Source organism: Saccopteryx leptura, chromosome 8, assembly GCF_036850995.1.
Source record: "Saccopteryx leptura isolate mSacLep1 chromosome 8, mSacLep1_pri_phased_curated, whole genome shotgun sequence".
In the NCBI taxonomy this organism is placed as follows: Eukaryota; Metazoa; Chordata; class Mammalia; order Chiroptera; family Emballonuridae; genus Saccopteryx; species Saccopteryx leptura.
Window position 1 is genome coordinate 74,930,068 of NC_089510.1, and position 288,358 is coordinate 75,218,425.

A 288,358-nucleotide genomic window follows, 5' to 3' on the forward strand; every position below is an offset into this window, starting at 1 on the left:
CTCTGAGAAAAAGGACAGACAACATTTAGTCTGAGCAGAGCAAGCTTTCAGTATCTGTGAGATGTTGTCAGGAGAAAAAGCCAGGTCAGAGTCAGATGGTCAGATCATCGGCTCTGCAGATTAGTGATTTGGAAGTCATCAGCCAGAGACCATGGTTAAACAAAGATGTGTGCAGTGGTGAGGTTGCACAGTGACGAGGAAGAGCAGCTTTCAGAGAAAGAAGACAGGAGGGTCAAATGGAGTCCTAGGAAATGCGATGCCTAAGGGGTAAGTGAGAAGGTGATGCTGGTGAAAGACAGTGAGAAAGGGCAGTCTGAAATGCAGGAGGAAAGCCAGGAAAGAATGTGGTACCCAAGAAAGCAAAGGAGGGGCAGTTCCAAAAGGAAAACAAGTTCAAATACTCAAAAGATCAAGTAAAATCAGGGTAAAAATGTATCCACGAAGTGTGACCACATAGAGGCAACGTCATAGTTGTTACAGATTAACGGGAGATCCATCAGACAGCAATGTTGAACTTAAAGGATGTGTGGCACAGACAAGAATAGAAAAGGTTTTCAAGAAGCTTTAATTAAGGATGGGATGACTAAAGGAAGACATATTAGATGAACTATTTTGTGGTGCATTTTTTTTTAAGGTGGAAGAAACAAAGCCAGAAGAGGGAGAGAGGTTGGGGAGCTCATGAGGGAGGTTTTCCGAGATCAGAGGAAACAGGACAGGAGAACAGAGCGAACACAGCCTTCTGCTGGGATGCAGGAACTGATACAGGTAAGCTCCCAGGAAGCAAGAAAGGAGTTGGGGCAGCTCCTGGGCAGGGGTCCAAGTAGAAGCCATATCACTTTCTGATCAGGAGGGAGGAAAGCATCACAAGTACAGAGTGGGATGGGGTACAGACTAGGTTTGCTGGGCAGCGACGGGGCCTGGCAGAGGGGACGGCCAGGAACACGCTGTGGTCCCAGACCCCACAGCTAGGCAGGACTCCTAGCGGTGTGCCCGTGAAAGAAGAGGACAATTCCATGGAACGACTGGCTGGAGTTCTGGAGAAAGTTAAGGAGGCAAGACAAGGGGATAAGGCAGCGGTGGGACTCAGCCGGTTCACACTGGTTTGGCAGAACCGATACCTAATTTTTTGCTGAGTTTGGTGAACCAGTTGTTAAAATGGCACTTGTAATCAAGGTTCTCTCTAAGGTAGGCACCTGGGCAGCTGCCCAACGTAGAAATCACAAATTTACATTCCTTACTCTTTTTTTTTTTTTTTTTTTTTTTTTTTTGTATTTTTCTGAAGCTGGAAACGGGGAGAGACAGTCAGACAGACTCCCGCATGCGCCCGACCAGGATCCACCCGGCACGCCCACCAGGGGGCGACGCTCTGCCCATCTTGGGGCGTCGCTCTGCCGCAACCAGAGCCATTCTAGCACCTGAGGCAGAGGCCACAGAGCCATCCCCAGCGCCCGGGTAAACTTTGCTCCAGTGGAGCCTTGGCTGTGGGAGGGGAAGAGAGAGACAGAGATGAAGGAGAGGGGGAGGGGTGAAGAAGCAGATGGGCGCTTCTGTGTGCCCGGGAATCGAACCCAGGACTCCTGCACGCCAGGCCGATGCTCTACCAGAGGGATAAGGGGGCGTAGACGGTATTGGGGATAAGAGAATCTTCAAAGTCATGGGTCCTGATAAGCAGGCTAACCGAACAGGGGAAGTGGCTGCCTGGAGGTGTCAAAGAGGGAGCACCCTCAATCAGAGTCGGAATAGATGAGTGAAAGAGCTAAACCGGGAGAGGGTTGTGGGCAGAAAGTAAAATATTTAACATTACATTTCAGAGGCAGAGCTAACTATACAAGATTTCCAGCATTCTACTATTCTGCCACTAATTCTGTGACTGTGAGCAAGTTATTTTAAGTCTCTGGGCCTGTTTCATTTTTTTCCTCCCAATTTTGTAAAATTTCCGCCACTTTATAAGAAACATGTAGAACAAAGCAGACTTCACAAGAATTGCTATGTCCCAATTAACAAGAATAGTAAATACAGTGTATCCGTAAAGTCATGGTGCACTTTTGACCAGTCACAGGAAAGCAACAAAAGACTATAGAAATGTGAAATCTGCACCAAATAAAAGGAAAACCCTCCCAGTTTCTGTAGGATGATGTGGCAGCATGTGCGCATGTGCAGATGATGACGTAACACCGTGTATACAGTGGAGCAGCCCATGGCCATGCCAGTCAAGATATGGACAGTACAGAGGAAAGTTCAGTGTGTTCTGTGGCTCGCTAAATTCGAATCTGTGACCAAAGTGCAACGTGAATGTCGGCGCGTTTATAACGAAGCGCCACCACATAGGAATAACATTACTCGGTGGGCTAAGCAGTTGAAGGAAACCGGCAGTTTGGTGGAGAAACCCCGTTCTGGTAGGCCATCAGTCAGTGACGAGTCTGTAGAGGCTATACGGGATAGCTACCTAAGGAGCCCTAAAAATTCTGTGCGTGAGCCCACATTGAACTGCACTGAATAGGTATGAAACTGGGAGAGTTTTCCTTTTATTTGGTGCAGATTTCACATTTCTATCGTCTTTTGTTGCTTTCCTATGACTGGTCAAAAGTGCACCATGACTTTATGGACACACTGTATATAACATATAATATTAGCCCAATGTTAGTAAAGCCAGTCATTGAGTTTGTGGCTTACCTGACTTCCTGGCCTTTCCTTTCCCTCTTCCCCCTACTCTCCCTACTGTCTAATTTGGGGATCTTTGCTCACTGTCCAAAATTTAAACAGTAGGATAAGGTGAGAGATTAGATGAATTTCAAATCGGCACTGATGATTTAGAACAGTGATTTTCACCCAGTATGCTGCAAGGATTTTTAAAACATGCAATACCTGACTATGTAGTCAGGAGCACTGACCTCTTTTCTCTCACATTGTCTAATTAAAAAATAACAACATCCAGATTCCAAGATGGCAGGCAGACATATAAACTGCCACCTCACAGGACCAAACTGGATTACAAGTTAATTTAAGAACAATCATCATGAAAAACCAACTTTGGATTAAAAGAACAGGACTCAAAAACCAAGAAGCACAGAAGAAACCACACCAACCCTGGTAGGAAGTGCAGGGACACAATGGGGGCTCCCCTGCTCCCAAGAGCAAGGGGCGACTGAGGGTCCAGAAGGATTCTCATTGCAGGAAGAGAGACCCTGAGAGGAAGGGGTCCTCAGTCCCAGGACTGGAGACCCAGCCTAGAAACCCAGAGACTGGAGGAGACATCCTGATAGCATTGAGTGGGGAGAAGAGCAGGACTTCTATCTGTGGGAAACGGCTGGTGAAGAAGTTGCAGCCTTAAAGGGCCAGCACAGAAAATATCACTCACAACCACTTGCTTGGGGTTCCGGGGGCAATGAGGGCTGAGAGAACTGGTCTTGCATGAGGAGAGTGGGGAGACGGAGGCAAGGGGACACAAACGATGATGGGGAGAAGAATTCCTGAGCTGAGTCATTCTCCAGTGCTGAGGCAGCCATAGCTAGGGGAGGGTCGCTCCCTCCATCCAGCACAAGCCTAGCGTGGAGCCAGTTGACCCATGTCCAAAAATCTCTCCAGCTCCAAACAGCAAGGAAGGCTGTTAGGAAAGGAGGAAATAAATAGGAAGGGCAGTGATTCAGTTTTCCAGGGAGACCTGAGCTACGCCTCCCCTTTCTGATAAGGAGAACGCACCCTGCCCCCAGAGAATAACTGGGCAGATCATACCTTCTGGTTCTCAGAGGTCACACCACTGCATTCTGGATAGAGTTTCAACTGGGGCCAAAGAGCAAGATACACCCTCTACCCCCAGCCTAAACACAGAAGTTCCCTGCTGGGCTCAGCAAACAAACAGCAGGGAAATTAAGACTTTTAAACAACGCAACTTGTTAGGGAGAAGTAAAATCCGAGCAACCAGCAGAGGCTGAGAGATAAAGACCTGGAGGAAGACCTGCATTCCATATACCAACCTCAGACCCACAACACCAACAGGCTTGCAAACTGCACACAGAAAAAATGGGAAGACAGAGAAATGCAATCCAAATAAATCAACAAGAGAAATCCCCAGAAAAAGAACTGAATGAAATGGAAGTAACCAAATTCCCAGATGCAGACTTTAAAATAATGATTGTTAGGATGCTTAAGGATCTCAGAGCTACAATGGATGGACATAATGAGCACCTAAATAAAGAAATTGAAAGCATCATAAAGGACACAGAAATCATAAAAAAGAACCAGATAAAAATGACAAATACAATATCAGAAATGAAGACTACACTAGAAGGAATTAAAAGCAGGATGGATGAAGCAGAGGATCAAATCAGCGAATTAGAGGACAAGATAAATAAAAACACAGAAACAGAACAGCAAAAAGAAAAGAAGCTCAAAAAGTCTGAGGAAACTATAAAAAGAACTCTGTGACAACATGACGAGAAATAACATCCGCATCACAGAGGTTCCTGAAGGAGAAGAGAAAGAACAAGGGATAGAAAACCTGTTTGAAGAGATCATAGCTGAAAACTTTCCAAATTGATGAAGGAAAAAGTCACACAAGTTCAAGAAACACAGAGAGTCCTGGTAAAGAGAAACCCAATGAGGCCTACATCAAGACACATCATAATTAAAATACGAAAGTTAAGAAATAAAAAAAAAATACTTAAAGCAGCAGGAAAAAATATGTCAATTACCTATAGAGGAGCCCTCAAAATGATGACATCCGACTTTTCAATAGAAACACTTGAGGCCAAGGGAATGGGGAATGGCAAGAAATATTCAAAGCAATGTAATATAAGAGCCTACAACCAAGACTTCTTTATCCAGCAATATTATCATTTAAAATTGAAGGAGAAATAAAAAGCTTCCAAGACAAAAAAAAAAAACCTTAAGGAATTCATTACAACCAAACCAGTACTGCAGGAAATGTTAAGGAGCTTTTAGTAAAAGAGAAAAGGAAAAAAAATTTGAGAAAAAGAGGATTGTAGATTTAAAGAATAAAATGGCAATAAATGACTACATATCAATAATAACCTTAAATGTAAATGGATTAAATGCTCCAATCAAAAGGCATAGGGTAGCTGCATGGATAAGAAAACAGGACCTGTACATATGCTGTCTACAAGAGACCCACCTCAGAACAAAAGATCAAATCAGCGAATTAGAGGACAAGATAAATAAAAACACAGAAACAGAACAGCAAAAAGAAAAGAGGCTCAAAAAGTCTGAGGAAACTATAAAAAGAACTCTGTGACAACATGACGAGAAATAACATCGACATCACAGGGGTTATGAGAGTAGACTGAGAGTAAAGGAATGGAAAAAATATTTCACGCAAACGGAAAGGAAAGAAAAGCTGGGGTGGCAATACTAATATCTGACAAAATAAACTTTAAAACAAAGGCTATAGTAAGAGATAAAGAAGATCACTATATAACGATAAAAGGAGCATTACAACAGGAAGCTATAACTACAGTAATATATATATATATATTATATATATATATGCCTAATATAGGAACACCTAAATATCTAAATCAGATTTTGATGAACAAAAAGGGTGAGATCAACAGAAATAATATAAGAGTAGAGGATTTTAAAACCCCACTAACATCAATGGATAGAACCTCCAGACAGAAAATTAACAAAGAAACAGTGGCCTTAAATGACACACTAGATCAACTAGATTTAATAGATACCTTCAGAACCTTTCACCCCAAAGCAGCAGAAGATACATTCTTTTCAAGTGTTCACGGTACATTCTCTAGGACAGACCACATGTTAAGACACAAAACAAATCTCAATAAATTTAAGAAGATTGAAATAATATCAAGCACCTTCTCTGATCACAACAGCATGAAACTAGAAATCAACTACAATAGAAAAACACTTGGAAACTAAATAGCATGTTATTAAATCAAAAATTTCCTTAAAACAAATGAAAATGAGCATACAACAACTCAAATTTTATAGAACACAGCAAAACCAGTCCTGAGAGGGAAGTTCACAGCATTACATGCATATCTTAAGAAGCTAGAAAAAACTCAAATAAAAAACTTAACTATGCATCTAAAAGAACTAGGAAAAGAACAGCAAGTAAATCCCAGAGGAAGTAGAAGGAAAGAAATAATAAAGATCACAGCAAATTATAAATTTTTAATAAATTACATAGAGGCTAAAAAAACAATACAGAGGAACAATGAAACCAAGAGCTGGTTCTTTGAAAAGGTAAATAAGACTGATGAACCTTTAACCAGACTCACCAAGAAAAAAAGAGAGGATTCAAATAAATAAAATTAGAAATGAGAGTGGAGAAGTAACAACTGACACAACAGAAATACAAAGGATTGTAAGAAAATACTATGAAGAACTATATGCCCAAAAATTAGACAACCTAGGTGAAATGGACAAATTCCTTGAAATATATAATCTTTCAAAAATCAATCTGGAAGAATCAGAAAACCTAAACAGACTGATTACAACAAATGAGATCGAAACAGTTATCAAAAAACTCCCAACAAACAAAAGCCATGGGCCTGATGGCTTCACAGGTAAATTTTACCAAATATTCAAGGAAGAGCTAACTCCTATCCTTCTCAAACTATTTCAAAAACTTCAAGAGGAAGGAAGACTTCCAAACTCCTTTTGTGAGGTGAGCATAATACTGATTCCAAAACCAGGCAAAGACACTACAAAGAAAGAAAACAATAGACCAATATCCCTGATGAACATAGATACTTAAATTCTCAACAAAATATTAGCAAACCGGATCCAGCAATACATGAAAAAAATCATACATCATGATCAGGTGGGATTTATTCTGGGGAGACAAGGCTGATACACTATTCGCAATTCAATTAATGTGATTCAACATATAAACAAAAAGAAGGAGAAAAATCACATGATAATATAATAATAGATGCAGAATACTTTTTCTGCATCTATAAAATCCATCAGCCATTTATGATCAAAACTCTCAGCAAAGTGGGGATACAGGGAACATACCTCAACATAATAAAGGCCATCTATGACAAACCCACAGACAACATCATACTTAATGGGCAAAAAATTAAAAGCAATCCCCTTAAGAACAGGATGGAGGCAGGGGTGCTCACTTTCACCATCCTTATTCAACAAAGCTCTGGAAGTCCTAGCTACAGAAATCAGACAAGAAAAAGATATAAAAGGCATCCAAATTGGAAAAGAAGAAGTAAACTTTCATTATTTGCTGATGACTTGATACTGTACATAGAAAATCCTAAAGTCACAGTCAAAAAACTACTGGAAATAATAAATGAATTCAGCAAGGTGGCAGGATATAACATCAATATTCAGAAATTAGTGGCATTTATATACACCAACAATAAACTGTCTGAAAGAGAAATTAAGGAAATAATCCTCTTCACTACTGCAACCAAAAAAATAAAGTAACCAGGATTTAATTTAACCAAGAAGTTAAAGACTTGTACTCGGAAAATTATAAGATACTGTATTGATAAAAGAAATCAAGGATGATACAAACAAGTGGAAGCATACCATGTTCATGGATAGGAAGAATAAATATTAAAATGCCTATACTACCCAAAGCAATCTATAAATTCAATGCAATTCCTATTAAAATACCAATGACATACTTCAAAGATATAGAACAAATATTCCAAAAATTTATATAAAACCAAAAAAGAACATGAATAGCCTCGGCAATCTTGAAAAAGAAAAATAAAGCAGGGTATCACACTTACTGATATCAAGTTATACTACAAGGCCACTGTACTCAAAACAGCTTGGTATTCACATAAGAACAGGCATACAGATCAATGGAACAGAACAGAGAACCCAGAAATAAACCCACACATTTATGGCCAATTGATATTTGACAAAGGAGGTAAGAGCATACAATGGAGTAAAGACAGTCTCTTTAACAAATGATGCTGGGAAAATTGGACAAATACATGCAAAAAAAATGAAACTGGACCACCAACTTACACTATTCACAAAAATAAACTCAAAATGGATGAAAGACTTGAATGTAAGTTGTGAAACCATGATCATCTTGGAAGAAAACATAAGCAGTAAGCTCTCCGACATCTTGTAGCAATATATTTGCTGACTTAACTCCACAGGCAGATGAAATAAAGGAAAGATAAACAAATGGGACTATATGAAACTAAAAGGCTTTTGCACACCCCATTAACAAAAGAAAAAGACAACCCATACAATGAGAGAATATATTCGCCAACACGTCTGATATGGGGTTAATAACCAAAATCTATAAAGAACTTGTAAAACTCAACAGCAGGAAAGTAAACAATCCAAAGAAAACTGGGCAAAAGAACTGAATAGACACTTGTCCAAAGAGGTCAAAGGGCATATGAAAAAATGCTCAACATCACTAATCATTAGAGAAATGCAAATTAAAACCACAATGAGATACCACCTCACACCTGTCAGAATGGCGCTCATTAACAAAACATAACATAACAGCATAACAAGTGCTGGCGAGGATGTGGAGAAAAGGGAACCCTCCTGCACTGCTGGTGGGAATGCAGACTGGTGCAGCCACTGTGGAAAACAGTATGGAGATTCCTGAAAAAATTAAAAATCGAACTGCCTTTTGACCCAGCTATCCCACTTCTAGGAATATATCCTAAGAATAACAAATCACTGATTCAAAAGAAGAAATGCACCCCCATGTTTACTGCAGCATTGTTTACAATAGCCAAGATCTGGAAATGGCCCAAATGTCCTTCAGTAGACAAGTGGATTAAAAAGCTGTGGTACAGCCTGACCAGGCAGTGGCGCAGTGGATGGAGCATCAGACTGGGATGTGGAGGACCCAGGTTTGAGACCCCGAGGTTGCCAGCTTGAGCGTGGGCTCATCTGGTCTGAGCAAAGCTCACCAGCTTGGATCCAAGGTCGCTGGCTCAAGCAAGGGGTTACTCGGTCTACTGAAGGCCCGCGGTCAAGGCACATATGAGAAAGCAATCAATGAACAACTAAGGTGTTGCAATGTGCAACGAAAAACTAATAATTGATGCTTCTCATCTCTCCCTTCCTGTCTGTCCCTATCGATCCCTCTCTCTGTCTCTGTTAAAAAAAAAAAAAAAAAAAAAGCTGTGGTATATATACACAATGGAATACTAAACTGCCGTGAAAAAGAAGGAAATCTTACCCTTTGCAACAACATGGATGGAACTGGAGAGTATTATGCTTAGTGAAATAAGCCAGTCAGTGAAGGACAAATATCATATGATCTCACTCATATGAGGAATCCAATGAACAATATGAACTGAGGAACAGAGGAGAGGCAGAGAAGGAGTTAAAGGGTCCAGAGGGAAAGCGGGCAGAGGGAAAGGGGATGAGAGGAGGGGATCAAAGAAAAGAAAGACATTAGGGAAAGTATATACACATAACACAGAGAGAGAGAGGGCAGGATAGCAAATCATGGAGGGAAGGGGGGAAGGCAATTAGGGGAGGGGCAAAGGGCTATCAAAGAGAACACGGGGGGGGGGGAGGGCGATATATCTAGGGGAACACTTGTAACTATGTAAACACAATAAATTGAAATAAAAATTAAAAAAAAAAAAAACACTGTCTCTGAGAGGGGAAGAGAGAGAGAAGGAGAGAGGGAGGGAAGAGAAGCAGATGGTTGCTTTTCATGTGTGCCCTAGGGGATCAAACCTGGGACATCTACACACCAGGCTGACTCTATCCACGGAATAAAACAGCCAGGGCGTCAGCCAGTTATTTTTACCAGCAAAAACAGGTTTACTTGAGAATAGCAAAGAATTAGAATTCAGGAGAAGTATGCTTTATCAAAAACTGCAGGCAAGTCCAGCAAAGAAAGGAGAAGATTGTGAAAGAGAAAAAGGAGCTAGTCAGGAGGGCGTGCTTTGGACTCAAGTCCATTGGAGAATTCAAGGTGGTGGTGAGTTGCGACCGTTACCACTGGCTGAACTTCTTGCTGGGTAAGGACAAATCTTCCTTCCACCTGCTGGAGTGGTAGACACTTCTGGTTGGGAATGTTTAAAAAGGTTAGTCTCTTCCTAGTGTGTCTAATTGCCATGGAGTGGTAGTATGTGAGGTCCTTCTTCTGAGCTCCCGACTTAATTTTAAATGAGGTTTCCTTTATTCAGGTTCACATTATCAGTCCCATTTTAAGCTGAGAAAACTAAGGCTTGGAGAGGGCAACTAACTTGCTTAAAATATCACCCAACAGGGAATATAGGAAACAATATTCCAATAACTATGTACGGTGTCAGTTGGGAATGAGATTTATTGGAATGATCACTTAGTAAGTTATATAATGTCTAATCACTGGATTGTACACCTGAAACTAATATAATTTTTTTTTTTTTACAGAGACAGAGAGAGAGTCAGAGAGAGAGATAGACAGGGACAGACAGACAGGAATGGAGAGATGAGAAACATCAATCATTAGTTTTCGTTGCGCATTGCGACACGTTAGTTGTTCATTGATTGCTTTCTCATATGTGCCTTGACCGTGGGGCTACAGTAGACCGAGTAACCCCTTGTTCGAGCCAGCAACCTTGGGTCCAAGCTGGTGAGCTTTTGCTCAATCCAGATGAGCCCACGCTCAAGTTGGTGACCTTGGGGTCTCGAACCTGGGTCCTCCACATCCCAGTCCGATGCTCTATCCACTGCGCCACTGCCTGGTCGGGCTGAAACTAGTATAATTTTGTATGTCAACTGTAATTTAAAAATAATAGCCCTGGTTAGGTAGTTAAGTTGGTTAGAATGATGTCTAGATATGCCAAGGTTGTGAATTCAATCCCCAGTTAGAACATATACAAGAATCAATCAATGAATGCATGGATAGGTGAAACAGCAGATCAATGTTTCTCTCTCTCTCTCTATCCCTCCATCCCTCTCTCTCTCTAAAATCAATAAATAAAATTTTTTTTAAAAGGGATAAAAATGTTTCCACTATAAAGACTGCTGTCTTAGGGACAACCGCTGATGAACTATTTCAGCAGTTCCTCCTTCTTCAAAGACTTGTATGTCAACATAGAGCTCCACGTTTTATAGGACATATTTGAGCTCACTCCATGCTCCCTGGAGCTTTAGCACAAGGGAATGCCCTTGTTGATTAAGCTACCCAAAAGAAAATTATTTGGAGCAACCATGACAGATCGAGCAATTCAGTCTCATACTATTCATCACCAGAACGCTGCAGCCCTGTGTAAACAGTTTCAACTTTCTTGGGAAGCAGCACAGCAGATTGGTAAATCCTGTCCAAGGGGTCCTATACTACAATCTGTCCCTTCATTTAGAGTTAACCATCAAGAACTCCTACCAGGACAACTTTGGAAAATGGATGTTACTCATATACCTTCATTTGGCAAACAGTCCTATGTCCACGTTACAGTGGATACCTATTCTGGATTTATAGTAACCTCTGTCAGAACAGGAGAGGCTGCTAAGCATGTTATAGCTCACGGTCCGTATGCATTTTTCTATTATTGGATTTCCTAAACTGGTTAAACTGACAATGCTCCTGCATATGTAGCAAAAGCATTTAGTGTATTTTGTCAAACCTTTTGAATTATGGGTATTTCTTATAATCTTTAAAGTCAAGGTATTATTAAAGTGTACCCAGCAAATATTTTAAGGTCAATTTAAAAAATTTAAAAGGGAGGAGTCATAGCCTGGAACTCCTATGGGTCTACCATATCATGCTTTTTACTTAAAAAAAAATTTTAATTTCTTTTGAATGCTGATGAACAGCAGACGCCAAATCTTTTTCTCCTGCAAACTTCTGCCTTCTTTTATTTGATGCAGCTAATAACACTGTTTTGTCTTTTTCCAAATAGGTCCAGATATACAGGAAAGGTTTATATAGGCGGATGGGGATCCTCAGATGCCTCACCGAGATCTTCTAAGCATGGCTCTGAAGGTCCGAAGAGGCAAAATAAGCCCAATAAAAATCAGGGGAACTACCAGCTTTTAGGATACGCCCTTAAAGGCTCCAACACCCCAAAGGGGTCTCATAGGATGCCATCTGGGTCCTGCTTCAATAGTGGAAAGGAAGGTCATTGAGCTAAAGCCTGCCAGGTTTACATGCCTTTGCTGTGAGGAAAAAGGGACACTGGAAGGTAGGCTTCCCCCTCGCTCCTCTAAGGGAGGGTTCAGTCTCTTCCAGCCCTGCTCCAGCCACCTATGACCTAACCTTCCCCAGAATGCTGGGGTTTGCCACTGAAGGCTGAAGGTGCCCAGGGCCATCAGCCCCATCTACGACACTGTGAACGAGCCTAGGGTATTTATTCCAAGAAGCAGGTAAACTGATCTCATTTGCACAAGGGCCACTTAACTATCTATGTCTTGCCTGAATAGTCAGGTTTTTTATTCTTCCCTCAAATATCTCTGTTGTGGGTGTTGATAGTCCTATTTTCTGCTGCTTTGTTTAATATATAGTGTTTCCTTTATTCCTCCTACCTCAATGCCCCACTCATATTTCAGGTTGGGACCTACTCCTAATTTAGAGCTCTCTCTCCCCCTTTTGCCAACTTCTATTGTGAATCTCCCTTTGCCACTCAGCTTAGTGTATCCCAAGGTTTTCTTTACCATGCCACAGTCACAGAGCTCCAGGGAAAAGCACCCTGGTCTCATCTCTCCAGGCAGAGGAGAACAGAGGCTCCATATCCACACATGCTGATGATGGCTTTTCCAGTCTACCTGAATCATTACCAGCTAGAAGCAGCGGTCATTGGGACTTGGACGTGAGCTGCAAAGTATAGAATTGTGACAACAATTCAGTGCCATGCGGACTTTTCCTGGATGTGGACTTTTTCTGGACTCCTGCTCCTTGTGATAGCTCTTAATGGACTGAACCATTTACAACAAAATGGTGGGATCTTGATAACATTATACGGAGTGAAATAAGTAAATCAGAAAAAAACAAGAACTGCATGATTCCATACATTGGTGAGACATAAAAATGAGACTAAGAGACATGGACAAGAGTGTGGTGGTTGGGGGGGGGGGGGGGGGGAAGAAGGGAGAGGGGGAGGGGAGGGGCACAAAGAAAACTAGATAGAAGGTGACAGAGGACAATCTGGCTTTGGGTGATGGGTATGCAACATAATTGAATGACAAGGTAACCTGGACATGTTTTCTTTGAATATATGTACCCTGATTTATTGATGTCACCCCATTAAAATTAATAAAAATTTATTTATTAAAAAAAGGGATAAAAAAACCAACGACATAAATAAATAGAACAAATCAATGTTTCTCTCTTTCTCCTTCTCCCTCCCACTGTCCCTTTCCTTTTCCTCCTTCCTCTCTCTCTAAAATCAATAAATAAAATTTTTTTAAAAAGAAATTAAAATGACAACAGCCAACACAATAGCCATCCAATGTGAGTAAAACAAAATTATACCAATTTTTTTGTCAAATCAGCAAAAAAAATTTTTTTGGTATGCCGCAAGAATTTTTGTTTGTTTGTTTGTTTTGTGTGGGAGAGACAGAGAGAGTCAGAGAGAAGGACAGATAGGGACAGACAGGAACAAAGGGAGATGAGAAACATCAATTCTTTGTTGCGGTTCCTTAGTTGTTCATTGATTAATTTCTCATATGTGCCTTAACCGGGTGGCTACAGCAGAGCGAGTGACCCCTTGCTCAAGCCAGTGACCTTGGGCTCAAGCTTGTGAGCCTTGCTCAAACCAGATGAGCTCGCGCTCAAGCTGGCGACCTTGGGGCTCAAACCTGGGTCCTCTATATCCCAGTCAGACACCCTATCCACTGCGCCACCGCATGGTCAGGCTGCAAGATTTTACTTATTAGTTTATGTGTGCCATGATATGAAAAAGGTTGAATATTGCTGATTTAGAAGATCCAAGATAGTCTACAAATTATTAGGATTAAAGTGAAAGTTGAACAGGGTTGCTAAATCTAGAATCAACATTCAAAAATTAAAAACATCCCCAAATATCAATCAGCAATTAAAATGCATAAAAAATACAAGATAGTAGTTTTAATAGTTTCAAAAATTACTTCTTTTTCAAAAGCTACAAAATACAAGCTCCTTTACTAAAAACTACAAAATATTATTGAAGAACACAAAAGAGCCCTGAATAAACAGAAAGGTTGCCATATTGAACAGTCATTCAGGAAAGATGAAGCACCTACTGCAGTGTATGCTGGGCACTGTTAAGTACTAAGGACACAGAAGTGCACAAAATAGCAAAAACACCTTTCCTCTTGAAGGTTACACAATTGTGTGGATTATAGACTAATCTACAGATTGAATGCAATCATGATCAAAATTTCAACAGAGTTCTTAAACTAGATGAACTGATTCCAAATGCCATATAGAAAAATAAATGTCTAAACCCAGGAAAGTTCTGGACAAAATAAACACAGAAAAAGTGCTTGCACTACCAGTAAGGAGGCTTGTCACACCAGTGAAGAAACAGAAAAATAAAATCAATGGCAAAGAACTGAGCTTCCAGCCTGACCTGTGATGGTGCAATGGATAAACCTGGAATGCTGAGGTCAATAGTTCAAAACCCTGGGCTTGCCTGGTCTGGGCACATACAGGAGTTGATGCTTCCTGCTCCCCCCCTCTTTCTCTCTCTCTCTCTCTCTCTCTCTCTCCTCTCTAAAATAAATAATTTTTTCTTAAAAAGCAAGAAAAAGAGAACTGAGCCTCCAAACAGACACAAGTGGTAATTACAAGTTAAAATATAAAAAAGATGGCACTACAAATCATTGGGAAAGATTACACAACTCTAGGAACAGTGGGAAAATTGGTTACCAACATGGAAAATAAAATGTAGATTCCCCCACTTCACAGAAATATAAAAATAAATTATAAATGGATTAAATATGGATTAAAGACCTAAAATGTTAAAATACGCACACACATTTCTAAAAAAAATAAAATATCAGAAGAATATCTTTATAACCTTTAGTTGGAAAACAGTTTTTTAGATAATTACAAAAAGAAAAATTTATAAAAGTTTAGTACATCAAAATTCAAAAATTTTCTTCTACAAAATAATTCACAAAGCAAAATGTTTTTATATACAGAATGTGAAAAGAACTAAATAAAACTTTTAAGAAAAAGATAAACTCACAGAGAAATAGGGCAAAAATATAAATAGGCAACTCAGAGAAGAGTCAATAAACATATTGACTCTTCGACTGGTGAGAATGACCAATAAACACATACAAAGATTTTCAACTTCCACAGAAGGCAATGCCCAATATTTAGATGCTACTCTACACCATTAGATTGGCAAAATCAAAAGTCGGAACAAGTTTGGCGAGGCTGTGGAAAACCAGAGGTTCACAGTCACTGCGGGTCGGAGTATAAATAGGTACAACCAATCTGGGGAAGCGGTTGTCAGTATTTAGTAAAATAAGGATAAGCGCAACCGCAAGCCTGCATTACCACTTCTACATGTGTTTCCTATAAAAGTCCTGCAACGTGTGTGTATCTCAGAAAGAAAAGAATGAAAATGCTAATTGCTGCATTGTTAATAGAAGCAAAAAAAATAGAAACAATCTAAACATTCATCAACAGAAGAATAGACTATTAAACGACAAGATAGAACACCAAACAACTATTAAAATGAATTAAGTGTATCCAATGCATCACAACATAAATAGATTTCAAAAACAATATTAAAAAGAAAAGTTTTACACAAATATAGGTAACAGTATGATAGTATTTATCTATATCCTTAAAACACAATCATTCTTCATATTGATGACTACCTATACGTAAATGAAATATAATGACATGCATAGGAATGAGAAACAACAAATTCATAGCTATGGTTAACTTCTGAAGAGTGAGGAAAACAAAACAAACTTCAACTTTCAAGAGAGCTCTTTCTCTTGCTGAAAAAAATTATCTGAAGCAAAAATATCCAAATATTTTTTATTTCTGATTTTTAGATCCATGAGTGTTTCTAGAATTATTTTCTGTACCTTTCTAATTAATTTTTTTTCAATCAGTCAACCCATATCTTCTTAATGCCAAGTAGTAATTCAGAGAAGAGAAATATAAAAACTGGTTAAGGTAAGATTTGGGAGAATCTGATATTTTACACACAGTACTGTTTTTGTTTCCCAGAGTTAAAGAGAATCAGAAGTCATACGGGCAAAGTAACATCTGCTGGTGATAAACACTCTACAACAATGTTACAGGAAAGACACAAAGGCAGTGCTCCAAAAGCGTCTCTCACTCACCTCTCGCACATGTCTTTTCAGGTGCATGTATACACTCTGTCCCGTTTTTCGAAAATGTCTTTCAACATGTTCCCTTCCAAAGGCCAAAAACGTATTCATGCATATATAGAGTCCACCTTCAGAATTCTAGAAGAAAGAGTTCACAAGATTAGCCAAGGACAACTAGCCACATAGTCTAAAGAGAGAGGGAAGGGGAAGGCACCTGATGAAGAGGAAGCCTGGGAAAGGCCACCTGGCTGTCACAGTCAGCTGCAGTGACTCCCCCACACCCGTCCATTGGCTCCACAGCCATCCACACAGGCAGCGTCCACCCCAACCCTAGGTTCCAGGTGCTCCTGGACAAATGGGCTTGGTCTCACAGCAGCGAGATCTTCAGAGGCCCTGGGAAGTAAACCTGGTTGTCTGACTTTCCAAACTGGGGTAAAGTAAAGTAAAAGCAGAAGAAAGTTGGCAAGTGAGCCAACCACCATCACTGCACGGTTTACCATTGTTACATCCTCATCTGTCAGTGCAAGTCTCCAGGAACATACAGCTGCTAAATCCATTTAGCAGGACAGAGTTCTGAAAAGATAGTGTTCCCTTCTTTTGATGGCACATGATACTTGATGGTATTCATTAATAAATTATAATATTGTAATGAATTTTAAAGAATAGAGTCCTATAATAATCATAGCTACACAATATTGCACAGATCATCTGCCAGGTGCTGTACGTATATTATTTCTAATCCAAACACTACTGCAAGCTGCTTAATTGAGTTTATTGGGGTGACATTGTTTAATAAAATTGTGTAGGTTTCAGATGTATACATTTATCATCTGTATACTGCTTTGTGTGTTCACTATTCCAAGTCAAGTCTCCTTCCAACACCATTTATTCCCCCCTTACAATGTCAAAACATACATCGATGCTCAATATATAAAAAATAATTAAAAAAATAAAAATAATTTTTAAAGTTCTAATAACTCAAAATTGTTTATTTTTTTAATTCCTAATAAAATTCTAGGGCATTACATTTATGGTTTATAAACCAGACATAAAAGAGTCTTGCCCTATGAGAACACTGTAACATTTAAATGTGTCTATTATTGTAGCATATACATTGCAAAAGTCAAGAAGAAAAGGCATAAAGATAACAAGAAAAGAACTAAAAGGATCTCAATTTGCTGATGATATTACAGTCTATATGAAAAAACCTATGGAATCTAAAAACTACTAAAAATGACAACTAGGCCCTGGCCGGTTGGCTCAGTGGTAGAGCGTCGGCCTGGCGTGCGGGAGTCCCGGGTTCAATTCCCAGCCAGGGCACACAGGAGAGGCACCCATCTGCTTCTCCACCCCTCTCCTTCTCCTTCCTCTCTGTCTCTCTCTTCTCCTCCCGCAGCCAAGGCTCCATTGGAGCAAAGTTTGCCCGGGCCTGAGGATGGCTCTGTGGCCTCTGCCTCAGGCGCTAGAATGGCTCTGGTCACAACAGAGCGACGCCCCAAGATGGGCAGAGCATCGCTCCCTGGTGGGCATGCCGGGTGGATCCTGGTCGGGCGCATGCAGGAGTCTGTCTGACTGCCTCCCTGTTTCCAACTTCAGAAAAAAAAATAAAAATAAATAAATAAATAAAAATAACAACTAATAAAATTAACATACATTTAGCAAGGTCATGGGATACAGGTTAATAGACAAAAACAAATTTCAATTTTATATATTCTGGCAACAAATACATACTTTCAAATGAAATTTTTAAAACTTGACTATAAAATAGGATATAAAAAACTCAGAATTCTATAGCTTGTACTTCTGGATAAACTTTTCCCTTAAATGAGATCATCTGAATAAAATTAGAAAAGTTCTTTACAGTACATTCACTTGATCAATAAGTTATGTATTTTCAAAAGATTTTTTTCCCGCCTGTCCAGGCGGTGACATAATGGATAGAGCGTCGGACTGGGACGCGGAGGACCCAGGTTCGAGACCCCGAGGTCGCCAGCTTGAGCACAGGCTCATCTGGTTTGAGCAAAAGCTCACCAGCTTGGACCCAAGGTCGCTACCTTGAGCAAGGGGTTACTCGGTCTGCTGAAGGCCCGCGATCAAGGCACATATGAGAAAGCAATCAATGAACAACTAAGGTGTCACAATGAAAAACTGATGATTGATGCTTCTCATCTCTCTCCATTCCTGTCTGTCCCTATCTATCCCTCTCTCTGACTCTCTGTCTCTGTAAAATAAATAAATAAATAAATAAAAATAAAGAAAGAAAGAAATAAGATTTTTTCCCAATAAACATGTTCCTTTGTATAGTCATAGCCCGTAAGAAAAAATATTGTATCAATATAATGGCCAGTTATTCATTAAGCCCATGAAATTAAGCAGCACGTATTGTGATTAAAATAAAAAAGAACACACTTCTGTTCTCTTCTAATAAAATGTAATTCTGTCTAAAAGACTAAAAACCAGAAGCTACACTGAGGGAAACAGGAGCTTTGTAACCAGAGGTCCTGCACTGCCACTAATTACCTCTGTGCCCAAAGGCAGGTTGTTATACAGACTCTGAGCTTCAGTTATCTACCTCTGTAAATATAACTGTGCCAATAATTCCCACCTCACAGGGTTTTGTGAAGTTCAAAGAAAATGAAACACATTCTGCACCCTAATGCATTACATAAATGTTGGTAATTATTCATTGTAAGCTAAAAGTTCTGTGTGGTACATGCATCCCTTATTATCTAAATTATTTTACATGGGGGAAACAAGTAGATGAAAGAAAAAGGTGAGTGTGACAGCCACACAGGTTAGGGGTAACAAATATTAACCTGTCAGAAAAACACATTAGGCCACCAGTGGGAGAACCAAGAAAGTACCAAACAAAAGAAGAACAATGTTGAAGTGTTAACTAGCTATATAACTCAAGAGTGTATCATCTCTAAAATAATCATCAAGTCTATGCCAATGCCATTGCTAAGAGTTTTTTACTTATTAGGGAATTTGATAAAAATTTAATATACCAAATATTCGTTCTCAATCTCTGGAGTCACCTGATACTGTCACAAAGTCCATAATCAAAGAGAAAAGTGGATGGCACTCGGACAAATGGCCCCACAGAGGGAAGGATTCTATCACAAACTTCCACAGGCATCTCCCATCAGATGCACCGGCCCACCTCTGAAGCTGCGTAAGCCCCTCCGCTAGCATCTCTGAAATGGTGGCACCACCCAGGGAACTTGTCAGTAATTCTAAAATTTCAGGACGCACTGAGACAGAAAACACTATAAAAGCTATCCCATACAGAACAAACAAGCACCCCAGTCTAATGTTCTACACTTTCCCCCTCCTGCCTTAGCAAAGCCTAAATACTGGTCCCATAAGACACTTTTTTTCACATACATAATCAATATTCCCTGCCATGTGATGACCAGTCTGTGCCGACAAATATCTCTCAATTCCTTTGTGACCAAAGCACAATGAATAGTTTCTAGCCTGGGATCAGAGATAAGCTGATTGACTCTGAAGATTTCCAAACCCTCAACCTCAACCTCTCATCAACTAGCCACACCCCCATGAAAATAACTGCTTCAGAAGGCATCATAAAGCACCTGCCTTCATTTGGCCAAAAGTGCAGCCAAGAAATCAAGAAGGACTTTTCTGTATAAGCACTGGGCTAAAACATCAGAGCCTGACCAGCCGGTGGCGCAGTGGATAGAGTGTCAGACTGGGATGCGGAGGACCCAGGTTCGAGATCCCGAGGTCGCCAGCTTGAGCGCAGGCTCCTCTGGTTTGAGCAAGGTTCACCAGCTTGGACCCAAGGTCGCTGGCTTGAGCAAGGGGTTACTCGGTCTGCTGAAGGCCCATGGTCAAGGCACATATGAGAAAGCAATCAATGAACAACTAAGGTGTTGCAATGAAAAACTGACGATTGATGTTTCTCATCTCTCTCTGTTCCTGTCTGTCTGTCCCTATCTATCCCTCTCTCTGACTCTCTCTCTGTCTCTATAAAAAAATAAAATAAAATAAAAAACTGCAGAAACTAGGATCACATCTTGGTTTCTGTAATAATGTCGGCAGAGTACATTGAAGAAGAAAAGAAACTGCACTAGATTATAACGACTGGGGTGGATTTCTTTCCTAACGTCCAGTGTCCTTTGTAGGAGATTTGGTGCAATGTCTTTAGAAGAAAATAAAAATTAAACAATTTTTTTAATCAGGCAGGTTTAGAGAACTATACCAACTAACAGTGAAATATAACTCAAAGAATAAGAGGAAAGAATATAAAATGCATTTTTTAAGTCATTGGTGGTAGAGTGCTTTATTAAAATAAGAGTATAAATGAACTTCTTATCTATTGAGTTAACTTTTAAAATAAATGGTAGCATAACAATGTAAATTCCAAAACTATATTCATTCTACATGTCAAAAACTCTTAATATGTCAAACCACAAGAACACACAAATAAGGGGAAATCACTACTAAAAGTTACTGGTACAATTAGACTTCAGTAGAGAAGAAAATTAACCTAGATCCACATCTTATACCAAACACTGTAATAAGGTCTAGGTAGATCAGCTAGCATTTAAAACACTAGAAAAGAGCAGAATGGCATATTTATCCCACTTGTGAAGGGGAAACTAACTTCTGTCCAAGAAAACACAGAATCGCAAAAGAGATGGTGTAGTTGATTATAAATATATAAACACTAATGAACAAGTTGTACACAACAAAATATAATGAAACAAAAAACCAACAATAACAGAATGGGTAAAGATGTAAAGTATAATGAAGAAAAGCTTATATGCAAACTATGTCAAATTGCTAAAATTACAAGATATCAACATTGAGGTTCAACTTGGTAAGAGTTTTAAGATTGTTTAGTTTTAAATATGCAAAAATATATATTAAAATCAAATCATCACATTCTCTACCTCCTGAAGTAAGCACATTAAAGCACTCAAGGCTACTGAACTAGCAGAAAAGTATTGTAACTGCAGTCTGGAGCCACAAGGTCTATCTACTTCCACATGTAAATTGACTCTTTCTACAGAGCAATTAAACTGTGACCTTTGACACAGTATTTCTCCTTTGGGTATAGACTCCAGGAACCCAAAAGGAATAGGGAAAAAAATTCATTCAGAAATATTCACGATCACTATTTATAACAGGAAAAAGTAGCAGTGGCCCCAAATAGGGGTGCTAAGAACCTGCGGCATATAAACACAACAGAATACTTGAACATTATTTAAAATGACAAGTTTATAAATTGTGTTAATGTGTATAGAACATATGTATAGAATTAAATATAATGTGCAAGGAAAAATACTGTTTATGAAAAAAAACACACGCTGATGACACGGAGGAAGGAGGAGAGGGAAAGGTGAGTCTGTACACTGACAAAGACCTGAAATGAGAAGGGAATATGTAAGTGGTTTTAGACAGATTTATTTAAGTCCTTGACTTTGGGACCCACAGCCTCACCTCCCATTACCTCCAGGCTTGGTCAAGAGTGGTGTTTCTCAAACTAATGTCATGAAGGACCAGGTTGTTTTATTTCTATATGAACTAGTCCTGCACGGGACTAGTTCCCAGCTCCAGCCAGATGTGAACTCACTCACACGTGTTAAGTCCCACAAAACCCAAATGAGTCTATATCCTGTTCATACAAATTAATACACTGCTCACACACTTGGATGTGGATACAGGTCATGTCTCTACAGAAATGTCTAAACACTTACTCTCAATGTTTGTACTTATCTCTTGGCACCAGTCAGCTGACTACACTTTGCGTAGCATTGGTCGACAGGTGGGTGAACTGCCCACGCCTTCAAGTGTCTCACTGTCAGGAAAGCATCACTTCAGGAACCTGATCAGGGACACCAGGACAGGCCTCAAGCCTACAGAGCAGCCCCATCAAAACCAGCTACCCGTGTCAGTACCTGCACAACCAGAGACTCCCAGGCCCCTCGCCTGTGTGCCTGTCCATGCTGCCAGCTGCTACCCAGGACCAAGTTCCACATCTCCCTGCTCATCCGCCTATGCTGACAGCCCTTAACCCCAAGCCCACTTCCATTTCACAGCTGTCAGAAGCCTGCTATGGGAAACCTATAGCTGTGAGAAACCCAAGTTCCTCCATTTGGGGCCACTACATTCAGAAGCTGAGCCACACAGTTGCTCCTTGAGAGCAGGAAAATTGTATCACATTCATTATAGAATTCCCAAAACAGTATCTCCTCCTCAGCAGGATTGAACAAACATTTATGGAATGAATGCCAAGTTCTGTGTAATCTGTCATTCGTTACATAGTTTAATCTCTCTCTTTCAAACTAGTCCTCAGTGCCCCCCTTTTTTTTTAATAGATACACAGACAGCAACATCAAGCTGTCCCTGTATATGCACTGACCAAGGATCGAATCAGCAACCTCTGCTCTTTGGGATCACACTCCAACCAACTGAACCATCCAGCCAGGGCTTAATTATTTTGTTGTTGTTGTTGTTGTTGTTGTTGATTGTATTTTAGAGAGGCAGAAAAGGAAGGGAGAAAGAGGGGGGTGCCAAGGGAAACATTCATTTGTTGTCCCACTCAGTCATGCTTCCCATGTATGCTCTTACAGGGGATCAAACCCTCAACCTTGTCATTTCAGGACAACACTAACCAATTGAGGTAACCAGCCAGGTCCTTCAGTGTCTTTTTAAAAATACTTCCTAGCATAGATTCCATTTCAAGTCTTTGGCATAACTAAATAACAAGGACTATCAAAGGAAAACTGATGGTCATGCACAGAAATACAGCCTGAGACACCAGCAGGAATACTGGCTTTTCTGGTTTGTTTGGCTAAAGTCTTAGCAACTTGGACACTTGAACCCCACTGTCCCAGCTCTCCTACCTTCTGTAACCAAGCCAGCCTCACATGGCTCTTTGAAACAGTGGCTGCCATCTTCACACCCCATCCCACCTTGGACCTGACTTTCAGAGGCCTCCCAGCCCAGAATGGCCCAAGTGTGTTTCTCTGTGCGTTCTTAGCTCAGTAAGATTTTAATAATCATTTTCATGATGCACTATACAGGAACCTGACCAAGACGCAAGACTTAATTTAGAAACCTGAAATCACAAGGAAGTCAAGAAATACCACTCAGAATTTCTCTAAGGCTTTATAATGATTCCCTTTGAAAATTTCTCCCAGCCCATGATCAACTATAAGAAAGAAGAGCCGCATTAGAAGTCCATGGGCTGTTTAAACCCACTCTTCAATGTGTTTCAATATACAGTGTGTCCGTAAAGTCATGGTGCACTTTTAACCGGTCACAGGAAAGCAACAAAAGACGATAGAAAAGTGAAATCTGCACCAAATAAAAGGAAAACCCTCCCAGTTTCTGTAGGATGATGTGGCAGCATGTGCGCATGCGCAGATGATGACGTAACACCATGTATACAGCGGAGCAGCCCGTGGCCATGCCAGTTAAGATGTGGATGGTACAGAGGAAAGTTCAGTGTGTTCTGTGGCTCGTGCAATGTGAATATCGGCACGTTTATAACGAAGCGCCACCACATAGGAATAACATACTACGTGGGATAAGCAGTTGAAGGAAACCGGCAGTTTGGTGGAGAAACCCCATTTTGGTAGACCATCAGTCAGTGATGACTCTGTAGAGGCTATACGGGATAGCTACCTAAGGAGCCCTAAAAAATCTGTGTGTGAGCCCACATTGAACTGCACTGAACAGGTATGAAAGTGGGAGCGTTTTCCTTTTATTTGGTGTAGATTTCACATTTCTATCGTCTTTTGTTGCTTTCCTGTGACGGGTCAAAAGTGCACCATGACTTTACATACACACTGTAGATACAATATAGCTATAGCCATTCATTTATTACTTTACATTGTAGTACCCTACATACTATTCAGAAGTAACAATAAGGGAGAAGTCATCTTTTCTTGTACAGCCTGTCATTTAACAGAATATCAAAAGAGTGGCAAATATAAAGGTCACATTTACAACATGTTTCAGAGTGGCCAGTGAACAGTCATTTTAAATAAAAATACACCGCATTGTCAATCAGTAGGTGTTCAGAGAATTTTGTTTACAATGGTGTGTTCCTGGAGACCAGCCTCCGCTGGAAGACAGGAAGGGTCAATGAGCCAGTGTGAGCATCGCATTCAGGAAACAGAGTTACCACGTAACACTTGTTTTTAGAACTGCAGAACAGTGTGGAAAACAAGCAGTCATTGCCACAAAGAGAAACATGATGTAGGTAGATGGAATCACAATAAATCCACGTACAGGACAAAGTACATACTGACACCCGCCAAGACTGACTCACACACTCATGCAAAGGAAAAGAACATGGTCTTTTCTTGAACAGTTTTAAAAAGAATAAAGGAAAAGAAAATGTTAACTATACTAGGTGCTTGTAATAGCGAAAGGAAGTAAGCTGAATGCCCAACAACAGATTTTTTTACTAATTTATCCATGAAATGTAACACTCCTCAGCCATTTAAAATTGACTTGTAGCTTGACCTGTGATGACCCAGTCAATAAAGCATCAACCTGAAACGGAGGTTGCCAGTTCAAAACCCTGCACTTAAAAAAAAACAAAAAACCCTGGACTTGCCCGATCAAGGCACATATGGGAGCTGATGCTTCCTTCTCCTCCCTCTTTTCTCTCTCTAAAATGAATAAAGTCTTTCAAAAAAATTAAAAATTGACTTGTGATGATTGTTTAGTGAGAGGTACTTTTCAGTAAAGAAAGCTGGTGCCAAAACTGTGTGTATGAGGCCCTGGCTAGTTGGCTCAGTGGTAGAGCATTAGCCTGGCGTGTGAAAGTCCTGGGTTCGATTCCCAGCCAGGGCACACGGGAGAAGCGCCCACCTGCTTCTCCACCCTTCCCCCTCTACTCTCTCTCTATTTCTCTCTTTTCCTCCCGCAGCCAAGACTCCACTGGAGCAAAGTTGGCCCAGGAGCTCAGGACAACTCCATTACCTCCACCTCAGGCACTAGAATGGCTCCAGCCACAATGGAGCAAAGCCCCAGATGGGCAGAGCATCGCCCCCTGGTGGGCATACGGATGGATCCCAGTCAGGCACATGCAGAAGTCTGTCTGACTGCTTCCTTGCTTCTAACTTCAGAAAAATACCAAAAAAAAACCCACAAAAAATCAAAACTGTGTGTATGATGTTATAATACATGTGACGTGTACACACTGCATGGCATGATGTTATCTCAGCATGGGGAGAAAACATAAGATTTTTTTCTTCGTGTTTTTTGGCGTTTTCTAATTTTTCTTCCAGAACAGTAAAATATTCCTTCATTGAATGTACTTAGAATCAAGTATATGTATATAGAATAGAACAGGCAGTCACTCCAATGTTCCCTTTTCTTCACCAAAGCTTTTCTTAGAATTCTGCAAACCAACTTCTCAGTACTAAGGTTCTGCACAGTCTCGTTGCTCAAAATGAAAGTACAGTCTGAAATAACCAGAAGATTATTTTGAAACATGTGGCCAAGGAAACTTGGGAACACACAAGTATAAGAGAGGAGACAAGGACTGTAATCTTGGGGGGCAGCCTAGAATGGGATTACAACAGAAAAATGTAACAAACCAAGGACACTTGTATTTCAGTTGGATGCCATCCGAGTTTACGGAAGGGGGCTGCCTGTGTGGAGTCTGGAAAAGAAGCCGTGACAGAGAACAATGCTGCACTATCGTCTCTGGGGGCAGGAGAAGCTGGTGGAGGTGTGGGGCAGGAGTTTAATCAGCAGACAGAGAGAAACGAGGCTGGTGCCCAGACAACATGGACATCCCAGTAAGGAGAGACAGAAAACAAGAAAGAGCTGGAGGAGACCATTTCCAGCGGTGATCAGAGGGAGCGAAGTCTGAGGGAGGATGGAGAGACCAGAGGGCTGGGACAGGGGATGGGGAGTGTAAGTATGAGGGGCAGGCAAGCCAAGTGGGAAGAGCACTCTAGTTAGATGAAAAAGTATGTGCAAAGGCCACACACAACTGCAAAGAAAGCTTAGCTAATTCTCAAAAAAAAAGAGAGAGAGAGAGAGGAAACCAGGATGCTAGAGTCAAGTGAGAGGGGAGAGGCAGCAGGTAAGGAGGGGAGAGGTCTCAGAGGCCAGCAGAATTGGTAGCACAGGCATGATAGGAGCTAGCGTTCTCTCTCACCGGGATGCAGAGCCACTGGAGGCTGTTAAAGTGAGAGGTGCCATAATCTTATCGACTTTTTTTTTTTTTTTTTTGTATTTTTCTGAAGTTGGAAACAGGGAGGCAGTCAGACAGACTCCCGCATGCGCCTGACTGGGATCCACCCGGCATGCCCACCAGGGGGCGATGCTCTGCCCATCTGGGGCATTGCTCTGTTGCAACCAGAGCCATTCTAGCTCCTGAGGCAGAGGCCACAGAGCCATCCTCAGCGCCCGGGCCAACTTTGCTCCAATGGAGCCTTGGCTGCAGGAGGGGAGGAGAGAGACAGAGAGGAAGGAGAGGGGGAGGGGTGGAGAAGTAGATGGGCGCTTCTCCTGTGTGCCCTGGCCGGGAATCGAACCCGGGACTCCTGCACATCAGGCCGATGCTCTACCACTGAGCCAACCGGCCAGGGCCTTGTCGACATTTTTAAAAGACCACTCTGGCCTGACCAGGCGATGGCGCAGTGGATAGAGCGTCGGACTGGGATGTAGAGGACCCAGGTTCGAGACCCCGAGGTCGCCAGCTTGAGCGCGGGCTCATCTGGTTTGAGCAAAAAGCCCACCAGCTTGAACCCAAGGTCACTGGCTCCAGCAAGGGCTTACTCGGTCTGCTGAAGGTCCATGGTCAAGGCACATATGAGAAAGCAATCAATGAACAACTAAGGTATTGCAACACGCAATAAAAAACAAATGATTGATGCTTTTCATCTCTCTCCGTTCCTGTCTGTCCCTGTCTATCTCTCTCTCTGATTCACTCTCTGTCTCTGTAAAATAAATAAATAAATTAAAAAAAAATTAAAAGATCATTCTGGCTCCTGGAGGAGAATAACGGAGAAGGGGGTGTCAGGGAATTGCTTACAAGGCGATTATATCTTCTAGACCCGTGCTGTCCCATGCAATAGTCACTGGCCACATGTAGATATTCAAATCTAAATTAGTTTTAATTAGGCTAAATTAAAAGTTCAGTATCTCAATAGCAATGGCCCCATTTCCAACTGCTTAATGGCCCCATGTGGCCAGGGGTTACTGCCCTGAACAGTGCAGGTCCAGCACAAGTCCATTATCACAGGAAGTTCTTACAGAGTGCCCTTGTCTGAACAAGGCAACATGGTGGCTTAGCCTGGGGGAGGTGTCCGGAGGCAGAGGGAAGGGGACTCATAACAGAGATAGGGAGACTAGGGCAGACTCAGGATATAATGTTAGGATAGAGCCTATAAGCCCAGAAGATAGATTAGACGTAGGAGTGCATGGAAAAGGGCTGAGTCAAGGACAACTCCTAACTGTTCTGACTCATTACTTCACCAGGCTGCCCACCTCTCTCTGCTCAGTCCTTGCTTTCATGAAGCAACCATCTGTCTATTAACTCAGCTTCTCGGGTCCTTCCATAACTGAATGGTAGCTATGAATACTCCAATGTACAGATCCCTGGGACATTCTGGCTCCTAGAGCAAACAGACAGACCATAGTTTCTAAATGCAAAATTAAGTATATAAAGATGGGAAGCAAATACGCAGTAAAAATGTAAAACGAGGTTCCAGGGCACCCAGGACGCAACCCATGAGAAAAGAAATATGGAAGAAAAAAAACACTATCCAAAACTTGGCTGGTGCTCAAGGAAAGACTCAACAGCTGACAAGTAGAACAGAACTACCAGATACAATATTTGCAAAATCCAAAATTTTGTTTTCAACAGCAAATCCACTGAAAGATACGTGCCTGCATAAGCTAAGTAGAAAACAGCAAATGCATCTCATCTCAAGATGGTGTAGGCCTATCATGGTTTATGAACAGATAAACCATGTTATGGCCATGAGTGCTACGAAAAATTACAGCCTGACCAGATGGTGGCGCAGTAGAGTGTCGACCTAGGACACTGAGGACCCAAGTTTGAAACCCCAAAGTAGCTAGCTTGAGCACAGCCTCCCCAGCTTGAGGGCGGGTTCATCCGGCTTGAGCACAGCCTCACTAGCTTGAGGGTGGGTTCATTCGGCTTGAGCACAGCCTCACCAGCTTGAGGGCGGGTTCATCCGGCTTGAGCACAGCCTCACTAGCTTGAGGGTGGGTTCATTCGGCTTGAGCACAGCCTCACCAGCTTGAGGGCGGGTTCATCCGGCTTGAGCACAGCCTCACCAGCTTGAGGGCGGGTTCATCCGGCTTGAGCACAGCCTCACCAGCTTGAGGTTAGGATTGGCTTGAGTGAGGGATAGGTTTAAGTATGGGATTGTAGACATGATCCCATGGTCACTGGCTTGAGCCCAAGGTAACTGGCTTGAGCAAGTGCTCACTGGCTCAGCTGGAGCCCCTAACCCTGTCAAGGCACATATGAGAAGCAATCAATGAACAACTAAAGTGACACAACTACAAGTTGATGCTTCTCGTCTCTATCACTTCCTGTCCATCCCTGTCTATCTGTCCTATCTTTCTCTCTCTCTATTTAAAAAAATTAGAAATATTAATGCAATAGGGGTCCTTCCAGCTTACTCCAACTTGGGGTGTTCCTCCGCCTTATTGCTGAATGGGCTAAATGCAGGGTCCAAACAGGTAGGTTTTGACATAATATAAAATTACTGTCCCACTGAGGCATCATTTGTTAACTTTTTCCCTAAGTATAAAACCAGATCTTTGGTCTCGGTGTCTGTAGCAGTAAGGACACTGTCACCGGACTAGTTGGGGATGGAAGGGCTCAGGCAGGGCACACTGAGCAGCTACTATAAGGCTCATATGAGCAAAATAAAAATCGCCAGAGGATGACGGCACTCAGGTGAGCGTCTGCAGCGGCCCCAAGGTGAAGCCACAGTGCACTGACATTGTTCCCAGCCTACAGCTTTAAACACAGGAAATGTGAAACCACCTTGTCAAAGGTAAAAACCTTTCACAGTCATGTCATGATTTCCTAAAAGAGGTGGCTTTCTTCAGGATGCGTCTCCCCTGACAAACTACATTATACATGAGGATTAGGTGTCCAGGCTAACCCATGAAAGCCCAGCACAATGAGCTAAACTTGAGAATGATAAAAGGCCTGAGCAGATCTCCCCCTAAAAATGTGGCCAGCACACTCATGCCCAAGGCTTTCGCTTCTGGGCGGAGCCTGACCCAGAATCACCAAGTACGGCATGTCTCTCATTGACAAAGCCAAGACCATACAAATCCCGTTTCACCTTCTTCTCAGAAGGATCCCTCCCACTATATCCCACAGAAGAAATGGGTAGCAATAAGGCAGCTTGGATCACAACCCTGCAAGGTGAGTTGGACAGCCAGAAAAAACAAGGTTCAGAGAAATTCAATGATGTTAAGGCGCTTGCTGAAGTCATATTGCCACTAAATAGTAAAGGGGTGGGGAGACTTGAACCCAGGCCAGTCTGCCCCACACCTGCTGCCTGGAGCAACTGAGAAGCAGATGTCCTCATGGTGCAGGACTGAGGTGGCCGTCTGTCAGCAAGCACACTCCATCATGGGGGCCTGGGGGAAAAAGCAGTTTGTTCTTTTTTTTTTTATTATTCATTTTTAGAGAGGAGAGAGAGAGACAGGAGAGAGAGTCAGAGAGAGAGAAGGGGGGAGGAGCTGGAAGCATCAACTCCCATATGTGTCTTGACCAGGCAAGCCCAGGGTTTCGAACCTGCGACCTCAGCATTTCCAGGTCAACGCTTTATCCCCTGCACCACCACAGGTCAGGCCAATTTCTTCTTTTTTTACAAGGCTGTTTCATCCCAAGAAAATAAAAGGGACAGGCGAAGGAGAGCCACTCCTCTCAAGTAAGGAGCCTTTGTCAGATGCTCTGCCACGCTTTCCTGTAGGGGAGGAGAGGGGCTTCAGCAGGCCCTGCCAGCTCCACTCCCCAAACCCAAAAGGGCCGCTGAAGCCCCTGGGAGGTGGCTGCTCCAGGCCGACAGGCCCCTGATAACCCAAGCTGCCGGGCTCCGAGATGCTGAAGTAGCTCCAGGGTTTGGTGACCCCACAATCCACCCACCCTCATCATGTCCAGCCACTGGATCTGTCTGTGGCCCTGCTCTGCTGGTGGGGGCGTGGAGAGAGAGCCCGCACCAGCTGAGGCTCCTTCCAAAGCCTCAGGCTGAAGACTGGATGGCAGAACATGCCGAATGGCCAGTCCAAAGGAGCAATTCAGCAGTTGTTCTCAAAGGGTACAATACAGGAATTACTTCCACGGCCACCTGCAGTGCCCCCGTCCCATTCCTTACCTTCTGGCCCATATGTTCTCTTTCCTCTTGGCCAGTGAACCCGCTAATCCCATTAACAGATCGCCAAACCCAATTCTAAGAACTGCTGGGGACAGAAGCATCTATGTCAGCGGTTCTCAACCTGGGGGTCGCGACCCCCAGGTTGAGAACCGCTGATCTATGTCCAGGTACCACTTTACAGCCACACCCAAAGAACTAACGAGGACTTAAAAAGCAACACTTGGTTTGATTAGGAGAAAGGTTTCACAATTGCAACTCACTCACAAGAACCATTAACCTCTGGACCTATCGCCCATGTAGTTAACAAGGGGCAAATTTCCTCTAGTGTGATTTTATTTCTTAAAACAGTAAGATTTCAATGTATTCCATCTAGAAGTATATGTGCAACATGATTTTCTGTTCAAATTTCTAGCTCCTAGAAAAAAATGCTACCACAGGCTCCCGAGTTTCTCTAGAATTGAGCCAATCAATAGGATGGCAAGAGGCACGTGCCAGTCACTGCTTCCTCTACAACTTAGGGGAAAAGGTCCCAGGAGCAAAGAGGAGGGGCCCTGGGGACTTTCAAAAGGAAGGGCCATTCACCAGCCTGCCTCCCGCTGAGCTCCATCCCAGGCTCGTTTTCCCAGTGGGCATGCAGGACTTGCCCACTTGCATTTGACCATCTCACCTTCTTCATTTACATCCTGATTCACTCTCCCTCAAGCTACAAAGTGTGAAGTCATCTTTAACTCCTCCCACTCCTTCACCACTGCATATTCTATCACCAAGTTGGACCATACTGTTTATGGAAATTTCTATTGAGTTTATTTCTACACCCAACCACTTGTATTCCTCACTGTCATCATCCTGTTGAAAGCACACCCTGTATAATATTACCAGAGATTCCTTCCTAGTTGAATTCCTATTCAATCTCCCCACCTCCCAACCAACTATTTCTCATTCCACTTCTAGAACAGCCGCACTGTTTAAAACTTTAATATCTACATGTGCTTCAGGGTCTAACCTCATGACACATCAGGCCTAAGTCCCATCTCTGCCACATACCAGTCTTAGAACACGTTCTTGAACAGCTACGTACCTAACCTCTGACTCTCAGCTTTCTCATCTATAAAACAGGGCAGCAATACTAATTATCATTTATAAACCAATTATTACTGTAATTATATGAGACAATATATATATCAATAAAAGTACCTAGTACAGTGTTTGACTCTTAATATACTCAAAATTGGTGCTTACACTCCAAATGAAAGAAAGATCCATGTCATATTCTCCCTGTGGTCCTTGGTCTCCTTCCTAAGTACTCACACCATCCCTTCCCCCACAGCACCTAGCACAGTGCTGGGTATATATATAGTAGGCTTTAAATAAGCATTAACATTTTCCAATATATAAAAAACAAAATGTTTTATTTTCAATATTATCACAGGAAGCATATACTGTGCACCTCAAGCAACATGTCTAATCTGGTGGCCTGTCCAGAGTCATTAAATTCTTGTCATGACTGCATTGTCCTGCTGTTCTAACCCTAAAAATAGGAGCTGTTGTTCTCATCTTCCCTGTGCATGGGGACAAGGGGAGTCCTTGACTGATCACTCATAATACTGAACGTGCTTGGGCTACATCCACAGAGACCAGCCTTCTTGTCACCTGCCTGAGGGACACCAGGTGTAATCACATCTACCAAGACCCCCTGGGCACCTAGCATCACAACACACAAAACACTCGCGTGTTCCCAAGACCCCTTTTCCTGCCTTCTCAAGAGTCAAGTTTATGACTCGTCAGAAAACATAAAATAAAGAACACAATATTGGCTTTTTATGCCAAAATACATGGTGATGATTTTTTTAAAACTAGGAAAAAAAAAAAGATGCAGCCTACTAGACATAGTTTTACAAATGGCAGACTTTTCAGTCCTCTCTTTTCCTTTTTAATCTCAAAGACCTCAGCTATTCCACATCTACAGCAATCAGTATCCTGACCATGATGAATATGGACAACGTGCTTTGAAAGCTCAGGAAAATGAATGTCCAGCTCTGCTGGGGAGGGAGAAGGGAGTTCACAGTATAAGGACTGGTAGGGTTCTCCTGCGGGGGTACAAGGGGCTGAGGGGGTGGGAGCAGGAACTCTAGGCTGAGCATAGAGCCTGTGAGGAACACAGCGGCCTCTGTGCCAAATGGAACGTAACCAGACGGCAGGTGCTAAGTGACAACACTGGCTAGGAAAGCTGGATCAAGATGTGTTATGTTAGAAAAGTCTGAATGGTGCCGTTGAAAACTTCTAGACAGGGAAATAATAGGATAAGACACGTGTTTCAGAAAAACAACTGAGAGTACAATGTGACAGACAGGAAGGGAGGCAAGGTGGTCAATGAAGAGGCTTCTGCAAGAGTGCAGGCAAGAAGTGATGAGGGCTTGTACCCTAGCAGTGGAGGACAGAGGACAGACCTGGGCACCTGGTCACGAGTGAGATATGACATAAAAGAGATGGAGGTACACCAGGTTCACAACAGCATTTTTCACAATAGCCAAAAGGCAAAAGCAACCCAAGTGTCCATCAACAGATGAATGAGGAAACAAAATGTGGTACACACATATAATGGAATATTATTCTGCTTTAAAAGGGAAGCAAATTGCCCAACCAGGCGATGGCACAGTGGATAGAGCTTCGGACTGGGATGTAGAGGACCCAGGTTCGAGACCCCGAGGTGGCCAGGTTGAGCGCAGGCTCATCTGGTTTGAGCAAAGCTCACCAGCTTGGACCCAAGGTCTGCTGTAGCCCCATGGTCAAGGCACATATGAGAAAGCAATCAATGAACAACTAAAGTGCCACAACGAAAAACTGATGATTGACGCTTCTCATCTCTCTGCGTTCCTGTCTGTCCATCGCTCTCTCTGACTCTTGCTCTTTCTCTGTAAAAAAATTAATTAATTAAAATAAAAGGGTAGCAAATTCCAACACATACTACAACATGAGAACCTTAAAAACATTATGGTACATAAGCCTGACCAGGCGGTGACACAGTGAATAGAGCGTTGAACAGGGATGCAGAGGACCCAGGTTCGAAACCCCGAGGTCGCCAACTTGAGCACAGGGTCACTGGCTTGAGCATGAGATCATAGACATGACCCCATGGTCGCTGGCTTGAGCCCAAAGATCGCTGGCTTGAAGCCCAAGGTTACTGACTTGAGCTAGGGGTCACTCACTCTGGTGTAGCCCCGCAGTCAAGGCACATATGAGAAAGCAATCAATGAACAACTAAGGTGTTGCAACGAAAAACTAATGATTGATGCTTCTCATCTCTCACCATTCCTGTCTGTCTGTCCCTATCTATCCCTCTCTCTGACTCTCTCTGTCTCAGTCACACACACACACACACAAAGACCTGGACTTGGAGCCTGGACTGCAGAGGAGTAAGTGCTAACAGGACACAGACAGATGGACAAAGCTAAACCCTAAGCCTGGAGCAGGGGAAGCCAAGATAAAATCCGACTTACACCCCAGAATTTCCAAAAGACTCCAGAACTGGCAGCCCCCAGTAACTCTGGAAGTTGGGGTAAAACAAGGACAAACATAAGAAGGAAGGGTTGGAAATCTATCCAGGTAGCAGCCAGAGCCCCAGAGCCTATCCCACTCCGAGCAAATCACTGGAGGTCTGTTCTAAAGCAGGTAGAAACACAGAACGTGGGTTTGTAGGACAATGGCCTTAGTTAAGAATAGGAGTTCCATCCTGACTGAACAGGGACTTAGAGGTGTAGGTGATTACATGTGCATCGGTACAGATTGAGTCAGAAAATACAAACTAGTCCAGGTGTTTCAGGCAAGAAGGGATGTAATACAGGGAACTGGAGGCTTACAAATCCTGGGAGGAGCTGTGTGAGTCAAGGTCAGAGAAACCACCACCGTGTGCAGGAAATCAAGATGCACAAACAGCGCAAAGAGCTGCTGATGATCTCAGCCTCCCCACGACTAGACTTTGAGTCCCACAAGAACTAGGAAAACCCCGCATCTGCCACGTGCCAGAACTGCAGTAGCAATCGTAGCTTCTTCTCTTCTCCTTCTGAATCTCTCACTGGTAGATTCAAAAATCAAAATCCTGCTCTCAAAGGTGCCCATGTTGCCAGCTCCTGCAACATAAGAAACCGCATAGGAAACCGCATAGGAAAGCAGGGACAGGATGGAGAACCAGAGACAACACCAGCCAGTGTCCACATCCAGAGGCTGAGACCGTCTCCGTCCACTTCTCCCACTCAGCTCCCTGAGCACTGGCACACAGGCGTCCACTTCCCAGGCAACCGGTGACCAGTGGTCGAAGCAAAGACAGTGTGATGCTCACGGTTCCCCACAGAAACAGCGCAGCCAGGTCACACTACAGGGAAGCTCCCAGGCAACAGGATAAATTCTCACCTCTGAGAGAGCCAACAGCTCCGTCTGAGTAGTTGCAAATTTTTTCAAAAGGAGTCAAATTTCTACATTTTAATTTGCTTCAAAAAGAATATATGAGACATATGACATTTCAGGTTGAGCTAAGATAACAACCAACTCCTCAATCACTACACGTGTGAAAACATGAACCCAGGGAGGCCACAGTGCAGGAGGGGTATGCCAAGGGAAGAGCCAGTTAGTGTACATTTCCTGCCTAAACTCTAGCACTCTGGTTTTCAAAGTATGACCTGGGAACCCTGTAATGCCCCCAAGATCCTTCAAGTAATCTGCAAGGTCAAGCTGTTTTCATAACACAAATTTCTTTGTTTTTTTCACTCTCTTTCTCTCGTGAGCATACAATGGAATTTTTTAGTCTTCATGGCATCTAATGACATCACCATTCAAATAGCTAAGGAAATGGAAGCTGTTTTAAATATTTCTGTCTTAATTTCTAATATGCTAACTATTAATAGAAACCATATAATAGCTCTTTGGGGTCCAAAATTCAGGAGTAGAGAAGAGCCAAAGAGCTTGAGAATCATTGCTATAAAACCACTTTTTAGTTAACTGCTTTGGGCAGGGACTTTTGATATGTGAAACTAACTCGACTTCGTTTAGGTTTACATCTTCAAAGAAAAAACCATCTGTACTTCCTAAATTTTGCTTTACTATCTTATATCAGTTTCTGTTTATCCATTAGGATCATGACTTTTTCCACATAAATACTAAATTAAATTATTCTCCTCCAAGTAAGCACTATGATGGCAAGTCTCACTCCCTGGAAGGTAGCATGCATAGCGCAATAATAAAAAGCAGATTCTATGGGAACTCAAACAGATATTACACACCAATGATCACGGCAGCTTTACTCACAACAGCCAAATGGTGGAAACAACCCAAATGTCCATCAACAGAGAAATGCATAAAACAATGTGGTACACACATACAGAGGAATACTACTCAGCCTTAAAAATAAAGAAAATTCTGGCCTTGGTCGGCTGGCTCAGTGGATAAAATGTCAGCCCATGTATGGACGTCCATGGTTTGATCCCATTCAGGGCACACAAGAGAAGCGGCCATCTGCTACTCTCCCCCACATACTTCCCCTTCTCTCCCTCTTCCCCTCCTGTAGCCAGTGGATTGGTTGGTCCAAGCATCACTGGCTTGAGGCACTAAAAATAGCTCGATTAATTCTAGCATCTGCCCCCACCAGGTGGGTCCTAGTCAGGGTGCTGCTGGGAGTCTGTCTCAGTTTCCCCTCATAAATAAATAAATAAATATTCTAATGCATACTACAACATGGATGAACCCTGAAGAAATGCTAAACAAAATAAATCAGACACAAAAGGTCAAATACTGTGTGATACCACTTACATGAAGAGCCTAGAATAGACAGAAAATACAAGGGTGGTTACATGAATAGCCTAGAATAGACAGAAAATAAAAGGGTGGTTACCAGGTATGGCTGAAAGGGGGATGTTATAAACAACAAATAACACTTTCATGGCTCTTATCGCTGAGGAAATCCCAAGAGTTTTAAGAGGTCTGTGCCGAGAACAAAGACCAAATGTACATTCCTTATTATAAAGACACAGTATCACAGAAGGGTTTACTGAGCCCCTGATACGAAGTTTTCCTACAAGCAGATGACCTCCAAGCCTTTCCCAGCAGTTATCTAAAGCAGCCACTCCCATGATGCCCCGTCCATCCGTCCATCCACCAGAGCTGGGCAAAGACTACCAGGAAAGCAGAGAATCAACAGTAACATCTCAACATCACAAAAACATCTCAGAGCTTTGAAGAATGGGAGAAAAGCTCCTTTTTACCAAATAGTGCTGACTGATGCTGGGAGGGAAGAGGTGTGGGGACATTGATTATGCTGGTCTCACATCCTCCCAAGCCACCTTTTTGGTGTGTCAAGCTGCTTGCCTTGGCGGGTGTGGCCTGTCGTCTTAGTCTCCCTGCACCAGGGTCTCACCCTTCTCAGCCTCTCCAGCACACATTCAAACCTGAGAGAGTGAGGGCATTTCACCCCTGGAGCACCCTTGACCAATGGGAGCCAGAAGATAAAACTCCCCTCTTCCATGTCTGAGGTGCATGATGCAGAGGTACATTCAATAGTTCAAGTCCGCGCACGATCAAGCATCAGTGGCCCCGTGGTAGGCGGCTCCATCACTCACTCTTGGGTTGGCTTTCCTTCATTCCCTTTGTCATTGTTCCCATGGATGTTCTTCCACCTCCGTTCCCTGGATATCTATCCAAAATAAACTGCCTGAGTCTAAGCTGGCCTCCACCTTCCAGTTGACCTCAGCTAAGACCAGACATAAGATAAGCTCTCCACCCAGACAGGTGGGGAGGGAGCATGTAAGCACACGAAGGGCCCGGCTCCTCCCGTACCTAATACTTGCTACGAGGCTTCACACCTACTTGATGTTTTAAAACTATCAGTTAAATGGGTAAAAGAAAATAAAAATAACAGTGAACTATGAAAACAGACTATAACTAACTGCTCTGGTGTATGACACAGACTCTAAGTAATAACGGAGGCTTCAGAGGAAAGGATGAAGTGAGAAGCAGAAAGGGAAAGGTGAGGAAGAGCCAGAAAGATGATCAAGAGGGGAAGGTGGTCCTGGAAAAGGAAATGAATCTCAACACGTTAAACACACAGAGTCTGGCCTGCATGGAGCTGGAGACAGAGGGTAGACGGGGGAAAGTGCATTGTGGTGAAGCAGGGGCCCAACAGCACAAGGGAATGATGTAAATGGTACATGGTGGTCCCTGCAGATGTGTGAGCAGACGTGTGAACCCATTTCCTCACTTCGCCACACTGAACTTTCTGCACAGGCCCTGACAACCACTCAGGCTCAACCATGACTGACTCAGGTATTTTTTTTCTTTCTACAGTGATTGCCAACTGGCCAGGCACACTTAACATATTAATTTATTTAACCCACAAAACAACCTCACGTGGTAGGTGCTATTATTTCTTTTTATTTTTTTAGGAGAGACAGGAAGGGGGAAAGAGACAGAGAGGAAGTAGAGAAAGAAGCATCAACTCACAGTTGCTTCAGTTTGGTTATTCATTGATTCCTTCTCAAATAAGCCTTGACCAGGGACAAGGTAGGGGGGCTCAAGCTGAGCCAGTGACCCATTGATTAAGTCAATGACCCTGGGCTTCAAGCCGTCAACCACAGGATCATGTCCATAATCCCATGCTCACGCCAGCAAGCCCACACTCAAAGCAGCTATCTCAGGGTTTCGAACCTGGGATCTCACATCCCAGATCAACACTATCCACTGTGCTACCAACAGTCAGGCAAGATAGATCCTATTATTGACCTCATTTTACATATGGAGAAACTGAGGCACATAGAAGTTACATAACTGGGTGACAGAGCTAAGACTCTCCCTCTCTCTATCACATCTGTCCCCCACAATCAATAAAGTCACCACATTCTACATAACCTCACATGATTTCTTTTTCAAAGTGTCTCACATGTTGTGGCCTTGACAGTTTCAGAACCTGTAACCACATGTAATGCATACATTTCCTAGACATTCATTGAGTTCCTGGTATATACATCAGATGCTGGGCAGGCTACTATGGACACAAGATGTCCTCACTCTCCAGAAAGGTCACATTACAGATCTTGCAAAATGAGCCAAGTGCCCTGGCTGGGTAGCTCAGTTGGTTTGGTCAGAGCATCATGCCCATATGCCAAGGCTGTAGGTTCAATCCCCAGTCCAAGCACATATAAGAATCAACCAATGAATGCATAAATAAATGAAACAACAAATCGATGTTTCTCCCCTCCCCCCTTTCTCTCTCGTTCTCACTCTTCTCTCCCCCTTCCTCTCTCTAGAACAGTGGTTCTCAACCTGTGGGTCGCGACCCTGGCGGGGGTCGAACGACCCACAGGTTAAGAACCGCTACTCTAGAATCAATCAAATTTTTTTAAAAAAAAAACAAGTCACAGAGAGGTGAACCCATCAGTCAAGGTGGCAAAGTGGGCCCAGGATGAAACCAAACTGGCAGATGGAAAAACAAATTCTCACTCATCCCAGGGGAATTGTTACTGAGCACCTGCTGTGTGCTAAGCCTGAGAAGGTGAGAGAAAAGGAAGGACAGGGACACTGGTATGAGTTGTGCCATCCCACTCAACACACCAACCAAGGGGAAAGGTGAAGCACAGCAAAGGTGGTCACATCATCCCTCAGATGTGAAAGATACATAATAAAAATTTACCAATTCAATCCTTCTCTCACACTTTTTAAAAATTCATTTTTAGAGAAAGAGAGAGAAAAAAGGGGTGGGGGAGCAGGAAGCATCAACTCCATACGTGCCTTGACCGGGCAAGCCCAGTGTTTTGAACTGGCGACCTCAGTGTTCCAGGTCGACACTTTATCCACTGCGCCACCACAGGTCAGGCTCCTCTCACACTTTAAATCACACAACTTTCAGTAGCTTCCCACAACTGACTACAGGTGTAGAATCAAGATCCTGTTCCAGGTATTCAAGGACCCCATCTTCTACTCTCTACCTGGTTCTCACTCACTTCTTATATAAGAAAATAAGAAAATAATATTCACACTTTATGTTTACACATGTGATTTACCTTGCTTGGAATGTTGGTCTCCTTTATTTCTATCCATCTCTATCTATGACCTTTTTCAAAAGTGCCTAAAGCAAGGATGATAACTATTTTTTTCACTCAAACAGCTTTGGTCTCTTCTCTACAACAATCCCATAGCACTTGTGGATAAGCTTCTAACTGTGTTTGGCACCAATGAACTTTACAGCCATGCCTGTATGGGTTGGCACATGGCAGGTGCTCAAGAAGCCTCGTTAAATTCATGATGAAGTGTTAAGTAAGTACCATAGGAAAAGATCTCGTATTATCATGCACTGTGCTTTAATAAAATGTATCATAAAACTTCTTTCTCTTCCTCCCTGAAACAGATAATGAAATATACTGATTCATCAGTCTTGTAAATAAGTCCAGTCTTCTCCAAGGAACTAATATGACATGAATGAAATCATCATTTTAAAATGGACAAGATGCTTCTAGAACAGTAAGCTACCAATAACTCTTTATGGAAGTGAATTAAAATCATCAGCTTTTCACACTGGCTATACACTATAAAACGAGGTAAATATTTCCAATAAAAATTTGTATTAAAAAATTTTTTTAAAGATAAATCCAGACCAAACACAGAAAAAGTAGTTTGACCCACTTGCCATGTTGTACTCTCCTAAAAGACTTGGGCCCCTTTTTCTTCCTGGAGTTCACAATTTGTCAGTTGCTTAAGAGAAGACCATCATCCCTCTGCACCCTGAGGAGCTGTTAGTGGGAACCTGCCCAACACTGGACACAAAATCCAAAAATGGAATTTTCAAATACTTTGTGAATAGTAGAATTTAATGCCATTGCTAACAGTCCCTTTAAATGGTGATCACAATATGCTGAGTATTAAATAAAACCACTTCATTCCACTCTACATACACCTGAAAGGAAAAATAAGTATCAAACAAATAAACAAGATTTTTATCCCCCAAATAATCTGGAATTAGCATAAAAGAAACACTAAATGTCACAAAGAGAATACTAATTCTGGTGCTCCACTGTATACCAAACAAAAATGCTTTGAAATCAGCCAAATAATCCACAAGATAATAAAGGATACTTTGGAATTTTGACACTCATTGGGTTGCTTTTTCCCCCCTCCCACAATCCTCTACATAGTATGAATAAAATTTGTTAAGACTATTGTGAAACCAGCCTCAGTTTTTCCATCCATGCACCTCCGGGTTGCATTGAGATCTGCCGGGTGACACATGAGATCTAAAGTGGGCGGATAAAAATAACCTGGTCCTCAGAAAGACATGATAAACGCCAGACAGCTGAGTCACTTTGAAGCCCAATTTGACTCCTGAAAGGGACATTCGCACTCCTTTTCCTTCTCACACATACACATACAACCCAGTGAAAATCACCATGAATGCGCTGGGTGGAGGTAAGGTTCATCAGTCTTAATTTCCTCCAGTCACTGAGGTCACGACTTGAGATTGAACTTTTAATAATTTATACCAGTGCATTTCAGTCCAAGTGGCTCACTTAAAGGCGGAAGAAGAGTGGTTTAAGTAAACCATAATAGTCCAGGAGACCCCCTAGTTCTGCTGCCCGAGTATAAGCACCAGAAGGTTTCTTCTGACATTGTTACGGAAAGAAAATGTGTGGGGAGAAATGGAAAGTGAAGGAGGCAGAGCTCAGAAAGGAAATTCGGGCGGTCCAGGAGTGGGACTCCCTGGGCCAAGTCAACAGTCTAAGAGAAAGGCTGTAGGTGCCGGCGGGGACTAACCCCGTCCACCTAGCACCCTCGGCTCTCGCCCCGGGGAGAACGCAAACCCTCTGCAACTTGGGAGCTCTGATCTGGGACCTCTTCCATTCGACCCTTCAAACGGTGCCTGAGCTGTGGGCAGGAAGGTGGGAATTGAGGCCCTGTCCTCATGGCAGAGCAAAGCCCCGGGCAACCCACCTTCGGCCGCAGGCAGCGCCGAGTACGCAGCAGACACTCACTAAGTGTTGCCGAACTGCAGTCGCCCGGAGCCAACTCCGCCGCCGGGAGGAGGAGGTCCCCGTCCGCCACTGCGCATCTTCTCCTCCCGCTACACGTGCGGCCGAGTTCCCGGCCCGCAGCCGCCCCAGGCTGCCGGCTCCGCGACCCTCCCCCGAGGCAGCCGGAGCGCAGCCGAGCCTCACTCACCGGCGAGTCGTAGGAGAAGGCGCATTCGGTCTTGTAGACGCGGTCCCCGGACCTGGGCACGCGGATCGTGGGCATGTGGGGCACCAGGAGCTCGCCGATGTCCCCTGCAGCCATCTTCCTGCTGCCGCTGCCCCCCGGCATGCCCAACAGGGCGCCCCGGCGCTGCATGGCCGCGGCGCGGACCCAAGCCGAGCCGAAGTGCTGGGACTGCCGCTGCGGCGGCGGCGGTGGCGGCGGGCGGAGCGGACTACGGCGCGAGCGGGGCGCGGGGAGGAGCGGGCCGCGGGGCGGGGGAGAGCTCCGGGGCCTGGGGCCCGCAGGCGGGGCGGGGCGGGGAGGGAGACGCTGCTATTTTTAATCCAATGGCAAATCGCGGCCCCAGCTGCAGCGGCAGGCGGAGCGCTGGGGAGCGCCCGCTGCAGCGCGCCGGGGAGGGGGCGCTGGAGAGGGGCCCTGGGCCGGCTGGCCGGCCGGGCGGCGGTGGCGGCAGGCGAGCCCCAGGCGTCGGCTCCGCTACCGGGGCGTGCGAGGGGCGCTTCGCGCCCACGCCGCTGGCGGCCTGCGGCTCCGCACCGCCGCTGGGATTTATACCCTAAATTGTTAGGTTGAGAGTGAGCAACTCCGAAGCAGGAGTGGGGTTTTAAGAACAGCTTGCTTTTAAAATAGCAAGATAGTATGGGGAATTACCGCTGATTGGTAGAGGTGGTACAAATCTGGACCCAAACGTCAGGCCCACATCTAAATTTGCGATTTGCACTTCGGTGTTAACCTCACTCAGGCTTGTTCCTCACCTAACATCTAAAGCTCATTAAAAAAGAATAGGATCTAGTAAAGATATATTTTTGCAATAATACAGATTTTCCTTACGGGGGGGGGGGGGGTCAAGATTTTATTCGGGCAGGGGAGGCATTGTATTTTTCTCTATCTTTGTACTGTCTTCAGAGTGATACGAGGTCTCCCTGTCCAACATTCAGTTGCCTGATTTTGGAATCTTATGTGTGGACGTATAGATATATTTCTGTCTTGCATGTCTAGTTTCTCAAAATAAATAGAGTTGGTTGAATAAAGTTGGTTGGGGGTGGGAGGAGGGATTTGCGAACAGAGCACACCTCGCCGTATACTCCATTTTATAAAAATAAAAATAAATTAAAACACAGGTTCGGTTCCATCGAGGTTACCATTCTACACCGAACGTAAAGGGCGGGGTACCCTGTAATTCCTGCCAGTACTTGAAACGCATAAATAGCAAGAAATAGTGAATCAAAATGCCTCTCCCAGATCAAATTGTCCTTAAATTCTTTTTTTCTCTTCCATTATTTCTCTACTATTCTCCCTGATTCTGCAGATTTGCTGGTTCTGCTAGGCTGAAAGGAGAGAGACCTGAGACTTGAGGTGAAGTGGACAGACAAGCCCTCTTCTTGCCTTGCTCTCTAAATTTCCCTCAAGCCAACCTCAAACACTCAACACATTCCCGTAACGCACAACTTCCTAATGCAGCCTGCTGGAAACAGAAGGATACAATTAAACCCTATTCCTATCCCCATCATTGAGCAGACACGCTCAAGGAGGTTTTGCTTTTTATTTATTCTCACCATCTTATCACCCTCTGGTAGTATCTGTGTCTGCTTCAGATTCATGGACAAAGTTTGCTTGTCCAATTACAGAGAAAAACTTGACTCAAAAACGTACCAAGCTTATATTTTTAAAGATTTTTAGATTAAATACAAATTAAATTGAGACACCATTTTTTTTTACCCTTCAGACTGATAAAAAATATATTGAGTTGGCCCTGGTTTTGAAAATAGACCATGGTAAACATGGTTGGAGGAAATAAAAATGGTAAACCTCTTTGAAGGAAATTAACAACCCCAATCACAATTTTATATGCATATATTATACTGTTTATCCCAGAAATTCTCATCTAGACATCTATGCTACAGATGAATTCACACTGTGTAAGGATCGTTATTGGAGCATTGTTTATGATACAAAAGACTGAGCACAGCCTAAAGATCCATCTATAGGAAGTGGTTAAAATATAGTACCATTGAAAAGAATGAAGAGATCTGTGTATGCTGATGTGGAACTGTTATAAAGTACCGCATCCCAAATCTGAAAGGCACCGTACCTCATTTCATCGAGTTCACGTAGAGACACCAAGTCCAGATAAATTTTGAAGAGTTTTATTAGAGGAGGAGATTTATTAATATGCCAGCCGCATATGGCTGACACAGGACATCAGGCCCAAATCGTGCAGTCCCAAAAATAGTTCAAGGGCTGCTTATATACCCTTGATCACACCCTTGCAGGGGAAAGCATGACATCATGGTATAGGCTGGCAACATTTGTTTAGAGCAGGGGTCGGGAACCTATGGCTCGCAAGCCAGATGTGGCTCTTTTGATGGCTGCATCTGGCTCGCAGACAAATTTTTAATTAAAAAAATAATAACGTTAAAAATATAAAACATTTTCATGTATTACAATCCATTCATTTCCTACCACTCATGTTCATGGTTGCGGGCGACTGGAGCCAATCACAGCTGTCCTCCGGGACAATACCAACTTTTTATTGGAAAATGTGTAAGGTACACGGGTCGTTGTATGGCTCTCACAGAATTGCATTTTAAAATATGTGGCGTTCATGGCTCTCTCAGCCAAAAAGGTTCCCGACCCCTGGTTTAGAGGATACACAGAAACTTTAAGACTTTCAAAGTAACACAATCAAAGATGTTTACAAATCTTCCAGGGTTCATCTTCTCTCACTAGCCTAGAAATATTTTACTCTCAAAATTCCAGGAAGGGGGAGGAACTACAATCAATGCATGGTGGTATATAAATTCTGCCTCCTATTGAAAGAGAAGAAGTTTCTCAGATAACCTTTATTTTAGATTTAAAACTGAATGACCCATTGTTCTTGCAAGCCAGAAACTTCTACATTCTTCTCCCTCCCCTCCCTAAAGGAAGGATGGGACAGGAAAGCCTGACCTTTCCTCCCAGAATATTAATATCAATTTTCAGCTTTTGGTACCTTACAACAGAACAATCTCCAAATAATATTACTAGATGATAAAAGCCAAGTGCAAGCCTGACCTGTGGTGGCACAGTGGATAAAGTGTTGACTTAGAACACTGAGGTTGCTGGTTTGAATTCCTGGGCTTGCTTATTCAATGCATTTAGGGAAGTTGATGCTTCCTGCTCCTTCCCCCTTCTCTCTCTGTCTCTTCTCTCTCTAAAAATGAATAAATAGGCCTGACCTGTGGTGGAATAGTGGATAAAACGTCGACCTGGAATGTTGAGGTTGCCAGTTCAAAACCCTGGACTTGTCCAGTCAAGGCACATATGGGAGTTGATGCTTCCTGCTCCTCCCCCCTTTTTCTCTTTCTCTTTCCTCTCTCTAAAAAAAAAAAAAAAAAAAAAAAAAAGAATAGCCTGACCTGTGGTGGCGCAGTGGATAAAGCGTTGACCTGGAAATGGTGAGGTCACCAGTTCGAAACCCTGGGCTTGCCTAGTCAAGGTATATAGGGGAGTTGATGCTTCCAGCTCCTCCCCCCTTCTCTCTCTCTGTCTCTCTCTCCTCTCTCTCCCTCTCTGTCTCTCTCTCTCCCTCTCTCTCTCCTCTCTAAAAATGAATAAATAAAATAAAATAAAAATTTTAAAAATGAAAACCTGCACAGCCCAGGCTGCTGTGATGGTGGCCATGGCTACTGGCTTTACAAAAAATAAATAAATAAATAAAAATGAATAAATAAAATCTAAAAAAATAATAAATTTGAAAAGGAAAAAAGCCAAGTGAAAATTAATTGTGTGAAAACAAGGAATACATGCATATATATACAATGATAGGTAAGTAGGTAATGATGATAGATAGATAGAAAGAGATAGATAGATAGATAGATAGATAGATAGATAGATAGATAGATATAGATAGATGATAGATAGACTGATGCTTGTTTGGCCTTAGAAAGTCTGCAGAAAAAATTAGCCAAAGTTGGGTTTTGCCTGAGGTTAGAGAAAAATTATTTTTAGATTTTATTTATTGGTTGGGGGGCAGGGGGAGAAACACTCATATGTGCCTGACTGCACAAGCCCAGGGATTTGAACCAGTGACCTCAGTGTTCCAGGTTGATGCTCTATCTATTGCACAACCACAGGTAAGGCTAGAGGAGAATTTATTACCATACATTATCTTTCTCTACTATTTATATTTTTATTATGTGCTCTTATTAATTTAAAAAGTAATTACAATTCAATTATAAACAAACTCTAAGTTTAATAACCAATAAGAATAGAAATTGAATATGACTGCTGGATCCCTGCAAAACTGCATCCCAACTTTTTTCATGTAATGGCACACATCAGAAATGAGAATATTTGTACAGTCCACTGAAGTAATAAGTCAGGGATACTTCTTGCAGCCTGAGGCTACTGGTCTGGGTGCCTAGTCACTGAGGGACCCACCTACAACCTCTCAAGGACCCAAGAGATCTTAACACACCTGAATTCCCAACTCTGCACACCAGAAGGCCAGTGCAACACCTGATGGAAAATTCTAATCAAAACAGGAAAAATGGAAACCATCTAAACATGGAGAAATAATTAAATTGTGTATATCCATTCAAAGACATTTAAACAGCCTGACCAGGTAGTGCCACAGAACATAGAACATCAACCTGGGACACTGAGGACCCAGCTTCGAAACCCTGTGGTCGCTGGCTTGAGCCAAAAAGTTGCTGGCTTGAAGCCCAAGGTCGCTGGCTTGAGCAAGGGGTCACTAGCTTGGCTGGATTCCCCCAGTTAAGACACATATGAGTAGCAATCAATGAACAACTAAGAGTTGATGCTTCTCATCTCTCTCTCAAAACAAACAAAAAAAATGTTTAAACAAAACTTTTAAATGATTGCTTTAATACATTGTAGCATGTTAGCTTAACATATTTACAATACTTATACAATATTATTGTAACTGAGTGAAAAAAACCATGCACTTGGACAAGATTAGAAAGATGTAAAATTTAATTATGTTTAAATTTGATTATAAGATTTTGTTTCTGCTTTCAAAATATCTTCAACAATGTTACATTTGTTTCATAATATAAAAATGTACCAAAGACAAAAAAGTTAAGAGAAACTTCACTCAATTCAGAGAATGTCTTAATAGTGCTTTTTCAGGGAAAAAAATCTAGTTCAATTACTAGAACTATTTAACTTAATTTTACAAATTCTACATATGAATTTATATCTGGACTCTTATTATGGAGCTGGTTTCTACATGTGGATCTTAGTCAAAACACAGGAATAAAGTGATGCTAGTCAAACAATTTTAACTTCCAACATAAATTCAAAGTCTTACCAAAGAGATTTCAAAGGACCTTAGACTAGGAACTGACTTTTGTCACACCAAGGTGTTCAGACCACCATGTCACTCAACTGCTCCTCCTCCCTTGATGTTCAAGGGGAGCCCAAACTCCATTAGCCTGACATTCAAGGACCTCACTCCTCTAGCAATCCTGCATTTTCCGTGAGCTCACTTTACTGTCCCCCAAGGATAAATGTTCTTGTCTCTTAACCCTTCCTAACAGGGGTGGATTAAGGTCAGTTGAGGCCCCCAGCACAGAAGAAAATATTGGGCCCCTTAAAAAAAAGAGAGAGACAGGGAAAATAAAAATACATGTTAACCATATTTTTAAATAAAAATATTATGTACTATTAGTGTTAAAATTGCACATATGAAACCAAACTTGGTGTCATTAGAAAAAAGTATAAAGTTAAGGTTTTGCGGGGCCCTTCAGAAGTTAAATCCACCTCTGTTTCCTAACCATAGCAGAAAGCTTTCCTCTCTGATTTCTATATACTCAATCCTTTAAAGATTTAGTGTTTTCTTTTTGTTTTTTGTTTGTTTGTTTTGCTGCCGGACCAGGTGGTGGCACGGTGGATAGAGAATGAGACTGGGACGCAGAGGACCCAGGTTTGAAACCACAAGGTCACAGCTTGAGCAGGGCTCACTAGCTTGAGCATGGGATCATAGACATGACCCCATGGTTGCTGGCTTGAGCCCAAAGGCCCAAAAGTGGCTGGCTTGAGCAAGGGGTCACTCGCTCTGCTGTAGCCCTCCCTCATCAAAACACATATGAGAAAGTAATCAAGGAACAACTAAGGTGCCGCAATGAATAATTGATGCTTCTCATCTCTCTCCCTTCCTGTCTGCCTGTCTGTCCCTCTCTTTGTCTCTCTCTCTCTCTGTCACACAAAAAAAGTAAAAAAGTAAAAGAGACTTAGTATTTTTTCCATGGAGCGTTTTCTGATTGCTCCAACCCTAAGGGGTTGATACTTTAAACGACAGCCCCTATTGCCTGCTGCACCCTTCAGGGACACTACTTTCTGACATCTTTTGTACTGCTATTTAATTAATCTTGGCTCCATATCTTGTCTCTCTGTACAGAAAACAAATCCTTTATTTTGTTAAAGATTTTATTTAGGCCCTGGCCGGTTGGCTCAGCGGTAGAGCGTCGGCCTAGCGTGCGGAGGACCCGGGTTCGATTCCCAGCCAGGGCACACAGGAGAAGCGCCCATTTGCTTCTCCACCCCTCCGCCGCGCTTTCCTCTCTGTCTCTCTCTTCCCCTCCCGCAGCCAAGGCTCCATTGGAGCAAAGATGGCCCGGGCGCTGGGGATGGCTCTGTGGCCTCTGCCTCAGGCGCTAGAGTGGCTCTGGTCGCAACATGGCGACGCCCAGGATGGGCAGAGCATCGCCCCCTGGTGGGCAGAGCGTCGCCCCTGGTGGGCGTGCCGGGTGGATCCCGGTCGGGCGCATGCGGGAGTCTGTCTGACTGTCTCTCCCTGTTTCCAGCTTCAGAAAAAAAAAAAAAAAAAAGAAAGATTTTATTTATTCATTTTAGAGAGGAGAGAGGAAGAGAGAGAGAGAGAGAGAGAGAGAGAGAAGGGGGGAGGAGCAGGAAGCATCAACTCCCATATGTGCCTTGACCAGGCAAGTCCAGGGTTTTGAACTGGCAACCTCAGCGTTCCAGGTCGTCAATTTATCCACTGTATCCACAGGTCAGGCAGAAAGCAAATCCTTTAAAAGAAGTTATATTTCTTAGTATCCTTGCACATTATGGAAGCTCAGTGTTTATATAATATTGTTTGTCCAGAAAGGTACTGCCCTGTTTATTTTAGGTACTCAAAAATTACCTACCAAATGAATGACTCACATTAGTGACATTCATTATAGTAGATATGTTTTGCAGTCAACTTTGTACCTTTTAGGTAAAAATTATTGCTGCACAAATGTTGTTCCCAGAACTGACAGAGGTTACATTAAAACATGAATTTTAGTTGCTATGACTAATGCCTCGCTCAAGCCAGGGACCCCATGCTCAAGCTGGTGAGCCTGTGCTCAAGCCAGATGAGCCTGTGCTCAAGCCAGTCCTCGGGGTTTCAAACCTGGGTCCTCTGTGTCCCAGGCCGACATTCTATCCACTGAGCCACTGCCTGGTCAGGCATGACTAATGCCATAAAAAGGAGAATTGGAGAAATCTACAGAGAAATGAGATATCATAATTATTTCTTTTTTTCTTAAAGATTTTATTTATTGATTTTACAGAGAGAAGGGGGGAGAGTGAAAAGTATCACTCATAGTTGCTCCACTTTAGTTGTTCATTGGTTGCTTGTTGTATGTGCCTTGACCGGGCAAGCCCAGGGTTTCAAACCTGTGACCTCAGCATTCCAGGTTGATGCTTTATCCACTGCGCCACCACAGGCCAGGCATAATGATTTCAATTAATGGAATAACTTGACCTCAGATGTGCTCCAAAAATGTACAGTGATCCTGTAAAGTCATATGTGGTAACAGCTTATTGTGGAGGCATAGCCATAAAGTTTTCTATACTAGTGGGTAGTGCCTGCAAGAAACACTGATTAGTAAATGTAAAACAATAGGTCATTGACTAAGAAATTTCAGACATTTTTTGTTTGAGTAAAATTATGTATAATCGTTCAAAGTCATGTCGTATAAAAATATTTATTGACATGGAAAAGTGATCACTATACTACAAACTTCAAGACCAAGTTATAAGTGAGCTTATATACTATTATTTTGTTTAAATATATATACACACATACACATAGTCATAGCACAGGAAAAAAAGATTAGATTGTGATAGGTCATGTGTTATGGTGTTATCTCTGGGTGAAAAAATAATTTTATTTCTCTGTTATCTAAATCTTTTGCATTGAGTATATCCATTACTTATTGTGAGTATAGGCAGAGGTGGATTAAGGTCATTTGAGGCCCTGGGCGCAGAAGAAAATATTGGACCTCTTGTCATTAGAAAGAAGTGTAAAGTTGGGGCTTTGCAAGGCCTTTCAGAAGTCGGGGCCCAGGGCATGCCCCCGGTGCACCCACCATTAAATCCGCCTCTGAGTATAAGGATGTATTAACTTTTATACTACCACTGATTATATCAGTGGTTTTGGTTTTGTTTTTTTTTCACCCATCCTCTTCCTTACCTGCTTGTCCCTTTCACCACTTATAAGCAGCTTTCTGCTTTAGGCTTATAGATAATCAACTGAACTTGAAGATAGGTTCACATTGGAAGGAGCAAATTCCTTGAACAGCTCTTAAGATCAAGATGAAGTAAGTTGTTATTCATCTTAAGAGCAAATCTGAGATCTCTGTTCACCTTTGGTTTCAGGTGTGTAATGCTCACCACAGTTCTTCCAGAAGCCTGACTCACAAATTACTCACAGAGGTAGGTAGAGAGATTGCCTTTCAGATCAATCTGACACCATCCTTACTCAGGCCCACCAACATCTCTATGCACACACACACCGGAAGACATGTCCTCTGCTTACATGCAGAAAAGCCTGGTGTGAATGTATTTTTGTTAATTAACCATGGGGCCACAAGCTGCCTTTCAGGTTTCCTAGTAAATGGACAAAGCAAGTTAGCTAAATATGATACAGATTGGCTTCATAATCCAAAGAAAGTTATCAAATATTGTGCCTCATTCTTAATAATAAGAAATTCAAGATGAAGAATTTGGCCTTCACTTTTCATATTATTGAACTCCCCACTCCAGCCCGGAATTTCACTGGAATGGCAAGCCCCTGTACTTCCTCAGACTGTATCGCCCACATTCTGTCACAGGGCACTTGCCACTTCCTGCTCCCCAGTTCCTGTCTGCACATTGTCACCAGTTATCACCATAAAGACTACCATGTGTTAAAAATGTTGAAGGTCAAGATCAGCAGTAGGCAAACTGCAGCCCAAGGACCAGATCCAGCCTATAGCCTGCTTTGTAGAGTTGTGTCGGATCCCAGTCTCCCTCATCCACTCACACGTTGTGTGTGGCTGCTTTGGCACTACAACTGCCAGGTAGAGTAATTGCAACAGAAACCACGTGGGCCAGATGTTTACTATCTGGTCCTTTACAGAAAACGTTTGCCAACCACTGGTCAAGATCCCTACAGTCTATGTGTTATGATCCAGAGTCCAAGAACTGACTCTGAGCTTAGACATGGCTTCTTTTCCTCCAGGTCATGGCAAACCTGTTTATCTGAATAGAGAAAATGCTTTCACCAGATCAGTAGTTGCCAACCAAACGCTGGGAGATGTATTAATTTCATTAGTAAGGAGATCATCTCTGGAACTTCAACCAGACTGATAGCACCACCAAACTTCATCACAGTCCACCATCATTCTCCAGTCTGATGGGAGAATTGATGAGGAAAAGAATGGAAGTATGATAGGAACCACCCAGTCTGTGTCTCTCTGGTCTGGGATGCTGCCTCAAACTCCTTCAGTTTCACTCAAGTGCAGCCTTGTTTCATATCAGACGTTTGTTAGGGAGAGAGGACACTGGTGTTATCCCCCTTGGTCCTTCTAACCAGAGATCAGGATGCCAATATGGATATTCAACAGTTGGCTACAGTTGGCTAAGGTTATCTTTTTTCCAATAATACTTTCAGGAACTGGAGTACTATACACAAGGTGAGCTTGGGGGTCCCCCTGGGCCTACCATGAAGTGAGCAAGGGGCAGAAGCCCAGAGGCAGATTTAACAGTGGGCACATCGAGCATGCACCCTGGGCCCCGACTTCTGAAGGGCCCTTCAAAACCCCAACTTCATACTTTTTTCTAATATAAGGGGCCCAATATTTTCTTCTGCGCCTGGGGCATCAACCAACATTAATCTGCCTCCGCAGAAGCCCATCTGCTCCCAATAAGCCTCTACTCCGGCAGACAGGAGTGACATTCCAACAGGCTGAAACTTTCATCAGAGTCAGTTTCGATAGTCTCTAAAAGGTTGGGCTATTTTCCATTTTCCAGGGCACAGTTACTAGAGGAGTGACTGCAGGGGAAGCCAGGAGGAAGGCTCACAGTGTCCAAGTTTAATAATACTGCAGCACCCTTCCTAGTCAAGCCTTACCCCAATCAAGGAGTTGTAGAAGTGCCAAGTAACTCCCGTCTCTGTCACTATCTAGTGTGGTAGCTTGAGTCAGTCCTCTGCTTGCTACATTTGGAGCTGGGGAGGACAGGGTATGATATCTCCAGGGAATGTGCATTGCTTACACTCTTGGGAACTCCATGATCAACTGTAGCCAGAGTTATCTGTGAATCACATTTCAGCAACTGCCTCATACCATAACCACACTGGCTTTGCTTCTGCCCGTGAATTACTGCCACACACCAGTGTCCACCTGGGACTCCTCTCAGCCCCACAAGGATTAGAAAGCCCACTTCCTAGGTAACTCGTGTCAGCAGCATTCAGAGCCAGTTGGAACAATTAGTAAATCACCTTAAAAATATTCTGGGCCCCACCAGAGACATTTGATCAATCAAATCCCGCGTTCCTGCCTCATGAGTTTCTTTCTCTCTGCTGTACCCAGGCACTTCTAGCCTTTTGTCAAACCTATCTGGAACCAGCATTCGGTCCAGGTTTGTGCAGGACAACACATTAAGAACATGTACACGCGCGGCCCTGGCCGGTTGGCTCAGCGGTAGAGCGTCGGCCTGGCGTGCGGGGGACCCAGGTTTGATTCCCGGCCAGGGCACATAGGAGAAGCGCCCATTTGCTTCTCCACCCCCACCCCCTCCTTCCTCTCTGTCTCTCTCTTCCCCTCCCGCAGCCAAGGCTCCATTGGAGCAAAGATGGCCCAGGCGCTGGGGAGGGCTCCTTGGCCTCTGCCCCAGGCACTAGAGTGGCTCTGGTCACGGCAGAGCGATGCCCCTGAGGGGCAGAGCGTCGCCCCCTGGTGGGCAGAGCTTCGCCCCTGGTGGGCGTGCCGGGTGGATCCCGGTCGGGCGCATGCGGGAGTCTGTCTGACTGTCTCTCCCTGTTTCCAGCTTCAGAAAAATACAAAAAAAAAAAAAAAAAAAAAAAAAAAAAGAACATGTACACGCTAATGAAGAATGTCTACAGAGTAAATTCAAGTTGAATAATTCGACCTGATCCAAATTTGCATTTTGCCATCCTTGGGCAAACATCCTCAAAATCCACTTCCACGGACATTGCCACACTTTGTACAATTTGCTGACTCCAGTGACAACTTTGAGTCTAATTGCTGAACTCTGATTCTGCAATTTACTCTTGGAAACCACACTGAACTACCAGTGAAACTGATTATCAATAGAAAACATTTCCACTTTCTGAAGGGTTAGACCATGCAGGAAATGCTAATTTGCTTCTGAAAGAGACCATGGGTTCCTTAGAGAAAGAAAGAGTGTGGAAGAAGTTCAGGAGGGTTTCAGAACCTGGGGTTCTCCAAGTCCCCTACATGCTCCTAGATTTCTCTATTTCAGTCATAGGGACCCTGTTCTATCCCAATTCAGCGAAAAGGAAACAGAATCGGCCACAGTGGGAACTGTCGAATCAGGAGTCTATTACAGAAGCCGGCGACCATGAGTGGACTCGTGTCCCAAAGAACTCCAGGCCCTGAACACAGTCAGGGGTGAGTTTTTAAAAAGAAAATCTACATCCTAGTTGGGGTAGGAGAAGGAGAGGGCGACTAGCAAAACATGGTACAAAAGCAGAAAAACAAGCTCATTCGTTTTGCTGACCTTTTGCAAAGTTCATCTATAGGAACATCCTGGGGCTTAATGACTCTGAACACATTAGCAGTCTTGAAAAACCTGCTCTGAGACCAGGGGTAGGGGTTCTTAAGAAAAACAAATTTTGGGGTTATTTAGAGTTCAAGATGGCAGTCAGAAGCTAAAATAGAGTTATTTATGCTAAGATCCTTGCTTCAACCCTACTCTTTTCTCATTTGTGCCATAAATTGAACGTAAAAGTGAGATGGCCTTCTCAGCAGTAGGATTAGATCTTCAAGAATATCATTCTACAGCTGCAAGAAGGAAGTGATTATATTATCATGGTGTAGGGCCAGTGGCCACTGCTGTCGTGGCCATGCAGGTTCCCATTGGATTCAGGCAGACGGTAAAGGATCTGTGGGCCAGAAAATGATGGGCCATTCCATCTAATAAAGTCTCATAAAGGCAGATGAGCAAACAGGGAAAACCACTTTCCTTTCTCCCATCTCAAGACCCCACCAGTCTCAGCAGTCCCCAGCCGAACAGGCCGGGCAGAAATCAGGGTTCCCAAGCCCCAACTTGGTCTCCAATTCCACAACTCAGACTCCTCCAGACTCCCCTTCCAGACTCACAGGCCGCTCAGCATTCCCCAGCAAAACCCGCTGGGTGGAAATACCCCTTCTCTGGCAAACAATAGCAAACAATTGCCCCTCCCCACAGCAGTTCACAATTTGCAATCTGCTGCCCTGAAAGCAAGCACCCACAGCCTTCCATAGGCTATACACAAGTGACGCTGCCCCAATACAAGCGAGAAAACCTAAAAGAAACACGTGTTTACCCAATACATGGTCACAACAAATACTATGAGATTTGGCCCTAGCCAGTTGACTCAGTGAATAGAGTGTCAGCCTGGCACGCAGACATCCCGGGTTTGATCCTAAGTCAGGGCACACATGAGAAGCAACCATCTGTTACTTCCCCTCACCATTCTCCCTTTCTCTCTTTTTTCCCCTCTCACTAGCTGCTTGATTGGTCCAAGCATCGATTCAGGCACTGAGGATAGCTCAGCTGATTTGAGCATCAGCCCCAAATGGGGGTTGCCCAGTGGATCCTAATCAGGGCACATGTGGGAGTCTATCTCTCTATCTCTCCTCTCATTTAAAAACTATATATATATATATATATATATATATATAGTTCAAATATATATATATATATTTGAGATTCCTTGAAGACTTTTTTTTTTTTTTTGTATTTTTCTGAAGCTGGAAACGGGGAGAGACAGTCAGACAGACTCCCGCATGCACCCGACCAGGATCCACCCGGCACGCCCACCAGGGGGCCACGCTCTGCCCACCAGGGGGCGATGCTCTGCCCCTCCGGGGCGTCGCTCTGTTGCGACCAGAGCCACTCTAGTGCCTGGGGCAGAGGCCAAGGAGCCATCCCTAGCGCCCGGGCCATCTCTGCTCCAATGGAGCCTTGGCTGCGGGAGGGGAAGAGAGAGACAGCGAGGAAGGAGAGGGGGAGGGGTGGAGAAGCAGATGGGCGCTTCTCCTGTGTGCCCTGGCCGGGAATCGAACCCGGGACTTCTGCACGCCAGTCCGACGCTCTACCACTGAGCCAAACGGCCAGGGCCTCCTTGAAGACTTTAAAGATTTGAGAATGTCTGTTCTTTGCACCAAATTATCCAGTGTCTTTTCGAGCAGAACCCTGAAGTTTCCCTTTGCCTGGGCCTAGGGCAGCCACCTTTCCCTAGACTTTTATGGCTCTGGGCACACAGTCTCAAACAACACAAATGCTCACTTGATTGATCTATTTCACCACTAAATACCAAAATCTGCTGTTTTCTATCTTGAAATCTGAGTATAAGTCTAATTGCCTGTTAACCGATTTTAACTGAAAAGCTATTGCAAACCCTCATATCCCTGAGGATCTGCTGCTTGCAACATGTTCTCTGATACGGAGAGGTTAGAGTGCTTCTGTTGTAAACAACAGAGACTAGCTCTGACCGACATAAGCAATAAGAAAGGGTGTCTTGGAAGAGCAATGATGACTCCTAACACTAAGAATAGGCTGAAGCTCCAAGGATCACCATAGCAGCCACACATTGACCTTCTTTCCAGAAGCTGCCACCAGTCACGCAACATAATTTTATTCCATCCATTTGTGTCTCTACTCAAGATCTGGATTTTTAGGAGAGATGGTTGAGTCTCTGAATGTGTCCACATCTGTGATTGGGAAGGGACCATTCTGCAGAGGAGGGATGCTGATCAGACCACAACTACTAACTAAATAAATACTATACTCATCTTGCAGAATTGTTCCAAAGATATGCAATGCTTGTAAAACACTTCAGATGAAGTTCCAGAATTTCTGGAACATGCTAACATTCTTATTATTTCTATCATTATTCAAAAATCTGACCCCTTCCTCCCTCTCAAAGAGACTAACTGTAAGTTACTTTGGAGAACCTCCATACGTATTGCTAGTCAAATCAGTCTACTTGATACTGACTGATCACTTCATGAACATTCATATTTTTATGCTTTTTGTCATGAGAAACTTCAGTTGCAATATTTTTTCTTATCCATTCAACCTTTCTAAATCCTACTTGCCCCACATTTTCCAGAAAGTCTGCCTCATACACTTACTACCTGTAGTGCTCTTCAGATACTAAAGTGTATTTTTAACATCTTTTAGTCACTCTGTCTTTCTAACTAGATTGCAGGTCACTTAAGCTGAGACCATCATAATACATCTTTATATCCCCAGACCTAAGCTGTGCTTTAACATACAGAAATTGCTCCAAAAAAAATGTTGTTTTTCAGAGTGTTACTTTAAAAAGAATGCTAATGGATTTTCACAATCCAGCTGCCCTTCTCTCTTAGAAAAAAAAAATTGGATAATGTACTCATGTGGAAAAGTAAACTTTCCAACTTTGCAGCTGTTGCAGTTATGACATTCTAGACATCAAGACATCAAGATGTAAGGAGAGCCTGACCAGGCGGTGGCGCAGTGGATAGAGAGTTGGACTGGGATGAGAAGGACCCAGGTTTGAGACCCCGAGGTCCCCAGCTTGAGTGCATACTCATCTGGTTTGAGCAAAGCTCACCAGCTTGGACCCAAGGTCTCTGGCTAGAGCAAGGGGTTACTCAGTCTGCTGTAGCCTCATGTGTGTCAAGGCACATATGAGAAAGCAATCAATGAACAACTAAGATGTCACAACGAAAAACTAATGACTGATGCTTCTCAGCTCTCTCTGTTCCTGTCTGTCTGCCCCTATCTATCTCTCTCTCTCTGACTCTCTCTCTGTCTCTGTAAAAAAAAAAAAAGATGTAAGGAGAAAGTTTTATGCCTGTCTGATGTGTGGCATCTGATGTCATACCTGGAGCTGCAGCAGCCATCTTAAGCCATGAAGCAACCCTGAGGTTGGAATCCAGGTGTGGCAGAACATAAAGATGGAAAGATACCGGTCTCTGGTGATTTCTTAGAGCTATATACTAGTCAGCCCTGGACTACTCACTTCTGGATAGTTTTCGTAAAAGAAAAATACATTTCTATTGTTTGTCACCTTTTCAAAAGAGGCAGTCAGCGGGGATAGTCAGTTCTGTTACAAATAGGCCACTACAATTTCAAAATAACACAACTATTGTTATAAGATACAGGCCAATTTTAAAAAGTCTTATTACTAAGTAATTATGTACTCTATTTTTAACATTCTTATATAAAAATTTCTTAAAAGTTCTTATGACCCTATGACTTGTATAGTAGGCTAAACAATGCCTCCCCAAAGTTATTCATATCCTAATCCCTGGAATCTATAAATATTACATGGCAGAAAAGAGGGTATATATGATTAAATTTAGGGTCTTAAGATGACGAGGCTGGCCCTGGCCAGCTGGCTCAGTGGCACAGTATTGGACCAGCATGTGGAAGTCCCAGGTTCAATTCCCAGTCAGGGCACACAGGAGAAGCGCCCATCTGCTTCTCCACCCTTCCCCCTCTCCTTTCTCCCTATTTCTCTCTTCCCTTCTTGCAGCCAAGGATCCACTGGAGCAACATTGGCCCCAGGCACTGAGGATGGCTCCATGGCCTCTGCCTCAGGTGCTAGAATGGCTCTGGTTGCAACAGAGCAATGCCCCAGATGGGCAGAGCATCGCCACCTGGTGGTCATGCCAGGTGGATCCCGGTTGGGTGCATGCAGGAGTCAGTCTCTCTGTCTCCCCGCTTCTCACTTCAGTAAAATAAAATAAAATTTAAAAAAAGATGAGGAGACTATTCTAGTTTGTCTGAGTGGCCCCCTAAGTGTAATCACAAATATCCTTGCCAGAGAGTAACAGCATGCAACTTGACACACACAGAAGAGGAAATGACAATGTGACAACATACGCATAGATTGCAGAGAAGTGGCCACTAGCAAAGGAAGCTGGAAGCCACCAGAAACTAGAATAGGCAAGAAGAGATTTCTTTCAGAGCCTCTAAAGGGAGCACAGTCCTGACAGCCTCTAGATTTCAGTTCTGTGGCACTGACTTTGTACTTGGTCTCCAGAATTTTGAAAGAATAAATTTTGGTCATTTTAAGCCACCAAGCATCTGGAAATTTGGTACAGCAGCTTAGGAAACTGATATACCTTGAATTACCTTTCTATTTCTCTTCTAATGAGGCACTATTCTTTCTTCTACAAATGGCCCGTTATCGTCTTAACACCTGTCTCCCAACATCTCAGGCCTGACACATTGTAGATGCCAGTAGCCACAGCCACCATCACAGCCGCCTGGCCCGTGCAGGTTCCCATTTGATTCGGACAGTCGATAACGAAACAACGGAGCCAAGAACTGGTGGGCCATCATCTTTATCCTAGCTTGCACCCAGCGGGCAAGAAATAAACACAATGGGAAAACACTTCCCTTTCCATTCAGGACTCCCAAACCCACTGACTTATTCGAGTTTTCTAGAATCAAAGGTTTCTAGCTCACCAGCCTTATTCACCTTTGTTCCCCATCTCCTTCTCTCTGCACAAACTCTGCACTACCTGGCTTCTCCTTCAACACTCCACCATCTTGGCTGCTTCTCCTGGCCTCCACGTGGCCTTTCTCTGCTCTCTGCTCTAATACTAATCTCAGGAACCAAAAGAGAGCAAGCTCCTGGTCTGCCCCACTTTATAGTATAGAAACCAAAACCTTTAATCCAATATACAAATAAAGAAGTCTCTGATACAAAGTCACTTATCTGAGGCATGATTGGATTCCTCACAAGAGCGCACCATCCCACATCAAGCAACAGTCAAGGGTGTGGGGAAAAGCTGAGGCTTAAAACTAAGCCTAGGCTATAAAAACACTTTCTGCTTACAGACTGTCCCCCACATCCAATGCAAACTATAAGCGAGCAAACATATATATAATATTTACAAATTTGTTTGACCAACACACCCCTGGCTATATCGCTAGCTACCTGGCCCTAATTCCTAGTCATAGCGCCTGAGCAGTTGTATTAACTGCTTCATACTTTGACCTCTTTATCTGTAAATGTTAAGTAAAAAATTACATTCTCTGGATGAAAAAAACGTATATATAAGGATTGCACATTTTGTCCTTTCTTTGCATTCTCTCCTTTATTTATTTTAAACTCAGACATCTTCTAAACCCTCCTGAAATGATGACATGACAAGAGATTATACTGGGGGAAAGCTCCAAAGTATATGTTGGTCAAATAAGTTTGTAAATATGATATATATGTTTGCTCGCTTGTGATTTGTATTGGGTGTGGGGACAGGCTGTAAGCAGGCAGGGTTGTTATACCCTAGGGCTTAGTTTTAAGACTAAGCCTTTCCCACCCTAAGTGACTTTGTATCGGAGACTTCCTTGTTTGTATATTGGATTAAAGGTTTTGATTTCTACACTATAAAATGGGGCAGAGAAGCCCATGCAGGGGTGAGCAGAGAAAGGCCACGTGGAGGAGAGGAGAAGCAGCCAAAATGGCAAAGTGCTGAAGGAGAAGCCAGTTTGTGCAGAGAGAAGGAGATGGGGAACAGAGGTGAATAAGGCTGGTGAGGTACAAACCTTTGATCCTAGGAAAACTCAGTTAAGTCAGTGGCTTTGGGAGTCCTGAATAGAAAGGGAAGTGTTTTTCCACTGTGTGTATTTCTTGCCTGCCAGGTGCAAGCTAGGTTTAAAGATAATAGCTCATCAGTTCTTGGCTCCGTTGTTTCATTAATGTCTGTCCGAATCAAATGGGAACCTGCATAGTCCAGGTAGCTGTGATGGTGGCCGCGGCTACTGGCTTTACAGTATAAAAGTTATAGATACGTGAATTCCAAACTGCCCTCTTGATGTTCCGCTTATCTGTCAGACGTCACCCTTACTGAACTATCGCCCCTGAGACAGAAGAATTCCAAGAAGCTGGCAAGCCCCCCAAGGAGGAGCATTCCGGACATACCAGGACTTTTGATTCAACACCTACTTGCTCGAGACTCTCCTTTTACCCTATAAATTCATCCCCCTAGCTTGTACTGGTGTCCTTCTCCCCGGGAGAAGTGCCGGCAGGGTTCTTTTTTTCCTTTCAATAAAGCCTGTTACTCTGGTCTTCAGACTCCCATGGATTCCAACATATGGTGCCGGAACCCGGGACAGGGTACTAACTGCCTGACGATCCCTCTTTGCCGTCCAAACTTACAACCAGGGAAGCAATGGGCAACAGCAGCTCCTCCCGGGCTTACTCCCTGATTCTGTTTGAATGTGTAATTGTAGGTTGACTGGCCGGCAGTCTAACCCTGTCCTGAACCCCTGCTGGACCAGAAAGGTAAGGAGTTTCTCTCTTCCCCTTCCCCGGTTTGCCTCTAAATTTCTCTATAAAAACACCCCTTCCTGGTTGGACGGTTTTGACTTCGGACCCCATATCTACGGGTGGTCTGCCTCTACTCCTTTATGGACTTCTAGGAAAGTCTAGGCATGCCTAGCCAGGCCACTCTCCTACGTCCTGGGATCTCAGCCTTGGGGTGACGACCTCTTGTCTGAGACTCTCTTTCTACGGAGATTTTCTCCTCTCCGAACTGTGACTGAACGCAGGGACGCCCCCTTCTCTCACCAGTCTCCTCTACTGTGGGCTCCTCTCAGTCCAAACCGTCCAGCCAGGCTCCCCTCAGAACACGGGCTCCTCCCAATCTCAGGCCTCAGAGACTACTCCTCTACTCCTTCGGGACTCACCCTACTCTCTGAGGTTCACAGTTTGGGAGGTTTCTACTCCGAGCAGCCTGCTTCTACGGACTTCCTCGAAAGTCTAGGCGCCTAGCCAGGTTGCTTTCTACTACCATTACAATATCCTAAGAGATCTTGACAACTTTTGCCACCAGAGAGGGAGGGCATCAGAAATTCCTTACATGCAGGCTTTTCTTCTCCCTTCTCTTTTGTCCTTAATTTCTGTGCCGCTTGTTCAACACGCAGGCCATTTTTGGCCAAAGAAACCTCACCTAAACCTCCGCTCCTAATCTTTTCTTCTCTGTGGACTCCCAACTCTCTCCGTCCTGCCTGACCCCCGGGGCGCCCCTCTCTCGGGACCCCTCTCTGGTCCTTCTGCAAATCTCTTTTTCTCGAGTCTCTTCCCTCCAGAAAGCCCCCTCAACTCTCTTTGCTGAATCCTCTTTTTCATTCACCTGCAAATACCATTCTCTCTTTCTCCTCCCCTGCTGGCCAGGGGCCCCTCCCTTCTCCACTATGTTCTTAAACCCCTCCTCCCCCCTCACAGGCTGAAGTAATTTGTCTCTTTGTTTGTCAGAAAATATCTCTAGTATAATTTGAATTGAAACAAGTAAAGCACACTCATTTAAATTCCTTAATTCATAATTTGTATGTAAAATTTTTGTTTAATGTGTAACTGTGTCTGTTTCTAAGGCATTAAACCAATAATTACACACCTTTTAAATCAAAGCTTACTCATCCCCACGGACTCTCCCTGCAATACCCCCATCCTTCCTGTTCAAAAACCTTCAGGGGCTTATTACCTCATACAAGCCTTATACCTAGTCAATGAGGCAGTAATTCCCCTCCATCCAGTAGTCCCTAATCTCTACAAGTTACTATCACACATTCCCTCAAACACGACTCAGTTCATGGTCCTAGACCTCAAGAATACCTTCTTTAGCCCTGGCCGGTTGGCTCAGTGGTAGAGCGTCGGCCTGGCGTGTGGAAGTCCTGGGTTCGATTCCCAGCCAGGGCACACAGGAGAAGCGCCCATCTGCTTCTCCACCCCTCCCCCTCTCCCTCCTCTCTGTCTCTCTCTTCCCCTCCCGCAGCGAAGCTCCATTGGAGCAAAGATGGCCCGGGTGCTGGGGATGGCTCCTTGGCCTCAGCCCCAGGCGCTGGAGTGGCTCTGGTCGCAATGGAGCGATGCCCCGGAGGGGCAGAGCATCACCCCCTGGTGGGCAGAGCGTCGCCCCCTGATGGGCGTGCCGGGTGGATCCCGGTCGGGCGCATGCGGGAGTCTGACTGTCTCTCCCCATTTCCAGCTTCAGAAAAAATAAATAAATAAAAAATAAAAAAAGAATACCTTCTTTAACATTCCTCTACACCCTGACTCTTACTTTCTGTTTACCTTTATTTAACTGACCCAGACACTAATGCAGCCCAGCAACTTACATGGACTGTCTTACCCCAGGGGATCAGAAACAGCCCACACCTGTTTGGGCAGGCAATAGCTCAGGATTTAGCAGCATGCAATCTCAAAACTAGTACTCTCTTACAATATATAAATAACCTACTCCTCTGCAGCCTCTTCCTGCCTGCCTCCAGGAGACACACCACCACCCTTCTTAACTTCCTCACCATGAAGGGATATCATGTCTTCTCTACTAAGGCTCAACTTTACTCTTAGTCCGTGTCTATCTAAGCATCGCCTTAACCCCCACCACCTGAGGTCTCACCCTAGATTGAAATCAGACCCTTCTCAGTCTCCAACCACCTACCACCACAAATCAAATCTTTTCTTTCCTCGGTCTAATAGGCTTCTTTAAACACTGGATTCCCAAATTTGCTTTCTTAGTCAAGCCCCTCAGTGAGATCTTCTGAGTATGGCTTTTAAAGTCTATAATGGCCAAGGAAGTAACAGAAAAGGCAAATAAGGCCCAAAGGAAGTCAGGAAATACCAGCTTTTGGCTCCAACACCCTAAAGGGCTTCATAGGATTCCACCAGGGCCCTGCTCCAGAGTGGAAAGAAAGGTCATTGAACTGAAGCCTGCCAGGCTTCCCAGCCCCATCAAGGAACACATCATTGCTGTGGAAAAAGGGACACGAGAAGGTAAGCTGCCCTCTTGCTTCATGGAGGGAGGCTTCAGTCTCTTCTAGCCCTGCTCCAGCTACCTGTGACCTGACCTTGCCCAGCATGCTGGGAATTACCACTGAAGGCCCAAGGACATCATTCACGAGCCTAAGGTGTTTCTTCCAAGTAGCAGATAAACTGATCTCATTTCTTGTAAACACAAGGGCCATCTACTATACCTTGCCTGAATATTTTTCTTAATTTTTTATTTTTTATTATTTATTTATTTATTTTACAGAGATACAGAGAGAGTCAGAGAGAGGGATAGACAGGGACAGACAGATAGGAATGGAGAGATGAGAAGCATCAATCATTAGTTTTTCGTTGCGTGTTGCAACACCTTAATTGTTCATTGACTGCTTTCTCATACATGCCTTGATTGTGGGCCTTCAGCAGATCGAGTAACCCCTTGCTTGAGCCAACGACCTTGGGCTCAAGCTGGTGAGCTTTTGCTCGAACCAGATGAGCCCTCGCTCAAGCTGGCAACCTCGGAGTCTCAAACCTGATTCTCCCGCATCCCAGTTTAACACTCTATCCACTGCGCCACCACCTGGTCAGGTCCTTGCCTGACCAAATTTCTCACAGATCTCTACTGTGGGTATTGATAGTCCGATTTTGTTGATTTATTTAATGTATAATATCTCCTTTATACCTCTTGTCTCAATGCCCCATGCCTACTGTAGGCTGGGACCTGATGCTAATTCCAGCTAGAAGCAGTGGTCACTAGGACTTAAACTCTAACTGCAAAGTGTAGAAATGTAACCACCCTTTCCCTAAGTACATGCAGGATTTACAGGTTACTCAGCAAACTGTTCAAAGACTGTCCAAGAGGTGCTTCCAGCATTACACCACCCAAGGACTGACTTTTACATGGACAGGTCCACACACCATGATCCTGACAATTCCCACTGCTGCTAAGGGTGACTCTTTCCTCCACCCTGACCATCTGGAGCTCAAAAACAGAGAAACTCAACCCCTTGTTCTGCTATTCTCTATTCACCTCTCAGACTGCCTCAACCAATCAGGGGCTTTCTACTTGTATGGGACCAAAACCTATATATGTTTCCCTACTAATTGGACAGAAACCTGTACCCTAATCTATCTCACCCCAAGGAGATCAACCTAATCCCACTCCATAAACCTCTTCCAGTTCCTAGTGCACTACCTGTTAATCTAATGACCAAACGAGCTGTACAAGTAATCCCTCTTCTTATTGCTTTAAAAATCTCTACAAAAGTAGGTCTAGGGGCAGGGGGACTGGCCACTTCCCTGTCTTATTCCCACTCTCCCTCTTTCTCTCTCTCTGAAGCCCAGTGAATTTGTAAACATGGAATCAGTGGTTTTACACAAGCTGGGTGTCTTGACTATTGCCTTTCATTGGTCCACTCACTCTCCTATTTATTTTTCTAACTTTTGGATCCTACCTCTTACATTTGTTCACTAGTTTCTCACAGAATCGGATGCAGACATTCACCAATAAGAAAATTGGAAAAATTTACCTAACCCTACACACCAACCCTAAAACCTGCCCTCACAAAACAGAAAAATCTGAAACCCTATATCAGCAAACCTCCTAAATCCTACCTTTCAACCCCTAAAAGTCCCCTAACCCTAAAGCTCTCCCATATCCCTGAAGAACTAGGAGAATAAATAGCATTCACCTCTTAATGCTTCTCAATCTTTTTACCCTTCACATAGTAAGGGGACAAGATTGCTGGGTCTTCTTGGCTGAAGAAGAGCCTACAAACAGATATGAAACATTTCTTTTTTAAAAATTAATTTTAATGGGGTGACATTGATAAATCAGGGTACATATGTTCAGAGAAAACATCTCTAGATTATTTTGACATTTGATTATGCTGCATTCCCATCACCCAAAGTCCAATTGTCTTCCGTCACCTTCTAACTGGTTTTCTTTGTGCCCCTCCCCTCCCCCAATCCCCTCCCTCTCCTCACCCCACCCTGTAACCCCCACACTCTTGTCCATGACTCTGAATCTCACTTTTATGTCCCACCTATGTATGGAATCATATAGTTCTTAGTTTTTTCTGATTTATTTATTTTTCTCAGTATAATGTTATCAAGGTCCATCCATGTTGTTGTAAATGATCCGATGTCATCATTTCTTATGGCTGAGTAGTATTCCATAGTATATATGTACCAAAGCTTTTTAATCCACTCGTCCACTGATGGACACTTGGGCTGTTTCCAGATCTTCGCTATTGTGAACAATGCTGCCATAAACATGGGGGTGTATTTCTTCTTTTCAAACAGTGCTATGGAGTTCTTGGGGTATATTCCTAACAATGGTAAAGCTGGGTCAAAAGGCAGTTCAATTTTTAATTTCTTGAGGAATCTCCATACTGTTTTCCACAGTGGCTGCACCAGTCTGCATTGCCACCAGCAGTGCAGGAGGGTTCCCTTTTATCCACATCCTTGCCAGCACTTATTCTGTGTTGTTTGTTGATGAGCGCCATTCTGACTGGTGTGAGGTGATATCTCATTGTGGTTTTAATTTGCATTTCTCTAATGATTAGTGATATTGAGCATTTTTTCATATGCCTATTGGCCATCTGTATGTCCTCTTTGGAGAAGTGTCTATTCATTTCTTGAGCCCATTTTTGGATTGGATTGTTTGTCTTCCTGGTATTAGTTTTACAAGTTCTTTATAAATTTTGGTTATTAACCCCTTATCAGATGCATTGTCAAATATATTCTCCCATTGTGTAGTTTGTCTTTTTATTCTGTTCTTATTGTCTTTAGCTGTGCAGAAGCTTTTTAGTTTGATAAAGTCCCATTTGTTTATCTTGTCTTTTATTTCACTTGCCTGTGGAGACAAATCGGCAAATATATTGCTGCGAGAGATGTCAGAGAGCTTACTGCCTATGTTTTCTTCTAAGATGCTTATGGTTTTACTGCTTACATTTAAGTCTTTTTATACATTTTGAGTTTATTTTTGTGAATGGTGTAAGTTGGTGGTCTAGTTTCATTTTTTTGCAGGTAGCTGTCCAATTATCCCAACACCATTTGTTGAAGAGGATGTCTTTACTCCAATGTAAGCTCTTACCTCCTTTGTCAAATATCAGTTGTCCATAAAGGTGTGGGTTTATTTATGGGTTCTCAGTTCTGTTCCATTGATCTATATGCCTGTTCTTATGCCAGTACCAGGCTGTTTTGAGTACAATGGAGTGTGATACCTCCCACTTTATTCTTCCTTTTCAAGATTGCTGAGGATATTTGTGTTCTCTTTTGGTTCCATATAAATTTTTGGAATATGTGTTCTATATCTTTGAAGTAAGTCATTGGTATTTTAATTGGTATTCCATTGAGTTTATAAAATGCTTTGGGTAATATAGACATTTTAATGATGTTTATTCTTCCTAACCATGAGCACGGTATATGCTTCCACTTGTTTGTATCTTCCCTGATTTCTTTTATCAATGTTTTATAATTTTCCAAGTACAAGTCTTTAATCTCCCTGGTTAAATTTATTCTTAGGTACTTTATTTTTTTGGTCGCAATGGTAAAGAGGATTGCTTCCTTAATTTTTCTTTCTGACAGTTCATTATTAGTGTATAAAAATGCCTCTGATTTCTGAGTATTAATTTTATATCCTGCCACCTTGCTGAATTCATTTATCAGGTCTAGTAGTTTTTTGACTGCGACTTTAGGGTTTTCTATATACAATATCATATCATCTGCAAATAATGATAGTTTTACTTCTTCTTTTCCAGTTTGGATGCCTTTTATTTCTTTTTCTTGTCTGATTGCTGTGGCTAGGACTTCCAGAACTATGTTGAATAAGAGTGGTGAAAGGGGGCACCCCTGCCCTGTTCCTGATCTTTTTTTTTTTTTTTTTTTTTTTACAGAGACAGAGAGTGAGTCAGAGAGAGGGATAGACAGGGACAGAGAGAGACGAGAAGCATCAACTAGTTTTTCATTGCATGTTGCAACACCTTAGTTGTTCATTGATTGCTTTCTCATATGTGCCTTGACCGTGGGCCTTCAGCAGACTGAATAACCCCTTGCTGGAGCCAGCAACCATGGGTCCGAGCTGGTGAGCTTCTGCTCAAACCAGATGAGCCCGTGCTCAAGCTGGCGACCTCAGGGTCTCAAACCTGGGTCCTCTGCATCCCAGTCTGATGCTCCATCCGCTGTGCCACCGCCTGGTCAGGCTTGTTCCTGATCTTAAGGGGATTGTTTTTAATTTTTGCCCATTGAGTATGATGTTGGCTATGGGTTTGTCATAGATGGCCTTTATCATGTTGAGGTATGTTCCCTGTATTTCCACTTTGCTGAGAGTTTTGATCATGAATAGGTGCTGGATTTTATCAAATGCTTTTTCTTCATCTATTGAAATTATCATGTGGTTTTTCTCCTTCCTTTTGTTTATGTGATGAATCACATTGATTGATTTGTGAGTATTGTACCAGCCTTGCCTCCCAAGAATAAATCCCACTTGATAATGGTGTATGATTTTTTTCATATATTGCTGTCTTAGGTTTGCTAATATTTTGTTGAGGATTTTAGCATCTAAATTCATCGCGGATATTGTCCTATAATTTTCTTGCTTTGTGTTGTCTTTGCCTGGTTTTGGAATCAGAATTATGCTTGCCTCATAAAAGGATCTTGAAAGTCTTCCTTCCTCTTGAACTTTTTGAAATAGCTTGAGAAGGATAGGAGTTAGTTCTTCTTTGAATATTTGGTAGAATTCACTTGTGAAGCCATCAAGCCCAGGACTTTTCTTTTTTGGGAGTTTTTTGATAACTGTTTCAATCTCATTTGTTGTAATTGGTCGGTCTAGGTTTTCTGATTCTTCCAGATTAATTTTTGGAAGATTATATGTTTCAAGGAATTTGTCCATTTCATCTAGGTTTTCTAGTTTTTTGGCATAAAGTTCTTTATAGTATTTTCTTACAATATTTTGTATTTCTGTTGTGTCAGTTGTTATTTCTGCACTCTTGTTTCTAATTTTATTTATTTGAGTCCTCTCTCTTTTTTTCTTGGTGAGTCCAACTAAAGTTTCATTGATCTTGTTTACCTATACAAAGAACCAGCTCCTGGTTTCATTGATCCTCTGTATTGTTTTTGGTTTTTTTAGCCTCTATGTCATTTATTTCTACTCTGATCTTTATTATTTCCTTCCTTCTTCTAGCTCTGGGCTTTACTTGCTGTTCTTTTTCTAGTTCTTTTAGATGTAGGGTCAAGTTGTTTATTTGAGCTTTTTCTAGCTTCTTGAGGTATGCCTGTAATGCTATGAACTTCCCTCTCAGTACTGCTTTTGCTGTGTCCCATAAATTTTGAGTTGGTGTATGCTCATTATCATTCGTTTCTAGAATTTTTTTAATTTCTTCTTTCATCTCATTGTTTACCCATTCATTACTTAATAACATGCTATTTAGTTTCCAAGTGTTTGAGTATTTTTCAGTTTTTCTGTTGTGGTTGATTTCTAGTTTCATGCCATTGTGATCAGCGATAGTGCCTGATATGATTTCAATCTTCTTAAATTTGTTGAGACCGCTTTTGTGTCCTAACATGTGGTCTATTCTGGAGAATGTACCATGAGCACTTGAAAAGAATGTATATTCTGCTGTTTTAGAGTGAAAGGTTCTAAAGATATCTATTAAATCGAGTTGATCTAGTATATCCTTTAAGTCTGCTGTTTCTTTGTTAATTTTCTTTCTTGAGGATCTATCTAGTGATGTTAGTAGAGTATTGAAATCTCCTACTATTATAGTATTGCTGTTGATCTCGCCCTTTAAATTCATCAAAGTCTGCTTTATATATTTAGATGCTCCTATATTAGGTGCGTAGATATTTATAACGGTTATATCTTCCTGTTGGATTGCTCCCTTTATCATTATGTAGTGACCTTCTTTATCTCTAACTATAGTCTTTGTTTTAAAGTCCATTTTGTCTGGTATAAGTATTGCTACCCCAGCTTTTTTTCATTTTCATTTGCGTGAAATATTTTTTTCCATCCTTTTATCTTCAGTCTACATACATCTTTTGTTTTAAGGTGTGTCTCTTGTAGACAGCATATGTATGGGTCCTGTTTTCTTTTCTTTTCTTTTTTTTTTTTGTTTGTTTATTTTTTACAGAGACAGAGAGTGAGTCAGAGAGAGGGATAGACAGGGACAGACAGACAGGAACAGAGAGATGAGAAGCATCAATCATTAGTTTTTCATTGCGCGTTGCAACACCTTAGTTGTTCATTGATTGCTTTCTCATATGTGCCTTGACCGTGGGCCTTCAGCAGACCGAGTAACCCACCTCTTGCTGGAGCCAGTGACCTTGGGTTCAAGCAGGTGGGCTTTTTGCTCAAACCTGATGAGCCCGCGCTCAAGCTGGCGACCTCGGGGTCTCGAACTTGGGTCCTCCGCATCTCAGTCCAATGCTCTATCCACTGCACCACCACCTGGTCAGGCAGGTCTTGTTTTCTTATCCATGCAGCTACCCTATGTCTTTTGATTGAATCATTTAATCCATTTATGTTTAAGATTATTATTGATATGTAATTGTTTATTGCCATTTTATTTTTTAAAACTGTATTCCTCTTTTGCTATATTCTTTTTCTCCTTTGATGTGTTTACAACAGGCCCCTTAGCATTTCTTGCAGCATTGGTTTTGTTGTAGTGAATTCCTTGAGTTGTTTTTTTTTTTTTTTTTTTTTGTCTGGAAAGATTTTTGTTTCTCCTTCAATTTTAAATGATAGCCTTGCTGGATAAAGTAGTCTTGGTTGTAGGTGCTTGTTCTGCATTACTTTGAATATTTCTTGCCATTCCTTTCTGGCCTCAAGTGTTTCTGTTGAGAAGTCGGAAGTCATCCTTATGGGGTCTCCTTTGTAGGTGATAGTCTTTCTTTTTTCTTTTCTTTTCTTTTTTTTTAACAGAGACAGAGAGAGTCTATCTCAGAGAGAGAATAGATAGGGACAGACAGACAGGAATGGAGAGAGATGAGAAACATCAATCATTAGTTTTTAGTTGCGACACCTTAGTTGTTCATTGATTGCTTTCTCAATGCACCTTGACCGTGGGGCTACAGCAGACTGAGTAACCCCTTGCTCGAGCCATTGACCTTGGGTCCAAGCTGGTGAGCCTTGCTCAAACCAGATGAGCCCACGCTCAAGCTGGCAACCTCCAGGTCTCGAACTTGGGTCCTCCGCATCCCAGTCTGATGCTCTATCCACTGTGCCACCCACCTGGTCAGGCTGTAGGTGATAGTCTTTTTTTGTCTAGCAGCTTTTAATATTTTCTTTTTATCACTTAGCTTTGGCATTTTAATTATGATGTGTCTTGGTGTTAATTTTTTTTTAGGTTTCTCTTTTTTTTTTTTTCTTTTTTTTTTTTTTTAATTGTTTTTTTTTTTTTTTTAATTTTTCTGAAGCTGGAAACAGGGAGAGACAGTCAGACAGACTCCCGCATGCGCCCGACCGGGATCCACCCGGCACGCCCACCAGGGGCGAAGCTCTGCCCACCAGGGGGTGATGCTCTGCCCATCCTGGGCGTCGCCATGTTGCGACCAGAGCCACTCCAGCGCCTGAGGCAGAGGCCACAGAGCCATCCCCAGCGCCCGGGCCATCTTTGCTCCAATGGAGCCTTGGCTGCGGGAGGGGAAGAGAGAGACAGAGAGGAAAGTGCGGCGGAGGGGTGGAGAGGCAAATGGGCGCCTCTCCTGTGTGCCCTGGCCGGGAATCGAACCCGGGTCCTCCACACGCTAGGCTGACGCTCTACCACTGAGCCAACCGGCCAGGGCCTAGGTTTCTCTTTAATGGAGTTTTATGTGCTTCTTGAACATGTGAGATGTTTTCCTACCTTAATTGAGGGAAGTTTTCAGCTATGAAATGCTTGAACAAAGTCTCTACCCCTTGTTCTTTCTCTTCTTCTTCAGGAACCACTATGATGCGGATGTTATTTCTCTTCATGTTGTCACAGAGCTCTCTTAGAGTTTCCTCAGACTTTTTGAGTCTCTTTTCTTTTTTCTGATCTGCTGCCGTGCCTTTATTTATCTTGTCCTCTAGCTTACTGATTTGATTCTCAGCTTCATCCATCCTGCTTTTAATTCCTTCCATTGTGTTCTTCATTTCTGATATTGTATTTGTTATTTCTGACTGTTTCTTTTTTATTATTTCAATGTCCTTTTTTATATTTTCTATCTCTTTTTTTAGGTGTTTGTAATGACCATCTATTGTTGTTGTAATATCTTTGAGCATCCTAACAATCGTTATTTTAAACTCTGCATCTGGTAATTTGGTTATATCTGATTCATTCAGGTCCTTTTCTGGGGATTTCTCTTGTTTCATTTGTGTTGCATTTCTCTGCCTTCTCATTTTCTCTGTATAAAGGAAGGTTTTGGCCACTGGAGTCCACTGGGTGTGGCCTCTGTTCCCTAGGTATGGTCTGCACGCCCACCACGCCCTCTGCTGTTGCTGCCTAGGGCATTTGGGTATAGGCATTGCCAGTGCCTGCCCACTGGGGTTGTTGCTTTGGTTTCCGCCTCTCCTTCACGGGAGTGGCTGTGATCATGTGCTCAGGTGTACAAGCCTTGGTGGCCTTGGCCTTTGCCCTGCCCCCATGGGTGGCATTATGCTCAGCCCTGAGGGCATTGGAGAGCACCTTTGCTCAGCTGCGGGTCTCCGCCAGTTTCCAGGGTTTCGCCCCGCCCTTGCAGGAGGATTCTGCTCATGGGATGGCTGCAAGCCTTGGCTCCACAGGCCAGGTGGGACTGCGTGTCTATGCTCAGTAGCTGGACTCTGCCTGTTCTGGGTTTTTGGCTCCACCCCCGCAGGAGGAGCCAGTTCCCAAGTCAGGCCACAAGCCTCGGTTTCAAGGGTGGAACAAGGCTGTGCTCCTGTGCCCTTGCTCAAGGGCAGGTCTCTGCCCCTTCCGAAACATTTCTTTTTTCTCAAGCTAACTGGTTTATCCAGGGCTGCCAGGAAAGAATATCTCTAACTTTACCATGGAAGAACTTTCACCCTCCCGCTATACAACTCTCCTTATATCTGCATTCCTAATCTCCAAATGCTTGCTTCCTTCTTTATCAAGTTCCTACAGGCCTGGATGAGAGAAATCTCTATTCCCCAATACCCCAAGGAGAACTTCACGAGGGAAATATCAAATAGGTAGGGATGACAGCAGGAAGAAGCCACCCCTCAGCCCGAGAAGTTCCCTCCTGAATGTTCTGCCAACCCCCTTCCTTTTAAACCACACATACTCAGTCCTTCTAAAAACTTACACCAACAGGTTCCCTGTCTCTAAAAATCTCCACATGCCCTTTCATTCGAGAGGAACCAGACCAGCACGTCTCATGAGGCTCATCCAGGAGACCATGTATCATCATGTCACCCTGTCCACTCAGCACTTGCAGCAAGCAACTAACAATTATTACCTTGCAAAATTTTTTTACTTCCTCACTCAGGTTTTTGAGGACATCGCCTGGTTCAGACCTCACAGCATGAAAATTGACGACCTCCTTAAGTGGATGAAGAACTTGGCTTGGCAAGGTTCTTTTCTTGAGTTCTCTCCAGAAAAAGCAATAATTTTCCAATTTTTTCTCCCCTTTCTCCTCATCACCTCTTACCATATATTATAAAATTAATAACTGCCTTTCTTTTATATGTAACCACAGAGTTGAGAAATGATAGATATGTGTATTCCAAATTGCCCTCTTGATGTTCCATTTATCTGTCAGACCTCACCCTTCCTCGCCCCTGAGACAGAGGAATTTCTAGAACCTGGCAAGCCACCCCAAGGAGGAGCATTCTGGACATACCAGGACTTTTGATTCAACACCCACTTGCTCAAGACTCTCCTTTTACCCTATAAATTTGTCCCCGTAGTTTGTACTGGTGTCCTTCTACCCGAAGAAGTGCCTGGCAGGGTTCCTTTCTTCCTTTCAATAAAGCCTGTTACTCTGGTCTTTTTGGACTCCCATGGATTCCAATAATAAGGAAGTCGAGATGTGCTAATGAAACCTCTGGTGAAAACATACGGCCCTGCTCCTTATAAATTGTGCTGAATTGTTTCCAGTGTCACTGGATAACCCCATCAAATTAAGTAGTTTGCAAGAACAGTTTGAATATATATATATACTTCTCAAAAAATTTCTTCTATGAAACTAACAAGAGAAGAAGAAGATATAGTGTTGTAAAGTACTGTACCCCAGATGCTGTAAAGTACCTATACCTCACTTCTGTGGGTTTATGTAGAGATACCAGGTCCAGATAAATTTTGAAGGGTTTTATTAAAGGAGGAGATTTCTTAAATAAGCTGGCCACCTATGGCTGACTCGGGGCATTTGCGGACCCAAATTGTGCACATCAAATACATTTCAGAGGCTGGTTATATACCCTTGATCACACACAGGTTGGGGGGGGGAGCATGACATCATGACACAATTATTAGCAAGCTTACAACATTTGTTTAGGGGATCCATAGAGACATTAAAACTTTCAAGGCTATACAATTAAAGATATTTACAGATCTTTTAGAATCTCTATCCCCTCCTTTGCCTAGAAGTATGTTACTCTCAGGATTCCAGGAAGGGAGGAGGAACCACAATCAATGTAGGGTGGTATGTAAATTATGTCTTTTATTGAAGGAGAAGAAGTTCCTCAGTTAACCTTTATTTCAGATTTAAAACTAAATGACCCATTGTTCTTGCAAGCCAGAAACTTCTACATTCTTCTTTCTCCCCTCCCCAAAGGAAGGATGGTACAGGAAAGCCTGACCTTTCCTCCTAGAATATCAATATTAATTTTTCAACTTTTTGGGACCTTACTACAATAGGACAATAAGAGGAAGAGGAGGAAGGAAGGGGAAGGAGAAGAGAGGGAAATAAAGAAAAGTGGGCACTGGCCTGTTGGCTCAGCAGTAAGGCGCCGGCCCAGTGTGTGGAAGTCCTGGGTTTGATTCCCGGTCAGGACACACAGGAGAAGCAACCATCTGCTTCTCACCCTCCCCCACCCTTTTCTCTCTCTTTCTCTGTCTTCAGATTGATTCAAGCACTAGGCCTCAGACTCTGAGGATGGCTTTGTAGAGCCACTGCCTAAGGCACTAAAAATAGCTCAGTTGTGAGCAAGGACCTTAGATGGGCAGGGCATCAGCCCCAGACGGGGGCTACCAGGTAGATCCTGGTCTGGGTCCATGCAAGAGTCTGTCTATCTATCTCCCCTCCTCTTATTTAAAAAAAAAAAAAGAGCAAAAAGTTATCAAGCTTCTCATTTAATCCTTACAACAAACCTATAGTAGGACTCATTATCCCCACTTTACTGATGAGAAACTCAAATATTCCTAATGTATACACAGCTAGAAAATAAAAGAACTGGAATCTAAAACCCTAATATCTGCCTTCAAGAAGTATATAGAGGCCTGACCTGTGGTGGCGCAGTGGATAAAGCGTCGACCTGGAAATGCTGAGGTCACCGGTTCGAAACCCTGGGCTTGCCTGGTCAAGACACATACGGGAGTTGATGCTTCCTGCTCCTCCCCCCTTCTCTCTCTCTCTCTCTCTTCTTTCTAAAATGAATAAAAAATAATAAAACAAACAAACAAACAAAAGAAGTATATAGATTAATAAAAGGGCAAAATGTAAGTGTGTGACACAGTGAAAATACAAGTCTATATGGAATCAAGGTTCATTCCTGCCATGTCCTTCTGGTGCTTACCTGTGGACAGAGTACCGTCATCAAAAGCTGCTCCTTTAGTCTCCACTCTTGGAAGGAGAAGACACATGTTTCCAGCAGAGCCCAGCAGATCCAGAGGTAACCTTTAGCTCTTAAAACCAAGAAACAGTTGTTCATTATTATAAAACACTGAGATGTTGGGTTATTTGTTACCATAGCAGAAACTGATTAGTACAGACCCAAATATGCAATTGTGCTGCAGGCAGTCAAGATTGCTGCTAAACTTTTATTCCTTTTTCTGTTATTTCCCAGACCAAAAGAAAATACCCTCTTCCTTCCTGTTTGTGAAGAATATAGACAAAAAATATTTCTGGGCACTGAACATTAGTTCCCTCAAATAGAAATGATTCTTAAGTTTTTCCTCCATACTAGTCCTTAATAAACAATATAAGAACATTGAGACAAAGCAAAGTTACAAGGAAATTGTCCAAAATTCTTTCACTTAGAATTACCATTATTAATAATATGTGTACTTCACTCCAGACATACAGAATCTATATATGTCCATAGACTAAATCAAGGGTCCCCAAACTTTTTACACAGAGGGCCAGTTCACTGTCTGTCAGACTGTTGGAGGGCTGGACTATAAAAAAAACTATGAACAAATTCCTATGCACACTGCACATATCTTATTTTAAAGTAAAAAAACAAAACGGGAACAAATACAATATTTAAAATAAAGAACAAGTAAATTTAAATCAACAAACTGACCAGTATTTCAATGGGAACTATGGGCCTGCTTTTGGCTAATGAGATGGTCAATGTCCAGTTCCATATTTATCACTGCTAGCCATAACAAGTGATATGATGTGCTTCTGGAGCCGTGACGCGTGTGTCCTGCATCACCGGAAGTGGTACTGTACGTGAGCGATGCTGCGCTTTGCTGCGCCGCCACATACTGTGCTCCTCGCACTGACCACCAATGAAAGAGGTGCCCCTTCTGGAAGTGCGGCAGGGGCCAGATAAATGGCCTCAGGGGCTGCGTGCGGCCTGCAGGCCGTAGTTTGGGGACCCCTGGACTAAATGATGGATGGATCGATGGTGTGAGGCAACTGTGTTAGGCTTGCTTGCAGCTTTACCAGTTGCAAGCACTTTGCTTGATTAGTTAGTGCGTGAGCATGTGGCAGAGACACGTGTGCACAGCCTATGTAAGGTGCTTCCCCAGATGGCTCTCCCACCACCATGAAGTGTGGTTTTCCTTGTTCCCTTGCCCTTACTACAATTAGCAGATTTCCCTTGTTTATTATCTCTTTTCCATTTGTTTTTTATTTGCTCATCTGTCTTTGCGAGCCTCCAATAAATGAGTATGACTCAACACTTTCCAGCTCCACAGTTCCTCTGCCATCTGCCCAAATCCATTGTGAACCTGCCTGGCATCGGTCTCTGGTATTACATCTGGTATTGTGGGCAGGGTTTGGAGCAGATGGGTATGGAGCCACTGAGACCCTTGAAGAGTGCGGTAGAGGAGTGGTTGCTATTCTCATGTGTATGGTTCCCTGTGGTTGTCCTTTTGGGGGCTGTAAGCTGGGTGTTTTTTACAGCTCCATAAGAGAAAACCAAGAGCTCTGAGTGAGAGGCAACCCAAGGTCAAAAGGTCCAGGATGAGCTGCGGAGTGAGCGGCAGCAACAGCAAGAGCTGGAATAGTCACTGGAGAAAGAGCTGCAGATCCGAGAATTACAAGTCAGACTGCAGTCTGAGAACCAGCGATGACATGAACTGGAGCCAGCACTGGAGAGGGAGGCTGTCTGGGTTTGAGAGTTGCATTGTGAGGTGCAGGCTGAACACCAACAACGCCTGGAACTGGAGTGGTCTCTGGAAAAGGAATTGCGGGTTCACAAGTTGCAGTTTGCCCTAGAAGCTGAAAGTTGACAGCAACAGCTGTTAGAGAAACAACTGTGGGTTCAAGAGCTTGACAGTCAGGTTCAGGAGCTTGAGAATCAGCTACAGGCTGAGAGCCAGCAGCCACAAAAGCCTAAGGGGGCACAGAAGACAGAGTTGCACTCCTGCCAGTGGAGTGACTCTGAGTCGGCGGGAACAGGCATTTCCAACTCCTCTTTTCTTCTTTTTTTTTTTTTTTTTTTTTTGTATTTTTCTGAGGAGAGAAGCGGGGAGGCAGAGAGCCAGACTTCCTCATGCCAGGTGAATCCCACCCCCCAACCGGGATCCACCTGGCATGCTCACTAGGGGGCAATGCTCTGCCTATCTAGGCCATTGCTCCATTGAAACTGGAACCATTCTAGCACCTGAAACAGAGGCCATGGAGCCATCCTCAGTGCCTGGGTCAACTGTGCTCCCATGGAGCCTTGGCTGCAGGCGGGGAAGAGAGAGATAGAAAGAAGAAGGGGAAGGGTGGAGAAGCAGATGGGTGCTTCTCCTGTGTGCCCTGATGAGGAATCAAACCTGGGACTTCCATACACCAGGCTGACATGCTCTACCACTGAGCAAACCAGCCAAGACCCGACTCCTCCTCTTCTGAGGGGGAGGCTCAGGCTGCAAATGCCATCTGCAGGCTCAGAGCCTGGCCAGTGGTCACCAAGAAGGTAAAATCTCAGTGACAAAGAGTCCCTCAGGGGCAACCACAGCCTCCTCCATAGATAATGGAACACTCTGTGATTCAGCCTTACACTCAGGCAGAGCTGATGGAGTTGGGGGCGCAATTCAGACAGAAACTCATAGATTTGCTGGCAGCCTGGCTACTGACGTTGTAGGACATAGAGATGGATGGCATCAAGCTCTCCAGAACAGAGATGGAGAAATTGGCTGCCATTACCACATATTCCTCCTTGAAGCAGAGTCTTCAGAACTGCATGACAACCCAGGAAACCATACTGTATTAGAATGGGTGATGGCCGCCATTCGTAAGGTCTGGCAGAATGCTGGGGACTTACTGGGGCAGTGAGTAGGTGGCAGTGTGATAGTGAGCTGGTAAAGGTCCTTCGGGAAAAGGTATGAAGAATGCTGCTTTCTTTCCCAGGTCCCATGGACCAGACGAGTAAGTGTTTACAGGATCTCATTCTCTCAGCCCTTTTTGGGTCACTAGTGGCTGTCCTGGGCCCCTATGTGGGACAACCTATCAACGCAGTCAGAGGCAGATTTAATGGCAGGCACACTGGGTGAGCACCCTGGGCCCCAGCTTCTGAAGGGCCCCACAAAACTCCAACTTTACATGTTTTTCTAATGACACCAAGTTTGGTTTCATGTGTGCAATTTTAACATTAACCCTTTGAGTAGTACGAACATTCATGTACGTCTTCATGCCTCCTAATAATCCAGAATACGATTATATAAAATTTTTTATTTTAAAAATGTGTAAGGCACCTGACCAGGTGGTGGCACAGTGGATAGAGCATTGGACTGGGACAAGTAGGACCCAGGTTCAAAACCCCGAGGTCACTGGCTTGAGCGCAGGTTCATCTGATTTGAGCAAGGCTCATCAGCTTGAACCCAAGGTCGCTGGCTTGAGCAAGAGGTCACTCGATCTGCTGTAGCCCCCCACACCCCCCCATCAAGGCACATATGAGAAAGCAATCAATGAACAACTAAGGTGCTGCAACGAAGAATTGATGTTTCTCAGCTCTCTCCCATACTATCTGTCTGTTCCTATCTGTTCCTCTCTGTGTCTGTCTCTGTCACACAAAAATGTGTAAGGCAACATTTTAAAAAGGCAAATGTATGTTCTTCTTGTTTCCATAAATTGGTTATCAAATAAACATGATTTTAAGTTAATAAAACTGTAACTGGACCTTGTGAGATCGGTTGGCAATGAGGGAAGGTCACGTGCGGAACCACCCACGCCCATGACCGCCAAAGGAAATGGCCCAGGAGCATTTTGAAAAAAGACAACTGTCTGTCAGCCAATGAAATTTCACCAGGACCTATCACACCACCACCACCCTACCAACACTATAAATTACCCCCCCTCCCCAGGTGGGAGAAGCTGCGTGACTTCCCTGGCCCCTGTCTTGCAGACCAGTGAACCTGGCCGGGAGCGCTCTAAATAAAGCTTTTGCTTGTCCACACTTGGTGGCTATGTCCCTCTTTCTTCCTTGGTGGAAAATACCTTACAGAACTAATTTTATTTATTGAAAAAAAACTCACTCCCGGGGGGTCAGAGAGCATGATAGAAGCTCACTACTCAAAGGGTTAATAGTACATAATATTTTTTATTTATTTTAAAATATGATTAACGTATTTTTATTTTCCCTGTCTCTCTCTTTTTTAAGAGGCCAAATATTTTCTTCTTCACCCGGGGCCTCAACTGAACTTACTCCACCTCTGGTTCAAATCTTCAATAGGTTTGGGAGGACATTTTTCTACAGGTGGCGGCAGTTGCAGTGGAAGGTGAAAAACAAGCACAGAGAGAAACAGGTTTTCAGGGGTTACAGGCATGCCTATATTTTGGAAAACTTCTTTAGCACTCCTAGTTAGGTACTTCAAAGCACCCCAGGTGATGCCAGGTGCTCCCTGAGTGCTTGGGAGCGAGTGAGGTGTCCTCCTCTTTTTCAGGTTCATTCCCAGAAGTGGATCCACTATCAGCTTCTGGATCTCCAGAACCAGGTTGCTTCCTAGGGGCTGATGCCAACTCATGATGAGGCTTCACGTTCCTCGTTCCTCGCTGGTATCCAAAGAGGACCTGTTGGTGACAAAACTGCAACATACCCTCGCCCCCGGGGTAGCACTTTGACGGGACTCCGCCACTCAGGGCCAGCTAATATGTCCCAGTACAACACAAGAGGCTGAAGCCTTTGCTCAGCTGGTAGAAAATGTGTCTTGTCTGCAGTAAGTCCAGATGAGGAAATGTTCAAAAAGTTAAGAGTAAAAAGCCTTATGCAATTGTTCTTATAGAGTGACTCCCCCTTTTTTGTTTGTGTGGTTGGGGCTTAAAAAGGCCATTGGCTCTTTCTACAATCCCTGTATGTTTGGGTGAATTTCTCAAGCTCCTAAGGCCCCTAAGAATGTTCTAATGTTCCTTTTTATTTTTCTTTCAGGACAATCCTTCTTCTAAAGTCCTTCCTCTTTTCTCACTTTTGTTCACTTTCTCAGTTCCTTCTCTTTTTGTTTCTTCCCTCTGCACAAACCTACAACCTGCAAACTTTCTTCTCTATTCAGAAATAACCAGTTTTCAGAACAACTTACTTTCTTTCTTTTTCTTTTCAAAAGTACCCCCATACCTTATATTCTCTATTATTAAAACCATACAGTTTCTTTCCAGTTAATCAGAATTTTCGATTTCCAAAACCCTTAACTTTCAGTGGTGACTAAGTTAGTAATTAACAAATTTAGATTGATACCTTTATGAACAGATTTCATGACCTTTAGAAACAGTTTCTCTCATTGGCAAAGAAACCCCTTATATTTCCAAAAACTATAACAGAGCCTAACCATGCGGTGGCACAGTGGATAGAACATCAAACTGGGATGCAGAGGACGCAAGTTCAAAACCCCAAGGTCATCAGCTTGAGTGTGTAGGCTCACCAGCTTGAGTGCAGGATTATAGACATGACCGCAGGGTCTCTAGCTTGAGCCCAAAGGTCTCTGGCTTGAAGCCTGTTGGTCAAATAAATTTGTAAATATGATATATGTTTGTTCGCTTATAGTTTGCATTGGGTGTGGAGGACAGGCTGTAAGCAGGCTGGGTCATTATAGCCTTGACTGATTGCATGATGTGGGGTGGTGCACTCTCATGAGGAATCCCATTATGCCTCAGATAAGTGACTTTGTATCAGAGACTTCCTTGTTTGTATACTGGATGAACGGTTTTGATTTCTACACTATAAAGTGGGGCAGACCGGGAGCTTGCTCTCTCTCGGTTCCTGCTATCACCATTGCAGGGGCCTCCCTGATCCCTTGCCCTTCATGGGAAAAGCAGGTTTTCTGCTTTTCCTTTGTCTTCTCTTGTGGCTTGCCTGTCTTAGTGAGACACCAATAGACAGAATGGCCCACCATCCTCCGACTCCGCCATTTCTTTACCATCTGCCTGAATCTAATGGGAACCTGCATGTGAATGGCCACGATGGCGGCTCCTGGCCATACAACTGGCGTAGTTTGTGGCAGGATTCGTAGATCGGTATGGGGCCGCCACCCTTGATGAGTGTGGTAGAGTACTGGTTGCTGCTCTGGCTCCCCATGACTGTCCTTTTAGGGGCCATGGGCTACGTGTTTTTTACTCAAGAGGAAACCAGGAGTTCTGTGCAAGAAGCTGCCTGAGGTCGAAAGCTTCAGTAAGAATTGCAAATCTAATGGCAGAAAAGGCTGGAATTGGAGCGAGCACTGCAGAAGGAATTACAAGTTCACGAGTTGCAGTTTACCCTGGAAGCTGAACGTTTTCACCGGCAGTTGTTGGAGAAACATCTGTGGATTCAAGAGCTCCAGTCTCAGCTTCTGGCCAAAAGCCAGCAGCCACAAGAGCCTAAACTGTCACCAAAGGAGCAGCAGCAGCCATGCAGGTGAATTGGCTTTGAGTCAGCAGAGCAGGCACTTGCGACTCCTCTTCTGAGGATGAGAAGGCTCAGGCTGAAGCTGCCATGTGCACACTGAGAGTCCGAGCAGTGGTCGCCAAGAAGGTAAAAACCCAGCAGCAAAGAGTCCCTCAGGGGCAGCCACAGCCTCCTGCCCAGGTACTGGAACACTCTGTGGTCCGGCCCTGTACCCAGGCAGAGCTGATGGAGGTGGGGGCACAATTTAGGTAGAAACCTACTGAATCCCTGGTAGCCTGGTTACTACGATATGGGACATAGGGGTGGATGGCATCATGCTCTCCGGAACAGAGATGGATTCAGTAGATTACCACACACTCCTCCTTGAAGCAGCATCTTCAGAACAGCCATGGCAACCCAGGAGACCATACCCCATTAGAATGGGTGATGGCTGCTATTCGTATGGTCTGGCAGAATGCTGGAGAATTGCCAGGGGCAATGAGTCGGTGGCAGTGCTACAGTGAGTTAGTAAAGGTCCTTCGGGAACTAGGTATGCTGTTTTCAACCCTGGGTCCCAAGGGCCAGACAAGAAAGTGTTTACAGCAAAAACGAGGGAATTTGTCCTTGCTAGCGCCCCGTCAGCCCTTTTTGGGTCACTTGTGGCTATCTTGGGCCCCTATGTGGGACAGCCCATCAATGCAGTTACACAGATGGTAGCAGATTTGGGAGAGCTGGAGGCCGCTCAGGATCATAAAGCAGTGAGGGCTGCTGCCTATGTTACCCCTTCAACTAACAAGGATGACGGGCCTGTAAAGGTTACCTGAACACAGATGTGGGTAGATGTGATTGTGGCTGGAGCAGATAAGGGGAAATTGGATGGCCAGTCTAATAAAATTCTTTTGGAGCTTTGGCAGCAGCTTAAACCAGAACAGAAGTCCAGCCACTAAGATGAAAGGTCCCAGCAGCTACCAATGAAACGTTTGGTGCACGTACAGCTCGGTTACAAGATTATATGATAGAGACGGCCGAGGGAGAGGAGAACTCCCAACACCCATTGTACCAGTTTGAATGGGAAAAGGGCCAAGGGACCCGTCTAATGGGGATGGGCAGGGACCGGAGGCCACACGTGGCACTGGCTATCCACTAGTCCCCTTCCAATGTACAACGGGTGTTGGCCTTGGTGGATACAGGTACAGAATGATCCCTCCTCTATGGGAACCCAGAGCGGTTTGCTGGGATCCCAGTGGCCATTGACGGTTCAAGTGAAGCCAATAACTATTCCATTGGGGATAGGAAGACTGCCTCATAAGCCATATAAGGTGTATGTATCTCCTATTACTGAATATATTTTGGGGGTAGATGTCTCGCAAGGACTGTGGTTGGAAACTACAGCCGAGGAGTTCCGGCTGCGGATCAGGGTTGTGAAGGCAGTGTTGCGGGGACACACATCACATTCCCCTTTACAATTACCAGCCCTCGGTCTGTGACTGACACCAAGCGGTACCGCCTGCCAGGTGGTTATGAAGAAGTCACAGGGACAATCCTCGAACTAGAAAAGGTGGGGATCATCCGGCCAGCACACAGTCCTTACAACTCCCTGGTATGGCCTGTGCGCAAAGCAGACAGAACCTGGAGAATGACAGTAGATTACAGATGTTATGCTAACTACTGATTCTCTTCCAGAATTGGAGCAAGCAGTCCCTACCCTGCTATCCCATTTGAAAGCATGTGGCTGGGCAGTCAACAAGAACAAATTACAAGGACCTGGGTTATCTGTTAAATTCTTGGGAGTTGTCTGGTTGGGTAAGACAAAAGTTATCACTGACACAGTTATAGATAAGATCCAAGCATACCCCGTGCCCACTACGGTAAAACAGTTACAGGAATTCTTAGGTCTGTTGGGGTATTGGCGAGCATTTATACCCCATTTGGCTCAGTTACTACGCCCCTTGTACAACCTTATTCGGAAGGGGGTTCGCTGGGATTGGACTGAGCAGGCGCAAGATTCATTTGCAGCAGCTAAGAGAGCTGTCAAGGTGGCACAGGCCTTGAATGTGTTTGATCCTGCCAGGTCCTGTGAGCTGGATGTTCACGTAACCCCTGAGGGTTTTGGATGGGGCTTGTGGCAATGGACAGAGTGCTTACGGCAACCTATTGGATTTTGGTCCCAATTGTGGAAAGGCGCTGAAGTCCGTTACTCATTAGTGGAGAAACAGCTGGCAGCTGTGTATGCTGCCCTCCTGGCCACTGAGAGTATTACAACCACAGCTCCAGTTACAGTAAAGACAACATACCCTACTGCAGGATGGGTGAGAGATTGGGCGACCAAACTACGTAGTGGTATGGCCACCCTGGCCAAGTGGGGTGCCTACCTGCAACAACGCTGTGCTCTTAGCACCAGCCCGTTGAGGGCAGAACTGCAGGAAGTCTTGGGTGCAGTCACCTATGCGACCTTAGAGTCAGGTGCAGCTGGGGCTCAGGAGGCAGAACCCAAAGTCAGGCCCTACCAGGAGGGGTAGGAGCCCATCCTCGAGGATGCCTGGTATACTGATGGTTCCAGCAGGGGCCAACCTGGCAAATGGACAGCTATAGTCTTCCATCTGGCCACTGAGACTATTTGGATGGAAACAGTTACAGGCCAGAGCAGCCAATGGGCAGAATTAAGAGCTGTTTGGCTAGTTGCCCATAATGAACCTTCACCTCTGGTGATCTGTACTGACAGCTGGGCTGTCTATCGTGGACTGACCCTTTGGATTGCTACTTGGCACATTAACCAGTGGATGGTAATGCACCGTCCACTATGGGTCAGGCCATGTGGCAGGACTTATGGGAAATAGGACACCAGAAGCAGGTGACAGTATACCATGTCACGGGCATGCCCCTCTAGCCCATCCTGGGAATGATGAGGCAGATACGTAGGCAAGGGTGTGATGGTTGGAGACTGCACCTGCAGGTGATGTGGCACAGTTACTCCACTGGTGCCTGCTCCATGTGGGACAGAAAACTATGTGGGCTACGGTTAAGGCGTGGTACTTGCCTGTGTCCTATGCAGAGGTACTTGCAGCCTGTGAGCAATGTGCAGTGTGTTCCAAGGAGCACCCTCGGAGACCACTGGTGTCGCCTGGACAGATCCAGAGGGGTCATATTCCATTGACACGATGGCAGATAGACATCATTGGACCCTTACCAAAGTCAGAAGGGTACCAGTATGCAGTCACCTGTGTAGATACTGCCATTGACCTGCTTGCTGCTTACCCTGTTTGTAACCCTGACCAGAGGGCAGTCATACAGGCTCTGGACCACCTGAGTGCTGCATACGGGTGACTGCTGGTCCTTGAAGGTGACAATGGTACCTACTTCACTGGTTCTATGGTGAGGCAATGGGCTCAAGAGCTGGGGGTGGACTAGAAGTACCATGTTCCCCACCAACCCCAGGCTGCTGGTATCATTGAGTGGTATAATGGACTCTTAAAGCAGGAATGCGACAGGAGTGGGGCACCAGCTCCCTTACTAGATGGACACGCCGCTTATGGACAGTACTCCGGATTTTGAATGAGTGACCTCGACGGGGGAGCCCAGCTCCAGTAGAGGCCTCCTGCATCGGGCAGCTGCCCCCATTCAGTTGCAAATACGCACCAAGGACATTTTACTCAAGCCAGGCTTTGGACAGCAGGGCAACGTGCTCTTCCTGCCCCAACAGCCCTTCTTAAAGGACAACGGCTTCAATGGACTTGGCCATGGACTGTACAGGCCCCCCATCTGAGATGGGTGGCCTTGTTGGCACCATGGGGAAAGGGGCTAGAGGTGGACCTCCAGTTAACTCCTTGGGCAACCAGCACCTGGCCACCTAAGGTAGAAGTGTATTATCCCTTGAGTGCTCTGGGGAACAGCATTATGAAGGGCACCTTTGTAATTTCTTTATGGACAATAATGAGTTCTCCTATTTTACTACCTATAGAACCAGCAGATGCTTGTGTATTGGTCTATAAGGTTTGGTATGCTTGCTCAGGGTGGCCTCTGGTACCAGCTATGGTGCTGTCTGCAGACAAAACTCTGGCCTGTATTCTGCCAGAGGAAAAAGATTTGCCTCTCTTGGTGCCACTGACAGCTCTCTCATTTCACCCATAGCTTTTGATTTGTTAATCCTATTGCTATAGTTGGTACTGTTTCTGTTTATGCAATGTATCCCACTCCTTGCACAGTGACCATCATGGAAGATACCTGTGGTTTAGATTGTGAAGTGAGCAAAAGGGGTGGAATGTTGGTCAAATAAGTTTGTAAATATGATATATATGCTTGCTCGCTTATAGTTTGTATTGGGTGTGGGGACAGGCTGTAAGCAGGCTGGGTCGTTATAGCCTAAGGCTTAGTTTGTTGTTTTGTTTTTTAAAAATTTTTATTTATTTATTCATTTTTAGAGAGAGAGGAAAGAGAGAAGGGGGAAGGAGCAGGAAGCATCAACTCTCATATGTGCCTTGACCAGGCAAGCCCGGAGTTTTGAACCAGCAACCTCAGTGTTTCAGGTCGATGCTTTATCCACTGCACCACCACAGGTTAGGCTGCCTAAGGCTTAGTTTTAAGACTAAGCTTTTCCCCACAACTTTGACTGATTGCATGATGTGGGGTGGTGCACTCTCATGAGGAATCCCATTATGCCTCAGATAAGTGACTTTGTATCAGAGACTTCCTTGTTTGTATATTGAATTAAAGGTTTGGTTTCTACACTATAAAGTGGGGAAGACCAGGAGCTTGCTTTCTCTTGGTTCCTGCTATCACCATTGCAGGGGCCTCTCTGATCCCTTTCCCTTCATGGGAAAAGCTGGTTTTCTTCTTTTCGTCTTCTCTTGTGGCTTGCCTGTCTTGGTGAGACACCAATAAACAGAATGGGACACCATCCTCCGACTCCACCACTTCTTTACCATCTGCCCGAATCCAATGGGAACCTGCATGTGAATGGCCATGATGGCGGCTCCTGGCCTTACAGGAGGAATGGTAGAAGCCCAGGGAAATGCCAGAGCAGATGCAGAGGCAAAGAGGGACACTGCCCTACCACCAGGGTACTACAGCCCCTCTCATCCCATGGGCCCCAGAACTTGCACCCAGATATTTCTGTTGTAAAGTACCATACCTTAATCCACGGGTTACATAAAGACACCACGTCCAAATGAATTTTTGAGGAATTTATTAATTAGCCGGCTAGCTACACAGGGCATGATTCCAAATCATGTAGGCCCTCTTACTGTTCTAGATCTTCTTTTATACAAAATCAAGTATGGTTGGGGAGGGTAAGGAGGGAGCATGGTACAATAGTCAATCACTAACAAGCTTACAACATCTATCTATAGGCTCTATTAAAAAGAAAAAGCATTTCTACACCACGAGATAACACAGTTGAGACAATTGATTTATATACCCAGCAAAGACATTCCCAAATCTTCTAGTGTCTACCCCCCATCCCTGTCACCACAACGAAATGTTTAGCTTAGGATAAGGAGAGAAACCAAATGAAAATACCTTTGCAAAAAGTGTTGGGACTAGCTTAGGAACTTAATAAGCTAGTCCACGCTTGTTTAGTTTACAAGTTTTATACATATAAAGAATTTCAAAAGGGATAATTATTAGAAAGCATATAAAATGTTACAGAATGCTGGTTTTTCAAACAAAAGGAGTGGTCTCGTGATCCCTTTGTCCTCCAGGAAGGGAGGATGAGTCAGAGTGTAGGAATTCTATTTTTTTTTCCTTTTTACAGAGACAGAGAGTCAAAGAGAGGGATAGATAGGGACAGACAGATAGAAACAAAGAGAGATGAGAAGCATCAATCATTAGTTTTTTGTTGCAGCTCCTTAGTTGTTCATTGATTGCTTTCTCATATGTGCCTTGACCGTGGGGCTACAACAGACTGAGTAATCCCTTGCTCAAGCCAGCGACCTTGGGTCCAAGCGGGTGAGCTTTTTCTTTTTTTGCTCAAACCAGATGAGCCTGCGCTCAAGATGGAGACCTTGGGGTCTCGAACCTGGGTCCTCGACCCTACCAATCCTTGTAAGTTGACCCTGAGAAGGACAACAAGCCACAAACTAGGAGCTGGCTGGTCCACGGACTACCGAAGCCTGAGGAACCTCGCCGTAGGGCTCCTCATAATTGGACTCTGGGGAGGGAAGGGAACTAGAGCAGAGGACTGTGTAAACTGTATATCCATTCACCAAGGAAGGCCAGAAAATCTCCACCATCTTGCTTTTCTATAGTTTCTATGAATGCCAGGGAACCCAGAAAGGGACCTGTACCTATAATCAGACTCAATATTTAATATATGACCCAGAAAATGACCAACCTTATATCTGTTATAACCCCACAGACCCTCCTACTGAAGTAGTGTTTGAGGTAAAAGTAGCAAAGGGAGGAGGAGTTTGGGGATGGAAAGATGGGCCAGTTATGGCACAAACAAGTGTCAAAGGAAACCCAGAACAAGTCATCTTGTTTTGATGCATGTGCTGGTATAAGTCATACAGAAAGGGGGTGTGGATCTCTCAGCTGGGTGAGAAGCTACAGTGTACAAGAAAAGTGTATATGTGCTTATAGGTACTTCTGTGGAATAAGCTGTTACTATTGGTCATGTGTTCAATGGGGTACTTGGGAATAGGACACCTGTAAAAGGAAAGAAGTATATTTTAAGAGAGGAGTAGTTCTGTCAAACTGCACCACCCAGGGGTGTAATCCCTTAGAGCTGGTCATAACCAACCCCCTAACCCCTCTCTGGAAGGCTGGAGAAGTGCTAACACTGGCATTGATGGGACAAGGCTAGATCCCAATTATAATTAGAGGACAGGTACTAAACCACCTCGCTCAAGCCTTCCAAGTATATAAATCCTTTTATAAGGAAGCAACTGAACCCCTACCTCCACCCCTACAGTCAAGTAAGAACTTGTTCCTCAGAATGGCTGAGGGAGTAGTCCATTCCCTAAATGTCACCTCTTGCTACGTACGTGGGGGAACTCTAATGGGGAAAAATGGCCGTGGGAAGCCAAGGAACTAGTTCTCACAAGGGCTAGGCCAAATGTAACGACCTCCCACCCCTCTGAGGACAGCCAATGGATCCTAAAACATGCTATCACAGGGAAATACTGCTTAGGCAGGGGAGGAGATCTGACTGGATCAGTTGGAGAACTGACTTGCTTTGGACAATGGTATTATAACTCCACCTCCAAGCAGAGTGTGTAGTGGGGAAACCAGACGGAGAGAAATCTGTTGGCCAGGTTCCCTGAGCTAACTGGAGCCTGGCGGGACCCCGGCAGGGCCAGAGACTGGATAGCCCCACGTGGACTTTACTGGATCTGTGGGAACAGGGCTTATACCTGTCTCCCCAGGAATTGGGAAGGAAACTGTGTAATAGGTACAATAAAGCCCTCCTTTTTCCTCTTGCCTCTGAAAACAGGGGAACTGCTAGGCTACCCAGCTCCAGAGCCCTTACACTGGGTAAAAAGAGAAATCCAGATAGGAGACTGGAAAGATAATGAGCGGCCCCCAGAGTGGGTAATCCAATACTATGGACCTGTCACCTGGGTACAGAATGGATCTTGGGGATACCGCACCCCCAAATACATGATAAACCAAATTATCCAATTGCAGGCAGTTTTAGAAATAATTACTAATGAGACTGGGAGAGCCCTAACCCTCCTTGCACATCAGCAAACTCAGATGAGAAACGCCACCTACCAAAACAGGTTGGCACTAGACTACCCATTAGTAGCAGAAGGAGGGGTGTGTGGGAAATTCAATCTCACTAATTGTTGCCTGCAAATAATGACCAGGGCCAGGCAGTTGAGGACCTTGTCAAGAAGATGACAAAACTGGCACATGTGCCCGTGCAAGTCTGGCACGGATGGGACCTCAATAGCTTTTTGGGGGGATGGTTCTGAGCTTTTGATGGGTTCAAAACCCTAATAGGAGCAGTCTTACTGCTCCTAGAAATCTGCCTAATAGGTCCATGTGTGTTGCCACTGCTAATAAACAAGAGTACGATAAAGACCATCGTACAGCAACGATTCATGGCCTGTGTATACTATACACACCACTGTCAGGCTTACCCCAGGGGCCAGATGAGGAGACTCCAGTATAATAAATGAGGTTCTGGAGATCTCAAAGGGGGGGAGTGAGATAGGAAGCCCCCCATATGGCCAGTAGCCATGGCCACCATCACAGCCACCTGGCCTGTGAAGGTTCAGGTTTGAACCCGGACAGATAGTAATGAAACAACAGAGCCAAGAACTGGTGGGCCATTACCTTTAATCCTAGCTTGCACGGGGCGGGCGAGAAATACACACAGTGAGAAAACACTTCCCTTTCCATTCAGGGCTCCCAAAGCTACTGATTCATCCGAGTTTCCTAGAATCAAAGGTTTCTACCTCACCAGCCTTATTCACCTCTGTTCCCCATCTCCTCTCTGCACAAACTGGCATCTCCTTCAGCACTCTTCCATCTTGGCTGCTTCTCCTCTCCAGTGCTAATTTCAGGAACCAAGTGAGAGTAAGCCCCTGTTCTGCCCCATTTTATAGTGTAGAAATCCAAACCTTGAAGCCAGTATACAAACAAGGAAGTCTGATACAAAGCCACTTATCTGAGGCATAAATGGGATTCCTCATAAGAGTGAACCACCCCACATCATGCAACAGTAAAGTGCGTGGGGAAAAGCTTAGTTTTGAAAAGATCTTAGTATTAAAAAGGTGGGAAAGGCTTAGTCTTAAAACTAATCCTTAGGCTATGACTTTGCTGGCTTACAAGCCTGTCTCCCTCACCCAATGCAAACTATAAGCGAGCAAACATATATATCATATTTGCAAACTTATTTGACCCACACCCTCCTTGAACTAAAAGGCTTCAAGGAGATTTTATGTTTTAGGCCAAACGTTCAGGATATTTTGTAAAGAACACCTTCGTAATGATATGACTTGCTAGAAAGCCCAGCAGTCATACGAAATGACCGCTGTTCTAGATATTATAAATTGTAATTAAAATGATTTGTGCAAAGGTGTCTGCTAATTCAAACTGAATTACCCAGGGCAGGCGGCGAGGACGCCCCTTTGCTTAGTGCCCCACGGGGTTTCCCCCTTCTACTTGCTTAATTGCTTAAAGTAGAGTGCAATGAAGGAAACCACTGGCGGTACATTTCTTAAGAGCCACCGCTAGCTCAACAAATAAAGAAAATCCTTTCTTGCCACGGTCAAATAGATTAGTTTCTAACTTGAAGTTTAAGGACTGACAGTGTTCACATTTAATATTCATGTCACCAGAGGAATGCTCAAAAATTAAAGTTTCTCCATTTGAAACTGTTTTAATCCTTTTTGCGTTTCGGTCAGCATTACTCTTGTCGTTTTGGTTTTTTTTTGCATTTCTCTCCTGCCTTTGTTCAAGGGACTCATTTTGTCAAGACAGGCTTTTTTGTCTTGCATCTGAGGCAAGCCTTGTTTCTCTATGCTCATCAGTCTCATTTTGCCGAGAAAGACGCATTTACTCTGCGACTGAAGCAAGCCTTGTCTTTCTCTGCTCAGTGGTTTCTTTTTGTCGAGAAAGCCGTTTTTGTGCAGCTTTAGCTCCTTTTCTCTCTTCAGTGCTGTATTTTCTAGGAGGCATTCTTAAAAGAAATTACGGTAAGACGTAGTTTTTATGTAAAACAGATGATTGCCAATGCAAACAAATGTTCACCTTCCCCCTGACCTGCTCAATTTGCGTTCAGCCGTGGCAACTTCAGCCCATTGGCTAGTACAGTTACACAGACACTTAAGCCACATATAATAAAGATACTGTTACTGTGATGTACTTCATTCCTTGTGTCAGAATGCCTGTGGTATAGATGGCAAAGCAAGCAGGAGTAAGATGTTAGCCAAATAATTTTGTAAATATGATTTTTATACTGGTGTGTGATTTACAATGAGAGCTAGGCAACACCAGCTCAAGATGGCCAGTTAAGTTACAGATCGCATTCCTGCTTAGGAAGGGCTACTATATTGCTAATGGAGAGGTTGGGTACTAGGTTTGAAAGGAAAGAGGAAGGAAACATAGGACCTCCCACCCCTTTTCCACACCTGTGAGGAGAAAGATAAACAGTAAAGAATGCAGGAGGGAAGGGAGATCTGAGTAGCCCCTTCCTCTTCTCTTTCTTTCAGTTGCTGAGACCTAATGGGTGATTTATAAACGCTACCCTCTCACATCACCTAAGCCTCCTCCCATGCCTGAAGTTGTAATTGACGTTTGTATCTCTAGACAAAGGAATCACGAGACCCATGTATGTGAATCTGTAAAGGGTATATAAGATGTAAGAAATCTAACTTCGGGAGCCACTATCCCCACGTGCTCTGCCGACTTTTATTTATTTTTTTTATTTTAATTTTTTCACTTTAGAGAAGAGAGACAGAGAGGAGAGACAGAAAGCGGGGAGGAGCAGGAAGCATCAACTCCCATGTGCCTTGACCAGGCAAGCCCAGGCTTTTGAATCAGCGACCTCAGTGTTCCAGGTTCACACTTGACCCACTGCACCACCACAGGTCTGGCTCTGCTGGCTTTTAATAAGTTCTCTTTTCCTCTTATGAAGTTATCTGAGTATCTGTCCTCCGTTGGGTCACTTTCCTCAACACTGATAACCACTTTATTCCCAGTATGTATCATAATGAACGATGTATAACAAACGTAGATATTTGAACCAGAAAAAAAGTGCATAAAAATCAGTATTTTATATATATGCTTTATGAATATTTCCCTCCAAGAGGCATTTTTTAAAAAATCTTCCATTTTATATATAAGATCCCAGCTATGTTCAAAAAGAAAAAGACATGGGCCCTGTCCGTTTAGTTCAATCCATTAAGAGCATCCTCCTGAAACACCAAGGTTGCAGGTTCAATCCCTGGCCGGGGCACTTACAGGACCAATGAAGTAAAACAAATAAATGCATTCTTTTCCTCCCCAATCCCTGTCTCTCTCCCTTCCTCTCTCTGTCTCTCTAAAATCAATTAAAAAAAAAAAGAGAAAATGACTGAAATTTCTTTAGGGGTTATAAGATTGTATTTCTTAAGTTATTTTTCTTACATCTATAGTAGAAAAGAGAAAATAGAGTAAAACCTACTAATCCCAAAAAACAACCTGTAAAGCCTAAAAGGAGTGAACATGAACATACACGTTTACAATGACCACTTAGGAGACCCATCTGCTTTCATTCTCCGAACCCTGGTCCACAGAACTGAATGGTCTGTGCAAGCAGGGCTGAGGGACAGCAGGTCCTCCTCCCAAATCCTTGAGCAGAACTAATGAGGTCGCAGAGGAAAGGAACTCTCAGAACCAGGTCTGGAGGTAGCTGGGAGGCAGCCCTCTGCTGGGGAAATAAGAAAGTGCAACCACCCCAAAGGATTTGGGCTGAATTGTAAAGGGTACTTTAGGGCCCTTAGGGCAAGAGGACGCTCAGAAGGTATTTGCTAAAAATAATGCCATTTTTGAAGCTAAAAGGTCATTTTGGAAGTTCAAGTGTAAATATTTATATTGGTAAATCCTGAGTACGTGTTTAAAATCTCCAAGCCTCAATGTCTCATCTGTAAAACACAGAAAGGTCACAAAATGACTTCACAAAGGTCACTTTGAAAACAATGTAAAAATAATGCAGTTACTTAACACATTGCTCAGCAGACAGTAAATGCTTAGTGACAGTCATTATTTTAGCTTTTACTCACATTTCATAACCTTTGCAGCAATCATTTTACCTTTTGGACAACTCAAGTGTTTGCAAAGGACTTGAAAGAATCTTAAGAGATTGCATCTAAGTAAAATGTGTGTGTTTAAAAAGAATGACAGATGGCAAAAACTATGAAAACAAACTGAGATCTGTTCACTGAAAATGTTTATTAAGGTGTTAGTGTTTTATATAGTTGGTTTAATATTTGTATAATTTAAAACTCTGAGTTGCCCCTGAATAATCCAGATGTCTACAATATAGACTTGTACATAAACTACTATACTTCCTGATACTTAACACATACAGATCTGTAACTTCCATTTATCAAACAAGTAAAACATCAACCTTTCAAAGTTATACCTTTAAGGAGTTTACAAATTTGTATTTCTCCAGGTTTTTTCTTTTTAATTTTAAACCTTAAATGAGGAAGCTGAAATTGCCAAATCAAAAGCCTTTATCTTCTACTCATCATATAGACATATATCAAATCATCACGAACACTTTAAATATCTTACAATTTTTATTAATTATACCTCACAAAGCTAAAAAAAATTAAATCATACACATAAAAGGCTTAGTCTGAACCAACATTGAGAAACAGCAATGGAAGAGGATCTTTTATTCATCACTCTGAGCAAAAATACAGAATATATTAATACTTTATTTTCCCATAAAGAGAATATAGTAATAAAAAGTCAGTTATCAGGACTTATTTTCGGAGAATGATCGATGAGCTCCTTATCAATGGTTGGATACTGAAACCAGGGACCATCGCCTCTGGTGCGCATTAATCTCCGTACTTCCAGCTCCTTTAACCTGCAACAAATGTAGCAATGCTGTGATTCTGCCATTCTCAAATACATATTTAATGAGTTACCACCATAGAAAACAACCCCTGGAGAGTCTTTTGCTTTATGTAAACTATAATGAACCTCTACGGATCTATGCATATGCATAAAAATGATATATACCTATAACCAAAATTTAGGACTTATTTTTTACTTTAATTATCTTGCTTATATAATTAGCCAACAAATATTGTTTTTAATGACCAAAACATTACTTGAATTGATAACGAGCTCCCTCCTACTTTCCCTGCTCTGTGTCTGGCCAGATGATGTTCACCTGAATAGTGCTAACGTAGTCCCCGACTTGAACGCCTGTTCACACTGTGCCACATGCTCTGCCTCCTTCTAGGGAATAAGAACTGGAGATGCCTCCTTGGGGGAGCTTACATCCCCTTTACACTGGCTGTCTATCACCATCAGCACAGAAAACCTCTCGAGAGCAGGAATGGTATCTTTATCACCAGCCACCAGCACCACACTGAGCCTGCTCAACATCACACAGACAATGTTTGTAAAGAAAACAAAAAGGATCGAGAAAAACAACCTGCAACTCTAAGATCTACTTATTTATCATCCTTCTTCACAAACTGATTGATTTCTTTTCTATAGAGATGCTCTCCTCTTATACAGCCACGCCTCTGTACAAACTGTCACACAGCCCTGAAACAGTCCCTTGTTAGCACACCTTCTCCTTCACACTTTTCATATGACTAAACATTCATCACATCTAAATAATTCACTTTATTAATTTTAACCAGCTCACTCACCTTATCTAGGAGAGATTATATACTGTTGTGGTTGTTTATCTAAGAGAGCATATTTACCTTTTACTTAGGATTAAATATTATCCTTTTTCTTTTCTACTTTTTAGAATATAATTATCCAAAACCCAAACAATTAAAATATTCATAAAAGAGAACTAGTTATTAAATAAGTTATCATTAAATCATATAATGGACTACTGTGCACCAGAGGAAAATCTATATATAGTAACACAGGAGATATACTGTTAGGTTAAAAAAGCAAGGTAGGCCCTGGCAAGTTGGCTCAGTGGTAGAGCGTCAGCCTGGCGTGCGGGAGTCCCGGGTTCGATTCCCGGCCAGGGCACACAGGAGAACTGCCCATCTGCTTCTCCACCCCTCCCCCTCTCCTTCCTCTCTGTCTCTCTCTTCCCCTCCTGCAGCTGAGGCTCCATTGGAGCAAAGTTGGCTCGGGCGCTGAGGATGGCTCCATGTCCTCTGCCTCAGGCGCTAGAATGGCTCTGGTTACAACAGAGCGATGCCCCAGATGGGCAGAGCATCACCCCCTGGTGGGCGTGCCGGGTGGATCCCGGTCGGGTGCATGCGTGAGTCTGTCTGACTGCCTCCCCGTTTCCAACTTCAGAAAAATACAAAATATATATATATCTGTGGGGGAGTCAATTACAGAAGGCAGTTCCTTTCTATTTTATAACTTTCTTTATGCTTCAGTTTTTAAAATACCTAAATACTATATATACTTTTTTTTATTTTTTGTGACAGAGAGAGAGAGACAGACAGACAGACAGATAGGAAAGGAGAGAGATGAAAAGCATCAACTCTTCATTGCGGCTCCTTAGTTGTTCATTGCTTTCTCATATGTACCTTGATGGGGGGGGAGCTACAGCAGAGCGAGTGACCCTTGCTCAAGGCAGTGACCTTTGGTCTCAAGCCAGCAAGCATGAGGTCATGTCTATGATCCCAAGCTCAAGTCAGCGACCCCACACTCAAGTTGGTGAGCCCGCACTGAAGTCAGCGACCCTGGGGTTTCGAACCTGGATCCCCTGTGTCCCAGTCTCACGGTCTAGTCACGGCGCCACTGCCTGGTCAAGCCTAAATATATACTTTATAAAACTGTAGGTACTCCCCACTGTACACTCACACGGGCATCTTTTTTGGGGGGCAGAAATCAGGGGTTTTTGTTTTTACTTTCTTCAATTTTCAAACTGCTTAGGATCTCTTTATTTCTAAGGAATTCTGGGATCTGGTCTTCTAACTGGAACTCAAAAGTTATGTCTGAACTGACCAGGCAGTGGTGCAGTGGATAGAGCGTCAGCCTGGGATGCTGAGGGCCTATTTTCGAAACCCCGAGGTCGCTGCTTGAGTGTGGGATCACAGACATGACCCCATGGTTGCTGGCTTGAACCCAAGGTCACTGGATCAGCTGGAGCCCCCAAGCCAACGCACATATGAGAAACAATCAATGAACTAAGGAGCCGCAACTACAAGTTGATGCTTTTCATCTCTTTCCCTTCCTGTCTGTCTCTCTCTCACTTAAAAATAAAGGTATACGTTTTAAGTTCAATGTTGCTTGGTATGAGCCATATTGTTGTGCCATGCTCTTAAATACTTAATGACAGTTCCATATGGTAACTCTATATACATACAATTATATATCTAGAAAACAAACCAATCATATGTTCTTTTAATCATTTAAATAGTTTTCAATAAATAGCAATTTTTATAAATTCTAAAGATTAAAGCAGAATGAACAGAAAGCAGACAGATGGCAGTGGCCGAGAGCAGGGAGGGACTCACCAGAAGGGCGGGGAAAGCGGCTCACTAGATCAGAATGACCCAGGTAGAGGCGTTTACACAGCTACATACTTATACCAAAAACCCACTGAACTTAACAGTACATTTGATTACATGTAAACTTCATTCTAAACACCAAAATAAATCTCATACAGCATCAAATTTAAAAGTAGCAAAAGAAAACATTAGTAACCACTTAAAAAAATAAATTTGACTTATATATTTACTTATTTAATTATTATTAGAGATTTATGCATAACACAAAATCCCAGAAACTAAAGAAAAAGATGATAAACCTGACAATAATGAAATGAGTAAAAAAAAAAAAAGGAGTAAATACATATAAAGTAATTAAAGCAATGTTACATAGCAATGTTCAAAATATATTAACTACTACTAACTTTTGTTATCTGAAACAAAAACACTTCTTTTTTTTTTTTAGCAATAGAAACAGAGAGACAGGGACAGGGACAGACAGACAGGAAGGGAGAGAGACGAGAAAGAAGCATCAATTCTTCGTTGTAGCTCCTTAGTTGTTCATTCATTGCTTTCTCATATGTGCCTTGATTGGGGGGCTCTACAGAGCGAGTGACCCCTTACTCAAACCCGTGACATTGGGCTCAAGCCAGAGACCTTGGGCTTCTAGCCAGTGACCATGGGGTCCTGTCTATGATCCCATGCTCGTGCCAGCAACCCCCCGCTCAAGCTGGATGAGCCCATGCTCAAGCCAGTGACCTTGGGGTTTTGAACCTGGGTCCTCTGTGTCCCAGTCTGATTCTCTATCTACTGTGCCACCACCTGGTCAAGCCAAAAACACTTCTATGTTGCAAAACATTCTACACTGTCAAAAAACAAATGACAAGCCAGGAAAACATATTTGCAAGAAAAACAAAAATTAATTTATTTAATGCACAGATGAGTAGGAAAATGGGCAATTTAGAGAAAAAGAAATACAACCAATTGATATATGAAAAAATACTCAACTGTACAAAAAATAATAAATTGAGTGACTCTGGCCAGTTGGCTCAGTGGTAGAGTGTTGGCCTGGCGTGTTGAAGTCCCAGGTTCGATTCCTGGCCAGGGCACACAGGACAAGCGCCCATCTGCTTCTCCACCCCTCCCCCTCTCCTTCCTCTCTGTCTCTCTCTTCCCCTCCCGCAGCCAAGGCTCCATTGGAGCAAAGTTGGCCCAGGCCTCTGCCTCAGATGCAAGAATGGATCTGGTTGCAACAGAGCAACGCCCCAGATGGGCAGAGCATCGCCCCCTAGTGGGCATGCCGGGTGAATTCCTGTCTGGCACGTCAGACTCTGTTTCTCTGCCTCCCCGGGCTTCTCACTTCAGAAAAATTAAAATTAAAAAAATATTTAAAAAAATACAAAATTGAAATGAGATAACATTCTTCAACTATCTCATTAGCAAAAACATTTAGGTTTGATAAATTCCATTACTGCAAAAAGGTATGAAGACACAGAAACTATCATGGACTGGTAACAGAAAACACAACCGCACAACTGTTTGGAGGAGTTCAGCTATACACATCTAAAACTGAAATATACAACATCTGGTTTATCAGTACCACTGCTAAGAACTTATATTCCAGATACACCGAATAAATATGCAAAAATATGCATAAGATGAGATAATATACTATAGGCACTTTGTAGAATACAAAAAAATTTGGAAAACACGTACTGACAATGGGAGACTGATTAAAAAATAAGGCACATTCATGAAAATATATGGAGCAGGCATTAAAGAGAATAAGGTATATACTATTACAGAAAGATCACCAAGATATATATATTTAAGTGAAGTGAAGACAAGGTGCAGAAGAATTCCACTGTGTTAAAATTTTTTTTTTCTGTATTTTTCTGAAGCTGCAAACGGGGAGGCAGTCAGACAGACTCCCGCATGCGCCCGACCAGGATCCATCCGGCACGCCCACCAGGGGGCAATGCTCTGCCCCTCCCGGGCGTCGCTCTGTTGCAACCAGAGCCATTCTAGCACCTGAGGCAGAGGCCAAGGAGCCATCCTCAGCGCCCGGGCCATCTTTGCTCCAACGGAGCCTTGGCTGCGGTAGGGGAAGAGAGAGATAGAGAGGAACGAGAGGGGGAGGGGTGGAGAAGCATATGGGCGCTTCTCCTGTGTGCCCTGGCCAGGAATCAAACCCGGGACTCTTGCACGCCAGGCTGATGCTCTACCATTGAGCCAACTGGCCAGGGCCTGTGTTAAAATATTTTTAAATGATACATAAAAAAAATATATATATATATATATATTTTTTAAATATATATTTTTAATGCATAAAATTTTTTCTAGGAACATATATAAGAAATCAGTAAACAGTAGTCACCACTAAGGATGGACTGGGTACAAGAGGAAAAGAAACTGGGGGAGGGGAAGAGGGAGGAGAGGACTGATTTGTTTTGTTTTTTTTTTTGAGAAAGAGAGAGAGAAAGAAAGGAAGGGAGAGGGAGAGAAAGGCAGGAAGGGAGAGAGATAAGCATCAACTCATCATTGCAGCAGCTTAGTTGTTCATTGACTGTTTTCTCATCAGTGCCTTAAATGGGGAGTTCCAGCTGAGCCAGTGACCCTTTGTTCAAGCCAGTGACTTTGGGCTCAAGCCAGTGAACTCTGGGCTCAGGACAGCAATGTCATGATTTTGAACCTGTGTCCCAGGCTGACGCTCTACCCACTGCACTCCTGCCTGGTCAGGACTGCCTTGTTCTGAAAAGAGTAGAGTATTTTTTTAAAAGAATTCTTTTTAATCTGATAGACATTATGTCCTAATTGTTTCCTAGTCTCCAGCTCATAGTTTCGATTAAACAGGCTAATTCTCACCCATCTTCATTCTTTTACATAGAGCAGCCTATAGTGTTGAAACAGTTTTATTAAATTTTTTCTTATGGTTGGAATATAGTAAGGATTTTCTTCCCTCCTCTCTCACCCCCTTCTTACCGTAAGTCAGCCTTTTCAGCTTCAATTTGAAGGATAGCCATTGTTCGTTCATAATTCTTTTCAGGACTATCATAGAAATTTCGGGCAATCCATCTCGATATAGGATGCTACAAGAGAAAATTTGTGTAAAATTAAGTTTCTGAACAATATTTTGCTTTTCCACTTTACTACTCTTTAAAATGATAATCTCAGGTAAACCAATAACACTTACTATGTGTCAACTACTTTATGCATATTTTAAATAATTTTAATCTATTAGGTAGATACCATTTTTGTCCCCATTATACAGATGAACAGATTGCACAAAGTGATACGGTCACTAAGCGGCAGCACCTGGATTCACAGCAGGTTTGACTCCAAAGCCTGTGCTGAGTACCCAAAGAGGCAGAGTTAGGAGCCAAACCCAGAGTTTGGTGATCCAAAAAAAGTGGAGCTCTTTCTACTGGTTAGGATAGATAAACTAATTGTATGGCTTATATTAAGATTTAATAATGAGGTACTTCTTCCTAAAACATAATTCATTCAGATATAATATGATAGGATATTCTAATAAGGCCACTCACTACCACACTGGTAAAGACAAGCAGCAGAATTAATTCTGGGGTTTCAGCAGCAGTGACAGTGACTAACTAGCAGTGCAGGCTCTGGAGCCGAGATTGCCTAGGTTCAAACATGGGCCATATCTCTTGGGCAGGTCACAATCTCTTTTTTTTTTTACAGAGACAGAGAGAGAGTGATAGACAGGGACAGACAGACAGACAGGAACGAAGAGATGAGAAGCATCAATCATTAGTTTTTCGTTGTGCATTGCGACACCTTAGTTGTTCATTGATTGCTTTCTCACATGTGCCTTGACCGTGGGCTTTCAGCAGACCGAGTAACCCCTTGCTCGAGCCAGCGACCTTGGGTCCAAGCTGGTGAGCCTTTGCTCAAACCAGATGAGCCCGCGCTCAAGCTGGTGACCTCGGAGTCTCAAACCTGGGTCCTCGGCATCCCAGTCCAACGCTCTATCCACTGCGCCACCACCTGGTCAGGCCACAATCTCTTTTAAGTCTCAAACTTTTTCACCTCTAAAGTGAGGATAATAGTACCTTTTACATGGAAAGACATATTTGCAGAGCACCATAGTGCCTGCTACATATACATAGTAGGTGTTCAATAAATGAGCTAATAGTACTATTGCTAAAATCCTTTCTATGGCATTAAACATGGGATACACCAGGGGTAGTCAACCTTTTTATACCTACTGCCCATTTTTGTATTTCTGTTAGTAATAAAATTTTCTAACCGCCCACCAGTTCCACAGTAATGGTGATTTATAAAGTAGGGAAGTAACTTTACTTTATAAAATTTATAAAGCAGAGTTAAAGCATATAATAATAATTACTTACCAAGTACTTTATGTTGGATTTTCGCTAAGTTTGGCAAAATAATTCTTTATAAAACAACTTACTATAGTTAAATCTATCTTTTTATTTATACTTTGGTTGCTCCACTACTGCCCACCATGAAAGCTGGAACACCCACTAGTGGGCAGTAGGGACCAAGTTGACTACCACGGGGATACACTGTGACTGTTACTCTGCTAGTTGGAGAACACAATGGAATAATCCTTCAAAAAACCATAAAGCTTAATATAAAAACAATGCAAAAAATTACCAAAAAGTTATGTGTAAAAAAGTGAGCACAAAATGAATTCATCTCAAATATATCGATATTAAAAACTGAATATAAACCTGTATCTTAATTGCTAAATTAAACATTAACCAGTGCACAGAAAAGACATTTCACAGAAAGTAACTTATACCAACCTTGAAATATTCCCAATGTTCTGGGATATAGCCGTCTGGAATTTCTGCTAGCTCAGCCTCACCTGATAAGAGAAAATAGTGATGTTCAACTTCAGGATCAGGAATGTATATATAATATTGTCTTCATTAAGTAAGAAACCAACTTCTTGTAGTTTTTAAAGGGCCTTTTATTTTATCAATATCAACAACAATATCTTCTTTTTTTTTAAGCAAGAGACAGATAGGAAGGGAGAGAGATGAGAAGCATCAACTCATAGTTGTGGCACTTTGGTTCTTCATTGATTGCTTTCTCATCTGTGCCTTGATTGGGGGGCTCCATCTGAGCCAGTGACCCCTTGTTCAAACTGTTGACCATGGGCTCAAGCCAGTGACCTCAGGTTTTGAACCTGGGTTCTCAGCATCCCAGGTTGACGCTCTATCCACTGCACTACCACCTGGTCCAGTATAATATCTAATATTTTAAATTCACTTCAATCCTGTTGAAAACTTATTCATTAGCTATATTTAGATGTTTTCCATACATAAGGCACTGTTGTAGGATTATAGAAGAGTTTCTCATTCTGTTTTTGTTTAGTATAACAAGATATAACAACAGACATTATTCCCTCTGGTTTTCCCTATACCAACTAGAGAAAACATTTTAGGGTTCAAGATGTTAGAATTACTTTGAGCAGAATTTCCCAGAAAAATTTACTGTCACTCACAGTTCTACTCTTTTTTAGATGATGATAGTACGTGTCTGAACTGGAAAAAGCACTGCCACGCCTCAGCCTCCCTCACACCTGTCTCTTTCCACTGTCAGTATTCTGTCTTGTGAAAGCTCTTTCCACTGTCAGTATTCTGTCTTGTGAAAACCTGGTTTGGGAAATGAGGAGGAAGACAGGCTTTCTGACGTCTTTTATGTGGCTGCTACAGAACTGATGGCCTAAAGCTTTTGGAAGAAAACCAAGATGATTAAAGCATTTATCACTGCACCCTGGTCAGGTAGCTTAGCTGGTTAGAGCATCATCCTGATATGCCAAGGTTGCAGGTTCGATCCCTGGTCGGGACATATATAAGAATCAACCAATGAGTGCATATATGAGTAGAACAACAACAACAACAAAATCCGTGTTTCTCTCTCTCTCAAATAAATTGTTTAAAAATTTAGAAAAGCCTGACCAGGTGGTGGCGCAGTGGATAGAGCGTCGGACTGGGATGCGGAAGGACCCAGGTTCGAGACCCCGAGGTCGCCAGCTTGAGCGCGGGCTCACCTGGCTTGAACAGAGAGCTCACCAGCTTGGACCCAAGGTCGCTGGCTCCAGCAGGGGGTTACTTGGTCTGCTGAAGGCCCACGGTCAAGGCACATGTGAGAAAGCAATCAATGAACAACTAAGAAGTCGCAACACGCAACGAGAAACTAATGATTGATGCTTCTCATCTCTCTCCGTTCCTGTCTGTCTGTTCCTGTCTATCTCTGCCTCTGTTAAAAAAAAAAAAATTAAAAATAAAATAAAATAAAATAAAAATTTAGAAAAATATCATTGTATACTCTTATGGATTAATATTTATTTTAAGATAAATTCCCATGCTCTTATTTAATTATTTAAAGAGCTTTTCTTTATCCATAATTTCTTTTTTTTAGTTAATGTACATAGGTTTTTTAAATTGACCAACTTGGTTAGGAGGGAGGGACTTACCAATAAATACATTCACCAGAGTTATGCCAATTACTACCGGAAGCCCAGTCAACAAAATGTAGAATTTCTGTTAAAATTAAAAAAAAATTTTCACATAACCATTTCCTAACTCTCTTTCCCCACCCTCAAACTGTACTTATTACATGTTTATTTATAATTCTTACAAAATAAATTTGAATATTGGAGACATAGTATCAAATTATTTATTTCTGTGATTTGTTTTTGCTCTAGTTTAAGATGCCTATATTTAATACCAAAAATGAAAAAAAAAAGGGTTAATTGTGTAAGTATAATACAATATATACTTAATGTATATTGTATTATATATCTATTTACAAAATAGCTAATTACAATATAAAATATCTAAATACAAAATTAAATATTTACAATGTAATGAAAGTTAGAAATTTTTATATTAAGAAGTATAAACAGAATTGTACACCTGAAACGTAGATAACTTTATTAGCCAATGTCACCCCAGTAAATTCAATACAAAAGAAAAGAAAAAGAAGAATATACAGTGGTACCTTGAGATACGAACAGACCAACATATGAATTTTTATTTATTTATTTTTATTATTATTTTTTTTTAAGATACGAGCTGCGACTCAGTCTGTATTTTTGTTTGAGATACAAGCGAAATTCCGAGATATGAGTCGTGATTCGGGAAGCTGCCACTAGTTGGCATGTTGGCGCACGGGTCCAGTATCGGCAGTTTGATATACGAGTTGACTGACTTACGAGCTCGGTTACAGAACGAATTAAATTCGTATCTCAAGGTACCACTGTAAAAGCATCAGAGTGATATCAACCACTGTATAAAGTCCAAGTCAGTCATGATAAGAAAAGTGAGAACTGAGCCAAGGCGATGGCCCAGGCCGACAGAGCAAGAGGAGGTAGGGGACAGCACACGCCCAGTGGAGGCTCACAGCTTTAGGAACAGCGGCAGAGTGTAGACACCCTTCTATCTTCTAAGCCCCTACTTTTCAGTATAAAATCCTGAGTTAATAAGCAGAGTCAGTAACCTACTTTACTCTCTGAATCAATGTTCTCAAATAAGAGAGAAATAAAAATATCATATCTCAGAATACTGACATACCTTATTTAAAGAAATACTTCAATTAGTTCTTTGGTATTTTATTTTATTTTATTTTTTTGTATTTTTCTGAAGCTGGAAACGGGGAGAGACAGTCAGACAGACTCCCGCATGCGCCCGACCGGGATCCACCCGGCATGCCCACCAGGGGGCGCTGTTCTGCCCATCTGGGGCATCGCTCTGTTGCAACCAGAGCTATTCTAGCGCCTGAGGCAGAGGCCATAGAGCCATCCCCAGCGTCCGGCCAACTTTGCTCCAATGGAGCCTTGGCTGCAGGAGGGGAAGAGAGAGACAGAGAGGAAGGAGAGGGGAAGGGGTAGAGAAGCAGATGGGCACTTCTCCTGTGTGCCCTGGCCGGGAATTGAACCCGGGATTCCTGCACGCCAGGCCGACGCTCTACCACTGAGCCAACCGGCCAGGGCCAGTTCTTTGGTATTTTAAAGACTAGTTTAATGATACAAATAATTATCCCCAAATAAATCTGTTTTCAAAGGTCTACAGTTTATAGGTTTGTTTATTTATTTATTTACTTAAGTCAGGAACACAGATTATTTTTCAAAACTCCATAATCTTAAGAAAGGAATAGCCTTTTTTTTTTTTTTACCTCCAATAAGCATAAAAACCTTTTTTTTTTTTTTAAAGAAAGAAAGGTTAACTTTAAAAGAAACCCAGGAACAAATCAGACCTTACTACTCTTCTCAATACCTTCTGAGAAAAGAAATGTAAATTTATAAAATAAAGTCTTTTACAAAATGAAAGATGTCTTCTAAACAGGCCACAGTGTTTTTCCTATTTATATGGAGTTTAGTTCCAACAAAACCTTTAACTCACCAGTAACTTCAGAAAACGCTTGTCGTAGAATCCAGATGGTTTGATCACAAACAGTCTTTTCCCATGGTCTCCACTGTGTCGCACAGGAGCTGGAAACATTAAAATACCGTTTTATATAGGTTTCCTTTCGGTATACTATTATTTCCTGAGATAAAGTCAGATTATAAGAAAATATATATGAATAAATGTTTGATACTAATTAAGGTTAAAAATGCATGCCTCTTTATTTAAGTATTACAGGCAGAGCAGATAGGGTATCATTAAACAGATTGATGTACTGTTCTACACTATAGCTTTCCTTATTTTTATTAAATGTTAAAGAAATATCTAAATAATTGTTTGCATTTGTTTAACTAGCAGGCAGGAAGGTCAGAAACCCTTGATGGGCTATTTTGTTTACTCTCTGCAATAAATATCTTCTAATCTACAAAAGAAATAAATTTAAATGATGGCATTCCATATGAGGCAAACAACACTAGAACTAGCTATAAAATAAATGGAAAGATATTTATTTATTTAACATATATCAACAGGAATTTGAACTTGTTAAAAAAGAAAACTCTACATATCTTGATAAAATCTCTTTGTAAGCCATTCCTCATTACCAATATCCTCTGCTTCAAATCCTCCCCATAGCCTGACCTGCGGTGGCGCAGTGGATAAAGCGTCAACCTGGAATGCTGACGTCACCAGTTCAAACCCTGAGGCTTGCCTGGTCAAGGCACATACAGGAAGCAAATACAAGTTGATGCTTCCAGATTCTTCCATCTCTTTCTTTCTCTCTCTCACTCCCTCCTCTCTCTCAAAATCAATAAATAAAATCTAATTATTTTATTTATTTATTTATTCATTTTAGAGAAGAGAGTCAGAGAGAAAGAGAGAAGGGGGAAGGAGCAGGAAGCATCAACTCCCATATGTGCCTTGACCAGGCAAGCCCAGGGTTTTGAACCGGCGACCTCAGCATTCCAGGTCAATGCTTGATCCACTGCACCACCAGAGGTCAGGCAATAAATAAAATCAAAAAAAAAAAAAAAAAAAAAAAGAAGAAGAATTTAAGACCCCCCCCCCCCATGGCTCAGCAGTAAAGCATGGGCCTGGCATGTGGAAGTCCCAGGTTCAATTCCCAGGCAGGGCACACAGGAGAAGAGTCCCTGGTGGGCATGCCGGGTGGATCCCAGTCAAGTGCATGCGGGAGTCTCTCTGCCATCCTGCTTCTCACTTCAGAAAAATACATCAAAAGTAAATAAAAATAAAAAAATTCCTCCCCTAGATGGTATTTAACCTTGTTGGAGATAAAGTGATGCAAAATTTCACTCCAGGGTCTTCCTTCTACATTCTTTCCTTCTCTGGAAGTCTGGAAACATCATATAGGCACTCTAAGCCCTTTCTTCCAGAAGCAGATAAGGCTCTGTTACTGATAAACTGAGGGTTACTCTATCAGGTGTCCCCAAACTATGGCCCGAGCATGCGGCCCCCTGAGACCATTTATCCAGCCCCCTGCCGCACTTCTGGAAGAGGCACCTCTTTCTTTGGTGGTCAATGAGAGGAGCACTGTATGTGGCGGCCCTCCAACAGTCTGAGAGACAGTGTGAACTGGCTCCCTGTGTAAAAAGTTTGGGGACCCCTGCTACATTCTGTATCCTTGTTCAAGGTTAAGTGTTTGGAACACCCTCCCCTCTATTGGAATCTGTTCTTTAGGTGAAAATGACATTTTATCCTCCAAGAAACCAATGATCTCCCAATCAGATGAGACCTTTCTTACCTTTGAATTGTTGTATAGTCTAGGGAGGTATATAATTGCTTTCACTCCACCAATGAAATATAAATGTCTTAAAGGCAAAACTGTTCTTTTAATTTTGGTATAACCTGTAGCAGTTTGCAATGAATTTAGGAGGATTACTCACAAAAGAATTAGAAGCTGGCATGAATTTATTAAGCACAGTTCATACCACTAAGGCTTTTAAAATAACAAGGTAAGAGAATTTGCATTTAAGTATGCATTTCAGCAAATCGCTTGAAAGATGGAATTTTTTGTGAACTAGATGGAAAAAAAATGGGCTGGGTAACAGTGTAAGTTCCTACTATGTGTAGTGTAGATCTTATGCTAGGCCTACGGTCTAGGAACATAGAGCCTACTGGATGAAAGAGACACTAAATAAAGACGAACAAAGTTACAAATCTATAAAAACAACAGAAGAAACAGGATTCAGTATCAGAAAAGAACAGACCCAGAAGTAAAGTTCCTATTTACAGAGGATGTTCTGTGTCCGGGGTGGGGGTGGGGTGGTGGGGTGGTGGGGATGGGGTGTGTGTGTGTGTGTGTGTGTGTGTGTGTGTGTGTGTGAAGGAAAGGACATTATAAGCTGAGACAAAAAGCAAGTTAAATCAAGTTAAGTGAATTTGAATGGGTAATTCAAATTTTGACTGATTATACCCAAAAGTAGTGATTACTTAACGTGGTGCCAAGGTTGTCTCCACAGCCCCACAGGGTTAGGGTTTCTCTGAATGGCCTACAGCAGTGGTCCCCAACCCCCGAGCCGCGGATCGGTACTGGTCTGTGGGCCATTTGATACCAGTCCACAGAGAAAGAATAAATAACTTACATTATTTCCATTTTATTTATATTTAAGTCTGAACGATGTTTTATTTTTAAAAAATGACAAGATTCCCTCTGTTACATCCGTCTAAGACTCACTCTTGACGCTTGTCTCGTAAGTTCGACAATTATATTTAAAAATACCACAGTTTTGCCTGACCTGTGGTGGCGCAGTGGATAAAACGTCAACCTGGAAATGCGGAGGTCGCCGGTTCAAAACCCTGGGCTTGCCTGGTCAAGGCACATATGGGAGTCGATGCTTCCAGCTCCTCCCCCCTGTCTCTCTCTCCTCTCTGTCTCTCTCTCTCCCTCTCTCTCTCCTCTCTAAAATAAATAAATAAATAAATAAATAAAAAAAAAAAACCCACAGTTTTTACGCCGGTCGCATAATTTTATTTTGTTCATTTATCCGTCCCACCCTAAAGGCCGGTCCATGAAAATATTTTCTGACATTAAACCGGTCCGTGGCCCAAAAAAGGTTGGGGACCACTAGCCTACATAACGGTGTTCCTGACGAGACACAAAACTACTGCTATAAGAGTGGAGGCTACACTGATGATGAAATGGGGTCCCCCAAAAGTCTTCACATGAATTTACAAAAGGTTGATTCTAAAATGATTAAATGTAAGTGGAAAGTCCTTCATGGACACTGTCCCCGCCCCTCCAAAAAAAAAGTTTAATGGGTTACAAACCTAAAATAATAGTCACTGGCATGTGATTACCAAGAAAAAAACCAAGGTAATTTGACCTTTTTAAAATTTTTACTCTTAGAGAGTGAGACAGGAATGGGGGAGAGATGAGAAGCATCAACTGTAGTTGCCCTGGAGCGTGACCCCAGTTTATGCAACGGGAAGAAAAACCACCTGGAAACTGACAATTTGGAACTGAAAGAACTGAGGCTGATTGCTTTCAAAAAAAGATGGTAGCCAGAGACCAGAGGCGAGTCTTTAAAGAGCTGAAGGGCTGTCCCATGACCAAAGGCATGCACTATTCTACGTGAGTTGAAGGGAAGAACTAGAATCAACGTGGTAAGCGCTTAACAAAAGGAAGACGTTTCTAACAATTTCAGCGGTTGAAAATAAAACTGGACTCGCCTGCCTTGTGGTTGCAGAGTGGATTAGTGCTGTCCTGGGATGCCGAGGTCGCTGGATCAAAGCCAGGCCCAGTCAAGGCACAGACCAGAAGCAACTGTGAGTGATGCTTCTTGCTCATCCCCCTGCCTTTCTCTCTCTCTCAAAAAATCAATAAATAAAATCTTCAAAAATAAAAATAAAGAAAATAAAAGAAAACTGGACCAACTCTCAACTCTCCATTCATTATTCAAGTACCAATAATGGGCTGTAACAATAATTAGCATACGGGGCTGGCCTAGAGCAGTGTTTTTCAGTCACCAGGACCAGTGCAGGTTCAGAAAAAGTTAACCACCCTGATGTTGTATAAAGATTATAAAACTAATGATTTTTTAAAAGATTTATTTTATTTATTTATTTTATTTTATTTTTCTGTATTTTTCTGAAGCTGGAAACGGGGAGAGACAGTCAGACAGACTCCCGCATGCGCCCGACCGGGATCCACCCGGCACGCCCACCAGGGGCAAAGCTCTGCCCATCAGGGGGCGATGCTCTGCCCCTCTGGGGCGTTGCTCTGCCGCAACCAGAGCCACTCTAGTGCCTGGGGCAGAGGCGAAGGAGCCATCCCCAGTGCCCGGGCCATCCCCGGTCCAATGGAGCCTTGGCTGCGGGAGGGGAAGAGAGAGACAGAGAGGAAGGAGGGGAGGGGGGTGGAGAAGCAAATGGGTGCTTCTCCTATGTGCCCTGGCCGGGAATCGAACCCGGGTCCCCCGCACGCCAGGCCGACGCTCTACCGCTGAGCCAACCGGCCAGGGCCTATTTTATTTATTTTTAACACTTTATTAGAGGGGAGAAAGAGAAGGGGGAGGATCGGAAAGCGTCAAGCCCCTTATGTGCCTTGACCAGGCAAGCCCAGGGCTTTGAACTGGTGACTTCAGCATTCCATGTCGACACTGTGGACTGTACCACCACAGGTAATGCCTCGTTCTAAGGTTCTTTTCCTCAAATAATCTGAATATAACCAGAATAAAACCAACTCATCAATCTCAATGGTTTCCTTCCAATGCTAAGAACTCCTTTTAAACTTATTTTCCCTTTGTCTGGAAGCTTTACCCCAGGCTTTTTTGTGTGTGTTTGTGACAGAGACAGAGAGAGGGGCAGATAGGGACAGAAAGGAAGGGAGAGGGATGAGAAGCATCAATTCTTCATTGTAGCATCTTAGTTGTTCATTGATTGATTTCTCATATGTGCCTTGATAGGGGGGTGGAGCTCAAGCTGGCAACCTAGGGGTTTCGAATCTGGGTCCTCCACGTCCTGGTCCAACCCTCTATCCACTGCGCCACCACCTGGTCAGGCTCCCCAGGCTTTCTGAATGGACATCTCCACAAATCCTCCAAGGCTAAGATCAAATGTCAACTATTCTAAAGGGTCTTCTCTAGCTACATTATCCAAAGCTGGCCTCCCACTTACTCCCATTATCTATTACCTGATTACAGGCATAACTCCTCTCATTGTGCTCTTGTACTTCACCAGTGTTGCATGTTTTAAAAACAGAAGGCAGGACCCAGTGAAAAGACCACTACCTGCTTTACTGGACTGAGATACTCATGCTACTGCAGTGGTCTGGAACGGAACCTGCTGTACCTGTGAGGTATGCCTATATTTCTTTTAGAACAAGGAGCACTAAGCTTAATTATTTTCTTAAAGTCCATCTGGTCAGGAACTCTCCTATTTGGTACTGTATCTCCAGTACCCTTGGTTTCCACCAGATACTAGTCACTCTATAAATATTGTTGAATTTACATTTCTTAAGTAAATTAAATGCTGGTAGGAGATCTTACCTTAGTCCCTGAAAGTAAATCTACTCAGAAGAGACAGTATACTTCTAACTTCCGCTTTCAATTAGACAAACACCATGTACAGGTATACCACCCAGAGGAAAAGATATAAAAATTAAACCTGATGGGGTTTTAAGGACAACTGATTATGAACTGTAATAGATATGGAAAATGGGAGACTAGTCTAGCTGCATTCTAGCAATATTAATGCAGCTATTAATGTGAACTGCTTGCTTTTTTACACATAATTATCCTACTGTTAAACAACAATTATTCATAATATTAAATGTGCTAGAAAACTCACTACTATGGACAGTTCTAAAGTATATTTCAGAGAACAAAACTCTTTCCAAATATTCTAAGCCTTCACGACTTGTTTATGTATTAGTGTTGTGCTTACTATCTAAAAATCTTAGGTTGAACGTTGTTTACACACAAGTGACTGCCAGGATTTGTGTAACTCAGACCCTCCTCCCAAGAAAACAGGCATCTTCACCTGACCAGGCGGTGGCGCAGTGGATGGAGCGTCGGACTGGAATGTGGAGGACCCAGGTTTGAGACCCCAAGGTCGCCAGCTTGAGAGCGAGCTCATCTGGCTTTAGCAAAAAGCCCACTAGCTTGGACTCAAGGTCGCTGGCTCGAGCAAGGGGTTACTCATTCTGCTGAAGGCCCGCGGTCAAGGCACGTGTGAGAAAGCGATCAATGAACTAAGGTGTCGCAATGAAAAACTGATGATTGATGCTTCTCATCTCTCTCCATTCCTATCTATTCCTCTCTCTGACTCTCTCTGTCCCTGGAAAAAAAAAAGGCATCTTCTACCACTTTATAAAGCCTGGAATTTCTCAAATATTCATTAATTATGTGCAACTAGTTTATTTTTTATATTTTTATTTTCTGAAGTGAGAAGCGGGGAGGCAGAGAAACAGACTCCCCTATGTGCCTGACTGGGATCCACCCGGCATGCCCACTAAGGGGTGATGCTCTGCTCATCTGGGCTGTTGCTCCATTGCAACTGGAGCCATTCTAGTGCCTAAGGGGTAGGCCACGGAGCCATCCTCAGTGCCCGGGGCCAACTTTGCTCCAGTGCAGCCTTGGTTGTGGGGAGGGGAAGAGAGAGATGGAGAGGAAGTAGAGGGGGAGGGGTAGAGAAGCAGATGAGTACCTCTCCTTGTGTGCCCCGACCTGGAATCAAACCAGGAATATAATATACATGCTGGCCGATGCTCTACCACTGAGTCACCGGCCAGGGCACAACTAGGTTTTAATAACAATATTTTTAAATGCAAATGACTTTTAGAATAGTTATGTTTTTGACAATTGTGGTCTTTGTGAAAATCAAATAAGATACTATAAAATATTTTTGTGTTTCCAAGACAACAATAAAAAACATCATTTTTGCCTGACCTGTGGAAGCACAGTGGCTAAGGCATCAGCCTGGTTTGAAACCCTGGGCTGGGCTTGTCCAGTCAAAGCACATAGGAGAGGCAACTACCGCAAGTTGATGCTTCCCGCTCCTTCCCTCCCCCTTTCTCTCTCTCCTCTCACTAATCAATAAATAAAACCTTAAAAAAGAAAAAAAAATGGCCCTTTTCTTTCCCTCAGTCTCAAGACTGTTCCCAGTTAATGGCACCACCAACTCAATTAGCTAGGCTAAAAGTCTCGGTCACCTTCCTTGCACCCACCCTCATTCATCAGTTGTCAAGACCTCATGATTTTAAGACTCATACTTTCCATTTCTCTCAATGCTCTCTTTACCTCAATGGCTTAACTAATGAAACATCCTCTAGTGTAGTAAGGTACCAAAAAGCTGAAAAATTAATATGAGAAAGCAATCAATGAACAACTAAGGTGTAGCAACGAAAAACTGATGATTGATGCTTCTCATCTCTCTCTGTTTCTGTCTGTCCCTGTCTATCCCTCTCTCTGTCTCTGAAAAAGAAAAAAAAAATGTAAGGGACGTGGCCTGCGTGCACCTAAACAGCCACTAGGGGGAAATCTTCCATCGTCTATGAAGCTTTGTCTTTGTCAGAAAATTTAATTGAAATGAAACATGCTCACTATTTATGTAAAGTCTTTGTTTAATGTCTAAATGTGTGTTTTTAAGGCCTGGTTTGAGTTTTTGTGTTAAAAATTAGATGTTTCTGACTAAAAAGCAATCTTAAATGGCGAATTGTTTATTCTCTTTGTTCTTGGATACAAACTTTAGCATCAGGGCGCTCTGTCAGACTTCTCCCCTGAAGAAATTATTCTCTTCTGTTGGCTCCTTCCCCTGGTCTTGTGTAATAATGAATACCTATTTAGTCAAACACCCTTTATTCTGGGTGCTAGTTAATTATCTGTCTTATCTTTCTTGCTTTCATTACTGCACTAATTTCTGGATTTTCCTGAAGTAGTTTTAATTTTGTAATTGGTAGCCTTAGCTATTAAATATGGGAGGAGGGGCCAGTTCACAAAAGACTGAGAAAATAAAACAAGTGAGGATTGTAGTAAGATACTAAAAAGATGACAAATTAATATTGATATTCTAGGAGGAAAGGTCAGGCTTTCCTGTCCCGTCCTTCCTGTGGGGAGGGGAGGGAGAAGAATGTAGAAGTTTCTGGCTTGCAAGAACGAGTTATTTAGTTTTAAATCTAAAATAAAGGTTAACCTGTAATACACCATATCAATAAAACAAAGAACAAAAACCACATGATCTTATCAATAGACGCAGAAAAGGCATTCGATAAAATATCACAATTTTATGTTTAAGACTCTCAACAAAATGGGTATAGAAGGAAAATATCTCAACATGATAAAGGCCATATATGATAAACCATCAGCTAACATCATATTAAATGGCACTAAACTGAAGGCTTTCCCCCTTAAATCAGGAACAAGACAGGGTTGTCCACTCTCTCCACTCTTATTTAATGTGGTACTAGAGGTTCTAGCCAGAGCAATCAGACAAGACAAAGAAATAAAAGGCATCCATATCGGAAAAGAAGTAGTAAAGGTATCACTTTTTGCAGATGATATGATCCTATACATCGAAAACCCCAAAGAATCCACAAAAAGACTACTAGAAACAACAAGCCAATACAGTAAGGTCGCAGGATACAAAATTAACATACAGAAGTCAATAGCCTTTCTATATGCCAACAATGAAACAACTGAGAACAAACTCAAAAAATAATCTCCTTCACAATTGCAACAACAACAAAAAAATAATGTACCTAGGAATAAACATAACAAAGAATGTAAAGGACTTATATAATGAAAACTACAAACCATTGTTAAGGGAAATCGAAAAAGATATAATGAGATGGAAGAATATTCCTTGTTCTTGGTTAGGAAGAATAAATATAATCAAGATGACCATATTACCCAAAGTAATATACAAATTTAATGCAATTCCCATCAAAATTCCAATGACATTTTTTAAAGAAATGGAGCAAAATATCATCAGATTTATATGGAACTATAAAAAACCCTGAATAGCCAAAGCAATCCTAAAGAAAAAGAATGAAGCTGGGGGCATTACAATACCTGACTTCAAACTATATTATAGGGCCATGACAATCAAAACAGCATGGTATTGGCAGAAAAATAGACACTCAGACCAATGGAACAGAAAAGAAAGCCCAGAAATAAAACCACATATATATAGTCAAATAATTTTTGATAAAGGGGCCAACAACACACAACGGGTGTTGGGAAAACTGGAAAGCCACATGCAAAAGAATGAAACTGGACTACAGTTTGTCCCCTTGTACTAAAATTAACTCAAAATGGATCAAAGATCTAAACATAGACCTGGGTTTTAAAGAGCATTTTATGAATTTGACTCCAAAGGCAAGAGAAGTGAAGGCAAAAATTAATGAATGGGACTATATCAGACTAAGAAGTTTTTGCTCAGCAAGAGAAACTGATAACAAAATAAACAGCCAGACAACTAAATGGGAAATGATATTTTCAAACAACTGCTCAGATAAGGGCCTAATATCCAAAATATACAAAGAACTCATAAAACTCAACAACAAACAAACAAACAATCCAATAAAAAAATGGGAAGAGGACATGAACAGACACTTCTCCCAGGAAGAAACACAAATGGCCAACGGATATATGAAAAGATGCTCATCTTCTTTAGTTATTAGAGAAATGCAAATCAAAACTGCAATGAGATACCACCTCACACCTGTTAGATTAGCTATTATTAACAAGACAGGTAATAGCAAATGTTGGAGAGGCTGTGGAGAAAAAGGAACCCTCATTCACTGTTGGTGGGAATGTAAAGTAGTACAACCATTATGGAAGAAAGTATGGTGGTTCCTCAAAAAACTGAAAATAGAACTACCTTATGAACCAGCAATCCCTCTACTAGGTATATACCCCCAAAACTCAGAAACATTGATACGTAAAGACACATGCAGCCCCATGTTCATTGCAGCATTGTTCACAGTGGCCAGGACATGGAAACAACCAAAAAGCCTGTCAATAGATGACTGGATAAAGAAGATATGGCACATATACACTATGGAATACTACTCAGCCATAAGAAATGATGACATCGGATCATTTACAGCAAAATGGTGGGATCTTGATAACATTATACGAAGTGAAATAAGTAAAGCAGAAAAAACCAGGAACTGCATTATTCCATACGTAGGTGGGATATAAAAGCAAGACTAAGAGACATTGATAAGAGTGTGGTGGTTACAGGGGGTGGGGGGAGAGGGAGAGGGAAAAGGGGAGGGGGAGGGGCACAAAGAAAACTAGATAGAAGGTGACAGAGGACAATCTGACTTTGGGTGATAGGAATGCAACATAATTGAATGACAAGATAACCTGGACATGTTTTCTTTGAATATATGTACCCTGATTTATTGATGTCACCCCATTAAAAAAATAAAATTATAAAAAAATAAAAAAATAAAATAAAGGTTAACCAAGAAACTTCTCTTTCAATAGGAGACAGAATTTACATGCCACCATGCATTGATTGTAGTTCCTCCCCTTTCCTGGAATCTTGAGAGTAAAACACCTCTAGGCTAGTGAGGGAAGATGAACCTTAAAAGATTTCTAAACATCTTTTTTTTTTTTTTGTATTTTTCTGAAGCTGGAAATGGGGAGGCAGTCAGACTCCTGCATACGCCCGACAGGGATCCACCCGGCACGCCCACCAGGGGGCGATGCTCTGCCCATCTGGGGCGACACTCTGTCGCGACCAGAGCCACTCTAGCGCCTGAGGCAGAGGCCAAGGAGCCACCCCAGCGCCCAGGCCATCTTTTGCTCCAATGGAGCCTCGGCTGCGGGAGGGGAAGAGAGAGACAGAGAGGAAGGAGAGGGGGAGGGGTGGAGAAGCAAATGAGCACCTCTCCTGTGTGCCCTGGTCAGGAATCAAACCCGGGACTTCCGCACACCAGGCCGATGCTCTACCACTGAGCCAACCGGCCAGGGCCAAGATTTCTAAACATCTTTGATTGTGTTACCTTGAAAGTCTTAATGTTTCTGTGTATCCCCTAGCTTGTGCCATGATGTCATGCTCTCCCCCGCCTGTGTGTGATCAAGGGTATGTAAACAGCCCCTGAAATATTTTGGGGGCACATGATTTGGGCTTCCAGACTGCCCCATGTCAGCTATATGCGGCCGGCATATTTAATAAATCTCCTCCTTTAATAAAACTCTTCAAAATTCATCTGGACCTGGTGTCTCTACATAAACCCGCAGATTTGAGATACGGTACTTTACAACACTAGAAACCATCCAATTCAGAAGCATTTTCTGAAAATACATGACTGATGACTTTTTTTGCTAAAACTCTCTGCTGCCTAAAAAATAGTTAAGATACTTTGGGTTTGTATTCATTCCCACCCCTCACCGATTTGGTCCCAACTTCCCTTTAAAAAAATTTATATTTTTAAATTACCATCTACATTCAATACCATTCCACATTAATTTCAGATGTACAGCACAGTGACCAGAAAATAGTGTACTTTATGAGTGGTCCTCCAGTGCTTCAAGCACCCACCCACCTGGCCTTGTACATACTTATTACAATATTATTGACTATATTCCCTATGCTGTAATCCACATTTCTGTGACTATTCTCCAACTTCCCTTATTTTAGCTTTCTCTTTCAACAGCTACATATCCCAAGAGCCCCATATTGAGATACATCAGAAAACACATCCTTTTCTGCCTGTAATTGTACCTGTTAAAACTACCCCCAGTGAAAATGCTCCATCTTCCTCACCACTTTGATTATAATTTTAATACTATTCTGTTTTTTAAAACCAAAATATGCACACTAAAAAAAAAAAGACTAAAAAAGAAAATCACTAAAACAATATGTGCACATCAGTATTCAACATTAAAGTTCACTGCAGCTACGGGGAGAACTTCAGCTCATTTCTTGAATCCCTTGCTATTTGGCATTTAATTAATTAATTAGAGAAAATACTTTAATTTGCTTGTTTTCTGAGTGGGTTTTTTTTTAAGGTGTTATTTACTGATTTTACAGAGGTGGGGATTAGTGAGAATTATCAACTCATAGTTGCTTCACTTTAGTTGTTTGTTGGTTGTTAGTCCTATGTGCCTTGACTGGGCAAGCCAAGCGTTCAAAACTGGTGACCTTAGCATTCCAGGTTGACGCTCTAACCACTGCGCAACCACAGGCTAGGCCTGAGAATGATTTTCACTGAGGGTAAATACAGATAAAGACAGTACCAGATGTTTAAGAAATATGTAGCCACAGGGCCCTGTAAAAGACTAATGCTAGATACTGTAGATTTTCCCCACAACCACTTTATATGGTAGGTTAAAATTCTCATCCTCTTTCTCTCTCCAGTTCTTTTTTTTTGTTTGTCTGTTTTTTGTTTTACAGAGACAGAGAGAGAGTCAGAGAGGGATAGACAGGGACAGACAGACAGGAACGGAGAGAGATGAGAAGCATCAATCATTAGTTTTTTGCTGGGCATTGCAACACCTTAGTTGTCCAATGATTGCTTTCTCATATGTGCCTTGACTGCGGGCCTTCAGCAGACTGAGTAACCCCTTGCTCGAGCCAGCGACCTTGGGCTCAAGCTGGTGACCTTGGGGTCTCGAACCTGGGTCCTCTGCATCCCAGTCCGATGCTCTATCCACTGCGCCACTGCCTGGTCAGGCTCTCCAGTTCTTATGGTAAGAAAAAAGCTCAGTTCAAAATGGGATTTCTAGAAATATACAAAATTATTCAGAAATATATTTCAAGGTTCTAAATACTCATCAATAGGAAAGATAAATGTTTTATTTTATTTCCCTTTCCTGTCAACAGAGCAAGCACACTTGTAGTAGACATCCTCTTTTTTAGAGATGAAAAAATGTTCCAAGATATTAATTGCCTTCCAGGTAGCTTCCCAGATGTGATGACTCAAGGTCACATAGCTACTGAACTGTGGAGCCAGAATTTGAACCTAGGCAATCTAACTCCAGGGGAAACAATAGAAGACAAGGTCCTCTACTCTGGGAACTCACTTTCATCTAGGGGCAGACAGAAATGTTAGGTTTAGGTTCAGAGCTCCTTTACATCCAGAGCCTCTTTAAAACTCAAATTCCGCCTGACCAGGCGGTGGCGCAGTGGATAGAGTGTCAGACTGGGATGCAGAGGACCCAGGTTCAAGACCCTGAGGTCTCCAGCTTGAGCACAGGCTCATCTGGTTTGAGCGCAGGCTCAACTGGTTTGAGCAAAAGCTCACCAGCTTGGACCCAAGGTCGCTGGCTGGAGCAAGGGGTTACTCCGTCTGCTGAAGGCCCGTGGTCAAGGCACATATGAGAAAGCAATCAATGAACAAATAAGGTCTGGCAATGAAAAACTGATGATTGATGCTTCTCATCTCTCTCCGGTCCTGTCTGTCTGTCCCTGTCTATCCCTCTCTCTGACTCTCTCTCTGTCCCTGTGTTAAAAAACAAAACAAAACAAAAAAATTCAAATTCCCATCATCCAAATTCCCAGTAGGGCTCAAAACAGAACATTCTCATTCCCTACTGTGAGGTTGTAGTTAATTTGCTTGCTACTCTCTCTCTCTCTCTCTCTTAGTGGCTTCTTGGCCTTTACTTTGAAATGTAGCAAAAAGTTTACCTTTGCAGGAATGTCAGGGAAAGCTTATGTTGGGAGGGACCTGACAATTAGGGGAGTTTAAATCACAATAGTTGTTTGTCAAAGCCTAACCACAGGCCCAAAGTCACCAGGTCCCAGTTGTTCCTGGGAGATTCCTGACCTCTTGGCTGTCTTGAAGATTTACCAAGGACACCAGAAAGGACCATGCTGATTAGGCCTGTGCTGCATCAGAAAGAACTTGTGTTTCTGCAGCTGAATCCCCCTCCTCCTGCTCATCCTCAAACCAATGACCAAGGCCACAAACCCTGATATGTTAATCTGAGTATGTCCAGGTGCACCCAACCCCATGCCAGCAAATACCTGCAGCAACCACTATATCTAATGCTCCGTCCTGCAGCTGGGGACTGACATCCTTGCTGGTCTCAGCCCACTTGCACCCAGGCACTTTTAAAATAAATTTTCCTTTTGGAACACACTAGCCTCATGTTTTCGGTTCGGATCGCAGTTTCTGCCTTTCAATAAATAATATAACAGATTAAAACCTTTCATTGCAGTGACAGACAAGGATTCACATGCAAAATACCTTTGAAAGCAGGTACACATCTAAAATACAGTACCCCTTAGTATTGGTATTACATCTTTTCCTGCTCCCCGGGGAAAGGGCTCAGATTGCCTGTAATGATCCTTCCAGAATTCCATGCGCCGGACTGGGATCTACCTGCCATGCCCACTAGGGGGCGATGCTCTGCCCATAGGGGTCGCTGCTCCATTGCAACCGGTGCCATTCTAGCGCCTGAGGCCGAGGCCATGGAGCCATCCTCAGCACCAGGGCCAACCTTGCTACAATGGAGCCTTGGCTGCGGGAGGGGAAGAGAGAGACAGAGAGAAAGGAGAGGGGGAAGGGTGGAGAAGCAAATGGTCACTTCTCCTGTGTGCCCTGGCCGGGAATTGAACCTGGAACATCCACAAGCCAGACTGATGCTCTACCACTGAGCCAACTGGCCAGAGCCTAAAAGGGGGGTGGGTTTATTTTTTTACCTCCAGCTAGGCATGGTGAAATACTATCCTAGCGAGTAGTTAAAGTGGAGGAAATTTGTATTCAGAAATGGCTTACAAAGGGGCTTTATAAAGGAATGTTAGCAAAGTACACTGCTCACAAAAATTAGGGGATATTTTATAGCTTCATGTTCATTTTGAAATATCCCCTAATTTTTGTGAGCTGTATAGTTCTGTAAAAGGTTCAAATTCCTGCTGGAAATGTGTCAAATACTTTCCGTCATTTCCAGCAAGGCCCTATGCATAATGCCTCACCACGAACCTCTCCTCCTGTCCGCACATGACCGAGCATCAGTGGGCACCTCACAACATAACTTCCCATTCTGTGGGATCAGAACCTAATTCTGAGGAAAGTACAAACAGCCTGGTGCCCGAAAGACATGGGGTCTCAGTTCTGTGCCTTTCTGACCTCAGCTTCACCCGCAAATGAGCACCAACTGGGATGGATCAATGGTAAAGTATTGTACAAGTGATCATTAATAAGGTGACCAATCGTCCTCCTATAGGAAGGACAGTCCTTCTTTTGTAAGTTCTGTCCTCCCTCGAAAAGTGTCCTCCTACATGTCCTCCTTTTTCATGCTGGAAAACTAATCTGTAAATGTCCGTATTCGATGGATGCAGAGTTGATCCACTGCGTGTGATGTGACATATTTGTATCTAATTCCATTGCGTGTGATGTGACATATTTGTATCTAAATGAGTACTTTTTCTTACAATTATTACTAAAGTTAATAGGCATGTAAGCATAATTACAATATAAAATATTACAAATGTTTTTATTATGCATTTGTCATATTATAGTGTATATTGTTGTAATGAATAAAACGCTTATTTATGATAGTTTTCTTCATTTTATTCTTGTCCTCCTTTTCATTGTAAAAAAGTTGGTCCCTTATAATAATTTAAACGCGACCGATCTGACTACTTCAGGAAAACACAGTCTCCTCGTGGAGCACATCCTGCATCCCTCCTCTGGAACACAACCCCGCCAAAGCTCCCAACTCGCTCGGGGCCCCACCAAGGTCACCGGGAAGAGTCCTCTAGCTCTCACCCCGCTCCCCCTGGGAGCGCTTTGTCCCGAAGCCAGCACCCACCGGATGTCTTCGGAAAGCCACGCGTGAGAAACCCGCCGAATCCAAGTCGAGGGCCAAGGCAGCGGCCAGTCAGAGCGACCACTGCCGCGACCGACGACCGCCGCAGTAAACTCATAGCCGCCATGGCTACTAAGGGCAAAAGAAAGAACCGGGGAGGGCAACGGGAGCCGAGAGAGCCAATCTTCCTTTGAGGGCAAAGACGGAAGGCGGCAACGTTGAGTGAGGGCAAAGGCTGTTCCTGTTCTTTTCTTCCGGCTGGAGCTAAGCACCGGAAGTGATGCCATTATGGGCAGAAACGCGGTTTGCTTACGCGAAAAAAATGGCTGCAGCCAGTTTAGCCAGTCTTTGCAGAAAAGTGTCAGCCGTCCTGAAGGCTTCCAGGTCGTTAATAAATCCTCAGGCCCCTGCTGGAACAGGGTGAGTGATGCGAGGAGTAGGTGTGTCCACCTAGTCAACTCTGGGTCTTGTTCTGGCTACCGAAATGCTGAGAACAGCTCAGGGATGGAGCTTGAGCCCGAACCCAACTCAGGAATGAGGGGCTTTGTACGAGTCGCCCACCTGCGACATTTCTGTTCTTGCCTTTTTTTCTTGCCACCTACTCTAGACAGGCAATACCTGAGGTCTGTAGATACCCAGTATTTGTTGAATTAAAGCTAGAGGTATAGAGTTTACCCTTTGGCTGTGGACCTGTGTCAGGCTTGGAGAAAAAAAGGAGGGATATTTCTACTTCTGGAATGTGTCACAGAGATTGTTTCGGTAAATGCTGAGTGAGTAATTTAAAGTAGCTGAATAAGTGAAAAGTTGCCCTTGCGGGTAGAAAAAAGGAACATCCTACACATGGTGTTCATTATTTCTGGAAGGTTAGCTTGTCTTCTGGTCAAAACAGTTGTTTTTACTTTAGGGTGTATGTTTTCCTCCCTTGTGTTGGCTTTTGGCTATAATGATTTGAATTTTATAAATAGATTTTTTTTCCTAAGGAGGTAATTAGTGTATGCGGTCTTGAATCTAGCACAGTTATTGAGCATGTTATGTTACAGTATTGTTAGACATTAACTTCAGAGAAAAGCAGTTATTTTTTTCATTTTGCAGAGAATAGAGGTTGCAACTTTTTGTTGTTTGTTTGCTGAGAGGGATAGGGAGGGAGATGAGAAGCATCAACTTGTAGTTGGCATTTGAGTTGTTCATTGATTGCTTCTCTTAAGTGTCTGGACCAGTGGGCAGCGTGGGGGGGTGTCCAGCTGACCCAGCGACACCTCGCTCAAGCCACGGACCCTGAGCACAAGCCACTTACAATGTGGTCATGTTGATGATCCCATGCTTAAGCCTATGACCTCGGGGCCTCAGGGCCTCTGGTGTGAGACAGCGAAAGTCCCTGGTTGATGCTCTAGCCACTGCATCACCACCAGTCAGAATAGGAGTTTGTAACCTGATCAGAGGTGGCAACTTGAATCTATTTTATGTACATTTGTAGACACTTTGGAATATAGGAAAAAGTGTTTTGAAGAGAGTAAAAATCAACTATAATTCTACCACTCAGAGATAAACAGATTTCTTTCACTTTGTAACTTTGCATATACGTACATACATGTAATTTAAAAATAAAATAAGCCCTGACCAGTGGTGGCGCTATGGATATAGCTGATCTGGGACTCTGGGGTCCCAGGTTCGAAACCCCAAGGTCGCAGGGTTGAGCCCTAGCTCACTAGCTTGAGCACTGGGTCGTTGACTTGAGCCCAGAGGTCGCTGGCTTGAGCAAGGTGACTGGCTCGGCTGAAGCCCCCGGTCAAGGCACATATGAGAAGCAATGAACAACTAAAAGGTGCCACAACTACAAGTTGATGCTTCTCTTCCCTCTCCCTTACTGTGTCTGTCATCTCTCTCTCACTAAAAAAATAAAATAAAATCAGGGCTATATTTATAGACACACATTCTTGTGCCCTTACCCTTATTTCCCCTATTTTTTATTTTTAAAAATTTCAGCCTGACCAGGTAGTGGCACAATAGATAGAGCATAGGACTGGGACGCAGAGGAACCAGGTTCCAAACCCCGAGGTCACCGTCTTGAGCACAGGCTCATTTGGCTTGAACGTAGGATCACCAGCTTGAGTGCAGGGTTGTTGGCTTGAGCAAGGGGTTACTCGCTCTGCTCTAGTTACCTGGTCAAGGCACATATGAGAATGTAATCAATGAACAACTAAGGTGCCGCAACAAAGAATTGATGCTTCTCGTCTCCCTTCCTGTCTGTCTGTCCCTATATGTCCCTTTTCTGTCTCTGTCACAAAAAAAAATTTTTTTCAGACCAATGGAAAAGTTGTAAGAGTAGGACTAAGAATAACCATGTACTCTATATTTATCAATCCTCAGCACTTTGTTACATTTTTCTTATATCCATGCCTTTTTTTCTGAACTATTTGAGGCATGTCAGAATTGCAAATATCATGACATTTCAGCATATATCTCCTAAGAACAAGAGCAGTGTCTTAACCACAATACTCCAGTGATCACACCAGGGAATTTAATATTGATACACTACTATTATTCTGCTACTCTTATCTGGCATATAGCCCAACTTCAAACACCATCAATTGTCCTGGTAATTTTTTTTTCTTTAAAAAAATTTTTGGGGGGGAGGGTGAGAGATGAGAACCATCAATTCTTCGTTGGAGCTCCTTAGATGTTCATTGATTGCTTTCTCATATGTACCTTGACTAGGGGACTACAGCAGAGCGAGTGACCCCTTGCTTGAGCCAGTGACCTTGGGCTCAAGCCAGCGAAAATGAGGTCATGTCTGTGATCCCTCGCTCAAGCCAGCGACCCTGTGCTCAAGCCGGGTGAGCCCGTGCTCAAGCCAGCGACCTCGGGGTTTTGAACCTGGGTCCTCTCCATCCCAGTCCAGTGCTCTATCCACTGCACCAATGCCTGGTCAGGCTTTTCTTTCTTACTTTTTTATTCAGAGTCCGAACAACGAGCATTTATTGCATTAGTTGTCATGTCTCTTTAGTCTTTTTAAATCCAGAATGGTTTCTTTTTTTTTTATGACACTGATACTTTTTATAAGATCAGCCTTATTCTTTTAAATTAAAAAAAATTTTTTCTATTGGTTTGAGAGAGAAAGGAAGGGAAGGGAAGAGAAAGTGAGAGACAGAGAAGCATCAACTTGTTCCACTTAGTTGTTCCATTTACTTGTACACTTACTAGTTGTTTCTCATACGTGTCCTAACTGGGGATGGAACCTGTGATCTCATGCACTGGGATGACACTATGCACTGAGCCACTCAGCAAGGGCCTATATCAGTGTTTTTAGGCTATCCCACCATTTGGGTTTGTCTGATTGTTTTCTTAAGACTAGATTCAGTTTACATTTTTGGGGGTAGGAATTCAACACTTGTGACACACTTCACTATTGTATTTTAAATTATTTACCCATGTTGCCTAACCTGTGGTGGCTCAGTGGATAAAGCCTTGACCTGGAATACTGAGGTTGCTGGTAAAGGCACATATGAGAAGTAGCTACTACCAGTTGATGCTTCCTCCCTCCCTTCTCTAAAATCAATAAATAAAATTTTTTTTTTCCTTTGTATTTTTCTGAAGTGAGAAGCAGGGAGGCAGAGAGACGGACTCCCACATGCGACCAACTGAGATCCACCTGGTATGCCCACCAGGGGCCATGCTCTCTGCCCATCTAGGGCGTTGCTCCGTTTGCACTGAGAGCCATTCTAGCGCCTGAGGTGGAGGCCATGGAACCATCCTCAGCACCTGGGCCAACTTTGCTCCAATGGAGCCTTGTCTGCGGGAGGAGAAGAGAGAGATAGAGAGATAGAAAGGAAAAGGGGAAAGGTGGAGAAGCAGATGGGCGCTTCTCCTGTGTGCCCTGGCCAGGAATCGAACCTGGAACTTCCACATGCTGGTCCAGCGCTCTATCGCTGAGCCAACCAGCCAGAGCCAATAAATAAAATCTTAAAAAAATTATTTATCCAATGTCATTAAATATTCTTTAAAAACATGAATTTTAAATTACTGCATAATAGATTATCATAGAGATGCACAATAATTTCTAAACCATTCATGGTTGTACATTTACACTTAACTTTTTTATATCCTATATAATGTTTTAATAGATGTTTAATTTATCAGTTCCCATCTATGATCATTTCTTTAGTTAAAATTTCTAGATGTGGACTTAATGAGTGAAGGGAAGAACCAACGAGGCCTCTAATGTATGTTGCTGAATAAATCTTCAGAGTATTTTGAATCTGCTCATATATACCCACTAGCAGTTTATGAAGGACCTATATAGGTTACCTGAAAATAATGATTTTTAACCTTTTTCATCTTAATGGCACACATAAACAAATTACTAAAATTCTTCAGCATACCAAAAAGGATATTTTGCTGATCTGACCAAAAAGATACATATAATTTTGATTGATTCACACCAGATGGCTATTGTTGTGTGTGTTGTTCTCATTTTTTTTTATTTGACAATCTAAGGGAAAGAGGTAAGTGCCCCTGACTAAATAGTCAGGTACTACTTGTTTTAAAAATTCTTATGGCACACAGGTTGAAAATCACTGCCTTAGTATATAATTATGTAAATATATTATCTCTAAAATTATAGGGTAACATCATCTACAATGCAATATTTTAAATAATTTCTAAAGTGTTTTATAAGTTTATTGTTTCTTTTGCAGAAACCATGAATAGGTTTTTTTTTAACATTATAGATGAGGAAATGATTCCATTTATTGCTTATAAAATTCAAATGTGAAACTTGAATAAATTGTTTGTATATGTTTAGTTACAGGTTTTCTCTTAAACTGTTGCCTAAGAACACAGCAGGTGTCACATCTTTACCCCAGCATAGAATACTTCATACTACGTTATCGAGGAAAGGCCTGGAAGAATTTTTTGATGACCCAAAGAATTGGGGGGAAGAAAAAGTGAAATCTGGTGAGACATTTGGGTTAATTGACATTAAATATATTTATTGAACCTTTCATCGTTTTGGGACAGTTTAGGAATTACTTGGGTGTTTTCTTTTTTCTTTTTATTTCCTTTAGAAATGTCTATTAGTGAAAATTGAAAGGAAGATATAATAGAGTTAATTGTTCCTTGGCAGTTTGGCAAAAGGTTTAGAAGAGAAGTAGGCTGAAATTTTTCACTAAATTGATGTTTGGGGTTTGTTTCAGATTTTATTTTTTAGAGATAATTGAAAATTAATTTATGATGTAAAGTATTTTGACATTAGACTAAAAATACATTCTGTAGTACTACTGATATTTTTGAATGCTACTGCCTGTCTAATTTCATGTTATATAATTTAATCCCTCTTTAATTTTAATATAACTATTATATAGTTTACAGATAAACCGGTTTAAAGAGGTTAAGTAATTTGCCAGAGAGCATATAGCTAGAAAATTATTTCATGGTATGAATTTGTCATTTTAATAGGAGCTTCATGGACCTGTCAGCAATTAAGGAACAAAAGTAATGTAGATTTACATAAACTTTGGTAAGTATACTGAGTACATGAACATCTAGGTGTTTAAAGCAGTTATGGTATAATAAGGAGGTATAAACGTCATGTGATGTAAGAAATTGAGTGGTTTGTATTGTGGATGATATATAAGATCATAGATTTTATGAATATGACAGGTTGAATGACAATAAGAGATTTTTTTTTAAGAGTGAGAGAGAGGAAGAGAGAGATGTCAACTCATAGTTGCATCACTTTTGTTTTTCATTGATTGCTTCTCATATGTGCCTTAGCTGGGGGCTTAAGCGAAGTCAGTGGCCCCTTGTTCAAGCCAGCAGCCCCCTGATCACAAGCCAGCAACCATGGCTTGTTGTCAGTGATCCTGTGCTCAAGCCAGTGACCTAAGGGTTGGGGAGATGGGTAAAAAGGGACAAGGGATTAATAAGGACAAACTGCCAGCTTTAAAAACAGTCACAGATGATTACTTTGTAAGGTCTAATTACTGTGTTGTACAACCAAACTAATATATGTCAACTGTAATTGAAAACTAAATATAATTATTTAAAATACTCTTCAGACACACAATAAATTGACAGTCCAAAAAAAGAAAATTTTATAACTATGTCAGAGGTTCGAGTATATTAAGACATATGTACTGGAGTTCTCAAGTAGTTGAGGAATTAGAAATTTTACTGTAACTGCTACCAGTCATACTGGCATCTTTATACTAATAGTTTCAGTAAATTAATAAAAGGAAATGGAGAAAAGTTGGTCACATTGAAGCCTTCCTCTTTTTTTATTACCTTTTGCATGGTCTGAAATCTTTGTTGGCTTTGGGAAAGTATGTTGGAGGGCATATTGGGAATTCAGGTAGATCTTTAGCTACTTTTCTCTTGATAAATTAGAGTTGAGAGGATTTAAGACAAAGTTGTATTTCTAATTGACTATATATGTATTTTTATAGAGGTATAATTGATGTGACAGTATGTTTAATGTGTACAATGTTAACCATTCAGTATTGGTATATATTGTAAAATTATCATCACAATAAGTCCAGGTAACATCCATCACCATACATGGTTACAACATTTTTCCCTGCCTGTGATGATAACTTTTGAGATCTTTATGTAATGTAAATCTTCATGTGTGGGGTTTTAGATCCACTCTCCTAGCTACTTTCTGTGTGTGTGTGTGTGTGTGTGTGTGTGTGTGTGTGTGTGTGTTTGTGTGAGAGAGAGACAGAGACAGAAAGAGGGGCAGATAGAAACAGAACAGACCAGGAGAGAGATGAGAAGCATCAATTCTTCATTGCGGCACCTTAGTTGTTCATTGACTTCTTTCTCATATGTGCCTTGACTAGGGGGCTACAGCAGAGCGAGTGACCCCTTGCTCAAGCCAGCGACCTTGGGCTCAAGCCAGTAACCTTGGGCTTCAAGCCAGCGACCATTGAACTCAAGCCAGTGACCATGGGGTTATATCTATGATCCCACGCTCAAGTCAGCAACCCCGTGCTTAAACTGGTGAGCCTGCGCTCAAGCCAGATGAACTCACGCTCAAGCCGGTGGCCTCAGGGTTTCAAACCTGGGTCCTCTGCATCCCAGTCCGACGCTCTATCCATTGCACCACCTCCTGGTCAGGCTCTCTTAGCTACTTTCAAATATGCAGTATAGTAGTATTAATTATAGTCACCATTATATATTATATAGGCCGTACATTATATCCCTGTTACTTACTCATTTTATAACTGAAAATTTGTACCTTTTGACCCCCTTTACATATTTTGCTCACCCTCCCACTCCCTACATTAGCTGAATGTTTTGCTTGGACTTTACTGTGTTTTTTAAATTGGGAGATTTCATGTGGAAATTAAGATGATTGGCTCCTCAGTAATAATCAGACCTCTAATCTGGCCACACTGGACCTGCATTCCTACATGGCAACAACGGGTTGGTCTGTAGCCAGTGCACGTGTGCTGCGGACCAGCACGGCTCCAAATAACGGTGCGGAATTGAGGAAACACACTTTGTCAAAACAAAAACGATGGGACCGGGAGGACTCCTCAAACTGCCTGGCAGTATCCGAGTGCCTCACAGCCCCAGTTCGCTTTATTATATAGACCTATGCAAATCAAGGACCCTGATACAAAGTTGCACATCAAAGGCTAAGACAGGAACTCTCCCAAGGCAAAAACAGGATACATTAGTGAAATTTATAAACATCTGAAACAAACAAAGAGTCAGAGGAAGGGCATGTATATTGCTTCCTGCAACCCAAGGAAGCAAGTGGAGTGGGTGCAAATACTCAGCATCAAAGCCAAATATGGAGATGGAGGGGGGAGAACTTAGCCCCCTGCCAAGCCTCGAATCTATAATGGCTTTTTGCCTTTAACGGTCCACAACATATCCCCCTTTTCTTTTTAATTTGTGTGCTGAGATTTGCACTCATCTGATTTTCTAATTTGGAGGCAGACGGAAAAAATACAGAACAAATACAAAATTAGTATAGCCAATGCTAACAGATACCCAAAACAAGTATACTAATACATCACAGTGATTAAAGCCTTTAAGCAAACTCTTTAAGCTAATACAACAAGAATCTATAAAAGAGTAATGTCCTTAAAGTGTTCAAGTCCAAGTTGGCACCAACACCATTCCAAATCTCTGCAAATGCAACCCAACCCCAGTTCAGTCCAACAAAAACTGTCACAGGAGTAGGAGTCCAGGAAAAGTGCACATTCAGGAGAAGTCCACATGGCACTGGAATTGCTGTCACACTTCCACACTCTGCAGTTAGCGTCAAAGTCCCAATGACCGCTGCTTCTAGCTGGTAATGACCCAGGTAGACTGGAAAAGCCATCTGCAGCACGCATGAAGACGGAGCTTCCGTTTTCTTTAAACTGGAAAGATGAACCCAGGGGTCCTATACTGGAGCTTTACAGCCATGGGGTGGTGAGGAGAACCTTGGGATACATTAAGCTGGGTGGCAGAGGTAAATTTGTAAGTTGGCAAAAAAGGAAAAAAGGAGCTCTGAATTAGGAGTAGGTCCTAGTCTAAAATATGAGTGAGGCATTGAGGCAGGAAGAATAAAGGAAAACTATAAAACAAAGCAGCAGAAAATAGGACTATCAATACCCACAACAGAGATATTCTAGGGAAGAATAAAAAACCTGAATATTCAGGCAAACATAGTTAAGTGGCCCGCCCTTGTGTAAATGAGACCAGTCTACCAGCTACTTGAAAGAAATACCCCAGGCTCATCCACAGTGTCGTAGATGGGGCCGATGGCCCTGGGCACCTTTTAGCCTTCAGTGGCAAATACCAGTATTCTGGGCAAGGTTAGGTCACAGGTGGCTGGAGCAGGGCTGGAAGACACTGAACCCTCCCTTAGAGGAGTGAGGGGGAAGCCTACCTTCCAGTGTCCCTTCTTCCTCACAGCAAAGGCATGTAAGCCTGGCAGGCTTTGGCTCAAATGACCATCCTTTCCACTATTGAAGCAGGGCCCTGATGAAGTTCCAGTTGGAGTGTTGGAGCCTCTGAGGGCGTATGCCAAGAGCTAGTATTTTACCTGATCTCCTTTGGGCTTTTTCTGCCTCTTGGTACCTTAAAAGCCATGCTCAGAAGATCTCGCTGAGGAGCTTGAGGGTCCCTATCTGCCTATATATCTGGAGCTATTCAGAAAAAGACAAAACAGTGTTATTAGCTGGAATCAAATAAAAATAAAAAAGGGGTAGTAGTTTGTGGGACAAAAATATTTGCCATCTCTTGTACATCAGCATTCAAAAGAAACTGTTTGAAGTAAAAAGCATAACAGGGTAGACCTACAGGAGCTCCAGGACATGACCCCCCCCCCCCTTCTTATTATTTACAATTGAATCTTCAAGCACACTTTACAATATTTTTACTTCAAAGATTGCAAGAAATTCTTGACTTTGTTAACTTTCAACAAAAACAGAGCAAATGCACCTTCAAGCAACATTCCCACACTTATCAAAACACCCCCTTAATATTAATTAACAGGCACCATAAAGAGTACATATCAAAACTGAAAAATCCCAGTGTGATCTTCATTATTCTCCTATAGTAAAAAAAAATCTTTACACCTTTATTATGTAAATCTATGCTTCCCCAAGCCTTCCACGTGCAGCCTGGAGCAGCCTGGCCACACCAGCAAGTCTTTTGGATCCAAAATGAGCACGCTTTACTTACTCCAAACAAAATTATATTTATGTAGGGAAATAAAATTATTTTTATTTTGTTTTCAATACTAGAGCCGGCATTTCCAAAATTATTATTATTATTATTACTTTTCATGTAAGGACTTAATTCAGGCCTTATAAACAAAAACACTTAGACATTAAACAAAGACTTCACATACAATCACACAAATCAAGAGTGAAACCCGGGGTTTTAGAGATTAAACTATGGCCTGCTTGATCTTAAGTAGGGCTACCTTAATAGGAACATAATAAGGATATATACTAAACAGAGATCTCTCTCAAAAAATCTCAAGACGGCCGTATGAGATTTCTGTTCAGCAACACCCAAATCAGGCCCTCCTTTCGCCCTCTTTTCAAGCAATGGAGCAGGAAAGAAATAAAATTATCTAAAACATTAAAATTAGATAATAATAATTGAGAAAGGGAAGAGAGCACAGTGAAATAAGCCTCATACAATTGCTCTTGTGAAGTGAGTCTCATCTAGAATCATGGTGTCTCACCAGTCGTTCAGGGATCCACCGAGGAGCTTCAGCAGACCTAGGAAAAACACACATATATCCTCGGCCCCATAAGAGAACAGGGTCTGGCCCTTGCCAGATTTCTGTGAGCGGGTCCCTCCATTGCACTTCAGGGAAGGCTTTCCTTGCAGGGTTCCAGAGTCTCTCTGCTGCTGAATGACCCTGTCTATCAGTATTCAAAAAATTTAAAGTAAAAAGAGCATGACAAAGAAGATTTGCAGGAGTTTCCTAATACTTAAGTTGCTATTTGGCTCCTAACTCTGAATACACCTCACAATGCACTAACCAAATCAGTAAGTCTTTTTTTTTTTTTTTTGTATTTTTCTGAAGCTGGAAACGGAGAGAGACAGTCAGACAGACTCCCGCATGCGCCCGACCAGGATCCACCCGGCACGCCCACCAGGGGCGATGCTCTGCCCACCAGGGGGCGATGCTCTGCCCCTCCGGGGTGTCGCTCTGTTGCAACCAGAGCCATTCCAGCGCCTGGGGCAGAGGCCAAGGAGCCATCCCCAGCGCCCGGGCCATCTTTGCTCCAATGGAGCCTCGGCTGCAGGAGGGGAAGAGAGAGACAGAGAGGAAGGAGAGGGGGAGGGGTGGAGAAGCAGATGGGCGCCTCTCCTGTGTGCCCTGGCCGGGAATCGAACCCGGGACTTCTGCACACCAGGCCGACGCTCTACCACTGAGCCAACCGGCCAGGGCCCAAATCAGTATGTCTTAAGGATCTACATTCTATTCTATTTAAATTTAAATGAGCGCTCCTTACAAGTTCTAAAAACATTTTATTTTTTCTAAATATTAGAGCCAGCATTTCCAATTTTTGCATGCAAAAAAACCTTAATTCAGGCCTTAAAAACAGACACATTTTGACAACATTAAACAAAGACTAAACAGAAACAAGAATTAGACGAACCAGACAAACCAGAGAGAAACCCGGGATTTCAGAGCACATCCAGATTAGAAAGATGCCTGCCTGATATTAGTCAGGGCATTTCCAGACACAGGGACTGAAGGATGTGACTAAACAAAATCACCCCGAGAAAATTTGCTCTCGGCAGCTGCTGGATATTTTCTATAGTCAGATCCAACACAGGTCCCCTGCCTCAACCTCCAGGCAAAGAATAAGAAAGAAACAAAATGATAGCTCAGAAGGTCATAGTTAAAACATTAAAGAAAATCAGACCATGACAGGAAAAGCTGTAACTTTCCTAATACCTGAATCTCCTATCCATTCTCAAATTCTATAGTTGCTGTAACCGGCAGCTCAGGTTGACTATGCTGAGATTTTTCTCCTACCTCAACAGCCCCTTCATGCAAGTCCAACTTCCACAGCAAATAATCACCCCCGGAGAGACAAGCACAAGCACTCGCCTTCCAGTCATTTGGGGGAAGAGCCTTTGCCCTAATAGTATCTAATAAACCAAGTGAAAAAGGGGCAGTAGGCCCATACTGAGCACAAACAAGTTTAAGCTCTTTCAGAGTTCTAAAAGGTACAGGTTCATGTTCTCGCACTAGTCTCCCTGTATCATCCTCTCTTTCCACAACAGGAAAATGGGTAAAGCCATCTATTGTTTCCCCTATATTTCGAGCCTGGTCTATAGATTGTTGGAGAGGGGATTTCCCAGATTTTGAGCTATAGACTATGGAATCAGCCCGATAAGGGAACGGAGGAGCAGAGGGTTGAATGTAGGAAGGAGCTGAGAGCAGCGGAGGCCCCACGGCTAAGGCAGCCATAGCCATGGATTTTTCATCCCCCCTGTTATCCTCAGACTCCAAGTTATCCTTGTATTCACGTCCCTCTGTTTCCGGCTCACCCTGATACTCTTCAGACAACGATTTGTCTTCATACGGAAACATTTTTACAAAAAGGTCCCTTTTTTTTACCTTATCTGTCCCATATTCTTTTACTCCCAACTACACTTTCCCCAAAAACTTTCTTTACTCACTGTGCACACTTCACTTTGGGGAGTTCCGTCACCTTCCTTCAGTTTTAGTTTCCTTGTACTCAAGTCGTCTGTTCGGGCGCCACTTGCCGCGGACCAGCGCGGCTCCAAATAACGGTGCGGAATTGAGGAAACACACTTTGTCAAAACAAAAATGATGGGACCGAGAGGACTCCTTAAACTGCCTGGCAGTATCTGAGTGCCTCACAGCCCCAGTTCGCTTTATTATATAGACCTATGCAAATCAAGGACCCTGATATAAAGTTGCACATCAAAGGCTAAGACAGGAACTCTCCCAAGGCAAAAACAGGATACATTAGTGAAATTTACAAACATCTGAAACAAACAAAGAGTCAGAGGAAGGGCATGTATATTGCTTCCTGCAACCCAAGGAAGCAAGTGGAGTGGGTGCAAATACTCAGCATCAAAGCCAAATATGGAGATGGAGGGGGGAGAACTTAGCCCCCTGCCAAGCCTCAAATCTATAATGGCTTTTTGCCTTTAATGGTCCACAACACACGTGCATCTTCTCCATCCTGCTGTTCCTTCACCAAACCCTCCTACTTACTGTTATCTCTCTAAGCACTGGAGTAGGCATTTTTAAAATGTCACCCTCTTACTTAAACGGTTAATTATCTTTCATGGCAGGTTAAAAAACTATAAAATGCTTATAAAGAACCACTGATGTAGGTTTGTCTGGCGATGCAATAAAAAATATCTATTCAGATTTTGTTCTCATTCGTTGACACATGGCTTCTAAATCCCTTGGTATTTCCTGAGTGATGGAAGTTTCTTTTGTTCAAATGAGGCTACTCTTGGTAGAGTTGGTCACCAGGATGGAAGCCGGTCACCAGAAAGACCAAGGTGTGATTCAGGAGTGGAGCTTCCAGGCTCACCAGCAGCCTCCCCTCTGGGGAGGGGCCGAGGTACTGGACATTGAGTTCAGTCAGCAGTGGGCAGTGATTGATCGATCATGCATACATAGTGAAACCTCATGCCTGACTAGGTGATAGTGCAGTGGATAGAGCACTGACCTGGCATGCTGAGGAGCCAGGTTCAAAACCCCAACTTTGCTGGCTTGATCATGGGCTCATCTGGCTTTAGCGTGGGCTCACCAGCTTGAGCACAGGGTTGCTGGCTTGAGCCCAAAGGTCACTGGCTTGAAGCCCAAGGTCTTCTTATCACTCTCCCTTCCTGTATGTCTAAATGTCACTAAAAAAACAAACAAAAAAACAACAACCCCCCCAAATACCCCCAATTTCTTTTCTGCCTAAAATTGTTTCCCCTAAAACTGTCTTCCTCCATAGCATAAAGTACCCCAGTTCCTTTGTCTCCTGTTCAGTGCCCTCCCCAGTTACTTCCTTTCTTTTCAGCTCTAATTCTTCATCAGTTATTCCCAAAACCTCCCTTCAGCTTTGCTACTCAGTACCTGTGATTTTGCATTGCTTTTCTTTCCAGTCTCACAGATCCCATCTCTGTGAAGCTTTTCTTTTTTTTTTTTTTGTATTTTTTTGAAGTTGGAAATGGGGAGGCAGTCAGACTCCCCCATGTGCCCGACTGGGATCCACCCAGCACGCCCACCAGGGGACGATGCTCTGCCCATCTGGGGCGTCGCTCTGTTGCAACCAGGGCCACTCTAGTGCCTGAGGCAGAGGCCATGGGAGCCATCCTCAGCACCCAGGCCAACTTTGCTGCAATGGAGCCTCGGCTGCAGGAGGGGAAGAGAGAGAGAGGAAGGAGAGGGGGAGGGGTGGAGAAGCAGATGGGCACTTCTCCTGTGTGTCCTGGCCGGGAATTGAACTCGGGATTCCTGCACGCCAGGCTGACGCTCTACCACTGAGCCAACCGGCCAGGGCCATGTGAAGCTTTTCTTGATTATCTCAGACAGTAGAAAGGACTCCTCTCTCCCATTTACTTCTTCTGGTACTTGTTGTCTGCACCACCCAATTCACCATGTCACATTGCAGTTATGGAGGCAGCCTAGTGGAGTAAAAGTACAGGAGCTTGTGCATCCAGGGAGTCCAGCATTTGAATCTTGAATTAGCTCTGAGCTCCAGAATATCCTACTTCTCCCAGCCTTGGTTTCTTCATTTAGAAAGTGGAAATAATAGTAACCTCAAAGGGTTCTTATAAGAATCAAAAGAGCCTGACCTGTGGTGGCGCAGTGGATAAAGCCTCGACCTGGAAATGCTGAAGTCGCCGGTTTGAAACCCTGGGCTTGCCTGGTCAAGGCACATATGGGAGTTGATGCTTCCAGCTCCTCCCCCCTTCTCCCTCTCTCTCTCTCTCTCTCTCTCTCTCTCCTCTCTAAAATGAATAAAAAAAAAAAAAAAAAAAAAAAAAAAAAGAATCAAAAGAAACTTATACAAAAGTGGGTTGGACAAAAGTGGGTTTACAGTTGTTTGTATGGAAAGTAATACAATTGCCTGACCAGTGGTGGCATAGTAGGTAGAGCCTTGACCTGGGACTCTGGGGACCCATTTGAAACCCCAATGTCGCCCCCTTGAATATGAGCTCATAGACAGGACCCCATGGTCACTGGCTTGAAGCCCAAGGTCGCTGGCTTGAGCAAGGGGTCACTGGCTTGGTTGGAGCCCTCCCGATCAAGGCACATATGAGAAGCAGTCAATGAATAATGAAGGTGCCACAACTAGGAGTTGATACATCTCATCTCTCTTTTCTTTTCTCTCTCTCTCTTGCTAAAAACAAAAGATTACAACTAATAACAATACAATAATAATCTCTGTTTTACTTACAACTATAAACCTACTTTTGCCCCACCCTGTAGAAAGTGTTTAGCCCATTGCCTGGCATATAACAGGTACTGCATAAATATTAGTGGTCTTCCATCCTCTCTAGCCACTTTGAACATAGGGACTATATTTTATGGGGTTTTCTTTTTTGTAGTTTTCTTGGCTCTTAATACAATTATGTACCACATGGAAAAATTTATTGAACAAATGAATAAGAATAGATATAACTCTGATTAAAGGATTATTTTTTTTTAAGATTATATTTATTGATTTTAGAGAAACAGAGAAAGGAGGGGTAGGAGCAGGAAGCATCAACTCGTAGTAGTTTCTCGTCTATGCCTTGACCGGGCAAGCCCAGGGTTTTCAACCAGCGACCTCAGCGTTCCAGGTTGACGCTTTATCCACTGCGCCACCACAGGTCAGGCTGAAGGATTCTTCTTTGTAATATGATACTCTATATTGAGATTTCTATAAATGTTTTGAGAAATATTACTAATTTTGATGTCAAAAATCACAACTTTATTAATGTTATCACAAGACGGCCTCACGAGCTCTGTGCTCTGTGATACAGGTATGTCCTACTGAAAGAAAGAAACATGCTTCTAACTCTGCAGCAGGAGGCCAAGCGGCAGATACTGCCCATGCCAAGTCCCGAGCGGTTGGAAAAGGTAAGGCTGATTTGTGGGATAGAGGTAACAGGAGTGAGTATATGATTCCTCTATTTCCTGTCAGGTAGATTTTTTTCTATTTCTGCTTGATTTTTAGTAAACTTCCAGAGGTGCGTAACCATTACTATTAAGTTTAGAACATTTCCATCGCCTCAGAGAGGCGTCTGCTGCCCAGCTGCAGGCCCTCCCGTTCCTACCTCCAGCCCCCACCATGTGTGTGAGCCTGTTTTTACCCCTCTTGGGTGGACACTAAGAGTGAAATTGCTGGGTTGTATGGTAAATCTGTGTTTAACGTTTTAGGACCCAACCAAACTTTTCTAAAGTAGCTGCACCGTTGTACACTTCTCCTTCTAGCTTAGCCACGTCCTTACCCACTAGGTCAAATTGTATTTATGCATATTTTTATTGTGGTTAAGAATACATAACATAAAATGTACTATCTTAATCATTTTTAAGTGTATAGTTCAGTAGTGTCCACTCTACTTACATTGTCAACTTACTTTTTAAATTCGGTTCTTTTTCATCATTAAAAAGAAATCCTGCCCTGACTGGATAGCTTGCTCAGTTCTGGTATCATCCTGAAGCGAGAGCTTGCCAGCTCAGTCCTGGGTCAGGGATGTACAGGAACCAGATGTTCTTGTCTCTCTCCTCTCTCCCTTTCTATCTCTAATATCAATAAAATAAACATTAAAAAAATCCCTTGGGTTCCATATTTCCTTTACTAGAGGTGATCAGTCATATGTGTTTCCTGTTTATCCACCAGTAGTTTTCTCTGCATATAGAAAATCTGATGTAGGTTTTCATTTAAATAAAACTAAATTTAAAAAATTATAAAAAGTGATATTGCACACACCCATGTATACCTGTGCCAAAAATATTTTTAGGAAATATATTTTTTTAATTTATTCTTTTTAGAGAGAGAGAAGGGAGGAGGAGCAGGAAACATCAACTCCCATATACATCTTGATCAGGCAAGCCCAGGGTTTCGAACTGGCGACCTCAGTGTTCCAGGTTGATGCTTTATCCACTGCGCCACCACAGGTCAGGCTAGAAATATTTGACAGACGGGTTCTTTTACAAAGTTCCTTCTGTAGCATAATCTTTATATCTTCTTTCTTTAGAATTCTCTTATAGGTGATCGTTGCAATTATATCTTTCTATTCTCTTCTCAGGTAATAGAATCCATGGATGCATTAGACAAAGTTGTCCAGGAACGAGAAGATGCTCTAAGACTTCTTCAGACTGGTCAAGAAAAAGCTAGACCTGGTGCTTGGAGAAAAGACATTTTTGGAAGAATCATCTGGTGCAGTTTACATTGTGGCTTTTCCTTCCTTGTGGCCCTCCCTCCTTTCTTCCTCTCCTTCCCTCCCCCCTCCCTTCCCTTCCCTTTCCCTTTCCTTTCCTTCCTTTCTCTTTCTTTTCGTTCTTCTTTTGGTGACAGAGGGATAGATAGGGACAGGCAGGCAGGAAGGGAGAGTGATGAGAAGCATCAGTTCTTCATTGCGGCTCCTTAGTCTTCTTAGTTGTTCATTGATTGCTTTCTCATATGTGTCTTGACCAGGGGGCTACAGCAGAGCGAATGACCCCTTGCTCAAGCCAGCAACCATGGGGTCATGTCTTTGATCCCACGCTCAAGCCAGTGACCCAGCGCTCAAGCCAATGAGCCGCACTCAAGCCAGCAACCTCAGGTTTCAAACCTGGGTCCTCTGCATCCCAGGCCAGTGCTCTATCCACTGCACCACCGCCTACTCAGGCTATAACAGTGGTTCTTAATTTTATGTGAATCATGTGCTCTTTTGAGGATTTGATGAAAGTTACAGATCCTCTCATAGAAAAATGTGCTTGTGTACATGTAATTCAGAAGGTTAAAAATACCATGAAGCTAATTTTAGGACATACACCTCCCTCTTTGCCCATTAAGAACCTAAGGCTGTTAAAAAGAAGAATAAGGTCACATGAACCAGGATAAGCTCTAGTCCAAGTTATGAAACAGTTTAATCTTGTCTCCTAAATCCAGTTCCCAGAGACCAACCAGACCTTGGGAAAAGATCTGATAAACATTTATACTGAGTTATATAACTGAGAAGACCCAGCATATTCTCTCTGCCAGGGGTTTTACGTTTAGATTGAGCTGCTAAAAGGAAGTGTCGTTAATGGGACTTTAAACATTGCTCAGTAAATGGGAAGGCATTTTGGGTTGTTGGAGACCTCCCCTGTACCGTTGAAATTGCATCACATATTAGCACTGAGTCATTTGATGGGCTCTTTAATGGAGTTTGTGCTTATGGGGCTACTTGGAGCCACATTAGGGGAGTAGCTGTACTGATTTTGACCATGCATTCCAGTACGGAAAAGAGATAATTGCTAAAACATCTGCATACTACAATGATCTACTTTATTTCCTACTAATTTTTATTTGGATTAATCCAGTTGAGATTTATTAGGAAAGAGTGGGGATAGGGAAAGAATCTGTCAGTTTTAGACTAAGAAGGCTATTCTCTTCAAGGTTTTTAATTTGACAACGTATTTAGTCCAAAAGCTAGAGCTCTGTATCTGCTTGAAAATATATTCAATGTTTGCTATCAGGTGATGTCTTTCTGCTTTCTTGGCAGGCACAAATTCAAGCAGTGGCCTATACCTTGGTACCTAAATAAAAGGTACAATAGGAAACGATTCTTTGCAATGCCCTACGTGGATCGTTTTGACAGGTAAGCACAAGCACCCTTACTAATGAACTATCTTTATTTCAGATGACATGCATTAAGCTTTTATGAAAATAAGTTTATTGTAGAAGAAATAGAAAAATCAGGTAGAAAAGAAATTAAAAGACTTGTATAATCTCATCATCAAGAAATAGCCTTTTATTCACTTTCTAGTATATATCCTTTCAAAAATTTTGTCTTATTCATCAATCTATATGTAAGTAGAAGGTTAAATCTTCCTGTAATTTTTTTTTTTTTTTTTTTGTGACAGAGACAGAGAGGGACAGATAGAGACAGACAGGAAGGGAGAGATATGAGAAGCATCAATTCTTTGTTGCAGCACCTTAGTTTCTTATTGATTGCTTTCTCATATGTGCCTTGACCAAGGGGCTACACCTGAGTGACCCCTTGCTCAAGCCAGCGACCTTGGGCTCAAAGCTAGTGAACTTGGCTCAAACCAGAAGAGCCCACACTCAAACCAGTGACCTCGGGGTTTCAAACCTGGGTCATCCACATCCCAGTCTGACGCTCTATCCACTGCGCCACCACTTGGTCAGGCTAAATCTTCCTGTAATGTTAAAAGGAAGGTCCAGATACTTTAGTTGCATAAAATAGAAATATTGCAAAGTTGATTAATCATCTAAACTCTCTTTGGAAGGTAAATGAATTACAACTTTGTGGTTTCCAGGGGAAGGGTGTCATTCAACTCAGTGGCTATGGCTACAAAAAATTACCAGGATATGGGAAATGCAGGGTTACTGGCCAAGGATGCTAGCAGTCAATTCAAGGCTGGAAAGCAGCTAGACATTAAAGGGGAAATCCTAGCAGCACAAGAATTGCAGCTTATAACAACTGGCTTAGATAGTATGTTCTACTTTCAGCAAGATTTCTTTAAAAACTGACCTTCTTGCCTGACTGGTGGTGGTGCTGTGGATAGAGCGTCAACCTAGTCCTAGGACACTAAGGTCCCAGGTTTGAAATCCAGAGGTCACCAGCTTCAGTGTGGGGTCATAGACATGGTCCCAAGGTCCCTGGCTTGAGCAAGGGGTCACTGGCTCAGCTGGAGCCCCCAAAGCACGTATGAGAAGCAGTCAGTGAATAACTAGTGACACAACTGAGTTGATGCTTCTTGTCTCTCTGCCTTTCTCTGTCTGTCTCTCACTAGGGGGAGAAAAATGACTTTCTCCCCTAAAATCTTGTTTTCATATCAAAAAAATCCACGTTATAAAAAATAATTTAAATAGGATTAAATATATCTTTAAATTGATCTTTAACGTTATTTTAGTATGCTTTAAAATCAGTTTCAATTTTTCATCTACGCCACCAAACCAGCTAGTTCTCCTCATTCCTAGTTGTGATTTTTAAATGTCTACTTTGTCCATTTCTGTCACAGATCTTCTAAAAGCCTTTGATTCTTGAGTGATGCTAGTTTTTCTGTTATGCTAATGAACGATTTTTGGAAAGCACTTAAGGTTAGGTGCTGGTTGTCATGGGAACAAGCCTTAACTAGATAATTGAAATTTTCAGTCCCATACCCGATTTCTAGGGAGGAGAAATGGGTTGATCAGTTGCCAGTGGTCAGTAGTTTAACCAAGAATGTCTGTGTGATGGAGCCACCCGAAAGAGAAAAGCCCAAAAGGACAGGGTTTGGAGAGCTGGTTTGGTGAACACAGGGAGTCTGGGAGAAGGGTGTGCCTGGAGAAGGACCGGAAGCTCTGCTTTCCCCATACCTTGCCCTATGCATGTCATTTTTCTCGCTATTCCTGAGTTATATCCTTTTATAATTGGTAATCTGGTGTGTCGAGTTCTGTGGTCTACTCTAGTAATTAATTGAACCCAAGGAGGGGGCCATGGGAATCTCTCATTTATAGCCAGTCGGAACTATGGGTAACAACCTGCACTTTAGACTAGTGCCTGAAGTCCAAGGAAGGAACTGGTCAGAAGCTCAGGTGACAACCTCTGACACTGTCTCTGGGTAGGTAGTTTCAGAACTGACTTGAATTTTCCGACACCCCAGTGTGTCTGAGAATTGCCTGGTAGTGTGGGAAACCCCTACTCCCAGTGGAACTGGGCCAGAACTCCTTTACCTCCAGTATATGCATTCTAATCGATACTAAATATTATTCATCCTTTTCATCACCACTGCTCTAGATTCAGTCAGTCCTTCATTTAAATCTTCCTGCAAAATGTCTGCAGGACGTCCTTCCTACTCCCACTCTCTGCTCTAGAGCAGTCCCTCTTCATCAGAGTGAATTGAACATCCTCCTTCCTTGAGTCCCTTCAGATACTGCTTCCTAATTGTCCTCAATCCTATCCCATCAGTGTTCAAACCTTCCAGTAGCTCGTCTGCAGTTACAGTCCTACCCAGTGTTTCCACAGTTTAGTTTTAGCTACTTATCCTTCACAGAGTCAGAACTTACTCCTGGTTTCCTAAACATAACTTGTTCATTTTCTCCTCTTTGGCTGCTGTTCCCACAGCTTTGAAATCTCTCCACCTATACATTGTTTTCATACCCAGTTCAGATGCTCAGTGACTGAAGAAACCTAACTGCACTTTTTTTCTCCAACCCTAATGTGCCATGTGACCCTTTGCCCCCTAGTTGCGTAAAGTGAAGCAATAAATAGCATGACTTAAAACAATGTATGAGAAATTATGAATCCAGTGTTACTCTTACAGAATTTAAATATTATTCTCCTTTTCAGTCTTTTTAAGCCTTCAAAGCATGCAGCATGATCTTCTGAATATTAAGAATAGAAAACCTTTATTCTTTCAGATATGATTATTTCTTACAAATGGCCAAAATTTAGGTGGAGCAAAGATTAAGGAATAAAAATAGATAATCTAATTTCAACATCTTAAAATCTTATGTTATACTTAATTTACAAAGTAGATAATATCATGTTTTTTGTATATACATTGTCTTCATCCAGATATAATCCTTATCTCAAATTTCTGTGATCTCCACCATAGCATTGACATATTATTCAGTACATGGATCCTGTATTAGATTTTATATAAGCTTATGCCTACTCTCAATAAAATCTTCTCCAAAATACTAGCTTCAGTAGTGTAGAGGCTTGACATCAGTGAATTTATCATTTGCAGTTTTGATGGTTGCCATAGAGGTCAACATAATTTAGCTAAGGCACAAATGCCTCATGCCGTGGGATGCTGACAGGTACAGGCAAAATCAAGATAAGAGCATCATCTCTAAACATGGCTTTATTCTCTCTGTCGTAGGTGAAAGGATATGCTAGTCTGAGTGCTGTTTGAAATTAGGCAATTCCCAAGTCTCAGGATCTATCTCAGGACATAAAAAATCTAATGTATTCAATAAAATAACTGTTTTTAAACAAGGTAAAAAAAAAAATAGACCATTCTTTTATAGGCTCACAAGATCTGTTCAGTCAGAAAATAAGAATTGCTATAGGGAAACAGATGCTTTCGATTTCACGTTTCTCCTTGACCTGTGTGGGTTTACAGTGATTCAAGTTTAATGTTATACATGAGACACCTAACAGAGACTGATATGACTGAGGCCTTTAAGTCACTGATCTGGACATATTTTGATACTACTGAGTAACAGAGAAATAGTTCTGTATAAATTGCTGTTGTGCTTTATTATTCTAGACTGAGACTTGAAAAACAAGCCCGTATCCAAACAAGGAAGAAAAATCTAGAGAAAAAGAAAGCAAAACTTCTTCAGGAAAAATTCCCACATCTTTCAAAGGCCAAGAAGTCAAGTCTTGTCTCTGATGTCTGAACTCAATCTACCATTTTGTTTTTCCTGGATAATAAACTGTATAGTAAAGTAACTATGTTAAGTGGTTTATAAAGAAATTGTAGTTTTAATCAAACAACTGTTTTAAAGTAATATGGTATGCTAATTCTGAAAGTGGTTATGCTTTTAAAAATCAAGTGAAATATTCAGATTAAATTTCCATTTTATAAATTCTAACACCTACACAGACTATAATATCACCTGCATCTTAGGGTGGGAAAGTAGTGTCAGTGTCTACAGCAAAAGCAATAGTGGTTACATCTTCCCTACTTTTACTAGGATAGGAAGGTGGCATGGATACTACTGTTAAAAATACTGATAAATATATTTACTTAAAGTAGCAAGTCATAACATAATAATCCAAAACTGTATATCTTGGTGGCTACCAATTTTTATTTAAATTTGCAAGCCTAAGGTAAAAAGCAATAAGCTTACTTGTCAATTAAAAAGCAGTTCTGCCAATCCACTGGTAATTAATATACTGAGCAGAGTTAGAAAACATTTGACTGAAAGCAAATATTTAGAGAAAATAGACATTTGTACAAAATTATAAAATGCTTGTAATAAGAATAATGGTGCATTTCAAGGACAGCACATTTTAATTTTGAGCTAGTTAAAGCCTTAAAATTTTTAAGTGGAAATTGAAAAATGCAAAAATGTATAAACATTCTACAAAAGATGGTCATTCTTTTCCTGAGTGCACTAAAGCTATGAAACGTAAGGTATCAGGAAGGTGGATTTATGGGAACACTTTTCAAGGGCATTTCCTTTCAACACACTGCTTCCCTCCTTCTTCATATTCTTGTTTAGAAATCCACATCTGTTGAAAGGTTCCCTGTAAAATGGAAAGAAAAATTATTTATATTATTATACCTTTTTATTAGAAAATACTTTTTTTTTGTTATTATTTTAGCAGGAGAGGCAGGGTGAGAGAGAGAGAGACAGGAACATTGATCTGTTCCTGTATGTGCCCTGACTAGGAACCGAACCGGCAACCTCTGTCCTTCAAGACAACACTCTAACCAACAAAGTTATCTGGCCATGGCAGAAAATACCTTTTCTTTTTAATATCTTTAATTTTCATAACTCAAACTTTGAAGAACTCTTAAACCCCTCCCCCCAATAGTATTTGATTTCTCTTTTCTGCCATCCAGAATACCCACAGGTTAGAAGGAGTATGAGCCTGACCTGTGCTGGCACAATGGATAAAGTGTTGAACTAAAACGTCAAGGTCACCAGTTTGAAACCCTGGGCTTGCCCAGTTCAAGACACATAGGACTATCAATGAACAACTAAAGTGAAGCAACTATGATTTGATACTTCTCATTCCTCCCTGCTCCCTCCTCTCTATAAAATTCAATAAATAAAAATTTAAAAAGACTGGTAGGAGGGTGGAAACATGGAATGAGCTGGTCCCACACCCGCATGTGGAAGATTAAAGTTTGGAGGGATATCTTCGCTGTAGAGGTTGCCCCTAAGGAGCTAGAAGTCCAAACCCAGGTTCCAGTGCCAAGAAGAAAAGTCCCCATAACTTCTGCCTGTAAAAACCAGAAGGGATTGTGGCAGACCGAGGGCTGCCGGAGTCCCTGTGCATGGACTTCTGGACTCGCGGGCTCTGATCTCCAGTTCTGGGGCAGAAGCTCAAAGGGCACCAGACACATACAGGGAGGAACTAAATTACTTGGCATCAAGGCAAGAGCTAGGGTGCAGTTTTCCCAAACAAGTGTTTTAGCAAAGGCCACTGTTCCTTTCATGAACCCTCTCCCCAGAGAACTGGCAGGTGGGCACCACCTTCTGAGTCTCCATCATCCTGGCTCACACTGTTCACCCAGCCCTGGTGATTCCCCAAGACTCCACCCCACCCAAATTGCAGGTTCACCCAAACTGTTTCCAGTGGCTTTTTATACAAAGAGCCTGTCATGTCTCATGCTCAGACTTGCCTAAAATCTCTCCAACAAGCTGCAATGGTTTCGCTGTGCCCCACACCAACCACTCACTAACTGGTCCCTCATCAGGCACTACCTGCAGACGGCCTTGGTTCACCACTTGGCCTTACCTGGCCACCTCCAAGGCCAGCATAGCAGCAGCCATCTGTAGATAGCTTTGTAGTTCATGTCCAGTGGGCCCAGGCAGAACACAGGTGGTGGCTAACCTTGGTGTGGTCCTCCTGGGAGGCCCCAGAGCCAGTGCACCCGGTAAAGCACCACTCCACCACCTCCACAACGAACATACTCTGGGGGTGGTCCGGACAAGCACCAGAGCCCTGCTGAAGTCCTACTTAGTGGGGTAGGCTCCTCCAGAACTGATCTTCAATAGTAGCAGCCAGACCTTGCAAGTGATTGGCTTGGTGATAAATCCTTCCCATCCAGCGATCAAAGTTCAACTCCAACAGGAGAGTACGCACAGCCCACATGAAGCATAAACACCCAGCTACGGTAACTGGGGAGGCTGCACTACTGGACCCTATAGAACACCAACTACATAAGGCCACTCGACCAAACTGGGAAACATAGTAGTTCTACCTAACAAACAAAAACAAACACAGGGAGGCTGCCACAATGAGGAGACCAATGAGTCCCAAATGAAAGAACATAACAAAACTCCAGAAAAATAACAAAATTGAGACAAATGATCTACTTGACGCAGAGTTCAAAACATTGGTTATAATGATGCTCAATAAACTTAGAATTTCAACAGCATAAAAAGGGATATGGAAACCATAAAAAAGAAACAGTCAGAAATAAATGATATACTAACTGAAATGAATAATTTACAGGGCCGGGCCCTGACTGATGTCTCAGTGAATAGAGTGTCAACCTGGCGTATAGATGTCCTGGGTTCAACTCCCAGTCAGGGCACACAGGAGAAATGACCATCTGCTTCTCCCCGCTTCTCTCCTCTTCCCCTCCCAAAACCAGGGAATCGATGGGTTTGAGCATGGCCCCTGATGTTGTAGATGGCTCAGATGGTCCAAGTGCATCAGCCTCAGGTGCTAAAAATAGCTCAGGACTTGAACATCAGCCCCAGATGGGATTTTTGGGTAGATCCTGGTTGGGGTGCATATGGGAGTCTGCCTCACTATCTCCCCTCCTCTCACCTAAAGAAATAAAAAAAAATAGAGTAGGTGAAGTAGAGAATCAAATCAGTGATTTGGAATATAAAAAACCAAAAAGCATTGAATCAGAAAGCAAAAAGAAAAAAGTATCCTACAAAATGAAGATAGTGTAAGGAACCTCTGGGACAAATTCAATCATAGAAACATTCACATCACGCGAGTGCCAGAAGGAGAAGAGAGAAAGCAAGAAATTGAAAACCTATTTGAAAAAAAAGTAACAGAAAACTTTCCTAACCTGGTGAAGGAAATAGACATACAAGTTCAGGAAGAGCAGAGAGTCTCAAACAGGATGAACCCAAAGAGGCCCACAGCAAGATATATCATAATTAAAATGCAAAAGGTTAAGGCAAAGAGAGAATGTGTGTGTGTGTGTGTGTGTGTGACAGAGACAGAAGGACAGATAAGTACGTACAGACAGACAGGAAGAGAGAGAGATGAGAAGCATCAATTCTTTGTGGCGGCTCCTTAGCTGTTCATTGATTGCTTTCTCATCTGTGTCGCAGCTATAGCAGAGCGAGTGACCCCTTGCTCAAGCCAGTGACCCCACACTCAAGCTGGTGACCTGCGCCCAAGCCAGATAAGCCCGCACTCAAGCCTGCAACCTTGGAATTTTGAACCTGGGTCCTCTGCGTCCCAGTCCAATGTTCTATCCACTGCGCCACCACCTTGTCAGGTCAAAGAGAGAATCTTAAAAGCAGGAAGAGAAAAGCAGTTAATTATGTACAAGGGAGCTACCATAAAACTCAGCTAATTTTTCAACAGAAACTTTGCAGGCCAGACACGATTGGCAAAAAAATATTCAGAGATGAAAAGCAAGGCCCTACAACCAAGATTATTCTACCCAGCAAAACTGTAATTTAGATTGAAAGACATATAAAGAGCTTCCCAGACAAAAAAAACTAAAGGACTTCATCACCACCAAATCAGTATTACATGAAATGATAAAAGGTCTGCTTCAAGAAGACCAAAAAAAAAAAAAAAAGGATAAAAAATATAAACGATAAAATGGCAGTTAATATATATATGTATCAACAATTGAGTCTAAAAAAATAAACAAGCATAACAGAAACAGACTCAAAGAGACAGAGAACATTTTGATGGTTGCCAGATGGGAGGGGGTATGAAGGGATGAGTGAAGAAGGGGAAGGGATTAAGAAGTACAAATGGGACATGACCAGGTGGTGGTACAGTGGATAGAGTGTTGGCCTGGGATGCTAAGGATCCAGGTTCAAAACCCTCAGGTCACCCGATAGGTGTGGGGTTGCTGGCTTGAGCAAGGGGTCACTGGCTCAGCTGGAGCCCCCCAGTCAAAACACATATGAGAAGCAATCAGTGAACTAAGTTGCCGCATCTATGAGTTGATGCTTCGCATCTCCCTTCCTGTCTGTGTCTCTCTCGCTTAAAAAAAAAAAAAAAGATGTACAAATGGTTTGTGATAGAATAGTCACGGGAATGTTAAGTGCAGCATAGGGAATACAGTCAATATTATTTTAATAACTATGTATGGTGTCAGATTGGTATAAGATTTATCAGATTTAGTAAGTTAATAATGTTGAATTGCTGGGGCTGTATACCTAAAACTAACACAATATTAAATGAAATTTAATATTGGTCAACTGTAAATGAAAAGTGAAAAATGATTAAAAGACAAGTAAAATACATCAAATGGTGGTGCAGTAGATAAAGTGATGACATGGGACACTGAGATCCCAGGTTTAAGACTTAAAGTTGCCAGCTTAAGTGAGGGCTCATCCAGCTTGAGCGTGGCGTTGCCAGCTTGAGTGTGGGAACATAGACATCATCCCACGGTCACTGGCTTGAAGCCCAAGGTCGTTGTCTTGAGGAAGGGGTCACCAGCTCAGCTAGAGTCTCCCAGTCAAGGCATATATGAGAAGGAATCAAAAAACAACTAAAGTGCCACAACTACGAGTTGATGCTTCTCATCTCTCTCCTTTCCTGTCTCTCTGGTTCTAAAAAAATTAAAAATTAAAAAAAAATACATACATGGACAGTTCCAAATATCTAATTGCTTAAAAACGGTTTAGAGTAAGTACTTGGTAACATTTGCTTTGACTGCTCTGAGGAGAAGCAACATTCTCAATCTAGAGTGCAAGTAAGGACAAGGACTTTTTCTCCTGAGTCAAGGCAGGCTCCAGTCTAAACAACATGCAGAACCAAGCACCATGACTTCACCATCTGCCCCCAAGTACCCATTCCTCACTTCCTCTACCTCAACACCAGGCCAGGGAGCAACCAGAACCTGGAAGGGAATGATTTAATTTGATATATGCTTCAGGTACATCCTGACCAGTGCCAATGAGATTACTAATGAAAAAGGAGTGAATAAATGAACAGGTTCCCACCTGTTTGAGAGGGAAGGTTGAAATTAGGCTGACAAATATCCACTAGTACAGTCACAAAGCAGTCTGTTATATTAGAAAATGTAAAACTGGTATTATTAGGCCCTCTACTCATTTGACAGTTGTAAAATGCAAAGATAAATGAACTAAAATTATTTTTAGTATTTTTACCAAATTTAGTGTTTTCAGTGGTACATTTTTTTTTACTTTGAATGAATACATTTGACATATATATTATATATACACACATACATTTTTTTTTAATTTAGACAATTAAATTTAACAGGGTGACATTGGTGAACCAGATACACAGATTTAGAGAAAACATCTCCACATCACTTGGACAGTCGATTATGTTGTATACCCATAACCCAAAGTCAGATCATCTTCTGTCACCCTGTATTTTGTTTCTCTCAGAGGTACATTTAAGATAAATCATTCAATAGGAATTGTTACCTAGTTTTCAAAGCAGTGTATTTACTCACCAGAGAAGCGAGAATAGAGCCACCAATCCATGAACTAAACCTACGTTCCACTGTTGTATTATTTGCGATCAATTTCAACCGCATACTCTAAAATAAAGAGGGAAGAGTAAGTATCATTAACACCATCAATTAAAACAGGAGACTAAACTTAGAAATTCAGCTTTGACAACTTCTAAATGATTTGTTAAAACACTGATTGTACATGATTTCTTTTGCAATAACTAAGACAAAAATAATCATAGATCAAACTGAATAAGACTTTTTAAAAGTACACTATGGGTTTTTATGTGTAATATTTAATAAAAAATAAGTTATATAACCTTAGAAAACTGCACACTAAAGAGTTATGGCATTTACCTTTTATATACTACAACTGCACACATATACTTAACACTTCCTATATGTTAGGTATGGTGCTAAGTGCTTCATATATTACTTCATGTCTTCCAACACAAAGTACAACTATTATCGCAACCTGCGGCCCCTTCAGTTCAGTAGTCCTCCTCAATTTTCTCACTACTACTATTTCAGGCTTCATGCTATGCTTACCCTTCAATCCTAATTCACCCCTCCACAACCCGACACCCACTCCCACTCAGAAAACAAAATGCAGACAGCAGATCTCAGTAAGTTTTTAATTCATACTGCTTTCCTTCCTAATACATGTTTCTGTTTTGAACTCACACTCTCGATAAACAAAGTTTTTTTGCCTCAGTGCTATCCCTCTCAATTCTAGAATCAATAGATTTTTCACAAATAGTTGATACTTTCATTATTATAAGTGTGAAAATATAGTGTGAATCTTTAACACAGTGTGGCCAGAGTAGACTATGTTGTAGTACAGGTGAGCGGGGTTATTAGGAAAAGGAGGAATGAATATGGGTTTTTGTAGGTGAGGAACAAGTCAATATCTATTATGGTGGAATTTTCCTTTTATTTCATTGATTTTTAAGACAAGGATAGTATCTTACTGGTCTTAAGAAGGCCCTGTAGAGCCCATGTTAACATTCATTATTCTAAGAGTCTAAGAATCTAATGATTAACACTACAATAAATGTATATTCCAGCCTAACCAGGCAGTGGCGCAGTAGATAGAGCATCAAACTGGGATGCAGAGGAACCAGGTTCAAAGCCCAAGGTCGCTGGCTTGAGCGCAGGAACATCTGGCTTGAGCATGGGCTCACCAGCTTGAGCATGGGGTTGTTGACTTGAGCATGGGATCATAGACATGACTCCCTGGTCGCTGGCTTGAGCCCAAAGGTTGCTGGCTTGAGCAAGGGGTCACCGCTGTGCTGTAGCCCCCTGGTCAAGGCAAATACAAGAAAGCTATCAATGAACAACTAAGGAGCTGTGACAAAGAGTTGATGGTTCTCATCTCTCTCCCTTCCTGTCTGTCTGTCCCTATCTGTACCTCTCTCTGTCTCTCTCTGTGTGTCACAAAAAAAAAGATATATTCCAGATCACTATTTCTCCAAGAATAAATATAAAGCAGGTATCAATCTTGTGCCTATATCAATATTTATAACACAATTACAAAAACATGCATATTAAAATATTCCTTTGTGTGAGAAAACAGAAGACTACCAAATATACAAATACTGTTAAGGTCTACATAATCTCTAATAAGTTTTTTAAAAATAACATTCGTGTAGAATACCTTACAAGAAACTACGTGAGAGACATTTAAAAATCTAAAGGTGATGACTAATCTTCTGTTATGAATGTACCACATAAGCTAAATTCTCCCAAAACCAGGTTCTCCTATCCTTTTAAAAGTTATCACGATGCACACAACACAGTGATCCCTTTATTTTTTTTTTTATTTTTTTTTTTTTCTGAAGCTGGAAACAGGGAGAGACAGACAGACTCCCGCATGCGCCCGACCGGGATCCACCCGGCACGCCCACCAGGGGCGACGCTCTGCCCACCAGGGGGCGATGCTCTGCCCATCCTGGGCGTCGCCATGTTGCGACCAGAGCCACTCTAGCGCCTGAGGCAGAGGCCACAGAGCCATCCCCAGTGCCCGGGCCATCTTTGCTCCAATGGAGCCCTGGCTGCGGGAGGGGAAGAGAGAGACAGAGAGGAAAGCGCGGCGGAGGGGTGGAGAAGCAAATGGGCGCTTCTCCTGTGTGCCCTGGCCGGGAATCGAACCCGGGTCCTCCGCACGCTAGGCCGACGCTCTACCGCTGAGCCAACCGGCCAGGGCCAGTGATCCCTTTAAAACAGACACGGGAGTTCGTTAGTCTCGGCCAAATACAAACCCTGAAGTTCGCTATTAATAAACAACATGATATGGTACCACCTCTCTGTGACTGTACTGTGTTCCCCAAAGAGATATATTGAAATGCTAATCCTTGGTACCTGAGAATGTGATCTAATTTAGAAATGGGGTCTTAGCAGGTATAATTAAGGTCAATTAAGATGAGGTCAAGCTAGAGCAGGGTGGGCTCTTAATCCAGAACTGGTGTAAGAACTGGTGTTCTTACAAGGAAAGAACAGACCCACAGCAGAGAGGCCAGGTGATGACAGAGACAGACTGAAGTGTAGCTGCAATCCAGGAAACACCAAGGAAAGCTGGCAAACCGTCCGATACTAGGAAGGGGGAAGGAAGGATTCTCCTCTGTAGGCTGCAGAGAGAGCATGGCCCGACTGGCCTCCAATGTCAGACTTCCAGCCTCCACGACCGAGAGAGCTAAGTTTCTGTTGCTTTAAGCCACCCACCTGTGGTACTTCCTCACGGCAACCCTAGGACACTAACACACCATCCATCCAACCAGCCATATCCTCCCCCATCTCTGCACAGAGGATAAGCCAAGTTCTTTGATATACTGGACTACGCCACCTTCCCTTTGTGTTGTCACATGCTTTTCCCCCCCCCCGCCTAGATGTCCTTTCATAAATTGCCACCACTTGGCTCCTGTTCACACAGCCTCTTCCTGAGGCTTCCTCTGATACGCTTAGGGCAGTGGTCGGCAAACTCGTTAGTCAGCAGAGCCAAATATCATCAGCACAATGATTGAAATTTCTTTTGAGAGCCAATTTTTTAAACTTAAACTATATAGGTAGGTACATTCCTTATCAAGGTAGCGCCCGCACGTGCTATTTTGTGGAAGAGCCACACTCAAGGGGCCAAAGAGCCGCAGGTGGCTCGCGAGCCACGGTTTGCCGACCAGGGCCCTAGGGACTTAAGTGCCTGCTCGTCAGTGTTCCCGAGAATGCCTGGTTCATGACATCCTCAACTACTCCGCACATTACAGTCAGATTTTTCCATGTCTCTTCATTCTGGCAGACTGAGCACCTGCGGGGCAGGGCTATGTTTAATAGCTTCAGTCCCCAGCAGACCACAGGTGCTTAGCAATGGAGTCAGTGACTAAAATGAGATCCAAATAGTACAAGAGTAACTAACAAATGCCATCTAGAAAATCTGATTAACTTTACTGAAGTAATACTGCACCAGGCACACACAAACTATCATCAATTTACTGAAAAACAAGCAGTATCGATAAAATTTCACCAGTGGCGGATATATGTGACTGAAGAGTATCACTTAAGAACAAACACAACTTACAGGGGGAGTTTTCTGAGAGAGTTCTCTGTTCAGCCTGTCAGTAAAGCTCTGTATTAACGTGTTTCCTCCGGCCACTATGACACTGCCATAGAGACCCTAGGACACAAAGCAAAAGTAAATTAGTTTCAGTTTCCAACAGTTTTAAAACACAACTACGAATGAGACCATGTCCGCCACTACAATTTCCCTTTCTTTTTACCTTGCTTTACTTCTATACAGACCTAGTACTGGCCGCATATTCCACTCTTTTAGGCAGATTTTAAAACATTAGTATTTGGAGCAGTTATAGATCTCTGGGGTTGGGGTTTTTAGTTCATTTGTGTAAAAATCATTAACTTAAAGCAATTACTCTAAAACCCATTGTAATTTTTTGGCAGATAGCTGCTAATATTTCATTAGAAGTATATTTTATAATGCCTTCAGCTTAGAATGCTCATCTAGAAGTTCTGAGACTCAAAATTATACAATGTGACTCTTAACGACTGTAATGAACAATGCACACTGGCCCTGGTTGGTTTATTCAGTGGCTAGAGCATCAGCCCAGCATGTGGGGGTCCTGGGTTCAATTCCCACTGAGGACACACAGGAGAAGAGACCATCTGCTCTCTTACTTTCCTCTGTCCCCACCTCCTCTCCCTCTTCCCCTCTGGCAGCCAGTGGCTCGACTGTTTAGAGCAGGGGTTCCCAAACATTTTACACAGGGGGCCAGTTCACTGTCTCTCAGACCGTTGGAGGGCCAGACTATAAAAAAAACTATCCCTATGCACACTGCACATACCTTATTTTAAAGTAAAAAAACAAAACGGGAACAAATACAATATTTAAAATGAAGAACAAGTAAATTTAAATCAACAAACTGACCAGTATTTCAATAGGAACTATGCTCCTCTCACTGACCACCAATGAAAGAGGTGCCCCTTCCGGAAGTGCGGCGGGCCGAATAAATGGCCTCAGGGGGCCGCATGCTGCCCGCGGGCCGTAGTTTGGGGACCCCTGGTTTAGAGTGTTGGCCCAAGCACTGAGGATAACTTGGTTGATTCAGCATCGGCCCTAGATGGGGATTGCCAGGTGAATTTCGGTTGGAGTACATGAGGGAGACTGTCTATCTCCCCACTTCTCATTTAAAAACACAAACAAAATAAAATGTGCACTGAAAATATCTCCAGATAAGTATAGCTATCTTTCTCTTTCGCACGGGTGTGCATCAGAACCATACGGTGAGCTTTTACAAAATCTACACGCTGATGCCTCTCCAAATAAAAATACATTCCTGCTTAGAAGGAGTGTGTTTATCTCTAATCTGCAAGTATACATCAGAAAGTTAAATGCCAGCTTGCTTTTTTAGTGGCTAAGTTCATAGTTTTAAAAATATTTCAAAGTTATAAGTCATCTAACTTTTGAAAGGCAAAATGGAGTACAGAAGCATCTCCTCTGCCATCAACATTAATTCCATGAGGTTTCACTAACAACAGAAAGCTATCACTCTCTTACAGTAAAAGTTCTTCAGTTCCATTGCTTTCCCCAAAATGTAGCCTGGAGTTAGCACTAAAAAGTTCCACACTTATACTTGTACTGTGATAAAAAACAACTGATGCCTGCTAGGTGATTGGCTGAAATAAAGAATATTTTTCAGAGCCACCCAAAGGTGTTTTTTAACAACATGGTTTATAAATACCCTTTTAGCTATGAGAACTATACTCTTCACAAAGGAATGAATTCAAAGAAAATTGAGGGAAACGGGTGGGCAAAAGCAGGTTTACAGTTAAGTGACATTCTTTTGAGTTAGTAAAGCTATTGTACTGGTCATAACCTGCATGTCTTTCCACACAAACAACTGTAAACCTATTTTTATCCACCACTGAATTATTACAAATTGAATCTATGATTTGCCCTGGCCAGATAGCTCGGTTGGTTAAGAGCATCGTCTCGAAGCACAGAGGTTGCTGGTTGGATCCCTGGTCAGGGCACATATAGGAACAGACTGATGTTCCTCTCTCTCTCTCTCTCCCTGGCTCTCTCACTAAAATTAATAAATTAAAAAAAAAAAAAGAACCTAGGATTTGAATATGCTATACTCAATCTAATAATCAGTGTGGAATTATAATATGGAGTTAGTATTTAAAACTTTAAAAAGCCTGACCAGGCAGTGGCGAAGTGGATAGAGCGTCGACCTGGGATGCTGAGGACCCAGGTTCGAAACCCCGAGGTCATTGGCTTGAGCGAGGGATCACCAACTTGAGCATGGTGTCACCAGTCTGAGTGTAGGATCATAGAGATGACTCTGTGGTCACTGGCTTGAGCCCAAGGGTCACTGGCTTGAAGCCTGGGGTTGCTGGCTCAAATCCAAGGTCACTGGCTTAGCTGGAGCCCTCTGGTCAAGGCACATCTGAGAAGCAATCAATGAACAACTAAAGTGCCACAACTACTAGTTGATGCTTCTCATCTCTCTCCCTTCCTGTCTGTCTGCCACTGTCTGTTTCTCTCACAAAAAAAATTAAATAAATGAATAAAAGTAAATAAAACTTAAAAAAACACAAAAATATGAAGATCATTTGACCTATATACTCCTTGTAAAAGTTACATAATTTAAACCATACCTTCTGGAAAAATAAAAGGGAAACTGTACTATAAACAAGAAAAATAACCAATATGTTTTGGTGTGTCACATTTTTAGGAAATATCTAGAACTGTCCTAAAGAACTTGGTGTAGACGGAAATGTTCTATATCTGCACTGCATCTACATTTATAATGTGGCTACAACAATTAAAGAACCGCTTGGTATTTATATTTGTTTTAATTTAAATTGCCGCATGTGGTCAGCAGATACCACTTTCAACACTACAGCTATAAAATTTGGCATTTTTCCTTTTCTAGTAAACATCATCTTTTTACATACTGTGCTGCAAAACTGACTTCAAGATTAACGGCCAGTGCTGCCAACTTAAATAATAATGTGGGGCATTTCAGTGCCCTGATGAAACCTTTATAGCATACACAGGAGATTGGCACTTACTGGTCTGATATCAATATCACACATTCCAACACTGGTAGTGACAACATGACTGACTCCCAGCATTGTATTTCCTGATAATCCCTACAACAAAATAAGATGAGTATGATACAGAGAAATTTAAACAATAAAGTGCATCCAAAAAACCTTAGTAGTATGTAGGTTTTATAATTATGCAAGATCTCTACATATACAGAAGAATAGGGCTAATTATGAAATAAGCTTTCATACCTTTACATTGGAAGGGTCAAATAATCCTTCAGGAATCTTCAATCGTTCTGCACCAAAATCACAGTTGTAGCCATTGGGGAATTCATAATGAACCGTTGGCATCTGTGCGGCTACTCTGAAAACATACTCAGCGTTAAAGAAAAGACAGAAACAATCCTCTTCAAAAATGATAAACTACTAAAAACTCAATTTATATGAAAGCAAAACAGAGTGATAATATTTTCTTTTAAAATGTTATTCCATATTTTATCTGTGTGTGACAGACAGAGAGAAAGACAGAGAAAAGGATAGGGATAGACAGACAGGAAGGGAGAGAGATGAGAAGCATCAATTCTTTGTGGAAGTTCCTTCGTTGTTCATTGATTACTTTCTCATATGTGCCTTGACTGAGGGGCTACAGTAGAGCAGAGTGACCACTTGCTCAAGCCAGTGACCTTGGGCTTCAAGCCAGCGACCATGCGGTCATGTCTGTGATCCCATGCTCATGCCAGCCACTCCGCACTCAAGCTGGTGAGCCCATGCTCAAGCTGACGATCTTGGGGTTTCAAACCTGGGTCCTCTGTATCGTAGTCTGATGCTCTATGCAACACCACCTGGTCAAGCTATTCCATATTTCTTTTTTTCCTTTTTTTGGTATTTTCCTTAAGTGAGAAGCGGGGGGCAGAGAGACAAGCTCCCACATGTGCCCGACCGGGATCCACCCGGCATACCCACCAGGAGGCAATGCTCTGCCCATCTGGGGCATTGCTCTGTTGCAATGGAGCATTTCTAGTGCCTGAGGCGGAGGCCATGGGCCAACTTTGCTCCAATGGAGCCTTGACTGCGGGAGGGGAAGAGAGAGACAGAGAGAAAGTAAGTAGAAGGGGAAGAGTGGAGAAGCAAATGGGCGCTTCTCCTGTGTGCCCTGCCGAGAATTGAACCGGAACTTCCACACACCAGGAGATGCTCTACCGCTGAGCTAGCTTGCCACGGCTATTACATATTTCTTAACATAACATTTTACCTTTTGAACAGTTAAGCATATTTTATTCTTTTTTTACCTAAATAAATCAATTTCTTTCCTCATTTAGGAAGTATATACCTTTTGTGTGTGTGTGTGTGTGTGTGTGTGTGTGTGTGTGTTTGTGTGTCAGAGACAGAGAAAGAGTCAGAGAGAAGGACAGATAGAGACAGACAGGCAGGAATAGAGAGAGATCAGAAGCATCAATTCTTCGTTGCGGCTCCTTTAGTTGTTCATTGATTGCTTTTTCATATGTGCCTTGATGGTGGGGGGTGGCTACAGTAGAGTGACCCCTTGCTCAAGCCAGTGACCTTGGGCTCAAGTCAGTGACCTTTGGGCTCAAGCCAGCAACCATGGAGTCATGTCTATGATCCCATGCTCAAGCCAGTGACCTGCGCTCAACCTGGTGAGCCTACACTCAAGCCAAATGAGCCCAAGCTCAAGCTGGCGACCTCAGGGTTTCGAACCTGGTTCCTCCGCATCCCAGTCTGATGCTCTATCCACTGCACCACCACCTGGTCAGGTGGAAGTATACTATTTTTTTTTTTTAATTTTATTTTATTTATTCATTTTAGAGAGGAGAGAGAGGGGGAGAGAGAGAACAGGGGGGAGGAGCTGGAAGCATCAACTCCCATATGTGCCTTGACCAGGCAAGCCCAGGGTTTCGAACCAGCAACCTCAGCATTTCCAGGTCGACGCTTTATCCACTGCGCCACCACAGGTCAGGCGGAAGTATACTATTTTTTAAAAGATTAGTTATAAAGGTTTTTATGAACTATTAAATTGTATCTTGTAGACAAAATAAGAAAACATACTGTTCATCATAAGTTGAATCTGACACTTGAAGTACTGAAGCTTGAAAGTCCTGGATAACACACTATGGATAAAAATAAGAAAATTTAAGACACAAGGTTGTTGAGATTTGTCTTTGCAATCTGTACTTTCATAACATTATCTACAAAATAGTTTTCTTAAGAAAATGGACTATGTTCATGGATGGGTAAGTAATTTCAAGGGTATAAATCTATCCAGCAAAGTCCTAGGCGGATAGCTTGGTTGGTTGAGCAGTGGTTGGTAAAACTCAGTCAACAGAGCCAAATATCAACAGTACAACGATTGAAATTTCTTTTGAGAGCCAAATTTTTTAAACTTAAACTATATAGGTAGGTACATTCCTTATTGAGGTAGTGCCTGCACGTGGTATTTTGTGGAAGAGCCACACTCAAGGGGCCAAAGAGCTGCATGTGGCTCGCTAGCCGTGTTTGGCCAACCTGGGGTTTAGAGCATAGAAAGGCAGAGGTTGCTAGTTCAATCCCCGGTCAGGGCACATACAGGAACAGATTGATCTCTCTCTCTCTCTCTCTCATTTGCTCACTTGCTAAAATCAATAAATAAAAATTTTAAAAAAAGAAAATTTGTCCAGCAAAGACCGTTGAGCAACAAAGTAACCCAATTGTAAGTATCTGCATTAGAGCTAAAATGCAGAACATTTAAATCGCAACAGTTATGAAACAATGATAAAATAACAACTAAGAATTGTGTACCACAGTCCTAAATAACAAACCCAGTTTCAAAACAGTTTTTATCATAAAAATAAGCTTAGATTTATAAACAAGATTTCATTACCTCAATACATAAACACACAAGCATATACATTGCATTTGATGGAATTTTTAATGACTGCATATATTGTAAAACAATTTTACCATTTGCTCTGATATATATGATTTTTAGGTGACTAAGGATAAATCTTGTCTAATACTTGGTCAAAACTGCTAATTATTTTCACTATTTTTCCTTGTACCAAACATCTACAAAAAACCTTTATCTTTAGGTGCAAAAATATCAGATAGGTTATATCCCTGTCATAGTAAATTATGTCTTTTACTGAGAGAAATGAACGTATATCTGTGCTATGACAGGTTGTTTTACTAACCTCTCCTCAGTAAGTCCTATGTTGAGAAATGAATTTTTTGTAAAGAGAATTTTTTGTTGGCTCATTACGATGAACAATACTACACTGTATTTTTATGGCTTACTTATATTAGGAAAGAGAACATAACTAACTGAGCCATACCAGGTAATTGCTATAGATGAAAACCATTCTTTACACACACACACACACACACACACGTCTACAATAGTTTGTTTTGATGCCAATACCAAAGTTCCTTCCAAGTCTCACCACAATAATCCAAATGAGTATATAGTAGTTCATTGATATATTTGTTTGGCAACTATGAAAAGCAACCCCACCCAGAAAAGCTATTAATTCCGTTCATAAAATGCCATTAAAAATGTAAAGATTGAAAACAGTGCTCATATTGTATTCAAAGACTTACAGGCTGTACCTGTTTCATAAAGAGGATAATGGTGGCCCTGGCCAGTTGGCTCAACGGTAGAGCATTGGCCTGGCATGCGGGGGACCCGGGTTCGATTCCCGGCCAGGGCACATAGGAGAAGCGCCCATTTGCTTCTCCACCCCCACCCTTTCCTCTCTGTCTCTCTCTTCCCCTCCCGTAGCCAAGGCTCCATTGGAGCAAAGATGGCCTGGGCGCTGGGGATGGCTCCTTTGGCCTCTGCCCCAGGCACTAGAGTGGCTCTGGTCACGGCAGAGCGACGCCCCGGAGGGGCAGAGCATCGCCCCCTGGTGGGCAGAGTGTGGCCCCTGGTGGGCGTGCCGGGTGGATCCCGGTTGGGCGCATGCGGGAGTCTGTCTGACTGTCTCTCCCCGTTTCCAGCTTCAGAAAAATAAAAAAAAAAAAAAAAAAAAGAGGATAATGGTTACTTACATTACACATGTAATTGTGCCAAGACCTTGTCACCTGCGGCAACTTCTCTTTCCTTTTCCAGTTTGCGGGAAATCCTTCTCGCACAGGTTCCTGAGTACCAAGAGCACAGGACAGGTTAACAGGGCTCACAACATGAGGTGAAGAGCTGGAGATAAATTCCAAAAAGAATATTCAGTTATACTTACTTTGGATGCAATCATATATGGAGGAATCAGTTCTATATTCATTTCCTGGAAGAGTTCTCTGCACTGCATAGTAATGAAGTCTCCAGCAAGAGGTGATTTCACAATACCTATGAAACAGATTAAACAGGCTGAGACAGCATTAAATCCAAACAGTTTGGGACAAAATGTCCTTGTGGATTTATACATGAATAATTGACATCCAAGTAGAGTTAACAGAAGTATCCCTCCCAAAAGCATGCACAAAGATATGCATCAGCTTTAAATCTGCATTACATACCCCCAAATTTTAAAAATCTCTTTTTTAAAAAGACATTATTTGTAACCAGGTATGTTCTGACAGTACAGTTTCATTGTCTGCGTCCTCGTAAAAGCTAACATTGTCTGAGTGCACACTGGTTAAATAACTTTACCTTGCTGAAGGACATAGCCATCATGAACTGGAATTGCAGTGGTATGAGTGGCTCCACTGTCCAAAATAAGCCCCGTAGAACGTCCATTAGCAAACCTAGTTTAAAGCATTAAGGAAAAGTAAGGATCAAGGCTCCTAAAAAATATGTTTATTATAAAAGAAAGGTTTTATTAAGGCATTTGTAAGCATAGGCATTATGGCTTAAAAAGTGTAAAAGTGACTCTAGGGGTTAAAATTGATATTAAATAATGACTCTGGCTTAAAAACAAATGACAACAGGCAAAGCCGACTTCCAGAGTGGTGGTATGGAGAACGTGGAGAAACTTTTCTCCCAAAGTAAGACATCATTAAGTTAATCAAAATGAACACAATCACACAGTCTCTGGGGGTATATCAAAGGGCTTATAACAAATTGAGGGGCATTTATTTAACAAAATACATAGAAACGGGGTATAAACAGTGGGAGGCTATGGACTTTGAGCTAAGAATTAAAAACAGTCACTAAGGATTAAAAAAGAATTTCAGCACTGGCAGCTGAGTGGCAGCAGTTCCCGCCCAGGTAGATTCAAGACACAACGAATTTTCTACAGCTATGTCCAGAACACATTTTCTTTTTCTTTTTAATTTTTGTTTATTGGTTTTAGGGAGACAGAGAAAGGGAGGAAGGGAGGGAAAGAGGAAGAGAGGTAGAGAGAGATAGAAACATCAATTTTACTTTGTTACACATTCACTGGTTGATTCCTATATGTACCCTGACTGGAGGTCAAACCCACATCCTTGGCATATTGGGACAGAGCTCAGGACAACTACCCGGCCAGGGCTGCACCAAAGATCTTAAACCACTTTTTAGAAATAGGGCCATTTAAAAAAAAAGAAAAAGAAAAAGAAATAGGGCCATCTACTTGGTCATCAAATATTCACTGAATAGCCCTGGCCAAATAGCTTGGTTGGTTAGAGCATTGCCTTGAAGCACAGAACTTGCAGGTTCGATCCCCAGCCAGGGCACATACAGGAACAGATCAGTGCTCCTCTCTCTTGCTCTCTCCTTCCCTCTCTCTAAAATTAATAAAATAAACATTAAAAAAAAAAAAAAAAAAAGCTGTAGCTATGAATTCTGTGATTTTACTACTTTCTTAACTGGATGTATTCTACAACTATGCAGCTCGGACAGCAGAAAACTGGCCTTCCTTATGAGTTTAAGGTGTCAATAGGACAGAGCCTGTGGCCAGAAGATATGAGAACCCAGCTATCATCAATTAAGTCAGATAAAACAATGCTAGTCTTCTTGTTAATAGTTTTGTTTTACAAAATACATTGACCCTTCATAAAAATGTTATTTGTGTTAACAACAGGTCTGTTTCGTTACTGTAAATTGAACCAATAAGTGGTAAATTCTTAGTTTTAATTTGTCCAACAGTAATATTGATAGATATAACCCATATAAACAAAAGCTCTTGGGAGTTTTCAGTAATTTGTATGTATTGAAAAATCCCGAGGCCATAATATTTGACAAGTCAAAACAATTTAGTTCTGGCTGGATAGCTCAGTTGGTTAGAGCATCATCCCAACACTCCCAGGTGGTATGATTCCTGGTCAGGGCACATACAAGAATCAACCAATGAATGCATATGTAAGTGGAACAACAAATCAATGTTTCTCTCTCTCTTTTCTTCTCTAAATAAAATTTTAAAAACAATTTTAGAATAACACTAAGATGTTATTTGTCTTTTTTACTGTCATTCTCTCATAAGTATATGGGATTTTTCCAGAGGGGATGTCTTGTGTGATAAACCACTGACTGAATGCAAAAGCCAGATAGAACCCTGACCAGGTGGTGGCTCAGTGGATAGAGCATTGGCTTGGGATGCTGAGGATCCAGGTTTGAAACCCCAGGTCTCTGGCTTGAGCATGGGCTCATCCAGCTTGAGTGCAGGCTCACCAGCATGAGCAGGGGGTTGCCGGCTTGAGTGTGGGATCATAGACATGACCCCATGGTCGTCAGCTTGAGCCCAAAGGTTGCTGGCTTAAAGCTCAAGGTTGCTGGGTTCAGCAAGGAGGTCACTGGCTCAGCTGTAGCCCCCTGGTCAAAGCACATATGAGAAAGCAATCAATGGACAACTAAGGTGCCGCAACTATGAGTTGATACTTCCCATCTCTCTGCCCTTCCTGTCTGTTTGTCCATGACTGCTGCCCCCCCTTGCAAAAAAAAGGAAAAAAAAGCCAGATAGTAGACTCCACCTTCTGCTATTTACTCCTACATTAAAGAGATCTGAAAAATGTAAAACAATACTACCTTCTCATTAATTCTTTTCATTTCGGAAAAGTTATTTTTCATTGAAATATTTTATTTATATTAAAATATAATATTAATTTACTTAAAATACTAAGCAAATATAATTTTAAAAGTTCTATTTTAATTTCTAATATGGTAAATATACCAGATACAATGCACATTATAAGTTTGACACCAGTCACAAAAATGGGAAATTCTTCATACAGCAAAAACAATCTACTTCCCTGAACAAAGAAATTATAAGAGGAAAAAAGGGAAGGAGGCAGAGAATCTATACATTAAAAGAGATCAGCCTGACCTATGGTGGTGCAGTAGATAAAGCGTCGACCTGGAACGGTAAGATTGCCCATTCAAAACCGTGGGCTTCCCCAGTCAAGGTACATACAGGAGTTGATGCTTCCTGCTCCTTCCCCCTTCTCTCTCTCTCTCTCTCTCCCCTCTCTAAAATGAATAAATAAAGTCTTCAAAAAAAAAAAAAAATCTTGCCTGACCAGGTGGTGGCGCAGTGGATAGAGCGTCGGACTGGATGTGGAAGACCCAGGTTCAAGAACCCGAAGTCGCCAGCTTGAGCGCAGGCTCATCTGGTTTGAGCAAAAGCTCAGTTTGGACCCAAAGTCGCTGGCTCGAGCAAGGGGTTACTCGGTCTGCTGAAGGCCTGTGGTCAGGGCACATACAAGAAAGCAATCAATGAACAACTAAGGTATCTCAACGAAAAACTAATGATTGATGCTTCTCATCTCTCTCCGTTCCTGTCTGTCCCTTTCTATCCCTCTCTCTGACTCTCTGTCTGTATAAAAAAAAAAAAATCTTAAAAAAACAAAACTGGCCTGTAGTGGCGCAAGGATAGAGCAACAACCTGGAATGCTGAGGTTGCAGGTTAAAGCCCTGGACTTGCCTGGCCAGGCATATACAAAAAGCAATCAATTAGCAACTAAAGTGAAGCAGTTATTGAGGTTGATACTTCCCACTTTCCACCCCTCTCTTTCTTCTCTCTTTAAAATCAATAAATAAAATCTTAAAAAAAAGCCTGATCTGTGGTGGCGCAGTGGATAAAGCGTCAACCTGGAACACTGAGGTCCTGGTTCGAAACCCTGGGCTTGCCTGGTCAAGACACATACGGGAGTTGATGCTTCCTGCTTCTCCCTTCCCCCTTGTCTCTCTCTCTCTCCTCCTTTGAAAATGAATAAATAAAATCTAAATATATATATATATATATATATATATATATATATATTCTTTAAAAAGACCAAACAGCCTGGTCTGTGGTAGCGCAGTGAATAGATTGTCGACCTGGAACACTGAGGTCCCAGGTTTGAAACCCTGGGCTTGCCCGGTCAATCGATGAACAACTAAAGTGAAGCAACTATGAGTTCATACTTTCCACTCTCCCACCTCTGAAAAATCAATAAATAAAAAATGTTAAAAGAGAGACAGAGAGATCAAGAGATACTGAATAAATACAATGTATTATCATGTTTTTTTGTGTCCTGATTCAAAGATATTAAACTCTTTAACCCTTTGAGTAGTTTTTTGTTAACCCTTTGAGTGAGGACGTACATGAACGTTCATACTACTCAAAGGATTAAGAAAATAAATTGACTATATATTTTTTTTTGCTTTTATAAAATCCCTTATAGATACATACATACATGGTAATGTTTCTAGGGATAAAAATTATATTATGTCTGGCCCTGGCCAGTTGGCTCAGCGGTAGAGTGTTGGCCTAGCGTGCGGAGGACCCGGGTTCGATTCCCGGCCAGGGCACACAGGAGAAGCGCCCATTTGCTTCTCCACCCCTTCGCCGCTCTTTCCTCTCTCTCTCTCTTCCCCTCCCGCAGCCGAGGCTCCATTGGAGCAAAGATGGTTCGGGCGCTGGGGATGGCTCTGTGGCCTCTGCCTCAGGTGCTAGAGTGGCTCTGGTCGCAACATGGCGACGCCCAGGATGGGCAGAGCATTGCCCCCTGGTGGGCAGAGCATCGCCCCTGGTGGGCGTGCCGGGTGGATCCCGGTCGGGCGCATGCGGGAGTCTGTCTGTCTGTCTCTCCCTGTTTCCAGCTTCAGAAAAATGAAAAAAAAAAAAAATTATATTATGTCTGAGATTTACATCAAAATCATGGTGGTAGGGAAGATGGGCAGGATTATAATGAAAGGTTAAAAAGTTAAACAATGCCCAATTCTTTTTACACTTTCTTTATAAGAAAACAATCAGACTTATGTTCAAATTTAGGACCATCATTTTCAAATTATGGACTTGGGACAATTTGCTTACTTTATTTCCTGACATGGTTAGCATGAAAATGAAATAAGATAATGTACATAATGAGTCTGCTAGTACTCAACTCTCAATCCTCTACTCAAAAACCTTCAGTGGTTCTCTAAAGTTCACGCTTTTTATATCTAATACTTTTTATATCCATAGTCAGACCTAAACCTATTTTTACAACTCCTTCTGAAGTACCACATACATCTTCAACTATAAACTTAGTCCCTAACACAGATGCTTATACTGCCCACCTCGAAACTTTTGCTAGTCATCTCCATGACATGGCACTATTCACAAATATCAGATTACAGTTCCCACAGTAATCCTCATGTATACATAAAATTTACTTGCATATTACAGCAATCCAAGGAGGTATACAAGATAAATGAGTATAAGTGAAATTCAGGTTTTAAATACCTAATTCAAGATCAGTTTGTAAGCACTATAACTTGAATTTTAAATATAGGGCTCTTTCTCCCATAGCATACAATTAAATTCTATTTTGTTTATAAAGGTTTGCCAAGCTACTATATTACTCTGCTGAAATACCACAATTGGTATAGAAAAAATTCAAATTAATCATGCCCTTCTTCATAACTTTTGCCAAAGGTGTTTTGAAGTACTATTTAAATCTGTTATTTAGGCCCTAGCCAATTGGCTCAAGGATAGAGCATCGGCCCAGAGTGTGGAAGTCCTGGTTTTGATTCCCAGTCAGGGCACAGAGAAGAAGCGACCATCTGCTTCTCCACCCCTCCCATTTATCACACTCCCGCAGGCATGGCTTGAATGGTTCCAGCAAGTTGGCCCTGAATGGCTCCATGGCCTCACCTTAGGCACTAAAATAGCTCAGCTGCCAAGCAACAAAGCAGCCCCAGATGGGCAGAGCACCTCCAGTAGGGAACTTGTGGGATGGATGCCAGTCAGGGCACATGGGGGAGTCTGTTTCTCTGTCTCCCCACCTCTCCTTTTTTTTTTTTTTTTTTGTATTTTTCCGAAGTTAGAAGCAGGGAAGCAGTCAGATAGACTCCTGCATGCACCCAACTGGAATCCACCCGGCATGCCCACCAGGAGGTGATGCTCTGCCCAACTGGGGTGTTGCTCCATTGCGGCTGGAGCCATTCTAGCACCTGAGGCAGAGGCCATAGAGCCATCCTCAGCATCTGGGCCATCTTTGCTCCAATGGAGCCTTGGCTGCAGGAGGGGAAGAGAGAGACAGAGAGGAAGGAGAGGGGGAGGGGTGGAGAAGCAGATGGGTGCTTCTCCTGTGTGCTCTGGCCGGGAATCGAACCCAGGACTTCCACACGCCGGGCTGACACTCTACCGCTGAGCCAATTGGCCAGGGTCCCTGCCTCTCATTTGATAAAATATATATATATGTTATTTAGTTCTAACAAGAATATTACTAAATTCTTTGAGGTAGAATATATTTCCTTATCTGTCCCTTTAAATGATTATAATTATCTGGGGATTAATAAGTGAATTTATTGCCAACTACTTTTCCATGGTATAGGAGGGGAGAAAGGAATTGGGAATCTTTGAATTATTAGCCAACATTGGTACAACACTGCCCTCTATGCACATTCCCCCTCAAAAAACTGAATTTTTTTTTCTTTTTTTTTTTTTTTGAAGCTGGAAACAGGGAGAGACAGTCAGACAGACTCCCACATGCGCCCGACCGGGATCCACCCGGCACGCCCACCAGGGGCGACGCTCTGCCCACCAGGGGGCAATGCTCTGCCCATCCTGGGCGTCGCCATGTTGCGACCAGAGCCACTCTAGCGCCTGAGGCAGAGGCCACAGAGCCATCCCCAGCGCTCGGGCCATTTTTGCTCCAATGGAGCCTTGACTGCGGGAGGGGAAGAGACAGAGAGGAAAGCGCGGCAGAGGGGTGGAGAAGCAAATGGGCGCTTCTCCTGTGTGCCCTGGCCGGGAATCGAACCCGGGTCCTCCGCACGCTAGGCCGACGCTCTACCACTGAGCCAACTGGCCAGGGCCTCAAAAAACTGAATTTTTAAAATACCTTGTTAACAAGCAGGAGTTGAATGTATTTTCCCCATTAACCTCTCACATCTTCTGGTGTATCAGTTCTATAAGAAATACTGAAAGATGCCTGACTGGTGGTGGCGCAGTAGATAAAGTGTCAACCTGCACACTGAGGTCCCAGGTTCGAAACACTCAGATTGCCAGCTTAACAAGCACAGGCTTCTCCAGCTTGAGTGCAGGCTTGCTGGCTTAAGCACAACAAGGTCACTGACATGATCTCATGGTCGCTGGCTTGAGCCCAAGTCACTGGCTTAAGCAAGGAGTCACTGCCTCAGCTGGAGGCCTCCAACAAGGCACATGGAAGCAATCAATGAGCAACTAAAGTGCTGCAACTACGAGTTCATGTTTCTCATCTCTTTTCCTTCCTGTCTCTTTCCTTCTTTCTCTCAAAAGAGAAAAACAAAATTATATATATTGGCTGACCTGTGGTGGTACAGTAAATAAAGCATTGGCCTGGAATGCTGAAATGGCTGGGTTCATAACCCTGGGCTTGCCTGGTCAAGGCACATATGACAAGCAACTACTGCAAATTGACGCTTCCTGCTCCTCCCCCTATCTTTCTCTCTCTAAAATTAATAAATAAAATCTTTCAAAAAATACTAAAAGATAGCTAAAAACCATGAGAGAAAACACTGCAATATTTTGACCAAGCAAGAGCTGGCTCTGTCTTCCTGCTGCGGCACTGTCTTCGGGAGCACCACACTCACTTTTAGAAAGAAGCTAAGCACTACTCTTTCAAGGATACGCTGTCAGAACTGCGGTTTTGCAAAGGAAGAAGGCGGGGATGTTGTAGTGTTCAAACATCAACTCTGTCAGTTTCTCTCTCTTGGCTCTAGTGTTCCACTGGAGAAGAGAGAGAGAAATACAAGTGATTTGTTGTTTAAAAACTAAAATATTGATATATCTCCAGAATCATTACAGCATATTAATAAAGATGTAAAACATTAAAAATATAATATGGCAAATAATTTTCATAACAATTTTATAATATTGAGTGCAATTCTATTTCTTTGTAAATAAAATTAATAAATATAAATTAAAAATTGCATATTATTTAATAAGAAGTAAAAAATTGTCCACTCCTACCGGTGCTTCTGACATGAGGACAGGATGCAGGCTGGGTTCTGATTTGACATGCATTTTATAGGTATGGTCCAAAATAGCCTGGAAACTATCCCAGTCTTCAACTACAATAGAAAATTAATACCTTGAAAACAATGCTTAGTTGAAGATAAACTGCATCTTTTGAATGATTATTTCTACAATTTAGCATTAAATTCTTTGATACACAGACTCTCTCGATAGTTTCACTTCATAACATGGTACCTTACATAGACATCATCTTTGTTTCTGAACACAGAACTCCTTTTTGCTTTCTTCAGCCCCAACAGTATCACAATCCCAAGACCTGTCCCAAATATAAGTAATGTATCTAATACAGTGGTCCCCAACCTTTTTTGGGCCACGGACCGGTTTAATGTCAGAAAATATTTTCGCAGACCAGCCTTTAGGGTGGGACGGATAAATGTATCACGTGATCGAGACAAGTGTCAAGAGTGAGTCTTGGACGGATGTAACAGAGGGATTCTGGTCATTTTAAAAAAATAAAACATTGTTCAGACTTAAATATAAATAAAACGAAAATAATATATTTATTCTTTCTCTGCGGACCGGTACCAAATGGCCCACAGACCGGGGGTTGGGCCCACTGATCTAATAGACTTAAAGTACCGAGTACATATTATTCAATAAGTACTTGTTAGAGGCCCAGTCTGTGATCAAAATGGTAAAAGAATTGTATAATCTAGACCTGACATTCAAAGACCTCACAATCTATTTGAAAAAATAAAATTAAAAAAACATATTCAGCCTGCCTGACCAGGCAGTGGCGCAGTGGATAAAGCATTGGACTGGGATGCCGAGGACCCAGGTTTGAGATCCCAAGGTTGCCAGCTTGAGCACGGGCTCATCCGGTTTGAGCAAAAAAAAAAAAAAGCTCACCAGCTTGGACTCAAGGTCGCTGGCTCAAGCAACGGGTTACTCGGTCTGCTGAAGGCCCACGGTCAAGGCACATATGAGAAAGCAATCAATGAACAACTAAGGTGTCGCAATGTGCAACAAAAAACTGATGATTGATGCTTCTCATCTCTCCGTTCCTGTCTGTCCCTGTCTATCCTTCTCTCTGTCTCTGTAAAAAAAAAAGAAAAATATTCAGCTTGACCAGGTGGTGGTGCAGTGGATAGAGCGATGGACTGGAACATGGAGGACCCAGGTTCGAAACACCCTGAGGTTGCTGGTTTGGGTGCGGGTTCAGCTGGTTTGAGCAAGGCTCACCAGCTTCAGCCCAAGGTCACTAGCTTGAGCAAGGGGTTTCTTGGTCTGCTGTTGCCTCCCTGGTCAAGGCACATATGAGAAAGCAATCAATGAACAACAAAGGTGCAGCAACGAAGAATTGATGCTTCTCATCTCTCTCCCTTCCTGTCTGCCTGTCTGTCCCTATCTGTCCCTCTCTCTGACTCTCTGTAACACACACACACACAAATATTGAGATTAATGTAACATGTCTCCAATTTGGCTTCCACCTGAACATGCCATTAGAACTATTTGCCTAGCCCTGGCCAAATAGTTCAGTTGGTTAGAGTGTCATCCCAAAGTGGAGAGGCTGCCAGTTCAATCCCTGCTCAGAGCACATATAGGAACATCTTCTTTGTTCCTGCCCCTCTCCCTCTCTCCCTCCTCTCTCTCTCCCTTCCTCTCTCACTAAAATAAAAATAAATAAGAAAAGGTAATTTCTATTACAGGAAAAAATCATCTTTGCCTAGACTGACCTGTGGTGGCAAAGTGGATAGCACCTGGACCTGTAATGCTGAGGTCACTAATTCAAAACCTTGGGCTTGCCTGGTCAAGACACATATAACAAGCAATCAATGAATCAATGAACAACTAAAATGAATCAACTACAAGTTGATGCTGCTTTTTCCTCTCCTCCCTCCTCTTTCTCCCCCACCTAAAATCAATAAATAAAATCTTAAAAAAAAAAACTGTTTGCCTAAATCACTTTTTACCTTTTTTTTTTTTTTTTTTTTAAATATTTATTTTATTGATTTTAGAGAGAGGAAGGGAGAGGGCAGAAGAGAGACAGGAACATCAATCTGCTCCTGTACGTGCCCTGACCGGGGATCGAACCGGCAACCTCTGTGCTTCAGGACGATGCTCTAACTAACCAAGCCATCCGGCCAGGGCACTTTTGACCTTTTAATGAGCAAATCCAGTGACTATTTCACATTGATAATTTCTCTTGACCTCTAAATTACTGACACAGCTGAAGAGTTTACTAACATTTTCTGCCACAGTCCAAAGAAATGTCATTACTTGTACAACATACTTCTGCAGGCCTAGCAGGATATATTTTTCAGTTATCAGATGTCATTAGCAGCTCTAATTTCTCTATCCCCTTCTTAGTGTAAATCTCAATGCCACAGCTAACAATGAGAATCGCTGGACTTCTAAGCTTCCAGACTTTTCCTTTTCTTGTCCTTCTCCTGAATTTTCTCTCACACCCCTAAATGTTCCTTCACACTCACCTTCATGGGCACCTTCTTTCGTCTCTATTGGTTATATACACAACAAATTTTCACAAGGAACCCCATCTGCAACCCTGTTCTATTTTAAACCCTTCTGGGTAATATAATGTAGCTTCATGTCTTAAAAATCTTTCTGACCTATACTCAAACTTTGAACTCACTAACAAATTCATTTACTTGCTGTACAGAAAAGAGTTAACACAGCAGGCCTGAAAAAGGCTTGCTTGCAAGGTTGACCCTTGGCTGGCATCTGGGAACTTGACTGGTAAACAGTTCCTACAATGACATAAAGCAGGGGTCCCCAAACTACGGCCCGCGGGCCACATGCGGCCCCCTGAGGCCATTTATCCGGTCCCCGCTGCACTTCCGGAAGGGGCACCTCTTTCACTGGTGGTCAGTGAGAGGAGCATAGTTCCCATAGAAATACTGGTCAGTTGGTTGATTTAAATTTACTTGTTCTTTATTTTAAATATTGTATTTGTTCCCGTTTTGTTTTTTTTACTTTAAAATAAGATCTGTGCAGTGTGCATAGGGATTTGTTCATAGTTTTTTTTATAGTCTGGCCCTCCAATGGTCTGAGGGACAGTGAACTGGCCCCCTGTGTAAAAAGTTTGGGGACCCCTGACATAAAGCTTCCCCTAAATGATGGGAGTAGCTCACTGTGCCTAAACTGTTTGTACAAAGAATGTGGCTTATGAGGAACACCTTCTTTCCCTCTGGGAGTCCGGGATTTGGTACTTGCTAGGCACAGGGTACCTACACGACCAGCTCTCAGTGAAAACTCTGGGTACTGAATCTCTAATGAGCTTTCCTGGTGGATAACACACATGTTGTTATAACTCAATGCGGGAGGAGTTAAGTACATCCTGTACGACTGCAGTGAGAGAAGACTCTTGTAAATTTACACTGGTTTCCTATGGACTTCCCTCCACATCCCACTATTTCTTTCCTTTGCTAATTTTGCCATTTCATTGTAATAATCTCAGCTATGACTACAAATCAGTGCTGAGTCTTGTGAGTCCTTCTAGAATAACTGAACCTGAGAGTATTCTTCTTCTTCTTCTATTTTTTTTTAGGTGAAAGAAGGGGCGATAGTGAGGCAGACTCCCACATGTGCCGGGATCAGGGACCAGGATCCACCCGTTAACCCCATATTGGGCCAATGCTCGAGTACCAAGCTATTTTTAGTGCCTGAGGCTGACCTGTTTGGAACTAAGCTATCCTCAGTGCCCAAGGCCACAACTGAACCAATTGAGACACTGTCTGGGGAGGTGAAGAGAGAGAGAAAGGGTAACAGAGGGGGAGAGAAGCAGATGGTTGCTTCTCCCGTGTGCCCTGACTGGGAATTGAACCCAGGAAGTTCATACGCTGGGCCAATGCTTTATCCTCTGAGCCACAGGCCAGAGCCATGGGCATTCTTGATTATTACACATACACTTGCCTTTTTAAGAGCGTAAAACTTTCTCTTGTGCCTTGGCCGGTGGCTCAGTGGATAGAGCGTCATCTCAGAATGCCAAGATTACCTGCTCAATCCTAGAGTCACCACCTCAAGGCCAAGGTCACCAGTTCAAACCCTGGTCAGGGCTCATATGAGAAGCAATCAATGGGTATACAACAAAGTGGAACAACAAGTTTGTTTCTTCTTTCCCCTCTCTTTCTCTAAAAACAAATAAGAAAACTTCCTGTTTACATTTTATTCCTACCTCAATATTGGTCCCTCTATTTAGTCACTCCAATCAAAAATCTAGAAAACCTTTTTTTTTTGACAGATACATGGGATCGGTCATGTTTATGATCCCACGCTCAAGCTGGTGAGCCTGTGCTCAAACCAGATGAGCCTGTGCTCAAACTGGCGACCTCGGGGTCTCGAACCTGGGTCCTTGGCATGCCAGTCCAACGCTCTATGCACTGAGTCACCGCCTGGTCAGGCTCAAATTATTTTGGGATTACTCTTTTATTGACAAGCTTAATACACATGAGCCCCTTTACGATTGTTCTCAGCCTACCTTCCTTGCAACTGGCACCCAATGCTATAGCCACACATAATTGATGACATTTCTAAACATGTAAGTTTCTTCCACAACTCCAACTCCTCACACATGCTGGCTGCTCTGCTTTACCGTTTTCTTGGTAATTCTGTCTTTTTTAAAAATTTTATTTATTGATTTTAGTGAGAAAGAGAGGGAGGTGGAGAGGGAGAAAGAGAGAGATAGAGAGAAACATCAATTTGTTGATCCATCCACTGGTTGATTCTTGTATATGATCTGACAAGGGATCAAACCCAAACCTTGGCATACTGGACAACACTCTAACCAACTGAACTACCTGGCCTGGGCCATGCTCATTCTTATTCATTGATCAAGATTCAGTACAAAGTTACCTCCTTTGTGAAAACCATCACTGACCCCCATGACAGAGTTAAATGACACTCCTCTCTATTCCCACTGATTATCAGACGTAGTTATAGTATAGCACTTATCCAACACATTCGTACATGCATCTATGCAACCTTCCTATGAGTCTCTTCAGGAAAAGAAACGTGTCCTATGCATCTTTGTATTCTCAGTGTCTGGAACATCCGTTTTTGGAATAAAAACAAACAAAAAAATTGCTTATGTTCAACTTATGGAAAGCTGTTACTTTATGTCTAAAATGCACCAAATATAATCTATGTTTATAATCAATTACACAGGGAAAAAAATCATACCCATTCCATTTTTCAATGGTGAAATGGCCTCCATATTCTCCCTGGGAACACGCAGGGCATTAGTATCTATGTAATAGGTTGGACCGCCTTGCTTGCCTTTATCACCATCGATTTCCATCAATGTGCTTCCATCATCTCTTTCTAACACCATACCAATAGCTGTGGGGAAATCCACCTGGAAGAGTCAAAAACATCATATACTAGTTTTAGCTGCTTCTGTTAAGGAGTCACCCCCCCAACTAATGTCTTTTATCATATTTGAGTCAGTATTTTCCGCATGAATTTCATTTTACAGGAACGGCCCTTATATATCAACTTAACTCTAACATTACACTTACCTTGGGACAGTCCTCACAAGCATAACCAGCTCTCACAGTATAGGATCCAATGTCAAAAACAAGGGCTCCGACTTCATCTGAAAAGATGAGAGGATGATTAGCATTCAAAACTTACAATTATCAGATGAAAATTAAAAGAATATTTAACAAGCTTAAATAAGAACATATATAAAATCTCTCATTTAAAACAGGCATTACATTTACATATTACTACCTTGAACACTGCTTTACTTTTAAAACATCTTAAACTAAGAATTCATTTAATTAAAATGTCATACATGTAAAAATTCAATCAAGAAAGAGATACTACATTAAAATTGGGTAATTTGTGGAAAGTTTATTTATTAAAGGGATTATTTATAAAAACAGAGGCACAATATAGCCTGGCCTATGGTGGAACAGTGGATAAAGAGTCAACCTTGAATGCTGAGGTCACCAGTTCAAAATTCCAAGCTTGCCCAGTCAAGGCACATATGAGAAGCAACTACTAAGAGCTGATGCTTCCTGCTCTCCCTACCCCCTTCTCTCTCTCCCCTCTCCCTAAAAATCAGTAAATAAAACCTTAATATATATATATAGAGAGAGAGAGAGAGAAAGAAAGAGAGAGAGAGAGAGAGAGAGAGAGAGAGAGAGGCGATATAAGAAAACAAGAAAATACAGTATGATACTCTAGGACTTAAATATCAGGGACCTGTTGCCATCCCTAGAATTGAAAGAATGAAGAAGAAACTACTTCCAGCCCTGGCCTGTTGGCTCAGTGGTAGAGCGTCAGCCCGGTGTGTAGATGTTCCGGGTTCGATTTCCAGCCAGGACATACAGGAGAAGCGCCCATCTGCTTCTCCACCCCTCCCCCTCTCCTTTCTCTCTGTCTCTCTCTTCCCCTCCCACAGCCGAGGCTCCACTGGAATAAAGCTGGCCGTACACTGAGGATGGCTCCATGGTCTCCTCCCCAGGCACTAGAATGGGTCTGGTTGCAATGGAGCAATGCTCCAGATGCACAGAGCACCGTCCCCTAGTGGGTATGCTGGGTGGATCCTGGTCGGAAGTCTGTCTCTCTGTTTCCCTGCTTCTCACTTCTGAAAAATACAAAAAACAAACAAACAAACAAAAAAACAAACAAACAAAAAACAAAACTACTTCCAGATCCCAGAGAGAGAGCTGTGTATGGAGAAGCCATGACCTTCAGTTGAGGGATGGAGTCAGCCTTGGCTGAGTCTGAGGGGAAGGATCCAGGCTAATAAACATGCCAGTCTCTCTACTACTCCACATGGGCTAAGGTGTTCTTATAATGCCTCATCTAAACTGGGTCACATCTCAGTGTGAAAGGGTTCACTTTAATAATTTTACCAGGACAAGAGGCATCAAGTAGGAAATATATACTCTACCACTGGACAAACCAGAGGTCAAGGAGCCCACTGACACAGTCAGTCTACATGGGTCAGTCTTCCAGGGCACAGAGAGGGTGGAAATGCATGGGAAGTGGACCTGGAGGGGCAAAGGGAAAATACCAGCACACTCCAGCACCATTTTTCAAACATTAAGAAAAAAAATATGCCATGCAATTAGAGAAGAAACTTGGCAAAACTCCAAAAAAAGTAGGGACTGTGAAAAAAAAGGAATGTAAGGTATAATAATTTAGGCCAAGCCTGGCCTGTGGTATAATAGTAAATAAAGCATCGACCTGGAACACTGAGGTCGCCTCTTGAAACCCTGGGCTTGCCTGGTCAAGGCACATATGGGAGTTGATGCTTCCTGCTCCGCCCCCCTTCTCTCTCTCTCTCTCTCTTTAAAAATCATTAAAATGAAGGTATCATCAATGCTTGCATGTTTCAAAACTTATTTCAGCTCAAATATCATGCCTTTTAAAACAAAGGACTTGGATTTTCCAGGCACTGATTTTTCAAAGAAACATTTTTTTCAATTATTAAAAATAATAAAGAGCCTGACCAAGTGGTGGCACAGTAGAGAGAACATCAGCCTGGAATGCTGAGGACCCAGGTACAAAACCCTGAGGCCACCCTGAGGCTCCTCCATCTTGAGCACAGGGTTGCTGGCTTGAGCCCAAGGTCGTGACTTGAACAAGGGGTCACTGCTCAGCTGGAGCCCCCTCGTCAAGGCACATATGAGAAGCAATCAATAAAAAACTAAGGTGCCACAACTACAAGTTGATGCTTCTCATCTCTCTCCCTTCCTGTCATCTGTCTATACCTGTCTGTCTCTCTCGATAAAAAAATAAAATAAAATAAATAAATGTTATTTAGGCCCTGGCTGCTTAGCTGTCTGTTAAGTGTGTTGTCCTAAAACATGGTTGCAGGTTCGATCCCGTTAGTACCTGGAAAGCAACCAAAAAATGCATGATTGAGCGGAACACCAAATGCTTCCCTTCCCATTCCACTTTCTCCCTTCCTCTGTCTCTCTTAAAAAAAAAAAAAAAAAAAAAAGATCAATAAAAATTAAGCCCTGGCTGGATGGCTCTGTTGGTTGTAGTGTCATCCTGGAGTCTAGAGGTTGCTGGGTCGATTCTCTGGTCAGGGCACATACAGGAGCAGCTCAATGTTCTTATCTCTCTCTCTCTCCCTGAATTACTCTCAAAAAAAAAAAAAAAAAAAAGAAAAAAAGAAATATGATTCATCCTCACATAACTGGAAAAAAATGTTAAGTCTGATAAAACCAAGAGTTGTCAAAGATTTAGGGAAAGAGGAGTTGTTAAACATCCGCTAGTCTAAAGGTTCTTTAGGCTGGCCTAATAAGCAAATAAACATCAGGCAGATTAGTAGGAAATGATTTCATACATACATTTGTATGGCAGCCCCACAGACAGGAAGGTCAGAGACCCCACAGGCACAGGAGTTCAGAGACAGAAAGGGGTATCTAGCTGTATAGGACACTCTGAGTTACAGATGAAGTAGTGCACCTTGGGGACTTCAAAGGGTCACTGCAGGGTAAGGAGAGCAGATGCTTAGGAAATACAGGTGTGCTGTGCCATGTAGGTGAGTCAGAAAGACACAACTGTTGGCACTCTCACGGGCAAGGCCCCTAATTCAACGTATCTGGATAATTAAAGGGAGGGGAAGATTCTCTCCAGGCTGAAGCTCAAGTGGACATTAGCTCTCAATGACCCGCACATTCCTGAGGCACACCGTGGGCTGGCGGGTTCCAAACCCCCACAACTACGGAGGCTCAAGTTGGGAAAAGTCAGGCCGCCTGTCCAAGCCAAAGCGCTGCAGAACGGGGAGGCTGAGACCACACCGGACCCTGGGACTCCCGGCACGTGGTAACTCGGAGAGCCCGGGCAACAGAGGGCAGGAGTTGCGCAGGGAGCGCGGACGGCTGCGTCCTGGGAGGCGCCGCTCCTCCGACCAGCCCGCCCGCCCGCGCTCGCCGCGCCTCCGCGGGACGCTGCGGAAACCCCGTCCGCTCGCAAACTGCAGGGAACTCCCAAGTTGGGGCTCGCGCGCCCCCGACACGGCCGGTTTCCGGACACGCCGGGGAGGTGGACCCGGGGCCGCCCCCTGGATGGGGCTGCACTCCCAGCCGCGAGGCCGGCGCGCGTCCTCAAACCCGCTCCTCCGGGGACTCAAGCTGGAAGGGGCCCGCGGGCGCCCGCAGACCATGGGGCGGGGACGGTGGGGAGGCGGGAGTCCCGGGAGGGGAGCCCGGAAGGGACGGCCGCCGAGGGGAGGGGCGGGAGGCGCTGGGGGCGGCGGTTACAAGCCCCGTACGCACGGCGCGCTCTGGTCCGGCCGCGCACACTCACCTCCCCCGTACACGCCGCCGCTCATGGCTGCTGTCGCCGCGGTCCCTACGCTGAAGGCTGCCGGGCGACGTGAGTGCAACGACGACGACCACGGGTCCTGACAGGCGCTAGCCTCTGATCTCCTTAACTTCTGCCGCCACCCCCGTCAGGCAACAAAGCGGCGTCCACACACCCGCGGCGCACTCACACTTGCTGTCTTCTCCTTTCAGCCAATCACGAGAGGGCCGGCTGTCCTTTAGCCAGTAAGAACTAGGCTCTAAGGCATCCTGCTGCGGCACTGTCATGATAGCCAATCGAAGGCAGCCATCGGGGCGGGGAGAGAAAATAGCGACAAAAGGAGTGAAAGAATTGGGGCGAGGGTTGGAGGGGGCGGAGCCGTTCGAGTAGGCGGGGGACCGCGGCCGTGGGAGGACAACAAATAGGCAAAGGGTTGAGGGCGGGTTCGCGGGTGTTGGTGGTCGTGGAGGGGCCGAGCCAGCCAGGTACCTGGAAGCCGTCTGGAACTTGGGGGAAGTGTCTTCACGAGGTGATTTCTGGCTTTGAAGTGCAGTTGAGTGCAGACTTTTTTTTCTGTTCAGGAAAAGTATTTTCAACTTTTATGTTGAAATAATAAAAATGTTATGCTCCACCTTGGGATAAAGGAGTCGGACAAATTGATAGGCTTCTGCAATGTTAAAAATGGTTATCAATAATTCAAAGAAGAGATGATATACTATCTCAAACAAATTTATCCCCCAAATACTTTTTAAATGTCATCAATCTCTTTTTCTGTGAGCAGGTGTAGAACAATGTAGTTAGTCCTCATACATCTCCATCTATTCTTTTTGGTCCCTTTTTCTCCCAGCCCAGTTGACATCACCATTGCCTCTTCCCTGTATTACTGCAACACCTTATAATAGCTTTACTGCTTGACCACACTGCAGGCAGCTTTATCTATGAAAACACTCAATTCTGTGACACAACTCCAAATCAAACCCTCAAGACCATGGGTTGGTAGAATGTCCTCTGGATATGCCAAGGATGCAAGTTGAATCTTGTCAGGCACAATCAAGAATCAACCAATGAATGCATAAATAACTGGAACAACAAAATCGATGTTTCTTTTTTGCTCTCTTTCCCTTCCTGTCTAAAACCTAAATCAATTTTTAAAAATTAGTTGTTGCCTGACCTGTGGTGGCGCAGTGGATAAAGTGGTGTCGACCTGCAATGCTGAGGTCGCCGGTTCAAGACCCTAGGGTTACCTGGTCAAGGCACATGCAAGCAAGGTGATGCTTCCTGTCCCCCCCCACACACACACACACAATCTGTTCTATCCCTCCTCTAAAATCAATAAAATCTTTTTTATTTTTTTAAATTTTATTTATTTATTTGTATTTCTCCGAAGCTGGAAACGGGGAGACAGCCAGACTCCCGCATGCGCCCGACTGGGATCCACCCGACACGCCCACTCTGTGGCGTCGCTCTGTTGCGACCAGTGCCACTCCAGCGTCTGGGGCAGAGGCCAAGGAGCCATCCCCAGCGCCAGGGCTACCCCCCGCTCCAATGGAGCCTCACTGCGGGAGGGGAAGAGAGAGACAGAGAGGAAGGAGAGGGGGAGGGGTGGAGAAGCAGATGGGTGCTTCTCCTATGTGCCCTGGCCGGGAATCGAACCCAGGACCTCTGCACGCCAGGCCGACGCTCTACCACTGAGCCAACCGGCCAGGGCCTTTTTAAAAATAATCAGTTGTTTATCCTTGCAGTTAAATTAAGTTGGTTTGTCTACAATCTAGGCATATAGGCTGCTCTTAATCTGAAGAACAATTAAACAAAGCCCAATTATTCTCAGTGCAAAGTGTGGCAGAAAGTGACTGATGTTAGCATGGGAGACAAGGCTAGTGAGAACTCTTCCCGACCAGCTTGACAGTAAATTCATCATATATCTTTTGGATACCCCCACTAATTCAATGAGATAATATAGAACTCAGCAAACCATAGGCCCAGTGCCAACTTCAATGAGCTTTCTGTTTTTGTATGGCCTGTAAGCTAAGAGCTATTACATATCTCAAGGTGGTTTGTTTGTTTTTTAACGTTTTTAAAAGATTATATTTATTGATTTTAGAAGAGGAGAAAAAAGGGGGAATGGAGTAGGAAGCCTCAACTCATAGTAGTTGCTTCTCATATGTGCCTTGACCAGACAAGCCCAGTGGTTTCAAACCAGAGACCAGCATTCCAGGTCAATGCTTTATACATTGTGCAACCAAATAAAAGGCACATTTTTTAATGGTTTTTACAAATAATTTTAAGGATACTACTTGTGTCTAACGGGGTGGTGGCGCAGTGGATAGAGCGTCAGATTGGGACACAGAGGACCCATGTTCAAAACCCAGAGGTTGAGTACGGGTTCATCCGGCTTGAGCATGGGCTCACCAGCTTGAGCACAGGGTCACTGGCTTGAGCCCAAGGTTGCTGGCTTGAACAAGGGGTCACTCACTTTGCTGTAGCCCCCCAATCAAGGCAAATGAGAAAGCAATCAGTGAACAACTAAGGAGACTTAGGAGCCACAATGAAGAATTGATGCTTCTCATCTCTCTTCCTGCCTGTCTGTCCCTATCTATCCCTCTGTCTCTGTCACGAAAAAAAAAAAAAATTGTGATGTGAAAATATGAAATTCACGTTTCAGTGACCGTAAACTAAGATGTAATGGAACACAGCCAAACTGATTCACTTACACCTGCTTTTGCTCTGTGAGGGCAGAGTTGAGTAAAGACAGACTATGTGGCGAACCAAACTGGAATACATATTTACCGAGACCCCTTTATAGAAAGAGCTTACTGACCCCAAAATACTGTGTGTAACACACCTAGCACAGTGCACCTAAGTACTTTAAAGCATGGTAAGTTTTGCCACCTTAATACACTGTGGATATTAAAAAAAATTTCAATTAAATGTGCAGATCTAATTGGCTTTATTAAGGGATTTCTGAGTTGGACTTTACAGAAGTTCTAAGAAATAGAAGAATTTTATAAGAAGGGAACTATTAGGAAAAGAAAATAAAGTATTTCAGCTGGGATATCTTTTTGGAAGGAAAGAGAGGGATTTTTATTATGTAGAATGCCTCCACTTTCAATGGGGGATAGAAAGGGCCTATGTAATAGATTACCTTATAGTACTTGACCAGAAAATTCCATATTGGTTAAGATTGTGTTTCTAGCCCTAATCAGGTGGCTCAGCTGGTTAGAGTGTTTTCCTGATACACCAAGGCTGTGGGTTCTATCCGTGCTGAGGGCACATACAAGAATCAACGAATAAATGCATAAAATGGAACAGCAAATTGATGTTTCTTTCTCTCTAAAATAAATAAAAAGAAAAAATGTACAGTCTGACCAGGTGGTGGCACAGTGGATAGAACACTGAACTGGGACGAGGACAACCCAGGTTTGAAACCCAGAGATTGTTGGCTTGAGCGAGGGCTCACCAGCTTAAGCATGGGATCGTAGACATGACCCCATGGTTGCTGGTTTGAGCAAGGGATCATTTGCTCTGCTGTAGCCCCAATCCCCAACCCCCATCAAGGCACATATGAAAAAGCAATCAATGAACAACTAAGGTTTCACAACGAAGAACTGATGCTGCTCATCTCTCTCCCTTCCTGTCTGTCCTTCTGATTCTGTCTCTGTCAAAAAATAAATAAAGTAAAATAAACAGTATTTTCAGGAAAAATACCAATAAATACACTTATAGTAGCAAGTCACAAGACAACAACAGTCCAAAACCGTATTTTTGGATGGCTAGCAATTTTTATTTAAATTTGCAAGCCTAAGGTAAAAAGGAAAGGCAATAAGTTTTACTTGTAAATAAAAAGCAGTTCTACCAATCCATTGGTAATTAATATACTAAGCATAGTTGGAAAGCATTTGACTGAAAGCAAAATATTTAGAGAAAATAGACATTTGTATAAAATTATAAAACACTTATAATAAGAACAAGTGCATTCCAAGGAAAGCACAAACTAATGTTAATTTATAAAGCTAGTTAAAGCCTTGAAAAATTTAAGGGAAATTGAAAAATGCAAAAATGTATAAACATTCTACAAAAGATGGTCATTCTTTTCCTGAGTGCACTAAAGCTATGAAACGTAAGGTATCAGGAAGGTGGATTTATGGGAACACTTTTCAAGGGCATTTCCTTTCAACACACTGCTTCCCTCCTTCTTCATATTCTTGTTTGGAAATCCACATCTGTTGAAAGGTTCCCTGTAAAATGGAAAAAAATATTTGTATTATTATGACTTTTTATTAGAATATACCTTTTCTTTTTATTATTATTATTATTTTCTTTTTCCAAGCAAGAGGAGAGGAGATAGACTCCCGCATGCGCCCCGACCAGGATCTACCCGGCAACCTCTATTAGGAGCCAATGCTCTGCCCATCTGGGGCCATGCTTGCAGCAAAGATTTTTTTAATTTTTTTTTTTAAGATTTTATTCATTCATTTTAGAGAGGTGGGGGAGATAGACAGACACAGACAGAAGGGGGAGGGAGGAGCAAGAGGCATGAACTCCCATATGTGCCTTGACCAGGCAAGCCCAGGGTTTCGAACTGGCAACCTTGGTGTACTAGGTCCACGCTTTATCCACTGTGCCACTACAGGTCAGGCAACAGCTGAGATATTTTTAGCGCCTGAAGTGGAAGCTCCACAGAACTATCCTCAGTGCCTGAGACAATGCGCTTGAACCAATTGAGCTATGGCTGTGGAAGGAGACAGAGAAAGAGAGAGAGAGAAAGAGAGAGAGAGAGAGAAGGGGGATGGGGAGAGAAGCAGATGGTCACTTTCCTGTGTGCCCTGACTGAGAATCGACCCAGGATATCCACAGGAAGGCTAACACTCTACCACTGAGCCAGCTGGCCAGGGCCAGATAATACCTTTTCTTTCAACATCTAATTTTCACAACTCCTATTCCTTGAGGAACTCTTAAACTCCCTTCCCCTAAATAGTATTATTCTCTTCTTATTTCTGGCCTCCTCCCAAACACCTGCAGGCTACTTAGATTGGAAAGACTATGAACTACTCCTATATCTATTAAACCATCACAAGGATAGAAAAAGGCTGTGACAGAAGATGCAGGGTTTAGCTATGATGGAAACAACAGAAATTGTTGGAATGCTTAAACCTACAAAATTGAAAGATGTTCTAGGACTTGATTAATGGTAACATTTATCACTGAAAAGTGCTCATCAGAAGAAAGATAAAGTTTTGCAACTAAACACACAATAGTAGCAAGCACTTTACAAAATAAATAGAAGGTGAAAGAAGGAAGTGACCAAAGGATGAAGAACCCTGGACTTTATGGTTATTAGCTCTAATCAAGTGATTTTATACATGGTACCTAGTTTTGGTTTTTTGTTTGTTTTCCATTTTTATTTTATCTTTTTAAAGAGAAAGAGAGAGAGAGAGAGAGAGAGAGAGAGAGAGAAAGAAGAAGACGCAGGAACCATTAACTTCTATATTTGCCTTGACCAGGCAAGCCCAGGGTTTTGAACTGGCGTTCCAAGTTGACACTTTATCCACTGCACCACCATAGGCCAGGCCATGGTATCTAGTTTTGACCTAAGATCTGCTAAAAGACTTGAAATAGAACATAGATAAGAAATAAAGACATAGACAGTTCCAAACATTTAATTGCTTAAAAACGGTTTAGAGTAAGTACTTGGTAACATTTACTTTGACTGCTCTGAGGAGAAGCAACATTCTCAATCTAGAGTGCAAGTAAGGACAAGGACTTTTTCTCCTGAGTCAAGGCAGGCTCCAGTCTAAACAACATGCAGAACCAAGCACCATGACTTCACCATCTGCCCCCAAGTACCCATTCCTCACTTCCTCTACCTCAACACCAGGCCAGGGAGCAACCAGAACCTGGAAGGGAATGATTTAATTTGATATATGCTTCAGGTACATCCTGACCAGTGCCAATGAGATTACTAATGAAAAAGGAGTGAATAAATGAACAGGTTCCCACCTGTTTGAGAGGGAAGATTGAAATTAGGCTGACAAATATCCACTAGTAGAGTCACAAAGCAGTCTGTTATACAGTGTGTCCATAAAGTCATGGTGCACTTTTGACCAGTCACAGGAAAGCAACAAAAGAAGATAGAAATGTGAAATCTGCACCAAATAAAAGGAAAACCCTCCCAGTTTCTGTAGGATGATGTGGCAGCATGTGCACATACGTAGATGATGACGTAACACCGTGTATACAGCGGAGCAGCCCACGGCCAGCCAGTCGAGATGTGGACGGTACAGAGGAAAGTTCAGTGTGTTCTGTGGCTCACTAAATTCGAATCCGTGACCAAAGTGCAACGTGAATATCAGCGCATTTATAACGAAGCGCTGCCACATAGGAATAACATTACTCGGTGGGATAAGCAGTTGAAGGAAACCGGCAGTTTGGTGGAGAAACCCCGTTCTGGTAGGCTATCAGTCAGTGACGAGTCTGTAGAGGCTATACGGGATAGCTACCTAAGGAGCCCTAAAAATCTGTGCGTGAGCCCACATCGAACTGCACTAAATAGGTATGAAACTGGGAGAATTTTCCTTTTATTTGGTGCAGATTTCACATTTCTGTCATCTTTTGTTGCTTTCCTGTGACAGGTCAAAAGTGTACCGTGACTTTACAAACACACTGTATTAGAAAATGTAAAACTGGTATTATTAGGCCCTCTAGTCATTTGACAGTTGTAAAATGCAAAGATAAATGATGAACTAAAGTTATTTTTAGTATTTTTACCAAATTTAGTGTTTTCAGCAGTACATTTAAGATAAATCATTCAATAGAAATTGTTACCTAGTTTTCAAAGCAGTGTATTTACTCACCAGAGAAGCGAGAATAGAGCCACCAATCCATGAACTAAACCTACGTTCCACTGTTGTATTATTTGCGATCAATTTCAACCGCATACTCTAAAATGAAGAGGGAAGAGTAAGTATCATTAGCACCATCAATTAAAACAAGAAACTAAACTTGGGAAATTCAGCTTTGACAACCTTTTTTTATTTTAGGGAGAGAAAATTAGACAGAGAGAACAAAAGACAGACAGGAAGGGAGAGAAATGAGAAGCATCAACTTGTTGCAGCACCTTAGTAGTTCATTCACTGCTTTCTCATATGTGCCTTGACCAGAGAGCTCCAGCCAAGCCACTTACCTCTTGCTCAAGCCAGTGACCTTGGGCTCAAGCTGGTGAGAATGGGGTCATATCTACGATCCCACACTCAAGCTAGTGACTTTGTGCTCAAGCCAGAGGGCTTGCACTCAAACCAGTGACCTTTGGGTTTTGAACCTGGGTCTTCTGCATCCCAGGCTGACGATCTATTCACTGCATCACCGTCTGGTCAGGAAGACAACTTATTAATGACAAGTTAAAGCACTAATTGTAGGACTGACCTGCGGTGGTGCAAGGATAAAGCTTTGATATAGCATCCTGAGGACTCAAGTTCGAAACCATAGGGTTGCTAGCTTCAGAGCGGGCTCATATGGCTTGAAGTGGGATCATAAACATAATCTCGCCTAAACAGGCGGTGGCGCGGTAGATAGAGCGTCAGACTGGGATGTGGAGGACCCAGGTTCCAGACCCCGAGGTCGCCAGCTTGAGCACAGGCTCATCTGGCTTGAGCAAAAAGCTCACCAGCTTGGACCCAAGGTTGCTGGCTCGGGCAAGGGGTTACTCAAACTGCTGAAGGCCCACGGTCAAGGCACATATGAGAAAGCAATCAATGAACAACTAAGGTGTCGCAAGGAAAAACTGATGATTGATGCTTCTTATCTCTCTTCGTTCCTGTCTGTCCCCATCTATCCCTCTCTCTCTCTCTGTCCCTGTAAAAAAAACAAAACAACATAATGCCATGATCTCTGGCTTGAGCTCAAAGGTTGCTGGCTTGAGCAATGGGTCACTGGCTTGGCTGGAGCCCCCTGGTCAAGGCACATATGAGAAAGCAATCAATGAACAACTCAGATATTCATTGAGTTGATAATTCTCATGTCTCTCCCTTCCTGTCTGTCTGTCCCCCCTTCTCTCGCTCGATTAAAAAAAAAATTGCAGACTCTTCAACCAAGGAACACTGAAGAAGCCACACCGAGACTGGTAGGAAAAGCGGAAACGTGGAGAGGGCTGCCCAGCTCCCCGGAGCAAACGGCAGCCGGGAGAGACTCGCGTGGCGGGAAGTGACTTTAGCAGAGAGGGGAGGGTCCTGAATCCCAGGAACAAAGCCCCAGCCTGCAGCCCAGAGCCTAGAAGAGGTGTATGGACAGTATTTAGCTAGAAACAAGACAGGATACTGTTTGTGAGAAAGAGACTGATTTCTTAGACCCAGGATTCTTCTTAAAAGGACCGCGCAGAACACCTCTCTCACAACCACACACCTGGGGCTCCAGGGGTCAGGGAGAGAGGAGAGGACCAGAGTAGCAGGAAGAGAGTGTAATCTAGGAGGCACAGGGAGAAACATTTTGGGAGACAGCCACCCTAACCCCTGGGACGAGTCACTCCCCAAATCTGAAGTGAATATGTCCCCTGGAAACAGCAATACCAGCAAAGGGAAGCAGGACACCAGCCAAACAAGCTCTCCCGCAGCACTTAGAGCAGAGTTGCTTAGAAGGAGGGAGCTTTCAGGACTACAGTAGTGAGTCTTAGGGTGTGAGCTGCAGCACCCCCACCCACACGGCTGAGGGCTCGCCAGAGGGCAGGTGGCGGTGGGACGCGGAAGCGTGGTTCTGTCAGCAAAGGCAAAAGCCGGGTGGCCACCACTGAGGACCAGCTGTGAGCTCAGCCTTGCCCGGCTAGGGAGGAGGGCACGAGCAAAAGTGGTCAAGCCCAGCTGTGGGCCACCTGTAATCTAGCCTGCAGGTGACGGGCAGGAGCCTCAGAAGGGGTGGAGACCTGCCCTTGAGCAAGGGCTCAGGAGCACAGCCTTGCCCTGCCCACAGAACAAAAGCTTGTGGCCTGACTTGGGAGCCAGCTACTACCACGGAGGTGGAGCCAAAAACCCAGAACAGGCAGAGTCCCACTACACGTGGGCAAGGAGTCCCACCTGGCCTGTGAAGCCAAGGCTTGCAGCCGTCCCAGAGCGGGTTCCTCCTGCAAGGGCGAGGCGGAAGCCTGGGAACAGGAGGAGACCCGCAGCTGAGCAAAGGTGCTCACCACTGCCCTCAGGGCCGAGCATAACACCACCCACGAGGGCAGAGCAAAGGCCAAGGCCAGAGCCACCAAGGCATGTACACCCAAGCACGTGACCACAGCCACTCCCGTGAAGGAGAGGCAGAAACCACAGCAATAGCCCCAGTGGGAAGGCACCAGCAATGCCCATAGCCAAACACCCTAGGCAGCAACAGCAGAAAAGGAGGCAGGTCTGCAGACAGACCATACCTAGGGAACAGAGGCCACACCCAGTGGACTCCAGTGGCCAAGACCTTCTTTTACACAGAGAAGATGAGAAGGCAGAGAAATGCAACACAAATGAATCAAGAGAAATCCCCAGAAGGGCCTGAATGAATCAGATATAACCAAATTACCAGATGCAGAGTTTAAAATAACGATTGTTAGGATGCTCAAAGACATTAGAACAACAATAGATGGTCATTACAAACACCTAAATAAAGAGATAGCAAATATAAAAAAGGACATTGAAATAATAAAAAAGATTCAGTCAGAAATGACACATACAATATTAGAAATAAAGAACACAATGGAAGGAATTAAAAGCAGGATGGATGAAGCTGAGAATCGAGTCAGCGACTTAGAGGACACGATAAATAAAGGACCGGCAGCAGACCAGAAAAAAGAAAAGAGACTCAAAAAGTCTGAGGAAACTCTAAGAGAGCTCTGTGACAACATGAAGAGAAATAACATCCACATCATTGGGGTTCCTAAAGAAGAAGAAAAAGAACAAGGGATAGAGACTTTGTTTAAGCATATCATAGCTGAAAACATCCCTCAATTAAGGCAGGAAAACATCTCACCTGTTCAGGAAGCACAGAGAACTTCATTAAAGAGAAACCCAAAGAAATCAACACCAAGACATATCATAACTAAAATACCAAAGCTAAGTGATAAAGAGAAAATATGAAAAGCTGCTAGAGAAAAAAAGACTATTACCTACAAAGGAGCCCCCATAAGGATGACTTCCAACTTCTCAACAGAACCACTTGAAGCCAGAAGGGAATGGTAAGAAATATTCAAGGTAATGCAGAACAAGAGCCTATAACCAAGACTACTTTATCCAGCAAGGCTATCGTTTAAAATTGAAGGAGAAGGCCTGTCCTGTGGTGATGCAGTGGATAAAGCGTCGACCTGGAATGCTGAGGTTGCCAGTTCAAAACCCTGGGCTCGCCTGGTCAAGGCACATATGGGAGTAAAAGCTTCCTGCTCCTCCCCTCATTCTCTCTCTCTCTCTCTCCTCTAAAATGAATAAATAAATAAAAATAGTTAAAAAAAATAAAAATAAAATTGATGGAGAAATAAAAAGCTTTCCAGAGGAAAAAAACCCCTCAAGGAATTCATTACAACCAAACCAAGGCTGCAAGAAATGCTAAGGGGCCTGTTGTAAACAGATCAAAGGAGAAAAAGAATATAGCAAAAGAGGAATACAATTTTAAAGAATAAAATGGCAATAAACAATTACATATCAGTAATAACCTTAAATGTAAATGGATTAAATGATCCAATCAAAAGACATAGGGTAGCTGCATGGATACGAAAACAGGACCCACACATATGCTATCTACAAGAGACACCCCTTAAAACAAAAGATGCGCATAGACTGAAGATAAAAGGATGGAAAAAAATATTTCACGCAAATGGAAATGAAAAAAAGCTGGGGTAGCAATACTTTTATCAGACAAAATGGTTTTAAAACAAAGGCTATAGTAAGAGATAAAGAAGGTCACTACATAATGATAAAGGGAGCAATCCATCAGGAAGATATAACCATTATAAATATCTACACACCTAATATAGGAGCACCTAAATATATAAACCACACTTTGATGGATTTAAAGGGCAAGATCAACAGCAATACTATAATAGTAGGGGATTTCAATACCCCACTTAACATCACTATATAGATCCTCAAGAAAAAAAAATTAACAAAGAAACAGCAGACTTAAAGGACATACTAGATCAACTTGATTTAATAGATATCTTCAAAACCTTTCACCCTAAAGCAGCAGAATATACATTCTTTTCAAGTGCTCATGGTACATCCTCTAGAATAGACCACATGTTAGGTCACAAACGCGGTCTCAACAAATTTAAGAAGATTGAAATCATATCGAGCACTTTCTCTGATCACAATGGTATGAAACTAAAAATCAACCACAACAGAAAAACTGAAAAATACTCAAACACTTGGAAACTAAATAGTACGTTATTAAATAACAATGGGTAAACAATGAGATCAAAGAAGAAATTTTAAAATGCCCCCTGGTGGGCATGCCGGATGGATCCCGGTCAGGCGCATGTGGGAGTCTATCTTACTGCCTCTCCGTTTCCAACTTCAGGAAAAAAAAAAAAAAACCAATGACTTACTTCAAAGATATAGAACACATATTCCAAAAATTTATACGGAACCAAAAGAGAACACGAATAGCCTCAGCAATCTTGAAAAGGAAGAATAAAGTGGGAGGTATCACACTCCATTTTACTCAAAACAGCCTGGTGCTGGCATAAGAACAGGCATATAGATCAATGGAACAGAACTGAGAACCCAGAAATAAACCTCATACCTTTATGGACAACTGATATTTGACAAAGGAGGTAAGAGCATACATTGGAGTAAAGATATCCTCTTCAACAAATGGTGTGGGATAATTGGACAGCTACCTGCAAAAAAATGAAACTAGACCACCTACTTACACCATTCACAAAAATAAACTCAAAATGGATAAAAGACTTAAATGTAAGCCGTAAAACCATAAGCATCTTAGAAGAAAACAGGCAGGAAGCTCTCTGACATTTCTTTTTTTTTTTTTTAAATTTATTTATTCATTTATTTTATTTTATTTTTTAGAAAGGAGAGGGAGAGACAGAGAGAGAGAGAGAGAGAGAGAGAGAGAGAGAGAGAGAGAGGAGAGACAGAGAGAGAGAAGTGGGGGAGGAGCTGGAAGCATCAACTCCCATATGTGCCTTGACCAGGCAGCCCAGGGTTTCGAACCGGCGACCTCAGCATTTACAGGTCAACGCTTTATCCACTGCGCCACCACAGGTCAGGCATCTCTGACATTTCTTGCAGCAATATATTTGCCAATTTGTCTCCACAGGAAAGTGAACTAAAAGACACTAAAAAGCTTCTGCACAGCTAAAGACAATAAGAACAGAATAAAAAGACAAACTACACAATGGGAGAATATATTTGACAATGCGTCTGATAAGGGGTTAATAACTAAAATTTATAAAGAACTGGTAAAACTTAATACCAGAAAGACAGACAATCCAATCAAAAAATGGGAAAAAGAAATGAATAAACACTTCTCCAAAGAGGACATAGAGAGGGCCAATAGGCATATGAAAAAATGCTCAACATCACTAATCATTAGAGAAATGCATATTAAAACCACAATGAGCCCTGGCCGGTTGGCTCAGCGGTAGAGCATCGGCCTAGCGTGCGGAGGACCCGGGTTCGATTCCCGGCCAGGGCACACAGGAGAAGCGCCCATTTGCTTCTCCACCCCTCCGCCGTGCTTTCCTCTCTGTCTCTCTCTTCCCCTCCCGCAGCCGAGGCTCCATTGGAGCAAAGATGGCCTGGGCGCTGGGCATGGCTCTGTGGCCTCTGCCTCAGGCGCTAGAGTGGCTCTGGTCGCAACATGGCGATGCCCAGGATGGGCAGAGCATCGCCCCCTGGTGGGCAGAGCTTCGCCCCTGGTTGGCGTGCCGGGTGGATTCCGGTCGGGCGCATGCGGGAGTCTGTCTGACTGTCTCTCCCTGTTTCCAGCTTCAGAAAAATGAAAAAAAAAGAAAAAAAAAAGAAAAAAAAAAAAAAAAACCACAATGAGATATCACCTCACACCAGTCAGAATGGCGCTCATCAATAAAACAACACAGAATAAGTGCTGGAGAGGATATGGAGAAAAGGGAACCCTTCTGAACTGCTGGTGGGAATGCAGACTGGTGCAGCCACTGTGGAAAACAGTATGGAGATTCCTCAAAAAATTAAAAATCAAACTGCTTTTTTACCCAGCTATCCCACTGTTAGGAATATACACCAAGAACACCATAGCACTGTTTCAAAAGGAGAAATGCACCCCCATGTTTATGGCAGCATTGTTCACAGTAGCGAAGATCTGGAAACAGCCCAAATGTCCGTCAGTGGACGAGTGGATTAAAAAGCTTTGGTACATATATACTATGGAATACTACTCAGCCATAAGAAATGATGACATCGGATCATTTACAACAACATGGATAAACCTTGGTAACATTATACTGAGTGAAATAAGTAAATCAGAAAAAACTAAGAACTATATGATTCCATACATAGGTGGGACATAAAAATGAGACTCAAGAGACATGGACAAGAGTGTGGGGGTACAGGGTGGGGGGGGAGGAGAGGGAAGTGGTTGGGGGAGGGAAGGGGCACAAAGAAAACCAGTTAGAAGGTGACGGAAGACAATTGGACTTTGGGTGATGGGAATGCAGCATAAGCAAATGTCAAAATGACCTAGAGCTGTTTTCTCTGAACATAAGTACCCTGATTTATCAATGTCACCCCATTAAAATTAATCAAAAAAAAAAAAAAAGAATTTGTCTCATGGATAATTCAGGCAGTTAGAAGAATAGTTAAGGATGCTAATTCTGCTTCTCAGGCCACATCCTGCAAAAGGGGCCCCAAGAAAATTGGCGATTTGGCTCCTCTGATTTTGCCAATTGGATTTAAAAAAAATAGGTCAGGAACACCCTGAAATGGAACTAACAATACAAGGGCATAAATTTAAAGGACTTTTAGATACTGAAGCTGATGTATCTGTTATTGCTAAGCTACATTGGCCTCCTTCCTGGCCCACTCATGCAGCAGCCACAGAATTACAAGGTATAGGGCAGAGTAAATCCCCTCAACAAAGTTCTAGTTTTTTAAATTAGGAAGATTAAGAAGGCCATTCTGGATTTTTTAAGCCTTATGCGCTCCCTGGATGGCCAGTTAATTTGAGGGGTAGAGATGTTTTGAAAAATACGGGAGCCTTGTCAGCCCTAATGGTTTAGTCAGTACTCAGATGTTTGACTGGGGATTTTTGCCTACTAAGGGACCAGGGAAAAAACAATAAGGAATTCTCACCCCCATAGAAATGGCACCCAATACCAGAAGGTGCCATTAGGTGTGGATTAGGGTATCAAAATCTAGCATAGGGGCCTTGGTAGCTCCTGCTACCCCAATAATGCATTGTGCAGACCCAATTACTTGGAAATCAGATAATCCTGTATGGGTAGACCAATGGCCCCTTTCTCAGGAGAAACTTAGGGCAGCTGCTCGATTGGTACAAGAGCAGCTACAGCTTGGGTACATTGAACCATCTAATAGCCCATGGAATATACTTCCATATTTTGATCTTGTTGCCTCCTTGATTATCAAGGGGCATAGGTGACCCTTACAGCTTATAGGGTTTTTTTTTGTTGTTTTTTACAGAGACAGAGAGAGTCAGAGAGAGGGATAGACAGACAGGAACGGAGAGATGAGAAGCATCAATCATTAGTTTTTTGATGCGCATTGCAACACCTTAATTGTTCCTTGATTGCCTTCTCATACGTGACTTGACCGCGGGCCTTCAGCAGATTGAGTAACCCCTTGCTTGAGCCGCAGGTGGCTCGAGAGCCACGGTTTGCCGACCGGGGCCCTAGGGACTTAAATGCTTGCTCCTCCATGTTCCCGAGAATGCCTGGTTCATGACATCCTCAACTACTCAGCACATTACAGTCAGGTTTTTCCATGTCTCTTCATTCTGGCAGACTGAGCACCTGCGGGGCAGGGCTATGTTTAATAGCTTCAGTCCCCAGCAGACCACAGGTGCTTAGCAATGGAGTCAGTGACTAAAATGAGATCCAAATAGTACAAGAGTAACTAACAAATGCCATCTAGAAAATCTGATTAACTTTACTGAAGTAATACTGCACCAGGCACACACAAACTATCATCAATTTACTGAAAAACAAGCAGTATCGATAAAATTTCACCAGTGGCGGATATATGTGACTGAAGAGTATCACTTAAGAACAAACACAACTTACAGGGGGAGTTTTCTGAGAGAGTTCTCTGTTCAGCCTGTCAGTAAAGCTCTGTATTAACGTGTTTCCTCCGGCCACTATGACACTGCCATAGAGACCCTAGGACACAAAGCAAAAGTAAATTAGTTTCAGTTTCCAACAGTTTTAAAACACAACTACGAATGAGACCATGTCCGCCACTACAATTTCCCTTTCTTTTTACCTTGCTTTACTTCTATACAGACCTAGTACTGGCCGCATATTCCACTCTTTTAGGCAGATTTTAAAACATTAGTATTTGGAGCAGTTATAGATCTCTGCGAATGGGTTTGTAGTTTGTTTTAGTTGTCTACAACTCTGCAGATGATTCTAATATGAATTAAAGTTTAAAAATCACTAACTTAAAGCAATTATTCTAAAACCCATAAAAAATGTATTTACTGCCCTGGTCCATTGGCTCAGCAGTAAAGCGTCAGTCGGGCATGTGGAAGTCTTGGGTGAGATTCCCAGTCAGGGCACACAGCAGAATCAACCATCTGCTTCTTCACCCCTTCCCTTCCCCTTCTTCTCCCCCTTTCTCTTCCCCTCCAGCAGCCATGGCTCAAATTTTTTAGCACGTTGGCCCAGGTGCTGAGGATGGCTCATGGCCTTGCCCCTGGCGCTGAAATAGCTCAGTTACTGAGCAACAGAGCAGCTGCCCCAGTTGGGCAGAGGACTGCCCTGTAAGAGTCTTGCCGGGTGGATACCAGTCAGGGCACACGCAGGAGCCTGTCTCTCTGCCTCCCCACCTCCCGCTTAATTAAAAAAAATTTATTTACTTAAGAGGTATATTTTATAATGCCTTCAGCTTAGAATGTTCGTCTAATAGTTCTGCTACTTAATATTAGACAATATAACTCTTTAATGATTGTGATGGACAATGTAAACTCAGACAATATCTCTGGAAAAGTACAGCTATCTTTCTCTTTTGGACAGGTGTGCATCAGGACCATATGGTGAGGTTTTACAAAATCCACATGCTGAGGCCTCTCCAAATAAAAATAAATTCCTACTTAGAAGGAGTGCATTTGCCTCAAATCTGCAAGTACATATCAGAAAGTTAAATGCCAGCCTGCTTTTTGAGCGGCCAAGTTTATATTTTAAACAATATTTCAAAGGTATAAGTCATCTAACTTTTGAAAGACAAAATGGAGTACAGAAGCATCTCCTCTGCCATCAACATTAATTCAATGAGGTTTCACTAACAACAGAAAGCTATCACTCTCTTACAGTAAAAGTTCTTCAGTTCCATTGCTTTCCCCAAAATGTAGCCTGGAGTTAGCACTAAAAAGTTCCACACTTATACTCCTACTGTGCTAGAAACTAGGTTACTAGATGAAATAAAGAACATTTTTCATAGTCACCCAAAAGTGGTTTTTAACAACATTTTTTTTAAATCCACCCTTAGCTTTTGGCATTATGCTCTAAATAAAAAAATATATCATAGGCAATATATTGACTACAAATTAAACCCGAGTTTAAATATGATATAATTAATGTAATAATCATTTTGGTATTATAGTTAGTATTTAAAACTTGGAAAAGCACAAAAGTATGAAGGAAAGGAAATCATTTATGCTCCTTGTAAAAGTTACATAATTTAAACAACAACTTCTGGAAAAAATAATAAGGAAACTGCACTATAAAAAAGAACAATTACCAATATATATTTTGGTTTGTCACATTTTAGGAAATATCTAGAACTGTCCTAAAGAATTTGGTGTAGATGGAAATGTTCTATCTGCACGGTTACAATGGCTTCTAGCTACAATATAATGCAGCTAGTACAACTAAAGAACCAACCTTAACATTTTTATTTGTTTTAATTTAGATTGTTGCATGTGGGCAACAGATTCACATTGGATACCACAGCTCTAGAGTTTTTCTTTTTCCCTTTTATAGTAAACATCATCTTTTTACATACTCTGCTGCAAAACTGACTTCAAGATTAACGGCCAGTGCTGCCAACTTAAATAATAATGTGGGGCATTTTAGTGCCCTGATGAAACCTTTATAGCATACACAGGAGATTGGCACTTACTGGTCTGATATCAATATCACACATTCCAACACTGGTAGTGACAACATGACTGACTCCCAGCATTGTATTTCCTGATAATCCCTACAACAAAATAAGATGAGTATGACACAGAGAAATTTAAACAATAAAGTGCATCCAAAAAACCTTAGTAGTATGTAGGTTTTATAATTATGCAAGATCTCTACATATACAGAAGAATAGGGCTAATTATGAAATAAGCTTTCATACCTTTACATTGGAAGGGTCAAATAATCCTTCAGGAATCTTCAATCGTTCTGCACCAAAATCACAGTTGTAGCCATTGGGGAATTCATAATGAACCGTTGGCATCTGTGCGGCTACTCTGAAAACATACTCAGTGTTAAAGAAAAGACAGAAACAATCCTCTTCAAAAATGATAAACTACTAAAAACTCAACTTATATGAAAGTAAAGTGAGAATTTCTATTTTCTTTCCTTTTTTAGAAGTTTTCTCAGGGTGTCTACAGTGATCTCTATAAAGTCCATGTATATAATAGAAAGTGTATAAATTATTTTGGAATTTTTTTTTTAATGCCAGGTTTCTTTTATCACTGTGGCACAAATTAATTGGAGTACATCTACAACTTAAAAAGAAAATCACAGCACATTTCACATCACGGATGATTTTCTATAAATACTATACTTCATAAATAACAGCCTGAACTGTAACTTTGCCACTGGAGAGGGAGCAGGCCCAGAGCAGGTCTGCCTTGGGCTGGCCAGTGGTGTGCGGGTTCTGGACTTCCTGCAGGAAAGATTTCATAACACAAGTCCAGGTGATTTTTGAGATTACATTAATTAGAGCTGGAAACAGTGAAACAAAGGAAGGGCTCAGGGTAGAAGTAACAGGAGAAAGCCTAGGCAGTGCTCTGCTTTGGATCTCTAGAAACATTATAGGAAAGAAGTGAGCCAAGGCAGGGCTGCTGTTAGCTCACTGAAAAACCAAAGAAAAGGAGAGCCTTGGAGATCAATTCAGGAGCTTAGCCTGTGACGAGCTGCAGCTGCCCATTGCTCCCCAACTGCATGTCTCATGGGGGCCCTTACAGTTTATGAGTGAAGATACGTACCTAAGAAGGAAGCAAGTTGTGAGCGTGCTCCAAAGAGAGCCTGCTCCAATTTTCTTTTAAAATGTTATTCCAATAATAATAATAATAATAATAATAATAATAAATGTTCTTTCTTATTTCTTAAAATATCTATTTACCTTTTGACAAGTTAAGTATATTCTATGATTCTTTTTTTACCTACACAAATCAATTCTTTCCTTAGGAAGTATCCAGTTTTTAAAAAGATTTGCTATGAAGGTTTATACGACCTATTAAATTATTTCTTGTAGACAAAATAAGAAAACATACTGTTCATCATAAGTTGAATCTGACACTTGAAGTACTGAAGCTTGAAAGTCCTGGATAACACACTATGGATAAAAATAAAAAAATTTAAGACACAAAGTTATTGAGATTTGTCTTTGTAATCTATACTTTTGTAACATTATCTATAAAATAGTTTTCTTAAGGAAATGGACCATGTTCATGGATGGGTAAGTATATAATTCAAGAGTATAAATCTATTCAGCAAAGACCTGAGTATCAAAAAAACCCAATTAAAAGTATCTGAATTAGAAGCTAAAATGCAGAACATTTCATCACAATCCTGGAACAATGATGAGATAAAAACAACTGTGTACCACAGTCCTGAATAACAAAACCAGTTTCAAAACACTGTTTTTACCATAAAAATTAGCTTAGACGTAGAAGCAAGATTTCATTACCTGAATACATATATAGATAAGCATATCCAATGCACTTGATGTAAGCTTCAGTGACTTTATATAGTGTAAAACAATTTTGAAATTTGCTTTAAAATACATATAACCTCTGGGTGGCTAAGGATAAATCTTGTCTACTATCTAATCAAAATTGGTAATCATTTTCACAATTTTTCCTTGTACCACACACCTACAAAAACCTCTATCTTTAGGTGCCAAAAAGTCAAATACACTATATCTCTGCCATAGTAAATTGACTTTCATATCCTTTTACTTTGAGAAATGAACATCTATCTATGCTATGCCAGGTCGTTTTACTAACCTATCCCAGTCAGTAAGCCCTATGTTCAGAAATACATGTTTAGTAAAGAGGATCTCTCATTGGCTCCTTGCTATAAACAATACTACGTTTTTGTTTGTTTTTATGGCAGACTTATGTTAGGAAAGAGAACATAACAGCCATACCAAGAGATTGCTATAGACATAAACCATTCTCTCCACCAAAAAAGAAAAGTCCAGAATAGCATAATATTTGTTTTCACCCCAAAGCCAAAGTTCCTTCCAAGTCTCACCACAATAATCCAAATGAGTATATAGTAGTTCGTTGACATATAAAGCAACCCCAGCCAGAAAAGCTATTAATTCTGTTCATAAAATGCCATTAAAAATGTAAAGATTGAAAACAGTGCTCACATTGTATTCAAAGACTTACAGGCTGTACCTCTTTCATAAAGAGGATAATGGTTACTTACATTACACATGTAATTGTGCCAAGACCTTGTCACCTGCGGCAACTTCTCTTTCCTTTTCCAGTTTGCGGGAGATCCTTCTCGCACAGGTTCCTGAGTACCAAGAGCACAGGACAGGTTAACAGGGCTCACAACATGAGGTGAAGAGCTGGAGATAAATTCCAAAAAGAATATTCAGTTATACTTACTTTGGATGCAATCATATATGGAGGAATCAGTTCTATATTCATTTCCTGGAAGAGTTCTCTGCACTGCATAGTAATGAAGTCTCCAGCAAGAGGTGATTTCACAATACCTATGAAACAGATTAAACAGGCTGAGACAGCATTAAATCCAAACAGTTTGGGACAAAATGTCCTTGTGGATTTATACATGAATAATTGACATCCAAGTAGAGTTAACAGAAGTATCCCTCCCAAAAGTACGCACAAAGACATGCATCAGTGCCTGAGCAGGTGGTGGCACAGTGGACAGAGCGTTGGCCCGGGACACTGAGGCCCCAGGTTTGAAACCCTAAGGTTGCCAGCTTGAGCAGTGGATCATAAACTAACCCCATCGTCGCTGGCTTGAAGCCCAAGGTCGACGGCTAGAGCAAGGGATCGCTAGCCTGGCTGGAGCCCCTCCTGCCCCCGTCAAGGCACATATGAGAAAGCAATCAATGAACAACTAAGGTGCTGCAACTATGAGTTGATGCTTCTCATCTCTTTCCCTTCTTGTTTATCTGTCCCCCACACCTCTTTAAAAAAGAAAAAAATAACCCAAAGAAATAAAAAGACATGTATTAGCTTAAAATCTGCAATACATACCCCAATTTTTAAAAATCTCTTTTAAAAAAGACATTTAAACTGGGTATGTTTTGACAGTACAGTTTTATTATCTGTCTCCTTCTAACAACTAACATTATCTCAATGCAGGCTGATGAAGTAACTACCTTGCTGAAGGACATAGCCATCATGAACTGGAATTGCAGTGGTATGAGTGGCTCCACTGTCCAAAATAAGCCCTGTAGAACGCCCATTAGCAAATCTAGTTTAAAGCATTAAGGAAAATAAGGATCAAGGCTCCTAAAAATGTTTATTATAAAGGAAAGGTTTTATTAAGGTGCTAAAGTGAATCTAGGGGTTAAAATGAGTGTCAGATAATGGCTGACTAAAAATAAATGACAATAGGCAGGACTACTTCCAGAGTGGTGGTATGAGGAACTTGGGGAAACCTTTCTCCCAGAGAGAAACATCTGTTGAATGGTCAAAATAACACAATCACACACGCAAAGTCTCTGGAGATACATCAAAGGGCTTATAACAAATTGAGAATCTCCCCTCCCTCTTTTTAAACAAAATCCACAGAACTTGGTATGAACAGTGGGAGGCTATAGAGTTTGAGCTAGGAACTAAAAATATTGTCTCTAACTATTAAAAGTGCCTGACCAGGCGGTGGCGCAGTGGATAGAGTCGGACTGGGACACCGAGGACCCAGGTTCAAAACCCCAAAGTCGCCAGCCTGAGTGTGGGTTCATCTGGTTTGAGCAAGGTTCACCAGCTTGAGCCCAAGGTCGCTGGCTCGAGCAAGGGGTTACTCGGTCTTCTGTAGCCCCACAATCAAGGCACATATGAGAAAGCAATCTATGAATAATTAAAGTGCCGCAATGAAGAATTGATGCTTCTCATCTCTCTCCCCTCCTGTCTGTCTGTCCCTCTCTATTCCTCTCTCTCTCTCTCTCTCTCTCTCTGTCCAAAATAAATAAATAAATATATATATTTTTTGTATTTTTCTGAAGCTGGAAACGGGGAGAGACAGTCAGACAGACTCTCACATGCGCCCGACCGGGATTCACCCGGCACGCCCACCAGGGGCGACGCTCTGCCCCTCCGGGGTGTCGCTCTGCCACGACCAGAGCCACTCTAGCGCCTGGGGCAGAGGCCAAGGAGCCATCCCCAGCGCCCGGGCCATCTTTGCTCCAATGGAGCCTTGGCTGCGGGAGGGGAAGAGAGAGACAGAGAGGAGGGGGGGGGGGTGGAGAAGCAAATGGGCGCGTCTCCTATGTGCCCTGGCCGGGAATCAAACCCGGGTTCCCCCGCACACCAGGCCGACGCTCGACCGCTGAACCAACCGGCCAGGGCCAAATAAATTTTAAAGTATTTCAGCAGTGTGGCAGCTGAGTGGCAGTTCCCATCTCCTCAACACAATGGGAAGAGCTAATCCAGGTAAATTCAATAGCCAGTGAATATTGGCATATCCTGTTTTTCACAGCTCTGCCCCAAGCATCTTAAACCAGTTTAGAAATAGGGCCATTCATCTGGCCATCAGTATTTACTGAGCATCTATTATGTGCCAATAACGTGTGATGTTTAATAAAGGAGGAAAGGAGAGAGGCTATTCAGGTATTGTCATTTCTTAAGCACAGGAGACACACAAAGGTGAACCATCTGACTCTGGTCTGAAGGATATCTTGTTTAGGAAAGTAGAAATCAGTAAGAAAAGCTGTAAAAAGAACAGCTCAAGATGCTTTTGGGAGGCGGGGGAGGATATTAGCCAATCCTTGAGATTTCAAGTGTAATCTAGGGATGGGGACATGGAGAAAAGGCTGCCAGTCAAGAAAACAGGTGAGGTCAAAGAAATGCAATAGATCTGACTGGGAATGTCACAGTAGATAGAGCATTAACCTAGGGCATTAATGTCCCAGGTTCAAAACCCTGTGGTCACTGGCTTGAGAGCAGGCTTGCCAGCTTGACCATGGGGTCACTGGCTCAGCTTGAGCCCAACCCTGATCAAGGAACGTATGAGAAGCAATGAACAACTAAAGTGAAGCAACTATGAGTTGATGCTTCTCATCTCTCTCCTCTCTCTCCCTTACTCTCTCTCAAAAAAGAAAAAAGAAAAGAAACACACTAGTTCAGTACAGCCTAAAAGGATAAAGGAACAAATATGGAAGATAATTGTGGCTTAAAGCAGGCTGAAATTAATAAAGATTATTAGAGCTGCAGAGTTAAGAATGAGCAAGAAAGGAGGAAGGAAGGGTTGCAGTAATCCTGGAAACAGCCTGCACCTAAGGCAAGGCAAGGGTAGTGGATAGAGAGAAATAAATGGATTTGGGAGATGGTTGGTAAAAAGTTATATAGGTCTTGATAACTGATACATTTGAAGGGTTAAAGAGAAAGATTTCTAGTCTGGGCAACTGGAAGTAAAATGACACACAAAAGGAGAAACTAAATATGAGGAGTGAAGATAGAGTCAGTTTTGAACATAATACATAATGAGTTTAAAAGGTCTATGCAGATAACCAAAAAAAATGTTCTAGTAGGCAGCCGAGACTAGAGCTCACAGGAAAGATCTGGGATACAGATATGGTTAGGAATTTATTGCAGAATACTGGTACCTCAAGTCAAGGAAATTGGTAAATTAAGCCAGAAAGAGCATGTCAGGAGAGATAAAGGGGTAAGGGCAGAAAACCAAGAAATGTGTAGGGATGATCAGAGGTAAGAGGTCTGAGAAATAAACAGCAAGAAAGATATTTAGTGATTTATATTTGCTATTATTGGTACTCTATTGACCTCTGGTCAACAACTGACACTCACTATTAGAACAAACTGATACAGTTAACACCACGCTAAAAAGTGGCATAAACATTTGTGGACCCTCCTACAACAAATGGCAATTATAAAATCTGGGCAAATTACTTTTATTTTTCAAAAGAAATTTTATTTATTAATTTTAGGGGGGGGGAGGAGATTTGTTGTTTCACTTATTTATGCATTCATTGGTTGTGTCCTGACCAGGGATTGAACCAACAACCTTGGTGTAACAGGACAATACGCTAACCAACTGAGCAACCCAGCTAGGGCCTGACAAATTATTTTAAGTGACCATTTTAAGATGCTGGAAAGTGATTAAAAGAGCACTCAAAATTCAGCTAGTATCGATTCTCATAAAGCTGTAACTCAAAGTATTAATAGTAAGAATTGCAATTTGCCGCTCTCTTGCCTGAAAGTGCTCCCAGGTCCATGGCTGTGGCTTGTTAGCAAAGCAGTGGCAGGAAAAAAGCTGGGCACTTAAGGCAGAAACCTCGGAAACTAGAGAAGCACAGATGGGTGTAACCCATAATCGGAGAATAAAATCTACCCAAATCTCTGGCTACCGGTTAAACTACTCCAGTACAGGACTAAATTTAAGGGGGCCCAACACAAATGGGGAGACAGAACAGAGAGTAATCCACTTTTCAAAAACAAGAGCAGTACTCATGAATTCTATGATTTTACTACTTTCTTAACTGGATGTATTCTACACCTATGCAGCTTGGACAGCAGAAAACTGGCCTTCCTTATGAGTTTAAGGTGTCAATAGGACAGAGCCTGCGGCCGGAAGATATGAGAACCCACCTATCATCAATTAAGTCAGATAAAACAATGCTAGTCTTCTTGTTAATAGTTTTGTTTTACAAAATATATTGACCCTTCATAAAAATGTTATTTGTGTTAACAGGTCTGTTTTGTTACTGTAAATGAACCAATAAGTAAATGGTAAATTCTTAGTTTTAATTTGTCCAATAGTAATATTGATAGATATAACCCATATAAACAAAAGCTCTTGGGAATTTTCAGTAATTTGTATGTATTAAAAAATCCCAAGGCCATAATATTTGACAAGTCAAAACAATGTAGTTCTGGCTGGATAGCTCAGTTGGTTAGAGCATCATCCCAACACTCCAAGGTGGTATGATCCCTGGTCAGGGCACATACAAGAATCAACCAATGAATGCATAAGTAAGTGGAACAACAAATCAATGTTTCTCTCTCTCCCTTCTCTTTCTAAATAAAATTTAAAAATAATTTTTAGAGTAACACTAAGATGTCTTTTTCAATGTGATTCTCTCATAAATATATAAGGGATTTTCCCAGAGGATATGTCATGTGTGATAAACTGCTGACTGAATGCAAAAGCCAGATTGGAGACTTCACCTTCTGCTATTAACTCCAACATTAAAGATATCTGAAAAGTGTAAAACAATACTACTCTTTTCATTAATTCTCTTGGTTTTGGAAAACAGCTATTTTTCATTAAAATATTTTACTTATATTAAAACATAATACTTATTATTGATTTACTTAAAATAAAACTAAGTATATAAAATTATAAAGGTTCTGTTTTAATTTCCATTTGGTAAATACTGCCAGATACAATACACACATATAAAAAGTTTTGTGTGGGCCCTGGCCGGTTGGCTCAGTGGTAGAGCGTCGGCCTGGTGTGCAGGGGTTCCGGGTTCGACTCCCAGCCAGGGCACACAGGAGAAGCGCCCATTTGCTTCTCCACCCCTCCCCTTCTCCTTCCTCTCTGTCTCTCTCTTCCCCTCCCGCAGCGAGGCTCCACTGGAGCAAGGATGGCCCGGGCGCTGGGGATGGCTCCTTGGCCTCTGCCCCAGGTGCTGGAGTGGCTCTGGTCGTGACAGAGCAACGCCCCGGAGGGGCAGAGCATCACCCCCTGGTGGGCGTGCTGGGTGGATCCCGGTCGGGCGCATGAGGGAGTCTGTCTGACTGTCTCTCCCCATTTCCAGCTTCAGAAAAATGCAAAAAAAAAAAATTAAATAAATAAATAAATAAATAAGAATAAAATTAAAAAAAAAAAAAAAAAGTTTTGTGTGTAAATGTGAGAATTGCCGGGCTAAAAACATCATCAGTCAGCAAAATTCACAAATGTGGGAAATTCTATAGGACAAACAATCTACTTCTCTGAACAAGCAAGAACTGGCTCCGTCTTCCTGCTGCGGCACTGTCTTCGGGAGCACCACACTCACTTTTAGAAAGAAGCTAAGCACTACTCTTTCAAGGATACGCTGTCAGAACTGCGGTTTTGCAAAGGAAGAAGGCGGGGATGTTGTAGTGTTCAAACATCAACTCTGTCAGTTTCTCTCTCTTGGCTCTAATGTTCCACTGGAGAAGAGAGAGAGAAATACAAGTGATTTGTTGTTTAAAAACTAAAATATGGATTTATCTCCAGAATCATTACAGCATTATATTAACAAAGATGTAAAACATTAAAAACAGAATAAAATATTATGGCAAATAACGCTGGGGAACAAAATTTTTGTTGCATCCACAAAAACACTTGTTCTTACCTAATTCTAGTGTGCTGATCTCAAATCTGACATTAGTTTTTCTCTGTAAGCTATAGCTTTATGCAATACAAGATTTTAGGTTTTCATTATATTATAAAATTTTCAACACTTAGTTTAATATAATAAAGTAAAATGTCTTCTTGGGCATCATCTTTGTGAAAATATAATAATTTATATAATGCAGTAAATACACTAATACACTAAAAGATATGATTGCATCAGAATTTGTCTACAATTTTGAAATAGAACATATTAAAAACTTATTTTAATCATAAAACTGTCGTAAAACTTATTTAAATTCTATTCAGGCAAAAATTTGCGTTTGTAGCTCTTGCGTTTGTGTACTTGTTGAGGACAATCTCGTTTGATGCTCCAGCAGTAGTCTGCTCATCACTAACAGCTCCAAGATTTTCAGGAAACTTATCAAGGTGACTGTTCAGGAAGTGAATCTTAACGCTCATGTTACATCCAATGTCGCGGAAAGCCAACAGCATCCTTTGAACCAAAAGTTCATGGTTTTCTGCTTTTTTGTTGCCAAGGAAGTTCTTTGTAACTGCCACAAAAGACTGCCATGCTACTTTTTCCTCCTTATTCATCTTGGCAAATTCTTCATCACGTATAAGGGCTCAATTTTTTTTTTTTTTTTACAGAGAGAGAGTCAGAGAAAGAGAAATAGATAGGAACAGACAGACAGGAACAGAGAGAGATGAGAAGCATCAATCATCAGTTTCTCGTTGTGACACTTTAGTTGTTCATTGATTGCTTTCTCATATGGACAGTGGGGCTACAGCAGACCGAGCAACCCCTCGCTCAAGCCAGTGACCTTGGGTCCAAGCTGGTGAGTCTTGCTGAAACCAGACGATCCCACACTCAAGCTGGCGACCTTGGGGTCTCAAACCTGGGTCCTCCGCATCCTAGTCCGATGCTCTATCCACTGCGCCACCGCCTGGTTAGGCTGAATTTAAGGTCCATCAAATACACCTGGCTTTTATCTTCTCGAAAGACAAGGCAGGAAAAGCAGAAATAATATGTTGAAAGCATTCACTTTCTCTATTCAAAGCCTGAACAAACTGCTTCATTAAGCCAAGTTTGATTTGAAGTGGGGGAAAAATGATCCTGTCTCGATTAACTACAAGTTCATTCACAATATTTTGCATCCCTACTTCCAGAGCTTCACGTTTCGGCCACTCCTTCTGTGTCTATTGTTTCTCCTGAGCTCGGCTGTCCCATAAACATAGAAAGCAAGGATACTTCGTGAAACCTCTCTGATGGCCTAGCATGAAATTTACCATTTTAAGATCCACACAAATGATCCAGTTATGCTCCTCATACTTCAGGAAGTCAAGGATAATTTTTATATCATTCTTACCAAGTCATTCAATTAGGATTGGCTAAACTGCTGAGGGGTTAATGACTGCTTGGCATCAGAAGAAGACCCTTCAGATTCTACAACCATTTCCTCATGCATCTTATCAAAATACACTTGATCACCATGTTCACTTTCTTCATCCTTACAAGAAATAAAACCATTGAAAATTGGAACTGGGAGCGTCTCAGAGTGTGGGATAGGTTGTATTGCTGAAGGAATATTAGGATATGCGATCATATGCCGTTTTTTCTTGCCGATGCCTTTTGTATGGATCAGACAGAAATAACAGTCACTGCTGTGGTCCTTAGGTTCACGCCAAACCATGGAAATACCATATGGCATTCCTTTGCGTTTTCCTTTTGTCCAGTCACAAAGCATTCCCTCACAATTATGACACACAATATGAGGAGCCCAATTCTTGTCTTGATCGCCAAGGGGAAAATAAGCAATATATGCACGTGTCACAAATGATGAAATATTGCACCTTTGACGTTGAAGTATGTAACAGCCACATATATAACAGAAGGTGTTAGGACTATTCTTACATTTACGCCTACTCGAAGAAGCCATGATTCAATCTTAAAACAAAATAAGAGGGTGTTTTTATCAGATAATATTTCTTACACTTAAAAACAACTACAATTATGTAAAAGTGATGTCTGTAAAACATTAATTGCCTTGTGGTTATGTTCAATCCAAGAGTCGTTGCCCTTTAACTCCAATTTAAAAACCAATGCATGCCATTAACTGTAACAAAAAGAAATTAAAATTGCATAAAAATTAAAGCATGCACCAAAAAACGGATTTCAGATTTGGAATCAGCGATGCAGAAATATATAGAAACAGTTATAAAACCTCATGCAACAGAAAATGAAAAAAAAAACTGTTGCCGAGTGTAATCTTCATAATACTATATTCATTTCTATTTCTTTGTAAACAAAATTAATAAATAAATATAAATTAAAATTTGGTTATCATTTAATAAGAGGTAAAATTATCTGCTACAATGAATTCTAGAAATTACCAAGTTTTCAATTAAGAGAATTAGTATTGTTATAAAGTATTATTAAATGTGACGTGAATCTAGTCATCCAGAAATCTAAGTATGAATTTTAAAACGCCCAAATTTTCATACTTACAGTTGCTACTCATAAAGAAACTAGAGGTTAGAAACAATAACAGAATATTGATAACTTATACAATACCAGAATATTGATAACTTATATATTTCATGAAATACTTCGGTCTAGCAATTTGCATCCCTCATTCAACATTTGACTTCTCTCTTGGAGACCAGATTATAAAGCAAATATGTACTACTACACTTGGAACACAAAGGACAATTCACAAACCAAAATGGAAAGCAGCCTAAGGATTCAAATATTAAATAAATCCATGGAAAAAAATTAACAAATAACTACCAGAATCCATTATGATGCTTTGATAATCTTCTTTGAATATATTTTTTATTGAAATAATGAAAGTTATATTATTTAAAAATATATCCCCTTTTTCCTAATTTTCAAAATATAAATTTCTATTCTTTTTTAAAGAAAAAGGAAGAATTCTTCAGACGAATGGGAGAAACAAGAGAAACTTAACAAAGAAAGTCTTGCTCCTACCGGTGCTTCTGACATGAGGACAGGATGCAGGCTGGGTTCTGATTTGACATGCATTTTATAGGTATGGTCCAAAATAGCCTGGAAACTATCCCAGTCTTCAACTACAATAGAAAATTAATACCTTGAAAACAATGCTTAGTTGAAGATAAACTGCATCTTTTGAATGATTATTTCTACAATTTAGCATTAAATACTTTGATACACAGACCCTACTTTCTCGACAGTTTCACTTCATAACATGGTACCTTACATAGACATCATCTTTGTTTCTGAACACAGAACTCCTTTTTGCTTTCTTCAGCCCCAACAGTATCACAATCCCAAGACCTGTCCCAAATATAAGTAATGTATCTAATAGACTTAAAGTATCAAATAAATATTATTAAATAAGTACTTATTAGAGGCCTAGTATGTGATCAAAACAGTAAAAGAACTGTACGAGCTAGACCTGACATTCAAAAACTTTATAATCTATTTCAGAAAATAAAATTAAAAAACAAAAAATATTCAGAGACTAAAATAATGTGTATCCAATTTAGCTTCCACATGAACATTACATTAAAACTCTTTTCCTGAGTCCGTTTTGACCTTTTCATGAGCAAATCCAGTGACTATTTCACATTGGTAATTTCTCTTGACCTCGAAATTACTGACACAACTGAGAGTTTACAAACGTTTTCTGCCACAGTCCAAAGAAATGTCATTACTTGTACAACATACTTCTGCAGGCCTAGCTGGATATAGTTCTCAGTCAATAGACACCATAAGTAGTTCTAATTTCTCTATCCCCTTCCTACGTGTAAATCTCAATGCCACAGCCAACAATGAGAATCGCTGGACTTCTAAACTTCCAGAACTTTTCCTTTTGTCCTCCAGAATTTTCTCTCACATCCCTAAATGTTCCTTCACACTCACCTTCATGGGCACCTTCTTCCGTCTCTATTGGTTATATACACAACAAATTTTCACAAGAAACCCCATCTGCAACCCTGTTCTATTTTAAACCCTTCTGGGTAATATAATGTAGCTTCATGTCTTAAAAGTCTTTCTGACCTATACTCAAACTTTGAACTCACTAACAAATTCATTTACTTGCTGTACAAAAACGAGTTAACACAGCAGGCCTGAAAAAGGCTTGCTTGCAAGGTTGACCGGTTGGCTGGCATCTGGGAACTTGACTGGGAAACAGTTCCTACATAGCCTGACCAGGTAGTGGCACATTGGATAGAGCATCGGACTGCGATGCAGAGGACCCTGGTTGGAAACCCTAAGGTCACCAGCTTGATCATGTGGCTGCTGGCTTGGCCCAAGGTCACTGGCTTGAGCAAGGCGGGACTCGCTGTGCTGCAGCCTGCCCCCCCCCCCCCCAGTCAAGACACATACAAGAAAGCAATCAATGAACAACTAAGACTAAGGAGCCGCAATGAAGAACTGATGCTTCTCATCTCTCCCCCTTCCTGTCTGTTTGTCCCTATCTGTCCTCTCTCTGTCTCTGTCACACACACACAAATAAATAAAATAAACGTACCAAGTATACTCTATATTTATAGTTATTTACACAGAAAAAAAATCGTACTTGTCCCATGTTTCATTGGTGAAATGGCCTCCATATTCTCCCTGGGAACACGCAGGGCATTAGTATCTATGTAATAGGTTGGACCGCCTTGCTTGCCTTTATCACCATCGATTTCCATCAATGTGCTTCCATCATCTCTTTCTAACACCATACCAATAGCTGTGGGGAAATCCACCTGGAAGAGTCAAATACATCATATACTAGTTTTAGCTGTTAAGGAGTCACCCTCCCAACTAATGTCTTTTATCATATTTGAGTCAGTATTTTCCGCATGAATTTCATTTTACAGGAACGGCCCTTATATATCAACTTAACTCTAACATTACACTTACCTTGGGACAGTCCTCACCAGCATAACCAGCTCTCACAGTATAGGATCCAATGTCAAAAACAAGGGCTCCGACTTCATCTGAAAAGATGAGAGGATGATTAGCATTCAAAACTTACCAGTATCGGCCCTGGCCGGTTGGGTCAGCGGTAGAGCGTCGGCCTGGCGTGCGGGGGACCCGGGTTCGATTCCCGGCCAGGGCACATAGGAGAAGCGCCCATGTGCTTCTCCACCCCCCCTCCTCCCTCTCTGTCTCTCTCTTCCCCTCCCGCAGCCAAGGCTCCATTGGAGCAAAGATGGCCCGGGCACTGGGGATGGCTCCTTGGCCTCTGCCCCAGGCGCTGGAGTGGCTCTGGTCGCGGCAGAGCGACGCCCTGGAGGGGCAGAGCATCGCCCCTGGTGGGCGTGCCGGGTGGATCCCGGTTGGGCACATGCGGGAGTCTGTCTGACTGTCTCTCCCCCTTTCCAGCTTCAGAAAAATACAAAAAACAACAACAACAACAACAAAAACACAAAAAAAAAACCTTACCAGTATCATATAAAAATTAAGACTATTTAACATGCATAAATAAGAATATATGTAAAATCTTCATAACATTTAAAACAGGCATTACATTTACACATTACTAACTTGAACCTAGTTTTAATTTAAACTAGAAATCATTTATTTAAAAATAATGTCATATGAGGTGTACCAGTACAGGTTCAATCATGAAAAAAGATGCTACATTGAAATCGGATAATTTCAGAATTCACTTATTAATGGGACAATTTACAGAGATATAGGCAATACTGTATAGGAGAATAATAAAAAAACAGTACGGTACTCTAGGACTAAAATATCAGAGATCTGTTGCTAACCCTAGAGCTGAAGGAATGAAAAAGGAACTATTTCCAGACCCCAGGGAGAACACCATCTTGGAAAGAGCTATGACCTTCAGTTGAGGGACGGAGTGGCCTTGGCTGAGTCTGAGGGGAAGGATCCAGGCTAACAAACATGCCAACCTCTCTACTCCTCCTCCCCATGGGCGAGGGTATTCTTGTAATGTCTCATCCAAACTGGGCCACTTCTCAGTGTGAAAAGGTCCCTTTTAATAATTGTATGAGGACATGCGGCACTAAGCAGGAGTCTGGTTACCCTACCACTGGACAAACCAGAGGTCAAGGAGCCCACTGACGCAGTCAGTCTACATGGGTCAGTCTTCTAGGGCACAGAGAGGGTGGAAATGCATGGGAAGTGGACCTGGAGGGGCAAAGTGAAAATATCAGCACACTCCAGCACCATTTTTCATACATTAAGAAAAATATGTCATGCAATTAGAGAAGAAACTTAGCAAAGTCCCAAGTAGAGACCCTGAAGAATAACAGTTTAATGTATATTAATATAGACCAAGGAAAAATATCATTAAAATAAAGGTATCATCAAAGTTTGCATATTTCAAAGATTTTTAGGACATAAAGTTTAGTGCTGAGGGAAAAAGCTAATAGGTCTTTTCACATTCAAATTCAGAGAAAAGTCTCTTATTATACTTTAGAGCAGCGGTTCTCAACCTGTCATGACCACAGGTTGAGAACCGCTGCTTTATGGTCTGCTCGAATTCAATGAGAATCTGCATGGCCACGATGGCGGTGACCACTGGCCATACAGATGGGAAATAGGCTTTAAGATCTATTTACAGAGCAAATAAGAAACAAGATGTTTATCCTGAATACCTAAACCATAACCATACACAAATATGCTATGGTTATATATTTTAAAAATGACTTATGGAAAAACAACCAAAAAACTCTTTTCAATGGTAAAATGTCTTTTCTTCATCACAGAGATTCTTGCTCCCCATTTACTAGGAACTTATGTTGTGGTAAGGTACCAAAGAATTGAAAAATTAATATTCATGTTTTAGGAGAAAAAGTCAGGTTTCTTGTCCTCTCCTTTCTGTAGGGAGTGAAAGTAAAGGGATGTGGGAGTTTTCTGGCTTGCAGAGACATACTGTGTAGGAAACCTCTTTTACTAGGAAGCTTAAAGGGTATTTTATAATTTGGGTTAAGCATAAGTTACAGAGAGATTTTGTAAATATGATTTTTATACTTGTGCGTGATTCGCACCAGCTCAGGATAGACAACAGCACTGTGTTGTAAAGAGATTTTGTGCTGGGGAGACTTAGATTGCCCCTTCCCCCACTTCTGTGAGAAACAGGGTAAAAACCTAGCCAGGTGTGGGGAGGGGAAGGAGAGATTAAGCAAGTCTTTTCCTCTCCTCTTTTTCCTTCTTTAATGGACCATTCACTGATACTTATCTCCTGGCGCCCTATAGACCCCCCCCCCTTTCTGAAAACGTGTAATTAATGTATATACCTCTAAACAAAGGAATAGCAAATGAACACTAGAAAATTTAGGAATATCTTTTTATATGTAGAACATTTTCCGCTATTGTTTTACCTTGTAAGTTTTAATGTGTAGAGATTTTTTTTTTTTTACAGAGACAGAGACAGAGAGTCAGAAAGGATAGACAGGGACAGACAGACAGGAACGGAGAGATGAGAAGCATCAATCATTAGTTTTTCACTGCGTGTTGCAACACCTTAGTTGTTCATTGATTGCTTTCCCATCTGTGCCTTGACCATGGGCCTTCAGCAGACCGAGTAACCCCTTGCTGGAGCCAGTGACCTTGAGTCCAAGCTGGTGAGCTTTTGCTCAAACCAGATGAGCCCACGCTCAAGTTGGCGACCTCGGGGTCTCAAACCTGGATCTTCCACATCCCAGTCCGACTCTCTATCCACTGCGCCACTGCCTGGTCAGGCTCTGAAGAGATATTGTTATAAATACTATAGACAAATATTATAAGCTTGCTAATGAATTGTGTCATTTCTCCCCCTCCTCCTTTTCCTGCCAACCTGTGTGTGATCAAAGGTATATAACTTGCCTCGGGGCTATATGCGGCACTCATGATTTGAGTCAGCTATGCCTTGTGTTAGCCATATGCGGCCAGCATATTAAATTTCCTCCTTTTTTTTTTTTTTTTTTTTTTTTTTTTAGAGGAGAGGGGGAGAGAGAGAGAGGGAGAGAGAGGGAGGAGAGAAGCTGGAAGCATCAACTCCCATATGTGCCTTGACCAGGCAAGCCCAGTGTTTCGAACCGGCAACCTCAGCATTTCCAAGTCGACGCTTTATCCACTGCGCCACCACAGGTCAGGCAAATTTCCTCCTTTTAATAAAACTCCTTAAAAATTCATTTGGGGCCCTGGCCGGTTGGCTCAGTGGTAGAGCGTCGGCCTGGCGTGCGGGGGACCCGGGTTCGATTGCCGGCCAGGGCACATAGGAGAAGCGTCCACTTGCTTCTCCACCCCCACCCCCTCCTTCCTCTCTGTCTCTCTCTTCCCTTCCCGCAGCCAAGGCTCCATTGGAGCAAAGATGGCCCGGGCGCTGGGGATGGCTCCTTGGCCTCAGCCCCAGGCGCTAGAGTGGCTCTAGTCGGGGCAGAGCGACCCCCCGGAGGGGCAGAGCATCGCCCCCTGGTGGGCAGAGCATCACCCCTGGTGGGCGTGCCGGGTGGATCCCAGTCGGGTGCATGCAGGAGTCTGTCGACTGTCTCTCCCCGCTTCCAGCTTCAGAAAAATACAAAAAAAAAAAAAAAAAAAAATTCATTTGGGCCCTAGCTGGTTGGCTCAGTGGTAGAGCATAGGCCTGGCGTGCAAAAGTCCCGGGTTCGATTCCCGGCCAGGGCACACAGGAGAAGCGCCCACCTGCTTCTCCACCACCCCCTTCCTCTCTGTCTCTCTCTTCCCCTCCCGCAGCCAAGGCTCCATTGGAGCGAGGATGGCCCAGGCCCTGGGGATGGCTCCATGTCCTCTGCCTCAGGCACTAGAATGGCTCTGGTTGCAGCAGAGCATCGCCCCCTGGTGGGCGTGCCGGGTGGATCCCGGTCGGGCGCATGCGGGAGTCAGTCTGACTGCCTCCCCGTTTCCAGCTTCAGAAAAATACAAAAAAAAAGAAAGAAAAAAGAAAAAAATATTCATTTGGACTGGCATCTCTACGTAAACCCGGTGGAACTGTACTTTACAAGAATGTAGCTTTGGGATGGTTACGTAATCATTTTTATACCTCATTGTAGGGCCAGTAGCTGCCACCATGGCTGTGCAGGTTCACGTTCTTATTGGATTCAGGCAGATGGTAAAGGAACAGTGCAGCCGCAAGATGGTGGGCCATTCGTTTATTAAAGTCTTCTAATGGCGGACAAAACAGGGAAGACCGCTTCCCTCTCACTCAGGGCTCCCAAAGCCCTGACTCATTCTCCAGACTCGCCGAGACTCACAGGCCCCACCAACCTTAGCACTCTCTTTCTCTGGATTCTCTCTGCAAAACAGTCCAAGGGGGAAAAAAAACCCTTCTCCTACAAACCATAGCAGCAAAGGCCCCTCCCAAGCAGGAAGGCAATCCACAATTTGCAATCTGCCACCCTGAGGGCATGCACTAGCAGCCTTCCACAGACTATACACACTTGGCCCTGTCCTGGCCAATGCAAAATATAAGCAAGTAAACTTAAACACGTTTCACAATTCTTTGCCCAACACTCATTTTCTTCAGTGAAATGGGAACAGAACTACCATTTCCTATGGTTGTTGTGGATTAACTGAGTTAATCAATGTATTCAGTGCAACACATAAAAAGCCCCTGGAAGAATTTTTTTTTATTGTCATATATTGAATAATTCTTTTATAGCCTGACCTGTGGTGGCGCAGTGGATAAAGCGTCAACCTGGAAACACTGAGGTTGCCGGTTCAAAACCCTGGGCTTGCCTGGTCAAGGCACATATGGGAGTTGAGGCTTCCTGCTCCTCCCACCTTCTCTCTCTCTCTCCCCTCTCTATAATAAATAAATAAAATCTTTAAAAAAAAAAAGGAAAAAAAATTCTTTTATTGATTTTACAGAGAAAGGAGAGGGAGTAGGGGGATCAAGAAGTATCAACTCATAGTTGCTTCAGTTTAGTTGTTCATTGCTTGCTTGTTGCTTTTGCTATGTGCCTTGACAAGGCAAGCCCAGGGTTTGGATCAAGTGACCTCAGTATTACAGGTTGATTCTCTATCCACTGCACCACCATAAGCCAGGCTTAATTTTTATTTTTAATTTACTGTGTTGAAATGGTATCAAGTGTCTCACTCAATATTAACACTCTCTACCCATGGCACTGTGCCCCTGCATGCCCCATACACAGTCACTCTCCCCTATTTCACTCCCTTTGCCCCCTCCCCCATCTCCATCCCCCCTTTTCCTCTAGGAATCACTACCCTGTTGCCTATCTGTTAAGAATATACAATTTAGCTACTCCTCCTCTTGGTCAAAAAAGTTTGTAAATATGATATATATGTTTGCTCACTTATAGTTTGCATTGTGCTTGGAGAACAGGCTGTAAGCAGGCTGGGTTGTTATAGCCTAAGGCTTAGTTTTAAGACTAACCTTTTCTCCACATCCACACCCTTGACTGATTACATGATGTGGGATGGTGAATTCTCATGAGGAATCCCATTATGCCTCAGATAAGTGACTTTGTATCAGAGACGTCCTTGTTTGTACAGTGTGTCTGTAAAGTCATGGTGCACTTTTGACCGGTCACAGGAAAGCAACAAAAGATGCTAGAAATGTGAAATCTGCACCAAATAAAAGGAAAACTCTCCCAGTTTCATACCTATTCAGTGCAGTTCCATGTGGGCTCACACACAGATTTTTAGGGCTCCTTAAGTAGCTATCCCGTATAGCCTCTACAGACTCGTCACTGACAGATGGCCTACCAGAACGGGGTTTCTCCACCAAACTGCCGGTTTCCTTCAACTGCTTATCCCACCGAGTAATGTTATTCCTATATGGTGGCACTTCGTTATAAACGCGCCGATATTCACGTTGCACTTTGGTTACAGATTCGAATTTAGCAAGCCACAGAACACACTGAACTTTCCTCTGTACCGTCCACATCTCGACTGGCATGGCCATGGGCTGCTCTGCTGTATACACGGTGTTACATCATCATCTGCGCATGCGCACATGCTGCCACATCATCCTACAGAAACTGGGAGGGTTTTCCTTTTATTTGGTGCAAATTTCACATTTCTATAGTTTTTTGTTGCTTTCCTGTGACTGGTCAAAAGTGCACCATGACTTTACGAACACACTGTATATTGGATTAAAGGTTTTGATTTCTATACTATAAAGTGGGGCAGACCAGGAGCTTGCTCTCTCTCGGTTCCTGAGATTAGCATTAGAGAGGAGAGCACAGAAAGGCCGCATGGAGGAGAGAAGGAGCCAAGATGGCAGAGTGCTGAAAGAGAAGCCAGTTTGTGCAGAGAGAAGATGGGGAACAGAGATGAGTAAGGCTAGTGACCTAGAAAACTTTCATTCTAGGAAACTCAGATAAGTCAGTGGCTTTGGGAGCCTTGAATGGAAAGTTTTCCCACTGTGTTTATTTCTTGCGCCCCCTGCCCCCCCCCCAGGTGCAAGCTAGGATTAAAGCTAATGGCCCACCAGTTCTTGGCTCCATTGTTTCATTACCGTCTGTCCGAATCAAATATGAACCTGCGCAGGCCAGGTAGCTGTGATGGTGGCCGTGGCTACTGGCTTTATGTAAGGATCAAGAAAAGATCAAATTGTCAGATTCAGGACAGTGTGCTGGGATTGCCAGAGTGTAGACGCAGAGACAGGGAGGTAAGGATAGGGACCCTGTAAGGCTAAGAACAAAGGAAGACAAACGTTTGCATTCCATTGGTTAGAGACCCTTATCAGAAGTTTATGTTTGTAAGAAATGATGACATCGGATCATTTATAGCAAAATGGTGGGATCTTGACAACATTATACGGAGTGAAATAAGTAAATCAGAAAAAACCAGGAACTGCATTATTCCATACGTAGATGGGACATAAAAGTGAGACCAAGAGACATTGATAAGAGTGTGGTGGTTACGGGGGGAGGGGGGAGAGGGAGAGGGAAGGGAGAGGGGAAGGGGCACAAAGAGAACTAGATAGAGGGTGACAGGACAGTCTGACTTTGGGTGATGGGTATGCAACATAATTGAACGACAAGATAACCTGGACATGTTATCTTTGAATATATGTATCTTGATTTACTGATGTCACCCCATTAAAAATAAATAAAATAAAATAAAATATATATATAAAAAAAAAAGAAGTTTATGTTTGAAGTTCGCCAATGAGCTAGACCCAGCCCCTGTTGCTATGCTGTGTGCAACTCCCTTAGCGAATAAGTAACCGCTATTTTTGCTTCTGTATTATGCTTGCTTACTTAGGATATATAAGGATCTAGCTGTAAGCACCAGGGGCGGTTCCCATTTGCAGCTCCTACTGAGTAGGGTGTCTCCGGACATCAGGGAATTCGCCCCTGCGCAGGTGAAACTGGCCAATAAAGTTACATCTATACCTACCTCTGAAAGTCTCCGACATTTGTTTTTTATTATACCCAGTGGATGCTTCACTTTATACCTCCCTTCTTTGATCCCGTCCCGGGAAGAGTTCTTAATACACGGTATTTAATAAATATTTAATAAATACTAGCATTATTAGCATCCATTTCTACTTTTATCATATTAACCGATTCCTTTTAAGGAAATATTCAATGAACAGCCTCTACCTACATCCGAGAATCTGTGGATCTAATGTCAAACAGCCTCCAGAAGCAAAGGCACACAGACCCAGTTTTTCTGTCAGGATTGCATCTTCAGATGAGGAAGAGGTAAATCATGAAGATCTATCTACTCAGCTTTCTCCAAAGTAAAATGGGAAACTACTGACATTCACATTTGAGAAATCAAAACCAAGAACACAAATATGGAAGAAGGGGGGTGAGGGTCAGCATACCACCTCAAAAAAGGCTCAAGCTACACTGAAAAACAAGAACTTTGAAAACTTGACTTTTATCCCCTACTAATAAAATGCCATACTCTTCAGAATCAGAGTGCTTACTAGACACAGTAACAACAGCAACACCTCTGTTCTGTCTCCTTGTTGTCCCAACTCATCAAACATAAATCAAGAATCATATACATCTGGGCACATCTGTAAGAATGGAGGCTCTGACTCAGTAGATTCACAGAGACTGGAGAGTCAGCCTTCCTAAAAAGCTTGCAGATGATGCTGAACGCTTGCTCCATGGACCACACTTGGAGTGCAAGTGAAGCATTGTCTCACACTCACCCACTGGCTAGTGGGGGGAGGAACAAATTTTTCCTCACTCTAAAAGTTCTTTAGGCTGCCCTAATAAGCAAATAAACATCAGGCAGATTAGTAGGAAATAATTTCATACATACATTTGTATGGCAGCCCCACAGACCTGAAGGTCAGAGACCCCACAGGCACAGGAGTTCAGAGACAGAAAGGGGTATCTAGCTGTATAGGACACTCTGAGTTACAGATGAAGTAATGCACCTTGGGGACTTCAAAGGGTCACTGCAGGGTAAGGAGAGCAGATGCTTAGGAAATACAGGTGTGCTGTGCCATGTAGGTGAGTCAGAAAGACACAACTGTTGGCACTCTCACGGGCAAGGCCCCTAATTCAACGTATCTGGATAATTAAAGGGAGGGGAAGATTCTCTCCAGGCTGAAGCTCAAGTGGACATTAGCTCTCAATGACCCGCACATTCCTGAGGCACACCGTGGGCTGGCGGGTTCCAAACCCCCACAACTACGGAGGCTCAAGTTGGGAAAAGTCAGGCCGCCTGTCCAAGCCAAAGCGCTGCAGAACGGGGAGGCTGAGACCACACCGGACCCTGGGACTCCCGGCACGTGGTAACTCGGAGAGCCCGGGCAACAGAGGGCAGGAGTTGCGCAGGGAGCGCGGACGGCTGCGTCCTGGGAGGCGCCGCTCCTCCGACCAGCCCGCCCGCCCGCGCTCGCCGCGCCTCCGCGGGACGCTGCGGAAACCCCGTCCGCTCGCAAACTGCAGGGAACTCCCAAGTTGGGGCTCGCGCGCCCCCGACACGGCCGGTTTCCGGACACGCCGGGGAGGTGGACCCGGGGCCGCCCCCTGGATGGGGCTGCACTCCCAGCCGCGAGGCTGGCGCGCGTCCTCAAACCCGCTCCTCCGGGGACTCAAGCTGGAAGGGGCCCGCGGGCGCCCGCAGACCATGGGGCGGGGACGGTGGGGAGGCGGGAGTCCCGGGAGGGGAGCCCGGAAGGGACGGCCGCCGAGGGGAGGGGCGGGAGGCGCTGGGGGCGGCGGTTACAAGCCCCGTACGCACGGCGCGCTCTGGTCCGGCCGCGCACACTCACCTCCTCCGTACACGCCGCCGCTCATGGCTGCTGTCGCCGCGGTCCCTACGCTGAAGGCTGCCGGGCGACGTGAGTGCAACGACGACGACCACGGGTCCTGACAGGCGCTAGCCTCTGATCTCCTTAACTTCTGCCGCCACCCCCCTCAGGCAACAAAGCGGCGTCCACACACCCGCGGCGCACTCACACTTGCTGTCTTCTCCTTTCAGCCAATCACGAGAGGGCCGGCTGTCCTTTAGCCAGTAAGAACTAGGCTCTAAGGCATCCTGCTGCGGCACTGTCATGATAGCCAATCGAAGGCAGCCATCGGGGCGGGGAGAGAAAAAAGCGACAAAAGGAGTGAAAGAATTGGGGCGAGGGCTGGAGGGGGCGGAGCCATCCGAGTAGGCGGGGGACCGCGGCCGTAGGAGAGAAACGGGCAGGTTATTGGTGCTACTGGCTGCGGAGGGTCAGTGGAAACTTGCTAGAGCTAGGTCTGCTTCTGGAGACAGTCTGGAATTTCGGGTAAAGGAGTTCCACGTGGTAATTACCGGTTTGGGAGTATGGCGAATGCTAATTTTTTGCCCAGAAAAAAGTGTTTTCAACTAACCTTTATGTTGAAGTAATAAAAATGTTATGCTCCACTTTGGTGTAAAGGAATCGGTAAATCCAACAAATTGATAGGGTTCTGATATATTTAAAATGGTTAATAATGAAAAGACGTGCCAAGGTTAGGTAGCACCTTAGAAGTTATATATTTATGTTTTATTCTTCAAATATATAAAAGTTATTTTTAAAGTGTCATCAATCTCTTGTGAGACAGATACAGAACAATGTAATTTAATCAGTCCACATCTAATGAATACCTAATACATCTCAGATCTGTCTTAGTCCACTGTTTTGTCAGCCCAGTTGAAATCTTAATTGCCTCTTTCTGAATTATGCAACAACTTGTGGCTTTGCCTCTTGGCCACACTACAGGCACCTTGATCTATGAAAACACTCAATTCTGTGACACCACTCCCACTCAAACCCTCACACTCAATAGTATATCCTTAAGTTGTTTTGTCTAGAATCATAGGAGCTACTCTTAACCTGAATAACAATTGGATAATGCCCCTTCAGTCTCAGTGCCAACACTGTGGCAGAAAGTGATTGATAGGGTGGAAAACAAGGCTAATGATAATAGGGGGAACTCAAGAGTTAAAACTTAAGCTTGAGTAATGGTGACTTTGGTTATGGTCAGTGGGCCTAATGGTTAATGCAAGTAAAAGCTTTTTTCCAGGAACAGGTCTACCTGGAACAGGCCTACAGTACTGTAAGGCCAAGGGTTGCTGCCATCGCGGCCATACACATGCAGGTTCCCATTAGATTTGGGCAGACAGTAAAAAAACAGTGGAGCCAGAAAATGTTGGACCACCCTTTATTAAAGTCTCACACCGGCCTATGAGCAAACACCCAGGGAAAACACTTCCCTCTTCATTTATTCAGAGCTCACAAAGCCCTGACACATTATCTGGTTCCACAACCAGGAGAATTTTCTCTGGTTCCTCCTAGAAGCAAAGGACCCACAAGTCTCAGTGGAGCTCGCAAAAGCCTTCACCTCTGGTTCCCCATCTGCACACTTTCTCTCTCTCTCTCTCTCTCTCTCTCTCTCTGCAAAAACATGGCTTCTCTCTTCAACTCCTCCTTTTTCTCTTTTTTCAAAACTTGCTGGTGGGAAAACTTCTCCAGCAAACATTAGCAAGACAGTGGCCCTTCCCAAGCCAGAAGGTAATTTGCAATTTCACAGATCACATGACTGGCACTGCCCAGCACCATTTTTTAACACTAAAAGTGAGCAAACTCAAAAAATACAAATTTTACAAACTCATTTGCCCAACAAGTACATAACAAGATCTGCAAGTAATATACCTTTGTGCTTTTGGGAGAAACAAGTTTGAAACAGGTTTGCTCACTTTTATTTTGCCTAATTGTTGCATTGGCCTGGGGCAGTGCCCTATGTGTATAGTCTGTGAAAGGCTAGAGTGCTTGACCTCAAGGCAGCAGATTGCAAACTGTGAATTGGCTTCCTGCCTGGGAGGGGCCATTGTTTGCTGCAGAAGGGGTCTATTTTTCATCCAGCCTATTGCTGGGGAGTGCTGTTTTGCTTATAGGGGCCAGTGAGTCCCGTAGAATCCGGAGAATGAGTCTGGGCTTTGGGAGCCCTGATTAAGAGGGAAGCAGTCTTCCCTGCCTGTTTGCTCATCTGCCCTTATGAGACTTTAATAAACAGAATGGCCCACCATTTTCTGGCTCCACTGTTCCTTTACCATCTGCCCAAATACAATGTGAGCCTGCATGGCCACCACCATGGCCACTGGCCTTACAGTGAGATCTCCTCAGGAGATCTCCAATGGATTCCCTTTGTGCCCCAGGGGGATTGCCCACAAAGCCTTTGTGCTCTAATAAAGTGACAATGAAAAGGAAAAAAATAAAGAAAATAATATTGTAAATAAAAGAAACATTTTATTCAAACAATAATACGCTATAATATGATAAATGCATAATAAAAACATTTGTAATATTATATTGTAATTATGCTTACATATCTATTAATTTTTAATAATAACTAAGAAAAAAGTACTCATTTAGATACAAATACATCATATCACACACAATGGATCAACTCTGCGTCAATTGGATACGGACATTTATAGATTAGTCTGTCAATATGAAAAAGGAGGACAAGTAGGAGGACACTTTTCAAGGGAGGACGGAAGTTACAAAAGAAGGCCTGTCCTCCCTAAAGGAGGACGATTGGTCACCTTAGCTCTAAGGACAAAATGCCTGCTGACTATGATCTGATGAACTCTCCCCTGGCATTCCAAAACCTTTACCCTTTTCTTCCCTAAAAAAAAGTTTATCTGGGGATATGAGGTTGAGATAATTTGGGAAAATAAACCCCCTGCCCGCAGTCTCCCTAGATTGTCAGCCATCTGCATAAAGTGCCCATAAAGATTCAATTTCTATCTCTACTTATTTGTCTGAATTGGTAGACAGGCAGCATGAAGTCCAATATTTCACTGAGAAAACTCTCACTTGCTTGACAGTATAATTATCATGTACCTGTTCACTTATGAAATTCCCACTAACCCCATAAGATAATGCAGAGGTCAGCAAACTGAGCCTGAGCCAAATCCAACCAGCATTCTGTTTCTGTATGGCCTGTGAGCCAAGAATGAGTAGTCCATTTCTCAATGATTTTTTTTTTTTTTTTTTCATTTTTCTGAAGCTGGAAACAGGGAGAGACAGTCAGACAGACTCCGGCTCTGCGGATTGGCTCAGTGGTAGAGCGTCGGCCTGGCGTGCGGGGGACCCGGGTTCGATTCCCGGCCAGGGCACACAGGAGAAGCGCCCATTTGCTTCTCCACCCCCCTCCTTCCTCTCTGTCTCTCTCTTCCCCTCCCGCAGCCAAGGCTCCATTGGAGCAAAGATGGCCCTAGCGCTGGGATGGCTCCTTGGCCTCTGCCCCAGGCGCTAGAGTGGCTCTGGTCGCGGCAGAGCGATGCCCCGGAGGGGCAGAGCATCGCCCCCTGGTGGGCAGAGCGTCGCCCCCTGGTGGGCAGAGCGTCGCCCCCTGGTGGGCGTGCCGGGTGGATCCCGGTCGGGCGCATGCGGGAGTCTGTCTGTCTCTCCCCATTTCCAGCTTCAGAAAAATACAAAAAAAAAAAAAAATTTTATGAATAATATTCTGTGACATATAAAAATTATATAAAATTGTCATTGTAGTACCATAAACTAACTTCCATTGGAACACATCCAAGCTAATTCATTTATGACTACTTTTATTCTGTAAGGGCAGAGTTAGGTTACAACAGAGGCTGATGCCCTGAGCTGGGTAATATACAGTGTGTCCGTAAAGTCATGGTGCACTTTTGACCAGTCATAGGAAAGCAACAAAAGACGATAGAAATGTGAAATCTGCACCAAATAAAAAGAAAACTCTCCCAGTATCATACCTATTCAGTGCATTTTGATGTGGGCTCACGCACAGATTTTTTAGGTCTCCTTAGGTAGCTATCCCGTATAGCCTCTACAGACTCGTCACTGACTGATGACCTACCAGAACGAGGTTTCTCCACCAAACTGCCGGTTTCCTTCAACTGCTCATCCCACCGAGTCATGTTATTCCTATGTGGTCACGCTTCATTATACACACCAATATTCACATTGCACTTTGGTCACGGATTCGAATTTAGCAAGCCACAGAACACACTGAACTTTCCTCTATACCGTCCACATCTTGACTGGCATGGCCGTGGGCTGCTCTGCTGTATACACGGTGTTACGTGATCATCTGCGTATGCGCACATGCTGCCACATCATCCTACAGAAACTGGGAGGGTTTTCCTTTTATTTGGTGCAGATTTCACATTTCTATCGTCTTTTGTTGCTTTCCTGTGACCGGTCAAAAGTGCACCATGACTTTACGGACACACTGTATTTACTATCAGACCCCTATACTGAAAGAGCTTACTGACCTCTGAGATAATTCGTGTAACACATCTAGCTCAGTACACTGTTGTAAAATACTGTACCTTACTTTTGCACGTTTACGTAGAGACACTAAGTCCAAATGAATTTTTGAGGAGTTTTATTGATTAAGCCGGCTGCATATGACTAACACGGGGTATAGCTGACTCAAATTGTGTAGTGTCGAATATAACTCTGAGGCTAGTTATCTAACCTTGACCACATACAAGTTGGGGGGAGCATGCCATAATTATTAACAAGCTTATAACATTTGTCTAGAGGATCTATAAGACATTAAAACTTTCAAGGTAACACAATAGTGAAGTCGTTTTACATATCATAGACATTCACAAATCTTTTAGTGTCTATCTCCCCTCCTTTGCCTAGAACAAGGGTTGGGAACCTATGGCTCGCAAGCCAGATGTGGCTTTTTTGATGGCTGCATCTGGCTCGCAGACAAATCTTTAATAAAAAAAAATAATGTTAAAAATATAAAACATTCTCATTATTACAATCCATTCATTTCCTACCGCTCATGTTTATGGTTGCAGGTGGCTGGAACCAATCACAGCTGTCCTCCAGGATAACACCAAATTTTTATTGGATAATGTGTAACGTACATGGGTCATTGTATGGCTCTCATGGAATTACATTTTAAAATATGTGGCATTCATGGCTCTATCAGCCAAAAATGTTCCTGACCCTTGGCCTAGAAGTATATGTTACTCTCAGGATTCTGGGAAGGGAGGGAGAGTTAAAATCAGTGTAGGGCAGTGGTCAGCAAACTCATTAGTCAACAGAGCCAAATATCAACAGTACAATGATTGAAATTTCTTTTGAGAGCCAAATTTTTTAAACTTAAACTATATAGTTAGGTACATTCCTTATCGAGGTAGCGCCCGCATGTGGTATTTTGTGGAAGAGCCACACTCAAGGGGCCAAAGAGCTGCATGTGGCTCGTGAGCCGCAGTTTGCTGACCAGGGGTGTAGGGCATGCAAACATTGTCTCCTATTGAAAGGGAAAGGAAGTTCTTCAGATAACCTTTATCCTTTCAGAGAACTATAGTTAAACTAAATGACCCAGTTGTCCTTGCAAACCAGAAAGCTTCTGCATTCTTCTCCCTTCATTCTCTAAAGAAAGGATGGGGTAAGAAGCCTGACTTTTTCTCCTAAAATATTAATATTAATTTTTGCAATTCTTTGGTACCTTACCACTTCCCCACTGGTTTTATATCCTGAGTCAAATCCTTGACTCATTTTAATGAGGTGTATGAGGCTGTTGAGTTGGAATATTAGCCTATAACATGCAACAGATATTTAACAGGTAGATAATGGTTTCATTAATAGTAATACAGTATACTGATGAAACAAATGTTATTGATCAATTTCTTATAACCTGTACAAACCTTTTGTAATTTATATAAATTCTTAATTTTTATAAACTTTCTTCCTTTTTTTAAAAAAAAAGTATTTCCATACCTTATACCTTTAGTGACAACCAAGCTGGTTGCTGGAGAACAGCAAGCTGCCAAAGGCATGCTGGGAGTGGGTGGGGCACTGCCAGAAGTCTTGGGTGTCCATGCCCCTATTGGCATTCCTGTCACGGGGTGTGAGCAGCTGGATGCCAAGGCACTGGGCCAGCAGCTGCTATATCCAGAAGGGCATGGAGCATGCCCAGAAGAGCAGCACAATGCCCAGGATGAGGTGCAGCACTCTGGGGTTGGCCGCCGCGTCTGGGAAGGAGGCCTGCTGTGAGTCAGTGGGCCCAGGGCAGGTGCATGTAGAGCAGTCTAATGACCATTTTAGGCCCCACAATGCTGTTCTCAAAGAGCAGTGTCAGGTAGGCATGGTGGGTGCTTTAGCTCCCGGCCAGCAGGTCCGGTGTTCCCTGTGGATCAGCTGGATAGTCAGCATTATGGGCAGTGCCAGCAGCCATGTGCCAAGCGCCAGGACCTTACAGTAGCCCTTGGAGTGCTGTGTGGTGTCCAGCGGTCTCAGCACGGCTCCAATGGCACCCATGGTCTCCTAGTCCTCCAGGGAGCTGGGTTCCTTCAGGCTGGCCCACGAGCTGTTATTGCTAAAGGGGTGAGAGGGGGTGCACCTTGCCTTAAGGAGGGCCACTCTTCACCCGTTTCAAAAAGAAATTTGGTTAAAGTTTCCCTCACGGCTGCAGGATTTGGGCTTCTCTTACTCCCCTGTAGTTGCCGGTCAATAAACTCAAAAATTCATCTGGAAAAAAAAAAAAAAAAAAGTTTCCCTCACTATTCAATTTATGCATTCTACCTGCCCTGAATCTTTGGGGCCTGTAGGCACAATGTAATTTCTAATTAGTTTTTAATTAATATTGAATGCCTTTCCTACTAGCCATGAGACCTTGGATACAAATGCAGGCCCATCATTAGAATGGGCAAGCTAAATCTGGAAAGAATTGCATATAGCAATTTCTTAACAACTGTTATTTGTGGTCTCATTACTAGTAGGAAAAGCTTCTACTTACTTGTCAATTATTTTAGTAATATTTATTTCTAAATGTTTACCTGGGAAAGTTCCTCTTTCCCTGTTTCTTTTTATAACTTCTTTATTTTGCTTAGTATTTATTTGGGCACAAACTAAACACTCAGACATTATGCCTTCTGTAATAGATTCTAAGTCTGGCTTTTCTAATTATATCTTTCCTGCTGGAAAAATCTTTTTCTAATTGGTTGCAAATACACCTTTGGCAACAAGGGTTCTAGTAAAGTCACTAAAATTTCCCCAATACCCCACTGGTTTTAGGGCTACATTTTGGTAGTATCATCAGCTGCTTGGTTTTTCTTGAGTTTCTAGGGAGTCCCCCTCTTTTGGTGCCCTGGGCAGTGGATGGAAGCCACTATTTCAGGGGAGCAGGCTCCTGCTTTGTTGGGGTGAGGATTTGAGCCTCACCTTTGTTAGTTCTTAAGCCTTCTCCTAATGGCCCCACTTCAACTGTGCCTGTCTTAGGTTGTTCCTGCCTTCAAAAATCTTACCCGTCTTTGACTAACCAGCCATCTTAGGGGCCAAACAGAGTTATGTGATTGAGGGAAGAGCAATGTCCTTTCCGAAATGCTTAGTTTTACTTATTTATTTATTTATTTATTTATTTATTTTTATTTATTCATTTTAGAGAAGAGAGAGAAAGGGAGAGAGTGAGACAGAGAGGGAGAGAGAGAAGGTGGGGAGGAGCTGGAATCATCAACTCCCATATGTGCCTTGACCAGGCAAGCCCAGGGTTTCGAACTGGTGACCTCAGCATTTCCAGGCCGACGCTTTATCCACTGCACCACCACAGGTCAGGCATACTTATTTATTTTTTAGCAGCTGATGATGCTATTCTTTGAAAACTTATAATACACTTCCTTATTAATTTCTAGAGCTGATTGCTATGTAAAGGCCTAAGTTGACTGCCTTAGTATTTTCTTTGATTCTGGCAAACAGAAACTGGTGGAAAGTGTCCAAAATTTGATCACTTGCTTGGAAGCTAGAATCTCACTTAAACTAGGCAACCAGAAACATTTTCTTGATGTGGTCTTGATTGTCCTAAGTGAGGCAGCATATATACAATATAGATTCTAACAGTCCTGTTAGGGCTTGAGGCTTCCTTGATAAAGGGAATTCTGAGTTTTTTAATTCTATAGATCACTTAGGAAAAAAGATTTAAACTGTTTTCTATTATATTTATGTATCAAATTCTAAAGATTTAAGGCCCTGGCTGGTTGGCTCAGTGGTAGAGCGTCAGCCTGGCGTGTGGGAGTCCTAGGTTCGATTCCCAGCCAGGGCACACAGAAGAAGTGTCCATCTGCTTCTCCACCCCTCCCCCTCTCCTTCCTCTGTCTCTCTCTTCCCCTCCCACAGCCGAGGCTCCATTGGAGCAAAGTTGGCCCGGGCACTGAATATGGCTCTATGACCTCTGCCTTAGGCGCTAGAATGGCCCTGGTTGCAGTAGAGCAACGCCCCAGATGGGCAGATCATTGCCCCCTGGTGGGCATGCCAGGTGGAACCCGGTCGGGCACATGCGGGAGTCTGTCTGACTGCTTCGTTTCCAACTTCAGAAAAATACAAATAAAAAAAAATTCTAAAGATTTAGTTACAAGCACCAATTGAAATGAATAATATTTTATAGAATAAATTTTATATTCTAATTAGATTTTTTTTACATTTTAAGAAAACATAACTTATTTATACTGTAATTTTATGTACCCTAACAGATAATGTCTAAAAAAACTCAAGAGAAACAGATTTCTGTTCACATCTTTTAGCCCTTTTAATCTGGGCTCAGAACTTAAATGTTTCCTACTACCACAATTAGTTATTTATTTTCTATTTTCTTCTTTCTACCTATTATGTTGGAAATTCTATTGTTAAGCCAATCAATGCTAATATTTATCACTCTGGGTTTGCTGACCTAACATTGTACAATACTGCTTCAAAAATGATAATAAGCTAAACATTTATACACCATATAAAAAGATATTATTAATAATTAATATATTAAACACTACATATTAATATTTAAACCAAGATTTCAACATCATAGGGCTATTAAATAGCCACTAAAAAGGAGAATTAACAAAAAAGTCTTGAAATAACATATACATTTCTTTTTTAAAAAAATATTTTTTTATTTATTCATTTTAAAGAGGAGAGAGAGAGAGAGAGGAGGGGGGAGGAGCAGGAAGCATCAACTCCCATATGACCCTTGACCAGGCAAGCCCAGGGATTCGAACTGGCAGCCTCTGTGTTTCCAGGTTGATGTTTTATCCACTGTGCCACCACAGGTCAGGCTACATTTCTTTTTTTAAATTAATTATTTTTTTTTGTGACAGAGACAGAGAGAGTCAGAGAGAGGGACAAATAGGGACAGACAGACAGGAATGAAGAGAGATGAGAAACACCAATTCTTTGTTGTGGCTCCTTAGTTGTTCATTGATTGATTTCTCACTTGTGCCTTGACCGGGGGGCTACAGCAGACCGAGTGACCCCCTGCTTGAGCCAGCGACCTTGGGCTCAAGCTGGTGAGCCTTGCTCAAACCAGATGAGCCTGCCCTCAAGCTGGCAACCTTGGGGTCTCGAACCTGGGTCCTCCACATCCCAGTCCAACACTCTATCCACTGCGCCACCGCCTGGTCAGGCAACATATACATTTCTAACATAAAAAATACTTTTTCTTTTTGCAAACATGGCTTCTTTTTCTGTAAAACTGGTTTCTCTTTCAGCACTCTACATTCTCTCTGCTCTCTCTGTAAAACATTAGCAAGACAATAGCCCTTTCCCATAATCCTATCACTCATTCTCCTTCCTGGAGCTGTAATTCATTTTGAAAAACTGATAATCAACAAGGTCCATACACATAGTTTGTTATTTCCCAAACATTTCTATCTGATCCTGTTCCCTTTTCCTTCTCTAAAATTTTTCTAAAGAAAAGTTTTAATTTTTTTAATACTATTCCTACCTCGTATCTTCCAAACAGGCAAAAATTCTTTTGGTCAGTAGGTGGATATCTGAAAATCTGAAACTAGTTTCTATTCTATACTTTCTCTAGACACCCTACCCTTACTCGTCTCCGCCACCTTACTCCAGCGCCCTTCCCCCACCTCTCAGCATACAGTGAGTCCTGGCCATGCCTCCCACTCTTCCCTCACCCAAACTGCTTACTTGCCAGCCCTCCGCCCCCAGAGGCTGAAGAAACATTTCCCATTCCTCAGCCCTCTCTTCTTTGCAATACACACACTGATTCTTTCCCAGCGGAGTCCTAGTCCTTTTTCTCAAATTCTCTTTTTGTCCTAGATGTAAATCTGGCTGGACTAGGAAGACATAGTGCCCTTTCTGTATCAAGTATGCTTTTAGCCATTGTGGCGTGTTCATTGCTAATATTAGCCATTGATCAGTGTAGGGGAACTGGTCAGGGTAGCCTGGATTCCCAGTCACAATATTCCAGACTGCCCTTACCACTCGGGGATTAAAAGTCCTGGCCAGTGGCCATCCATCCCCGAAGGTGGACCACTCTGATTCACAAAGAGTGCAAGGTCTTCCTTTGACCATTTAACTCCGTACCCTCGGTTGTCTCCAAAGGTTCTTGAAAGTGCTTTAGGAGACAACGTAAGGGGGTCTTTTGTGTACTGGGCCCTCCTCCCATATTTAATAGGTAGGGCACTGATTTACAAAATTGAAACTGTCTGGGAGAATGCAGGAATCAACACACCAATAAAAGGCAAGAAAGATAAGACAGATAATAATTAGCACTCAGTATAAAGGATATTTGACTATAGAGATGTCAATCATCACACAAGACAAGAGGCAGGAGCCAACAGAAGAGAACAATTTCTTCAGGGGAGAAGTCAGACAGAGTGCCCTGAAGCCAGAGGTCTTAGATCCACGAAAAGAGATTTAGTAGTGTAAAGCCAGTAACCGCGGCCACCATCACAGCCGCCTGGCACATACAGGTTCACATCTGATTCAGACAGATGGTAATGAAACAACGGAGCCAAGAACTAGTGGGCCATTAGCTTTATACCTAGCACCCGGCAGGCAAGAAATACACACAGTGGGAAAATACTTCCCTTTCCATTCAGGGTTCCCAAAGCCACTGACTTATCTGAGTTTCCTAGACTCAAAGCTTTCTACCTCACCAGCCTTATTCATCTCTGTTCCCCATCTCCTTCTCTCAGCACAAACTGGCCTCCCTTTCAGCACTCCACCATCAAGGCTGCTTCTCCTGGCCTCCTCCACGTGGCCTTTCTCTGCTCTCCTACAGCATGGGCTTATCCTAGAACAGTGATGGCAATCTTTTGAGCTTGGTCTGTCAAAATTCACCAAAAAACCGAGCATAACTCAGGTGGTGTGTCACTTCGAGAAAAAACCCAAAATTTTGCGATATTTATAGTTTAAATAACAAAAATGTATAATTGTAATATATAACTGTATTTAAAAACCAAAAACTAATTATTTAACTTACCTGCTTAGTGACTTATTTGTTCATCTGTCAGTCAGTTTCTTTTGTTGGTCTTGATATTATTTAACTTGTGTGGGGTGCCGTGAACTAAGATAAGTGAGGGGGAGGGGGAATTCTTTAACTAACCTGCCTATTAGTGACTTTTTTGTTGCTGAATTTCATTGGCTAAATCTTCAGTTGAAGGTTGGTATTTTGTACACTTCAAGCCCAAGCAAGTGCTACTAACTTCATCTGTCAATCTGTTTCTTTTGTTGGTTTTGATATTATTTAATGCTGAGAATAAGGTCTCACAAAAGTACGTAGAGAGAAAAATTATGAGTAACACCATTGCTATATTTTTCAGGGTGATAAAAGTGTCTGGTAATCGGTTCCAGGCACTCCAAATTTCCTGTTTGTAGTGGCACTCCTCTTGATTCTCCAAGCGGCACCTTTCCAGATTCTCAAGCTTTGACCTCAAGTCGACAAACACCTGAGCCCAAATACTGTCTTGAAATTCTGCAAGTTGCATCTTATGTAAATGGCGGGAAATGGCACCCATAGCACAGGCCCTTGCCTCTCAGCCTCCCCCTCACTTATCTCAGTAATGATGGTCAATTAGAAATTCACAACACCCCAGAACAGTGGATTGGATGATGGTTGCTGTGGTTATATGGTTGCTGGTAATGGCGATCACAGGGCCACCAGAATACCCCCCCCCCATGGCATTCTGCTGCTTTCTGCTCCACTGGCCGAAAGTTAGGTCAAAGATCCCCTAAGGGCCTAACCAGAAGTCCCAGAACTAGATGCTCTGTGCCGGAGTTCTGTTGTTTTGGCCTACAACAGACCTCCGGCACAGAGTGTCTACACTACAGCAAATGTTTTATCCTCGGCTACTGCACCTGGCCGTGTAGGAGCTGAGGATGAAACGTCCTTCTTGGCATGTGATCTCATACTTCTCTGGTATGCAGCTGTGTGTCATCAAAAATGTCTACGCGTGTCAGTGCTGACACATGTGTCATAGGTTCACCATCACGGTGCTAGAACGTAATCACTCTTCTCCCGGAACAATGTGATCTCTCTTCCTTTTAAAACCTTTTGGTGCAAAAGCCCTCCCCCCACACATATTAACATAATCACACCTATCCCAAGCAATCACCTGGACTATGAGCTTCCACATGGGCAGTGCCATCTTTAACAAAGTGAGTATAATATATTTTATCTGCCCAACAAGTGGGTCCGGGAAAAAAGGCCCGTACCACGAAATGTCACAAGACATTTTTTGGATGAACAAAGAGAACTTATAGTATAGACAATTCGCCATTTAAGAATTTCTTAATACTTCTATGAATTTTGCTAGTTTTATAATTTGCAGACTTTTGTGGACAGCCACTAGCTCATATGAGGTTTACGAATTTCCCTTAACTTTTGCCCTCTGGTTTTAAGTCAGAAGTTTCCAATATTTGCATGCAAAAACTTAATTCAGGCTTTAAAAACAGACACTGTTAGATATTAAATAAAGACTTCACATATAATCACACAAATTAAGAAATTTAAACGAGCACTTTTTATTCCAATTAAAATTACACCAGAGATTTTCCTAACAAACAAAGAGAACTTACAAAACAGACAATTTACTATTTTACATTTACTCTTGACTTTTAGGCACACAGTTCAACAGACAAAGGAAGGGGTTCCCCCGTCAGGGGCCTCTGAGGTGCTCGCCCAGCCGCGTTCTTCATGGGGGCTTAGGCTCAGGCACCAGAGATCCCCACTCACACACCAATCACTCAGGGGTTTAGACAGAAACATTAAAAACAAAGAATGAGATCTCGACAAGCACAAAGGTGTCCCTGGAAGTCCGAGACAGGACTAACTCAGTCCCTACTCAGGTCTCTTCCTGAGAGCACCACCAAATGTGCCCACTAATGTCTTTTTCTGAGAGCACAACTAGATGTCCCTGGAAGTCTGGGACATGACTCAGTTCGCACTAACTTTCTACCTAGAGCACAAACAGACGTCCCTGGAAGTCCAAGACAGGATTCAGTCCCCACTAATTGTTTTCCTAGAGTACAACCAGATGTGTCCCGGAAAATTCCAAGGCAGGACCTATAACTCTCTACCGACACCTCAGTCTTGAAGAGCCTATTACGAGAGTGAGACTGCGTCCGGTCCTCTACACAATAGTCCAAATTGACTAGTCCCAAACAGAATTCAGCAAAGCAAAAGATTTGTCTCACTTACCTCTAGAAGTCAGAATTTTACATCCTCGATCTCTCTGCTGAATTGTCGAATTTGGGGACCGGAGGTGTCTGCCGAGGAGTTGTCAGAGCCCCACAGGAAAAAGGGAGCCCTGGAACATCTCAGGTGGTGACTCTTCTCGAGATCCAAGTGAGGTCAGGCAACCCTCCGGAGAAACCAGCCGATCCGGATGTCTCTACCCAGTGACACGGAACACTGGATCCTGAACGAGCCCCCAAATGTTGTAAAGTACCATACCTTACTTCGTGGGTTTATGTAGAGACATAAGGTATCTCAATGAAAAACTGATGATTGATGCTTCTCATTTCTCTCCGTTCCTGTCTGTCTGTCCCTAGCTATCCCTCTCTCTGACTCTCCCTCTGTCTCTGTAAATAAATAAATAAAATGACCAGATTCCCTCTGCTACATCCTTCTAAGACTCATTCTTATTTTTTTTTATTTATTCATTTTAGAGAGGAGAGGGAGAGACAGAGAGAGAGAAGTGGGGGAGGAGCTGGAAGCATCAACTCCCATATGTGCCTTGACCAGGCAAGCCCAGGGTTATGAACCGGTGACCTCAGCATTTCCAGGTCGACGCTTTATCCACTGCGCCACCACAAGTCAGGCTAACACTCATTCTTGACACTTATCTCGGTCACATGATACATTTATCCGTCCCACCCTAAAGGCCGGTCCATGAAAATATTTTCTGACATTAAACCAGTCCATGGTCCAAAAAAGGTTGGGGACCACTGCTCCAGGTAAAGGAGGAGAGATAGATACTAAAGCAGAGTTTGGGAAACTTTTTGGCTGAGAGAGCCATGAACGCCACATATTTTAAAATGTAATTCCATGAGAGCCATACAACGACCCATGTACGTTACACATTGTAAGGCCAGGAGCCACCATCATGGCCATTCACATGCAAGTTCCCATTGGATTCGGTCAGATGGTAAAGAAATGGCAGAGTCAGAGCATGGTGGGCCATTCTGTTTATTGGTGTCTCACCAAGACAGGCAAACCACAAAAGAAGACAAGGGAAAAGCAGAAAACCAGCTTTTCCCACGAAGGGCAAGGGATCAGGGAGGCCCCTGCAATGGTGATAGCAGGAACCAAGAGAGAACAAGCTCCCGGTTTGCGCCACTTTATAGCGTAGAAACCAAAATCTTTAATCCAATACACAAACAAGGAAGTCTCTGATACAAAGTCACTTATCTGAGGCATAATGGGATTTCTCATGAGGGTGGACCACCCTACATCATGCAATCAGTCAAGGGTGTGGGGAAAAGCTTAGTCTTAACACTAAGCCTTAGGCTATAACATCCTGGCCTGCTTACAGCCTGTCCCCCGCACCCAATACAAATTATAAGCAAGCAAACATATATATTATATTTACAAACTTATTTTGACCAACACGCATTATCCAATAAAAATTTTGTGTTGTCCCGGAGGACAGCTGTGATTGGCTATAGCCACCCGCAACCATGAACAGGAGTGGTAGGAAATGAATGGATTGTAATACATGAGAATGTTTTATATTTTTAACATTATTTTTTTTTATTAAAGATTTGTCTGCGAGCCAGATGCAGCCATCAAAAGTCTGTTAAGGGGTTAATAACCAAATTTATAACGAACTTGTAAAACTCAACACCAGGAAGACAAACAATCCAATCAAAAATGAGCACAAGCCTGACCTGTGGTGACGCAGTGGATAAAGTGTCAACCTGGGATGCTGAGGTTGCCAGTTCAAAACCCTAATATTGCTCGGTCAAGGCACATATGGGAGTTGAAGCTTCCTGCTCCTCCCCCTTCTCTCTCTCGCTCTCTCCTCTAAAATGAATAAGTAAAAATAATTTTTAAAATGGGCACAAGAAATGAATAGACACTTCTCCAACGAGGACATAGAGATGGCCAATAGGCATATGAAAATATGCTCAACATCACTAATCATTAGAGAAATGCAAATTAAAACCACAATGAGATATCACCTCACACCAGTCAGAATGGCATTTATCAACAAAAGAACACAGAATAAGTGCTGGCAAGGATGTGGAGAAAAGGGAACCCTCCTGCACTGCTGGTAGGAATGCAGAATGGTGCAGTCACTGTGGAAAACAGTATGGAGATTCCTCAAAAAATTAAAAATCAAACTGCCTTTTGACCCAGCTATCTCACTTTTAGGAATATACCCCCAAAACACCATAGCACTGTTTGAAAAGGAGAAATGCACCCCCATGTTTATGGCAGCATTGTTCACAATAGCGAAGATCTGGAAACAGCCCAAGTGTCCGTCAGTGGACGAGTGGATTAAAAAGCTTTGGTACAGGCCCTGGCCGGTTGACTCAGCGGTAGATCATCGGCCTGGCGTGCGGGGGACCCGGGTTCAATTCCTGGCCAGGGCACATAGGAGAAGCGCCCATTGCTTCTCCAACCCCCCCTCCTTCCTCTCTGTCTCTCTCTTCCCCTCCCGCAGCCAAGGCTCCATTGGAGCAAAGATGGCCCGGGCGCTGGGGATGAGTCCTTGGCCTCTGCCCCAGGCGCTAGAGTGGCTCTGGTCATGGCAGAGCGACGCCCCAGAGGGGCAGAGCATCGCCCCCTGGTGGGCAGAGCTTGGCCCCTGATGGGCGTGCCGGGTGGATCCCGGTCGGGCGCATGCGGGAGTCTGTCTGACTGTCTCTCCCCGTTTCCAGCTTCAAAAAAATACAAAAAAAAAAAAAAAAGCTTTGGTACATATATACTATGGAATACTACTCAGCCATAAGAAATGATGACATCGGATCATTTACAACAACATGGATGGACCTTGATAACATTATACTGAGCGAAATAAGTAAATCAGAAAAAACTAAGAACTATATGATTCCATACATAGGTGGGACATAAAAATGAGACTCAGAAACATGGACAAGAGTATGGGGGTTACAGGGTGGGGAGGAGGAGAGGGAGGGATTGGGGGAGGGGAGGAGCACAAAGAAAACCAGTTAGAATGTGATGGAAGACAATTGGACTTTGGGTGATGGGAATGCAGCATAATCAAATGTCAGAATAACCTAGAGATGTTTTCTCTGAACATATCGATGTCACCCCATTAAAATAAAAAAAAATAAAAAAGATTTGTCTGCGAGCCAGCTGCAGCCATCAAAAGAGCCACATCTGGCTCGCAAGCCATAGGTTCCTGACCCCTATACTAAATGTATTTGTGAATGACTTTGTATTACCTTGAATGTTTTAACATTTCCTGTAAATTCCCTAGACAAATGTTACTCTTGTTCATGTAACGTAAATCTTGTCTGTAAGGCCAGGAGCCATGGCTGTCACTATCAAAGCAGCCGCCTGGCCCATGCAGGTTCGCATTGGATTCGGACAGTCTGTAAAGAAACGGCGGAGTTGGAGGATGGTGGGCCATCCTATTTATTGGTGTCTCACCAAAACAGGCAAACAACAAAAGAAGACAAGGGAAAAACAGAAAACCAGCTTTTCCCATGAAGGGCAAGGGATCAGGGAAGCCCCTGCAATAGTGATAGCAGGAACTGTGTGTCCAAGCTCCTGGTCTGTCCCACTTTATAGTGTAGAAAACCAAAATCCCTTAATCCAATATACAAACAAGGAAGTCTCTGATACAAAGTCACTTATCCAAGGCATAATTGGATTCCTCATGAGAGTGCACCACCCAGATCATACAATCAGTCAAGGGTGTGGGGAAAAACTTAGTCCTAAAACCAAACCTTAGGCTACAACGACCTGGCCTGCTTATAGCCTGTCCCCCACACCCAATATAAGTCACAAGCAAGCAAACATATATATTATATTTACAAACTTATTTGACCAACATTCCACCCCTTTTGCTTGCTTTACAATCTAAACCACAGGCATCTTCCATGATGGTCACTGTGCAAGGAGTGGGATACATTGCATAAACAGAAATAGTACCAACTACAGCAATAGGATTAACAGATCAAAAACTATGGGCGAAATGAGAGAGCTGTCAGTGGCACCAAGAGAGGCAAATCCTTTCCCTCTGGCAGAATACAGGCCAGAGTTTTGTCTGCAGACAACACCGTAGCTGGCACCAGAGGCCGCCCTGAGCGGGCATACCAAACCTTATTGGCCAATACACCAGCATCTGTTGGTTCTATGTGTAGTAAAATAGGAGAACTCATTATTGGCCATAAAAAAATTACAAAGGTGCCCTTCAAAATGCTGTCCCCTTGAGCACTCAAGGGATAATACACTTCTACCTTAGGTGGCCAGGTGCTGGTTGCCCAAGGAGTTAACTGGAGGTCCACCTCTAGCCCCTTTCCCCATGGGGCCAACAAGGCCACCCATCTAGATGGGGGACCTGTACAGTCCAGGGCCAAGTCCATTGAAGCCGTTGTCCTTTAAGAAGGGCTGTTGGGGCAGGAAGAGCACATTTCCCTGCTGTCCGAAACCTGGCTTGAGTAAAATGTCCTTGGTGCGTATCTGCAACTGAATGGGGGCAGCTGTCCAATGCAGGAGGCCTCTACTGGAGCTGGGCTCCCCCATTGAGGTCACTCATTCAAAATCCGGAGTACAGTCCATAAGCGGCGTGTCCATCCAGTAAGAGAGCCGGTGCCCCCCTCCTGTCGCAGTCCCTGCTTTAAGAGTCCATTATACCACTCAATGATACCAGCAGCCTGGGAGTGGTAGGGAACATGGTACTTCCAGTCCACCCCCAGCTTTTGAGCCCATTGCCTCACCATTGAACCAGTGAAGTGGGTACCATTGTCACTTTCAAGGACCAGCGGTCGCCCGTATGCAGCACTCAGGCAGTCCAGAGCCTGTATGACTGCCCTCTGGTCAGGGTTACGAGCAGGGTAAGCAGCAAGCAGCCCGGTGGCAGTATCTACAGAAGTGACTGCATACTGGTACCCTTATGACTTTGGTAAGGGTCCAATAATGTCTATCTGCCACCGTGTCAGTGGAACATGACCCCTCTGAATCTGTCCAGGTGACACCAGTGGTCTCCAAGGGTGTTCCTTGGAACATACTGCACATTGCTCACAGGCTGCAAGTACCTCTGCATAGGACACAGGCAAGTTCCAAGCCTTAACCGTAGCCCACATAGTTTTCTGTCCTGCATGGAGCAGGCACTGGTGGAGCCACTGTGCCACATCACCTGCAGGGGCAGTCTCCAACCATCGCACCCTTGCCAACTTATCTGCCTCATCATTCCCAGGATGGGCTAGAAGGGCATGCCCTGTGACATGATATACTGTCACCTGCTTCTGGTGTCCTATTTCCCATAAGTCCTGCCACATAGCCTGACCCCATAGTGGACGGTGCATTACTATCCACTGGTTAATGTGCCAAGTAGCAATCCAAAGGGAAAGTCCATGATAGATGGCCCAGCTGTCAGTACAGATTACCAGAGGTGAAGGTTTATTATGGGCAACTAGCCAAACAGCTCTTAATTCTGCCCATTGGCTGCTTTGGCTTATATGTGTGTCCATCCAAATAGTCTCAGTGGCCAGATGGAAGGCTATAGCTGTGCATTTGACAAGTTGGCCCCTGCAGGAACCATCAGTATACCAGGCATTCTCGGGGATGGGCACCCGCCCCTCCTGGTAGGGACTGACTTCAGGTTCTGCCTCCTGAGCCCCAGTTGCGCCTGACTCTAAGGTCGCATAGGTGACTGGACCCAAGACTTCCTGCAGTTCTGCCCTCAATGGGCTAGTGCTAAGAGCACAGCATTACTGCAGGTAGGAACCCCACTTGGCCAGGGTGGACATTTGGGCCATACCACTATGTGGTTTAGTTGCCCAATCTCTCACCCATCCAACAATAGGGTATGTTGTCTTGACTGTAACTGGTGTTGTGGTTGTAATACTCTCAGTTGCCAGGAGGGCAGCATACACAGCTGCCATCTGCTTCTCCACTAATGAGTAACGAACTTCAGCACCTTTCCACAATTGGGACCAAAACCCAATAGGTTGCCGTAGGCGCTCTGTCCGCTGCCACAAGCCCCATCCAAACCCCTCTGAGGTTACATGAACATCCAGCTCACAGGGCCTGGCAGGATCAAACACATTCAAGGCCTGTGCCACCTTGACAGCTCTCTTAGCAGCTGCAAATGAACCTTGCGCCTGCTCAGTCCAATCCCAACGAACCCCATTTCGAATAAGGTTGTACCGGGGGCATAGTAACTGAGCCAAATGGGGTATAAATGCTCGCCAATACCCCAACAAACCTAAGAATTCCTGTAACTGTTTTACCGTAGTGGGCACGGGGTATGCTTGAATCTTATCTATAACTGCGTCAGGGATAACTTTTGTCTTACCCGACCAGACAACTCCCAAGAATTTAACAGATAACCCAGGTCCTTGTAATTTGTTCTCGTTGACTGCCCAGCCACATGCTTTCAAATGGGATAGCAGGGTAGGGACTGCTTGCTCCAATTCTGGAAGAGAATCACTAGTTAGCATAATATCATCAATATAATGGTACATGCGAACTACCTCTGGCTGTTTCCATTTAGCCAGGTCAGCAGCCACCAGCCCATGGCACAAGGTGGGGCTATGCAAATAGCCCTGGGGTAACACTGTGAAGGTCCATTGTCTCCCTTCCCAACTGAAGGCAAATTGGTCTTGACTCTCTGCAGCTATATCAATAGAGAAAAAAGCATTGGCCAAGTGTGCCACAAAGTGGTATGTCCCCAACTCATGGCTTAGCCGATCCATCATGTTAGCTATCGAGGGAACAGCAGCGTGCAAAGGGGGAACAACTTTATTAAGTTCCCTGTACCCTGGCCGGTTGGCTCAGCGGTAGAGCGTCGGCCTAGCGTGCGGAGGACCCGGGTTCGATTCCCGGCCAGGGCACACAGGAGAAGCACCCATTTGCTTCTCCACCCCTCCGCCGCGCTTTCCTCTCTGTCTCTCTCGTCCCCTCCTGCAGCCAGGGCTCCATTGGAGCAAGGATGGCCCGGGCGCTGGGGATGGCTCCGTGGCCTCTGCCCCAGGCGCTAGAGTGGCTCTGGTCACAACATGGCGACGCCCAGGATGGGCATAGCATCGCCCCCTGGTGGGCAGAGCATCGCCCATGGTGGGCGTGCCGGGTGGATCCCGGTCGGGCGCATGCGGGAGTCTGTCTGACTGTCTCTCCCTGTTTCCAGCTTCAGAGAGATGAAAAAAAAAAAAAAAAAAAAAAAAAAAAAAAAAAAAGTTCCCTGTAGTCTACTGTCATTCTCCAGGTTCCATCTGCTTTGCGCACAGGCCATACTGGGGAGTTGTAAGGACTGTGTGCTGGCCGGATGATCCCCACCTTTTCTAGTTCAAGGATTGTCCCTGTGACTTCTTCATAACCACCTGGCAGGCGGTACTGCTTGGTGTTAGTCACATGCCAAGGGACGGGTAATTGCAAAGGGGAATGTGATGTGTGTCCCCGCAATACTGCCTTCACAACCCTGATCCGCAGCCGGAACTCCCCAGCTGTAGTTTCTAACCACAGTCCTTGTAAGACATCTACCCCCAAAATATATTCAGGAATAGGAGATACATACACCTTATATGGCTTAGGAGGCAGTCTCCCTATCCCCAATGGAATAGTTATTGGCTTCACCTGAACAATTTGGCCCCCATAACCATCAATGGCCACTGGGGTCCCAGCAAACCGCTCTGGGTTCCCATAGAGAAGGGAACATTCTGCACCTGTATCCACCAAGGCCAACACCCGTTGTACATTGGAAGGGGACCAGTAGATAGCCAGTTCCACATGTGGCCTCCGGTCCCTGCCCATCCCCGTTAGACGGGTCCCTCGGCCTTTTTCCTATTCAAACTGGTACAATGGGTGTTGGGAGTTCCCCTCTCCCTCGGCCGTCTCTATCATATAATCTTGTAACTGAGCTGTGCGCGCACCAAACGTTTTATTGGTAGCTGCTGGGGCCTTTCGTCTCAGTGGCTGGAACTTCTGTTCTGGTTTAAGCTGCCGCCAAAGCTCCAAAAGAATTTTATTAGACTGGCCATCCAATTTCCCCTTATCTGCTCCAGCCGCAATCAAGTCTACCCACATCTGCGTTTGGGTGACCTTTACAGGGCCGTCTTCCTTGTTAGTTGGGTGGGAAACATAGGCAGCAGCCCTCACTGTTTTATGATCCCGAGCGGCCTCCAGCTCTCCCAAATCTGCTACCATCTGTGTAACTGCATTGATGGGCTGCCCCACATAGGGACCCAAGATAGCCACAAGTGACCCAAAAAGGGCTGATGGGGCGCTAGCAAGGACAAATTCCTTCATTCTTGCCATAAACACTTCCTCGTCTGGCCCACAAGACCCAGGGTTGAAAACAGCATTCTTCATACCTAGTTCCCGAAGGACCTTTACTAACTCACTGTAGCACTGCCACTGACTCATTGCCCCTGGCAATTCTCCAGCATTCTGCCAGAACATATGAATGGCAGCCATCACCCATTCTAATAGGGTATGGTCTCCTGGGTTGCCATGGCAGTACTGAAGACACTGCCTCAAGGAGGAGTGTGTGGTAATGGCGGCCAATTTCTCCATCTCTGTTCCAGAGAGCATAATGCCATCCACACCTATGTCCCATAATCGTAGTAACCAGGCTACCAGGGATTCAGTAGGTTTCTGTCTAAATTGTGCCCCCAACTCCATCAGCTCTGCCTGGGTATAGGGCCGGACCACAGAGTGTTCCATTACCTGGGCAGGAGGCTGTGGCTGCCCCTGAGGGACTCTTTGTTGCTGGGTTTTTACCTTCTTGGCGACAACTGGTCGGGCTCTCAGTGTGCGTATGGCAGCTTCAGCCTGAGCCTTCTCATCCTCAGAGGAGGAGTCGCAAGCGCCTGCTCCCGCTGACTCAAAGCCAATCCACCGGCACGGATGCTGCTGCTCCTTTGGTGACCGTTTAGGCTCCTGTGGCTGCTGGCTTTTGGCCGGAAGCTGAGACTCGAGCTCTTGAATCCGCAGTTGTTTCTCCAACAACTGCCGGTGAAGACGTTCAGCTTCCAGGGTAAACTGCAACTCGCGAACCCGTAATTCCTTCTCCAGTGCTCACTCCAATTCCAGCCTTTTCTGCCGTTCTATTTGCAATTCATGCTGAAGCTTTTGACCTCGGGCAGTTTCCTCTTGAGTAAAAAACATGTAGCCCATGGCCCCTAAAAGGACAGCCATGGGGAACCAGAGCAGCAACCAGTACTCTACCCCAACCATCAAGGGTGGCGGCCCCATACCAATCTCTGAATCCTGCCAACTACGCCAGTTATAAGGCCAGGAGCCATGGCTGTCACTAGCAAAGCAGCTGCCTGGCCCATGCAGGTTTGCATTGGATTCGGACAGTCGGTAAAGAAACAGCGGAGTCGGAGGATGGTGGGCCATCCTATTTATTGGTGTCTCACCAAAACAGGCAAACCACAAAAGAAGACAAGAGAAAAACAGAAAACCAGCTTTTCCCATGAAGGGCAAGGGATCAGGGAAGCCCCTGCAATCGTGATAGCAGGAACTGAGTGAGCAAGCTCCTGGTTTGTCCCACTTTATAGTGTAGAAAACCAAAATCCCTTAATACAATATACAAACAAGGAAGTCTCTGATATAAAGTCACTTAGGGTGGGAAAGACTTAGTCTTAAAACTAAGCCTTATAGCCTGACCAGGTGGTGGCGCAGTGGATAGAGCGTTGGACTCGGATGCGGAAGGACCCAGGTTCGAGACCCCGATGTCGCCAGCTTGAGCGCGGGCTCATCTGGCTTGAGCAAAGAGCTCACCAGCTTGGACACAAGGTCGCTGGCTCCAGCAGGGGGTTACTCGGTCTGCTGAAGGCCCACGGTCAAGGCACATGTGAGAAAGCAATCAATGAACAACTAAGAAGTCGCAACGCGCAACGAGAAACTGATGATTGATGCTTCTCATCTCTCTCCGTTCCTGTCTGTCTGTCCCTGTCTATCTCTGCCTCTGCAAAAACAAACAAACAAACAAACAAAAAACAACAACAAAAAAACTAAGCCTTATACTTAGGGTATAACAACTCTGCTTGCTTATAAACTGTCCCCCACTCCCAATGCCAACTATAAATGAGCAAACCTATATATCATATTTACAAACTTATTTGACCAACAAAACTTATAAAAAATTCTTACAAGTTTGGACATATTTTACATTGCCAGTGTATACTGCTCACAAAAATGAGAGGATATTTCAAAATGAATGTGAACCTATAAAATATCCCCTAATTTCTGTAAGCAGTATATATCAAATACCCAAAATATTTTATTTGCATTGTACATTTTTATGTTTTAGTTGTCTGATATGCTGATGAAATATAAAATATATGCTAATTTGGTAATAATTAAATATGAAGGAAATAATATCTTTGTTTGAATACACAATAATTTGTTTAAATCAACTTACCATTTAAAGTATAGTGTTTTTTATTTTTATTTATTCATTTTAGGGGGGAGAGAGAGAGAGACAGAGAGAGGAGGGGAGGAGCAGGAAGCTTCAACTCCCATATGTGCCTTGACTGGGCAAGCCCAGGGTTTTGAACCGGAGACCTCAGTATTCCAGATTGACGCTTTTATCCACTGCGCCACCACAGGTCAGGCAGTATAGTGTTCTTTTTAGCAAGTTAAATAGATTAGATAGGTAAATAATAGACACTATTTCTCAGCAATACTATCTCTAACATCTATGTGTGTAGAAATAAGATACTCTCTGGGCTGAAAAAGAGCAAAATATTTGTTCCCCTAGTTCTAAGAGTTCATCAGAAAATGAAACAATTTAGCAGGGTTAATGAGGACCACACTCCTAACCTGTGATTGTCTTCTCCCACAGAGAACACACTGGTGTGCAGGGGAATCTTCAATCTGATGGCACAAAGGAAACAACTTGAAATACTGGGAAGTCATGCTTAGATGTTTTTACTTAAAGTAAGGGCTTTGCTTCATTTAGTCATTTGGGAAAATTTTGGAAAACAGATCATTCATTATTTCAGGCAGCTTGTTCTCTTGATGTATCATTGGGCACATTGCTTTAATAAACCATTGAAATGAACTACAAATGAAAAGAACTTCACAGTACATCTGCTGTATCAAGGCTAATCACATGTTAATGTAGATAAAAGTGCACACTTAAGCCCTTCATAAATTTTAATCAACAAAAAAAGTAGCAGAGCACTAAGATCATTGGTCCTAAAGTATTGAATTGCTGGAGCAATGGACTGTTGAGAAAGGAAACCTATTCAGCATCCTAAGAAAACATCTCAGGGATTACAAAACCACAATAACAATGACATTGTTTCCTTAGAGGGAAACTAATACTATGGATGTTATTTTCTTCCATTCTTCATAATTAGGAAAACTGGTAGAACACAGAGGAAAAACACTGACCCAGCAGAATCTACAAAATATAAAATATCTGAGGGTACTTTGCATTAATATTTCTTGTCTGTAGCCTAATATTTTTTCTAATGTCTTTGCTCAACCTACATTAATGTAGTTGATAGCTGGTCAGATTAAAAAACACAGCAACCTAAGATTAGTGTTTATACATCGATTCTCAGGAGTATTGGATATCAAAACAACCAATGCTTGCAATTCCTGCCCCCAACCCCCCTGTCAGTATATTCTTTGTCAACCTAAAATAAAAGATATTGAAGTAACCTATATGTAAGCTTGTATAGCCCTATAGATGCTCAGTGGTTGACTCCAGATATATAAAAATAAGTGCCTTTCAGAAATCCTTTGTAATCTGCTAACATCAAGGATTTCCTGTGTACACAAGTTCAACACTTGGCTGTTGCCTCACAGGGTCACTGTTCTTCCATTCCTGTAATGCAGCGCCAGAACTCAGGAGACTTACTCCTTTTTAAATCAACTGTATCTGAATTCAGATTATGAAATCACACACAGCAGTCATTATAAAATGTTACTGATCTTGTCCTCTGTCTCGGCCTTCATCAAGTTTGCAGCTGGAAAAAAATTGCCATTGTTAAAATGCAAGCTAGAAAATATTCGGGAGATCATCATCTGTTAAAAAGAATGATACAGCTTGATCAGGTGGTGGCGCAGTGGATGGAGCATTGGACTGGGATGTGGAAGACCCAGGTTCGAGGCCCCAAGGTCGCCAGCTTGAGTGCGGGCTCATCTGGTTTTAGCAAAGCTCACCAGTTTGGACCCAAGGTCACTGGCTTGCGGAAGGGGTTACTCAGTCTGCTGAAGCCCCCTGGTCAAGGCACATATGAGAAAGCAATCAATGAACAACTAAAGTGCCACAATGAAAAAACTAATGATTAATGCTTCTCACCTCTCTCCTGTCTATCCTTACCTATCCCTCGCTCTGACTCCCTCTCTGTATAAAAAAAGATACAAAAATATGTATTTAAAATTATTTTAAACCTGACCTGTGGTGGCGCAGTGGATAAAGCGTCGACCTGGAAATGCTGAGGTCGCCGGTTTGAAACCCTGGGCTTGCCTGGTCAAGGCACATATGGGAGTTGATGCTTCCTGCTCCTCCCCTTTTTCTCTCTCTCCTCTCTCTCTCTCCCCCTCTCTCTCTCCTTTCTAAAAATGAATAAATTAAAAAAAAAACTTTGAGGTCGCCGGTTCGAAACCCTGCGCTTGCCTGGTCAAGGCACATATGGGAGTTGATGCTTCCAGCTCCTCCCCCCTTCTCTCTCTCCCTCTCTTTCTCCTCTCTAAAAATGAATAAAGAAAAAAAAAAGAAAATAAATAAATAAAATTATTTTATTTTATGCTGCAAAATATATGCCATTAGCAATTATGAAAGACAAATTTTGCTCTGGCCAGGTAGCTCAGTTGGAAGAGCGCTGTTCTGATATGGAAGGGTTGCAGATTCAATCTTTGGTCAGGGCACATACAGAGATCAACCAGTAAATTCATAAATAAGTGGAGCAGTGGGTCGATGTCTCTCTCTCTCTCAAATCAATAGATTAAAAAAAATTAGAAAAGCAAATTTCAATATAAAAATTTTGTGTATATATGTGTACGCATAAGGAGTCATAAATACCATACTCTATTTGTTGAAGTTCCAAAAAATATACTCATGCACGGACCACTGAGATAAAGGATACATATCTGGAGTGTGGAGTTTTTCATTTACAGCTATATCAGCAGTCAGATTCACACATCTGTTTTCCATTAGCATAGTAAGAGGTCTCCTAGCCTTTCCAAATAATGTGACCAGGAAGTAAATGTAGTGGTAGGATTTAGCCGGTTCACACCAGTTCAGCAGAACTGAAACCTAATTTTTTGTTGAGTTCAGCAAAACAATTGTTAAAATGGCACTTGTAATCAGGGTTCTCACTAAGGTGGGCACCTGAGCAGCCGCCTAATGTGGAAATCACAAATTTACATTCTATTTAACGTTCATCTGCACAACAGCATATTCTGAGCACCCATAGTAATGTTCATTCCATCCATAGGTGAAAAAAATTAAAAATAAATAAATAAATAAATAAAAATTAAAAAAAATTTTTGAAGGAACTATGTTTGTAATATTTATTTATTCATTTCATAAAAACTCATTATTCTTTTTTAAAAAGATTTGATTTATTCATTTTAGAGAGAAGAGAGAGAGGGGAGAAGCAGGAAGCATCAACACCCATATGTGCCTCAGGCAAGCCTAGAGTTTCGAACTGGTGACCTCAGCATTCCAGGTTGATGCTTTATCCACTGCATCACCACAGGTCAGGCTCATTATACCTTTGATAAAATACTACATTTTAATTCCCTTACGTTTGTTACTTCATTAAACAAACATATAATTTGGCCCTGGCCGGTTGGCTCAGCGGTAGAGCGTCGGCCTGGCGTGCGGGGGACCCGGGTTTGATTCCAGGCCAGGGCACACAGGAGAAGCACCCATTTGCTTCTCCACCCCCCCCTCCTTCCTCTCTGTCTCTCTCTTCCCCTCCCGCAGCCAAGGCTCCATTGGAGCAAAGATGGCCCGGGTGCTAGGGATGGCTCCTTGGCCTCTGCCCCAGGCGCTGGAGTGGCTCTGGTTGCAGCAGAGCGATGCCCCAGAGGGGCAGAGCATCGCCCCCTGGTGGGCAGAGCGTCGCCCCTGGTGGGCGTGCCGGGTGGATCCCGGTCGGGCGCATGCGGGACTCTGTCTGACTGTCTCTCCCCGTTTCCAGCTTCAGAAAAATACAAAAAACAAAACAAAAACAAAAAACCAAATAAACATATAATGTAAGAGAAAAAGTGCCAAACAACCAGGGGGTGATAAGCTATCATTGGAAATATGTTAAATAATAGTTTCATTGTTTTTTGTCAGATATTACTTAATATTTTTTCATTAATATTTTAAAACTCTTTCTGATAACATAATCTAGTTTTGTGTACCTTTTTTATTGTTCTTATTTAAGTATTAAATGTGTGAAATAGTAAACTATCTTTTGTACATCGTTTCCTTATCCTTAAAACAGTCATTAGGGCAGAGAACCGGTTGTTGAATTATTTGAGTCCCCCCACTGAGTAAATGAAATTATATTTGGTCATAGCTGGTACCTTATAACATAGCAATAGATTTGTATTAACAATATTAAAAGATGAAGTGCTAAATGCTCTATGGATTTTACAAGTCTTGATTGTTATTTCATTATCACTTTAAAAATCTCTTTTGAAGTCTTGTGAGAAAAATTAGGACACTGCATGAACTTAAGGCCATTTGCCTGAGCAAGCAGTGGTCCTTTGCTAGTCCTTGATGATTTTGTCTGCTAATCTCTCTCTGTGCCCTTGACTCACAACAACAGTAAAGTAGAGTTATTAATTAGTACTAATCTTTTAGAAGTTTGTACTGATATTGTTATTGCTATTCAAGTTATTGTATATCTGTACTTTGAATGACTTACCACCTGATTTGTAGCTTATAGATATGAATTAACTGTTATCTGGAAATATGTAACCATAGTGAAACAAAATACCATGTGATTGTAACTTAGTGTGTGTGCATAAAAAGAACGCTAGACCAGCATTTGGTAGAGATGCTAACTAGAGAATAAAGAGAAAGAAAAGAATTCGGGTCTCTCGCTTGATTCGTGCCAACGCCGTCTCTTCCTGTGGGACCCCTGGATTCCCCCCGGGGCTGGACCCCGGCAATAAGCAACTACATATCAATAATAACCTTAAATGTAAATGGGTTAAATGATCCAATCAAAAGACAGAGGGTGGCTGCGTGGATAAGTAAACAGAACCCATACATATGCTGTCTACAAGAGAAACAACATAAAACAAAAGATGCACATAGACTGAAGGTAAGAGGATGGAAAAAAATATTTCATTCAAGTGAAAATGAAAACGAAGCTGGGGTAGCAATAGTTATATCAGACAAAATGGACTTTAAAATTAAGGCTATAGTAAGAGATAAAAAAGGTCACTACATAATGATAAGGGGAGCAATCCAACAGGAAGATATAACCATTATAAATATCTACGCACCTAATATAGGATCACCTAAATCAGGTGTCCCCAAATTACGGCCTGTGGGCCGCATGCGGCCCCCTAAGGCTATTTATCAGCCCCCTGCTGCACTTCCAGAAGGGGCACCTCTTTTATTGGTGGTCAGTGAAAGGAGCACTGTATATGGCAGCCCTCCAACGGTCTGAGGGACAGTGAACTGGCCCCCTGTGTAAAAAGTTTGGGGACCCCTGACCTAAATATATAAAGCAGACTTTGATGGATATAAAGGGCGAGATCAACAGTAATACTATAAAAGTAGGGATTTCAATACATCACTAACATCACTAGATAGATCCCCAAGAAAGAAAATTAACAAAGAAACAGAAGACTTAAAGAACACACTAGACCAACTGGATTTACTTTTTTATATATTTATTTTTATTTTTTTACAGAGACATAGACAGAGTCAGAGAGAGCGATAGATAGGGACAGACAGCCAGGAACGGAGAGAGATAAGAAACAACAATCATAAGTTTTTCATTGCAACACCTTAGTTGTTCATTGATTGCTTTCTCATATGTGCCTTGACCGTGGGCCTTCAGCAGACTGAGTAACCCCTTGCTCGAGCCAAGGACCTTGGGTCCAAACTGGTGAGCTTTGCTCAAACCAGATGAGCCAGCACTCAAGCTGGAAACCTCCGGGTCTCAAACCTGGGTCCTCCACATCCCAGTCCGATGCTGTATCCACTGCGCCACCACCTGGTTAGGCTGGATCAACGGATACAATAGATATCTTCAGAACCTTTCACCCTAAAGCAACAGAATATAAATTCTTTTCAAGTGCTCATGGTATGTTCTCTAGGATAGACCACATGTTAGGTCACAAAAGTGGTCTCAACAAATTTAAGAAGATCATATCAAGCATTTTCTCTGATCACAATGGCATGAAACTAAAAATCAACCACAACAGAAAAACTGAAAAATTCTCAAATACTTAGAAAATAAATAGCATATTATTAAATAACAAATGAGTTAACAATGAGATCAAAGAAGAAATTTAAAAATTTTCTAGAAACAAACAATAATGAGCATACAACAACTCAAAATTTATGAGACACAGCAAAAGCAGTACTGAGAGGGAAGTTCATAGCATTAGAGGCAAACTTTAAGAAGCTAGAAAAAACTCAAATAAAAACCTTAACCCTGCATCTAAAAGAACTAGAAAAAGAACAAGTAAATCTCAGAGGTAGTAGAAGGAAGAAAAAAATAAAGATCAGAGTGGAAACAAATGACATAGAGGCTAAAGAAACAATACAGGGGATCAATGAAACCAGGAGCTAGTTCTTTGAAAAGATAATCAAGATCGATGAACCTTTAACCAGCATCACCAACAAAAAAAGAGAAAAAACTTAAATAAATAAAATTAAAAATGAGAGTGGAGAAATAACAACTGACACAACAGAAATACAAAGGATTATAAGAAAATACTATGAAGAACTGTACGCCAAAAAATTAGACAACTTAGCCTGACCAGGCGGTGGCACCACCATGTTTACGGCAGCACTGTTCACAATAGCGAAGATCTAGAAACAGCCCAAGTGTCCATCAGTTGACGAGTGGGTTAAAAAGCAGTGGTACAGCCTGACCCGTGGTGGCACAGTGGGATAAAGCGTCGACCTGGAATGCTGAGGTCGCCTGTTCGATACCCTGGGCTTGCCTGGTCAAAGCCCATATGGGAGTTGATGCTTCCTGCTCCTCCCTTTTTCTCTCTCTCTTTCTCCTCTCTGAAAATTGAATAAATAAAATCTTTAAAAAAAAAAAGCAGTGGTACATATACAGAATGTAATACTATGAGGCCATGAAAAAGAAGGAAATCTTACCTTTTGTGCCTACATGGATGAACCTGGAAACTATTATATTGAGTGAAATAAGCCAGGCAGAAAAAGAAAAATATAATATGACCTCATTCATTTGAGGAATCCAATGAACAATGTGAACTGAGGAACAGAATTGAGACAGAGGAGAGATCAAAGGGACAAGAGGAAAAGAGAACAGAGGGAAAGGGGATGATAGGATGGGATAAACCTGAAGGGAAGGGTGGAGGGTGTTACAGGGAGAGGGAGTAAGGGAGAGGTTGAGGGGAATACGGGGGAGGGGGGATGCATTCAGGGCAACATTAGAATCTATGTAAACACAATAAATTAAAATCAATTAAAAAAGGTGCAAAAAAATGTGTTCAGAATGATAGTCAGTTTTATGTAAACAGACAAAAATAGTAGTGTGAAGAGATGGAAATATATGCTTTTATTTGAAAAGACTATCTCTGGAAGGTTACAAAAGAAAATGGTTAACAGTGGTTCAATTTGGGGAAGTAAGAAATTTCAAATGTTGAAGGAGACTTACTTTTCATTCTTTTATATTATTTCAGCTCCTAATACTACTAAAAAAATTATTATTTTTTTTGTGTGTGTATTTTTCTGAAGCTGGAAACGGGGAGAGACAGACAGACTCCCGCATGCGCCCGACTGGGATCCACCCGGTGCGCCCACCAGGTGGCGACGCTCTGCCCACCAGGGGGCGATGCTCTGCCCCTCCGGGGCATCGCTCTGTTGCGACCAGAGCCACTCTAGCACCTGGGGCAGAGGCCAAGGAGCCATCCCCAGCGCCCAGTCCATCTTTGCTCCAATGGAGCCTCGGCTGCGGGAGGGGAAGAGAGAGACAGAGAAGAAGGAGAGGGGGAGGGGTGGAGAAGCAGATGGGCTTCTCCTATGTGCCCTGGCCCGGAATCGAACCCGGGACTTCTGCACGCCAGGCCGACGCTCTACCACTGAGCCAACCGGCCAGGGCTACTAAAAAAATTTTAAATAAAAATGTTCAAAAGTGAACATCTTAAAATTAGTTTCCAAGGGGAATGCTTTTTAAAGCTCACTAGAATACTGTGAATTACCATTTTGTATCAGAAAAATGGGGGGAAGGTTATGTGTCTATCTACATAATGACTTGTAGAAGAATAAAACATTTCTGATGAGAAGAATTGGTTGGCTGGGAACTTGAGTAGGAGACATACTCCTGTATATCTTTTTGTATATTTTGATTTAAAATTATGTACATATACTTTTATTATATATATATATATAATAAAAATTAAAATTGGTTTTCAAGTTTACTAGAACTGTAAAGGAAATGAAAAGGAAAACTTTTCTTAGGAAGTAGGAATAGCATGCTTGGTAAGGTTGGACAGCCCTAGTTTCAGATCTGGACTCTATTTTTTATTTTCTAGAGAGAGAGAGAAAGGGAGGGGAGAGTGGGTAGCATCAACTCACAGGAGTTGCTTCCCATATGTGCCTTCACCAGGCAAGCTCAAGGTTTTGAATCTTTGACCTCAGCATTCCAGGTCAATGCTTTATCCACTGTGCCACCACAGATCAGGCAGATTCAGACTCTTTAATAGCTGTTATATATTGGGCACCTTACTGTATCTCTGTAAAACCCACATGAGAATGTTGTGTAGATTACATGGAAAATATTAGATATATAGCACATTTCTTACCATAGCACATTTTAGGAGGTCAGTAATCTGTAGTCATCATTATCATATGGCAGATAAAATCCTTCCAATTCCAAAACAGTTTTAAAGGTTCTAAAGAAGTGTGGGAGACTGGCTGTAAGCTGACAAAGTCTTATAGGGCTTAGTTTAAAACTAAGCTCTTCCCCACCCTTTTAAGACTAAGATCTTCTCAACACCTTTCTAACTAAGATCTTCCCAACACCCTCTAATACTAAGATCTTCTCACACACCCTTTTTTAGAACTTAGCTTTTCCCCACACCCTTAACTGTTGCATGGTTGGGGGTGATGCACTCTTATGAGGATTCCCGTTTATGCCTCAGATGAGTGACTTTGTATCAGAGACTTCCTTATTTGCATATAGCTTAAAGTAAGGTGACCAGTTTTCCTCCTTTAGAAAGGACAGTTCCTCAGACTTTTTTTTTTTTTCTTTTTTCATTTTTCTGAAGCTTGGAAACAGGGAGAGACAGTCAGACAGACTCCCGCATGCGCCCGACCGGGATCCACCCGGCACGCCCACCAGGGGCGACGCTCTGCCCACCAGGGGGCGATGCTCTGCCCATCCTGGGCGTCGCCATGTTGCGACCAGAGCCACTCTAGCGCCTGAGGCATAGGCCACAGAGCCATCCCCAGCGCCCGGGCCATCTTTGCTCCAATGGAGCCTTGGCTGCGGGAGGGGAAGAGAGAGACAGAGAGGAAAGCGCGGCGGAGGGGTGGAGAAGCAAATGGGCGCTTCTCCTGTGTGCCTTGGCCGGGAATCGAACCTGGGTCCTCCACACGCTAGGCCGACGCTCTACCGCTGAGCCAACCGGCCAGGGCAGTTCCTCAGACTTTTTGAGTTTCTTTTCTTTTTTCTGCTCTGCTTCTGTGTCTTCATTTATCTTGTCCCCTAACTTGCTGATTCGATCTTCAGCTTCATCCATCCTGCTTTTAATTCCTTCCATTGTAGTCTTCATTTTTGATATTGTATTTGTCATTTCTGACTCATTCTTTTTTATTATTTCAATGTCCTTTTTTATGCTTGCTATGTCTTTATTTAGTTGTTTATTATGACCATCTATTGGTGTTCTAAGATCTTTGAGCATTCTAACAATCATTATTTTAAACTCTGCATCCGGTAATTTGGTTACATCTGACTCTTTCAAGTCCTTTTCTGGGGATTTCTCTTGATTCAATTGGGTTGCATTTCTCTGCCTTCCCATTTTGTCTGTGTATAAGCAGGGTATGGCCAATGGAGTCCAATGGGTGTGGCCTCTGTGTTTCCTAGGTTTGGTCTGTCTGCAGGCCCGCCACCACCTCTGCCGCTGCCTTGGGCGTTCGGGAATGGGTGTTGCTGGCACCCACCAGTTGCGGTTGCCGCTGTGGTTTCCACCTGTCCTCCATGGGAGGGACTGTGTTCACGTGCCCAGGTCTACAAGCTTCAGCCTTTGCCCCAGCCCTGTGGTTGGGGCTGCACACCATGCCCGGGGCCACAAGCCAAGCTTCAGCACTGCGGGCAGGGGTGAGCTTCTTTGCTCAACCACAGGTCTCTGCCTATTCCGGGCTTTTGCCCCGCTCCCAGAGGCGGAACTGCACCTGTGCGTCGGACCACAAGCCCATGCTCTGCAGGCTAGTTGGGGTTGTGTGCCCACGCTCAGCCACAGGTCTCTGCAGTTCTCAGGCTTTCGCCTTTCCTCTGTGGGTGGGATTACAGCTGGCCCGCAGCCAGCCAGACCGCTTTCATGCACGCCTTTCTCTCTCACCAGGCGAGACTGAGCTCAAGCCTGGCTCCAGTTGTGGCCGGGCCAGCTTCCACCCCTGCAGACCAAACCGTGCTTCTGTGTCCCACTACCGTCCACCCTCCGGCAAGCCCTCAGCAGTGTGGTTGGGGACGCTGCAGCTCAGACCCTAACACTCAATACTGTATTCCTTAAGGCTCCCTCCTTCTAAGCGACTCTTCTCTGAGTGCCACAGAAGAGCTTGTTTGGCTGGTGTCCTGCTTCCCTTTGCTGGTATTGCTGGTTCCAGGGGAAATATTCACTTCAGATTTGGGGAGTAACTCAGCCTAGGGCTTAGGGTTGCTGTCCCTCAAAGTATTTCTGCCTGTGCCTACTAGATTACACTCTCTTCTTGCTACTCTGGTCCTTTCCTCTCTCCCCGTCCCCTGGAGCCCCGGGTGAGTGGTTGTGAAAGAGGTTTTCTGTGCGGTCCCGTTAAGAAGCATCCTGGGTTTGAGAAATCTGTCTTTTTCTCACAAACAGTATCCTGACTTGTTTTGCAACTAAATACTGTCCATATGCTTCTTCTAGGAACTGGGGCTTCAGGCTGTGGCTTTGTTCCTGGGGCCCAGGACCCTCCCCTCTCCACTAAACTCACTTTCTGCCATGCGAGTCTCTCAGGGCTGCTGTTTGCTCCCGGGAGCTGGGCAGCCCTGTCTGCATTTCCACTTTTCCTATCAGTCTTAGTGTGGCTTCTTCGGTGTTCCTTGGTTAAAGAGTCCTCTTAGTTTAGTCCAAAATTGGTTTTTCTAGATGATGGTTCTTAAAATTAAGTTGTAATCCACTTTGGTTCTGGGAGGTGGAAGTTGGTACATCTGCCTACTGTATCGTCATATCGCCATGCCTGTACCTAAATTTTTTCACACAATCATAATATCTTGAAGATCATTCCATGTCAGTATATATAATTTTATCTTATTTATTTCTCACATCAACTCGGAATTCCATTATATGTATATACACCATAATTTATTTCAAAAGTTCTCTATGCTTGTTATTTTTAAGTTTTTGCTAATATATAGGATGCTGCAATAACAATTTAATTTTTTTAAATTTATTGATTTTTGAGATAGAGGAAGCAGGGAGAGAGAGGGAGAAATATCATGGGAGGATCAAACCCACAACCTTGGCACGTCAGGACCAATCTCTAACCAACTGAGCTAGGCGGCGGCCAGTACTACAATGACTATTTGTTTTTTCTTTGTGCCGTATATAAGAGAGTTTTTCTGCAGGATGAATTTCTAGAAGGAGGTCACAGACAATATGTATTTATTTTAATGGTCATTGAAAAGTTACACAGAAATTATACAATTTATGTTTTGCCATTAACATGGTTTGGGAGTACATGTTTTCCTCCAAACCTCACCAGCACAGAACTTTATCAAACTCCTATCAAGATGGAGTTTTTATGGAAGACGTTTCATTTACTCATGAGCAATTTAGGTAGAGCCTCTGATTTTGCTGATTGTACCATTAGTGGTGTACCAGGTCCAGAAACACATTTGGGGTATTCTGGATGACAAAAGGAAGTTGAACCTTTGATCAGCTCATTCACTGAACATTTACTCCAGGCCAGGGAGTTCTAATTCTTTGTTGCAGCACCTTAGTTGTTCATTGATTGCATTCTCAATCAAATGGGCGGGTGGGTGGGCTACAGCCAAACCAGTGAGCTTGGGCTCAAAGCAGCAACCCTGCACTCAAGCTGGTGAGCTGTGCTCAAGCCAGATGAGCCCTTGCTCAAATCAGTGACCGCAGGGTTTCAAACCTGGGTCCTCTGCATCCCAGTCCAATGCTCTATCCACTGCGCCACCACCTGGTCAGACTATGTTGGTTGATTTCTAATAAAAATGTCAAAAAATGACACAATCCAGATAGAGAAACCCAGTCATTGAAGAATTTGAGCATTAAACTAGGTCAAAATTAGTCTATTGTACCTAATCAATGCTATGAGGTTGTGATTCTTTAGTTCAATCTCTCATTCCCAGCCCTTTTACATGATATACTTTATAGAATTACATTATGCTACTGTAAAATTACCTCGCTAATCAAGTGTCAGACTTTGATAAACCCATACAGGGTTAAAAAACCTTTGAGTTTCCTGTTTGTACCATCAGCAGTGCACCAGATCTGGGAGTATGTTTTGGGGGCTCTAGACTCTGGATGACCAAAGCAAGTAAAATAATTTACAAGCTGCAACTTTGATAATTTCATATTGTTCTGTCTGCTGCTGGAAGGATCAAAGTCATTCCCACTGTGCCAAATGGGTTATAGTAATAAACACAGAACCAGCAATTCTTCAGGAACCTTTCTGGTGTCTGTCCTCTGGGACATGTGAACAAAGGGATTCTGAAAGATTTAACACAATACCCCATCTGAAAGGGTCTTGAATAACACCTGACAGTGCCATTTGTGATTACAATTGCTGGTTTTCCCCAAAAATCCTTAATTTAAAATTTTACCTTGCCCTGGCCAAATAGCTTGGTTGGGTAGAGCATCGTCCAGAAGAACAAAGGTTATATATTTGATCCCCGATCAGGGCACATACAGGAACAGATTTGTTTCTGTCTGTCTCTTTCTCCCCCTTCTTTTTTCTCTAAAATCAATAAAATGAACATTTAAAATTTTTACCATGGCCTTGGATGGTTGGCTCAGTGGATAGAGCGTTGGCCCGGTGCATGGACGTCCCTGGTTCTATCCCTGGTCAGGGCACACAGGAGGAGAAACCATCTACTTCTCTCCCCCTCATACTCCCCCTGCTCTCCCTCTTCCCCTCTCACAGCCAGTGGCTCGGTTGATTCCAGCGTGACCCTGGGCGCTGAGGATAGCTTGGATGGTCCCAGCACATCAGCCTCAGATGCTAAAAATAACCCAATTGATTCTAGCATCAGCACAAGACGGGATACTGTCTGGATTCCAGTTGGGGCATATGCAGGAATCTGTTTCTCTATCTCCCCCCCACTTAAAAAAAAATTTACGGCCTGACCTGTGGTGGCGCAGTGGATAAAGCATCAACCTGGAAATGCTGAGGTCGCCGGTTCGATACCCTGGGCTTGCCTGGTCAAGGCACATATGGGAGTTGATGCTCCCAGCTCCTGCCCCCTTCTCTTTCTCTGTCTCTCTCTCCTCTCTCTCCCTCTTTGTCTCTCTCCTCTCTAAAAATTAATAAATAAAATTAAAAAAAAATTTTGCTTCTAATTGCTCTACTTAACATCATTATCACTACAATCATAATCACAACTATTAATTAATATTCATTGAATTGTGCTTCATAAAACACAAACTGCTGACCCTGAGAATACAACAGGAATAAGGCAAAGAAAACTGGGAAAATATATACACTTTCACAAACATGTAGTGCAGGTAAGGATTGAAAGGGAACACAGAAAAATGAAAATGTTTGGACATGACACTTAGGCTTGTGGGCATGACATTTGGACATGTAGAGATGAGAAGCATCAACTGGTGGTTATGTCACTTTAGTAGTTCATTGATTGCTTCTCATATGTGCCTTGACTGGGGGCTCAAGCCGAGCCAGTAACTCTTTGCTCAAGCTAGCAACCTTGTGATCATATTGATGATCCCACGCTCAAGCTGGTGAGCCTGTGCTCAAGCTAGCAGCCTCAGGTTTTGAACCTAAAACCTCAGTATCCCAGGTCGATGCTGTATCCACTGAGCCACCACTGGCCAGGTGGTTATGTGTTCATTTTTAAACATTTTACTTTTTGTCATAAATTGTTTTAAACATGATTGCTTTTTAAAAAAATTTAGCACAATAATTAAAAACATTTAAAATTTTATACTAGGAAAAAATTTTACAGTCCTAAATTGAGATTTTAATCTCCAGGTTAACATTTTGGTACTTATTACAAGCATTGTTTTCTTAGTTTGTACTATCTCTTAATCAATGTAAAAATATAAATATAATTTTACATAAAATTACACTATTTTCATCTATAACAGTATATAGTTATACACAATTTTATTTTATTTATATAATTTGATATATAGTTAGTAAAATAATAATATACTATATAAAATCATATTCAATTCTGAGACATGTATTTTTCACTTAATATAATTTCAACCAGTTTCCAGAATATTATATATGTACATATATAAATAATTTTTAAAATTTATTGTTTAGAACAGGAGCCAGCAAACTATAACATATAGGCCAACCACCTATTTTTGTTAATAAAGCTTTAAGTTTTGGGGTTTTTTTTTGTTGTTTTTTTTTTTTTGTGACAGAGACAGAGAGAGACAGAGAGAGGGACAGATAGGGACAGACAGAGAGAGGGACAGATAGGGACAGACAGACAGGAAGGAGAGAGATGAGAAGCATCAATTCTTCATTGTGGCACCTTAGTTGTTAACTGATTGCTTTCTCATATGTGCCTTGACTGGGGTGGGGGGGGATACAACAGACTGAGTGACCCCTTGCTCAAGCCAGCAACCTTGGGTTCAAGCTGGTGAGCCTTGCTCAAACCAGATGAGCCCACGCTCAAGCCAGCAACCTCAGGGGTTTTTTTTTTGTTTGTTTGTTTTTGTGGCAGAGACAGGGAAAGTCAGAGAGAGGGACAGATAGGGACAGACAGACAGGAAAGGAGAGAGGTGAGAAACATCAATTCTTTGCTGTGGTTCCTTAGCTGTTCATTGATTTATTTCTTATATGTGCCTTGACTGGGGTGGGGGGGGGGTGCTACAGCAGACCGAGTGACCCCTTGCTCCAGCCAGCGACCTCGGGCTCAAGCTGGTGAGCCTTACTCAAACCAGATGAGCCCGCGCTTAAGCTGCCAACCTTGGGGTCTTGAACCTGGGTCCTCACATCCCAGACCGACACTCTATACACTGCGCCACTGCCTGGTCAGGCAACCTCGGGGTTTTGAACTTGGGTCATCTATGTTCCAGTCTAACACTCTATCTACTGCGCTACTTCCTGGTCAGGAAATAAAGCTTTAAGTGTTATTAAAACACAATTATGCTTTTCTGTCTCCATACTGTCCATGGATGTTTTTGTGCTACAATTGTAAGAGTGAGTAGTTGTAAAATAGACTTTATGGCTCACAAGCCTAAAATATTTATTACCTGGCATTTTATAGAAAGGAAAGATTTAACATCTTATTGTATAGATAGTTTATAATTTATTTAAGCCATTGCCTATTGATTGACTTTTAATCACTTCTAATTTTCTGCTGTTATAAATATTCATATAGATTAAATCATAGTTTTATCTTGTATAATAAACATCTTGGATGTGTGTGTTTTAGCATATTTATGAGTATTTATTGATATGTAGAAGTTTTAAAAATCCATATGTTATTAATACATCAATCCCATTATAATTTTTGCCTTTAGTATTATGCATAAAAAAGTGGAGAGCTAACTTTTTTTTTTTTTGTATTTTTTTGAAGTTGGAAACTGGGAGGCACTCAGACAGACTCCAGCATGTGCTCGACCAGGATCCACCCGGCATGCCCACCACGAGGCGATGCTCTGCCCATCTGGGGCGTTGCTCTGTTGCATCCAGAGCCATTCTAACGCCTGAGGTAGAGGCCACAGAGCCATCCTCAGCGCCCGGGCCATCTTTGCTCCAATGGAGCCTCGGCTGTGGGAGGGGAAGAGAGAGACAGAGAGGAAGGAGAGGGGGAGGGGTGGAGAAGCAGATGGACGCTTCTCCTGTGTGCCCTTGCCAGGAATCAAACCCGGGACTCCTGCACGCCAGGCCGGGAGAGCTAACGTTTGTTAAAATATCCAACCCAGAGCTACTAAGAACTGGGTTTTTATTGGTTTGTTTTCAATCTAGCCCTCAGTTGAATTTTTCAATACTTGGATGGGCCTGTTCATCCTTTTCCCATTTACATCAGGAAAACTGCTTAAAACCAAAGCAGAAGGGGCTAGCAGCTGCCCCAGACTCAGCCTCCTGCCCTGATTGGGCTTCAGTGGCTGGATTCTGAGTTGATCTTCCCAGGCTCTGGCTGAACTTCATTATCTCCTTGCTAACTACAAATTCTGACTGGCACACTGAAGGGCATTGTCTGAGGTCTGGCCTGGCCTGGCTCTTCCCTCACAGCCCTCCCAAGATTCTGCCAGTGACCCGGGCTAGCCAGGCACAGCTGCATGGACTCTCAGAGTACCAACCTCACCCAGCTGCCTGGACTCCAATCTTGTTCATGCCCTCCAAATTAATCTCACACCGTTGGCTGCAACATTTTACTTCTTGGCTTGCCCTGTTTGTTGTGTGGTCACTATCTCTGAAAAGCTAACAGAACCATTGCCAAATTAAACTACTCTCCAGATAGTTCTCTGTGAATGGTATTTATATATATATGTATTTGTTACTAAAGAAAACAATTATTATGTAAAAAAAAATCCAGTTATCCCTCTGATGATAATGCCTCTTGAACTTTCAGATGCCTGAACTAAATCACAGCATACTTCAAGATACCATTCAGGAAGAGATTTGATGTCAGGGGAGAGAGGAGGGGATGACAGTATCTATATACAGTGTGTCTGTAAAGTCATGGTGCACTTTTGACCAGTCACAGGAAAGCAACAAAAGACGATAGAAATGTGAAATCTGCACCAAATAAAAGGAAAACCCTCCCAGTTTCTGTAGGATGATGTGGCAGCATGTGTGCATGCGCAGATGATGACGTAACACTGTGGATACAGCAGAGCAGCCCACGGCCATGCCAGTGGAGATGTGGATGGTACAGAGGAAAGTTCAGTGTGTTTTGTGGCTCGCTAAATTCGAATCCATGACCAAAATGCAACGTGAATATTGGCACGTTTATAACGAAGCGCTACCAAATAGGAATAACATTACTCGGTGGAGAAGCAGTTGAAGGAAACCGGCAGTTGGTGGAGAAACCCCGTTCTGGTAGGCCATCAGTCAGTGACGAGTCTGTAGAGGCTATACGGGATAGCTACCTAAGGAGCCCTAAAAAAATCTGTGCATGCGTGTGCTCGACAATTACACCTAAGCAAGACTACAGTTCATAAGGTGTTAAAGAAACGTCTCTGTTTTACGGGGTACAGATTGCGGCTGTTGCACGCTATCAAACGGCGGATAGACCCACACGATGCGCATTTGCTACAGATATGCTTCATGAGATCGACAATGATGCAAGATTTTTGCAGAAGATTGTGTTTAGTGATGGGGCGACCTTCCATATCTGTGGACATGTTCATCGCCATAATGTCCGGATATGGGCTGCTGAACATCCTCATGCCTACGTTGAATATGAACGTAACACCCCTAAAGTGAACGTGTGGTGTGGCCTGATGCATGATAAGGTGATAGGCCCATTTTTTTCTCAGAGCAGTCTGTGACGGCAAAGTCCTATCTTGACATGTTGGAATTGTATGCAGTGCCACAATTTCCAGAAGGTGTCATCTTTCAACAGGACGGCGCTCCTCCACACTACGCCACCATTGTTCGTGAGTTTCTGGATAGAACATTCCCCTGGCGGTGGATAGGCAGGGGTTCTGTCAAGCCATGGCCACCACCATCCCCAGAACTGACACCCATAGACTTTTACTTTTGGAGTTATGTGAAGCAACATGTGTACATTGAACCTATCAACGACATTAATCACTTAAAACAGAGAGTCACAGACGTTATTTACTCTGTTACACCAGACGTCCTTACCCATGTGTGGCAAGAACTTCACTATCATTTGGATATGTGTAGGGCAACAAATGGAGCCCACATCAAACTGCACTGAATAGGTATGAAACTGGGAGAGTCTTCCTTTTATTTGGTGTAGATTTCACATTTCTCCCATCCAAGTACTAACCAGGCCTGACCCTGCTTAGCTTCTGAGATCAGACGAGATTGGGCACGTTCAGGGTAGTATGGCTGTAGACAGATTTCACATTTCTATCGTCTTTTGTTGCTTTCCTGTGACCGGTCAAAAGTGCACCATGACTTTATGGACACACTGTATATAATGAAATTAACTATTACAATTAGCTATTTTTTTTTTACAATTAGCTATTTTTAATGCAAATAAACTGATTTAGAAGACCTAGAGGATGATACTACAATATCATAATTTATAGAACAATGTGGAATTTTTCTTACTTAAAATACTCTCTCTTGAAGTTTTTTAAATTTTTTTGACAGAGACAGAGAGAGAGTCAGAGAGAAAGACAGATAGGGATAGACAGACAGGAAGGGAGAGAGATAAGAAGCATCAATTCTTCGTTACAACTCCTTAGTTGTTCAGTGATTACTTTCTCATATGTGCCTTGACTAGAGGGTGGGAGGGTAGAGGGGCTACAGCAGAGTAAGTGACCTCTTGCTCAAGCCAGCAACCTGTAGGCTCAAGCTAGTGGCCATAGGGTCATGTCTATGACCCCACACTCAAGCCAGCAACCCCTTGCTCAAGCTGGTGAGGCTGCACTCAAGCCGGTGACCTCAGGGTTTCCAACCTGGGTCCTCCACATCCCAGTTTGATGCTCTATCCACTGCGCCACTGCCTGGTCAGACCCTCTCTCAAAGTTTCTAAAAATTTATGTCACAAGATTTTTTGTGGATAAAGTGTCAGCCTGGAACACTGAGGTCACTGGTTTGAAACCCTAGGCCTGCCCAGTCAAGGCACATATGGGAGTTGATGCTTCCTGCTCCTCCCCTCTTCTCTCTCTCTCCTCTCTAAAATGAATAAACAAAGTCTTTAAAAATAAGTAAATAAATAAAAAATTTCTTTTAAAAAAGTTAGGAAATGGACATCTTTGGGGTGACCATTATTCTGTCTATTACTGGAGTCTTAATCCAGTCATATACTGAAACTATAATTTTGCTTAAATTAACACACTAAAAAGGAAAATAAGTTAATATTTTCTTCCTTGAAAGCTAAAGTATTAAAGCAATACCCATATCCATGAAAAGAGACAAAAGAGGATATTAGGGCAAATATATTTCTGTAATGACCTATTTCTTTAGATAACACCTGTTCTTTGTTAGTTCCCCCGTTCATACTTCTGCTCTGTTCATTCTCATATCTCCCACGCTCAGCCTTTAGCTAGGGTCTCCTTTGGGCATTGGGATCTCCCAGTTTCAGGGCCAACAGGCTCTCCTACATCCTTGAAGTGTCTTAAATACAGTTCACTATGGTTGAAATTTGGTTTTTCACCAATATCCCCATTACCTCCTTTTTTTTTTTTTTCTTTTTTTTTTTCTGAAGCTGGAAACAGGGAGAGACAGTCAGACAGACTACCGCATGCGCCCGACCGGGATCCACCCGGCACGCCCACCAGGGGGCGACGCTCTGCCCACCAGGGGGCGATGCTCTGCCCCTCCGGGGCGTCGCCATGTTGTGACCAGAGCCACTCTAGCGCCTGAGGCAGAGGCCACAGAGCCATCCCCAGCGCCCGGGCCATCTTTGCTCCAGTGGAGCCTTGGCTGCGGGAGGGGAAGAGAGAGACAGAGAGGAAAGCGCGGCGGAGGGGTGGAGAAGCAAATGGGAGCTTCTCCTGTGTGCCCTGGCCGGGAATCGAACCCGGGTCCTCCGCACGCTAGGCCGACGCTCTACCGCTGAGCCAACTGGCCAGGGCCCGTTACCTCCTTTGAACACTACTTCCCATCATGTTTCCCCATGACTCACAGGCTAGGAAGCATTGTCATATTTTATGTCATAGCTACTTCACTGTTTTTTGTCCGATACTCTTTTCAACACCATATCTGTTTTCAGGAAGCCCCAAAACCACTCACTTGTGTTTCTCTTTTCCCACCTTCCTGACTCTCAGATGATAGTCAGGTGAAAGTCCAGGAATCTCTTCATTTCCTTGATTGTTTCAGGAGCTCAGTCCTTTTCTCTACTCCATCCACCTCAACACTCACATATAAAGTTTCCAACAGTCTAACCTCACAATTCTAAGTAGGTCCAACATCATTTTCTAACCTTCACATGACTCTTCTTGGCAGCTGGGCCTCCTTAACTAAGCTCTCTCATTGATTGGCCCAAGTCTTCCACAGTCAAAAGCCTGGAGGAAAGCCTTGAATTTTCCTTGTTTCAGTCCTAAAAACTGGTCTTCAATTTGCAATAAAGAATTGGGAAAGGATGGAGGGGAAAGGGTGAAAATGTGAAGATATTAAGAAGTACAAATTAGACCCTGGCCAGTAGGCTCAGTGATAGAGCGTCGGCCTGGCGTGCAGGAGTCCCGGGTTCGATTCCCGGCCAGGGAACACAGGAGAAGCACCCATCTGCTTCTCCACCCCTCTCCTTCTCCTTCCTCTCTGTCTCTCTCTTCCCCTCCTGCAGCCAAGGCTCCATTGGAGCAAAGTTGGCCCGGGCGCTGAGGATGGCTCTATGGCCTCTGCCTCAGGCACTAGAATGGCTCTGGTTGCAACAGAGCAATGCCCCAGATGGGCAGAGCATCGCCCCCTGGTGGGCATGCCGGGTGGATCCTGGTTGGGTGCATGCAGGAGTCTGTCTGACTGCCTCCCTGTTTCCAACTTCAGGAAAAAAAAAAAAAAAAAAAGTACAAATTGGCAATTATAAACATAGTTATGGTGATGTAAAATACAGCATAGGGAATATAGTCAATAATATTCTAATAACTATGTATGGTGTCCAGTAGATACTAGGTGATCACTTTGCAAGTTATATTAATGTCTAATCAATATGTTGTATACCTGAAACTAGTATAATATTGTATGTCAATTGCAATTGAAAAAAAATTTAATTAAAAAAAAGAATTTACCAAGGTATAAAAGTGGTTTTCATTTCATTTTCCTGTGATTAAACCCCTATGACTAATACAGTCCCCATGGACCTCCATGGGTCTTCACCTCCTTTCCTCCAAAACTTCAGCAAGGCTTGGGCCGTATCTACATCAAACTTTCCTGGTACCTAAAACCTGCCTCTTAGCAGCATCTCAACTCTGAGTATTACCTGTATCCAAGTTCCAGCAACCACATCCACTCTGAGACTGACAATTCACTTGGACCCTGCATGTGTAAGTTCACACATTTCCAGACTACTATGTTCTGCCTGCTTGACTGGACATTCTCCCAGAACCCACAGAGATCCTGGCACCTCCCAGCTTACCCAAGATTGGTCCAGCTTCAGTTCATTCCACTCCACCACGCTACAGTGAACTTTTCTGTGACCAGCTATGAAATGAAATGTGATGACACTGCCCTCCCTCCCAGCAGCTCTCACGCCCCTAAAACTAGATGTCCCTTGTCCCTTTGTTCTCCAACACCTTAATACCGCCTTGCCCCATGGTATCCTTATTTCCTTCTTGCATCACTTGCTTCCTTCTCTGCTCCAGGACAATCCAACCACTTTAGATCCTCAAATATCTCAGTTTCTCTGCCTTATTGTCTCTGCCACTATTTTGTAATCTCCATTAGTCCCAGTATCATTATTAGGACCATTTTCAAAACTTTTAATTTTCTTCCCTTCAGGTATAGAATAGGGTCTTACTTTCCTATCCATTCTTTTTAGACCAATGAAATGTGAGTAATTATGAAAAATCTCATTGCTGGGCAGAAGCTTTAAGAAACAGTGCTTCCTCTGTCATGTCCTGTTTCTTTTTGCCTCAATGACCAACAACACTCTCTGAGTAAGGAAAGTGATTCCAAATAATCTGCAATGAACATGCAGCAAAAAAGAAACAAATCTTTGTTGTTGTAAATCTTTCAGATTATGGGTTGTTTGTTGTTACAGTATAATCTAACCTATCTTTTTATTTTTTAATTTTTATTAATTTTTAATTTATTATGTTTATATGGATTCAGGTGTCCCACTGAATATAACTCCCCCACTCCAAACCCCTGTGTCCCTTTTTATACCCCTTTTGCCTCCCTCCCCATTCCCTCTAGGATTTGCTGTCTGTGTTATAATATATACATATAGTTTCACTAATCCCTTTAGCTTTTCTGATCCCATCCCCTCATCCCCCTTCCCTCTGACTGTTGTCCCTCTGGTCCCTGTGACCCCACTTCTGCCTCTATTCCAGGGGTTCCCAAACTTTTTACACAGGGAGCCAGTTTACTATCCCTCAGACCATTGGAGGGCCGGACAATAAAAACAACTATGAACAAATCCCTATGCACACTGCACATATCTTATTGTAAAGTAAAACAAAATGGAAACAAATACAATATTTAAAATAAAGAACAAGTAAATTTAAATCAACAAACTGACCAGTATTTCAATGGGAACTATGGGCCTGCTTTTGGCTAATGACATGGTCAATGTTCAGTTCCACATTTGTCACTGCTAGCCGTAACAAGTGATATGATGTGCTTCTGGAGCCGTGACGCGTGCATCCCGTGTCACTGGAAGTGGTACTGTACGTGAGCTACGCCATGCTTTGCGGCGCCGCCACATACAGTGCTCCTCTCACTGACCACCAATGAAAGAGTTGCCCCTTCTGGAAGTGTGGTGGGGGGCCAGATAAATGGTCTCAGGGGGCCGCATGCAGCCTGTGGGCCGCAGTTTGGGGACCCCTGCTCTATTCCATTCTTCAGTTTACTTTGCTCATTAGATTCCACATATATGTGAAATCATATGATATTTTACTTTCTCTGCCTCGCTTATTTCATTTAGCATAATAATCTCCAGGTCCATCCATGCTGTCACAAAAGATAAAATTTTCTTCTTTTTCACAACCACATAGTATTCCATTATATATATATATGAACCACAGCCTTTTTAATCCACTCGTCCCTGATGGACACTTGGGCTGTTTTCAGATCTTGGCTATTGTGAACAATGCTGCCGTAAACATGGGGGTGCATATCTTCTTTTAAATCGGTGATTTTGTACACTTATGTTATATTCCTAAAAGTGGGATAGCTAGGTCAAAAGGCAGTTCAATTTTTAATTTTTTTGAGGAAACCCCATACAGTTCTCCACAGTGGCTGCACCAGTCTGCATTCCCACCAGCAGTGTAGAAGGGTTCCCTTTTCTCCACACCCTTGCCAGGACTTACTGTGTGTTGTTTTGTTAATGAGCACCATTCTGACAGGTGTGAGGTGGTATCTCATTGTGGTTTTAATTTGCATTTCTCTGATGATTAGTGACATTGAACATTTTTTCATATGCCTGTTGGCCATTTGTATGTCCTCTTTGGAGAAGTGTTTATTCATTTCTTTTGCCCATTTTTCAATTGGATTGTTTACCTTCCTGATGTTGAGTTTTAGAAGTTCTTTATAAATTTTGGTTATTAACCCTTATCAGATGTATTGGCGAATATGTTCTCCTATTGTGTGGGTTGTCTTTTTATTTTGTTCATGGTGTCTTTTGCTGTGCAAAAGCTTTTTAGTTTTATATAGTCCTATTTGTTCATCCTGTTCTTTATTTCACTTGCCCGTGGAGATAAATCAGAAAAAATATTGCTACGAGAGACATTGGCGAGTTTACTGCCTATGTTTTCTTCCAAGATGTTTATGGTTTCACGACTTACATTTAAGTCTTTTATCCATTTTGAGTTTATTTTTGCGAATGGTGTAAGTTGGTGGTCTAGTTTTATTTCTTTGCATGTACCTGTCCAATTTTCCCAACACCATTTATTTTTTATTTTATTTTTTTTCCCAACACCATTTATCAAAGAAACTGTCTTTACTCCATTGTATGCTCTTACCTCCTTTGTCAAATATCAATTGACCATAAAGTCATGGGTTTATTTCTAGGTATTCTGTTCTGTTCCATTGATCTGTATGCCTGTTCTTATGCCAGTACCAAGCTGTTTTGAGTACAACGGCCTTGTAGTATAACTTGATATCAGGAAGTGTGATACCACCCACTTTATTCTTCTTTTTCAGGATTGCTGAGGCTATTCTTGTTCATTTTTGGTTCCATATAAATTTCTGGAATATTTGTTCTATATCTTTGAAGTATGCCATTGGTATTTTAATAGGAATTGCATTGAATTTATAGATTGCTTTGGGTAATATAGACATTTTAATGATGTTCATTCTTCCTATCCATGAGCATGGTATATGCTTCCACTTGCTTGTATTTTCCTTGTTTTCTTTTATCAATGTTTTATAATTTTCCGAGTACAAATCATTAACCTCCTTGGTTAAATTACTCCTAGGTACTTTATTTTTTTTGTTGCAATAGTGAAGGGGATGGTTTTCTTAATTTCTCTTTCAGAGAGTTCATTGTTGGTATATAAAAATGTCTCTGATTTGTGAACATTAATTTTATATTCTGACACCATGCTCAATTCATTTATCAGGTCCAGTAGTTTTTTGACTGAGACTTTAGGGCTTTTAATGTACAGTATTATCTCATCAGCAAATAATGATAGTTTTGCTTCTTTTCCAATTTGGATGTCATTTATTTCTTCTTCTTGGATCATTGCTGTGGCTAGGACTTCCAGAACTATGTTGAATAAGCATGGTGAAAGGGGGCACCCTTACCTTGTTCCTGATCTTAAGGGAATTGCTTTTTGTCCATTGATTATGATATTGGCTGTGGGTTTGTCATAATTGGCCTTTATTATATTGAGGTATGTTCCCTGTATTCACACTTTGCTGTGAGTTTTGATCATAAATGGGTGTTAGATTTTTATCAAATTCTTTTTCTGTATTTATTGATATTATCATGTGATTTTTCTCCTTTCTTTTGTTTATATGATGAATCACATTGATTGATTTGCAAATATAGTACCAGCCTTGCCTCCCCAGAATAAATTTCACTTGTTCATGATGTATGATATTTTTCATGTATTGCTGCATCTGATTTGCTAACATATATATATAATCTGATTTGCTAATATATATATATTTAATTTATTTATTCATTTTTAGAGAGAAAGAGGAGAGAGAGAGAAGGGGGGAGGAGCAGGAAGCATCAACTCCCATATGTGCCTTGACCAGGCAAGCCCAGGGTTCTGAACCAGCAACCTCAATGATCCAGGTCGACACTCTTTCCACTGCACCACCATAGGTCAAGCTGGTTTGCTAATATTTTGTTGAGAATTTTAGCATCTAAATTCAACAGGGATATTGGCCTATAATTTTCTTTCTTTGTGTTGTCTTTGCCTGATTTTGGAATGAGAATTATGCTCGCCTCATAAAAGGAGCTTGGAAGTCTTCCCTCTTCTTGAAGTTTTTGGAATATTTTGAGAAGGATAGGAGTTAGTTCTTTTTTGAATATTTGGTAGAATTTGCCTGTGAAGCCATCTGACCCAGGGCTTTTGTTTGTTGGTAGTTTTTTGATAACTTTTTTGTTTGTTTGTTTGTTTTTTTAACAGAGACAGAGAGAGAGAGTCAGAGAGAGGGATAGATAGGGGAAGATAGACAGGAACAGAGAGAGAGATGAGAAGCATCAATCATCAGTTTTTCGTGGGGACACCTTAGTTGTTCATTGATTGCTTTCTCATATGTGCCTTGACCGCAGGCCTTCAGCAGATGGAGTAACCCCTTGCTCAAGCCAGTGACCTTGGGTCCAAGCTGGTGAGCTTTTTGCTCAAACCAGATGAGCCCGCGCTCAAGCTGGTGATCTCTGGGTCTTGAACCTGGATCCTTCCGCATCCCAGTCCAATGTTCTATCCACTGTGCCACCGCCTGGTCAGGCTTGATAACTGTTTTGATCTCATTTGTTGTAATCAGTCTGTTTAGGTGTTGTGATTCTTCCAGATTGATTTTTGAAAGATTATATGTTTCAAGGAATTTGTCCATTTTGCCTAGGTTGTGCAATTTTTTTGCATACAGTTCTTCATAGTATTTTCTTACAATCCTTTGTATTTCTACTGTGTCAGTTGTTACTTCTCCACTCTCGTTTCTAATTTTATTTATTTGAGTCCTCTCTCTTCTTTTCTTGGTGAGTCTCGTTAAAGTTTTATCGATCTTATTTACCTTTTTGAAGTACCAACTCTTGGTTTTATTGTATTTTTTTTTACCTCTATGTTATTTATTTCCACTCTGATCTTTATTATTTCCTTTCTTCTACTTCCTCTGGGCTTTACTTGCTGTTCTTTTTCTAGTTCTTTTAGATGAAGGGTTAAGTTTTTTATTTGAGCTTTTTCTAGCTTCTTAAGGTTTGCTTGTAATGCTATGAACTTCCCTCTCAGGACTGCTTTTGCTGTGTCCCATAAATTTTGAGTTGTTTTATGTTCATTTTCATTTGTTTCAAGGAAATCTTTTATTTATTCCTTGATCTCATTGTTATCCCATTCATTATTTAATGCTATTTACCCTCCAAGTGTTGAAATGTTTTTCAGTTTTTCTATTGCAGTTGATATCTAGTTTCATGTCATTATGATCAGAGAAGATACTTGATATGATTTCAATCTTAAATTTATTGAGACTTGTTTTGTGTCCTAACATGTGGTCTATCCTAGAGGATGTACCATGAGCACTGGAAAAGAATGTATATTCTGCTGCTTTAGGGTGAAAGGTTCTGAAGATATCTATTAAATTCAGTTGATCCAGTGAGTCATTCAAAGCTGCTATTCCTTTGTTAATTTTCTTTCTGGAGGATCTATCCATTAATATTAGTGGGGTATTAAAATTCCCTACTATTATAGTATTGCTGTTGATCTCACCCTTTATGTCCATCAAAATCTGCTTTATATATTTAGGTGTTCCTATATTAGGGCATAGATATTTACAATGGTGTATATCTTTCTGTTGGATTGCTCCCTTTATCATTATATAGTGACCTTCTTTATCCTTTACTATAGCCTTTTTTTAAAGTCTATTTTAAAGTCTATTTTGTCAGATATAAGTATTGCTACCCTATTTTTTTTTCATTTCTATTTGTATGAAATATTTTTTCCATCCCTTCACTTTTAGTCTATGTGTATCTTTTGTTCTCAGGTGGGTCTCTTGTAGACAGCCTATGTACGGGTTCTGTTTTATTTTTCTTCTTTTTTTTTTTAATTTCCATGTTCTTTTTTTTTAATTTAATTTAATTTTATTAATTCATTTTTAGAGAGGAGAAAGAGACGGAGAGAGAGAGAGGAGAGAGAGAAGGGGGAGGAGCTAGAAGCATCAACTCCCATATGTGCCTTGACCAGGCAAGCCCAGGGTTTTGAACCGGCGACCTCAGCATTTCCAGGTCGACGCTTTATCCACTGCGCCACCACAGGTCAGGCGGGTCCTATTTTCTTATACACACAGCTACCCTATGTTTTTTGATTGGTGCATTTATTCTATTTACATTTAAGGTTATTATTGACATGTAGTAATTTATTGCCATTTTATTCTTTTTTTTTTTTTTTTTTGTATTTTTCTGAAGTTGGAAATGGGGAGGCAGTCAGACAGACTCCTGCATGCGCCCGACCAGGATCCACCCAGCACGCCCACCAGGGGGCGATGCTCTGCCCACCTGGGGCGTCACTCTGTTGCAACCAGAGCCATTCCAACACCTGAGGCAGAGGCCACAGAGCTATCCTCAGCACCCGGGCCAACTGTGCTCCAATGGAGTCCTGGCTGCAGGAGGGGAAGAGAGAGACAGAGAGGAAGGAGAGGGGGAGGAGTGGAGAAGCAGATGGTTGCTTCTCCTGTGTACCCTGGCCAGGAATCGAACTCGGCACTCCTGCATGCCAGGCTGATGCTCCACCACTGAGCCAACTGCCAGGGCCGCCATTTTATTCTTTCCATCTACAATCCTCTTTTTCTCTATTTTTTTTTCCTTTGCTCTTTTTATAGTAGACTGCTTAACATTTCCTACAGTACTAGTTTGGTTGTAATGAATTCCTTTAGGGTTTTTTTTTTTTTTTTTTTTTGTCTAAGAAGCTTTTTCTTTCTCCTTCAATTTTAAGTGATAGCCTTGCTGGATAAAGTAGTCTTTGTTGTAGGTTCCTGCTTTGCATTACTTTGAATATTTCTTGCCAAGGTAAGTAACTGTTTTTCTCTTGCAACTTTTAGTATTCTTTCTTTGTCTCTTAACTTTGACACTTTAATTATGATGTGTCTTGGTGTAGGCCTCCTTGGGTTCCTCTTTAATGGAACTCTTGTGCTTCTTGAAGTTGTGTGACTTTTTAAAAATCAATTTAGTTAAATTTTCAGCTATGATTTCTTCAAACAGATTCTCTATCCCTTGTTCATTCTCTTCTCCTTCAGAAACTGCTATGATGTGGATGTTGTTTCTCTTCATGTTGTCACAGAGCTCTCTTAGAGTTTCCTCAGTCTTTTTGAGCCTCTTTTGTTTTTGCTTCCCTGCTTCCGTGTGTTCATTTATCTTGTCCTCTAAATCACTGATTTGATCCTCTGCTTCATCCAGCCTGCTGTTGATTCTTTCTAGTGCAGTCTTCATTTCTGATATTTTTGTATTTGTCATTTCTGACTGGTTCTTTTTTATGATTTCAATGTCCTTTTTGATGCTTGCTATCTCTTTATTTAGGTGTTCATTATGTCCATCCATTGTTGTTCTAAGATTCTTGAGCATCCTAAAAGGCATTATTTTAAACTCTGCATCTGGTAGTTTGGTTATTTACATCTCATTCAAGTCTTTTTCTGGGGATTTCTCTTGTTGATTTATTTGGGTCGCATTACTCTGTCTGCCCATTTTGTCTGTGTATTAGGTAGTGCTTTCTGACTTTGAAATTTTTGTGTGGTCTTTATGAAGAAGATGGGCTTAGTGGTACTGACCTCCAGGCCACCTGTTTTGTTCCAGGAATGCTTCTTGAGGGTACTATTTTCCTCTTATTGTATGTGAGTATTAGATGCAGTTGGTCTTAGTTGGTCTTTTCGTGGGTACGTTTATCCCTTCAGGCTGGATGGCTTTAAGGGTCAACCTTGATCATGTGTATTACACACTGTGCAATGTCTGTCCTGTGGGGTGTATTTATTCACCACTGTGTCTGGTGCCTGATAGACTCCACCTTTGTGTGTGGTGCTTGTATAGGTAATTGAGTCTAGGGTTGGTGCTGTCTGCCACCCACTACCAGTAGTGTTTGCTCTAGTTCTTCTTGGGTTGGAGTCAGCTGTTGTTTGTAGCCCACTGTGGGCTACCAGTCTGCAGCTACTGCACTTTTTTGCTGTTTGTGTTTGCATTTTTTGTGCCTAGATACTGTGAGAGGGGCCAACCTTTGCGTAAAGATCAGCTTCATCCTGCTTAGAGATGACAACAGCTCCGTAAAAACCCCAAGCTCTGTAAAATTTGTCTCTACTTTTCAGCTTCTCCTCCTTCTCTTGCAGCAGCCTGGTCTTCTCACAGAGTCTTTTGTAGTAAGACTGTAGTGTGGGCTCAGACTGTTCTCACCCAACCAACCCCTCTACAGGTTGCACACTTGGTGGGTTAGGGCAGCTGAGATTGTGAAAACAATGTTTGTAGGACCCCCTACTTCAGGAGTTTCTTGGTTAGAATCCTGGTACAGGGAATGTGGCCCCTTCTCTAGAGCTTGATCCCTCAGCCACTGCTGGATACTCAAATTTTATTTCTCCCCAACAAGGTGAGCAGCAGGTTCAGATTGAGTGGGGCTGACAGTCCCCTCTGAAGAAGTTCTTTCAGCTTTTGAGACCCTTGTCTCAGGGAGAAAGACTGAGAGAGTCCTCTCCTGCGGCTGACTGTGCCCCTCCCAAAGGTGGCTAAGATCCAACAATAGACTCATAGGGACCCACACTTTAAATGTCCGTGCTCCAAGCCTCTCTCCCTTCCCCCTGTGGGACCTAGTTAGCTGGACAGAATATCTAGTGCCTGGGCTGGCTGTCTGTGAAGCTTCACCCTATCCAATGTACATGAGCCACTGATTACAGAGAGTAATCCTCTGCTGGGTGAAACCTCAGCTGGGCCAGGTGTGAGGTGCTTTTCCTTAGGATACCATTCTAGCAAGGATTGTTAGGTCCTGAACAGATGCTTTCCATAGCTGGCCCCTGGATGTGACAGCCCTTGGCCTCCCTAGCAGGAGCACAGCACAAATCAGTGGGAGACATCGCCTGTGGCTGGCCCTCAGCAACCTTCTTGGAGTTCCAAGCAATTAAGAGTTTGTGGCTGCCTCTGCTGGGCCCCGGTGTACATGGAAATACCTAGTTACACTCCTAGGCTGACTTTTATCCACTCTGATCCTGGGGGAAAGTCTGCTTAAATGGCCAAGTTTCCCTGAGTCCCACTTCTTGCAGCCTCTGTCCGCTGGCTGGTTGTTAGGCTCAGCTGCTGAAAAAGCCTCTGCTAGAGTCTACAGCAGGGGTAGTCAACCTTTTTATACCTACCGCCCACTTTTGTATCTGTGTTAGTAGTAAAATTTTATAACTGCCCACCGGTTCCACAGTAACGGTGATTTATAAAGTAGGGAAGTCACTTTACTTTATAAAATTTATAAAGCAGAGTTACAGCAAGTTAAAGCATATCATAATAATTACTTACCAAGTACTTTATGTCGGATTTTCACTAAGTTTGGCAGAATAAATCTTTATAAAACAACTTACTATAGTTAAATCTATCTTTTTATTTATACTTTGGTTGCTCTGCTACCACCCACCATGAAAGCTGGAATGCCCATTAGTGGGCAGTAGGGACTAGGTTGATGACCACTGGTCTAGAGCCTGCGGCAATTCAGATTTTGGAAGGGTGGTGGGTGTGGCTCTGCCCCTCAGTCCCAGGCGTCAGTCTGTATCTATCTAGATGTTTTTCACAGACTTCAGTGGAGTGAGGCCCGAGGAGTCCAGTGGGTGTGTCCTCTGAGAGCCAGAGGTGTGATCTGCTTCATATTCAACTGAGTCTCTGGTGAGGTGGAAGCACCAGTCATAGACTTGGGAGAGTGTAGGGGGGAGCTCTGGTCTCAACACCAAAAACACTTAGTCACTGACATGCCCCCACTTCCTCGCCTCTCAGAACAGCCCATCACCAGGAGAGACTCTCAAGGGTGGAGCACCTGTGTTTCCCCAGGCTGATTCCACTCAGAGGGATCAGCTCCACCCAAGAAAGATGGCATCTGCAGTACTGGAGTATGACTCAGCACAGGGGTTTGGTTTCTGTCCCCCACAGTGTCTCTCCCTGGGCCTCCAACTTTACACTCTCCTCCTGCAACTCCAGTCCCCTCAGCTCTCCCCTTCAGAGCCCTGGGTAAGTGGTTGTGAATGAGGTTTTCTGCACAGACCCTTTAAAACGGAGTCTGTGTCCAAGAATTGTGTCTCTTTCTCGCGGACAGAAACCTGGCTCTTTTCACAGCTAAATGCGGTCTGGGCACTTCTTCTAGGCTCTGGGGCTCTAGGCTGGGGCTCCAGACCTGGGGCTGAGGACACACATCTCTCAGGGCAACCCACTCTGCTGTGAGAGTCCCTCTGGGCCGCTGCTCACTCCTGGGAGCGGGCAGCCCTTTCCCCGTCTCCGCCCTTCCTACCAGTCTCCGTGTGGCTTCTTTGGTGATCCTTGGTTATAGATTCCTCTTAGTTTAGTTCTAAGTTGCTTTTTCAAGATATTTGTTCTTAAATTAAGTTGTAATCTAATTTGGTCCTGGGAGGTAACAGTTGGAATGTCTGCCTACTCCGTTGCCATCTTTCTTCCTTTAATCTAACCTATCTTGACAGATACTGATCCTACAATTTATTTTCTCCACTCATGTTCTAAAGCTTTTGTGGACCTGGTGGTTTTGCCTGACCAGCACTCCTTTGAAAAACCACCCCTTCCTCACTTTGGGTCCATGTGATTTATGACTTCAGGGGTGAAATAGATGACCCAGACCCAGGTTATCAAACTGTGCCATTCTCTTGGCCCCAGTGATTAGTCCAGCACTGGGTACATTACTCAAGGTGGGCCAGTTATAGTGTACAGTGAGGTTTTGGCCGGAAAATTGGGAAAGGCTCTTTTTGTGAGGGTTTGCTAAAGCATGTAGACTGTATTCTTGGAACTGCCGATGCCTATCGAAGGAAGTGAAACCAAAAAATGGAGAGAAATATGTTTTTGATGACATTGAGGCTCTTAAATCATACTCTTTGGGTTTTGATATTATATAAGGCAATAAACTTTTTTTCCTTACTTTAGTCTGAATTGGGATTTCTGTTACTTGCAATTGAAAAAGTGCTGAATAAAACAGCTGTGAAGCCTGACCAGGCGGTGGTGCAGTGGATAGAGCATCAGACTGGGATGCAGAAGACCCAGGTTCGAGACCCCGAGGTTGCCAGCTTGAGCGCAGGCTCATCTGATTTGAGCAAAAGCTCACCAGCTTGGCTCGAGCAAGGGGTTACTCAGTCTGCTGAAGGCCCATGATCAAGGCACATATGAGAAAGCAATCAATGAACAACTAAGGTGTTGCAATGCGCAACGAAAAACTAATGATTGATGCTTCTCATCTCTCCGTTCCTGTCTGTCTGTCCCTGTCTATCCCTCTCTCTGACTCTCTCTCTGTCTCTATTAAAAAAAAAATAGCTGTGGAGCATAAATGGAAACCTCAGGAAACAATACAATTTTTCCTTAGACTTTATGCTGTAGAATATCAACTAAACTTTCACTGGGATCAGTAGTCCTTTTTTTTAAAATTATTTTTAAAAATTCATTTTAGATAGGAGAGTGAAAGAGAAGAGCGGGGAGAAACAGGAAGTACCAACCCCCAATTTTGCCTTGACCAGGCAAGCCCACAAGGTATAGAACCTGTGACCTCAGCATTCCAGGTTGACAGTTTATCCATTGTGCCACCACAGGTCAGGCCTGAGATCAACAGTCCTTTTGTTCAACTTTATATACTTCCTGTTACATTCCTCATGGTGACTATTCCAAACATTTTCTATTCTCCTTAATTCCTTTCTGATTCTCTAAGATGAGCTAGCCTTTCACTTCTCTGAAATCAAATTCATCTGTCTTGAACTTTCTCTTCTTTAACCCCATTCTTATTTATTTTCGTCTATCTATTTCTTTTCAGAGTTAACCATATCACTTGTTTCTCCTCCAGTTGCTTTTGGGTCCTGGTTTTTCTTTTATATTTCTGACCACTCCTGTGTCTCTAGTTTCTCCTTCTGCAGCCTGGGGACAGCTGTTCACAGCTTCTACCTTTCTTCTCCATCCAGTGTGGATTCTTGAATCCCTCATCCATTCTTTTGGCTTTATCTGTCACTGGTAGGCAAATACCTCTCAAAAGTATATAGAGTATATTCCAGTCTCAACCTGTTAGACTAGACTTTTTTTTTCTTTTAGTGAAAGAAACAGGAAGGGAAAGAGATAAGAAACATCAACTCATAGCTGCATCACTTTTGTTGTTCACTGATTACTTTGCATGTATGCCTTGACCAGCGGACGCAAACCAAGTCAGTGACCCCTTGCTCAAGCCAGTGATCTTGGGATCATGTTTATAATCCCATGCTCAAGCCAGTGACTCCATACTCAAGTGGTGAGCCTGCACTCAAACCAGGTGAGTCCTCACTCAAGCAGGTGACTTCAGGGTTTCAAACCTGGGACTTCAGTGTCCCAGGTTGATGTTCTAGCCACTGCGTCACTGCTGGTTGGGCAAGCCTGCTAAACTTTTGGATTCATATGTCCCAGCTGGAAATGTACCTCAAATCTTAACATATCCACAATTGAAATTATTTTTCCCTTCCAAAATTCAAACTCTGTGTTTTTCTAGGGGATCTCAATCTCCTCTGTACCTTGCCCTATGAATATCACATTATAATGCTTCTCCAAACTATACCCTCCTTACTACATATACACAGCTACTAGTTCTGGCTTTTATTTTCTTCTTTGTAGACTCATGCAATGATTGCCTCAAGTTCCCTTGGATGATCAGACTCCAGAAAGCCAAAACCAAAATGAAGTGAAAAGGCACAAGCTGAAGTAAGTTTTAGGTTGCTACCTCTTGTTCAGGCACATACATCAGCCCAGGATTCTCAGTTGGATGCCTGCTAGAGATCTGTTTTTGACAAGTTAGGTTGCAGTATTTCACATCCCAAATGATGTCATCAATACACTTGGAAATAGGACATCTTATGTTCAGTGGCCATTGCTGCAAAATTTTTTCACAGCCCCACTGAAAATTTCAAATGTGCTATTGCGAAAAGGTTCTAGAATACATGCAATATCACTGTTTTGTTAGAGTGTTATCCCAGCTTTTCCCCAGACACTGTGACTCTCCTGTTCCACTAATATTTTGAACAGACTTTTGTGTCAGGACCTAACAATATACAACATTATATAAGCCTTGAATATATGTGTATAAACCTATAAAAATTAGCCCCAACAGCAACAATCTCCCCAGCTTTCTACCTTTCCCCTTTTTAGCTCATTCTCTTCAGAAAATGTGTTGGTTTTGAAAGGTAGATTTGACTTTGATGTGCAAAGATAGGGAATGCTGTAAGGATACAAAATTATGAGCAAATCCCAGAGACAAGGAAACCTCAGGGAATGTTGAGCAGCCATTTTGGCTAGCTAGAATCAGATATTGGAAATAAAATTGAATAGTTTGTGTCATGGGCTGAATTGGGTCTCCCTAAAATTTATATGCTGAAGTCCTAACCCCCAGTTACTTCAAAATGCAAGTGTATTTGAAGACAAGTTCTTTAAAGAGGTAATTATGTTAAAAATGAGGTCTTTAATGTGGGCCCTAATCTAAATCCCAACTACCTTTTGAAATTCATGGTAAACACTGAATTAGCCAATATTGAACAATCATTTCTAAGGAGAACACAGGATTAAAACTCTGTGAGCCTCTAACCACAATATTTTCATCAACCAATCAATGCATAACCTTTTTCTTTAGTGTGTTTCTGTTGAAAGACACCTTATTTAATATATTGTCAATTGTAAAACATTGAACTAACTGCCAGTAACACTATAACTAATTCCTCAACGAAGTTTAGCTAACACATATATTATCTCCATAAGGTATATCACAGTATTTTTGTGCTCAGGAAGTGTCCACTGAACAGTACTTCAACACTACACTCAGGCCATTTTAAATGAAAAAGCACAAAGATGCAACAATGTGGCACTAAATAGATCACAAAAAAAGGTATTTGTTCCAATGTGAGTTGAGACAAGAAGGCATCACCTTCTTTGAATTCAGCTGGTGCCGTGTGTGTTGGGCCACTCAAAGTTTTCATTGCACTACACATGTTTATGAATGAGTGCAAATGTCCGGCAAGTACTCATCTGCGGATCACAAACCAATTGTACCAGTTTGACGAATTTACAAACATGAATTCATGAATAATGAGGAACAACTGTACTATTAAACTCATTTTATAGATAAGGAAACTAAGACTCAAAGCAGTTAAGCTCTTTCACAAAATTATAGCTTGTGAATGTGGCACAGCCAGGATTCAAACTCCACTTAGTAGAAGAAGGTATTTTTCCCCTATACTGAGTCAGGATAGGATACAGAGCGTCAAGGAAATCAGTGAAGCACACTAACATGGAGGGTGCAAATACAGAAGTGCTTCTGCAAAAACTTGCCAATTATCTGAAATGTGGTTTCTGGGAATGACACCAAAATATTACTGAATAGCAGTTTTGCACTTGAAACAAAGCAGGTCATTGTTAGAAGTACAGTACCAATATATTTATCTGATGGCCCCAGAGCCCAAGTAACTAAAATCCACATTCTTTGTTTCTGCAGTTTCTGCTGTCATCTTCTCAATGCAATTCTGTATAAAAAAATAAAAAAGATATTATTTGCACCCAGGCATTACGTAGTATAGAAAAACATAATCAGAGACATATTATAATAGGGCAATTCAAAGAATTAGTTGTCAATTCTATAAAGGGGCCTTCATGCAGTAGAAGCATAGTATAACTACATTACAATAAGCCATTTAAAAAAATGTTTATTCATCAAAAAGAGAATCTATTGAGCTGCCACAGTGTACTGAATGTCGTGGTAGGTACTCAGCAACAATGGTGAATATGAAATACTTTCTGCCTTGCTCTGGGCAGACAGGTCAGCTGGTTAGAGAATCTTACTGAAGGGCAGAGGTTGCCAGCTCAATCCCCAGTGCGAGCACATACAGGACGAGATAGATGTTCCTGCTCTCTCTCTCTCTCTTTCTCAAATAAATAAAAAGAGCATTAAGAAGAAAAGAAATAAATACTTTTTGCCTTGGCTATATTCACAGTACAGTATGGTGAAAGGTTTTAAGTTAATTGTGTGTGCCTGTGTGTCCACATCTCTTGGGTTCCTCTTGGTTTCTCCTCACCCTCCCATCTGCAGACTTGCATAGCTGCTGGGAGCTTCTGGTAATCCAAACCATCTTCTTCTTAGGGTTCAAATACAGACAACATATCAGCTGATATGCCCTCAGCAGTCAAATTGCAAAGTGAATTCACCTGAGGCAAAAAGGAGTCAGGAATAATAAGCAGGGGAAGTGAGAGGTGTTTGGGAGTCCCAGGAAGAAAGAGCATTTTTTTTTTTAAGTGAGAGGAGGGGATATAGTGAAGCAAACTCCTGCATTTGCCCTGACCGGGATTGTAAAGCCAGTATCCACGGCCACTATCACAGCCGTGCAGGTTCATATTGGATTCGGACAGTCGGTAAAGAAACAGCAGAGCCCCGCGGGCAAGTAAAAACACACACTGGGCTCCAAAACCCACTCACATTCAGTGCTCACAAAGCTACTGACTTATCCGAGTTTCCTAGAATCAAAGGTTTCTAGCTCACCAGCCTTATTCTCCTCAGTTCCCCATCTCCTTCCTTATCCCAGATACAAACTCTACACAAACTGGCATCTCACTCAGCACTCTGCCATCTTGGAAGCTTCTCCTGGCCTACTCCACGTGGCCTCTTTCTCCTCTCTGCTCTGCTCCCTCTGCTCTCTCATGCTAATCATCCCAGGAACCAAGAGAGCAAGCTCCCGCTCCGTCCCCATTTTATAGTGTAGAAATCCAAACCCTTAATCCAATATACAAAATAGGGAAGTCTCTAATACAAAGTCACTTCTCTGAGGCATAATTGGATTGTACCACCCCACATCAAAAAAGGGTGGGAAAGGCTTAATCCCAAAACCAAGCCCCAGGCTACAAGGAGTCTGCCTGCCCACAGAGACACACATTAATATCACCTGGGCAACGGCCTCCACGTGGGCAGCGCCACTTTAACAAAGTGAGCATAATACATATTTTATCTGCCCAACACTGCCCAACAGGGATCCACCTGGCAACCCCATCTAGGGCCTATGCTTGAGTACCGAGCTATTTTTAGTGCCTGAGACTGATGTGGTCAGACAAGCCAAGCTATCTCTAGTGCCTAGGGCCATGCTGAACCAATCAAGCCACTGGCTGCAGGAGGGCAAGAGGGGGAGAAGGAAGAGAGAGAGGGGGGAAAAGCAGATGGTTGCTTCTCCTGTGTGCCCTGACCAGGAATTGAACCTGGGACGTCCATAAGCTCTATCACTGAGCAACTGGCCAGGGCCCAGAGCTCCTTCTTGAACCTACCTTCTGAGCCACCACTGAGACATCACACATTGCTGATTTTCTCCTGTCTCACTGACCTTCCCTTCACAGATCTTCTTTTTCCAGCTTCTAAAGAGTGTCTGTCCTAGGAGTCTGTCCTCAAATCTCTTTTCCATCTCTTCTCACTCCCTAAATGATCTCATCCAATCCTGGGGACTTAAATTCAGTCAAGGCCCCAACAGAAGACAGAAAGTAGTTTCTCCTTTTCTGCAAGGCATATATTCTGTGAAGCCAGTATCCACAGCCACTGTCATAGCTGTCATGCCACGCAGGTTCGCATTGGATTCGGACAGACGGAAATGAAACAACGGAGCCACGAACTGGTAGGCCATCATCTTTAATCCTAGCTTGCACCCGGCAGGCAAGAAAAAACACACTCTGGGCTCCAAAACCCACTCACATTCAGTGCTCACAAAGCTACTGACTTATCCGAGTTTCCTAGAATCAAAGGTTTCTAGCTCACCAGACTTATTGACCTCTGTTCCCCATCTCCTTCTCTCTGCACAAACTCTGCACTAACTGGCTTCTCACTCAGCACTCCACCATCTTGGCTGCTTCTCCTGGCTCCTCCACATGGCCTCCTTCTTCTCTCCTCTCTGCTCTCTCCTCTAATGCTAATCTCAGGAACCGAGAGAGCAAGCTTCCAGTCTGCCCCACTTTATAGTGCAGAAATCAAAACCTTTAATCTAATATACAAAATAGGGAAGTCTCTAATACAAAGTCACTTATCTGAGGCATGATGGGATTGTACAACCCCACATCAAAAAGGGTGGGAAAGGCTTAGTCCTAAAACCAAGCCCCAGGCTACAAGGATCCTGCCTGCCCACAGCCCACCCCCAACACACATTAATATCACCTGGGCGACGGGCTTCCATGTGGGCAGCGCCATTTTTAACAAAGTGAGCATAATATATTTTATCTGCCCAACAAATTCCAAGACCCTCAATGGATGCCTGAAACTGCAGGTAGTACTAAATTCTATATATACTGTGTGTGTGTGTGTGTGTGTGTGTGTGTGTATGTATGATTTTGTTTTCCTGTATATAGTTAAGTTTTTACTTAAAGGAAGCACCTTACACTTCTCTTTTTCATATTCAAGTGGCCAGTATTACACTCCTGTACTTTGGGATCATTATTAAATAAAATTGTTGGTGGCCCTGGCCGGTTGGCTCGGCGGTAGAGAGTCGGCCTGGCGTGCGGGGGACCCAGGTTCGATTCCCGGCCAGGGCACATGGGAGAAGCTCCCATTTGCTTCTCCACCCCCACCCCCTCCTTCCTCTCTGTCTCTCTCTTCCCCTCCCGCAGCCAGGGCTCCATTGGAGCAAGGATGGCCCGGGCGCTGGGGATGGCTCCTTGGCCTCTGCCCCAGGCGCTGGAGTGGCTCTGGTCACGGCAGAGCGACGCCCCGGAGAGGTGGAGCGTCGCCCCCTGGTGGGCAGAGCGTCGCCCCTGGTGGGCGTGCCGGGTGGATCCCGGTCGGGCGCATGCGGGAGTCTGTCTGACTGTCTCTCCCCGTTTCCAGCTTCAGGAAAAAAAAAAAAAAAGGAAAAAAAAAATAAATAAAATAAAATTGTTGGAATCCATGGGAGTCCGAAAGACCAGAGTAACAGGCTTTATTGAAAGGAAGAAAGGAACCTTTCCGGACACTTCTCCCCGGGAGAAGAGCTCTGGTTACAGACTAGGGGCAAATTATATAGTGTTTGGGAGAGCCTGAGGGGATACTGAGACAAAGTTCTGGTATGTTCCCTTTACGGTTTTAGAATTTCAGCTTTCTGGAATACTCTTTCTTGGGGTGGCTTGTCAGCTTCTTGGAAATCCTCTGTCTTAGGGGCAGTAATCCAGTAAGGGTGAGGTCTGACAGATAAGCGGAACATCAAGAGGGCAGTTTGGAATTCACGTATCTATCATTTCTCAACTCTGTGGTTACATATAAAAGAAAGGCAGTAATTAATTTTATAATATACAGTGAGGGGTGATGAGAAAGAGGAGAAAAAATTGGAAAATTATTGCTTCTTCTGGAAAGAACTCAAGAAAAGAACCTTGCCAAGGCAAGTCCTCCATCCAGTTAAGGAGGTCGTCAATTTCCATGCTGAGAGGTCTGAACCAGGCAATGTCCTCGAAAACCTGAGTAAAGAAGTAAAAATAATTTGCAAGGTAATAATTGTGAATTGCTTGCTGCAAGTGCCGAGTGGACAGAGTGACATGATGATACATGGTCTCCTGGATGAGTCTCATGAGACGTGCTGGTCTGGTTCCTCTCAAATGGGAGGACATGTGGAGATTTCTAGAGACAGGAAACCTGTTGGTGTAAGTTTTTAGAAGGACTGAGTATGTGTGGTTTAAAAGGAAGGGGGTTTGGGAACATTCAGGAGGGAACTTCTGGGCTGAGGGGCGGCTTCTTCCTGCTGTCATCCCTGCCTATTTGATATTTCCCTCGTGAAGTTCTCCTTGGGGTATTGGGGAATAGGAGTGTAGGAGCATTTGATTGTAGGTAATCCTAGAGATTTCTCTCATCCGGGCCTGTAGGAACTTGATAAAAAGAAGGGGGCAAATATTTGGAGATCAGGAATGCAGAGATAAGGAGGGTTGTATAGCGGGGGTGAAAGTTCTTCCATGGTAAAGTTAGAGATATTTTTCCTGGCAGCCCTGGAGAGAGCAGTTAGTTTGAGCTAAGAGAAATGTTTCATGTCCATTTGTAGGCTCTTCTTCAGCCAAGAAGACCCACCGATCTTGTCCCCTTACTATGTGAAGGGTAAAAAGACTAAGAAGCATTAAGAGGTGAATGCTATTCATTCTCCTAGTTCTTCAGGGATACGGGAGAGCTTTAGGCTTAGGGGACCTATAGGGGTTGAAAGATAGGATTTAGGAGGTTTGCTGATATAGGGTTTCAGATTTTTCTGTTTTGTGAGGGCAGGTTTCAGGGTTGTTGTGTCGGGTTAGGTAGATTTTTCCAATTTTCTGATTGGCGAAAGTCTGCATGCGGTTCTGTAAGAAACTAGTGAACAGTCTGACCTGTGGTGGCGCAGTGGATAAAGCGTCAACCTGGAACCCTGAGGTTGCCGGTTCGAAACCCTGGGCTTGCCTGGTCAAGGCACTTATGGGAGTTGATGCTTCCTGCTCCTCCCCCCTTCTCTCTCCCTTTCTCTCTCTCTCTAAAAATGAATGAATAAAATCTAAAAAAAAAAAATTAAAAAAAAAAAAAAAAGAAACTAGTGAACAAACATAAGAGGCAGGGTTCAAAAGTTAGAAAAATAAATAGGAGAGTGAGTGGACCAATGAAAGGCAAGAGTTAAGACACCCAGTTTGTGTGAAACCACTGATTCCATATCTCGGTTTGTTTTTTATGAATTCGCTGGGCTTCAGAGAGAGAGAGAGAGAGAGTAGGAATAAGACAGGGAAGTGGCCAGTCCCCCTGCCCCTAGACCTACTTTTATAGAAATTTTTAAAGCAACAAGAAAAGAAAGTACCTGTATATCTTTTTTGGTCCTTAGATTGACGGTAGTCAATCTTCCTTAGATTCCTAGAAACTGGAAGAGGCTTATGGGGTGGGATTAGATTGATATTTGGGGTGAGATAGAATAGAGTACAGGTTTCTGTCCAATTAGTAGGGAGACACATATAGGTGTTGGTCCCACACGAGTAGAAAGCCCGTGATTGGGTGAGGCAGGTTGAGAGGTGAATAGAGAATAGAAGGACAAGGGGTCGGTTTTGTTTCTTTGTTTCTGAGCTCCAGATGGTCAGGGTGGATAAAAAAAGTCACCCTTAGCAGCAGCAGAAGTTGTCAGGATCACAGTGTGTGGACCTGTCCACGTGAAAGTCAGTCCTTGGGTGATGTAATGCTGGAAGCACCTCTTGGACAGTCTTTGAACTATTTTTTGAGTAACCTGTAAATCCTGCAAGTGCTTACGGAAAGGGTGGTTACATTTCTATACTTTGCAGTTAGAGTTTTAGTTCTAGTGACCACTGCTTCTAGCTGGAATTAGCAGCAGGTCCCAGCCTACAATAGGCATGGGGCATTGAGAGAAGAGGAATAAAGGAGATACTATACATTAAATAAAACAATAAAATCAGACTGTCAATATCCACAGTAGAGATCTTTGAGGGATAAATAAAACTTAAATATTCAAGCGAGGCATAGTAGATGGCCCTTGTGTTTACAAGAAATGAGACCAGTTTATCTACTACTTGGAAGAAATACCTTAGGCTCATGAACGATGTCCTTGGACCTTCAGTGGCAATTCCCAGCATGCTGGACAAGGTCAGGTGACAGGTAGCTGGTGCAGGGCTAAAAGAGACTGAACTCTCCCTCCATGGAGCAAGGGGGCAGCTTACCTTCTCGTGTCCCTCTTTCCACAGCAATGATGTGTCCCTTGATGGGGCCAGGAAGCCTGGCAGGCTTCAGTTCAATGACCTTTCTTTCCACGCTGGAGCAGGACCCTGATGGAATCCTATGAAACCTTTTAGGGTACTGAAGCCTTTAAGAGCATATGCCAAAAGCTGATATTTCCTGACTTCTTTTGGGTCTTATTTGCCTTTTATGTTACTTCCTTGGCCATTAAAGACCTTAAAAGCCATGCTCAGAAGATCTCACTGAGGGGCTTGACTAAGAGAACAAAATTGGAAATTCATTGTTTAAAGAAGCCTATTAGAATGAGGAAAGAACGAATTTGATATGTGGTGGTAGGTGGTTGGAGACTGTGGAGGTTCTGAATTCGATTTAGGGTGAGACTTCAGGTGGTGGGGGTTAAGGTGATGCCTAGTGTTGGGCAAATAAAATATATTATGCTCACTTTGTTAAAGATGGTACTGCCCACATGGAAGCCTGTTGCCCAGGTGATATTAATGTGTGTTGGGGGTGGGCTGTGGGCAGGCAGGATTCTTGCAGCCTGGGGCTTGGTTTTAGGACTAAGCCTTTCCCACCCTTTTTGATGTGGGTGGTACAATCCCATCATGCCTCAGATAAGTGACTTTGTATTATAAACTTCCCTATTTTGTATATTGGATTAAAGGTTTTGATTTCTACACTATAAAATGGGGGCAGAACAGGAGCTTGCTCTCTCGGTTCCTGAGATTAGCATTAGAGAGGAGAGAGCAGAGAAAGGAGAGAAGAGAAAGGCCACGTGGAGGAGGCCAGGAGAAGCAGCCAAGATGGTGGAGTGCTGAGTGAGAAGCTAGTTTGTGCAGGGAGAAGGAAGGAGATGGGGAACAGAGGTGAATAAGTCTGGTGAGCTAGAAACCTTTGATTCTAGGAAACCCGGATAAAGTCAGTAGCTTTGTGAGCACTGAATGAGTGGGTTTTGGAGCCCAGTGTGTGTTTTTACTTGCCTGCCGGGTGCAAGCTAGGATTAAAGATGATGGCCTACCAGTTTTTGGTTCCATTGTTTCTTTACCATCTGTCTGAATCCAGTGCAAACCTGCATGGGCCGGTCTGCTGGATGGTGGCCTTGGATACTGGCTTTACACCTAGATAGATGAAGTTGAGCCTTAACAGAGAAAACACGATATCCCTTCATGGTGAGGAAGTTAAGAAGGGTGGTGGTGTGTCTCCTTGAGGCAGGCAGGGAGGGGCTGTAGAGGAGTAGGTTATCTACATATTGTAAGAGAGTACTAGTTTTGAGATTGCATGTTGTTAAATCCTGAGCTAGTGCCTGCCCAAATAGGTGTGTGCTTTTTCTGATCCCCTGGGGTTAAATAGTCCATGTAAGTTGCTGGGCTGCATTAGTGTCCAGGTCAGTCTAAATAAAGGTAAATGCAAACAGGAAATAAGAGTCAAGGTGTAGAGGAATGGTAAAGAAGGCATTCTTGAGGTTTAAGATTGTGAAGTTAGTGGTGTTTGAGGGAATGTGTGACAGTAACCTGAAGAGATTAGAGACTACTGGATGGAGGGGAACTACTGCCTCATTGATTAGATGTAAGGCTTGTATGAGGTGATAAGCCCTGAAGGTTTTTGAACAGGAAAGATGGGGATATTGCAGGGAGAGTCTGTGGGGATGAGTAAACTTTGATTTAAGAGTCAGATAATTATTGGTTTAAGGCCTCAGAAACAGACACAGTTACACATTAAACAAAGACTTCAGATACACATTATGAATTAAGGAATTTAAATGAGCACACTTTACTTGTTTCAATTAAAATTATACAAGATGTGGTGGCGCAGTGGATAGAGCATCAACCTGGAACACTGAGGTCGCTGGTTCGAAACCCTGGTTTTGCCTGGTCAAGGCATATATGGGAGTTGATGCTTCCTGCTCCTTCCCTATCTCTCTCTCTCTCTCTTCCTCTCTTTCTCTCTCTCTCTGTCTCTCCTTTCTAAAAAATAAATAAAGTATTAAAAAAAATTATACTAGAGATATTTTCTGACAAAGAGACAAGACAGATTACTTACATAGTTTAAGATATAATTCTGTGTTTTTTTTTTTTAAGTTTTTCAAGATGGTAGCGAGTTGCCAGCATAGAGGCGAGGAAGAGAGAAAGCAGACAATGGACAGTGAGCAGCTGGATGGAAAAGAAGGAGGGTCAGTGTAAAGCCAGCAGGCACGGCCACTATCACAGAAGCCCGGCCCATGCAGGTTCGCATTGGATTCGGACAGTCGATAAAGAAACAATGGAGCCAAAAACTGATGGGCCATTATTTTTAATTCTAGCTTGCACCCAGTGGGCAAGTAAAAACACACACTGGGCTCCAAAACCCACTCACATTCAGTGCTCACAAAGCTACTGATTTATCCAAGTTTCCTAGAATCAAAGGTTTCTAGCTCACCAGACTTATTCACCTCTGTTCCCCATCTCCTTCCTTCTCCCTGCACAAACTGCACAAACTGGCTTCTCACTCAACACTCCGCCATCTTGGCTGCTTCTCCTGGCCTCCTCCACGTGGCCTTTCTCTGCTCTCTGCTCTCCCCTCTCATGATAATCTCAGGAACCAAGCGCAAGCTCCCGTTCTACCCCTATTTTATAGTGTAGAAATCCAAACCATTAATCCAATATACAAAATAGGGAAGTCTCTAATACAAAGTCACTTATCAGAGACATGATGGGATTGTACCACCCCACATCAAAACGGGTGGGAAAGGCTTAATCCCAAAACCAAGCCCCAAGCTACAGTGATTCTGCCTGCCTTTAGCCCACCCCCAACACACATTAATATCACCTGGGCAACGGCCTCCTCGTGGGCAGTGCCATCTTTAACAAAGTAAGCATAAAATATTTTATCTGCCCAACAGTCAGAATCTTCAGGAGGAGGAGGAGGAGATTAAATTGGTGGTGGCACCACGTGGTCAGAGGAGTTAAAAAGATTTAGAGCTCTGAAGAGAGGGGAGAGGACGAGGGGTAGTGGAAGGCACAGTCAGTCTCTGAGGAGAAGTAAGAATGGATTGAAGAAGAAAAAGAGACAGAGCTGTCCATCTGTAAGGAGGGAGGAGGGGTTTAAGAACACTGTGGAGGGCCCTGGCCAGTTGGCTCAGTGGTAGAGCATCAGCCTGGCGTGCAGGAGTCCTGGGTTTGATTCCTGGCCAGGGCACACAGGAGAAGTGCCCATCTGCTCCTCCACCCCTTCCCCTCTCCTTCCTCTCTGTCTCTCTCTTCCCCTCCTGCAGCCAAGGCTCCATTGGAGCAAAGTTGGCCCAGGTGCTGAGGATGGCTCTGTGGCCTCTGCCTCAGGTGCTAGAATGGCTCTGATTGCAACAGAGCGACACCCCAGATGGGCAGAGCATCGCCCCCTGGTGGGCATGCCAGGTGGATCCCAGTCAGGCGCATGTGGGAGTCTGTCTGACTGCCTCCTTGTTTCCAACTTCAGAAAAAAAAAAAAAAAGAACACTGTGGAGAAGGGAGGGGCCCTGGCCAGCAGGGGAGAAGAAAGAGTGTGGTATTTGCAGGTGAATGAGAAACAGGGTTCTGCGAAGGGAGGGGGCTCTTGGAGGGAAGAGACTCAAGTGAAAAAGATTTGCAAAGGGACCAGAGAGGGATCCCAAGAAAAGGGCATGCCTGGGAGTCAGGCAGGAGAAGGAGAGAGTTGGGAGTCCATGGAGAAGGAAAGATTAGGAGCAGAGGTTTTAGGTGAGGTTTCTTTGGCCAAAAACAGCCTGCATGTAGAACGAGCGGCACAGAAATTAAGGACAGGAGCAAAAGTAAAAGGAAGCCTACATGTAAGGGATTTCTGATGCCCTCCCTGTCTGGTGGCAAAGATTGTCAAGATTTCTTAGGATATGGTAATCAAATGTCCTTTTTCAGGCCAATGGGAGTCATTGTCTAATTTGTATTGGGGCCACGTCATGTTACAGAAGAAAATGAGTTTTTTTGGCTTAAGGTCAGAGAGGCCAAACTTAGTGAGGTTTTTTATAAGACATCCTAGAGGGGTCTGGTTGGAAGGCTTAGACTCTGAAGAGCCCATAGTGGAGACAGGTGAGCAAGAGGGGGCGTCCCCACCTTTTGTCACTGTCCCAAGAGGAGAGAATCTCTGTGTGGGGGAGTCGTCCCTGATAGAGGTCGTCACCATCTGTCAGGGAGCTCTGAGGATGAGAAGTCCGAGAGAGTGGAGAGGTTTGGCTAGGCACCTAGTCTTTCGTGCAGTCCACTGAGATTGAAGGTCAAACCCCTCAAAATGTGAGGCGTGTCAGAGAAAACCGTCCTACCAGTGAAAATTTTGTGGAAAAGAGAAGCCAGGAAGTGGAAGGGAGAAACTCCTTACCTTTCTGGTCCAGCAGGGGTTCAGGACAGGGTTAGACAGCCGGCCAATCGACCTACAATTACATGTCCAAACAGAATGAGGGAGTAAGCCAGGACGAGCTGCCGCTGCCCATTGCTTCCCTGGTTGTAAGTTTGGACGGCAAAGAGGGATCGTTCAGGCAACCAGTACCCCATCCCGGGTTTTGGCACCAAATGTTGGAATCCATAGGAGTCCGAAGACCAGAGTAACAGGCTTTATTAAAAGGAAGAAAGGAACCCTGCCGGGCACTTCTACCAGGGAGAAGAGCACCAGTTACAGACTAGGGGTGAATTATATAGTGTTTGGGAGAGCCTGAGGGGATACTGAGGCAAAAGTTCTGGCATGTTCCCTTTTACGGTTTTAGGATTTTAGCTTTCTGGAATGCTCTTTCTTGGGGTAGCTTGTTAGCTTCTTGGAATTCCTCTGTCTCAGGTGTGATAGTCCAGTAAGTAAGGGTGAGGTCTGACAGATAAGTGGAACATCAAGAGGGCAGTTTGGAATTCACATATCTATCAAAAATAAGGGTTACTTGAACACAAGCACTGCAATACCGGGACAGTAGATCTGATAACCCAGACAGCAACTAAGTGAGTAACAGGTGGGGAGTGTTTACAACCTGAGGATATGGGGACAAAGAGATGATTCACGTCTGGGTGGAATAAAGTGGGATGGCACAAGATTTCATCACACTACTCAGAAAGGCATGCCATTTAAAACTTATGTATTGTTTATTTCTGGAATTTTCCATGTAATATTTTTGGACTGGGGTTGACCATGGGTAATGGAAACCAGGGAAAGTGAAATTGTGGATGGGTGGGTGGGAACTATTGTAGTTATAAAGGTATAACTAATTGTAGCAGTACTCTGAGGGAATAAGGAGACTTGAAGAGCTGAAGGGAGCAAGCAGTTATGCATCTGGAGAGAGACGGCCATGTGGAGACCTGCTGTAAATTTTCATGGAAGGACTTACAACTGCAGAGAAACCGCAGGGAGGGAGCTGGCGGAATAAACTATCTCACCGTGATCTCCTCTTTTCTGACCTGCTGCCGGACTGGCTGACTCCAACTGGAAACCAGAGGGCTGGAGTCCATGGCTTAATCCAAGTCTGTACGGAGGCTGAGATCACGGTGGAGAGGCATGGAGAGAGAATCTGGAAGGCTTACAAAGGTATTCAGCACATTTTCATATATTGAAGACTCCAAATTTTTAAAATATTTCCAACTGTAACCTTTCAACTTGAATCACAATGGCCCACTGGGCAACTCACTCGACTG

At 42.8% G+C, this 288,358-nt stretch overlaps 4 protein-coding genes and 2 non-coding genes across 11 annotated transcripts; 2 read left to right on the plus strand and 4 right to left on the minus strand.

Moving 5' to 3' along the window:
* Positions 1-20,201: 20,201 nt before the first annotated feature.
* On the plus strand, positions 20,202-20,373 carry LOC136380270 (small nucleolar RNA SNORA81). Its single transcript, XR_010746937.1, has one exon. It is a non-coding gene; the product is annotated as a small nucleolar RNA SNORA81 (small nucleolar RNA).
* Positions 20,374-26,720: 6,347 nt separating this feature from the next.
* TRNAI-GAU (transfer RNA isoleucine (anticodon GAU)) lies at positions 26,721-26,796 on the minus strand. The gene has a single exon. It is a non-coding gene; the product is annotated as a tRNA-Ile (tRNA).
* Positions 26,797-93,413: 66,617 nt separating this feature from the next.
* LOC136379463 (NADH dehydrogenase [ubiquinone] 1 beta subcomplex subunit 5, mitochondrial) lies at positions 93,414-120,619 on the minus strand. 2 transcript variants are annotated; one of them, XM_066346854.1, is made up of 6 exons: positions 120,419-120,618; positions 104,688-104,776; positions 102,761-102,827; positions 101,082-101,143; positions 99,271-99,377; positions 93,414-93,728 (listed from the first exon to the last, which is right to left on the minus strand). In XM_066346854.1, the coding sequence occupies exons 1-6, from the start codon at positions 120,540-120,542 to the stop codon at positions 93,608-93,610; spliced, it is 570 nt and encodes a 189-aa protein (XP_066202951.1). In that variant the 5' UTR covers positions 120,543-120,618; the 3' UTR covers positions 93,414-93,607. The 2 variants fall into 2 exon arrangements, with proteins under 2 accessions (XP_066202951.1, XP_066202952.1); XM_066346855.1 differs by lacking the exon at positions 99,271-99,377 and having other exon boundaries at positions 120,419-120,619.
* Positions 120,620-120,675: 56 nt separating this feature from the next.
* Positions 120,676-170,907, plus strand: LOC136379461 (large ribosomal subunit protein uL29m-like). Of its 3 annotated transcripts, none has more exons than XM_066346851.1 (7): positions 120,676-120,835; positions 125,223-125,368; positions 125,870-125,930; positions 135,893-135,989; positions 137,162-137,292; positions 138,602-138,697; positions 142,323-142,507. In XM_066346851.1, the coding sequence occupies exons 1-7, from the start codon at positions 120,696-120,698 to the stop codon at positions 142,453-142,455; spliced, it is 804 nt and encodes a 267-aa protein (XP_066202948.1). In that variant the 5' UTR covers positions 120,676-120,695; the 3' UTR covers positions 142,456-142,507. The 3 variants fall into 3 exon arrangements, with proteins under 3 accessions (XP_066202948.1, XP_066202949.1, XP_066202947.1); XM_066346852.1 differs by lacking the exon at positions 142,323-142,507 and adding an exon at positions 170,889-170,907 and having other exon boundaries at positions 120,679-120,835; positions 125,217-125,368; XM_066346850.1 differs by having other exon boundaries at positions 120,679-120,835; positions 125,217-125,368.
* On the minus strand, positions 143,023-176,747 carry LOC136379458 (actin-like protein 6A). 2 transcript variants are annotated; one of them, XR_010746777.1, is made up of 15 exons: positions 176,615-176,747; positions 172,858-172,934; positions 172,520-172,694; positions 167,315-167,415; positions 166,974-167,071; positions 159,631-159,725; positions 159,221-159,327; positions 159,036-159,125; positions 157,059-157,120; positions 155,244-155,358; positions 155,016-155,096; positions 152,002-152,097; positions 148,434-148,520; positions 145,231-145,570; positions 143,023-143,308 (listed from the first exon to the last, which is right to left on the minus strand). XR_010746777.1 is itself a non-coding variant. In XM_066346844.1 (14 exons), exons 1-14 carry the CDS (start codon positions 176,637-176,639, stop codon positions 143,228-143,230), a joined length of 1,290 nt encoding a protein of 429 aa, XP_066202941.1. In that variant the 5' UTR covers positions 176,640-176,747; the 3' UTR covers positions 143,023-143,227. The 2 variants fall into 2 exon arrangements, 1 of the variants encoding a protein (XP_066202941.1); XM_066346844.1 differs by lacking the exon at positions 145,231-145,570.
* Positions 176,748-180,422: 3,675 nt separating this feature from the next.
* On the minus strand, positions 180,423-226,702 carry LOC136379459 (actin-like protein 6A). 2 transcript variants are annotated; one of them, XM_066346845.1, is made up of 14 exons: positions 226,683-226,702; positions 207,457-207,533; positions 207,125-207,299; positions 205,549-205,649; positions 202,275-202,372; positions 197,377-197,471; positions 196,634-196,740; positions 196,449-196,538; positions 195,284-195,345; positions 194,137-194,251; positions 193,909-193,989; positions 191,853-191,948; positions 183,463-183,549; positions 180,423-180,846 (listed from the first exon to the last, which is right to left on the minus strand). In XM_066346845.1, the coding sequence occupies exons 3-14, from the start codon at positions 207,273-207,275 to the stop codon at positions 180,766-180,768; spliced, it is 1,164 nt and encodes a 387-aa protein (XP_066202942.1). In that variant the 5' UTR covers positions 207,276-207,299; positions 207,457-207,533; positions 226,683-226,702; the 3' UTR covers positions 180,423-180,765. The 2 variants fall into 2 exon arrangements, with proteins under 2 accessions (XP_066202942.1, XP_066202943.1); XM_066346846.1 differs by lacking the exon at positions 226,683-226,702 and adding an exon at positions 216,195-216,381.
* Positions 226,703-288,358: the final 61,656 nt, after the last annotated feature.

Excerpts from the sequence above, each read along its gene's own strand:
- LOC136379463 (XM_066346854.1), bottom strand. The coding sequence starts at position 120,542 with ATGGCGGCTATGAGTTTACTGCGGCGGTCGTCGGTCGCGGCAGTGGTC. Across the intron at positions 104,777-120,418 it reads TGGCTTTCCGAAGACATCCG|CTCCTGTGCGACACAGTGGA; the intron begins GTGGGTGCTGGC and ends TAATGTTTCCAG. Across the intron at positions 99,378-101,081 it reads AACATTGGGAATATTTCAAG|CATCCTATATCGAGATGGAT; the intron begins GTTGGTATAAGT and ends TTTCTCTTGTAG.
- LOC136379461 (XM_066346850.1), top strand. The coding sequence starts at position 120,696 with ATGCCATTATGGGCAGAAACGCGGTTTGCTTACGCGAAAAAAATGGCT. Across the intron at positions 137,293-138,601 it reads ATTTTTGGAAGAATCATCTG|GCACAAATTCAAGCAGTGGC; the intron begins GTGCAGTTTACA and ends CTTTCTTGGCAG. Across the intron at positions 138,698-142,322 it reads TACGTGGATCGTTTTGACAG|ACTGAGACTTGAAAAACAAG; the intron begins GTAAGCACAAGC and ends TTATTATTCTAG.
- LOC136379458 (XM_066346844.1), bottom strand. The coding sequence starts at position 176,639 with ATGAGCGGCGGCGTGTACGGGGGAG. Across the intron at positions 159,126-159,220 it reads CATATATGATTGCATCCAAA|GAACCTGTGCGAGAAGGATT; the intron begins GTAAGTATAACT and ends CTTGGTACTCAG. Across the intron at positions 148,521-152,001 it reads TCTCTCAGAAAACTCCCCCT|AGTATGCGGTTGAAATTGAT; the intron begins GTAAGTTGTGTT and ends TCTTTATTTTAG.
- LOC136379459 (XM_066346845.1), bottom strand. The coding sequence starts at position 207,275 with ATGGTGTTAGAAAGAGATGATGGAAGCACATTGATGGAAATCGATGGT. Across the intron at positions 197,472-202,274 it reads AAAACCGCAGTTCTGACAGC|ATTTGCTAATGGGCGTTCTA; the intron begins GTATCCTTGAAA and ends GCTTTAAACTAG. Across the intron at positions 194,252-195,283 it reads GATTCAACTTATGATGAACA|AGTAGCCGCACAGATGCCAA; the intron begins GTATGTTTTCTT and ends GTATGTTTTCAG.